This window comes from Mustelus asterias, chromosome 23 (genome assembly GCF_964213995.1).
Source record: "Mustelus asterias chromosome 23, sMusAst1.hap1.1, whole genome shotgun sequence".
Taxonomy (NCBI): domain Eukaryota; kingdom Metazoa; phylum Chordata; class Chondrichthyes; order Carcharhiniformes; family Triakidae; genus Mustelus; species Mustelus asterias.
In genome coordinates this window covers 60778151-61066508 of record NC_135823.1, presented here as the reverse complement: position 1 = coordinate 61066508, position 288358 = coordinate 60778151, and the positions used below count along the sequence as shown (strand labels likewise).

At 45.0% G+C, this 288358-nt stretch overlaps 4 protein-coding genes across 9 annotated transcripts; 1 reads left to right on the top strand and 3 right to left on the bottom strand.

The window, feature by feature from the left end:
* Positions 1-48536: 48536 nt before the first annotated feature.
* Positions 48537-74565, top strand: snn (stannin). 2 transcript variants are annotated; one of them, XM_078240778.1, is made up of 2 exons: positions 48537-48730; positions 72996-73853. In XM_078240778.1, exon 2 carries the CDS (start codon positions 73108-73110, stop codon positions 73366-73368), a length of 261 nt encoding a protein of 86 aa, XP_078096904.1. In that variant the 5' UTR covers positions 48537-48730; positions 72996-73107; the 3' UTR covers positions 73369-73853. The 2 variants fall into 2 exon arrangements, with proteins under 2 accessions (XP_078096904.1, XP_078096905.1); XM_078240779.1 differs by having other exon boundaries at positions 48599-48999; positions 72996-74565.
* On the bottom strand, positions 74540-178367 carry txndc11 (thioredoxin domain containing 11). Of its 3 annotated transcripts, XM_078240756.1 has the most exons (12): positions 178032-178367; positions 162686-162902; positions 157802-157899; positions 147886-148015; positions 132103-132196; positions 122056-122168; positions 118456-118656; positions 107269-108043; positions 101089-101234; positions 94208-94320; positions 91737-91817; positions 74540-75412 (listed from the first exon to the last, which is right to left on the bottom strand). In XM_078240756.1, exons 1-12 carry the CDS (start codon positions 178151-178153, stop codon positions 74812-74814), a joined length of 2691 nt encoding a protein of 896 aa, XP_078096882.1. In that variant the 5' UTR covers positions 178154-178367; the 3' UTR covers positions 74540-74811. The 3 variants fall into 3 exon arrangements, with proteins under 3 accessions (XP_078096882.1, XP_078096884.1, XP_078096883.1); XM_078240758.1 differs by lacking the exon at positions 132103-132196 and having other exon boundaries at positions 178032-178331; XM_078240757.1 differs by lacking the exons at positions 162686-162902; positions 178032-178367 and adding an exon at positions 158791-158818.
* A 5207-nt stretch (positions 178368-183574) lies between these two features.
* On the bottom strand, positions 183575-286876 carry zc3h7a (zinc finger CCCH-type containing 7A). Of its 3 annotated transcripts, none has more exons than XM_078240753.1 (23): positions 286753-286876; positions 256635-256740; positions 238243-238282; positions 237065-237259; positions 236544-236702; positions 235109-235189; positions 234950-235009; positions 231383-231422; positions 229834-230120; positions 226027-226231; positions 222063-222130; positions 212497-212680; positions 209008-209169; positions 203796-204001; positions 201373-201473; positions 198174-198355; positions 195466-195542; positions 192855-192988; positions 190902-191007; positions 190708-190816; positions 188489-188616; positions 185616-185779; positions 183575-184645 (listed from the first exon to the last, which is right to left on the bottom strand). In XM_078240753.1, exons 1-23 carry the CDS (start codon positions 286760-286762, stop codon positions 184456-184458), a joined length of 2994 nt encoding a protein of 997 aa, XP_078096879.1. In that variant the 5' UTR covers positions 286763-286876; the 3' UTR covers positions 183575-184455. The 3 variants fall into 3 exon arrangements, with proteins under 3 accessions (XP_078096879.1, XP_078096880.1, XP_078096881.1); XM_078240754.1 differs by lacking the exon at positions 286753-286876 and adding an exon at positions 271771-271948; XM_078240755.1 differs by lacking the exon at positions 286753-286876 and adding an exon at positions 271412-271589.
* On the bottom strand, positions 279849-285885 carry LOC144510825 (uncharacterized). The gene is made up of 2 exons (XM_078240767.1): positions 284862-285885; positions 279849-281358 (listed from the first exon to the last, which is right to left on the bottom strand). Exons 1-2 carry the CDS (start codon positions 285496-285498, stop codon positions 280886-280888), a joined length of 1110 nt encoding a protein of 369 aa, XP_078096893.1. The 5' UTR covers positions 285499-285885; the 3' UTR covers positions 279849-280885.
* Positions 286877-288358: the final 1482 nt, after the last annotated feature.

The following is a 288358-nucleotide window of genomic DNA, read 5'->3' as shown; positions in this document are numbered from 1 at the left end:
ACCACGGCCTTTGATCAGATTCACATTGACACTGCTGTTCAAATAAAATACAGCAACAAAGGGCTACTGTATTATCGTGGTACGCGAGCCATTGTGTCATGCATAGCGTGTGCCTCCCCTGCCCCAGGCATGTGAAGCACAGCAAAAAGCTAAACAATGGGGGGGGGGAAGTTGGCACCTCCAAGCGCACCAAAGCAAGTTGAATTTTCCCACCGAGAATTTATTATTGACGCCAAATAACAATGGCCAAATCCATAGAGAGGAACATGAACTCCAGTGTGGCATCGCACTGTGCGTGCATAAAGGACAATGGACAGGCAATACTGGACGGTTAAGTTTAAAGTTTATTTTATTAATGTCACAGGTAGGCTTACATTCATAGAATCATAGAAACCCTATAGTGCAGAAGGAGGCCATTCGGCCCATCGAGTCTGCACCGACCACAATCCCACCCAGGCCCTATCCCCACATATTTTACCCGCTAATCCCTCTAACCTACGCATCTCAGGACTCTAAGGGGCAATTTTTTAACCTGGCCAATCAACCTAACCCGCACATCTTTGGACTGTGGGAGGAAACCGGAGCACCCGGAGGAAACCCACGCAGACACGAGGAGAATGTGCAAACTCCACACAGACAGTGACCCGAGCCGGGAATCGAACCCAGGACCCTGGAGCTGTGAAGCAGCAGTGCTAACCACTGTGCTACCGTGCCGCCCCATAACACTGCAACGAAGTTACTGTGAAAATCCTCTAGTCGCCACACTCCGGCGCCTGTTCGGGTAACACTGAGGGAGAATTTAGCATGGCTAATGCACCCTACCTAACCAGTGCATCCTTTGGACTGTGGGAGGAAACTGGAGCAACCCGCAGGAAACCCACACAGACGCCGCGCAGACTCCGCACAGACAGTGACCAATGCCGGGAATCAAACCTGAATCCCTAGCGCTGTGAGGCAACAGTGTTAACGACTGTGCCATCGTCATTCAATAAGCAGGATAGCAATCACAATCAAAAATAATGGTGGGTTTGGTCCCTCCCGAGTCCAAGAGTGTGAAAGTTAACTGATGCGCTGTATCTGGCTCAGTTGAGATCTGTGAACCAGTTCTAAACCTGCACCTTTGTGATTAGTGCGATTATTTCACACACTTACTAACTGGATCACGTGTGTATATTTCCAAGTGAATTTATCTGCCTGAAATTGATGATAATTATACCTCTGTACCTCTTTAAATGTAGAATTACGTAGCAATTACCACAGGCTATTCGAACTAAACTGTTTAGTTTTTTCACATTAGCAGTGATTCTAACCCCATGCACCCACCCTGTCTCCATTTTCCTTTAACTCCTTTTGTTCAGCCACCCACCTAACCTGTTCCTAAATGTTGGCGTTATCTCCTGCTCTGTGAATTGTTCTAATAGTTCCCTGTAACCCTTTGCCTAAACAGTTTCCTCCTGCTCCCTAAAGCTTGTATCTATTTACCCTTGCTATAGACCTACAATCTGCTTTTGTCTATCCATCCCATTCAAAGAACAGTACAGCACAGGAACAGGCCCTTCGGCCCTCCAAGCCTGCGCTGATCATGATGCCTGCTTAAACTAAAACCATATGCACTTACGGAGTCCGTATCCTTCCATTCCCATCCTATTCGTGTATTCGTCTAGTTGCCCCTTAAATGCCGCTATCGTACCCGCTCCCACCACCTCCCCGGGCAGCACGTTCCAGACATTCACCACCCTCTGTGTAAAAAAAACTTGCCTCGCACATCTCCTCTAAACTTTGCCCAACGCACCTTAAACCCATGCCCCCTGGTACTTGACTTTTCTACCCTAGGAAAGAGCATCTGACTATCCACTCTGTTCATGCCACTCATAGTCTTGTAAACCTCTATCAGGGCGCACCTCAACCTCCATCGTTCCAGTGAGAACAAACCGAGTTTATCCAACCTCTCCTCATAGCTAATACCCTCCAGACCAGGCAACATTCCGGTAAACCTTTTCTCCAGAGCATCCACATCCTTCTGGTAGTGTGGTGACTAGAATTGTTGTACACCATATTCTAAATGAGGCCTAACTAGGGTTCTGTACAGCTGCAGCATGACCTGCCAATTTTTATACTCAATGCCCCGATCAATAAAGGCAAGAATGCCGTATGCCTTGTTGACTACCTTCTCCACCTGCGTTGCCACTTTCAGGATTGGAGCACATGCACGCCCAGATCTCTCTGCCTGTCAATACTCCTAAGCGTTCTACCATTTACTGTATTCCTTCGTAACTATAAAAACTTAATGCGAATGATTCTCCCGTACCAATGAAAGAACTCCCATTTTTACCATTTCCCAATGTTAAAAAGCATCTTAGTAAATCAGTGCTATGTCGTACTACTCAGTGTCTTTTTAAAACATTAATTATGGGATGTACTCGGATGGCACAGTGGTTGGCACTGTTGTCTCATAGCGCCAGGGACCCGGGTTCAGTTCCAGCCTCGGGTAACTATGTGGAGTTTAGTACGTTCTCCTTGTGTCTGCATGGATTTCCTCCCACAGTCCAAAGATGTGCAGGTTAGGTGGATTGTCCATGCTAAATTGCCCTATTGTGTCAGGGGGATAAGCAGAGTAAATATGTGGGGTTACAGGAATAGGGCCTGGATGGGATTGCTGTCGGCAGGCTCTTTCTGAATCTGTGATATGGGCGTAGCTGGCTAGATCGCCATCTATTGGTCGGAGTAGGGAAGGGGGGGCTTGCCCTTCTGTGTGTGAGGGTTGGGGTCATATCCCTTGTTTGCCAAGGGTGGTTGATGTCCTTATAGGGGGTGAGGAGGGGGTTAGGGAGTAAACTTAACTTTAAGAGTGGCGCCCCGGTATCTGAATCCTGCTTTGCCAGTGTGTTTCGGTTCCCCCTCTCCTGCAGGCTACGTGATCCACGCCAGAAATTGGCATTGTTAAATCAGGTTAGAAAAGGCATCTGTGAAACCAATGAGTCTCACACAGCTTTACTCACCTGCTCCAGCACTCTGTGAAAATTTGGGGGTAAGTTCCGCCCAGAGAATAGGGAGGACGTACTCTCAAGCCTCTCTGTTGCTGTGCAAAAACTGTTGTGTTCTCGGAGTCTTTGGTGCAAGTCCATGTCAATTCATTCCAAATCACCTCCCGACTCCCCAAAGCCTGTCCACCATTTACAAGGCACAAGTCACTTGCGCCACACAAATGCCAGGCAATGACCATCACCAATAAGAGACACTCGAACCACCGCCCCTTGACGTTCAATGGTGTAACCATCACTGAATCCCCCACTGTCAACATCCTTGGGGTTACCATTGACCAGAAACCCAACTGGACTCACCACATAAACACAATGGCTACAAGAGCAGGTCAGAGGCTAGGAATACTACAGTGAGAAACTCACCTCCTGTCTCCCCAAAGCCTGTCCATCATCTACAAGGCACAAGTCAGGAGTGTGATGGAATACTCCCCACTTACCTGGATGGGCGCAGCTCCAACAACACTCAAGAAGCTCAACACCATCCAGGACAAAGCAGCCCCGCTTGATTGGCACCACATCTATAAACATCCATTCCCTCCACCACCGATGCTCAGTAGCAGCAGTGTGTACCATCTACAAGATGCACTGCAGCAATTCACCAAAAATCCTTAGACAGCATCTTTTAAACCCATGACCACTTCCATCTAGAAGGACAAGTGCAGCAGATACATGGGAACACCACCACCAGCAAGTTCCCCTCCAAGCCACTCGCCATCCTGACTTGGAAATATATCGCTGTTCCTTCGCAGTCGCTGGGTCAAAATTCCCTCCCTAATGGCATTGTGGGTCAACCCACAGCACATGGACTGCAGCGATTCAAGAAGGCAGCTCACCACCACCTTCTCAAGGGTAACTAGGGATGGGCAAGAAATACTGGCCAGCCAGCGACGCCCATGTCCCATGAATAAATTTTTAAAAGTCCAACAGATTTGCAAGCCTGGTTTTAGTTACATCAATTCAAGTGGGTGTACTCTCCAGACGAACTCCATTAGCGTCTGGTCACAATACATGTAGTGATACGTGACTTCACACTTCCATTCCTTTTGCCTCGTTTTGCGTTTGTCTCTTTGAAAAATCGCATGTTTTAAATTACCTCCACATGTTGAAAAATGTCAGTGCTCCCTGGGCGTGCTAACTAGCGCTGAACAAGTCAAAAAACAACTGATGGCAAACAACCCTCGGACAACAGATGGCTTAATACGTAGGCCGTTTAATAGCTGGAAATGAAAACATACAATAACTGAAGAGGACTTTTCCAGATGTCAGCAGGACTGGGTAATGTGAAACCACAGAGATCGCAAACCTCAAGAACTCCACAAAAGCCAAGGGCACGGTCTTGCTCTGTGCAGACTCAGCTAGTCTCAGCTGGGAAAAGAAAAATCATGCACTTGCATTTGTCTGTTCTAAAGCACTTTACAGCCAATAAGACCATAAGACCATAAGACATAGGAGCAGAATTAGGCCACTCGGCCCATTGAGTCTGCTCCGCCATTCTATCATGGCTGATATTTTTCTCATCCCCATTCTCCTGCCTTTTTCCCCATAACCCCTGATCCCCTTCTTAATCAAGAACCTATCTATCTCTGTCTTAAAGACACTCAATGACCTGGCCTCCACAACCTTCTGCGGCAAAGAGTTCCACAGATTCACCACTCTCTGGCTGAAGATTCCTCCTCATCTCTGTTCTAAAGGATCATCCCTTTAGCCTGAGGAAGTACTCTTGAAGTGCATAGGCAGTGTTGGAATGCAGGAAAAATGGCAGCCAACTCATGCACTGTAAGATCCCACAAGCAGTAATGTGATAATGATCAGCTTATATTCATTTTTTTATTCTTTCATGGGATGTGGGCGTCACTGGCTGGGCCAGCATTTGTTGCCCATCCCTAATTGCCCCTGAACTGAGTCACTTGCTAGGCCATTTCAGGGGGGCAGTTAAGGGTCAACCACATTGCTGTGGGTCTGGAGTCACATGTAGGCCAGACCAGGTAAGGAAGGCAGATTTCCTTCCCTAAAGGGACATTAGTGAACCAGATGGGTTTTTCCAACAATTGACAATGGTTTCATGGTCATCAGTAGACTATTAATTCCAGATTTTTTTAATTGAATTCAAATTTCACCATCTGCCGTGGCAGGATTTGAACCCACGTCCCCAAAGCATTACCCTGGATTACCAATCTAGCGACAATACCACTACACCACTGCCTCCCCCAATCCATTAGGTGATGTTGGTCAAGGGCTTTAAATACTGCTCAAGATACCAGAGGCATCTCCACTGCACTTTCTCAATATGGTGCCATGCAATCTTCAAATGGGGCGGCACGGTGGCACAGTGGTTAGCACTGCTGCCTCACAGCGCCAGGGACCTGGGTTCGATTCCAGCCTCGGGTCACTGCCTGTGTGGAGTTTGCATGTTCTCCCCGTGTCTGCGTGGGTTTCCTCCGGGTGCTCCGGTTTCCTCCCACAGTCCAAAGATGTGCTGGTTGGGTGCATTGACCATGCTGCATTCTCCCTCAGTGTACCCGAACAGGCACCGGAGTGTGGCGACTGGGGGATTTTCACAGTAACTTAATTGCAGTGTTCGTGTAACCCCACTTGTGATATTAAGAAATAAAGAAATAAAATCCTCCGGATGCTCCAGTTTCTTCCCACAGTCCAAAGATGTGCAAGTTAGGTGGATCAGCCATGCTAAATTCACCCTAGTGTCAAGGGATTAGCAGATTAAATGTTAGGGTTACGGGGATAGGGCCTGGGTGGGATTGTGGTCAGTGCAGGCTCGATGGGCTGAATGGCCTCCTTCTGTACTGTAGGGATTCTATGGGATAGTCATTATGTAATGCTAGTTGATGGTTAAATACTGGTCAGGACACCAGGAACACCTCCCCTGCTCATCTTCAATGAGGTGCAGTCTTTCGGGTCATATTTAAAGTGAGGCCATCTCTCAGGTGGATCATAGAATCCTGACAGAAGAGGCCATTCAGCCCATCGAATCTGCACTGACTCTCCGACAGGGTATCTTACCCAGGTCTTCTTCCTCACCCTATCCCCGTAACCCCACATATTTAGCCCACTAATCCATCTAACCTACACATCTTGGGACACTAAGGGACAATTTAGCATGGTCAACCCACCTAACGACACATTGTGGGACACTAAGGGGTAATTTAGCATGGCCAATTCACCTAACCTACACATCTTTGGACTGTGGGAAGAAACTGGAGCATCCGGAGGAAACCATCTTGGGACACTAAGGGGCAAGTTAGCATGGCCAATCCACCTAACTGACACATTGTGGAATATTAAAGGGCAATTTAGCACGGCCAATCCACCTAACCTACACATCTTGGGACACTAAGGGGCAATTTAGCATGGCCAATCCACCTGACCTGCACATCTTGAGACACTAAGGGGCAATTCTGGCACTGTGAAGCAGCAATGCTAACCACTGTACCACCGTGCCGTGGTCATTATCGCATTACTGTCTGTGGGATCGTACTGTGCACAAATTGACTGTCAAGTTTGCTCACTGCTGCACTGGAATACCAGATGTGACTTTTGCAATGAACCCACAAACCTCAGCTGTCAGCAGGTAAAGCGATAAAGTTGATCTTGGTATCCCAGTATTTCCACCCTGAATTACTCCCAGAAAGTGAGTGAGCAGTGGGTGGTCTGATGTGGACAGAATCAGGATCGATCATGCTGCCCATCTCGTTATTTGAATAGTTTTATGATAGTCACAGAAAGAGTGGCTCCTTGGTAGAGTACTAATGGGCCCCTGGGATCAATGGTTGTAACTTGGCTTAAATCAGTGTCACTGAACTAACAGGATACAAGTGCCAACACTACATGAACCAATGTAGTACCTTTCCCAAATGTAATTCAGCATATCATATGGGGAGGCAATGGCCTAGTGGTATTATCGCTACGTTATTAATCCTCAGCTAATGTTCTGGGGACCCGAGTTCGAATCCCGCCACAGCAGATGGTAGAATTTGAATCCAATAAAAAATATCTGGAATTAAGAATCTACTGATGACCATGAAACCATTGTCGGAAAAACCCATCTGGTTCACTAATGTTCTTTAGGGAAGGAAATCTGCTGGTCTGGCCTACACGTGACTCCAGAGCCACGGCAATGTGGTTGAGTCTCAACTGCCCTCTAAACAAGGGGAACTAAGGATGGGCAAAAATTGCTGATGTGGAGATGCTGGGGTTGGACTGGGGTGAACACAGTAAGAAGTTTAACAACACCAGATTAAAGTCCAACAGGACTTTAGCTGTTGGACTTTAACCTGGTGTTGTTAAACTTCTTACAAAAATTGCTGGCCAGCCAGAGATGCCCATGTCCCACGAATGAATACAGAAAGTTAAATATTGGCATAGTTATCACTGGAAACAGCTTAACTCTCAAACAACCAACGCTCAAAGAAAATGCTTCAAAGACACTCTGAAGCCCTTCTTGAAATGCAGCAACATTGGCCTTGATGACTGGGAGGAACTTGCAACCGATTGTTCAGAATAGCGCCAATCCATCCGTCAAGCCATGGCACACTTTGGCCGGAATTTTACCGGCACGTTCGTCCGAGGTTCATACAATCCCGCCCGAGGCCAACGGAGAATGCCGTTCTCCGAGCCTCGCCTGCCGCTGGAATCGGGGCGAGTGCGACTCGGAGAACGGTATCCTCCGTTGGCCTCGGGCGGAATCGTACGAACCTCGGGCGAACATGCCGGTAAAGTTCCATCCTTTGAGTCTGAGCACCTTAGGCAGAGCGGTAACAGGGAAGTAAAGGAAAGGAAGAAAATTGGGCACTCCAGACGCCACTACCTGGACGTACCACCCCATAGACCCAGAGATCCAAAATGAGCCAGTTCCGTCACAATGCAGCGGAAACACTAAGCAAATGTCATCCTCCAACTGATAGAAGTCTACAAAATTATGAGAGGTGTAGACAGGGTGGATAGGCAGAGGCCTTTTCCCTCGGGTGGAAGGGTACAAGGGGGCACAGATTTAAGGTGAGAGGTAAGTTTGGGGGAAACAGGGGAAGTTTTCTGCACAGAGGGTGGTGGGTGCCTGGAACGCGCTGCCAGTGGAGGTGGTGGAAGCAAGCGCGTTAGCAACATTCGAGGTGTATCTTGATAGACACATGAACAAGAGGTGAACAGAGGGGTAGCAACCACATATCGGTGCAGGCTTGGTGGGCCGAAGGGCCTGTTCCTGTGCTGTACTTTGTTCTTTGAGAGAGAGCCAAAAACAATGGCTGGGAGCACACATTCAAAGGGTCTTTGTAGATGGCCTCTTGGTCTTCGTAAGATATCAGAGCAGAATGAGGCCATTCGGCCCATCGAGTCTGCTCCACCATTCGATCATGGCTGATATGCTCCTCATCCCCATTTTCCTGCCTTCTCCCCATAACCCTTCAACCCATTCCCAATTAAAAATCTGTCTAACCCCTCCTTAAAAGTCTTGAAGAGTGCATAACACAGATTATGCATGATGCAGGAGAGTTAAATATTGCCTAGAAACAAAACACTCATATTTCCCAGTCTGTTTGGAGCCTGTGCTGAGTTCATCTCTTAATCTGAATTAAACAAGCAGCAGTGTGAAAAAAACATGTGGATGCCACTGTGTTCCACAGATAATAAGGGATGGATAGGAACCATTAAGTATAAAGTCTACAATCTTTATTTTTGGCTACATCTGTACCAGCATTAGTTGCATTTAGATATTTAAGGTATCACCACTATATGATTACATAAAGTAGAGTTTAGCTGCTCTGTACACTCTGGGGCAGTATTGCAGCAATGGTTCCACTTCAACCCAAACATGTTATTCTTAATTAACAGTGTTGAGTGTCTGCTGAAACTGTACAGGGAGGTTTGAGCGATGCAAGTTCCCTCTGATAACTACCACCCATAGTTTTGTTGTGAGTGACTCATACTGCAGCGTTCAGCTGCCAGTCGCAGTGCTGTGGACTATTATTTCATTGAGTTTCAAAGGGAAATCACATCACTTGGATATTCGCAGAATATTTCACATCACCCAAAGCTTTCAATCAAAAGTGGGTAAAATACTAAATAGCATTCGCCTTAAAATCTTGTGATTGCAATTTCTGTTTATTGCAAGAGTGCGTAATGAATTAATGAGCAAGTTATAACATTTTGACGTATAAAATATGAAAAACAACAAGGAATTATATATATGTTAAGTTTATTTATTAGTGTCACAAGTCGGCTTACATTAACTCTGCAATGAAGTTACTCTGAAAATCCCCTAGTCGCCACACTCCTGTTCGGGTACACTGAGGGAGAATTTAGCTCGGCCAATGCATCTAACCAGCACGTCTTTCCGACTGTGGGAGGAAACCGGAGCATCCGGAGGAAACCCACGCAGACACGGGGAGAACATGCAAACTCCACATAGACACAGGGAGAACATACAGACTCCACACAGACAGTGACCCAAGCCGGGAATCGAACCCGGGTCCCTGGCGCTGTGAGGCAGCAGTGCTAACCCACTGTGCCACCGTGCTGCCCTTATGTTCAAATATTTGAGGGATTTTGATAGGTTGTTTTCACTGATAGGAAGTTCAGTAACCATGGCACACAGAGTTTAGATAATTGGCAAAACAAAATCCAGGGAGGGTTTGGGAGGGGAAGTCATTTTCCTACACAGCAAGTTATTACGATCTGGAGTGTATTGTCAGAAAGAAAGGGCCTTAAAAAGTGAAAACAGGATATTAAATTGAAAGAAGTGTTAGTAAATTGTTCTTCTACCAAACAGTCATCCAGACTCGAAACATTGGCTCTATTCTCTCTCCACAGATACTGTCAGACCGGCTGAGATTTTCCAGCATTTTCTGTCTTTGTTTCAGATTCCAGCATCTTGCAGTATTTTGCCTTTATATTAAATCACTGCTTTACCCGGAGCGAGCTTTTAGAGTTCTGGCTGGTGAGAAGGAACAAGATAAAAGAGCAGATAGAATTATAGAATCATAGAATGCCTACAGTGCAGAAGGAGGCCATTTAGCCCATCGAGTCTGCACCCCACCACAGTTCCACCCAGGTCCTATCCCCGTACGGCCAAGGTTGCATCTCTTGTGCTTGTATGGGAAGGTGGCATGGGGAAGGGGGGAAGGGTGTTGGAAGTGTTTAAGGAGTTGACCAGGGTGTCGAGGAGGGAAAGGTTCTTTCGAAATGCTGAAAGGGAACTGGAGGTAGTCCCTGCGCGTGACGTAGCCTCCTCTACACGAAGGAGACTGGGTGAGCGCTCCATCCAGTCCACAAGAATAACCCTGAGCTTTCCGTCAGCCCGCTGCCCTTTAAATGACCTGCCCCACTTCCACTTGAGGTCTCTGGCTTCAACACTGCTTCAATGAACTCAACGTAATCATAGAATAGAATGGTAGAATCCCTACAGTGCAGAAAGAGGCCATTCAGCCCATCCAGCCTGCACTGACAACAATCCCCACCCTATCCCCGTAACCCCATGTATTTACCCTGCTAATCTCCCTGACACTAAGGGGCAATCTCGCACGGCCAATCCACCTAACCCGCACATCTTTAGAGTGTGGGAGGATTTTCTCCGGCTTCCTCCCACAGTCCAAAAATGTGTGGGTTAGATTGATTGGCCATGCTAAATTGCCCCTTAGTGTCAGGGAGATTAGCAGAGTAAATATATGGGGTTACGCGATAGGGGCGAGGTGAGATTGTTGTCGGTGCAGGCTCGATGGGCCGAACGGCCTCTTTCCCCAACGTAGGGATTCAATGATTCTATGAAACCGGACACTTGGAGGAAACCCACGCAGACACGAGGAGAACGTGGAAACTTCACACAGTCACCCGAGGCCAGAAGTGAACCCGGGTCCCTGGCGCTGTGAGGCAGCTGTGCTGACAAAGAACAAAGAACAAAGAAAAGTACAGCACAGGAACAGGCCCTTCGGCCCTCCAAGCCCGTGCTGATTATGATGTCCTAATTAAACTAAAAGAAAACCTTCTGCCCTCACTCAGGCCGTATCCCTCTATTCCCTCGCTAACCACTGTGTCACCATGCTGCCATCATCTATTTCATCTACTTAGCTTCATCTAGTTCCACTGGGCACTTTATAGTCTGGACTCTGACCGCATACTTGGTTCAATTGATTATTCTGCTCTTCCCATTTGCACCTCATGTAGAACCAGCTTTATTTTCTTTAATTGTTCTATTATTATCTCTCCTGCCTTCCATCCAATCACAGGCCTTCCCTTTTGTCCTTTCTCCACTCCCATGCTTCGAATCTCCTACACCTCTGACTTCCTTCCACTGGCAGAGAAAGGCCATCGACCTGAAGTGTTAGCTCTGGGTGGGATTTTTTCCTGTCCTGCCCGCCCCAGGACAGGATATAACCGCCTGAGATTAACGGACCTTTCGCTGATCCGCCAACTTGCCCGTCCCACCCACGACGATTCCCACGGAGGGCTGGACTGGAAGATTTAGGTCAACATTTCTGTCTCCATAGAATAAAAAAGGCAAATGGGATGTTGGCCTTTATTGCAAAAGGACTGGATTATAAGAGTAGGGACGTGTTGTTACAATTGTATAGGGTGTTGGCGAGACCACATCTGGAGTACTGTGCCCAGTTTTGGTCTCCTTATTTGAGGAGGGATATGGTGGCATTGGGGGCAGTTCAGGGGAGGTTCACCAGATTGATTGCGGGGATGAAGAGGTTGACGTATGAGGAGAGATTAAACAGTCTGGCTCGTACTCGCTGGAGTTTAGAAGGATGAGAGGGGATCTGATCGAGGGCACAGGTTGCGAGGCAATGGATTTAAAACTGAGATGAGGGGGAACTACTTCTCGCAGAGGGTGGTGAATTTGTGGAACTCGCTGCCCCATAGCACGGTGGAATCTGAATCATTGAATGGTTTCAAGAAGAAGAGAGAAAAAAGGGATAAGGGGATATGGGGAACAGGTGGGGAGGTGGATTTGAGACCAGGGAGAGATCAGCCATGATCTGATTGAATGGCGGAGCAGGCTCGAAGGGCTGAATTTGCCGACTTCTGCTCCTAATTCCTATGTTCTCCACAGATACAGTAAGAAGTCTCACAACACCAGGTTAAAGTCCAACAGGTTTATTTGGTAGCAAATACCATAAGCTTTCGGAGCGTGCTGCTCCTTCGTCAGATGGAGTGGTTATCTGTTCTCCAACAGTGCACAGACACAGAAATCAAGTTACAGAATACTAATTAGAATGCAAATCTCTACAGCCAGCCAGGTCTTAAAAGGTACAGATAATGTGGGTGGAGGGAACATTAAACACAGGTTAAAGAGATGTGTATTGTCTCCAGACAGAACAGCTAGTGAGATTATGCAAGACCAGGGGCAAGCTGTGGGGGTTACTGATAATGTGACATAAATCCAACATCCCGGTTTAGGCCGTCCTCATGTGTGCGGAACTTGGCTATCAGTTTCTGCTCAGCGACTCTGCGCTGTCGTGTGTCGTGAAGGCCGCCTTGGAGAACGCTTACCTGAAGATCCAAGGCTGAATGCCCGTGACTGCTGAAGTGCTCCCCCACAGGAAGAGAACAGTCTTGCCGGGTGATTGTCGAGCGGTGTTCATTCATCCGTTGTCGTAGCGTCTGCATGGTTTCCCCAATGTACCATGCCTCGGGACATCCTTTCCTGCAGCGTATCAGGTAGACAACGTTGGCTGAGTTGCAAGAGTATGTACCGTGTACCTGGTAGATGGTGTTCTCACGTGAGATGATGGCATCCGTGTCGATGATCCGGCACGTCTTGCAGAGGTTGCTGTGGCAGGGTTGTGTGGTGTCATGGTCACTGTTCTCCTGAAGGCTGGGTAGTTTGCTGCGGACAATGGTCTGTTTGAGGTTGTGTGGTTGTTTGAAGGCAAGAAGTGGGGGTGTGGGGATGGCCTTGGCGAGATGTTCGTCTTCATCAATGACATGTTGAAGGCTCCGGAGGAGATGCCGTAGCTTCTCCGCTCCGGGGAAGTACTGGACGACGAAGGGTACTCTGTCCACCGTGTCCCGTGTTTGTCTTCTGAGGAGGTCGGTGCGGTTTCCACAGATACTGCCAGACCTGTTGAGTTTTCACTTCTGCTTCCCAGCAACTGTCGCACTTTCCCTTTGGACACTTAATGGCTCCACAATTAAAAACATAAGCTTGGTGCTTGAATACAGAACGTCAAGACTGAAAATGAAACAAAATTCTACGTGGCACTTTCGAAATTGCATTTTAAAACAAAGCAGTCAGTTTTAAGATTTTACTTTTGTTTTATTTTCTTGGAGAGGTGATGGCCAAGTGGTGTTATCGCTCGACTCAGCTAATGTTCTGGGGACCTGAGTTTGAATCCCACCACAGTAGATGGTGGAATATGAATTCAATAAAAATTATCTGGAATTCAGAATCTACAGATAATCATGAAATCATTGTCGGAAAAACCTATCTGGTTCACTAATGTCCTTTAGGGAAGGAAATCTGCCGTCCTTACCTGGTCTGGCCTACATGTGACTCCAGAGCCACAGCAATGTGGTTGACTCTCAACTGCCCTCGGGCAACTAGGGATGGGCAATAAATGCTGGTCAGCCAGCGACACCCATGTCCCACAAATGAATTAAAAACATTTCTATATGGCACTTTCTAAATTGCATTTTATAAATTTGATTTGATTTATTATTGTCACATGTACCAAGATACAGTGAAAAGTATTGTTTTGCGTGCTTATTCATACAAATAGGGTGGCACGGTGGCACAGTGGTTAGCGCTGCTGCCTCACAGCGCCAGGGATCTGGGTTCAATTCCGGCCTCAGGTCACTGTCTATGTGGAGTTTGCACATTCTCCCTGTGTCTGCGTGGGTTTCCTCCGGGTGCTCCGGTTTCCTCCCACAGCCCAAAGATGCGCGGGTTAGGTTGATTGGCCATGATAAATTGACCTTTGGTGTCAGGGGGACTGGCTAGGGTAAATGCATGAGGTTGTGGGGATAGGGGCTGAGTGGGATTGTGTTCGGTGCAGACTCGATGGGCCGAATGGCCTCCTTCTGCACTGTAGGGATTCTATGATACTTTGAAATCATACCATACAGAGTTCGCAAAGAGTCGCCACGCTCCAGTGCCATCTTGAAACGCGGATGTGATCAATCCACAATGAGATCAATAACACATCTCCTATTCTCTCTCCGCTCCCTGTGTTGTGGGAACTTAAAACAAAAGGGGCAGCTTTTAGATTTCACCCTTTTTTTTACTTTCCAAATTCTGTCTCTCACACACACAGCACTAAAACCGCAGTAAAGGCCTACAAATTCACCCTCAGGTTTCTCCTCCTTAAGAGCCCGCTCGGTTCCTGTTGCTGATAAGATCACACATTGCAGTTTTCAAAAGGTGTTATGCGAAGGGAAATATGTTGCTATGCTACAATCTGTACAACACACTCAGCCTCCGGGGGGATTGAATCAGCACGTGACGACAGCACACTTCTCCATTTCAGCAAAGAGTCCCAGTTAAAGAATGCAAGCACTCGCAAGCACTGCCAGAGGTCCCAGATTAACCTGCTTTAGTTTCCACCCCCCCCCGCCCCCCCTCACCACCATCCTCTCACAGCGCCAGGTTCAATTCCAACCTCGGGTGACTGTGTGGAGTTTGCACATTCTCCCCGTGTCTGCGTGGATTTCCTCCGGACGCTCCGGTTTCCTCCCACACTCCAAAGTTAGTTTTGGCCATGCCAAATTGCCCCTTAGTGTCAGGGGGATTAGTGGGTTAAATATGTGGTGTTACGGGAAAATGGCCTGGGTGGGATTGTTGTCGGTGCAGGCTCGATGGGCCGAATGGCCTCCTTCTGCACTGTAGGGATTCTATGATTCTATCATAAGACCCATTTGAAAACAGCACACCCACATGGGAATGATTCTTAACATTAATTCACCAGGATGCCATGCGTAATGGTCCAAGTTTGCCTCAAGCTAGGAAACAAAGTGGGAGATGGGGCGGACACAAGCAGACTGGCAGTGGGATACGGACTGGTTAAATCATTGGATATAGGCACCTTACAGCCGGAATATAATGCGGAGAAACGTTTGATATATATATATATGTATATACTTGGTTACCAAAACAGGAACGCAGAATGTCTTATAAAAGATGAGAGACTGGGAAACATTGGTGTTCAGAGGGATGTTGGAAATCAGATGATCGGTATTCAGATCAGGATGGCTTCATTTGTACACAGATCACAGAAAGCTAACATACCAACCCTGCATGCAATTGGGAAAGCTAATGCGATATTATCCTTGATTACTCAAGGACTGAAGCAGGTGAGATTAGAGCTTGGGTATGTGTTCAGCTTTGTCTCCTTTCCGAAGGAAGGATATACTTGCCTTAAAGGGGGCACATCGAATGCCCGTTTAAGCCCTTACCTGCCGTTACTGATATCGACCCATTGGAAGGCGGGGGGAGGGAGTGGGGGAGGGGGGTGGCCCAGCAGATGGCACGGCTGAGCTCGATGGACTGTTCCCAGTGTCACACTCCGAGACCAATATCAGATGTTGCTGGAGGATCACCAACTCAGTGAAAGACGCTCTTTGTTCTGCCCGAAACTTGTTGGTCTTCCAGTACACGGAGTCGAGCCCGACCCGAGTGTTGCAGACTGGCACATTCCGAAGCCCAGCACTACGTGCTGAGGGACGCACTAAAGCTTGGGGCAGCAGAGGTGCAATGGGGAAGGTCGCTGTCTAAGACCTTTCACTCACAGTGAACTGAGGGGAGCAGAACATCCATGGGCTGAATGACTCACTGAATGCAAGCAGTCAATATTACATGGATCTCAGTTATACTGAAGCACCTCAGAGTGTAACTTGTTCTATGTGGACAACCTTTAAAATAACTGCAACATTTGTAAGACTGTTGTAAAATGTCTGAAACATTTCCTTTACTGTTCTTAATCATCGCAGAATGTCACTTGCTGTTTGTAAAGAACCTGAACATTATTGTTTTTTGTGTGATGGTCATTTTGGAATGTTTCTAATCTTCATAGAATCGTAGAATCCTACCGTGCAGAAGGAGGCCATTTGGCCCATCAAGTCTGTACCGACAACAATCCCAGCCAGGCCCTATCTCCATAACCCCATTCATTTACCCTAGCTAGTCCCCCTAACACTAAGGGGCAATTTAGCATGGTCAATCCACCTAACCCGCACATCTTTGGATTGTGGGAGGAAACCAGAGCACCCGGAGGAAACCCATGCAGACACGGGGAGAACGTGCAAACTCCACACAGACAGTGACCCAAGCCGGGAATCGAACCTGGGTCCCTGGCGCTGTGAGGCAGCAGTGCTAACCACTGTGCTACCGTGCTGCCCCCATTAGTGAACCAGATGGGTTTTTCCAACAATGGTTTCATGGTCAGCAGTAGATTTTTAATTCCAGATTTTTTTTTATTGAATTCAAATTCCACGATCTGCCATGGCGGGATTCGATCCTGGGTCCCCAGAACATTTGTTGAGTTTCTGGATTAATAGTCTAGCGATAATACCACTAGGCCATCGACCCCCCCCCCCCCCCCCCCCACTTAATTTAACAACACATTCAGCTTTCCATAGAGTCCCTACAGTACAGAAAGCTCATCAAGTCTGCACTGCACTGCATCTTCTTGTAGATCTCTTATGAATTAAGTATATTTTTGGGAAAAAAAAGATATGCCGGCAAGGCAAACCCTGATCAGGGGACCCAGATTTGGGAAGGGCCTTCTTGGAGCCAATCCCATGCCATTGCTGCCAATCGCGCCACCGCACCTCTCCCACAGCCCCCAGCCCACAATATCCCTCCTGCCATCACTCACCTGTAGCCTGGGTCCCTCTGCGAGCAGGAGTTCAGCCCCCAGGGTCCAGCATTCCTGGGAAGAGCTACCAGTGCCAGGGTTAAGTGCCAGATTGGCACGAAGTGAAGCAGGCCTTCCTGGTAAGAGGGGACACGAGGTGCTCACCAGCTCTCCCGCTGGTAACTAAGGCACCCATCACTTACACTCAACCCCATCCACAGATTGCATTCCCTGGGACTGAGCCGCACTAGAAGTGACCTGAATGAACTTTTCATCCTGTTATTGGGAACGTTGGGGTGGACAGAGAGAAGCTAGACCCATTGGTTGGCGGATCCAGGATTCAGGGATACAGCATGGAGCCAAGCCTTGTTGGAGTAAAGAGAAGAAACTCTTCCACAGGCAAAGGGAGCTGAGAGTTTGGAACTTTCTTTTGCAGTTAAAAATGGGTTACTTGTACACTTAAGTCTGGGAGTTATAGATTTGTTAAAAAAGATATTGAGAAGTATTGAACAAATTGAGGTAGATATGTGGAGTTAGATCATCGAGCCACCATGATTTCATTGACTGGCAGAACAAGTTCAAGGGCTTCTTCCCATTCCTATGTATTCATAGAATCCCAACGGTGCAGAAGGAGGCCATTCGGCCCATTGAACCTGCACCGACAACACCTTATCTCCGCAACCCCACGTATTTACCCTGCTAGTCGCCCTGACACTAAGGGGCAATTTAGCATGGCCAATCAACCTAACCCACATATCTTTGGACTGTGGAAGGAAACCGGAGGAAACCCACACAGACACGGGGAGGAGAATGTGCAAACTCAAGGCCGGAATTGAACCCGGGTCCCTGACGCTGTGAGGCAGCGGTGCTAACCACTGTACCGCCATGCCGCCCGCATTCTTACGCTTAAACTGGAATTTGTCGCACAGTCTTCCTCACAGGAACCCCTCGAACCAGTTATGTCAAGCAATGAAATCACAGTGGATCGGTGCTCTAACTCTACATTTGTACCTCAATTTGTATTCTCTTCCGACCTGTTATGGGGTATCTGAGGAGCATGGACAGAATGGATAATCAGAAGCTTTTTCCCAGGGTGGAAGAGTCAATTACTGGGGGCATAGGTTTAAGGTGCGAGGGGCAAGGTTTAAAGGAGATGTACGAGGCAAGTTTTTTACACAGAGGGTGGTGGGTGCCTGGAACCCGCTGCCGGGGGAGGCAGTGGAAGCGGATACGATCGTGGGTTTTAAGGGGCGTCTTGACAAGTACGTGAATAGGATGAGAATAGAGGGATATGGTCCCCGGAAGGGTAGGGAATTTTAGGCACGGTAGCACAGTGGTTAGCACTGCTGCTTCACAGCTCCAGGGACCTGGGTTCGATTCCCGGCTTGGGTCACTGTCTGTGTGGAGTTTGCACATTCTCCTTGTGTCTGCGTGGGTTTCCTCCGGGTGCTCCGGTTTCCTCCCACAGTCCAAAGATGTGCGGGTTAGGTTGTTTGGCCATGCTAAAATTGCCCTTAGTGTCCTGAGACGCATAGGTTGGAGGGATTAGTGGGTAGATATGGGGGTAGGGCCTGGGTGGGATTGTGGTCGGTGCAGACCCGATGGGCCGAATGGCCTCTTTCTGTACTGTGGGATTTTTTTAAAAAAAGAGACAGCATGGCCGGCGCAGGCTTGGAGGGCCGAAGGGCCTGGTCCTGTGCTGTAATTTTCTTTGTTCTTTGTTCTTTACCTATTCTGAAGACAATCGACACAGAGTCAGCTGTAGGTAGAGCAAGCAGCAGTTTATTCAAAACAAGGATACATACAGGGGAATGACCTGACAGAATGCTCTCAGAGGCAATTTAAAAACACAGTTTCCGCCAGTTATTTATCTTCATCATTATAGATGTTCCATCATTAACTCACAATGTTGTTAGGTTTTGTTCGCTACATTCACCATTACAGATGAGTTTACAGGAACATTAATGATGCCCACGATTTAGGACAAAGAACAAAGAACAGTACAGCACAGGAACAGGCCCTTCGGCCCTCCATGCCTGTGCCGATCATGATGCCTGCCTAAACTAAAACCGTGTGCACTTATGGAGTCCGTATCCTTCCATTCCCATCCTATTCGTGTATTCGTCTAGTTGCCCCTTAAATGCCGCTATCGTACTTGCTCCCATCACCTCCCCAGGCAGCGCGTTCCAGACATTCACCACCCGCTGTGTAAAAAAACTTGCCTCGTACATCTCCTCTAAACTTTTCCCCACGCACCTTAAACCCATGTCCCCCAGTACTTGACTTTTCTACCCTAGGAAAGTGCATCTGACTATCCACTCTGTCCATGCCACTCATAATCTTGTAAACCTCTATCAGGTCGCCCCCCTCAACCTTCGTCATTCCAGTGAGAACAAACTGAGTTTATCCAACCTCTCCCCATAGCTAATACCCTCCAGACCAGGCAACATCCTGGTGAACCTCTTCTGTACCCTCTCCAAAGCATCCACATCCTTCTGGGAGTGTGGTGACCAGAATTGTACACAATATTCTAAATGAGGCCTAACTAACGTTCTGTACAAGCTGCAGCACGACCTGCCAAATTTTATACTCAATGCCCCGATCTGACTGTCTGCCTCTCTAACGTGGATACATTCGCAGCTGGATATCCATGGAGAGGGAGCAATCTCCGGTATCCATGGTCGCCATTGAGGCCTGCAGTGCCCGTTGGGCACAGGAGGGACTGCAGGGACTGGAGTGTGTTATTGACCCTTTTAATCATCTTTTGTTTTGATGTTTTAAGTTTCCTTTATACTTCGTTTTTTTTGGTTCGGGCAGTTCTTCAAGGGGCTGACCCTTTAACTTTGTCCCACAGGTTGTTTAATTTAGGTTATTAAAGAATGGCACAGGGAGTAGGCCAGGAACAACATGGTGGTTAGCACTGCTGCCTCACAGCGCCAGGGAACCGGGTTCGATTCCCGGCTTGGGTCACTGTCTGTGGGGAGTCTGCACGTTCTCCCCGTGCCTGCGTGGGTTTCCTCCGGATGCTCCGGTTTCCTCCCACAGTCTGAAAGACGTGTTGGTTAGGTGCATTGGCCATGCTAAATTCTGCCTCAGTGTACCTGAACAGGTGCCGGAGTGTGGTGACTAGGAGATTTCCACAGTAACTTCATTGCAGTGTTAATGTAAGCCTTACTTGTGACATTAATAAATAAAAGAAAACAAGGTGCAGGCCAGGCATGAGATGACTGGAAGAGCACTATTTCCCTGGTGAAAAATCTAATCATCCCTTTACCCTCCGGCAAGGACGAGTTGGGCCGAAGGGCCTGTTTCCATGCTGTAAACCTCTCTGACTCTATGACCTTCTTAACGTAACCACCACCAGCACTGATATATCGATTGGCTCATGAATTCTGTGCCAGCAGCTGGGTTCACACAAAGATACAGTCATAAAAGGCAATTTTAAAATAGAAAGGGAAGTGGAGCACCCTGCTCAACAAGGTTGCTATGGTTTCAGTGTGTGTGATAACGCCACCAGCATCCGTCAGTGCAGAGCTGAGCAATTATCAGATGTAGATTGAAGTGAAATTATATTTTGTGAAATTCCCAATGCCTTCCTCTGATCTTTCACTGATTGCTATCTTGGAGATAGCTTTGAGGCAAAACAAAAAAATGTTGAATGTCAATGCCTCGATATAAAATATGCGGATTTGCACAGCACAACATCAAAAGCATTTCACACAACTAACTCCTTCAGGAGAGAGTGGTTAGGCAGTTAGTGGGCAGTACGGTAGCACAGTGGTTAGCACTGCTGCCTCACAGCGCCAGGGACCCGGGTTCGATTCCCAGCCTTGGGTCACTGTCTGCGTGGAGTTTGCACGTTCTCCCTGTGTCCTTGTGGGTTTCCTCCGGGTGCTCCGGTTTCCTCCCACTGTCCAAAAGACGTGCTGGTTAGGTGAATTAGCCATGCTTAAATTCTCCCTCAGTGCACCCGAACAGATGCCGGAGTGTGGCGACTTGGGGATTTTCACAGTAACTTCATTGCGGTGTTAATTTAAAACAATTTGTGACTAATAAATAAACTTTAAAAGATTTTAGTTCTTGCAAAATGATAAATTATCATTGCTTTCACGCCATGTGATCTTTCTACCTTTTGTTTTAACGTTAGCACATTTTGACACCAGGGTCAGCACGGTGGCACAGTGATTAGCACTGCTGCCTCACAGTGCCAGGAACCTGGGTTCCATTCCCAGCTTGGGTCACTGTCTGTGTGGAGTTTGCACATTCTTTCCATGTCTGCGTGTGTTTCCTCCGGGTGCTCCAGTTTCTTCCGACAGTCCAAAGACATGTAGGTTAGGTGCATTGGCCATGCTAAATTCTCACTCAGTGTACCCGTACAGGCGCCGGAGTGTGGCGATTAGGGGATTTTCACAGTGACTTCATTGCAGTGTTAATATAAGCTTACTTGTGACATTAATAAATAAACTTTAGACCTCTTATTTTGCCACATTTACAGAATGTTGATTGTCGTTAACTTCAGAAGGAATGCTTAGAGTCATAGATACAGCATAGAAACTGGCCATTCAGCCCAACTCATTCATGCCAACCAGATTTCCTAAACTGAACTAGTCCCATTAGCCTGCGTTTGGCCCATATCCCTCTAACCCTTTCCTATCCATGTACTTGTCCAAATGTCTTTTAAATGTTGTAATTGTACCCACCTCTACCACCTCCTCTGGCAGCTCATTCCATACACACACCACCCTCTGTGTGAAAAAGTTGCCCCTCAGGTCTCTTTTAAATCTTTCCCCACTCACCTTAAACATATGCCCTTTAATTTTGGACTCCCCTACCCTGGGGAAAAGACCTTGGCTATTCCCCTTATCTCTGCTCCTCATGATTTTATAAACTTCAATAAGGTCACCCCTCATCCTCTTAGGCTCCAGGAAAAAAAGTCCCAGCCTATCCAACCTCTCCTTATAAACCAAACCTTCACTCACGTTCATATCAGGCTGAAAATCAACCCAAAGGTCAAATCGCTTGTCCGTTTAGTGCTGAAATGTAACCTTTGATCCAGAAATCTCGGTAACAGGATGTGAATAGTTACAACATAACCTTTGCCAAGAACTCCATAGGTAGTTTTATAGCTTGCAGCCTAATCCCTCTTCAAGGCCAATTCATCCCATCATTCTGTAGCCTTGTCAGTTGTAACAACAATGTCACTGGGAGCTCCCTTGATTTCTCCCTTAGAGAGAGCTACTTCCACAAGTTCCATGCTTGGTATGGCTCCTGCTCTGCCCAAGACCACAAGAAACTACAAAGGGTTGTAAACGTAGCCCAGTCCATCACGCAACCAGCCTTCCATCCTTTGACTCCGTCTACACTTCCTGCTGCCACGGGAAAGCAGCCAGCATAATCAAAGGCATAATTCAAAGGCACCCCGGACATTCTGTCTCCCACCTCCTTCCATCGGGAAAAAGATTCAAAAGTCTGAAATCACGTACCAATCAACTCAAGAACAGCTTCTTCTCTGCTGCCATCAGACTTTTGAATGGACCTACCTTGCATTAAGTTGATCTTTCCTCTACACCCTAGCTACATTCTGCACCCTCTCCTTTCCTTCTCCCCTATGTTCTAGATGAACGATATGCTTTCATTGAATCATAGAATCCTACACTGCAGAAGGAGGCCATTTGATCCATCTGGTTTGCAGTGACCACAATCCCACCCTGGCCCTATCCCCATAACCCCATGTCTTTACCCTACCTCATCCCCCCTGACACTAAGGGACAATTTAGCACGGCCAATCCACCTAACCTGCAAATCTTTTGGACTGTGGGAGGAAACCGGGGCACCCGGAGGAAACCCACGCAGACACGGGGAGAACGTGTAGACTCCGCACAGACAGTGACCCAAGTTGGGAATTGAACCCAGGTCACTGGCGCCGTGAGGTAGCAGTATTAACCACTGTGCCTCCGTGCCGCCTGTATAGTGCACAAGGAACAATACTTCCCACTGCATCCCAATAAATGTGACAATAATAAATCACAACAAAGAGTCTGGATGACCTTTTCGCTCAGGGTCACCCAGACTCGAAACGTTGGCTCTACTCTCTCTCCACAGATGCTGTCTGACCTGCTGAGATTTTCCAGCATTTTTCTGTAAATGTGATAAAGGACCAGTTTTGGTTCAGCGAGCCTGAACTCCCTTGCTCCGGTGTGACAAGTGCCAAGGGGTCTTTGACCCCACTCGAATCGACAGATACGGGGCCTCATTTGCAAGGCAGGATCAGTGTCAATGCCAGGTTCCCCCAGTCGCAGCACTGATCCATCAGCACAGGTTGTATATATATCTTCTCCAAGTGCTTTAACACTTGAAACCATGACCTTCCGATGCAGATGTAGCTCACCTGATGAAGGAGCAGTGCCCCGAAAGCTCGTGATTCCCAATAAACCTGTTAACCTGGTGTTGTGAGACTTATTACTTAGAGAAACACAGGTTAAGCCTGGTTCAGCTTTGGGGAATCAGAGTGCAGCTTTCAACTAGCTTGGGAAAGCTGCCCGTTCACAATTTTTGGAAGGGGGCTGCACTCTGGGGTGAAGGGGGACTGAGCCCCCAGGGGTGGCACGGTAGCACAGTGGTTAGCACTGCTGCTTCACAGCTCCAGGGACCCGGGTTCGATTCCCGGCTTGGGTCACTGTCTGTGTGGAGTTTGCACATTCTCTTCGTGTCTGCGTGGGTTTCCTCCGGGTGCTCCGGTTTCCTCCCACAGTTCAAAGATGTGTGGGTTAGGTTGATTGGCCATGCTAAAATTGCCCTTAGTGTCCTGGGATGCGTAGGTTAGAGGGATTAGTGGGTAAATATGTAGGGATATGGAGGTAGGGTCTGGGTGGGATTGTGGTCGGTGCAGACTCGATGGGCCAAATGGCCTTTCTCTATGCTGTAGGGTTTCTAAGATTTCTAAGTCGCTTTGAGAAAGACCTTTGCTTCACTCAGCCATTGTTGTGGGGCTGGCATATCTTTTCCTACGCACGTCACCCCCCCCTTCAGCCCTTATTGCGAGTGGATACTGAACCCCTATCTCAGGCAATGGTCCCAGACATCATGGAGGCCCAGGGGGTGCCTTAACTGAATGACAAAAAACAGGCAGAAACTGTCAAGATGCTTTAAGGAAATCAGATCATTCACCACCTCCACTCTGTGGGGGGGAATTTCCCTGTACCGCTCGCCATGGGAATCATAGCGGGGGTGGGGTGGACCATGGAAAGGTCCATTGACCTCAGGCGGGATTTTCCGGTTTCAGGGCGAGCGCGGCTGGAAAATCCCACCCTGAATTCCTTATTACGCTTTGAAAGTCTCAGTCTCACAATCTGAGGATTCGGGGTAGACCATTTAGGACGGAGATGAGGAGACATTTCTTCACCCAAAGAGTGGTGAGTCTGTGGAATTCATTTCCACAGGAAGTAGTTGATGTATTCAAGAGGCGGCTGGATATAGCACTTGGGGCGAACGGGATCAAAGGTTATGGGGAGAAAGCAGGATTAGGTGATTGAGTTGGACGATCAGCCATGATCGTAATGAATGGTGGAGCAGGCTCGATGGGCCGAATGGCCTCCTCCTGCTCCTATCTTCTACGTTTCATAGGAAATATAAGCTTCTCACAATTCTTCAGTGTATTGTGACTGATAGCAAGAATATAATTAGCAGAGATCATCCATCATGTTTGAAGGAATACACCAAGGATAGATACATGAATGAAACCAACAAAGAAAGCTGATACTTTGTACAAGCTATACTGTCTACAGATCAACATTGGCTGAAACATACCAAACTATAGATTGAAAAATGTAACAAATTTCAAAGGAACGATTCATCTGCATCGAAACCACAGGAGTGCCTTGTGGTTACAAGCTCCATAGAAGGGAAACCACAGCCCTACGTGCCCAGTGCCACATCAAACAAGTGGAATAAAGAAAAGAAAGAGCTTACATTCATGCAACACCTCAACATATCCCTCAGGACATCCCCAACCACCTTCCCTATTGGGGATGTCACAGGGCTTGGTTCTCGGGCCCCATGTATTTTACAATCTATATTAATAACTTGGATACAGGGATAGACGGTACTGTAGCCAAATTTTCAGATGACACTAAAGTAGGTATGATGTGGAGACGCCGGCGTTGGACTGGGGTGGGCACGGTAAGAAGTCTCACAACACCAGGTTAAAGTCCAACAGGTTTATTTGGTATCACGAGCTTTCGGAGCGCTGCTCCTTCACTCATCTGATGAAGGAGCAGGGCTCCGAAAGCTCCTGATTCCAAATAAACCTGTTGGACTTTAACCTGGTGTTGTGAGACTTCTTACTGTACTAAAGTAGGTGGGATAGTAAGTTGCAATGAGGAAATAAGAAATTTACAAATGGGCATGGATAGGTTAGGTGAATGGGCCAGACGGTGCCATCCACTAGTCACAGTTATATCAAAACCTGGAGTGCAGCGACTAGGGCATTTTCACAGTAACTTCATTGCAGTGTTCATTTGAGAGTCTACTTGTGACACTAACAAATAAACTTTAAACTTTAAAAAATGATGATACCCTCCCTACATGTATGCCATGAGAGGTGGCGAGTTATGTTACAAGTTGGGCAGCATCAATGTTATCTTCAGCCATTGGAATGAATGGTCACAAAATCCTGGTGTATTATCAAAGGACAATATAGAAGTTCGTAAATCATGAGGGGCAATAGATAAGGTGAATAGCCAAGGTCTTTTCCCCAGGGTAGGGGGAGTCCAAAACTAGAGGGCATAGCTTTAAGGTGAGAGGGGAAAGATTTAAAAGGAACCTGAGGGGCAACTTTTTCTCACAGATGTTGGTGCGTTTATGGAATGAGCTGCCAGAGGAGGTGGTAGAGGGGGGTACAATTACAACATTTAAAAGACATTTGGACAGGTACTTGGATAGGAAAGGTTTAGAGGGATATGGGCCAAACGCAGGCAAATGGGACTGGTTCAGGTTAGGAAACCTGGTTGGCATGGACGAGTTGGTCTGAAGGGCTTGTTTCCGTGCTGTATATCTCTAGGACTCTATAATAAAGTTCCCCTTAAAATCACAACTCTTAAAATTACCCTCAAATTTTTCTCCCCGTTGGGAATTTTAGTCATTTCCATTTTATTTTGGGGAATACGTTGAAGGAAAAGCAACATAAATGCTTTCTATCCTTGTTATGATGTTCCTCTGTACTCTTCGTTGCTCTGTGTTTCTGTGCACTCTCTGGGTTTTTCTCCACTTTTCCTGTCTTTCTGAATCCCTCCCCGCCCTTTCTGAACTCTTTCTCCTCTGCGCTGTTCAGTTTCTCCATTTCTCCCTGGATCACTCCCTTGCTTTGTTTTTCCCTTGGCTGCCTCTGAGTTGTATTTACATCCTTGGAAATTGAACCAGTGAAATTCTTAGGGAAGAGATGATCTCTGCTGAGAATCTGTGCGGCAATTTGTCTAATCTGCCATTGCCATGAGAGGCTCGTAGACACAGGTCTCTGTCTGGAATCTTTTGCAGAACTATCTTTGGGCCTTTGTTCTTGTAGAGTACAGACGTTGAGGAGCTCTGAGATTGCTTGTTAGTGCTCTGGATGAGTCATAAAGCACAACATCATTGCATCACTACAGTGCAGAAGCAGCCCATTCAGCCATCGAGTCTTCACCGACAACAATCCCACCCAGGTCCTATCCCCATAACCCCACACATTTACCCTGCTAATCCCTCTGACACTAAGGGGCAATTTAGCATAGCCAATCAACCTATCCTAATCTTTGGACATTGAGGAGGCTGGCACTGTATGGCCATTAGTTCCATTCCTTTGCTACTAATTCCCCCCTCCTTCCCCACCATTCTTTCACAACCCTCGGGCTTCCCGTTTGACTTTGAACAGAGCTAATCAACCACACTCCCTTCTGCATTCCCCTCCCACACCATAAGATATAGGAACAGAAGCAGGCCATTCAGCCCATCGAGTCTGCTCTGTCACTCCCTCAAACCTCTCTTAACTTCAAGCAGCAAACAACACAGATTTACTGATTTTCTTTCTGGTAAGACCTGGACCTCTTTCTCACTGGGGCACCAATCATATTGTACACGAGATAAGAACTTTGTAACGTAAATCATAATCATGGGGGAATCACAGTGGCACAGTGGTTAGCACTGCTGCCTCACAGAGCCAGAGACCTTGGTTCGATTCCCAGCTTGGGGCCCCGCCTGTGCGGAGTTTGCACGTTCTCCCCGTGTCTGCGTGGGTTTCCTCCAGGTGCTCCGGTTTCCTCCCACATTCTGAAAGACATGCTGGTTAGGTGCATTGACTTAAACAGGCACCGGAGTGTGGCAACTAGGGGATTTTCACAGTAACTTCATTGCAGTGTTAAGGTAAGCCTTACTTGTGACTAATAAATAAACTTTAAAATCAGAATCACTATGATCTCCTGTACTAATTCTGATTGTTAATCGTATATTAATTTTATGCAAGCGATGGGCAAAATCTTGTTTCAATTGTATTTCTGGATGACCCTTCATCAGAGTTGGTGTAGGTGCGAAGATAGGCTAAGAACAACAACCTATCACTACTGCTTAGACTTGAAACATTGGCTCTATTTTCTCTCCACAGATGCTGTCAGACCTGCTGAGATTTTCCAGCATTCTTCTGTTTTTGAACCTATCACCACTGCCATTAAACTTTGGTTAGCACATAATCCATAATGCTGTTCCTTAACTTTCCCTCCGGCAACCATGATCTCCCCCTTGAACTCTTGCACTTGATTCGTCTGATGGGGTGGCACGGTGGCATAGTGGTTAGCACTGCTGTCTCACAGTGCCAGGGACCTGGGTTCAATTCCCGGCTTAGGTCACTGTCTGTGTGGAGTTTGCACTTTCTCCCCGTGTCTGCATGGGTTTCCTCCAGGTGCTCCGGTTTCCTCCCACAGTCCAAAGGGTGGCATGGTAGCACAGTGGATAGCACTGCTGCCTCACAATGCCAGGGACTGTCTGTGCAAAGTCTGCATGTTCTCCCCATGTCTGCGTGGGTTTCCTCCGTGTGCTCCAGTTTCCCCCCATACTCCGAAAGACATGCTGGTTAGGTGCTAAGTTCTCCCCCAGTGTACCCGAACAGGTGCCGGAGTGTGGTGACTAGGAGATTTTCACAGTGACTTCATTGCAGTGTTAATGTAAGCCTACTTGTGAAACTAATAAATAAGAAAAAAGGTGTGTGGGTTAGGTTTATTGGCCATGCTAAATTGACCCTTAGTGTCAGGGGATTAGCAGGGTGAATACGTGGGGTTATGGGGATAGGGCCTGGGTGGGATTGTTGTCACTGCAGGCTCGATGGGCCAAATGGCCTCCCTCTGCAATGTAGGGATTCTATGATTCTATGATAGCAAGACTGGTTATTATAAAAGCATTTCACAAATGGATATCTAAAAGAAGGAAGCTTGCAAAAGGAAATATTCGCAGCCATTTCCCAGAGGTACATTAGAGTTTATGGAGTGTGTTCTGATTGGGAGGAAATGCAAGAGGCTGCAGATGAATAGAAATTATCTCCGACTAATAGGGACCAGCTAATGGTTTCAGTTGCAGACCAATGGTAAATAAGTTCCCCAATAGTGGTTTAAAATTGAAATAACTTAGCAGCAGCAGAGCAGGAACATTCCGAATGGAGGATGCTCAACAGTTTTAATCAACATGCAACAGAGTCAAGAATATCTCGGGTTCAATCCATCTTTGATTTGATTTATTACTGTCATATGTATTGGGATACAGTGAAAAGTATTGTTTCTTGGCAACTATACAAAGCATACCATTCATAGAGTACATAGGGGAGGAGGAAAGGAGAGGGTGTAGAATATAGGGCAGAATATTCCCATCCTGCCCGCCACGGGAATCGTAGCGGGCGGAACATGAACCATGTAAAGGTCTGTTGACCTCAGGCGGGATTTTCCGGTCTTGGGGTGAGTGTGGCCAATAGTGTTACATGGCTAGGGTGTAGAGAAAGGTCAACTTAACATATGGTAGGTCCATTTAAAAGTCTAATGGCAGCAGAGAAGAAGCTGTCCTTGAGTCGGTTGGTACGTGACCTCAGACTTCTGTATCTTTTTCCCAACGGAATAAGGTGGAAGAGAGAATGTCCGGGGTGCGTGGGGCCCTTAACTATGCTGGCTGCTTTTCCGAGGCAGCAGGAAGTGTAGACAGAGTCAATGGATGGGAGGCTGGTTTGCCTGATGGACTGGGCTATGCTCACAACCCTTTGTAGTTTCTTGAAGTCTTGGTCAGAGCAGGAACCATACCAAGCTGTCCATACCATCGTCTGTCATGAACTTTTTTTGTGATGGGACGCCACAATTGGCTTCAGAAACCCTGAGGAAAATGGTCCAGGATTCCCTCTCCGTTCAGCGACTTCTACCAACCCCCCTTCCCCACGACACCACCTCCACCGCCCCCTCACCGCAGCCCTTACTGAAAGCCCCTGTGTCCAGATGTCAATGAAAGAGAGAATCTGGTTTGAGTACGGTGCCTCCTTAGCCTTAAAGCCCAATTCGCCTCCTGACATTCACTGCCAATGTTCACACATTGGCAATGGCCACTTGGACAAGATATAGGCAAGTGGTTGTGGTAGTGGAAGCAAGTACGATAGTGACTTTTAAGGGGCGTCTCGACAAATACATGAAAAGGTTGGGAATAGAGGGATTATGGTCCAAGGAAGGGTAGGGGGTTTTAGTTCAGACGGGCAACATGGTCGGTGCAGACTTGGAGGGCCGAAGGGCCTGTTCCTGTGCTGTAATTTCTTTGTCCTCGATGGCACTATGTGACAGCAAAGTCCCTTCAGGAGAGGAGGGAAAGGGGTAAACTGGCAAGAAGGAATCAGTGGGCGTGTGCCAAGGCCTGTAAACACATGTTGCAGTGCCCAGCTGAAAAGGTCAACTAGATAAGGGATATATTTGCTTTGCAATGTATTCCCTTGGGATGAGCATGAATATCTTCAGAGCTGAAGCGATGCTTTATAAAAAATGACTTTGTGAATTTACAGGCTGGAAACAACTGAATGAATTTTTTAAAAGGGATAAAGCTGCATTCCAAAAACTAGAATACACAGTCAAAAATAGCCCAACATTAGTATCACTGTACCTTCCACAAGCCAAAGCCATTGAAATGGGAAGAATCTGGACATAAGAGGGGTGACCTTATAGAGGTCTATAAAATAATGAGGGGCACAGATCAGCTAGATAGTCAATATCTTTTCCCAAAGGTAGGGGAGTCTAAAACTAGAGGGCATAGGTTTAAGGTGAGAGGGGAGAGATACAAAAGCGTCCAGAGGGGCAATTTTTTCACACAGAGGGTGGTGAGTATCTGGAACAAGCTGCCAGAGGTAGTAGGAGAGGCGGGTACAATTTTAAAAAGCATTTAGATAGTTACATGGGTAAGATGGGTATAGAGGGATATGGGCTAAATGCGGGCAACTGGGATTAGCTTAGGGGTTTTTAAAAAAAAGGGTGGCATGGACAAGTTGGGCCGAAGGGCCTGTTTCCATGCTGTAAACCTCTATGACTCTATGACCAGGAACTACTGCTTTGAAAGAATATGAGTGGGGTGGGGTGGGGGGGGTCCATATTATATCCCATTAACAGAGCCTCCATGCAATTACCTGGTTACCAAACTGAATCCATAGGATTCCTACAGTGCATAAAGAGGCCATTCGGCCCATCATGCCTGCACTGCCTCTGAAAGAGCATTTCATATTCTCTGGGAAAAGAAGGACTACCCGACATTAAACCTAGTTCTGTCCTTCCATAACTAGTAGCTTTGAACCTTGATGCTCCCTTGTAGTCGATGCAATTGTAATAATCCATGGTTAATCCCGTCTAGCCTACGCATCTTTGGACACTAACAGGCAATTTGGCGTGGCCAATCCACCCAACCTGCACATCTTTGGAGTGTGGGAGGAAACCGGAGCACCCGGAGGAAACTAATTGTAATAATTGTGACAACAAATAATTGTAATAATTGTAACAACAACCTCCTTTAGCACACCAGAAGGGCAAAGCAGGCCTCTCTAGTGGGGCAGCAAAATATTAGACAAAAAATTGGATTTTACAATCAATAAGTCCATTGCTCCAAAGGAAAAGGAAAGGAAGGAATTACCTTAACAATGTTGTGCATGTCTTCAGAATGTTCCAAAGTGCTGCAAAGCAAACAACCACTTTGGAAGTGTAATCACTGTAGTTATTCAGACAAATATGCCAGCCAATTTGCCTAAAGCAAGTTCCACAAATAGCAATTAGATGAGTGACAAGTTAATTTGTTATTCAGTACATGACAACCTATCAGGTCTTAGCTGATGGTCTCTGCTCCAGTGTGTAGCTAATACAGGGTAATGAGCATAGACCATCTGTTTCCTAGTGTCCCTCCAAATGTTGCCTGGCACATTGGCACAGTGGTTGGCACTGCTGCCTCACAGCGCCAGGGACCCGGGTTCGATTCTGGCCTCGGGTGGCTGTCTGTGTGGAGTCGGCACAAACTCCCCGTGTCTGCATGGGTTTCCTCCAGGTGCTCCGGTTTCCTCCCACACTCCAAAGATGTGCAGGTTAGGTGGATTGGCCACGCCAAATTGCCTGTTGGTGTCCAAAGATGCGTAGGCTAGATGGGATTAGCCATGGTAAATGTGTGGGGTTACGTGGGTAGGGTTGGGGAGAGGTCCTGGGTAATATACTCTGTCAGAGAGTTGGTGCAGGCTCAAAAGCACCTGAAAAATCTCAGCAGGTCTGACAGCATCAGAGCCGCCTTACAAAGGGTCAGACTCAAAACGTTGGCTCTATTCTCTCTCCACAGATGCTGTCAGACCTGCTGAGATTTTCCAGCATTTTTCTGTTTCTGTCTCAGATTCCAGCGTCCGCAGTATTTTGCGTTTATGTCAGTGCAGACTCAATGGGCCGAATGGCCTCCTTCTGCACTGTAGGGATTCTATGACCTAAGGGAACCTCTGTAACACAGAGCTTTAATAAATATTGTTTGTTGTCGAGTAAGAGGTTTCAGGAAGGAATCGTGTTAAAAATAACTGGAAAAAAGTATATTAAAAAGGTGCTACTACCTCAGTGTGAGGCGATGGCCTAGTGATATCATCACTGGACTATTAATCCAGAAACTGAGCTAATGTTCTGGGGACCCGGGTTCGAATCCTGCCACGGCAGATGGTGGAATTTGAATTCAATAAAAAATATCTGGAATTAAGAATCTACTGATGACCATGAAACCATTGTCGGAAAAACCCATCTGGTTCACTAATGTCCTTTAGTAAGAAGTCTCACAACACCAGATTAAAGGGGACTTGCTGTGAAACTTCTTACTGTGCCCACCCCAGTCCAATCTGGCATCTCCACATCAATGTCCTTTTGGGAAATAATTCTGCTGTCCTTACCTGGTCTGGCCTACATGTGACTCCAGAGCCACAGCAATGTGGTTGACTCTCAACTGCCCTCAGGCTACTAGGGATGGGCAATAAATGCTGGCGAGCCAGTGACACCCATGTCCCACGAATGAATTTAAAAATATTAAGATTCTACTGGCTCTTGACTTATTTAGGTCATCAGAACAAGGCTCTATATGGCTGCAGCTGAACTCCCAGCCATAAATAAAAAGAGTTTCTCGATTGTTTCTTAGGTTAATAAAGTCCATTTATAATTAATGGATGCGTACAATTGCTGACACTCAAGTCTTCTCCCTTTATTGAACCGTAAACTCTCTCATCCATAAATAATGAGTAGATTTATCAATGACAGGGTAACTCTCCACTGAGTTTGGAACCTTCCAGGTGGCGGGAAGGTTGAATGAACAGGAATTCAGGAATTACCTGCAGCAGTTAGGCTCCATAAAGCACGAAGGTTAAAAAGAAACCTTTGTGTAATGATTTTAATCAGGCAATTTTTCTTTTCATAGAATTCTACAGTGCAGAAGGAGACCATTCGGCCCATTGAGTCTGCACCGACCACAATCCCACCCAGGCCCTATTCCCATAACCCCATGCATTTAGCCTAGCTAACACCCCTGACACTAAGGGGCAACTTAGCATGGCCAATCCACCTAACCCGCACATCTTTGGACTGTGGGAGGAAACCGGAGCACCCAGAGGAAACCCATGCAGACACGAGGAGAATGTGCAAACTCCGCACAGGCAGTGACCCAAGCCGGGAATCGAACCCGGGCCCCTGGTGCTGTGAGACAGATTGAGGTGGGCCTGTTAGAATATGAACTCCCTGATGAAGGGCCAAATTGATGGGCCTTTAACTAGGAGTGTCAGTTCCTCTGGGACTCCGAGGGTAGACTACTAACTGAAAGCACTCTGTGTGCAGTTGTCAGACTTGTAAATAAAGGAATTTTGGTGAAGGGACTTCTGCCTCTGAGGACTTATTACACTTTTCATCTATTTAATCTAGAAAATGAGAAGGCAAATAGCCACATGAAACAATGGAATTAACGGCAACACATTTTAATCTGTTATAGTAGCGGATTACCCCCACAGCTAATGATTAAATTACATTTTACAACCAATAAATAATCATCAATTTCACTTAACTCCCCCCGCCGTCCCCGCAGATTTTCATAAGACTACAAAAAGTACTTAAGAACAAAGAAAAGTACAGCACAGGAACAGGCCCTTCGGCCCTCCAAGCCCATGCTGATCATGATGCCCTAACTAAAAGCTAATTGTCAATGAGAATATTTTAGAGCTCATTTCTTTTTAAAGATGTTCTTCACCACCCCCTCCCATCAATCTCTCCCCTACCCCTCCTCCTTCCCCGTCATCCCATCCAATAGTCTTCTTGAGTCTTTCTCAGTCCAAAGGGGAAAGCTGAAACAAAAAAAAAAGAAAATGCTGGAAAATCTCAGCAGGTCTGACAACATCTGCGGAGAGAGAATAGAGCCAACGTTTCGAGTCAGGATAACCCTTTGGAAAGCTGAAAAACTGGTTCCTTTCAATACCTTTCTTGACCCTCAGTTGGAACTGTGCATTGAAGTTCTAATGATGTGCCACACATCACTTTTTCATTGAAGGAGGGAGTTTTTATACCTGTTTTAAATTTGATAAAGCGTGATTTGGGAATTGGACATGTTATACAACAATAAAATCAATAAATCTGACCCACTTTAAAAGGATCTGGATCAAAAACCAGTCTTTGAATATTGCAATGCTACCTGGGCTGTTTAAAACCAGATTCGAACAATTAAATTAATGCTCAGTGGTATACCAATCGCTTTATAATGCCTGGCTTGATGACAAAATGATTACAAAGTGAATATTGGCACCATTGTGTCTGTTGAAAAGGAGGGGGTAGGTATAGTAAAGAAAATGCATTCACTTAATGAGCCGCAAACACATATATTTATATAACACATAGTCTAATGTAAAAACATAGAATCCCTACAGTGCAGAAGAGGCCATTTGGCCCATCGCGTCTGCTCCGACTCTCTGACAGAGTATCTTACCTAGGCCCAACAACCCCATAACCCCACACATTTACCACGGCTAATCCATCTAACCTGGACATCTTTGGACACTAAGGGGCAATTTAGCATGGCCAATCCACCTAACCTGCACATCTTTGGACTGTGGGAGGAAATTGGAGCACCTGGAGGAAACCCGCGCAGACACGATCTACTCAGTAAATAGTTTGTTAAACGGTATCTACAAACTACAGCTAAGAGAATTCATAATTGAAACTGTGGCAAAGATGCCAAATAAAGTCAAGATTATGCATCAAAATGCAGTGAGATTGCTACATAGTGAAAATTAGAAGTGTAAATTCAATCCCAGTCACTTATGGCAATGCGGTCCCTGGATAATTGACCAATTATGACCATCCTGGCTGCTATCACTATGTTACCAATTAATAACCAATTAATTATTACAATCTTCAGATATTGATGATTCAGTTTGGATAAAAACTGACATTAGAGTCAAGCTGAGGGTGAAGTATTTTTTTATTCTTTTGTGGGACACGGGCGTCGCTGGCTGGCCAGCCTTTATTGCCCATCCCTAGTTGCCCTTGAGAAGATGGTGGTGAGCTCCCTTCTTGAAACGCTGCAGTAGTGATTGATGTAACTGAGTGGCTCATTTCAGAGGGCAGTTGAACACATTGCTGTGGCAGATTTCCTTCCCTAAAGGACATTAAAAAAAAATAGTGAACCAGATGGGTTTTTCCAACAATTGACAACAGTTTTATGGTCATCAGTAGATTCTTAACTCCAGATATTTTTTATTGAGTCCAAATTCCACCATCTGCCATGGCAGGATCCGAACCCAGATCCCCAGAATATTCGCTGAGTTTCTGGATTAATAGTCCAGTGATAATACCTCTAGGCCATCGCCTCCCCCACATTGATAGCTCATTCCACCCTGGACTGAAGACCCAAAATGCCAAGCTTTATTTCAGTCAAGTGAGATGATTCAGTGATTCAGAGAAGCATTGCATATCCTATTGGTTTGTATTATTCTGTAGATTTTACATTGATTAAAATAAAAGTGATTCCAATTAGACCGCGTTAGGGAGCTGGAGCTGGAGTTGGATGAGCTTAGGGTCATCAGGGAGGCAGAGAGGACCATAGACACAAGCTTCAGGGATATAGTTGCTCCAGGGAATGAAAATAGATGGGTGACAGTGAGAGGGGCTGGGAGGAAGCAGTCGGTGCGGGGATCCCCTGTGGTCGTTCCCCTTAGCAACAAGTATTCCACTTTGGATACAGGTGAGGAGGGCGACCTACCAGTGGTAAGCCGCAGTGACCAGATCGCCAGCGCTGAGTCCGTCCCTGTGGCTCAGAAGGGAAAGGGGGAGAGCGGTAGAGCTATAGTTATTGGGGACTCGTTTGTTAGAGGGATAGATAGGAGGTTCTGTGGCAACAAGAGAGACTCACGGATGGTATGTTGCCTCCCGGTGCCAGGGTCCGTGACATCTCCAACCGTGTCTTCAGGATTCTAAAGGGGGAGGGGGAACAGTCACAAGTCGTGGTGCACGTCGGCACCAAAGACATAGGTAAGAGAGGGGACGGGGATTTAAAACAGGAATTCAGGGAGCTTGGGTGGAAGCTGAGAGCCAGGACAAAACAGGTTGTCATCTCTGGTATGTTGCCGGTGCCACGGGATAGCGAGTTGAGGAACAGGGAGAGAGTGCAGTTAAACACATGGATGCAGGGATGGTGTAGGAGGGAGGGTTTCAGCTATGTGGATAATTGGAACACTTTCTGGGGAAGGTGGGACCTGTACCAACAGGACGGGGTGCACCTGAACCAGAAGGGCACCAATATCCTGGGAGGGAAATTTGCTACGGCTCTTCGGGGGGATTTAAACTAATTTGTCAGGGGGATGGGAAAAGGAGTTGTAGTCCAGAGGTCAGTGAGTGTAGTGAGGTACTGGGAAGGGTATCATGGTCAAAGGTGGGTACCAGCAGACAAGAAGGTGGGTTGAAGTGTGTCTACTTCAATGCAAGGAGCATCCGAAATAAGGTAGGTGAACTTGGGGCATGGATTGGCACTTGGGACTACGATGTTGTGGCCATTACGGAGACATGGGTAGAACAGGGACAGGAATGGTTGTTGGAAGTTCCGGGGTATCGATGTTTCAGTAAGTGTAGGGTAGCTGGTAAAAGAGATGGAGGAGTGGCATTGTTAATCAAGGAGAGTGTAATGGCTGCAGAAAGGCATTTTGAAGGGGATCTGCCTACAGAGGTAATATGGGCTGAGGTTAGGAATGGGAAAGGAGCGGTCACGTTGTTAGGAGTTTACTATAGGCCCCCAAATAGTAATAGAGATGTGGAGCAAGAAATTGCTAAGCAGATTATGGATAGGTGTGGAGGTCACAGGGTAGTTGTCATGGGGGACTTTAACCTTCCAAATATTGATTGGAACCTTTATAGGTCGAATAGTTCGGATGGGGCAGTTTTTGTGCAGTGTGTGCAGGAGGGGTTCCTGACACAATATGTGGATAAACCGACAAGAGGTGGGGCCACATTGGATTTGGTAATGGGAAATGAGCCGGGCCAAGTGTTGGATTTGGTTGTGGGAGAGCACTTTGGAGATAGTGACCACAATTCGGTGTCTTTTGTTATTGCAATGGAGAGGGAGAGGGCCATACTGCAGGGCATAGTTTACAATTGGGGGAGAGGTAATTATGATGCAATCAGGCGGGAATTAGGAAGCATAGGATGGGAACAAAAATTGTCAGGCAAAGGCACCAATGATAAGTGGAACTTTTTCAAGGAACAAATACTGCGTGTCCTTGATAGGTATGTCCCTGCCAGGCAGAGAGGAAATGGCCGAGTGAGGGAACCATGGTTCACAAAAGAGGTGGAATGTCTTGTCAAGAGGAAGAAGGAAGCGTATTTTAGGTTGAGAAAACAAGGTTCAGTTGGCTCGATGGAGGGTTACAAGTTAGCAAGAAATGAGCTGAAAAAGGGGCTTAGTAGAGCTAGGAGGGGGCATGAGAAGTCCTTGGCGGGTCGGATCAAGGAAAACCCCAAGGCTTTTTACTCTTATGTGAGGAATAAAAGAATGACCAGGGTGAGGCTGGGGCCGGTCAAGGACGGCAGTGGGAATTTGTGCATGGAGTCAGAAGAGATAGGAGAGGCGATGAATGAATACTTTTCTTCGGTGTTCACCAAGGAGAGGGGCCATGTTTTTGAGGAAAAGATGGTGTCACAGGCTGATAGGCTGGAGGAAGTAGATGTTCGGAGGGAAGATGTACTAGCAATTTTGAATAAACTGAAAGTTGATAAGTCCCCTGGACCTGATGAAATATATCCTAGGATTCTTTGGGAGGCAAGGGATGAGATAGCAGAGCCTTTGGCATTGATCTTTGCGTCCTCACTGTCCACGGGGGTGGTGCCAGAGGACTGGAGAGTGGCGAATGTGGTTCCTCTGTTTAAGAAAGGGAATAGAAATTACCCTGGTAATTATAGGCCGGTTAGTCTTACTTCGGTGGTCGGTAAGTTGATGGAAAAGGTCCTTAGGGATAGGATTTACGACCATTTAGAAAGATGCAGCTTAATCCGGGTTAGTCAGCACGGATTTGTGAAGGGCAAGTCTTGCCTCACAAATTTGATAGAATTTTTTGAGGAGGTAACTAAGTGTGTAGATGAAGGTAGTGCAGTTGATGTCATATACATGGATTTTAGTAAGGCGTTTGATAAAGTCCCCCACGGTCGGCTGATGAAGAAAGTAAGGATGTGTGGGATAGAGGGAAGTTTGGCCGATTGGATAGGTAACTGGCTATCTAACAGAAGACAGAGGGTGGTGGTGGATGGAAAGTTTTCGGACTGGAAACCGGTTACCAGCGGAGTGCCACAGGGATCAGTGCTTGGTCCTCTGCTCTTTGTGATTTTTATTAATGACTTAGAGGAGGGGGCTGAAGGGTGGATCAGTAAATTTGCTGATGACACCGAGATTGGTGGAGTAGTGGATGAGGTGGAGGGCTGTTGTATGCTGCAAAGAGATATAGATAGGATGCAGAGCTGGGCTGAAAAATGGCAAATGGAGTTTAACCCTGATAAATGTGAGGTGATTCATTTGGTAGGACAAATTTAAATGTGGATTACAGGGTCAAAGGTAGGGTTCTGAAGAATGTGGAGGAACAGAGAGATCTTGGGGTTCATATCCATAGATCTCTGAAGGTTGCCACTCAAGTGGATAGAGCCGTGAAGAAGGCCTATAGTGTGTTGGCGTTCATTAACAGGGGGTTTGAGTTTAAGAGCCGTGGGGTTATGCTGTAACTGTACAGGACCTTGGTGAGACCACATTTGGAATATTGTGTGCAGTTCTGGTCACCTCACTACAAGAAGGATGTGGAGACACTGGAAAGAGTGCAAAGGAGATTTACCAGGATGCTGCCTGCTTTGGAGGGTAGGTCTTATGAGGAAAGGTTGAGGGAACTTGGGCTTTTCTCTTTGGAGCGGAGGAGGTTGAGAGGCGACTTAATAGAGGTTTATAAGATGATGAGGGGGATAGATAGAGTGAACGTTCAAAGACTATTTCCTCGGGTGAATGGAGCGGTAACTAGGGGGCATAACTATAGGGTTCATGGTGGGAGATATAGGAAGGATGTCCGAGGTAGGTTTTTTACTCAGAGAGTGATTGGGGTGTGGAATGGACTGCCTGCAGGGATAGTGGAGTCAGAAACTTTAGGAACATTTAAGAAGCTATTGGATAGGCACATGGAGTACTTCGGGGTGATAGGGAGGAAATAGCTTGATCTGGGGTTTCAGACAAAGCTCGGCACAACATCGTGGGCCGAAGGGCCTGTTCTGTGCTGTACTGTTCTATGTTCTATGTTCTAATTAGAACTACTTCCCATGTTCATCTGCTGTAGCTTGTAGGGGAGAAAGTTTCCTGTGACATTTTGTTATTTAAGAATTGTCACAGTCTCACATTTGGCACAGACACTGTCTCAGGGATCAGTGGTATCAGTTGCTTCCGTGAGCAATCTTACTCTGATGGGAGTTGACTGGTGCTGTCCTATAATTCTTTGTATGGCAGCATTACCCAGATTTGTAACAATAGTGTCCCCTTTCTGATCTGACCTGGATATAGAAGTACTTCTTCACTCTCTCTGCAGAGTAGATCCAGCCAGTCCCTGGTAAGACAAGGCGAGATACAAGTTCACATATTCACTGCAAATGGACATTACAGCTGTTGTCATTGAATTAATGTATATCAATCAATACATTATGTCTTTGCATAATCAGTCAAGACAGTAAGCTGTGCCTCCCCATTACCTTATTTGAAACAAAATTCATAGACCATAGAAGATCATAGAATCCCTACAGTGCAGAAGGCGGCCATTCAGCCCATCGGGTCTGCACCAACTCTCTGACACAGCATCTCACCCAGAACCTAACCCTGTAACATTTACCCTGTTAATCCCCCTAACCTTCACATCTTTGCACACTAAGGGGCGATTTAGCATGGCCAATCCATCTTTGGGCTGTGGGAGGAAACCGGAGCACACGGAGGAAAAAAAAGTTTATTTATTAGTCACAAATGAGGTTAGATTAACATTGCAATGAAGTTATTGTGAAAATCCCCCAGACGCCACACTCCGGTGCCTGTTCGGGTACACTGAGGGAGAATTTAGCATGGCCAATGCACCTAACCAGCACGACTTTCGGACTGTGGGAGGAAACCGGAGCACCCAGAGGAAACCCACACAAACACAGGGAGAACGTACAAACTCTACACAGACAGTGATCCAAGCCGTGAATCGAACCCAGGTCCCTAGCAGTGTGAGGCAGCAGTGCTAACCACTGTGCCACCATGCCGTCTTTGCATTTTGGTCTTGAATCCAGGGCACAGGGCTCTTGTTACAATCTTGTGTCTTTTCTACCCTCAAATTGAGTCCTGTGTCAGCATTTATTCAAACCAACCAAACCCCCTCAGAAAAGCCTAACTTGGCAATGACTCATCATATTTAACCAACTAGAGTTGTTGCAGCAATACAGAAGTCACGGGAATATCAGCCGTTCAGTATCCATGGCACACTAGCTCAGGTCTGAATATTAACCAATATCTCCCAGTCAAACTTTCATGTGAATTTAACTTCATACAGCCAAATGTAATTCAATAAGATTCAACACCATTCACACTAACAGTCCCCTCCCCTATCATGGAGGTTTAGTCAGAAAACTCAAGACATGACAAGAGCGATGTCCAATTACCTTGAAACAAATCATTTTACTTAAAAAATTATAAAATAAAACTTATAAAATTCTAACAGGATTAGACAGGGTAGATTCAGAAAGAATACTCCTGATGGTGGGGGGAGTTCAGAACTCGAGGTCATAGTTTGAGAATAGGGGGTAAATCTTTTAGGACTGAGGTGAGGAGAAATTTATTTACCCAGAGATTTGATTTGATTTGATTTATTATTGTCACATATATTAATATACAGTGAAAAGTATTGTTTATTGTGCGCTACACAGACAAAGCATACCGTTCATAGGGAAGGAAAGGAGAGGGTGCAGAATGCAGTGTTACAGTCATAGCTAGGGTGTAGAGAAAGATCAACTTAATGCAAGGTAAGTCCATTCAAAAGTCTGATGGCAGCAGGGAAGAAGCTGTTCTTGAGTCGGTTTGTACGTGACCTCAGACTTTTGTATCTTTTTCCCGATGGAAGAAGGTGGAAGAGAGAATGTCCTGGGTGCGTGGGGTCCTTGATTATGCTGGCTGCTTTTCTGAGGCAGTGGGAAGTGTAGACAGTGTCAATGGATGGGAGGTTAGTTTGAGTGATTGGCTGGGCTTCATTCACAACCTTTTGTAGTTTCTCGCAGTCTTGGGCAGAGCAGGAGCCTTACCAAGCTGTGATACAGCTGGAAAGAATGCTTTCTATGGTGCATTTGTAAACGTTGATGAGAGTCGTAGCTGACATGCCAAATTTCCTTAGTCTCCTGAGAAAGTAGAAGCGTTGGTGGGCTTTCTTAACTATAGCATCCGCATGGAGGGGAACCAGGACAGGTTGTTGGTGATCTGGACACCTAAAAACTTGAAGCTCACGATCATTTCTACTTTGTCCCTGTTTCTATTTACCACCTTTAGCATCACCTGAAATGTATAACAATTTGACCTTTTAACTGCTGCTGAAGTATTTACAGTTTTATGAATAAGGATCCCTATCCGAACAGCTGATAAACGTGGCAGCACTGAGTTGGAACAACGTGTAGTGAAAAGCTAGTTAATAATTCAGATGAAGTCTTGGTGATGTGTGTAACTGTTGGATAAAGCTGCAGAGGGAAGGAAAAAACAGTTTTGATCATCTGTCCTTTTGTAATTGAAATCAGTGTAATCTGTTATGATTTGTCTGTCAATTAGAGACAACATATCTGCCAGCGAGTTGCATGGGTTGGACAATTCCGTTAACGTTACACAGGAATTATAATTGTCCTTTGAGCCTCAAATTTAAACTGTCATCTTGAATTTCCACTGTGACATTGGCTATATTATACACTGAGAACCTACCTCCCAAAGTATGACTTCCAAAGCCGTTGAGTGAAACTTTAGTGGTCTCCAAAATAATGTCATGCCTGGTGGCACGGTGGCCCAGTGGTTAGCACTGCTGCCTCACAAGGCCAGGGTCCCAGGTTCAATTCCGGCCTCGGGTGACTGTGTGGAGTTTGCACATTCTCTCTGTGTGTGCGTGGGTTTCCTCCGGTTTCCTCCCACAGTCCAAAGATGTGCAGATTAGGTGGATTGGCCATGCTAAATTGACCCTTAGTGACAGGGGGATTAACACAGTAAATGCGTGGGGTTACGGGAATAGGGCCTGGGTGGGCATTGTGGTCGGGACAGACTTGATGGGCTGAATGGCCTCCTTCTATACTGTAGAGATTCGATGTTGTTCCAATGAAGCAATTAACTTCTTGGCCTTCCAGTGCAAGGAGATGGCCCCGATCGTGTGTTGCAGACTGGCACATTCCAAAGCCCAGGACTACATGTTGAGGGACGCACTAAAGCTTGGGGCTGCCGGAGAGGCGCAATGGTGGAAGGTCACTGTCTAAGACCTTTCAGCCATAATGCACTAAGGGAAGGGGAATTGTATAGAACCCTCCTTGGGTTGTATGACTCACCTTGAATGAACACAGCAAATATTACATATATCGCAATTGTATGAAAGCACTTCAGAGTGCAACTTGATCCATGTAGGCAACTTAAATACCTTTGCACCATTTGTAATTTTTAAAGATTAATTTGTGGGACTTGGGCATCGCTGGCTGGCCAGCATTTATTGTCCATTCCTAATTGCCCTTGGAGAACAATTGAGAGTCAGTCACATTGCTGTGGCTCTGGAGTCACATGTAGGCCACAGACCACAATCAGTAAGGATGGGCAACAACACCTCCTCCATGATCATCCTCAACACCGGTGCCCCACAAGGCTGTGTCCTCAGCCCCTTACTGTAGTCCTTATACACCTATGACTGTGTGGCCAAATTCCCCTCTAATTTGATTTACAAGTTTACTGATGACACCACCGTAGCGGGTCAGATCTCAAACAATGACGAGACAGAGTACAGGAAAGAGATTGAGAATCTGGTGAACTGGTGCGGCAACAATAATCTCTTTCTCAAAGTCAACAAAATGAAGGAGGTAGTCATCAACTGCAGGAAGCATAACAGAGGACATGTCCCCATCTACATCAATGGGGACGAAGTAGAAATGGTCGAGAGCTTCAAGTTTTTAGGTGTCCAGATCACCAACAACCTGTCCTGGTCCCTCCATGCTGATGCTATAGTTAAGAAAGCCCACCAACGCCTCTACTTTCTCAGAAGACTAAGGAAATTTGGCATGTCAACTATGACTCTCATCAACTTTTACAGATGCACCATAGAAAGCATTCTTTCTGGTTCTATCACAGCTTGATATTACTCCTGCTTTGCCCAAGACCGCAAGGAACTACAAAAGGTCGTGAATGTAGCCCAATCCATCACTCAAACCAGTCTCCCATCCATTGACTCTGTCTACACTTCCCACTGCCTCAGAAAAGCAGCCAGCATAATCAAGGACCCCCTGGGCATTCTCTCTTCCACCTTCTTCCATTGGGAAAAAGATACAAAAGTCTGAGGTCACGTACCAACCGACTCAAGAACAGCTTCTTCCCTGCTGCTGTCAGACTTTTGAATGGACCCACCATGCATTAAGTTGATCTTTCTCTACACCCTAGCTATGACTGTAACACTACATTCTGCACTCTCTCGTTTTCTTCTCTATGAACGGTATGCTTTGTGTTTAGCACTCAAGAAACAATACTTTTCATTATACATTAATACATGTGACAATAATAAATCAAATCAAAACAAATCAAATCAGGCCAGACCGGGTAAGGACGGCAGATTTCCTTCGCTAAAGGAAATTAGTAAACCAGATGGGTTTTTCCGACAATCAACAATGGTTTCATGGTCATCAGTAGATTCTTAATTCCAGATTTTTTTTTATTGAATTCAAATTCCACCATCTGCCATGGTGGGATTCGAACCCAGGTCCCCAGAACATTAGCTGAGTTTCTGGATTAATAGTCTAGCAATAATATCATTTTGAAATGTCTGCAACGTTTTTCTGACTGTATTGAATCATCTCTGAGTGTAACATGATGTATATAGAGAACCTATATATAGAGAATTCTACATTAAGAATTCTTTCAGATAATTTATAAATAAAGTATATTTTTTGCAAAAAAAAAGCAATTTAAAGCCAGCAGTCAGATCCTGCAATATGATTAATTCCATTAACCAATCCCTGCTACCAGACACATTTTATAAGATGTACAACTATTTCAAAAGGAAATATAGTTTTCCATTTCCGTACAATCTTCAGCTGAGAGGAGCTAATATAATAGAAGCCCATGTTTCCTTCGCTGCCATTGTGCAGGAAGATGGGAGGAAATGGATGAGAGATGGCAGGAGGTCCCTGTGCTTTCCTCTGGCTCAGCACCCAGCCTTGACTCACCATCACGACGGCACATCTGGGATCAGTAACCCAGGTTTTGCGAATCCGAGGCCGCCTCTCCGAGGCTGGAGGGTGTGTGACTTTCCCCCGTCGTATCGCCTGCTCATTCCAACTGCTTCAATGAGATGCGAAGCTTCCAATCTCTGTTCAGTTCTTAATTCTGTCGACAACGGTTGTTGGTGCAGACACTTGCTGGAATTCTACCGCCCCGCCTGTCACGGAATCGGAGCGGGCGAGGGGCGCACGATGGAAATGGCCGTTGGACTTGGGCGAGACTTTCCGGTCTCAGGTCGAGCGAGGCTGGAAAAACCTGCCCATAATGTCATCCGTGATCCTCACACAGCTTGGAGTCATGAATGGAGGCCTAATATTAGGAAATTGTCCTCCAGTTAAAGTAAAAGTAAAGCTTATTTATTAGTCACAAGTAAAGCTTGCATTAACACGGCAATGAAGTCGCTGTGGAATTCCCCTAGTTGCCACAGTCCGGCGCCTATTCGGATCAATACACCTAACCAGCATACCTTTCGGACTGTGGGAGGAAACCAGAGCACCCGGAGGAAACCCGCACAGACACGGGGAGAACGTGCAAACTCCACACAGACAGTGACCCCAAGCCAGGAATCGAACCCGGGTCCCTGGCGCTGTGAGGCAGCAGTGCTAACCACTGTGCACACTGGAGTTTATTAATCAACACAGCGCTGAACAAAAGACACACATTTTTGTCACGGCCAACATTGGCCATCACTGACATTAGCTAATTGCCCTTAAGTAACTTAAGTCAACCTAACAGGTTACTCATCAATTAAAGAATAAATATTCAGCAGTAAGCGAGGGCTGAATGCTTTCCCTGGAAGTAAGCCAATTGAAATCACGGGGAGGCGATGGCCTAGTGATATTATCACTAGGACCATTAATACAGAAACTCAACTAATGTTCTGGGAACCAGGGTTCGAATCCCGCCACGGCAGATGAAATTTCAATTCAATAAAAATGATCTGGAATTAAGAATCTGCTGATGACCATGAAACCATTGTCGATTGTCGGAAAAACCCACCTGGTTCACTAATGTCCTTTAGGGAAGGAAATCTGCCGTCCTTACCTGGTCTGGCCTACATGTGACTCCAGAGCCACAGCAATGTGGTTGACTCTCAACTGAACTAGGGATGGGCAATAAATGCTGGCCAGCCAGTGATGTCCACGTCCCATGAATGGATAAAGCAAAATCTACCATACTAAGTTTAAGCATTCAAATTTAGATTTTGCAATATATTTTCTAACTGTGTGTGCTCTAACTCAATTCTGCCTATTAAAATATGATCTACTTTCAGCTATCAATAGAAAGTCTAACATTTGCTGTATTGTCTTGAACAGGGTGCATCATGCTTTCCTGATGCAGTGGCCCTCCACGACCAGCAGAGGCAGATGTTCCTGCAGATGTTGCAGAGGGGCATTGGTTTCTCCAGTGTGATACCAGCACCTGGAACTTTGTCCATGGCAAGCAAGTCAATAGCTTTGCTCAACTCCTCTACTGTGGCTTCAGTATCCAGCTCTGTCACAGCAGCTGGGCTTTCATTGAATCATAGAATCCCTCCAGTGCAGAAGGAGGCCATTCAGCCCATTGAGCCCACACCGACAACAATCCCACCCAAGCCCTATCCCCGTAAGCCCACGTATTTATCCTGCTAGTTCCCCTGACACTAAAGGGCAAGTTTGCATGGCCAATTCACCTAACCCTCACATGAGTGGCACAGTGGTTAGCACTGCTGCCTCACGACGTCAGGGACCCGGGTTCAATTCCCGGCTTGGATCACTTTCTGTGTGGAGTTTGCACGTTCTCCCCATGTCTGCATGGGTTTCCTCCGGGTTCTCCAGTTTCCTCCCACAGTCCGAAAGACGTGCTGGTTAGGTGCGTTGACCCAAACAGGCGCCGGAATGTGGAATTTCACAGTAACTTCATTGCAGTGTTAATGTAAGCTTTGCTTGTGACCAATAAATAAACTTTACTTTACTTGGAGTGTGGGAGAAAACCGGAGTACGGGAGGAAACTCACACAGAGTTCGCCTTAGAGCACAGCTCAAAAACAGAAAACCAAAAGAGAAAGCGCTGGAAAATCTCAGCAGGTCTGGCAGCATCTGTAAGGAGAGAAAAGAGTTTGACGTTTCAAGTCCAGATGATCCCTTTGACGAAGCTCAAGGATTCCAGCATCTGCAGTAATTTGCTTTTATGAAGAAGAATTAATCTGACTTTGCTGGTGATGTCCACACCCTGTGAGAGAATTTTAAAAATGCATCTGAGAGTTCTGTGAGGTTCAGCCTCGAGCCTACCTGAGCTGCAGTGGACCTGCATCTTTTGTTTAAAACAAGTAAATGATTAATTATAGCAGTTAGAAACAGCACTTTAATTTAGAAAAGCACAATGCTTGTTGGGTAAACAGCGGCAGACCCTCCAATTAAAATGTGCTTGCCAAAGAAAACTGAACATAGAATTATCCAATTCCCACAGTGTGGAAGGAGGCCATTCATCCCATTGAACCTGCACTGACACCAATCCCACCCCCGAAGATGACTCCGGGGTATGGCGACTTCTTGTGAGCTGGGCCCGGCATACACTCTAATTCTATCTTTTACTCTCATTCTATGCTTCTAAAACTCTATTCTAACTCTTATAAATTCTCTAACATTGCGCTATTATAAGTTGATCTTTCTCTACACCCTAGCTATGACTGTAACACTACATTCTGCACCCTCTCCTTTCCTTCTCTATAAATGGTATAGCGCGCAAGAAACAATACCTTTCACTGTATATTAATACATGTGACAATAATAAATCAAATCAAATCTATCCCTGTAAACCCCACTTATTTATCCTTGCTAGTCCCCATGATACAAAGGGGCAATTTAGCATTTTAAAAATTCATTCATGGAACATGGGTGTCACCGGCTGGCCAGCATTTATTGTAAGAGTTTTAACAACACCAGGTTAAAGTCCAACAGGTAGCAAATGGCATTTGCTACCAAATAAACCTGTTGGACTTTAACCTGGTGTTGTTAAAACTCTTACTGTGTTTTCCCCAGTCCAACGCCGGCATCTCCACATCAGCATTTATTGCCCATCCCTAGTTGCCCGAGGGCAGTTGAGAGTTAACCACATTGCTGTGGCTCTGGAGTCACATGTAGGCCAGACTGGGTGAGGACGGCAGATTTCCTTCCCTAAAGGACATTAGTGAACCAGTTGGGTTTTTCCGACAATCGACAATGGTTTCATGGTCATCAGTAGATTCTTAATTCCAGATGTTTAAAATTGAATTCAAATTCCACCATCTGCCGTGGCGGGATTCGAACCCAGGTCCCCAGAACATTCGTTGAGCTTCTGGATTAATAGTCTAGCGATGATATCGCCCGGCCATCGCCTCCCCCATGGCCAATCCACCTAACCCTCACATCTTTGGAGTGGACAAGCTGAGATTTTCTGAATGGCTCAGGTTGACTCATATGATTAATTATAGAAGGGAATATTGTTAATGGAATTGCAAAGGCGGCTCTATATAAAATGTGAGAACTGCACATTCAGAATATGCAAATGGTTGATGTTAATGTGGAGAAGATTCATTCACAGGGATCCGGGGGAAATGGAACGCAGTTATCCCTTTTTCCTAGAACGATGAATAAAATAAAGTAAATGGAAATCGACCCGATCTATAATCATTGAAAATATGGGTTTATTTTTCCTTTATCCAAATGAATGATTCGGAACTCTCTCCAATATAGCCGCTGAGAATGGTTTTGCCCCGAAAAAATTGAATTGTTCAAATAATGCGATGAGAAGCAACATAGATAGCAGAGAAAGTGGTTACTTGGAACAAGAAATAACACCCCTGAATCACGCCCGGGGGGTGGGGAGCAAATGTGGGTTTTATCTATTTTTTTTTTGGAAATGCATTTTGCAGCTTTCAAGACAGTTTGCCGGATAAAAATGGATCCCAGTGCAGACAAGAGAGGTGCAGGGACTGGGAGAAGGTTGGGGTGGAAAAGACTGCAGCTGTTTTGCAGGAGGGAGGGATTGCTGAAAAAAATGGAAACTTCATTCAGCCCCCACTCTCCTCCCTCACACACCCCCTCCTCTTTACTCTGTTGCTGCTGCTGCTATTGGGTGCGCTGTGCTGTCACTCACTGGCCTCAGAGGCTGAGCCTCTGCTTGTTGCAGCCAGTGTGAAACTGACAAGGGCAGGGGAGGCGTGCTTCCTGCAGCATTTGGAGATACTGACAGCGGGGGAGGGAAGCTGGGTCTGGGGCTGGGAACAGCAGCAAGCACAGCGAAGCGGGCACAGTAATGGAGACTGGCCCCTCAACCTGCTTCTGGACTACAGCCCAGGACTGAAACACACTGGCTTGAAAAGATGGTGAGCGAATGTTTGCAATCGCTGTGTTGATACAGGGGGGAGGGAGAGAGAGGAAATAAAAAGCCCTGACTCGCTCTTCCTCTGCACACTGTCGAACCCTTTTACCTCGATCCAAACCCAGCAGCAGTGTGTTAGGGGCGCTGCTTTCTTGCAGCGAGTGCGGGGACCGCAGCGAAACAAAGCGACGCAACATTGAAACCACAACATTATCCATGTCAAACTCCGCAGCTGATCATTCAGCCGATCCTCCGGGCTGTCGGTTCATGGAGGTAGAAACAGCACTTGTGTGTCTGTATCTGTGTGTGTGTCTGAATCTTTGTGTTGTGTGTGTCTGTATGGGGGTGCGTGTCTGTATGGGGGTGCGTGTCTGTATGGGGGTGTGTGTGTGTGTCAGTATGGGGGTGCGTGTGTGTGTGTCTGGGGGTGCGTGTGTGTGTGTGTGTGTCTGGGGGAGCGTGTGTGTGTGTGTGTCTGGGGGAGCGTGTGTGTGTGTGTGTCTGGGGGAGCGTGTGTGTGTGTGTGTCTGGGGGAGCGTGTGTGTGTGTCTGTCTGGGGGTGCGTGTGTCTGTCTGGGGGTGCGTGTGTGTCTGTCTGTCTGGGGGTGAGTGTGTGTGTCTGTATGGGGGTGGGTGTGTGTGTGTGTCTGTATGGGGGTGGGTGTGTGTGTGGGTCTGTATGGGGGTGCGTGTGTGTGTGTGTGTGTCTGTATGGGGGTGCGTGTGTGTGTGTCTGTGTGTCTGTATGGGGGTGTGTGTATGGGGTGTGTGTGTGTGTGTCTGTATGGGGGTGCGTGTGTGTGTATCTGTGTGTCTGTATGGGGGTGCGTGCGTGTGTGTGTGTGTCTGTATGGGGGTGCGTGCGTGTGTGTGTGTGTCTGTATGGGGGTGCGTGTGTGTGTATCTGTGTGTCTGTATGGGGGTGCGTGCGTGTGTGTGTGTCTGTATGGGGGTGCGTGCGTGTGTGTGTGTCTGTATGGGGGTGCGTGCGTGTGTGTGTATGGGTGTGTGTGTGTATGGGGGTGCGTGTGTGTGTGTGTATGGGGGTGTGTGTATGGGGGTGTGTGTGGGGGTGTGTATGGGGGTGCGTGGGTGTGTGTGTGTGTGTGGGGGTGTGTGTGTGTGTGTGTGGGGGTGCGTGTGTGTGTGTGTGTATGGGGGTGCGTGTGTGTGTGTATGGGGGTGCGTGTGTGTGTGTGTATGGGGGTGCGTGTGTATGGGGATGGGGGTGCGTGTGTATGGGGGTGCGTGTGTATGGGGGTGCGTGTGCGTGTGTATGGGGGTGCGTGTGCGTGTGTATGGGGGTGCGTGTGCGTGTGTATGGGGGTGCGTGTGCGTGTGTATGGGGGTGCGTGTGTGTATGGGGGTGCGTGTGTGTATGGGGGTGCGTGTGTGTATGGGGGTGCGTGTGTGTGGGTGCGTGTGTGTATGGGGGTGCGTGCGTGTGTGTATGGGGGTGCGTGTGTGTATGGGGGTGCGGGTGTGTGTATGGGGGTGCGGGTGTGTGTGTGTGTATGGGTGTGTGTGTGTATGGGGGTGCGCGTGTGTGTGTATGGGGGTGCGTGTGTGTGGGTGCGTGTGTGTGTGTGTGTGTATGGGGGTGCATGTGTGTGTGTATGGGGGTGCGTGTGTGTGTGTATGGGGGTGCGTGTGTGTGTGTGTGTATGGGGGTGCGTGTGTGTGTGTATGGGGGTGCGTGTGTGTGTGTATGGGGGTGCGTGTGTGTGTGTATGGGGGTGCGTGTGTGTGTGTGTGTATGAGTGTGTGTGTGTATATGGGGGTGCGTGTGTATGGGGGTGCGCGTGTGTGTGTGTATGGGGGTGCGCGTGTGTGTGTGTATGGGGGTGCGCGTGTGTGTGTGTATGGGGGTGCGCATGTGTGTGTGTGTCTGGGGGTGCGTGTGGGTGTGTGTCTGTATGGGGGTGTGTGTGTAAGGGGGTGCGCGTGTGTGTGTGTATGGGGGTGCACGCGCACACGTGTGTCTGTATGGGGAGTGCGCGAGCACACGTGTCTGTTTGGGGGGGTGCGCGTGTCTGGGTAGTGTATGTAGTGTGTGCATGCGTCTGTGTGCATGCATGTCTCTGTGTGTGTGCGTGCATGTCTGTGTCGGTATGTGTGTGTGTGTGTGTGTGTGATGGGGAGAATTGATTGGGTTTTTTTTCAGATGTATCCCTGGGGCTGTGTTGCAATTTTCAGTTAAAATGTATCAGATTCGATTTCCACAGATCATTCTGTTTCTCCCAAATCGTGCATTTTGCTTTTCACGTTGCTGGAGTGGGTGATAGTGTTACTGTGTTTCCCTGGTCAACATTGATAAATTTAAAAAGAGTAGTCGCTTTAAAGATATTTTAATATGCAGGCAGTTGCTGTGGGTGTGTGGTTAGATGGGGGAATATTGTGGAATACACAGTGCGAAGGGTTCGAGGTGGGACTAACCCATTGCTCATTGCTCAGGGTTTATTTGCATCAGTGAACAGCTCAGACCTGTACACGATCGCCAGCTATGGTTGTGCTCTTGGGGTCAGTGCTGACCAGGTGGGTTATAAAATTCCTGTTGTGCCCCGCAATTGTTTCTATTTCCTTATTTTTTTCTTCTGGATTACCAATCCCATCCTGGCAGTGAAGCCAATTACAAGCAGGTATTGAAAGTAAATCCCAATTGGAAAAGGGTAATTGATTCTACTGGAGAGACACAAATCCCAGTGAAGTTTTGACCAATCGGTTGTGTCGTTTGTGAACGGTGTTTTTTTTAAATGACAAACCTTTTTTTTGTTTTGTTCACCCGTTTCAGGTCATATACGTTCAAACAAGTCATAAAATTGGTGCATCACGGTGGCACAGTGGCCTCACAGCGCCAGGGTCCCGTGTTCGATTCCCGGCTTGGGTCACTGTCTGTGCTGAGTCTGCACGTTTCTCCCCGTGTCTGCGTGGGTTTCCTCCGGGTGCTCCTGTTTCCTCCCACAGTCCAAAGATGTGCAGGTTGGGTGGATTGGCCTTGGTAAATGCGTGGCATTGCGGCGATAGGGTGGATAGGAAGGCTTGGGTGGGATGCTCCTTTTGTCGGGTCAGTGCAAACTCGATGGGCCAAATGGCCTCTATGTGCACTGTAGGGATATCACCAGTTGCCTTGAATCTATTGATTGCATTTTCATAATCTCAGACTCTCGGGTACAAGGTTTGCTCCACGACCCTTTTAGGTGATATAAGCAAGTTCTTTATAGCTTAGGCTCGTACAGGAACGTAACACATTAGGAAATGGAAAGTCAGTTGCCAGCACCTGACTGTCTGGAACTAGCAGCCTTAACCCCTCTTTACCATTTCCGAGAAGAATCAGAGATTCCCTACAGTGCATCGACAACAATCATACCTAGGCCCGATCCCCATAATCCCACGTATTTACCTCGCTAATCCCTCTAACCCACACATCCCGGGACACTAAGGAGCAATTTAGCATGGGCAATGCACCTAACCCGCACATTTTTGGATTGTGGGAGGAAACCGGAGCACCCGAAGGAAACCCACGCAGACACGGGGAGAACATGCAAGCTCCACACAGACAGTGACCCGAGCCGAGAATCGAACCCAGGTCTCTGGAGCTGTGAGGCAGCAGTGCTGACCACTGTGTTATCGTGTTGCCCCAGAATCGAGTTACCAGTCATCTGTCCCGTTCAGTCAATCAATGTGTTGGTGTCCATTCTAGAGTTTATTTATGTGTTTTGGTTACACTCTGTCCCTAATTAAATACCTCGAGAGTTCTTCTCTGTAAAATGAACTAGGTAGTAAAGTAATTGTTGCTGCGGTCTACACCAGAATTATATTCAATTTACCAGCTGTCTGTACAATCTATGGCCAGGGCTCCCTAGCACTGCTGCTTCACAGCTCCAGGGTCCCGGGTTCGATTCCCGGCTCGGGTCACTGTCTGTGTGGAGTTTGCACATTCTCCTCGTGTCTGCGTGGGTTTACTCCGGGTGCTCCGGTTTCCTCCCACAGTCCAAAGATGTGCGGGTTAGGTTGATTGGCCAGGTTAAAAATTGCCCCTTAGAGTCCTGGGATGCATAGGTTAGAGGGATTAGTGGGTAAATATGTGGGGGTAGGGCCTGGGTGGGATTGTGGTCGGTGCAGACTCGATGATCCGAATGGCCTCCTTCTGCACTGTAGGGTTTCTATGATTTCTATGATCCGAGGGACAGAAACTGGGCAAATGTGAGACAGTGTTAGATTTTATAGTGTTTTTGATGTTTGCAGAATAAGGAATTAATCCTCAGCTTTGGGAAAGAAGTGGTTACCTTTTAGAAGTTGCTTCGTACGATTTGACATTTAACACTTCAAGGGCAAAGGCTTTTTTTTATTATGTAATAGGACTACATGAACATTGATTGAAACTGGATTCAGTAGTTATTAATTTGTGTGTAGGAAATGAGCAAATAGTTCGAATAATCGCAGTCACTCTCTTTCCCTTTCTTCATTTTATCCAAGCCATCTGAGGGCAAGTGTCTTGGAGAGGTTTTTGCCCACTGCAGTGAATAGGAAACAGCCTTGAATCCCTCTAGCTGCTGTGTTCCTGCTTAGGTCAGAGATATTAAAAGGCAAACTATGTAATATCCTTTTAGAAAAATAATGCCCAAGCACGATGAACTGCAGTGGTTCTCGGATCATTCCAGTCACCTCAAATTCCTTTCCACTACTGCCGTGCAGAGTTGCAGGACAGAAATGTGTGATGTCCAATGCAAAGTTCTCTGAAACAAACCAAATTATTATCGTTTGATTCGACACATAACTGCACAAAAACGATGAAGCGGATTTTCACAGTAACTTCATTGCAGTGTTAATGTAAGCCTACTTGTGACATGAATAAATAAACGTTAAACTATGAGAGGGGATCTCAATGAACAAAGAAAATTACAGCACAGGAACAGGCCCTTCGGCCCTCCAAGCCTGCGCCGACCATGCTGCCCGACTTAACTAAAACCCCCTACCCTTCCCGGGATCATATCTCTCTATTCCCATCCAATCTCACAGAAACTTATAAAATTCTAATAGGGTTAGACAGGGTAGATTCAGAAAGAATGTTTCCAATGATGGGGGAGTCCAGAACTAGGGGTCATAGTTTGAGGATAAGGGGTAAACCTTTTAGAACTGAGGTGAGGAGAAATTTCTTCACTCAGAGGGTGGTGAATGTGTGGAATTCACTACCACAAAATGTAGCTGAGGCCAAAACATTGTGTGATTTCAAGAAGAAATTAGATATAGCTCCTGGGGCTGAAGGGATCAAGGGACATGGGGGGAAGGGATATTGAATTTGATGATCAGCCATGATCATAATGAATGGCGGAGCAGGCTCGAGGGGCCGAATGGCCTCCTCCTGCTGCTAGTTTCTAACTTTTAGGTTGGAACCTTTCTGCAAGAGAATCAAATCCAATTGAGTGCAGCTAATTCAGAACAATTTGGGGAAGGGGGGGGGGGGATATCTTACATTTTAAGACATTGCGGTGGTGGCTAAATACATTTTTAAAATTTTCCTTATTTATTGTAAAAGCTTGTTTTTAAAAGGTCTTCGTATGTCTTAGTTCATGTTGTCTTGTGTGTGCGGACGAAAATAAGAGGTTTTATATTTTAGTTGTCGATATTTGCTATTTTTAAACACACGTCGAGAGTGGCTTTTGAGGCAGTGTTATTGACTGTGACGCATGAGTGCAAGTTAATACATTTTTGCTCCCTTAATAAGGGACTATATTCTCTTGGTGAACGTTTGAAGAGCTCTGAAGATATAGGAGGCCTTTGGTGCAGGCTGCATTGACAAAATTATTATTATTTATTTTCCCCGTCAATTTGCATCTTGTTTAAAATAAATCATATTTTTTGGCTTAGGTACTGGAAGCTGGTTTATACTTCCCCTGCATTGGATTTAACTGGTTTGTAAAAGTGGTTTGAGGTTATTGCTTTTGGATACGGTTTGTAAGTTTGTTTTAGAGGAAGGAATTTGTAATCTATAGGTGGACGATTGAAGAGAAATAATGTCCCTTTCTAATGCCTTTCATATCCACAGGAAGCGTTTGATTTATTATTGTCACGTGTATTAGCATACAGTGAAAAGTATTGTTTCTTGCTATACAGACAACATATACCGTTCATAGAGAAGGAAAGGAGACAGTGCAGAATGTAGTGCTACAGTCATAGCTAGGGTGTAGAGAAAGATCAACTTAATACGAGGTAGGTCCATTCAAAAGTCTGATGGCAGCAGGGAAGAAGCTGTTCTTGAATCGGTTGGTACGTGACCTCAGACTTTTGTATCTTTTTCCCGACGGAAGAAGGTGGAAGAGAGAATGTCCGGGGTGCGTGGGGTCCTTAGTTATGCTGGCTGCTTTGCCGAGGCAGCGAGAAGTGTAGACAGAATACTAGGGCCAATTAATTAAGTATGGCCACTGTTGCTTTTTATGCAAATATAGCAGCTGATTTGTACTCAGCAACGTCCCACAGACAGCAGATTAGATAACGGACTAGTTTTGGTGATGCTGGTTGTAGGATGAATGTTGGCCAGGGAGAACTCCCTTCAGGTCCTGTCACTGACTCTTTATCTACAACATCAACTTGCTTTAAGCTAGCACCCAAATGTTTTGATCTACTTCTCTCAGCGTAGGCGAGCGGTGGGGGTAGATGAGGGAGATTTCTTGAGTAAAAAACTAATTTGTGGCAAACTTATTGAGAGGTTGGGTAGGCTTGGGTTGTTTTCTCTGGAGCAGAGAAGACTGAGGGGCGACCTGATTGAGGTGCTCAAGATTATGAGAGACATGGACAGGGTGGATAGGGAGCAGCTGTTCCCCTTAGTTGAAGGGTCAGTTATGAGGGGACACAAGTTAAAAGTGAGGGGTGGGAGGTTTAGGGGGAATTTGAAGAAAAATGTTTTTACCCAGAGGGTGGTGACGGTCTGGAATGCGCTGCCTGGGAGGGTGGTGGAGGCGGGATGCCTCACATCCTTTAAAAAGTATCTGAGTACTTGGCACAGCATAACATTGAAGGCTATGGGCCAAGTGCTGGCAAGTGGGATTAGGTGGGCAGGTCCCTTCCATGCGTCGGTGCAGACTTGATGAGCTGAAGGGCCTCTTCTGCACTGTAGGATTCTGTGATTCCTAATTACCCTTGAACTGACTTGCTCGCTCTGCTATTTCAGAGGGCTTAGAGTCGGACGTAGGCCAGACTGCTTAAGGATGGCTGATTTCTTTCCCGGAAAGTCAGATGGATTGAACAAATGATGATAATTGGCACGGTCACCTTTAGTGAGACTAGCTTTATAATCCAGTTTCATTGATTGAATTTAAATTCCCCCAGTTGTCATGGTGGGATTTCAACCCATGTCTCTGAAGTGTTAGCCTAGGTCACTGGATTGCTGGCACCACAACACCAGTCTCCCCTTGAAGGAGAGCTGACGTTAGGAAGATGATTAAACATTAGGTCACGGAGCAGGTCAAGGAATTAGAGAGTGGAGCACACCCACCAATACGAGGATGTAGGGGAGAGCCCAGAGTCAGAGGAGTAGTGAGGAGAAGATGTTGCAATGTTGGGAAGAGATATGGAAAAGAGGGGATAAAGCATTGAGGAAGTTTCAATTTTAAATTGGAGGTTTTCAGGGGAAGGACATAAGTCAACATGCGTTGAGTGATGTTTGAGTGGGACTTGGTGTGGGATAGGATATACGTGGCAGAATCTTGGATGAATTTTGGAGAGGGGAAGATGGTATGCCGGCCAGCAGAGAATAGTGGCCGGAATTCTCCGATGTCATACTGTCCCGCTGTCAACGAGAATGGAGAATTTAGTGCTCAGTCAAATCTCAATTTACAGCAGCGGGACTGGAAAATCCCAGTTTTAAGTTTTCATATTTTATTTATTAGTGTCACAAGTAGGCTTACATTAACACTGCAATGAAGTTACTGTGAAAATCCCCGAGTCGCCACACTCTGGTGCCTGTTTGGGTACACTGAGGGAGAATTTAGCACGGCCAATGTGCCTAAACAGCACGTCTTTCGGACTGTGGGAGGAAACTGGAGCACCCGGAGGAAAGATGTGCAGACACAAGGAGAATGTGCAGACTCCGTACAGACAGTGGCCCAAGTTGGGAATCGAACCCAGCTCCCTGGCGTTGTGAGGCAGCAGTGCTAACCACTGTGCCACTGTGCTGTGGATGAGGTCAGAGAATTCTGGAGCCTGGAAACAAAAACTTCCACTTTGATTATGTTTCTCATGACCACCTCAAAGCACTCGACAGCCAATGAAGTACTTTTAAACCGTCCAGTATAGGAAAAGTGGCAGTCACTGCAAGTTTCAACAAACAGCAGTGTGATAACGATCAGGTTACCGGATTTTGTGATGTTGATTGCGAAGTGAATATTGGCCATGACGCGTGAGAAACTTCTCTACTCCTTTCTGAAATCGTGCCACGGGATCCTTTACGTCCACCTGAAAGGACCTCCAACAGTGCAGCAGTCCCTCGGTACGGCACTGAAGTGGCACTTGAAATCTCAACCTTGTGACTCGGAACCGAGAGTGTAGAGCCACAGCTGCCAAAGTGTTGGAGGACATGAGGGATCCAGTAGCAGATGGACTAGCTCAGGTAGGGCCGATGGTGTGTAACGTTACAGGCCTGAGAAGAGATCATCCTTGTGATGGAGCGGGACGTGGGATTGATTGGCAGAGTTTGTAAGCGATGTCAACAGTCTTGAGACAGCAACAAGAAAGGTGGAGGGGTGATCAGAGTCTGGGACAAGCTAGTTTCAGCGATGGTGATCATGAAACTGTCACCAATGTTTTGTAAGGACCCATCTGGCCCACGCACCCCGGACATTCTCTCTTCCACCTTTTTCCGTCAGGAAAAAGATACAAAAGTCTGAGATCAAATGACTTGAGAACAGCTTCTTCCCTGCTGCCAGCAGACTTTTTAATGGACTTACCTTGCATTAAGCTGATCTTTCTCTACACTCTAGCGATGACTGTATTTTTAGTTTAGTTTATTATTAGTCACAAGTAGGCTTACATTAACACTGCAATGAAGTTACTGTGAAAACCCTAACACTATATTCTGCACCCTCTCCTTTCCTTCTCCCCCATGTACTCTATGAACAGTATGCTTTGTCTGTATAGTGCGGAAGAAACAATACTTTTTGCTGTATACCAATACATGTGACAATAATAAATCAAATCAAAGGATTTTGTTTCGGGAAGGAAATCTGCCATCCTTACCTGGTCTGACCTACATGTGATTCCAGACTCACAGCAATGGGGTTGACTCTGAACTGCGCTCTGAAATGTTGAGTTCAGGGGCAATTAGGGATGGGCAACAAACTCTGGCTTTGCCAGTGATGCCCACACCCCATGAAGGAATAAAGAAAACAAAGATATGTTACCTCCCTCCACACTCTGTGCTGAATGGCCTCTCCCTGTGCTGTACCGTTCTACAACTCCATTCAGAGGTGAGAATGTGGGGTAGAAAGTGAAGCAAAAAGCTTCTGCGGTGACTGTACGGGTAGAACCAAACAACAGCTGCCTCTCCCAGTTCAACATTGGCGGAGGAGGATCGTGTGACTTATCGGGTCAGAGGCTGCAGAGAGATTGAGCAGGGTGAGAGATTAGTGCTCGTCTCTCATTCTCTTGGTTATAACTGTTGTGTTGAGGTGGGAAGGGCACGAACCTGTTTTGAGCGATGGAAACGGGGAGTTGCAGGATAGGGTGTTCCTGGATCTCGGGGGCAAGATCATGTTGAAGGACCTCTGAAGAGGAAAGGGAGGTTGGAGCTGAAATGTTGGCTGGTGAGGATAGAGAGAGAATCCAAGTTCAGGGAAACATTTAGTATCAGGAGGGAAGAAACAGCTGGAGTTGAAGGAACAGGAGGAAAGCGCGCAAGAAACAATACTTTTCACTGTATGCTAATACATGTGACAATAATAAATCAAATCAGCAAACTTGAAAGGGGAATTTGGCCACACAGTTATAGAAGTATAAGGAGTATAGTAGGGGGCTGAGAACACAGCTTTGTGGGGCACTGGTGTTGAGGGCGATTGTGGAGGAGGTGTTGTTGCCTATCCTTACTGATTGCGGTCTGTGGGTTAGGAAGTTCAGGATCTTTCTCTACACCCTAGCTATGACTGTAACACTACATTCTGCAGTCTCTCCTTTCCTTCTCTGTGAATGGTAAGCTTTGTCTGTATAGCGCGCAAGAAACAATACTTTTCACTGTATGCTAATACATGTGACAATAATAAATCAAATCAAAAGGGGCATGTGACAATTTCCATCAAAAAGATTGAACCTTGAGCAATTGCTGCACTGAGACATAACTTAGGATATGTACCCAGAATGTGGAGTGTTACAAATGAAAACCTGTGGGCCATGATAATATACTTACAATTCACTCGCATTGGAGTGAGATAATTGATCCAGTACGGTCATTTGATTAACATGTTCTGGTTACCCTGTAAAAGGTGGGAAAAAGATCTGTTTGAAAATGACATTAAATGACATTTCTTTACAATGGTTTAGCTGAGAGGTACAAGTTTTGACTGACTTCGTGACATGGGTTTGTACTGAGGTTCCCAGGGAATCTTCAAAACTAGTTATGAAGTTAACATTGCATTCCAGTTACTCTCACATTTAGGATATGGTGCCACTGTGTGGCACATGGCACGGCGGTGAGCACTGCTGCCTCACAGTGCCCGGGATCCAGGTTCGATTCCCAGCTCGGGTCACTGTCTGTGTGGAGTCTGCACGCTCTCCCCGTGTCTGCGTGGGTTTCCTCCGGGTGCTCCGGTTTCCACCCACACTCCAAAGATGTGCAGGTTAGGTGGATTGGCCATGCCAAATTGCCCCTTAGTGTCCCAAGATGTGTAGGCGAGAGGGATTAGCTGGGTAGATACCTGGGGTTACATGGAATAGGGTCTGGGTGGGATTGCCCCTTTAGTGTCAGGGAAATTACGTGGGTTTACAAGGATAGGGTCTGGGTGGGATTGTTGTCAGTGCACTCGATGGGCCGAATGGCCTCCTTCTGCACTGTAGGGATCCTATGATTCAAAATCCTTTTACTGAAGGTAGTTGTTCTAAAAGAGCTGGATGGTTCCTGTTTTCAGAATGCATCGTTAAAACCCGGCTGGGCATGTTTTGCAGGTTCACAAAGTAGCCATTAATGTGGAGAGTAACAGGAATAGATCATTCGAGAAAAAGCAGGAAGATAATCTCTTTACAATCACTGTCAGGGAGGATCAGAATTAATTCATCCCATCCCATATTTAGTTTCAAGTTCTGACTTTTCCCTGTTAAGAATTGCACATATCTGGATTCCAACCTTGCAGTCAAGAAGAAAAATTTGACATACTTTAGTCAGAGTAGAAGCTAGCTCACCCTTGTCATTTGATTATTTTCAAATTTGATTTGATTTATTATTGTCACATGTATTGGGATACAGTGAAAAATATTGTTTCTTGTGCACTATACAGACAAGACATACCGTTCATAGAGAAGGAAGGCTTAAAGTTTGTTTATTTATTAGTGTCACAAGTAGGCTTACAATAACACTGCAATGAAGTTACTGTGAAAATCCCCTAGTCGCCACACTCCGGCGCCTGTTCAGGTACACTGAGGGAGAATTTAGCACGGCCAATGCCCCTAACCTGCATGTCATTCGGACTGTGGGAGGAAACCAGAGCACCCGGAGGAAACCCATGCAGACATGGGGAGAACGTGCAGACTCCGCAGAGACAGTGACCCAAGCCAGGAATTGAACCTGGGTCCCTGGCGCTGTGAGGCAGCAGTGCTAACCCACTGTGCCACCATGATGCACAAGGAGAGGGTGCAGAATATAGTGCTACAATCATAGCTAGAGTGTAGAGAAAGATCGGCTTAATATATGATAGGTCCATTCAAAAGTCTGATGGCAGCAGGGAAGAAGCTATTCTTGAGTCAGTTGGCACATGACCTCAGACTTTTGTATCTTTTTCCCGAAGGAAGAAGGTGGAAGAGAGAATGTCCGGGGTGCATGGGGTCCTTGAATGCACTGGGAAAGGGTACTGATTAATATATTTTTAAATGCTAAATGTATTTTGCTTTCAATAAATATCAATTATTTTAAAAAAATCTTTGTCTCCTGGGTCTAAAGTTTCATTAAAATCTGACAGTAACAACTTGAGAATGCCAAAGTGTCCTATTGTAAACTAGTTGATCTCGAATATCTTCTTTCTGAAGGAAACTATGTATTTATGGAGCAAAGTTTCTGCTCTTGTCATTTCCTACTCATTATCCACTTGGTTCTGGTAAACTGGAAATGGCAACAACAGGAACTTTTAAGTGGACCCGATTCTTCTTTCGTGCAGCAGAGTAGTTTCAGCCTTCCTGGACCCTATGGAAAGTGTGACAAACTGAAAATGTGCAGTCCAGCAGCCTGAAGTAAGAAGTGTAAGTTTATTAGTGTCACAAGTAGGCTTACATTAACACTGCAATGAAGTCACTGTTAAAATCCCCTGGTCGTCACAGTCCGGCACCTGTTCGGGTACACTGAGGGAGAATGTAGCATGGCCAACGCACCTAACCAGCACGGCTTGAGGTCTTTTTAAAAATTCATTTGTGGGACATGGGCGTCACTGGCTGGCCAGTATTTATTGCCCCCCCCCCTAGTTGCCGAGGGGCAGTTGAGAGTCAACCACATTGCTGTGGCTCTGGAGTCACATGTAGGCCAGACTAGGTAAGGATGGCAGATTTCCTTCCCTAAAGGACATTAAAAATGTATTTATTGGTCACAAGTAAGGCTACACTGCAATGAAGTTACTGTGAAATTCCCCTAGTCGCCTCAGTCCGGCACCTGTTCGGGTCAATGCACCTAACCAGCACGTCTTTCAGAATGTGGGAGGAAACCGGAGCACCTGAAGGAAACCCACGCAGACACGGGGAGAACGTGCAAACTCCACTCAGACAGTGACCCAAGCCGGGAATTGAACCTGTGTCCCTGGCGCTGTGAGGCAGCGGTGCTAACCACTGTGCTACCGTGCCGCCCCATTAGTGAACCAGATCGATTTTTCCGACAATGGTTTCATGGTCATCAGTAAATTCTTTATTCCAGATATTTTTTGTTGAATTCAAATGCCACCATCTACCATGCACAGGATTCGAACCCAGGTCCCCAGAACATTAGCTGAGTTTCTGGATTAATAGTCTGGCGATAATACCACTAGGCCATCGCCTCCCCTATGTCTGTGGGAGAAGGGTCAAAAACAGTTCACAATTTTCACAAAACCTTTGATTAGCAATAAGAACTGAAGCAGTCCGGGTCCACATGCAGCAAGAATAGGACAACATTCAGGCTTGGGCTGAGAAGTGGCAAGTTACATTCACAACACACACACAAGGCGCCAGGCAATCGCCACCCCCCCTACAAGAGGGAAGCTCGCCATCACCCTTTGACATTCAATGGTTATCACTGACCAGAAACTGAACGAGATCAGCCTTGAACTGTGACTACAAGAACAGATGAGAGGCAGGGAATTCTGCAGAGTAACTCCCCTCCTGACTCCCCAAAGCCGGTCCACCACCTACAAAGTACAAGTCAGCAGTGTGGTGGAATACTCTCCACTTGCTTGGATGAATGCAGCCCCGCCAACTCTGAAGACACTTGACAATCCAGAACAAAGAAGCCTGTTGATTGGCACTGTGCACCACCTTCAACATTCACTCTCTCCACCACCGATGTACAGTGGGAGCAGTGTGTACCATCTACAAGATGCACTGCAGCAACTCAACACGCCTTCCAAAAACCCATGACTGCTACCACCCATAAGAACAAGGGCAGCAGATGCATGATAACCGGGTGGCACAGTGGTTAGCACCGCTGCCTCACATCGCCAGAGACCCGGGTTCGATTCCCGGCTTGGGTCACTGTCTGTGTGGAGTTTGCACGTTCTCCCCATGTCTGCGTGGGTTTCCTCCGAGTGCTCTGATTTCCTCCCACAGTCCAAAGATGTGCAGGTTAGGTGGATTGGCCATGCTAAATTGCCCCTTAGTGCCAGCGGTACTAGCTAGGGTAAATGCATCGGATTGTGGGATTGTGATCGGTGCAGACTCGATGGGGGCCAAATGGCCTCCTTCTGCTCTGGAGGATTCTAACCGGCTGCAGGTTCCCCTCCAAGCCCCACGCCATCCAGGCTTGGAAATACATTTCTGTTCCTTCATTGTCGTTGGGTCAAAATCCTGGAACTCCCTCCCTAACAGCACTGTGGGTGTACCTACACCACACAGGCAGCTGCAGCAGTTCAAGAAGACAGCTCACACCATCTTCTCGAGGGCAATTAGGGATGGGCAATAAATGTTGGCCGAGCCAGCAATGCCCACTTCCCATGAAGGAATGAAATAAAATCAGTGACTTGTGTTGATAATGCCAGGAGTTGCTTTGTTTGCACTTTTAAGCAGATTATATTTGATGCGAGTGTGAGTGTAGCTGAATCATGCTATAAAAGACTAAAACTCAATGATGCAAATTGTACTGAAAATCACCAAAGCTGCGGGGACACATTTAATGTTATGTCACGGAGCAGGGCCTCTACACAGATCTGACTTAGGGAAGAGTATGTACTTTAAAAGAATTAAGGGCGGCACGGTGGCACAGTGGTTAGCACCGCTACCTCACAGTGCGAGGGTCCCAGGTTCAATTCCGGTCGTGGATCACTGTCTGTGTGGAGCCTGCACGTTCTCCCCGTGTCTGCGTCGGTTTCCTCCAGGTGCTCTGGTTTCCTCCCACACTCCAAAGATGTGCGGGTTAGGTGGATTGGCCATGCTAAATTGCCCCTTAGTGTCAAGGGGATTAGTAGGCATGAGGTTATGGGAATAGGGCCTGAGTGGGATTGTGGTCGGTACAGATTAGATGGGCTGAATGGCCTCCTTCTGTACTGTGGGGATTCTATGAATACTATTTTTCTTGGTATTTGAAAGATCTGGGGATCATAGTATCACAGAATTGTTGCAGCACAGGAGGCCATTCAGCCCATCATGTCTGCACCGGCTCCCCAAATGAGCATTTAGACTCAGTGCCATTTCCCTGCCTTCTCCCTGTACCTCTGCACATTGTTTCTATTTAAATAATCTTTAATCTAATAACTAATGCCCTCTTGAATGCCTGGATTGAACCTGCCTCCACCACACTTCCAGTCAGTGCATTCCACGCCTGAGCCACTTGAATGTGTGAAAAGTTTTTTTCTCACATCACATTTGCTTCTTTCGCAACTGGCTTTAAATCTGTGCCCTCTCGTTCTTGATCCTTTTACGAGGGGGGACTGTTTCTCCCTACCTGCTCTGTCTAGTTTTCATTGTGATTTTGGACATCTCAATCAAACCTCCTCTGAGCTGCCTTCTGTCCAAGGAGAACAGTCCCAACCTCTCCAATCTAGCCTCATAACTGAAGTAAATATATATTATGATCAGTTAAATTGAATATCTTTTGGGAAAACTAAACATGATCTGTATGGATTGGAACTACCCCAAGTCCTGACCTCAATGATTCTACCCATGTTTGCGAACTCAGTAAAATAAACTAAAACTAAAGTAAAGTTTACTTATGAGCGTCACTTACATTGCAATGAAGTTACTGTGAAATTCTCCTAGTCGCCACACTCCGGCGCCTTTTCGGGTCAGTGCACCTAACCAGACTGTGGGGTGAAACCGGAGCACCCGGAGGAAACCCACACAGACACGGGGAGAACGTGCAGACTCCACACAGACAGTGGCCCAAGCCGGGAATCGAACCCAGGTCCCTGGTGCTGTGAGGCAGCAGTGCTAACCACTGGGCCACCGTGCTTAACAGGCACTGGATAGGAACATAGGAATTAGGAACAGAAGTAGGAATTCCACCCTTCGAGCCTGCTCTGCCATTCAATCAGATCATGGCTGATCTCTCCCTGACCTCAAATCCACCTTCCCACCTGTTCCCCATATCCTGTTAACCCATTTTTGAAATCAGAAATATATCCATCTCCTTCTTGAAACCATTTACTGATTCAGACTCCACCGTGCTATGGGGCAGCGAGTTCCACACGTTCACCATCCTCTGAGAGAAGTATTAGTGAACCAGATGGGTTTTTCCGACAATGGTTTCACGGTCATCAGTAGATTCTTAATTCCAGATATTTTCTACTGATTTCCAATTCCACCGTCTGCCGTGGTGGGATTTGAACCCAGGTCCCCAAAACATTAACTGAGTTTCTGGATTAATAGTCAAGCGATAATACCACTAGGCCATCGCAGCATTTATACTTGATTAGCTTGAATTAAAAATTAAAGATGAAGATTTGAAGTTAGTTTAGTTCCCTTTGAGCAACCGCAACATGAGTTGATTCGAAGAACATTTTGTTCTGCCACTGATGATCCAGAAAGCTTCAAGGCACATGTTCTTAGAATCCTTTCTTGAAAGATGAAGGTTGTTCAGGGTATGTTGTTCCACGGTTACTGGAAACCCTCCAGCATGGTGACACAGTGGTTAGCACTGCTGACTCACAGCGCCAGGGACCCTGGTTTGACTCCAGGCTTGGGTCACTGTCTGTGTGGAGTTTGCATGTTCTCCCCGTGTCTACGTGGGTTTCCTCCTACAGTCTGAAAGATATGCTGGTTAGGCGCATTGGCCATGCTGCATTTTCCCGCAGTGTACCTGAACAGGCGGTGGAGTGTGTCAACTAGGGGATTTTCACAGAAACGTCATTGCAGTGTTAATGTGAGCCTATTTGTGACACAAATAAATAAATGTGTAGGTTAGGTGGATTGGCCAAGCTAAGTTCCCGTTTAGTGTGCGAAGGTATGTATGTTAGTATTAGCTATGGTAAATGTGTGAGGTTACGGGTATTTGGGGGTCGGGGAAGGCTGAGCTTGATGCTCTTTCAGAGACCTGGTGCAGACTGGATGGGCCAAATTGCCGCCTCCTGCACTGTAGAGATTCTAGGTTCATACCATTGATGAGACCATCTGTTTTCTGTAATGTGTTATATGCTTTAGGGTGTGGAAGGAGATGGGGTGGCTATTTGATAGTGGCTTCCTTACAGCTACCCTGTCCTCAGCCAAAAGTACATCCGTGTATGGCGATTAAATCTTGGAATCTGAATCATATTTTCTTTGTGCATCCTTGCTGTGGGGTTCTGGGGTCAATGTGACAAGCCCATTAAACATGATTTGATTTTGATTTGATTTGATTTATTATTGTCACATGTATTAACATGCAGTGAAAAGTATTGTTTCTTGCGCGCTATACAGACAAAGCATACCGTTCTTAGAGAAGGAAATGAGAGAGTGCAGAATGTAGTGTTACAGTCATAGCTAGAGTGTAGAGAAAGATCAACTTAATGCAAGGCAAGTCCATTCAAAAGTCTAACGGCAGCAGGGAAGAAGCTGTTCTTGAGTCGGTTGGTACGTGACCTCAGACTTTTGTATCTTTTCCCGAAGGAAGAAGGTGGAAGAGAGAATGTCCGGGTTGCGTGGTGTCCTTAATTATGCTGGCTGCTTTGCCGAGGCAGCGGGAAGTGTAGACAGAGTCAATGGATGGGAGGCTGGTTTCCATGATGGATTGGGCTTCGTTCAAGACCTTTTGTAGTTCCTTGCAGTCTTGGGCAGAGCAGGAGCCATACCAAGCTGTGATACAACCAGAAAAAATGCTTCCTATGGTGCATCTGTAAAAGTTGGCGAGAGTCGTAGCTGACATGCCAAATTTCCTTAGTCTTTTGAGAAAGTAGAGGCATTGGTGGGCTTTCTTAACTATAGTGTCGGCATGGGGGGGACCAGGACAGGCTGTTGGTGATCTGGACACCTAAAAACGTGAAGCTGGGTAACTCTGCACACAGTAAGAGTTTTAACAACACCAGGTTAAACAGGTTTATTTGGTAGCAAATACCATTAGCTTTCGGAGCACTGCTCCTTCGTCAGATGGAGTGGAAATGTGCTCTGCACAACCAGAAGATCAAACCCGAGACATTCTTGATGCGCGTAGGTCAGCACTATCTGTGTCTTATTATTTATTGACGGAAGAGAAATGGAATACCTATCTCCATTAAATCGGTCCAGTACACAGGAATGAAAACATATTTTGTAATTCTTAAATAAGCACAAAATATTACATTGCGTTTTAAAACCATGGATTAGTCGAATGAAGATTTTTTTCCTCCAGCGTTTGGGGAAATACACCCGAGACAATTAATATACAATAGAATCCCTACCGTGCAGATGGAGGCCATTCGGCCCATCGGGTCTGCACTGACAACAATTCTACCCAGGCCCTATCCCCGAAACCTCACATTTTTACCTGCTAATCCCTCTAACAGACACATCCCAGGACACTAAGGGGTAATTTAGCATGGCCAATGCACCTAACCCGCACATCTTTGGAGAGTGTTTTCAAAACAACAAACCCCTGATGCTGCTCGCTATATTTCTGTCCCATCTACCTATATTTGTGTGCAAGCATTTGAAATTTGGCAATAACCTTTTCTAAATTTATTTATCAGTGTCACAAGTAAGACTTACATTAACACTGCATTGAAGTTACTGTGAAAATCCCCTAGTCGCCACACTCCGGCGCCTGTTCGGGTACACTGAGGGAGAATTTAGCATGGCCAATGCACCTAACCAGCACGTCTTTCGGACTGTGGGAGGAAACCGGAGCGCCCGGAGGAAACCCCACGCAGACACAGGGGAGAATGTGCAGACTCCGCACAGACAGTGACCCAGGCCGGGAATGGAACCTGGGTCCCTGGCGCTGTGAGGCAGCAGCGTTAACCACTGTGCCACCTGAGAATTGCAATGCAGCAGCGGCTCTTAAAATCCAAGCTGGCTCAGATATGGATTGAGAACGATAAAGTTGTTGCAATTGAATGAAATCCAGTCGAATACTTTTGACCACCTGCATCGACTCTGCCCCAACATTAAAAATCCTCATCCTCACTTCAAATTGCTCCCTCAACCTGTCCTTTAGCCCCTGTGACCACCTCCAGCATTGTGTCCTCCCTTGTATCCTTCAGTCCTCCGACCAGCCATCTATGGTCTTATGCCTGGTAGCCGAGCCTCCAACTGTCTCAGGCCGTTTTGGGCATTTCCTCTCTGCTATACCTGTTTTTTTTGTAAACTCATCATCCACATTTTTAATTAAGCTTTAGTTTTCACTTGTTATACTTACGCCAGTGTTGTTGCCAGTTCATAGAATCCCTACAGTGCAGAAGGAGGCCATTCAGTCCATCGAGTCTGCACCGACCACAATCCCACCTAGTCCCTATCCTCGTAACCCCACGTATTTACCCTACTAGTCCCCCTGACACTAAGGGGCAATTTAGCATGGCCAATGCACCTAACCCGCACATCTTTGGACCGTGAGAGGAAACCGGAGCACCCCGAGGAAACCCACGCAGACACGGGGAGAACGTGCAGGCTCCGCACAGACAGTGACCCGAGGCTGGAATTGAACCCGGGTCCCTGGCGCTGTGAGGCAGCAGCGTTAACCACTGTGCCACCATGCCACTCAAAGTTCTTTGAACCTTTTTCTTCCCCCCACCCCACCCCACCCCACCCCACCCCACCCCACCCCACCCCACCCTCCCTACTCTCTGTAAACACGCATTGGGGAATTTTCTATACACCTGGAATAGAAATGGAAGCTGTGTCATGAAGTCAGTATTGCAAAGCTTGGACTGTGGATCTAAATGCATTTATAAAAATACTGAGCCATGGCATCCCTGCTCCCCCACCGCCATGACTGAACAGTCTGTCACCATCCAAAGGATGAGGCTTGCACATTGAACATTATTATTGAGATGAGGTGGAGGTGCGAGCAGATCTTCAGCCTGAACGCATGAGTGGGGGATGGTGATGAGGAGGTGGAAGAAAATGTTTAAAGCCCATTCATTAAATAAAAATCACCAAACAACCTCTCCAACCTCCCGTGTCAGCAGCTTTAAACCCATCTGGATTTCTACCTCAAACGCTGTGTCACACGGACTTGAAACACTCCCTGTTTCTCTCTCCACAGACACTGCCAGATCTTCTGAGTTATTCCGGCATTTCCTGTTTTCAATTCGCTGTAATTTTAGACAATGAAGAACTCTCAAGTTTGAGCACGGAGGCTTTGTTTAAAAAAAATACTTTATTAAGCGAGCTTTTAAGATCAAATTTGTAATGGATACAACAGCATTGTGGACTGTAGCCTGCATTTTTATCAAATCATGCTGGACCAGTTAACTAGAAGGAGGCCGTTCGGCCCATCGAGTCTGCACGGACCACAATCCCACCCGGGCCCTATTCCCGTAACCACATGCATTTACCCTAGCCAGTCCCCCTGACACTAAGGGGCAATTTAGCATGGCCAATCCACCTAACCCACACATCTTTGGAATGTGGGAGGAAACCGGAGCACCCGGAGGAAACCCACACAGACACGGGGAGAACGTGCAGACTCCAGACAGACAGTGACCCAAGCTGGGAATTGAACCCGGGTCCCTGGCACTGTGAGGCAGCTATGCTAACCATTGTGCCACCGTGCCACTTACTGTGCCCAAATTTTAAAAGTATGGAGAACTGAGCAATTTACAAAAAATAAATGCTGTGGTGCTTGCACTGAAGTCTAAATTTCAGACTGATACTGTACTTTACTGACCAAAATCAGCTATTTTTAAAAAATGTGCAGAAAATGTATGGAAGAGCGTTAGAATCTTAGAATCTTTATATTGCAGAAATAGGCTATTTGGCCCATCGAGTCTGTGCAGACAACAATCCCTCCCAGGCCCTTTCCCCGTAACCCCATGTATTTACCCCGTTAATCCCCCTGACACTAAGGGATAACTTAGCATGGCCAATCAACCTAACCCGCACATCTTTGGCGTGCGGGAGGAAAACCACGCACTTCGCGAGAACGTGCAAACTGCACACAGTCATCCGAGGCTGGAATTGAACCTGGATCCCTGGCACTGTGAGGCAGCAGTGCTAACCACTGTGCCACCATGACACCCTCTAAAGCAGTGGTTCCCAAAGGGTGCGGCGCGCCACACTGGTGCGGCGAGAGAGGATGGCAAGTGTGGCGGGAAGATTCAAGGACAATCAAAGAAACATTTAAACATGGTTTAAACAAGCACTGTTTTATACTTTCTGGATATCCCATGATCATATTATAAAGTAGTTGTGTTCTATGCTATGAATCAAGCACTGCTAGTTTTTTTTGTTTTTGAATGTATTTCTTATCAATAAAAAATTCGGTGTGGCACGAGCAAATTTTTATTCCGGAAGTGCGGCCCAGTGAAAAAAGTTTGGGAACCACTGTGCTAAAGTAATACATTTGTCCCACCTGCAAAACGTCATGTACAAAATAAAATCCCTGCAGCATCTTAGATCCCGCAGGAGATATGGCACAGAAACAGGGTATTTTGCCCAATAAGTCCATGTCATGTGGCACAGCAGTTAGCGCTGCTGCCTCACAGCGCCAGGGACCCGGGTTCAATTCCTGGCTTGGGTCACTGTCTGTGCAGAGTCTACACGTTCTCCCCGTGTCTGCGTGAGTTTCCTCTGGGTGCTCCGGTTTCCTCCCACAGTCTGAAAGACGTGCTGGTTAAGTGCATTGGCCGTGCTAAGTTCTCCCTCTGTGTACCCGAACGGGTACTGGACTGTGGCGACTCAGGAATTTTCATAGTAACTTCATTGCAGTGTTAATGTAAACCTACTTGTGATAATAATAAATAAACTTAAACATGTGGTGCAACTTTTAGTGAATGGGGTATTTGTACTTTTGCAATCCCCTCATTCCGGTTCCAACCTAGACTTGAACCTTCCAAGCAATGTGACCTCCCTATTCTTCCTGCTAGAATCTATGTGGTGAAGTTCATTGGCCCATTCTGCAAGTTTATTAATGGCTCCTGTAATCGTTTGTAATCCTCCTCAGGGTTTACCATCTCCGCCACCGTTTTGGGGATGTGTTGCTCAGGTGTAGTCTCTGCTCCTTCCTTTCCAGCCCTCAGCTTGAGTAGTGGTCTCTCAGGCATGCACTGTCTTAACAGCCCAGGGGTCTGCAGACTTTAGGGGCTTCTATGGAATTATGCAGCTCAGCATAGAGTAAAAACCATAAGATAAAGGAGCAGAATTTGTCCATTCGGCCCATTGAGTCTGTTCTGCCACAATTCAATCATGGCTGATATGATTCTCATTCCCATCCTCCTGTCTTCTCCCCGTAACCCTTGATCCCCTTATTGATCAAGAACCTATCGATCTCTGTCTTAAAGACACTCAATGACCTGGCCTCCACAGCCTTCTGTGGCAATGAGTTCCACAGATTGACCACTCTCTGGCTGAAGAAATTCATCCTCATCTCGGTTTTAAAGGGGCGTCCGAGGTTGTGCCCTTGAGTTCTGGTCTCTCCCACGAGCGGAAACATCCTCTCCATGTCCACTCTATCTCGGCCCCTCAGTATTCTGTACATTTCAGTTAGATCGCTCCTCATCCTTCTAAACTCCATCAAGTGTAGACCCAGAGTCCTCAACCGCTCCTCGTATGACAAACCCTTCATTCCTGGGATCATTCTTGTGAACCTCCTCTGGAACCAAATGTCAGCAGCAAGATTACCCGGGCCCAGAATCCTACCCAGGCCACTCACGTTGTTAAATTAGAACATTACTAATGCTGAAGAGACTGGGTTAGGAGTAAGCACCAAGCGAATTGTGCAATGAAGCATCCAAGGAAGGATTTTGTTTTAATATGACCGGGATTTTGTGAAGAGTGAACTAGTTTTCTTCCTTTTACTGTCGCAGAAATTCCATTCAGTTGGGCCTTAATTAGCTTGTGGTTTTGGGGGAGGGAGTGGGGAGAAACACTTGATACTATCAGCATGTCACGTCATAGAGGTTTACAGCAAGGAAACAGGCCCTTCGGCCCAACTTGTTCATGCCGCCCCGTTTTTATCACTAAGCTAGTCCCAATTGCCCACATTTGGCCCAAATCCCTCTGTACTCATGTAACCGTCGGAATACCTTTAAAAAGACAATTGTACCCGCCTCTACTACTACCTCTGGCAGCTTGTTCCTGACACTCACCACCCTGTGTGAGAAAAAATTGCCCCTCTGGACCCTTTTGTATCTCTCCTCTCTCACCTTAAACCTATGCCCTCTAGTTTTAGACTCCCCTACCTTTGGGAAAAGATGTTAACTGCCGACCTTACCTATGCCCCTCATTATTTTATCGACCTCTATAAGATCACCCCTAAGCCTTCTACGCTCCAGGGAAAAAAAAGTCCCAGTTTATCCAGCCTCTCCTTATAACTCAAACCATCAAGCCCCCGGTAGCATCCTACAGTAATTGAAGTACTGTAACGTAATAGATACACTTTGCAAAGCTGCTGAGATCTGTTACTATGTGAAAGTGAACTTTTGAAATGGTTGTTTTGTTTAAAAGACGCCTGGGATTTTTCAGAATCATGGAATTCCCCTTTTTAAAAGAAAACCCCAAAAACTTGACAGTTCTGGGGAAATCCCACCTTTATTAAAAGGTGGCAAAACCAGCAACTTACCCGGATATGCAACCAAGCTATATTTCCAGTGTCCAAAATTTAAAATCTGGATCTTCCTGTTGCAGCACCTGTTAAGGGTGGCACAGTGGTTAGCACTGCTGCCTTACAGCACCAAGGACCCCGGGTTCAATTCCGGCCTTGGGTGACTGTCGGTGTGGAGTTTGCACGTCCTCCCAAGTATCTGCATGGGTTTCCTCCGGGTGCTCCGGTTTCCTCCCACAGTCCAAAGATGTGCGGGTTGAGTGGCCATGCTAAATTGCCCCTTAGTGTCAGGGGGATTAGCAAGGTAAATAGGTGGGGATACGGCTTGGATGGGATTGTTGTTGGTACAGGCTCGAAGGGCCGAATGGTCTGCTTGGGCAGCACAGTGGTTAGCACTGGTGCCTCACAGCGCCAGGGACTTGGATTCGATTCCCAGCTTGGGTCACTGTGCGGAGTCTGCACGTTCTCCCCGTGTCTGCGTGGGTTTCCTCTAATGCTCCTGTTTCCCCTCCCCACAGTCCAAAGATGTGCAGGTTAGGTAGATTGGCTATGCCAAATTGCCCATTAGTGTCGGGGGATTGCCCATTAGTGTCTTGGGTAAATGGATGGGGGATAGGGCCTGGGTGGGATTGTGGTTAGTGCAGACACGATGGGCCAAATGGCTTTCTTCTGCACTGTAGGATTCTATGATTTCTATGCACTGTCAGGATTCTATGATTCTAATAACCCACACCAATATTTTTTCCCTTTTCAGATTATTTTTGCAAGCATCTCAACCCCAGCAACCACTTCGAGCCATCGGATTTGAAGCCGCACTCTTTTTTTTTTGGTAACCTGAGATTGAAGGCTTACGCTGGACACTTGCAATGTCGATGGACCACAGCCCCACCACAGGAGTGGTCACAGTCATCGTCATTCTCATTGCCATCGCAGCTCTCGGCGCCTTGATCCTGGGCTGCTGGTGCTACCTGCGACTGCAGCGGATAGGTCAGTCGGAGGACGAGGAGAGCATCGTGGGAGAAGGCGAGACCAAAGAGCCGTTCCTGCTGGTGCAGTACTCCGCCAAAGGGCCGCGGGTGGAGCGGAAAGCCAAGCTGACAGCCAATGGGACAGAGGGTCACGGTTAACCTTCAGTGACCGGTTGACGACTGCGGCTTCTGTCGTCCGGACTAAGATGACATTTGTAGGATAATCATTCAAACTGTGAAGGTTTAGCTCTGTTTAAGCTGCTTAATTGTAACGAAAAATAGCAAAGTTTAGCACACGAGGACACGGACTAGCCAGCCGTCTGTTGACCTGCAATTGCATGTTGTCGAGGAAGATCAAGAACTAGCCATGTTTATTTTGCAGTGTTTCCTACTTGAATTCTAATCCCTTTTAACTGAGCCTATATTGATGGAGCAACTACTGTACATTTCATCCCTACTGAACCTGTGGATCTCTGGAAAAATAATGTGCATAGATCCGTATGAAACTTTTAGTTTTCTGTACTGTGCGGGGATAGTATTACGTACTGAAGTGCAAAATGAACTGCTGTAAATGTTACCAGAGAAAAGGGGCCTCATTTTAAGTGATCATCTTTTAGTGCTTATTCTGTTGTTGAGTCTAGGTTGCAATATCGGGTTGGGGGGGGGGGTAGGAATACGCTGGTGTTCAGTGACACAGAACTATGGTAGAAATTATTGAGGGTGTTCAAAGTAATTCTCTCGTAAAATATAGTCCGACACTACTATCGTTGATCGTTTATTGAATGACACAGCTATTTCGACCGGCTGATTCATCTAAAGTTACATCACACCCGCAGTTAGATCCTGTGTTAGCTTTAAAAGGGGGTTTGTTTAAAAAAAATGGAAGTGGTGGCAGGGGGGAGAGAGAGAGAGAGAGAGAGCGCCGTCATTGCGACAGGACTGCAAAATGAAAGACGCAGAATGGTTATTGCGTTTGAGTTGTTACGCTGGGACTGCTAGGATGCTACCATAGCACTTTTCCTGAACTGATTCTAGTCTTGGGCCTATGATGGTGAAGGCTGTATGTAGTCACAGTCTACAAGTGATCCGGAAGGTCTGCAGTGGAGTTAAGATGGTGGCTGAGCAGTTTATCGTTTAATTAAAAGCATGTTTAATGGGGTCAAATTGTACTTAAAAACAGTTTCATTTTTAAAAAAATGACTCGGTAAAGATTGTATGGTACTTTCTGACCAGATTTCTTTTCTCATTCCTGTAATTCGTAGTTTACAGAAATACATTTGCTGTCTCTACAATGTAACCCAAGATTTCACAATAGTGCAATATTCAAATGTAAACAAATAAAAGAATTTCCCCTTTTACCAGATTTTTCTTTGCAAAAAGATGTTCAAGAATGGAACGCAGTTCTCGTAAAAAATAAATCACCTTGCTGTAGGAAGAAATTTTTACTGAGATTTTCCATCAACTTCACATGAGTTTCCGCCCCCCCCCCCCCCCCCCCCCGCCGCCATCCTGATGTAGAATAATTAATGTTCCAGGTGTAGTTTAAAAAAATGTTAGGTAGCAAAATGGCTCATGTCTCTGTGGTTTCATGATTAACCTTCTTCACAATATATGAGTCTCGGGATTGGAGAAAGATTCCGCTTCTGCGTTACTTTCCGAATGAGAAGTCAATTTGGATTCTTCCTCGACAGGATCCGGAGTCGAGGAGGTGTAGGTTTTTCCCTCCAGTTCTTCTTCGATCGAGGCCATGAACGTTTTAAGCAAAATGTTCTCCTTGAGGAGCTTCTCGGACACCGCGGTAATCTCGCCCAGTTTCTCCGCTGTTTCGGCCAGCTCTGCGTTTCTCTGGCTGTACAGGTTTTGCAGTCTCTCGTTGTGGTACCTGAGCTTATCGTTTTTCGCCTCGAGAGCCTGGTTTTGGAGCTTCAGCCGGTGCTCCTCCCGCCTGGTTGCGGAGAGCTGCAGAGCCAGTTGCTTCTCCGCCTGATGCAACGCCTTCATCTCCGCGCGGAGTCTCCTGAGCTCGGTCTCCAGCTGGCTGATTCGGTCTTTCTGCAACGCTGCTGCTCTTTGGATACAGTCCGGATTACACGACTGGAAAGAGTCTTGATGAACTGACTGGGGCGAATGCAGCAGAATGAACCTCACAAGGTTAGGGACAGTAAACGGCAGATCCTCAGGGTACTTCACACTCAGGTCTTTCCTGAAAGAGAAGAGAGAAATAAATTTGCAGTAGAAATACCCTGATGAGGGTAAAAACCTGAACATTTCCAGATTATCAACTCTTCTCGACTTTGAACACTCCATTTTTGATCTGCCTATAAAAAAGGAAATTTTGATTTTACTCTTGTGGATAGTGGAACTTAAGAGCGGTTCATGCTGGTGAGATTTTCCAGTCACGTCAACACAGTTTAAAGTATTTTAAAGCTAAGTTTAAAGTTCATTTATTAGTGTCACAAGTAGGCTCACATTAACACTGTAATGAATCTCTCCCTCAATGTCAACAAAACGAAGGAGATTGTCATCAACTTCGGGAAGCATAAAGGAGAACATGCCCCAGTCTACATCAATGGGGACAAAGTAGAAATGGTCGAAAGCTTCAGGTTTTTAGGTGTTCAGATCACCAATAACCTGTCCTGGTTCCCTCCCCCTCCCACCCCCTTTCTCATGCCGACATTTTAAATTAAGCCCACAAATGCTTCTACTTTCTCAGAAGACTAAGCTACGGCTCTCACCAACTTTTACAGATGCACTACAGAAAGCATTCTTTCTGGCTGTATCACAGCTTGGTATGGCTCCTGCTCTGCCCAAGACCGCAAGGAACTACAAAAGGTCGTGAATGTAGCCCCATCCATTGACTCTGTCTACGCTTCCCGCTGCCTCGGCAAAGCAGCCAGCATAATTAAGGACCCCACGCACCCCGGACATTCTCTCTTCATCTTCTTCTGTCGGGAAAAAGATACAAAAGTCTGAGGTCACATACCAACCGACTCAAGAACAGCTTCTTCCCTGCTGCCATCAGAATTTTAAAGAGACGTACCTTATATTAAGTTGATCTTCCTCTACACCCTAGCTATAACACTACAATCTGCATCCTTTCCTTCTCTATGAACGATGTGCTTTGTCTGTATAGTGCGCAAGAAACAATACTTTTCACTGTACGTTAATACATGTGACAATAATAAATCAAATCAAAAGGTTACTGTGAAAATCCCCCAGTCGCCACACTCCGGCGCCTGTGCGGGTTACACTGAGGGAGAATTTAGCATAGCCAATGCACCCTAACCAGCACGTCTTTCGGACTGTGGGAGGAAACCAGAGCTCTCAGAGGACACAGGGAGAAGACGCAAGCTCCACACAGATGGTGACCCGAGCCGGGAATCAAACCCGGATCCCTGGCAGCAGTGCCACCGTGCTGTCCAACGCGCATCCCCACTGCGGCGACGAGGGGTGCATTCAACGGGAAACCCACTGACGACGGCAGGAGCAAGAGATACGGGCCGCTTCTGCGAAACACACGGTGGGTTGCGTGGGAAATCCCGCCCTGTAGTTTTCACTATTCCTCTGTTATAAAATGTTAATGATGAAGATATGTCTTCAATAAGGAGGAAATCAATGCAGCATCACAAGGGTATTTATCCTATATAATGTTCCAAAACTGGGTAGATTAAGGAATTCTTAATTCTTGAGTTAAGTAGTATACTCAAATGCTCAATTGGTTGGGTTCGAAACAGGTTTTTGCCCTCCTGAAAGCATGATTTGGCTTGTGTAGCAACATAATTCCACAGATAGTCGCAAACCTTTGGCACATTACAAATGGGCATTGTTTATGTTTAACAATACATGCCAGCAGGCTATTTAATGGACTAAGCCATAGTCAACCATCACAACCCTCTACACCCTAGCTATGACTGTCACACTACATTCTGCACCCTCTCCTTTCCTTCTCTATGAATGGTCTGTTTTGTCTATATAGCACACAAGAAACAATACTTTTCACTGTATACTAATACATGTGACAATAATAAATCAAATCAAATCAAAACACCCAGACATATTTTTCAGCGCAGCTTATGGAATACAAATTAGATACAAATTTGCTTGACTTTCATTCTTAGTGCAAGAGCCACTTTTACCATCTTTAAAAGCACCCAGAGCTAAGCTTGGAATCCAATTTTGGGACTTCTCATCTGTACAGTTTTCAGAGCAGAAGCCTGTAGAAGCCAGAGGATGGGCCAAACTCATCCCTCGGTCTATTATTTCAATTAAATAGCTGGTTTGGGATAGAGTTGGACAATTATAGAACTGAAGTACTTCATTCTCTCACAAATTACCAAAGGAAACACTGCTTTCTGCAATTGTTCAACCATATAGAACTGTAAAGCAAGTGATCTCACAGCTGCTTCCTCATTCAAGTCCCACGATGTCGATGTTCAAAGTCCCATTTAAATTGTCATCAAAACTGCTCACTTTAAAGGAATTGAAACTGGTAAATAAAATTCACGCGATGTGCATCAGTGGCAAGGTCAGCATTTATGACCCGGCGCTAATTGCCCTTGAGAAGTTGTTGGTGAACTGCCATGAAGGTGCTCCCGCAGTGCTATTGGACAGTAAGTTGGGGTGTTTCGACCCAGTGATAGACCCAAGTCAGGATGGTGTGAAATTTGGAGGGGAGCATGCCAATGGCGGCATTCGAATGCACCTGCTGCTTCTCGGTAGCACAGGTTGCAGGTTTGGAACCTGCACTGCTCACACAGCCAGGATTGGTTCCCCGGCTTGATGGTAATAGTAAAGTTAGAAATATGTCAGGCTAGGAGATTACGGTGAAATGCAATCCTACTGCTGCTCATGGGTGTCCAGTTTTGAGCTGCTGAATTTGTCCTGAATTGATCCTATTTTTCTCCAGTTTCTAGTCGCTCCTTCTTCCCGAATTTGGAGACCAATTGAAAAATTAACACGGATTAACCTGACTGTTCATCAATGTCAAACTCGGAGCTGAGTTAAAGAAACAATTTACTTGCCAGCTTAAGCTTTTTTTTTTAAAGACCCACTAAAATCGAAAAGCAAATTCTTTCTTTACATCTTCCATCCCATTATGTTCATCTTCAGATGAGCATCCATTTCATAAGACATAGGAGGGCCGTAAGACATTCCTCCCACAGTCCAAAGGTGTGCGGGTTAAGTTGGCTGGTCATGCCAAATTGACCCTCGTGTTCCGGGGAATTAGCGGGGTAAATGTGTTGGGTTACGGGAATAGGGCCTGGGGGTGGGATTGTGGTCGGTACAGACTCGATGGGCTGAATGGCCTCCTTCTGTACTGTAGGGATTCTATGATCAATTGCATATCGTGGGACCAGGGTCATCTGACACACGGTTGCAAAGACAGAGAGCTACGACAGCCAATTTGTGCTGCCTCAGTGCAAGTCAGGAAATGCATGGTTTGCATACGTGCTTTCAACTCGCAGTGAGCTCAAGCTGCCGGCATTTCCAAGTTCAGCTCGTTTACATGAGTGGTGAGAATGTAGGGCGAGCGGAAGAGAGGCATCACTGTTCCACTTACAAGGAGGGGCCTTTGAACAGGAAAGAAATGGCAGAGCAGAGAAAGAGAGCCTGTCTCAGCTGAATTTCAGAGCTAGTTTCCTTCCCACTCATTCGCACATTGAAAGCATGTATTAAACAGTGAACTCAGAGCAATACTGAAAGCCAGTGCTTCATGCTGCAAGCTATAACCTGAAAACACAGGTCACTCTTTTTCCTCCCCGTTTCTACAGACAGGGGAATCTATTTGCTGCTGTTACATCAGTTGCACATTTCGACAGGGCAATATGAATGGCAAATACAAGTTAAATGTATTTAATCAACACTCCTTCATACAAGTCATTAATAATCTGTCCAGAACACAAGTTGTATACTGAATTGAGTACAACTTGGAAATAGCAGGCATAAATCAAACCATTTCTGAATTCGGACATTCTTTCCCAACTTTTTCCCCTTCTTGCCTGAAAGCATCCATCAGATGGTAGCTACCCTTCTGGTGTCTCACGCCTGGACCTTTGATCCACTTGCAGGCTTCGACTGGATTGTTGGCATCCGAAGTAGAAGAATGTTAACTATAACATGGGGGCGGCACGGTGGTTAGCACTGCTGCCTCACAGCGCCAGGGACCAGGGTTCGATTCCCGGCTTGGTTCGATTCCCGGCTTGGCTCGCTGTCTGTGTGGAGTTTGCACGTTCTCCCCCAGTGTCTGCATGGATTTCCTCCGGGTGCTCCGGTTTCCTCCCACAGTCCAAAAATGTGCAGGTTAGGTGGACTGGCTGTGCTAAATTGCCCCTAACTGTCAGGGGGATTAGCAGGATAAATAGTGGGGTTATGGGGATAGGGCCTGGGTGGGATTGTGGTGCAGACTCGATGGGCCGAACGGCCCCCTTCTGCACTGTAGAGATTCTATAATTCTTTGAACAGCAATAAGGCGCAAGCATAAATTAACTGATAAGGAGTCAAACCAGGGACACAGTTTGGATTAATTCATTGTTAATGCAGCTTAACGCCATCCTCATCTGTGACCCTTAGTTAGGTGGCACGGTGGCTAGCACTGCTGCTCCACAGCGCCAGGGACCCGCGTTCAATTCCTGGTTTGGGTCACTGGCTGTGCGGAGTTTGCATGTTCTCCCCGTGTCTGCGTGGGTTTCCTCCAGGTGCTCCGGTTTCCTCCCACAGTCTGAAAGATGTGCTGGTTAGGTGCATCGACCCAAACAGGCGCCGGAGTGTGGCGACTAGGAGAATTTCACAGTAACTTCATTGCAATGTTAATGTAAGCCTACTTGTGACTAATAAATAAATTGTACTTTACTTTTAAACCTTTGCTCCTTCTATCTGGGTTGTTCCTGAAGCTACGCAGAGGCACAACAACAGGCAGGATGTAGAGAGTATTGTGGCCTCACCAAAGGTACAGTCATCCCAATGCTCAGTTTGAATACGAAATTCACTCCATCATTTGCCAATGTGGTTTATGGAAAGAATCCTTCACTGTCTGCTGGTTTAAAATCCTGGAACTCCCTCCCTAAGAGCACAGTGGGTGTACCTACACCACATGGACTGCAGCGGGTTCAAGAAGATAGCTCACTACCACTTTCTCAAAGGTGAATTAGGGATGGGCAGTAAAAGCTGACCGAGCCAGCAACACCCAAATCCCACAATAAAAAAAAATCTGGGCTCTCAACTTTTGACTATAAAGGGTTAACGACAAGCAGCACACATGATGCTAGGTCACATGACTGAGTGCGCTCTGGAAGGAGGAAAAGCTCCACCCACGTGTTGAGGTCCAAATGTGTAAATACTTGCTGTAAATGAAGAGTAATGCTTTAGAGAAACTAAAGACTCAAGCAGCATACTTTGGGAGAATGGCCAATCCCTTCAATCCCCGTCTACAGCCTGAACACACAGCAAAACAGTAACCAACTCGGAAAAGATTTCTTCCGATTCTGTCTAAGGACACGACACTGCAGAAACTGTATGTAAGTAATTAATGCCATTTCCCAAAAAGGCACTCTTCAAAGAAAATACACCCCACTAAAGATAAGTAGGGTTCATGGAAAATGTGCTTTTGAAAAGGAACAAAACTGCCAATTTATTTTCCACTAACTTTCCCCATTAGCGATACATCATTCATGTTTGTGTATACTTCCTGGTGACTATTAAGTTTTGGCCAGATACACTAACTGATCTATGTCAGTGTTTATGCTTCACATGAACCTCCTCCCAGCCTACTTCATAGAACAATCATAGAATCCCTACAATGCAGGAGGAGGCCATTTGGCCCATCGAGTCTGCACCGACAACAATCCCGCCCAGATCCTATCCCTGTAACCCCACATATTTACCCAGCTAATCCCTCTAACCTACGCATCCCCGGGACACTAAGGGGCAATTTAGCCTGGCCAATCCACCTAACTTGCACATCTTTGCGGGAGGAAACCAGAGCACCCGGGCACACGGGGAGAACGTGCAGACTCCGCACAGACAGCAACCCAAGCCGGGAATCGAACCCAGGTCCCTGGAGCTGAGAGACAACAGAGCTAACCACTGTGCCACCGTGTCGCCCCATCTAACCCTATCTGCATATTCTTCTATTTCTTTTGCCCTCATGGGTTTATCTCTTTTCCCTTCAAAATGCACCTATTGTGTTCATTAGTAAGTACCACATTCTAACTACTTTGAATAAAGAAGTTTCTCCTGAAACCTGCCTGGATTTATTAGCAATTATTCTATTTTTTATGACACCCAGTTTTCATCTCTCCCACAACTGGAAATAAGTTTCATGCATCCATCATATCAAACTCTTTCATAATTTTAAACACCCCTATTAGGTTCGGTTATCCCCGAGGTAACCTCCCAGTTCTGGCATCAGCCTTACAAGAATCTTCTTCTGCATTTCTCCAGCATCTCGGTGTCAAAAGGGAGACCAGAATCATAGAATGTTTACAGCAGAGGGAGGCCGCCATTCGGCCCGTCATGCATGTGCTGGTTTTCTGCAAGTGCAACTCACCCCCTTTAACCTTGCAAATTTTTCTTCCGGTAATGATCCAAATCCCTTTTGAAAGCTACGACTGAATCTGCCTCCATTACGTTCTCAAGCAGTGCATTCGGGATCCTAACCACTGACTGCATAAAAAGTCTTGCCTCAAGTCACTGTTGCTTCTTTTGTTAATTTCCTTCAATTGATATCCTTTGATTCTCAATTCTTCTGCCAACATGGATGGCACGGTAGCACAGTGGTTAGCACTGTTGCCGCACAGCTGGTTTGATTCCCAGCTTGGGTCACTGTCTGTGCGGAGTTTGCACATTCTCCCTGCATCCCACAGTCCGAAAGACGGGCTGGTTAGGTGCATTGGCCGTGCTAACTTTTCCCTCAGTGTACCCGAACAGGGGCCGGAGTGTGGCGACTCGGGGATTTTCACAGTAACTTCATTGCAGTTAATGTAAGCCTACTTGTGCCACTGGTAAATAAATAAATTAACAGGGATAGTTTTGCCCTATTTACTCTACCCAGACTGCTCATAAATTTGAACAGCGTTATCAACCTCCTCCGAGAAGAACAGCCCGAGCCTCTTCAATCTATCCAGAATTCTGGAACCATTCTCATGAATTTTTCTGTACCCTCATCAATGCTTTCACAAATCTTTCCAAAACGTGTACACAGAACTGGACACAACACTGTAGTTGAGCCCAAAGCAGTGCTTTATGGGGTTTAATCATAACTTCCTATTGCTAAAGCTCAGGATCCCACATATTTTACCAACCACTTTCTCAATCTGCCCTGCCACCATTAAAGACTCCTGCACAAATACCCCCGAAACCTCTCCGCTCGCACTTCGCTTTAGAATTGTACCTTTTATTTCATATTGCTCCTCTTTGCTCTTCCTACCAAAAATGAGTCACTGACCACCTCCCTGCTTTCAAGTTCATTTGCCACTTGTCCACCCGCTCAAACAGCCTGCACACGTCCTCTTGACATTTATCAATAGTCTCCTCATAGCTCACAATGCTTCCAAGTTTTGCATCATCCGCAAATTTTAAAACTGTGTCCTGTACACCCATGCCTATGTCAACAGTATACATCAGGAAAAGCCGGAGCCCCATCGCTAATCCCTGGGGAACTGGACTGTATACCTTCCTCCAGTTTGAAAAACAGCACTAATGTGGAGCTCTGACAAAGGGTCATTAATTATTAAGGACCCCAGACATACTCCCTTCCACCTTCTTCCGTCGGGTAAAAGATACAAAAGTCTGAGGTCACGTACCAATCGACTCAAGAACAGCTTCTTCACTGCTGCCATCAGACTTTTGAATGGACCTACCTCGCATCAAGTTGATCTTCCTCCACACCCTAGCTATGACTGTAACACTACATTCTGCACTCTCTCCTTTCCTTCTCTATGAATGGTATGCTTTGTCTGTGTAGCGTGTAAGAAACAATACTTTTCACTGCACACCAATACATGTGACAATAATAAATCAAATCAAATCATCCTGACTCGAAATGTTGGCTCCATTCACCCTCCACAGATGCTGTCAGACCTGCTGAGATTTTTGCTTTCCTTTCACCACTCATGTCTCCTGTCGCTCATCCAATTTTCATATCCAGAATTGTACACATTACTTTTAAATGACCTCGAAGGAAGATTCTAAAGAATTTGAACACAAACTTCCTGATTTTCAATTCTAGAAATGGATCCCAGGGGCTGAGTTTGCATTTCACAGCCAATTTAACTTGTTAATGATGTACAAATTGTGTACTCGTAGCATTTTCTTCTCTCCTCCACCTCACTTATTTTCCAAGTTACGAACAGTCCGACGGAAATTTTGTTAAATAAATAAAATATGGATAATCCTCAAGAAATACTTTACCGCAGTGTATTTGGTTGATTACATTATTAATCCCCCTGCCCCCTTCGTTGCTGCAATCAAAATAGAATGGATGGACTCAGTGTGGAACATCCGTGATGCTGAGGACACCGTGGATAGCACGTTTAGCGAGATGGTTACACCACAAGCAATGGCTGCACAGGTGGAAAAGTGTTGGGTGACTACCAGGAAGAGTAGCAGGCGTAGGCAGGTAGTGCAGGGGTACCCTGTGGTCATTCCCCTCTCAAACAGATATAGCATGTTGGATACCATTGGAGGGGGGAGGTGGAATGGTCTCTTGGGGGGGGGAAAGCAGCAACAGCCAAGTTTGTGGCACCCCGGTTGGCTCTGCTGCACAGCCGGGGAGGAAAAACTTTTGTGATAGGGGACTTGAGTGGCCCTTCTGTGCCAACCATCAAATACCAATCTATACTAATCCCATTTACCAGCACTTGGCAGCCTACTATGCCTTGGCGATTTTTAAGTGCTCATCCAGATGCTTCTTAATTGTTGTGAGAGTACCTGCCTCCACCACCCTCTTTGGCATCGTATTCCATATTGCAAGACTGCCAAATGGTATGTTGTCTCCCTGGTACCAGGGTCAAAGATGTCTCAGAGCGGCTGCAGGGCATTGTGAAGAGGGAGGGTGAACAGCCAGAGGGTCGTGGGGGCCTGGAATGTGTTGCCGGGCAAGGTGGTGGAGGCGGACACACTGGGAACGTTTAAGACTTATCTAGACAGCTATATGAACGGAGTGGGAATGGAGGGATACAAAAGAGTGGTCTAGTTTGGACCAGGGAGCGGCGCGGGCTAATTGTTCCTTGTTTCTCGTTTCAAGGCTTCATTCTATGATCATCTTGCTGGTGCCAGTACAGAGCGAGACTGTGGATAGTTGGGAACCTGTCTCGGGGGCAGGGAATTCATATGGTGTTCGTGGAAGTGGAAATGACTAGGGTTGGGAAGCATTTTCCGATCAGGGCCATTGTGATCTCCTGGACTCGTTTCGATCGCCTCAGGGGGTCGGAGAGGAATTTCCCAGATTTTTTTTTTCCCCATATTGGCCCTGGGGTTTTTCACTCTGGGTTTTCGCCTCTCCCTGGAGATCACATGGTCTGGAATGGGGGGGTGGGGGTGAGTTAATAGGTTGTAATGAACAAAGCATCGTAGCTGTGAGGGACAGCTCGGTGGATAGGATATTGGTATGTAGATAGGCTGGAAAATTGGGCGGGGATCCTGGATTCAGGATTCAATCCTGGACCGGGGAGCGGCGCGGGTTGGAGGGCCGAAGGGCCTGTTCCTGTGCTGTATTGTTCTTTGTTCTTGTTCTTTGTTATGGTACATGTCAGTACCAACGACATGGGTTGAAAACGGGATGAGGTCCTGCAACAGGAATTTAAGGAGTTAGGTAGTAGATTAAAAAGCAGGAATTCTAAGGGTGTAATCCCTGTATTACTTCCGGTGCCACGCACCACCGAGTACAGGAATAGGAAGATAGGTCAGATGAATGTGTGGCTAAAGGGATGGTATATGTAATAGGGAGAGCTTTAGATTTTGGGATCATTGGGACAGTTTCTGGGGTAGGTGGGACCCATACAGGCTGGTGGGTTGCACCTCACCTAACCAGAATGGGTCCAATATCCTTGCTGGGAGGTTTGCTGGTGCCCTTGGAGAGGCTTTAAACTAATTTGGCAGAGGGATGGGACAGAGTCGATATATAGTTGGGAGTATGAGGTTCAGCCAAATATAGAAATAAAACTAGGTCAGTCCAGCAGGCAGGGAAGACATGGGTATGATAAGCCACATGGGAGGATTGGAAGGTTGGATTACATTTATTTAAATGCAAGGGGCCTGTATGGTAAGGCAGATGAACTTAGAGCGTTGATCAGCACATTGCAATATGTTGCAATCCCTGAGACATTGGGAAAGAAGGGCAGAACTGGCAATGCAACATTGCAGGATATAGAAGCTTCAGGCATGATGGGGGGATGTAAGAGAGGAGGGGGCATTGCATTATTGAAAGAAGAGACCATAACTGTGATAACAAGAGAGGATGTCTTAGAATGAGGCTATGTGGGTGAATCTTAGAAATTAAAAAAAGGGACGACCATTTTGCTGGGATTATACTACAGGCTTCCCAACAGTCAGAGGGAGATAGAGGAGCAGATATCACAGGGAAGGAATAGGGTTATAGTAGTAGGGGATTTCAACTTCGCCAATATTAACTGAAATCGCCTTCGTATCAAAGTATTAGAAGGGGTAGAACTTTCAAAGTGCATCCAGGAGAGTTTTTTGCGCCTGTACGTAGATAGTCCTACTAAGGATGGGGAAGTGCTACACCTAATCCTAGGAAATGAAGTCGGGCAAGTGGTGAAAGTGTCAGTGGACAAGCATTTAGGGAATAGTGACCATAACTGGATAGGCTGGGTTTGTTTTCCCTGGAGCTGAGGTGGGATCTGATAAAGTATACAAACTATCAGAGACATAGATAAGGTAGATCATAAGAATTGTTTCCCCAAGGCAGAGGTGTCTAAGACCAGAGGGCATAGGTTTAAAGTGAGGGGTAAGTGATTGAGAGAGGATCTGAGGAATTGTTTTCCACCCAGAGGGTGGTGGAAATATGGAATACGATGCCAAAGAGGGTGGTGGAGACAGGTACTCTCACAACGATTAAGAAGCATTTGGACGAACACTTAAAAATCGCCAAGGCATAGTAGGCTGCCAAGTGCTGGTAAATGGGATTAGTATGGATTGGTATTTGGTGGTTGGCACAGACATGGTGGGTTGAAGGGCCTGTTTCTGTTCTGTATGACCCCATGACTCATGCCTAATAATGCAAAAGGAAAGAGATCCATCATCATAGGATCCCTACAGTGCAGAAAGAGACCATCAAGTCTGCACCAACTCTCTGACGCAGCATCTTAACCAGGCCCACCCTACTGTCCTATCACCGTAACCCCACATATTTGCCCCACTAATTCCCCTAACCTACACATCTTTGGACACTAAGGGGCAATTTAGCATGGCCAATCCACCTAATCTACACATCTTTGGACTGTGGAAGGAAACCCACGCAGGCATGGGGAGAACGTACAATCTCCCTACAGACAGTCACCCGAGCCTGTAATCAAATCCGGGTCCCTGGCGCTAATGAGGCAACAGTGCTAACCATGTCTAATTATGTCTCTCCGCAGTGTGAATTTGTGATAAGACAATTGCTATATTATTTCATCGGAAGGTGACAAGCAGAGGCTAAAGGGACACTTTTCTCTCACATGAGGAAGTGGAGTACCAGTCACCTCAGACTGACCTTGAGTAATGTACTGACTGGGTTCCAAAAAGATAGTGAAAACCCATTCACAAAATACAATATACATGAGACACTGGCCGTGATTCACTCGAATCAGGACTAAGTGCCCACAGTAAAGGGAAAACAGAAGGGATTCCCGCAGCGTCTGTCAGGTGGAATTCACCCACCCTAAAGATAAAAATGAGCCCATCCCAGGGAACCCACTGGCCAGCCCCGCTGTTCAGAGATTGGGGCACCATTTTTAAAGGACAGTCTGATCTCCACATTCGGAAACAGCCCCCCCACAATGTAATGGTGAACTCAATGCACGAGAGGAAGTGAAACCACTTAATCCCTTTAACAAACCTCAGCTGTCAATCAGTCTTTGTTGTTGGTGGCGCTCCCCTTGACCCTTCGGGTGCAGCCCGCCAGGTCCACACTGGTCATTACCGGAATCAATGCCCGGCCAGTGGATTTCCCACTGGAGAACCACAGCATAGTAGTATCCCTACAGTACAGACGGAAGCCATTCGACCCATCGAGCCTGCACCGACAACAATTCCACCCAGGCCCCCTTCCCATAACCCCACGTACTTACCCTGCTTATCCCCCTGACACTAATGGGCAATTTAGCACGGCCAATCCACCGAACCTGCACATCTTTGGAATGTGGGAGGAAACCGGAGACACGGGGAGAACATGCAAACTCCACACAGACAGTGACCCGAAGCCGGAATTGAACCTGGGTCCCTGGCGCTGTGAGGCAGCAGTGCTAACCACTGTGCCACCGTGCTGCCACGTGAATTGAAGCGGTATGCGCATTGTGGGGGGGGCAGTGAATGGGCTGCCAAATGCACTAATTGTATTACAGTTAGCGGGTTTGCATTTTAATCGGGTTGCCACCTGTACTAAGGCGGGAACCCAATCGGGACCGGCGGGGCAGGTTGGGTGAATCCCGACAGCCCTCACACCAGACAGGAATTCCGATTTTTGTCCAATGCCCCATTCAGTGGGGCATCAGGATTCCCACTGGTCAGCTTATGGTGACTCCCTCCCCCCCCCACCGCCCCACCCACCCCTTTGTTAAAAGGCTCTGCAGCTTCTTTTAAGTGAAACATTTCCTAATTCTCCTCCCGCATCCAGCAATGCACTAAGGCAGACTTTCATCTGTTTTTATAGTCAGTAATTCCTAACAGATGGCTAGGAGTAGCTTGAGGGGCGCCACTCCACATCAAGCGTGGCTGAGCAGGAGTTTCTGCCGCTCTTACCGCCAGCCGTTGGTGTGTTTGGAAGGATTTACACGTTGACACTCAACCTGTTTGACCGCGTTACGAATGCACCTTCCTCGGCCGCCAAGTCCTGGGCTGGGACTCAAACCAGAGTTTCCGGGCTCAGAGGCAGGATGCTACCCACTGCGCCACAGGACCTCCCAGTTAAGGTTTCCTAAAATGCATCTTTAAGCTACAAACAGTAGGGTGCAGTCTTAATATGCTTTACCAGAGAAGAGGTTGCTGGCTTGTATCCACAGCCCTCTAACAAAATCATAGAACCATAGAATCCCTACAGGGCGGAAGGAAGCCATTCAGCCCATCGAGCCTGCACCGACCACAATCCCATCCAGGCCCGACTCCCGTAACCTCACGCATTTGTCCTGCTAATCCCCCTGACTATAGGGTCAATTCAGCATGGCCAATCCACCTAACCCGCACATCTCTGCTACTCACGCCAGTGATGAAATGCTGGTTGGAGTTCAGATAATTTCCAACACAGAAAGAATAATCATCTGGACTGTTGTTCCATATCCTTTCATGGCTAGTTTTAAAGGGTCATTGGGAACAAGTTACCTGTCATTGTCTTGGTCAGATTCAACGCATTACACTGAAAGGAGAAAGGTGATATAATTATAGTGTACTATACTCTCTTACACCTGCGTTTTCTTTTAAATATTTTTTGCTGGAAATCTTCCACATAGATTCAACTATGCAGTCCTGTTTTTATGGCGGGGGGGAAGAAAATAAGTCAGCAATTTTCAACCAACATTGTACTCGCTGACTGTGCAGAGTGACGAACAGTTGCACAAAGTTACAAATAGCACATGATGCTTGCAGTTTGAAAAGTGGCTATGACAAACTTAGTGACTGAAAAAAACCTTCATGCTGAGTTTGCATGTACAGCCCAATTGTTAATTCTGTTTACTGCGCTGCACACTTGCTTAGTGAATAGTCAAAAGGCCAAAATGTTGCCTCATCGGCCGTGTGAAATACAGAACTTGGGAGACCAAACCATGAATTAATTCATCATAATGCCATAAGTACTAAAGTTGACAGTGTAGGGCTGCACGGTGGTTAGCACTGCTGCCTCAGAGTGCCGGAGACCCAGGTTCGATTCCAACTTTGGGTCACTGTCTGTGTGGAGTTTGCACGTTCGCCCCGTGTCTGCGCAGGTTTCCTCCGAGTGCTCCGGTTTCCTCCCAAAATGCAAAGATGGGCGGGTTAGCTTGATTGGCCGTGCTAAATTGCCTCTTAGTGTCAGGGGGACGACAGGGTAAATATGTTGTTTACGGGGATAGGGTCTGGGTGGGATTGTTGTCAGTGCAGGCTCAATGGGCCGAATGGCCTCCTTCTGCACTGTAGGGATTTCTATGATTCTAGGAGTAATTCTAGCTCCTGATTGGTTTTCTGCAGTTGAAACAATATAATAACTACATCATATCACCGATGATAATTGCTCATCAAAAGTAGTTGATTGACTTGGAAGCCCTTTGGAACATCCTGAAGTTGTGAAGCCAATGTACAAATGCGAGTTCTTACTTTCTTTGACATATTAATTTGGAGGGGGAGAGAACCATTGCAAGATACTGCAAACACAGAGCAGTTCAAATAAACCACAATTGACATGCTTTTGGTTTTTATGTTGGGTAAGGAACCTGATTTAAAAATAGGTGAAGGAATCATCAACAAAAGCACAATTGGTTTTGAAACATTCATGTGGCAGATGGTGTGAAGGAGCCAAATTAATAGCAGCGTAAAAACTCAAATGACTTGGTTGAAGTAGAAAACCTATCAAGCAACTAAAGTCAGTTTAACTGGCTGCATTAACCCAACCACAAGGAACTACAAAAGGTCGTGAATGTAGCCCAATCCATCACGCAAACCAGTCTCTCATCCATCGACTCCGTCTACACTTCCCACTGCCTCGGCAATGCAGCTAACATAACTAAGGATCCCACGCACCCCGGACATTCTCTCTTCCACCTTCTTCCTTCAGGAAAAAGATACAAAAGTCTGAGGTCACGTACCAACCGACTCAAGAACAGCTTCTTCCCTGCTGCTGTCAGACTTTTGGATGGACCTACCTCGCATTAAGTTGATCTTTCTCTACACCCCAGCTATGACTGTAATACTACATTCTCCACTCACTCCTTTCCTTCTTTATGAACGGTATGCTTTGTATAGCACGCAAGAAACAATACTTTTCGTGTATGTTAATACATGTGACAATAATAAATCAAATGAAAACCTCTTTGATTCAATGCTTCTTGGGGTTGCTGGCACTTACCATCAAAAAATAAGTTTTATTTAATAAAAAAGGAAACTGCAGGCAAGAGGGCACTATGTTTTTCAGTCCAATGAAACACAGACTGGCAGTACGGAAGACTTGCTCGCCCCTGTTGCGAAACAAACGGTATTTATATTGAGTCAAGCGCCGTACTCCATGACATCAAAGCCAAGGGGCGGGATTTTTCTGGTCGGGCCTACCCAGAGGCTGGAAATTCCCACCCGAGGTCAACGGACCTTTAAATCAGAATCCCTACAGTGCCAAAGAGGCCATTCGGCCCATCAGGTCTGCTCTGACCCTCTGACAGTATCTTATCTCTCCCCTGCCCTATCCCCATAACCCTACACATTTACCATGGCCAATACATCTAACCCGCACATCTTTGGATTGTGCAGGAAACTGGAGCACCCGGAGGAAACCCACGCAGACACGGGGAGAACATGCAAACTCCACACAGACAGTGACCCAAGCCGAGAATCGAACCCGGGACCCTGGCGCTGTGAGGCAGCAGTGCTAACCACTGTGCCACCATGCCGCCCTGAATGGCCCGTCAAATTGAAGTTGAAGTTGATTTTATCAGTGTCACAAGTAGGTTTACATTAACACTGCAATGAAGTTGCTGTGAAAATCCCCTAGTCGCCACACTCTGGCGCCTGTTCGGGTACACTGAGGGAGAATTTAGCACGGTCAATGCACCTAACTAACCAGCACGCCTTTCGGACTGTGGGAGGAAACCGGAGCACCCGGAGGAAACCCACGCAGACACGGGGAGAACGTGCAAACTCCACACAGACAGTGACCCAAGCGGAGAATCGAACCCGGGACCCTGGCGCTGTGAGGCAGCAGTGCTAACCACTGTGCTGCCCTATTTTGTGTTTGCCACAACGATTTCTACAGTGGGCGGGACCAGAAAGTTTACCTGAGGGTCTTTATGGAAGCCAGTGTTTAGATGGCCAAACTAGCAGGAAGTTTTCTTGAAGTAGAAGCAGCTCTGAAGGTTCATAATTTGTTACGGTGAGCGGGCGGGTAAGTGAAGCTGAGTGCACGAAAAGAACAACCATGATCTTATTGAATGGCAGAGCGGGCTCGAGGGGCCAAATGGCCGACTCCTGCTCCTAGATCGTACGTTCTTATAATTTGATATAGTTTGGGCAATCGCACTTGGACAAGCCGTAGAAGTGGTAAACTCAAACTCCCAGACCATTACAATTGGGAGAATTTGTACATAAGATAAGCAACGAACCTTAATAAAAATACATGTAATTTATCCAGACCTCACCTGTTACTGGGAAAAAACAGAACAGTTGGAAATCGGTCAACCATATACTCCCACGGAAGGTCGTTTTTGGCAACATTGATTCTGAAAGCACAAGGGCAACTTAGTGAATGAGCTTCAAATCCTGTGGAAAGAGAGCACTTAAAAAAAAAGCAAATTAGGATCCATTTTCCTTCTGAACAAGTGGCTGAAGAATTTATATAACATTGATGAATACATTTGTAGCGACTGGAAAAATGTGCAGCCGTACAATACAATGCATTTCACTTCTTTGCAAGAGGTTTTGTTTCCGAAATCCCTTGATGGCGTGTATTGCTGGAAGTTAGTGACTTACAGATCATTTGCAGTTCGAAAAAAAATACTTTTTTGCAAACTTTTGGCAAGTTACAAAAAGCAAAACGTTTTATTTCACCAATTTCTGACATTCTTTATCTCAAAGTGCCAAGACAATCTCTTTAACAAAAAGAGATTGCCAAATGATAAATCAGCCTTAAAACAATGTCCCGGCACTGTGCAGAGTTCCACAAAACATACGTTCTTCACATAGCTGGTTCTAAAAATAGCATGATTATTGCCCTGCTGGCTGATCTGTGAAGTATTGCTAAGTAATCAACTGTCATCTAAACTATTGAGCCAGATTCTGTACGGTTAAGCAGGCGATCCGAGATGCTGATCCCTTGTACAAGTTTTTCCAAGTTCAAACATTTATTACAATAGGTTTTAAATATTTTAACTAGATCCTCCTCAGTTGGGAAATGGAGTATACAGAATCTGGAAAGCCATAGTAACTAAACATCTCCAACAAGGCACAAGAAAATGATTTGCACCTGCAATGGCCCTGATTACATCCCTCAGAAATGTCTTAATGCACGTCACTTGCTGTGAATCAGTGAAGTGTAACAGTTGCTATATAGAAAAATGAAGCAGCTGTTCTGTTCACAGGAAGACCCAAGTCAGCCAGGGCCCAAAGGACTAGTTAATCAGTTGGAGCAGGCAGGGAATGTTGAACAGAAAACACACAATGTCATTGGGACTTTTAAAGTCTGGCTGAAAATGCAGGCAGGCCTTTGTTTACCAGCTCACTTGAAACGCAACACATGAGAAATGTAGCACTTCCTCATACCGTACTGGTAGCTAGACTAGCTTACATGCTCAATCTCCAGAGTTAGCTTAAACTCACCGTCTTCTTGGGTTCCAGTGAGTGCTTTTTAAAAAAATTAATTCATGGGACATGGGCGTCGTTGGCTGGCCAGCATTTATAGCCCATCCCTAGTTGCCCAAGGGCAGTTGAGAGTCAACCACATTGCTGTGGCTCTGGAGTCACATGTAGGCCATGCTAGGTAAGGATGACAGGTATCCTGTAGGGTTTTTCTGACAGTGGACAATGGTTTCATAGTCATCAGTAGATTAATTCCAGATATTTTTTATTGAATTCAAATTCCACCATCTACTGTGGCGGGATTCAAACCTGGGTCCCCAGAACATTAGCTGAGTTTCTGGATTAATAGTCTGGCGATAATACCAGGAGGCCAATGCCTCCCCTTTCAGCATGACAAAATTAGAGAACTCTAACCTCTTCCCCTCTCCAATGCTCCACCCCACACCCATCCCAAAATATTAAAGTTAGTTTCACCTTTAAAGATTATCATAACTTCGAGAAATAAATGACCTTCATGTTACAGTTTTGAGACATCACAGAGCACAGAAACCCTACAGTGCAGAAAGAGGCCATTCGGCCCACCGAGTCTGCACCGACCACAATCCCACCCAGGCCCTACCCCCATATCCCTACATATTTACCCACTAATCCCTCTAACCTACGCATCCCAGGACACTAAGGGCAATTTTAGCATGGCCAATCAACCTAACCCGCACATCTTTGGACTGTGGGAGGAAACCGGAGCACCCGGAGGAAACCCACGCAGACACGAGGAGAATGTGCAAACTCCACACAGACAGTGATCCAAGCCAGGAATCGAACCCAGGTCCCTGGAGCTGTGAAGCAGCAGTGCTAACCACTGTGCTACCTTGCCGCCCCAATCTTATAGCTTATGGTCTTATAGCTGGTCTGCCAAAGACCAAATTAAAGAAGACATCTCGCCAAAGAGGGCAAAACGTATAGGCTTTCTGGCCCTATCCCGTTGCCAATACATAACATCTCAGGAGGAAGCTCACAAAGAAAGAAATGGAATATAACACACACAAAAAAAACAAATTTGTGTAACACAAGTTTGTATAAAACAAGACTCGATAGAAGTCTGGGATTACTTGTCTCACAAATAGTTTATATGTATTTCATTAATGCTGATCAAACAGACTGACTAGAATAAGGCGACAGGATATTTTGGAAGCAGTGATGATGCTGGAGTAGGCGTATTGCGGGAAACAGGCAGCAAGACACAAATAGGCAAAAGAAAAGCAGGGCAGGGAAATGTACAAAATGTTGTTCTGAAACAACTGCAAGTACTTCTTACCTGGCTATTACGATGCCATCGTTGGCATGGAAGAGACGGGCAACCTGAATAAACACATGATTGAGAGCAGTGCAAAATCCACACCATTGAGTGTAGTAGAGTAGCAAGACATTCTGCAAGAGAAAACAGTATGGCAACAAGTCAGCACAGTATAATCCAAAGACTTAAACCAAGACAATATGATTATGTTGCCTTGTGTCTACCTATTTGTTTGGACCATTGGGGGAAGGAAGAGCGACTGTTCCCCACGTTCAATGCAGCTTTTTCTTTAACTAAACCATGCTAATTTGACGCTGTACATAAGCGAACATGGGTTGATGAAAGTATCTGCTGTTAGCATTTTCTTTTTGTAATGACTTCAATCAGGCCATTGAGGTTGGCTGACTGGAGTAGGAACTCCCTGATTAAGGAGTCAATTGATGGGCCAATCAGGGAGTCTTTTCCTTGTATTTAACCGGGAGTGTCAGTTCCTCTGGCACTCCCGAAGGTAGACGGCTGACTGATAGCACTCCGTGTACTCCTGTTGGAATTGTAATTAAAGGGATTTTAGTGAAGGGACTTCTACCTCCGAAAACTTATTGCACTTTTACACATATTTATAATTTTGCTACCAATAGCAAACAGCATTGTTTTGTCCCCCAATTCTTGATTTGAGATGGAGATTTTTATAGCGGTAATTAGTGCCTCACAAGACAATTTCTTTTAACCCAATTACATGTTTCAATGACCTGCTTTTAGCTACCCATTCAAAAGGAAGAAGTTTGAAAAAAAAAGTGAAAAATACCATTTAAATGTATGGCTGCCAGATTTAAGTAAGCTGACTTTAAAATTCACTTTGGTGTTCCAGTAATACTTTGTGGTCAGAAAGCTAAAAACAAACACTTTTTAAAGAATGCAACTTCAGCACAATTCAAAAGCAGACCCCGTGAACAGGTTACTGGCTAAAGTGGCAAACAGAGGTTCTCTGTGTGCCTTCCAGCATGAACTAGATCAGGTTGTCATTGAGAAAAAAACCAGGTCTTATACAAGATAGGGAACATACGAGGTGGTGTTTAGAAGGTCTAATTAGTTTCCTGGACAAATATTGATCATCTAGTTTAAGGTTAAGTTTTATGTTTGTTTTATCAGTGTCACAAATAGGTTTACACTAACACCGCAATGAAGTTACTGTGAAAATCCTCTAGTCGCCACATTCCGGCACCTGTTCGGGGACACCGAGGGAGAATTTAGCATGGCCAATGCACCTAACCAGCACCTCTTTCGGATTGTGGGGGGAAACCGGAGCACCCGGAGGAAACCCACGCAGACGCGGGGAGGACATGCAGACTCCACACAGACAGTGACCCAAGCTGGGGATTGAACCCAGGTCCCTGGTTCTGTGAGGCAGCAGTGCTAACCACTGTGCAGCCGTGCCACCCCAAAGCCTAAAGCAGGCGGAGAGGTGGGTGGAGAGGAATTTCCGAGGCTTTCATTTTACTGATTAAAAACAAAAACAGAATCATGGTCCCCATGCGCTTTAAAATGACTTTAGAAAATTTATGCTTTTCAAACCTGCATTTTGAAAATATTTCCATTTAATAAAGTGTTGTTTACCTCCCAGACCCCTTTTCCACAAATGGTCACGATGAACAAGTTTTATTATGCTTCAGCTAGTTAAGACAATGCCCACAGGATAGTAAAAAGAGTGGCTAAACCATCAAGGTTTGAAATAAGTATTGAGATAAATAGGAGACATTTTCCACTGTGACCCATCAGGGCAAAACTTACTAGTTGCTGAAAGAATACCACGGATTCAGAAAACTGAACAGTTTATGTATTGATGTCTGCATAGCTGTCTGCAATGATTGTGCATGCAAACTAGACAGGAACTACAACTACCGCCACTAATAAAGCAAACGGCTGATGAAAGGTTAACAGCCTGAAACGTCAACTCTGTTTCTCTCCACAGATGCCTCCTGACCTTAGAATCTTAGAATCTTAGAATCCCTACAGCACAGAAAGAGGCCATTCGGCCCATCGAGTCTGCACCGACCACAATCCCACCCAGGCCCTACCCCCATATATTTACCCACTAATCCCTCTAACCTATGCATCCCAGGACACTAAGGGCAATTTTAGCATGGCCAATCAACCTAACCCGCACATCTTTGGACTGTGGGAGGAAACCGGAGCACCCGGAGGAAACCCACGCAGACACGAGGAGAATGTGCAAACTCCACACAGACAGTGACCCAAGCCAGGAATCGAACCCAGGTCCCTGGAGCTGTGAAGCAGCAGTGCTAACCACTGTGCTACCGTGCCGCCCAGTTTTTTTTTACAGAACAAGGAGCATAGTGGAGGACATGCCCCTGTCTACATCAATCGGGACGAAGTGGAAATGACCGAGAGCTTCAAGTTTTTAGGTGTCCAAATCACCAACAACCTGTCCTGGTCCCCCCATGCCAACGCTGTAGTTAAGAAAGCCCACCAACGCCTCTACTTTCTCAGAAGGCTAAGGAAATTAGTTATGACTCTGACCAACTTTTACAGATGCACCATAGAAAGCATTCTTTCTCATTGTATCATAGCTTAGTATGGTTCCTACTCTGTCCAAGACTGCAAAAGCCACAAAGGGTCGTGAGCAAAGCTCAGTCCATCACGCAATCCAGTCTCCCATCCATCGACTCTGTCTACACTTGCCGCTGCTTCAGAAAAGCAGCCAGCATAATCGAGGACCCCACGCACCCCGGACATTCTCTCTTCCACCTTCTTCCATCAGGAAAAAGATACAAAAGTCTGAGGTCGCGTACCAACCGACTCAAGAACAGCTTCTTCCCTGCTGCCATCAGACTTTTGAATGGACCTACCTCGCATTAAGTTGATCTTTCTCTACATCCTAGCTATGACTGTAACACTACATTCTGCGCTCTCTCCTTTCCTTCTCTAAGTACAGTCTGCTTTGTCTGTATAGCGCGCAAGAAACAACACTTTTCACTGTAAACTAATACGCGACAATAATAAATCAAATCAAAAACATATAAACAAATGTTACTGATTTTTCCAAATCCAACAAGAACAAAAAAAACCCAAAGAAGCACCTCCTACATGACATCAGAACTAAAATATGCTCAACTTAAGAACAGCATTCCCAGCATGTTTACAAAAGACAGGCTATACTCAAAACAAGATTTGCCATGTGAATCTACACAATGGGTGAATGGGACTACAGAGAGCCAGCAGGGGCTTAATGGGTCAAATGGCCACCTTTTGTGCTGTAGTGACTAGGGCAAAAAAAAATCAACAAGACATACCAGCTCCTTTTAGCTAATATCTGTCTCTGCACTTTATGCTTCATAACTGCTCAAAGCCAGACTTGTGCAGTCCTGTTCTATGGAATGACTAAATCTTGCCACAGCCCTCATCACCTAACCAGGTCACCGAAGAGGAATTTCGCATGAAGCAGCTGCCTCTTACAGCAACTTTAAACAAAGGAATGAACAAGGGAGAAACACAGAGGTTGTGGTGGTTGCACATAATATATTTGTTTGCAAAAATAGCAACAATTAATTAGATAGTGTGCGTAAGGGTAATAGACCTGAAGGTTCAATTCCCAGTGTGTATTAAGTCAACCATTAGATAGGGTGTTACAATTACGTTTCAGAAGCCTCAGGTTAGGGAGTGAGGGAACAAGAATGAAGTGTGCCAGGATTGCCACTCTCACACACTCTCCCAACTGTGGCCAATTCAGGAAACTGTGGGGCGTGGAAATCAGGTGAGAACAAGATTAAGCTCAGCAGTGACGACAAGTCTGGTGGAAAAGCTAACGCATCTAGGTTGAAAACAGGATTTAAATGGTCATTTGGGATACCAATGGGCTGCCAGAATTGTACCATAGCATTAACTCCCCCTTTGAGGACACAAGGGAATCATGCAGTCTGATAGTTTAACAAATAAATAGAACAGTTTAATGGTGGACTTGTATCTGCTCCAAACTCCTCAATATAGCCAAACATTGAGCAATAAAGTTGGCCTCAGTATCAGCAGGAGGGTGGCAGGGAAAAAAGAATCCCAAGTAACCAGGGGTCTTGCTTCTTTTACTCTCCAATGGCTATGTAGACATCAAAGTAAAAACTGGGCTCCAGATACAGGCCTGAATTTTATGCTCCCCCCTCTCAGTGGATCCTGAGCTGGAGGGGGTAAGGATTTCATGCTGGGATAGGTGGGGCCTTGGGTGGGAAGCCCGCCCTTGCCCCGATAAACGTCCTTAATAGCCTTTTCCCGTCCAGTCTCAATTTTTAGGCTGGTGGATGGATGAGAGATCAGGGTGAGGGAGAAACTCAAAAGTGAACAAAGTTCAATATCAGACAGGGAAGGAGGCAGGGGAACCCTCCATCATCCTGACTAGTGGGGGTGGCACCCTCCCCTTAGGGCCCAGAAAACTCCCTAACTTCTCCGACAACATCTCAAAACTGTGTACAGTTCTGGTCACCCTATTATAGAAAGGATATTAATAAATTAGAAAGAGTACAGAAAAGATTTACTTGGATTCTACCAGGACTTGATGGTTTGAGTTATAACGAGAGGCTGGATAGACTGGGACTTTTTTTCTCTGGAGCCTAGGAGGCTGAGGGGCGATCGTATAGAGGTCTATAAAATAATGAGGGGCATAGATCAGCTAGATAGTCAATATCTTTTCCCAAAGGTAGGAGAATCTAAAACTAGAGGGCATAGGTTTAAGGTGAGAGGGGCAAGATACGAAAGGGTCCAGAGGGGCAACTTTTTCCACACAGAGGTGAGTGTCTGGAACAAGCTGCCAGAGGCAGTAGTAGAGGCGGGTACAATTTTGTCTTTTACAAAGCGTTAGTTACATGGGTAAGATGGGTATAGAGGGAGGTGGGCCAAATGTGGATAATTGGGACTAGCTTTAGGGTTTAAAAAAAAAAGGCGGCATGGAAAAGTTGGGCCAAAGGGCCTGTTTCCATGCTGTAGACTTCTATGACTCTAAATGCCTTCCTTCCCCCACTCCCCCTCCCCTCCCCCTTTCCTCTGGTCCCTGACACGAAGCTGCAGCCAGCTAGCTGGCCTCTTTGAGCCACTGCAGCACTGTTCCTGAAGTGACTGGGAAACCGCACTCCGAGGCAGGACTTCTCCCCAGTGAAGGGCTGAAGTACTGCCGTCTGCCAATCAATGCTTGCTCGGGTGTGAAATGGCACCGGTGCTTCTAGAGTTGGCCGAGCCTCCGCCATCCTGAAAATTAAGGCCATGATGCCTTGTCTCCCCTAACAGACATCATCTAGCCTCATAGCTGAAGGATACCAATGCCTGCGCAAACCACACACCACCTTCAACTTTGGAGGCAAAAAGCAGTTTTAAAATCTCATGACAAAAATACATTGTCTTGTCAAACTGCGATGTTTCTTCATAATGGTTCAGGAATGGCTAGCTGTGTGATACAGAACCTCATTTTTATTCATCGTTAGATCTGAGCTTGCAAAACTGAAAAAAACTGCAGTGGAAACAAATCAGCAGAAGGCCTGAATGAATTTTGCTGAACAGCGCCCAGCTGGCACAGGCAAAGTGTCCAAGGACCAACTATTAGCTTAAGTATTTTTATAGGGAAATAGAAACTGGCCTTAAAGAAGGTGCTTTTAAAAAATTCATTCATGGGACATGGGCATCGCTGGCTGGCCAGCATTTATTGCCCATCCCTAGTTGCCCTTGAGAAGGTGGTGGTGAGCTGCCTTCTTGAATCGCTGCAGTCCATGTTCTGTGGATTGACCCGCAGTGCTGTTAGGGAGGAAATTCCAGGATTTTGAGCCAGCAATTGCAAAGGAATGGCGCTATATATTTCCAAGTTAGGATAGTGAGTGGCTTGGATGGGAACTTGCAGGTGGTGGTGTTCCCATGTATCTGCTACCCTTGTCCTTCTAGATGGAAGTGGTCGTGGGTTTGGAAGGTGCTGTCTAAGGATCTTTGGTGAATTGCTGCACTGCATCTTGTAGATAGTACACACTGCTGCTACTGAGCGTCGGTGGTGGAGAGAGTGGATGTTTGTAGATGTGGTGCCAATCAAGCGGGCTGCTTTGTCCTGGATGTTGTCAAGTCCTTGAGTATTGTTGGAGCTGCACCCATCCGGGCAAGTGGGGGGGGTATTCCATCACACTCCTGACTTGTGCCTTGTAGATGGTGGACAGGCTTTGGGGAGTCAGGTGGTGAGTTACTCACCGCAGAATTCCTAGCTTCTGACCTGCTCTTGTAGCCACTGAGTTTATGTGGTGAGTCCAGTTGAGTTTCTGGTCAGTGGTAACCTCAAGGATGTTGACAGTGGGGGATTCAGTGATGGTAACACCATTCAATGTCAAGGGGCGGTGGTTAGGGTGGCACGGTGGTTAGCACTGCTGCCTCACAGCACCAGGGACCCGGGTTCAATTCCCGGCTCGGGTCACTGTATGTGTGGAGTTTGCACGTTCTCCCCGTGTCTGCGTGGGTTTCTTCCGGGTGCTCCGGTTTCCTCCCACAATCCAAAAAACATGCTGGTCAGGTGCATTGGCCATGCTAAATTCTCCCTCAGTGTAACCCGAACAGGCGCTGTAGTATGGCAACTAGGGGATTTTCACAGTAACTTCATTGCAGTGTTAATGTAAGCCGACTTGTAACTAATAAATGAACTTTTAAAGTGTCTCTTATTGGTGATGGTCATTGCCTGGCATTTGTGTGGCGCGAATGTTATTTGCCACTAAGCCTGGATATTGTCCAGATCTTGTTGCATACATAATCTTTCAAACTGAACATCATAGTGACCACAGTAACAAAAACATACAATGGGATCTTCAACAGAACATACGGGTTGTGACCAAAACATGAAAATTGAGATAAGGCAACAACATAAATTAGAGGTTCACCTTTTCAGCATCCAGTACTATGCTGTCAAATGTCTGAGTTGTTACTTCGGCAATTAAATATTTTTCCTGAGCTTGAGACTTGGCTCCAGCAATAAGATGCCGATTTAATGGACTGTATATTCTACTGTAATCCTTTATGATGCTTTCTGCAACAAGAAAATGATATAGTAAACGTCAAGTAAATTAATACATTTCTGACTGCACGCGTTAGCTGAACTACAACTTACATTCCAGCTTTAACAGACTTCAATTCATAAAGAAAATCACAATTCGAAGGTGGGACAATAAAAGATAGAGTATCTTAAGTACCTGGGAACAACAGAGTCTGGATTTTAGTGAAAGAAAATGCTTGTTGCAGTCTTACTCAAGGTTCACAGAACAAACCGCTGTACAATTTGTCACTGAGTCATTAAGTCTGAAACAAATAGGTTGTGTAGAAAATTGGAAAAGGAATAAGGATGTTCGTTTAAAGATTGAGGTGGCAGTAAATCATTGACACAAAAGTAGAGAAAGCTTTAATCGCCACTTGAGTATACTTAACACAGATATTTGTTCCTGAGGCAATTAGATTGTCCCATGGATGAGGGGCTGGGTAGCTTGGATTTATATTCTCTCTGGAGTTTATAGAAGAATGTGAGACAATCGCATTGAAACGTTCCCGATTATGAAGAGGTTTGACCGTTTTTTTAAAGTTTATTTATTAGTGTCACAAGCAGGCTTACATTTACACTGCAATGAAGTTACTGTGAAAATCCTCTAGTCGCCACACTCCAGCGTCTGTTTGGGCGGCACGTTGGCACAATGGTTAGCACTGCTGCCTCACGGTGCCAGGGACCCGGGTTTGATTCCGGCCTCGGGCCACTGTTTGTGTGGAGTTTGCACGTTCTCCCCGTGTCTGCGTGGGTTTCCTCGGGTGCTCCGGTTTCCTCCCACATTCTGAAAGATGTGCTGGTTAGGTGTATTGAACCAAACAGGCGCTGGGTTGTGGCGACGAGGGACATTTCACAGTAACTTCATTGCAGTGTTAATGTAAACCATACTTGTGACTAATAAACTTCTAAACTTCACTGAGGGAGAATGTAGCATGGCCAATGCACCTAACCAGTCTTTTGACTGTGGGAGGAAACCGGAGCACCCGGAGGAAACTCACGCAGACATGGGGAAGAACGTGCAAACTCCACACAGACAGTGACCCAAGACGGGAATTGAACCCGGGTCCCTGGCGCTGAGAGGCAGCAGTGCTAACCACTGTGCCACCATGCCACCCAGAGGTAGCTTGTTTTCCCAGGCTGGGGAATCTAAAACACAGCGGCACAGTTTCAGGATAAAAGGGTGATCATTTAGGACTGAGATGAGGAGAAATGTCTTCACTTTAGAGGGGTGTGAATACTTGGAATTCTCTATCCCTGAGGGTTGTGGATGCATTGTCATCGAGTATATTCAAGGCTAAGATAGACATATTTAAATCTCTCAGAGAATCAAGGAATATGGAGAGCAGGCGGAAAAGTGGAATTGAAGCCCAAAATCCGCCATGCCGGACCATATGGTCTTCTCCTGTTCCTATCTCAAAGGGGTTGAGATCCATTGTCTATTATGCACATTCCACACTCCGATAAGCAGAAAAAAACAAACTAATCTAAGACAGAAGACAGAGGGTGTTTGTAGAGGGTTGTTTTTCAAACAGGAAGCCTGTGACCAGTGGTGTGCCTCAGGGATCAGTGCTGGGTCCATTGTTATTTGTTATTTATATTAACGATTTGGATGAGGATTTATGGGGCATTGTTAGTGAGATTGCAGATGACACCAAGATTGGTGGCAGAGTGAACAGTGAAGAAGGTTATCTAGGATTGCAACGGGATCTTGATCAATTGGGCCAGTGGGCCGATGAATGGCAGATGGAATTTAATTTAGATAAATGTGAGATGATGCATTTTGGTAGATCGAATCGGGGCAGGACTTACTCAGTTAATGGTAGGGTGTTGTGGGGACAGTTATAGATCAAAGAGATCTGGGAGTACAGGTTCATAGCTCCTTGAAAGTGGGGTCACAGGTGCACAGGGTAATGAAGAAAGCATTCGCATGCTTGGTTTCATTGGTCAGAACATTGAATACAGGAGTTGGGATGTCTTGTTGAAGTTGTACAAGACATTGGTAAGGCCACACTTGGAATACTGTGTACAGTTCTGGTCACCCTGTTATAGAAAGGATATTATTAAACTAGAAAGAGTGCAGAAGAGATTTACTAGGATGCTACCGGGGTTTGATGGTTTGAGTTATAAGGAGAGGCTGGATAGACTGGGACTGTTTTCCCTGGAGTGTAGGAGGCTTAGGAGTAATCTTATAGATATCTATAAAATAATGAGGGGCATAGATAAGGTAGACAGTCAACTTCTCTTCCCAAAGGTAGCGGAGTCCAAAACTAGAGGGCATAGGTTTAAGGTGAGAGGGGAGAGATACGAAAGGGTTCAGTGGGGCAGTTTTTTCACACAGAGGGTGGTGAGTGTCTGGAACAAGCTGCCAGAGGCAGTAGTAGAGGTGGGTACAATTTTGTCTTTTAAAAAGCATTTAGACAATTACATGGGTCAGAGGGATATGGGTGGGCCAAATGCAGGCAATTGAGGCTAACTTAGTGGTAAAAACTGGGCGGCATGGACAAGTTGAGCCGAAGGGCCTGTTTCCATGCTGTAAACCTCTATGACTCAATTAAGGGTTATATATGATACAACACATTTAATCCTCTTGGGCATTTTAACTGATCATATCGAGATAATATACTGCAGTTTAGAACAGTGATAACATTTCTGAAGATGGGCCTATTGGAGTAGCGCATTCTACCCCAGTGTTATGGATAGGTCAGCATATGGCTACATGTTCATAACATAGCAAGCTGCGCAGCCAAAGTGCGAATAGCGAGATCCCACAAACAGCAATGCGATAACATTCAGCTTTAGTGATGGTAACTTGAGGGATGAATACCAGTCAGAACATCGGGGAGATCTCCCCTGCTCTCCTTCGAATAGTATCATAGGATCTTTAATGCCCGCCTGAGGGGGCAGCCTCTGTTTAACATTTCAGCCGAATGATAGACATTCAATATCCCTCTGCAAGTCTTGAGGCAATGTGATGGCTGGTCTTTCAAACACGGGGAACAATGATGCCAAGGCAGATTCTATCCTCACCTGGTAGGCATACTCCCAAAGCAGGTTGCAATCATAAGACCATAAGACAAGGGAGCAGAATTAGGCCACTCGGCCCATCGAGTCTGCTCCGCCATTCAATCATGGCTGATATTTTTCTCATCCCCATTCTTTGATTTTGATTTGATTTATTATTGCCACAGGTATTAACATAGTGAAAAGTATTGTTTCTTGCCGCTATACAGACAAAACATACCATTCATAGAGAAGGAAACGAGAGAGTGCAGAATGTAGTGTTACAGTCATAGCTAGGGTGCAGAGAAAGATCAACTTAATGCAAGGTAAGTCCATTGAAAAGTCTGACAGCAGCAGGGAAGAAGCTGTTCTCGAGTCGGTTGGCACGTGACTTCAGACTTTTGTATCTTTTTCCCCAAGGGAAGAAGGTGGAAGAGAGAATGTCCGGGGTGCATGGGGTCCTTAATTATGCTGGCTGCTTTGCCGAGGCAGCGGGAAGTGTAGACAGAGTCAATGGATGGGAGGCTGGTTTGCGTGATGGATCCTGCCTTTTCCCCATAACCCCTAATCCCTTTATTAATCAAGAAAGAATCAAGTGTGGGCAATAAAAGGTCAATATTTAACATTACTTGTGGGGGGCTCAATAAAGTCAAAAACTAAACCCAAAATATTCAGAAGACCCAATGGTTCACCTTTGATCATGTTAAGCTGCAGAAGCATTCATATCCAACATAACATTTTTATGCCTCCATTGACAGGATCAATCCTGACTGTTCCCAAAGAAGTGTGATGCAAATCTGATCGTGAAATATTCCCTGTTATTTCTATTGTCATTTGAGAAAGTTAATGCAAAATTAAAGACATTAGATGACAAATTTAAGCATTTTTGCACAAACTTTAGCTTGGTGGTCTTAATTTCATCATTGAATCATAGAATCCCTACAGGAGGTGGCCATTCAGCCCATCGAGTCTGCATTGTTAACAATCCCACCCAAGCCCTATCCCCATAACCCCATTTACCCTGCTAGACCCCTGGCACCATAGGGCCTTTTAGCATGGCCAATCAACCTAACCCGCACATCTTTGGACTGTGGGAGAAAACCGGAGCACCTGGAGGAAACCCACGCAGACACGGGGAGAACGTGCAGACTCCGCACAGACAGTCTCCCAAGTTGGGAATCGAACCCAGGTCCCTGGCGCAAAGAGGCAGCAGTGCTAACCACTGGGCCATTGCATGCAAAGTATGCAAATGGCGGAAAAGAAATACTGTTCAGGAATTACAAAAGGTTTCTGCTGAGGCTCAGCTATGGTAAGAATAAGTGAAAGTCAAGCATAACTCGTACTAGGATTGAACCTTTATTTTCTATCCTAGATAGGGAAATACAGTCATTGTCCTCTTGTAGAAATTCTTGCCATCCACAATCGTCTGTAACTACACGGATAGCCCACAACCGGGATGGCACGGTAGCACAGTGGTTAGCACTGCTGCTTCACAGCTCCAGGGTCCCGGGTTCGATTCCCGACTCGGGTCACTGTCTGTGTGGAGTTTGCACATTCTCCTCGTGTCTGCGTGGGTTTCCTCCGGGTGCTCCGGTTTCCTCCCACAGTCCAAAGATGTGCGGGTTAGGTTGATTGGCCAGGTTAAAAATTGCCCCTTAGACTCCTGAGATGCGTAGGTTAGAGGGATTAGCGGGTAAAATATGTGGGGGTAGGGCCTGGGTGGGATTGTGGTCGGTGCAGACTCGATGGGCCGAATGGCCTCCTTCTGCACTGTAGGGATTCTATGATTCTATGAACCAAGTCTACATTACTGCAGCGATTTGATTCAAAACACCCAATTATATCACAGCAGGTTAACTCAGGGAGCTGGGCATGAAGTGAGTGAGAGACAGCAGCAAATAGTCAATGCCCTAAATAGCAAGGTTATTGAGTAAGACTGAGAAATATCTGTGCGCATAATACCAAAATGGTCAAAACAGATGGAGAGCTCAATTGAATCTACCTGGAGAGATGAGGTATGTACATGTCTTCAAGGTTGCAAGGAAAATTCAGTACGCAAATTTAGAATGAAATTTGAATCCATGATTTCCGAAGGTAAATGGTAGATTATGTCGAACAGACCAAATTGCCCTTGAAATTCATTCCAGGTTCATTCATAGAACATAACAGCACAGTACAGGCCCTTCGGTCCTCGATGTTGCGCCGACCAGTGGAACCAATCTAAAGCCCCTCTAATCTACACTATTCCAATATCATCCATATGTTTATCCAATATCATCCATATGTTTATCCAATAACCATTTGAATGCTCTTAATGTTGTCCTTTGACTTTCAAATTAAATGGGCAAGAGAGAAAATTTGATCAATTTTATGGGTGGCACAGTGGTTAGCACTGCTGCCTCACAACGCCACAGATCCAGGTTCAATTCCGGCCTCGGGTCACTGTCTGTGTGGAGTTTGCACTTTCTCCGTGTCTGCGTGGGTTTCCTCCGGGTGCTCCGGTTTCCTCCTACAGTCCAAAGATGTGCGGATTAGGTTGATTGGCCATGCTAAATTGCCCCTTAGTGTCAGGGGGATTAGGAGAGTAAATATGTGGGGTTACAGGGATAGGATTGTTGTCAGTGCAGGCTCAATGGGCCAAATGGCCTCCTTCTGCTCTGTAGATTCTATGAAAATTAAACTTAAATGAAACAGCACAGAAATTGGATTGGAATCTGTTAACTGGAACGAAAAAGAGATTAAAATCAACAATATACAAGTATATAAAGTATTTCCTTTGGGTTTCCTACGGGTGCTCCGGTTTCCTCCCACAGTCCGAAAGACATGCTGGTTAGGGTGCATTAGCCGTGGTAAATTCTCCCTCAGTGTACCCGAACAGGCGCTGGAGTATGGCGACTAGGGGATTTTCACAGTAACTTCATTGCAGTGTCAATGTTAGCCTACTTGTGACTAATAAATAAACTTTATAAAGTATTATAGATCTCCAAAATTGCAGTCACATTCAATATATTTTTTTCAGGATACGTACCAATGGAAGATTTATCAAGGACCTGCTTTTGGTCAAGGACGTAATGAACTTCATCCCATAGATCAATTATTGTCGCAAATTCTTGCACTTGTGCAGATTCATGAGCTCCTAATCTAGTGGCAAACCTCCAGTGCAAATTTGAATCCATCAGGTAAAAATTAAGAGTTTTGTTTGTATTACAGTTCAGTCCTGTAATACGGCTTTGACTATGGTGCAGATCTAAAAGAGTGGATACTCTGTCCTCAATGTGAGGAAAGCCTTGGGAAATTATTCCACTCCTGTGCTCTGCGTTGGAAAACAGTTCTGAAGAGTTAAGGGCATTAATTTGTTCAGACTGAAACGAACTGCTGAATGTCCTGCAGCAAACAGTGTAATAGTTAAAAGGGTTGTAGTAGCTCAAAATATTGCTACACCCCACAGGGTTTGATTGCAGGTGAAGAAATGTTTCTTCTCTGAGGTAGAATGAATCCAGCGCTGCCTCCATCGCCACGAAGTTGCACTGGGGAACTTGGACCACACTTGGTCGAAATCCAACTGTCTGGTTGATGCACAACTCACAGACGTTGCGAGTTCGGGATACAGGGTGCCACTGGGGAAGCATTATTGTGCTACAACAAGGTTTCCTAGTCTGGGAGGAAGTTCCCGCTACAGGTGGAGAGGATACTGGGGACTGATCTTCTTGGTCAGCCTGCCCGGTCTCTTCCATGTACTGCAGCACACGCTGAACGGCCTCGCTATTGTTACAGTTGTGATATTTAAGAGCAACTTCAGTTACCTGAATAAAAGAGAAGGAAAAAAAAAATCAACGGAATGTTTCACAGAAACAATCATGATGGTACTCTGACATTAAGCATTCAGATAAGAACATAAGAACTAGGAGCAGGAGTAGGCCATCTGGCCCCTCGAGCCTGCTCCGCCATTCAATAAGGTCATGGCTTTAAGATGCAAGCTCCATTCCCCCATTCTGTTAAGCTTCCAGTTCCAGGCACCGAACAGCACCAGGATTTGAGTCTTTCAATAGCAACAGGCACCTCCAGCAGTCCATTGCAGGAAACCAGCCACACCAGGTGGCCCTCAGAGTGGTCCGCTTCTTTCAAACCCTGGAAACAAACTTTCGTTGACCATTTTGTGATCTAGCCTCTGCTTGCTAAACTAAATTCAGTCAGATTGAACATTTAAATGGAGTATTTGCTGTGCACCACATCACATTAGCGGAAGATGCAAAAATATACTAAAAGAAATAAAGCCAACACTGAAGGATTTCTCAACGGTTCAGTAGGTGAGCATGATCTGATAATTCTCCATGGAGGAATTATAGTGTTTTACTGCACAATGCTGGGTTATGCTTTATCAAAATCCTGGTGGTTAACGAGCAAGTTATTGCTTGGGACCGTCATCCCCAACCAAACATTTAATGAATACAATTCCGGCCTTGGGTGACTGTTTGTGTGGAGTTTGCACACTCTCCCCATGTCATGAAGTAGTGAGTCACACACAGGGGGAACCCCTGGTCTGAGTTGGTTCAGTGGATCGCAGTTCTACATCACTGAACAAGTGCAGGATGCTATGTTGAGTCAGGCAGGATACCCCTTCCTGAGCTATTGTGTGATCTCTGCTTTAAAAGGGAAATGCTGGGGAGGCAGGACAGGGACCGGGTATGACGTACCTTCCCAGATTGCAGTATAAAATACTCACTGTTGAGGTCCATTCATGAAAATGGCTACTTGGGATGCGGTTATGGAGGGCTGTAGCAACCTCGGAAACAAGGTCAGCATGAGATTGGGAAGAATATTTTGGAGCAGGGAAAGGGGCGGCACGGTGGCACACTGGTTAGCACTGCTGCCTCACAGCGCCAGGTTTCAATTCCGGCCTCGGGTCACTGCCTGCGTGGAGTTTGCACGTTCTCCCCGCGTGGGTTTCCACCAGGTGCTCTGGTTTCCTCCCACAGTCCAGGTTAGGTGGATTGGCCATGCTAAATTGCCTCTTAGTGTCAGGGGATTAGCAGGGTAAATATGTGGGGTTACGGGAATAGGGCCTGCATGGGATTGTGTTCGCTGCAGATTCAATGGGCCAAATGGCCTCCTTCTGCACTGTAGGGGTTCTATGAATCAAAGATTCGCCTGGTTGTTTCAAAATTCTCTATGAAGGAACTATAATGTTTTACTGCACAATGCTGGGTTATGCTTTATCAAAATCCTGGTGGTTAACGAGCAAATTAGTGCTTGGGACTGCCATCCCCAACCAAACATTTAATGAGTACAATTCCGGCCTTGGGTTACAGTCTGTGTGGAGTTTGTACATTCTTCCCATGTCTGCGTGGGTTTCCTCCAGGTGTTCCGGTTTCCTCCCACAGTCCAAAAATGTGTGGGTTAGGTGGATTGGCCATGGTAAATTGCCCCTTAGTGTCAGAGGGATTAACAGGGTAAATATGTGCGTTACGGGGATGGGTGGGATTGTGGTCGGTGCAGACTTGATGGGCCGAATGGCCTCCTTCTGCACTGTAGGGATTCTATGATTCTACAGGAACTTGAACTCAGCAGAATAATTAAAAGTATGCAGAGCTGTGCTGACAAGATGTTTTCCACATGTTACATATCCATTCAAACATCCCCTTTGTTCGTAACAAAGAGGATTTTAAAATCATACTTGAAGCAGTGATCCTGCACACTGGAATTTAACACGTATATTTTTGACAGTAGCTGGTAACATGCTTATTTGCGTTATTTTTAATTAATTAATGGGACGTGGCCGTCACTGACTGGTTCAACATTTATTGCCCAGCCCTAATTGCTCCTTGAACTCTGTGACTCAGAGAGTAGTTAAGAATCAACCATAATTGCTGTAGATCACATATTGGCCAGACTGGGTAAGGATGCAGATTTCCTTCCCTAAAGGACATTGGTGAACCAGATGAGTATTTTTTTTTTACAACAATCAACAATGATTTCACGGTCATCATTTAGAATTGTAATTCCATAAGATCATAAGACATAGGAGCAGAATTAGGCCACTCGGCCCATCGAGTCTGCTCCGCCATTCAATCATGGCTGATATTTTTCTCATCCCCATTCTCCTGCCTTTTCCCCATAACCCCTGATACCCTTATTAATCAAGAACCTATCTATCTCTGTCTTAAAGACACTCAATAATCTGGCCTCCACAGCCTTCTGCGGTAAAGGGTTCCACAGATTCTCTGGCTGAAGAAATTCCTCCTCATCTCTGTTTTAAAGGATCGTCCCTTTAGCCTGAGGTTGTCCCCGCTGGTTCTAGTTTTTCCTACTAGTGGAAACATCCTCTCCACATCCACTCTATCCAGGCCTCGCAGTATCCTGTAATTTTCAATAAAATCCCCCCTCATCCTTCTAAACTCCAATGGGTACAGACCCGGAGTCCTCAACCGTTCCTCATACGACAAGCTCTTTCATTCCAGGGATCATTCTTGTGAACCTCCTTTGGACTCTTTCCAAGGCCAGCACACTCTTCCTTAGATACGGAGCTCAGAACTGCTCACAATACTCCAAATGGGATCTGACCAGAGTCTTATACAGCCTCATTCCAAATTTTGTTTATTGATTTCAAATTTCACCATCCACTGTGGTGGGATTTTAATCCAGATTCCCAGAGCATTACCCTGCGTCTCTGGGTTATTATTCCAGTAACTAGTCCACTATGCCACCATTTTAAGTTATTCACACAAGCCAGAAATGTATGAGCAACCAATCATCAATCCCAACTGGAACACCAAACAAGACCAAAAGAATGGAACTAGAAAAGGTAATAATGGAATACATAAAATTCAGCAGAAATTTGACATTTTGAGGATACAATGATTTTTCAATTGGGAAACCTGAGAAGTGGGGAGAAGAGATCAGGGTGGATAATAGATAGAATTAAACAGATGCCAAAGGTAAGGTAAGGTTTATTTATTCGTCACAAGTAGGCTTACATTAACACTACAATGAAGTTACTCTAAAGATCCCTAGTTGCCACACTCTGACGCCCGTTCAGGTGCACTGGGGGAGAATTTAGCATGGCCAATGCACCTAACCAGCACATCTTTTGGACTGTGGGAGGAAACTGGAGCACCCAGAGGAAACCCACACAGACAGGGGGGAGAATGTGCAGACTCTGCACAGTGACCCAAGCCAGGAATCGAACCCGGCTCCCTGGCACTGTGAGGCAGCAGTGCTAACCACTGTGCTGCCCTGGATGTACATCAAGAGAAACATATTCTCTTGTAGGACATATTCCAGAATGTAAACTGGCAGATTTATTTTGATGACAAATAAAGAGTGAGTACAGGATAAACCACTGTCAAAATCAAAGTTTCCAGTCACCAGAGTCAACAGGGGTTGCAATATTTCACGAGCAGCTTACTGCCAATGGAGTTCACTGTCTCAATCTTGTTTAAGTTAAATTCTGCAACAAAGAATAAAGGCATTCATTTCAACTTGCAGTGGACTGTGAGCTCACGATAAAGGGCATTAACCTCAATTACACAAAAAAGGATGGGGTGAAGGAAGGCCAAACAGCAACAACTTAAGTAGATTGTCCTCCATAAAACGTCCATTTAAAAGTTAGATTTAAAAGCTATACAACAAGATTAGAATCCCTACAGTGCAGAAGGAGGCCATTTGGCCCATCGAGTCTGCACCAAACACAATCCCATCCAGACCCTATCCCCATAACCCCACATATTTACCCTGCTAACCCCGAGTTCAATTTAGCATGGCCAATCAACCTAACCCACACATCTTTGGAGTGTGGGAGGAAACCGGAGCACTCGGAGGAAACCCATGCAGACTCCGCACAGACAGTGACCCGAGGCCGGAACCCGGGTCCCTGGCGCTGTGAGAAAGCAGTGCTAACGACTGGGCCACCGTGCCGCCCCAACATATTCACCTAGCTTTCCATTGGACTGTTTAGACATTTAGACTTTCATTTTCTGGAGGATTGAATCACTAGGTGACATGTGACGAACAATATCCCCTTTTAACACGTTCATTTTAGGAGTGGATGAATCCTTGACCACAATCGGGTTATTAACAGGGAGTCTGGGGAGGAGTATTTTGTTTCAGAGCATGCTCTGCGGAAACTTATTATCAGTTAGATACTCTGCAAAGCAGTCCCTTATCCTGTGCAAAGCATGATGCGGAGATGCCGGCGTTGGACTGGGGTGGGCACAGTAAGAATCTCATAACACCAGGTTAACGTCCAACAGGTTCATTTGGTAGCACGAACTCTCGGAACGCTGATCCTTCATCCCCGATGAAGGAGCAGCACTCCAAAAGCTCGTGATTCCCAATGAACATGTTGGACTTTAACCTGGTATTGTGAGACTTCTTACTGTGCAAAACAAACACATAGGTTCAGTCTTGCAAAAGAGAAACATCGATAAATGAGTATTTAAACTATCATATACCATTTAACATGTATACAATGTCTTGCAGTAAAACATTTTTAGATGTTCATATACCTTTAACATCAAAAGCAGGCATGGCCTTTAAAAAAGGTGAAGCATATTAGCCAATCCTCACAGATCTCAAATTTCAGTTCAAACTCAGGCCAGATTAAAGGTTAAAAGTCGCTCAACTGGCTGTGAGGTTCATTTGTTAAATGAGTTCAGGCAATTCTCAATTCTAGTAGGCATGGAGACACCATCTCTGCTGTCACCAGACTTGTATGCCTGACGCCAAGGCTCACAAATGGTTTTACTTGGAACCCGGTTGCTGTAAAAGGCTCCCAGGAGGACAGTGGGAATGCTTTGGGCATGTCCTCTTAGCATCCCCGAAGAGGTCAAACATCACCGCGGATGTGTGGGAGAACATGGCTTGTGACTGACCAAAATGGAGGAGGTTCATTCAGGAAGACACCAACCAGATGGTTGGATTGACCAGCCATTTCAGAACCCATCAAAACTGGAGTGGTAGCAAGTCATCCTTGCTCCCAAGGGACTGTTGAAGGAGAAGAATACTGTACCTCCAATAGCCAAATACTCTTAATTCAGCAATCTCACTCACCATAGCAAGAGGTCTCACAACACCAGATTAAAGTCCAACAGGTTTGATGACAGGAAGGCTATGGCAGGTGAGGACCTAGAAACTATCATTATCACGAAAGAGGTAGCGTTGGGCAAGTTAATGGGTCTAAAGGTAGACAAGTCTCCTGGTCCTGATGGAATGCATCCCAGGGTACTAAAAGAGATGGCGGGAGAAATAGCAAATGCATTAGTGGTAATTTACCAAAATTCGCTGGACTCTGGGGTGGTTCCCGCAGATTGGAAAACAGCAAATGTGACACCACTGTTTAAAAAAGGAGGTAGACAAAAGGCGGGTAACTATAGGCCGGTTAGCTTAACTTCCGTAGTAGGGAAAATGTTTGAATCTATCATCAAAGAAGAAAGAGTGAGACATCGGGATAAAAATTGTCCCATTGGTAAGACGCAGCATGGGTTCATGAAGGGAAAGTCATGTTTGACTAATTTGCTGAAATTCTTTGAGAACATTACATGTGCAGTGGACAATGGGGAACCTGTGGATGTGGTGTATCTGGATTTCCAGAAGGCATTTGACAAGGTGCCACAGCAAAGACTGCTACATAAGATAAAGGTGCACGGTGTTGCGGGTAATGTATTAGCGTGGATAGAGGATTGAGTAACTAACAGAAAGCAAAGAGTGGAAGTAAATGGGTGTTTTTCTGGTTGGCGATCAGTGACTAGTGGTGTGCCTCAGGAATCAGTGTTGGGACCACAATTGTTTACGATTTACATTGATGATTTGGAGTTGGGGACCAAGTATAGTGTGTCAAAATTCGCAGATGACACTAAGATGAGTGGCAGAGCAAAGTGTGCAGAGGATGCTGAAAGTCTGCAAAGGGATATAGATAGTCTAAGTGAGTGGGCGAGGGTCTGGCAGATGGAGTACAATGTTGGTAAATGTGAGGTCATCCATTTTGGTAGGAATAACAGCAAAATGGGCTATTATTTAAATGGTAAAAAACTGCAGCATGCTGCTGTGCAGAGGGACCTGGGTGTCCTTGTGCAGGAATCACAAGGAGTTGGTTTGCAGGTGCAGCAGGTAATTAAGAAGGCAAATGGAATTTTGTCCTTTATTGCTAGAGGGATGGAGTTTAAAAACAGCGAGATTATGCTGCAGCTGTATAAGGTGCTGGTGAGGCCACACCTGGAGTACTGTGTACAGTTTTGGTCACCTTACTTGAGAAAGGATATACTGGCACTGGAGGGGCTGTAGAGGAGATTCACTAGATTGATTCTGCAGTTGAGAGGGTTGGCTTATGAGGAGAGACCGAGTAGATTGGGGCTATACTCATTGGAATTCAGAAGAATGAGGGGAGATCTTATATAAATATATAAGATTATGAAGGGAATAGATAAGATAGAAGCAGGCAAGTTGTTTCCACTGCCAGGTGAAACTAGAACTAGGGGGCATGGCCTCAAAATAAGGGGAAGCAGATTTAGGACTCAGTTGAGGAGGAACTTCTTCACACAAAGGGTTATGAATCTGTGGAATTCCCTGCCCAGTGAAGCAGTTGAGGCTACCTCATTGAATGTTTTTAAGGCAAGGATAGATAAATGTTTGAACAGTAAAGGAATTAAGGGTTATGGTGAGCGGGTGGGTAAGTGGAGCTGAGTCCACGAAAAGATCAGCCATGATTTTATTGAATGGCGGAGCAGGCTCGAGGGGCCAGATGGCCTACTCCTGCTCCTAGTTCTTATGTTCTTATGGAATCACGAGCTTTCAGAGGACTGCTCCTTCATACACTTACCTGATGAAGGAGCAGCGCTCCGAAAGCCCGTGATTCTAAATAAACCTGTTGGACTTTAACCTGGTGTTGTGAGACTTCTTACTGTGCCCACCCCAGTCCAACGCCGGCATCTCCACATCATCACTCACCATGGTAAGACCAAGGTGGGGAAATGACAAAATGTCAAACTGGTGCAGAGTGATGCACTCCTCTGAGATTGAGACCAGAGTCGTGGAAATGTTGCTCTGAATCTTTTGTCAATACTCAAGCTGTAGATGCATGATGTGTACACAGTGTGCCCCAATTAGGAAATGCCCTACTGCTCAGGACTAATACCACTCACTTGAAGAGCACAAAAGCTACAAAATTAATTTATGCCAACCATTATTGAAGTAGGACCAAGCTAAGCTTGTGGTATCTAACCATTTCCTCTCCGTACATGTATTACGGAAATTTATGCTTTTGTACTAAAATCATTAGAGGAAGCATTTTTGCAGCCTTAGATTTTACAAGATAGCAACAGGAGATTTTTTTTAGATGCTACAGCGAAATCTACTTCTAACTTTTGGAATCTTTAATTTAATCCACTAAGACATTCCCATGACAAGTCAACAATTGTTCAGCTAAAGAAGACTCCTCTCTTGCAGAGAACCATTTTTCAATGCATATGCTGTTATAAGTAATATGGGGAGCCAACCTTTAGTATACCATGGCACATGAACAAGTCTTACTCAATCATTTCCTGACAATTTTCTTTTTAAAAACCCGTTCACCAAAATCCTTCACAGTTGAATTGCTCCCTTTTCACATTTTCTTTCTTAATCCATTTATGGGATGTGAACATGGCTGACTAGACCAACATTTGTTGCCCATCCCTAGTTGCCCTTCAGAAGATGGTAGTGAGCCACCTTCTTGAACCGCTGAAGTCACTGAGGTGTAGGTACAGCCACAATGCTGTTAGGGAGAGAATTCCAAGATTTTGAACCTGCGACAGTGAAGGAAGGGTGATATAATTCCAAGTGAGAATAGTGAGTGACTTGGAGGGGAACATCCGGGTGGCGGTGTTCCCAGGTATCTGCTGACCTTGTCCTTCTTGATGGTTGTGGATGTGGATTTGGAAGGTGCCGCCTTAGGAACCTTGGTGGGCTCCTGCATGCACTTTCTAGATGGTACATACTGCTGCCACTGTTACTCAGTGGTGGGGGGAGTGAATGTTTGTGAAAGGAGTAGCAATCAAGCAGGCTACTTTGTCCTGGACGGTGTCAAGTGTCTGGAGTGATGTTGGAGCTACACTCATCCAGGCAAGTGGAGAGTATTCCATCACACACCTGACTTGTGCTTTGGAGAGAGTGGACAGGCTTTGGGAGTCAGGTGGTAAGTTACTCACCACAGGATTCCTAGCCTTTGACCTGCTCTGGTAGCCACAGTATTTACGTGACTAGTCCAGTTCAATTTCTGGTCAATGGTAACCCCAGGATGTTGATAGTGGGGGATTCAGCGATGGTAATGGCATTGAATGCAAAGGGTTGATGGTTAGATCCTCTCTTGTTGGGGAAGGTCTTGGGGAAGGTCATTGCCTGACAATTGTTTGGCACAAATGTCATTTGCAGGTTAGGTGGATTGACCATGCTAATTTGCCCCTTAGTGTCGGGGCACTAGCTAAGGTAAATACATGAGGTTATGGGGATAGGGTCTGGGTGGGATTGTGGTCGGTGCAGGCTCAATGGGCTGAATGGCCTCCTCCTGCACTATAGGATATTATCTAAGTCTTGCTGCATTTAGACATGGACTGCTTCAGTATCTGAGGAGCCATGAATGGTACTGAACATCATGCAATCATCAGCAAACATCCCCACTTCTGACTTTTTGGTGGAAAGGAGGTTATTGATGAAGCAGCTGAAGATAATTGGGCCTAGGACATCATCCTGCAGTCATGTCCTGGAGCTGAGACGATTGACCACCAATCATAACAACCATCTTCCTTTGTGCTAGATATGACTCCATCCAGCAGAGGGTTTACCTCTAATTCCCATTGACTCAGTCTTGCTGGGACTCCTTGATGCCATACTCGGTCAAATGCTGCCTTGGGTGCCAAAGACAGTCACACTCACCTCACCTCTAGAGTTCAGCTCTTTTATCCATGTTTGAACCAAGGCTATAATGATGTCAGGAGCTGAGTGACCCTGGCTGCACATCACTGAACAGGTTTTGCTGAGCAGGTGTTGCTTGATAGCACTGTTGACGACCCCTTCCATCACTTTACTGATGATCGAGAGTTGACTGATGGGGCTTAATTGGCTGGGTTGGATTTGTCCTTTTCTTGTGTGTAGGACATACTTGGGCAATTTTCTACACTGCCGGCTCGATGCTAGTATTGTACTTGTACAGGAACGGCTTGGCTGGGGCTAGGTGGTAAATCTCCAGTTTGATAGGTAAATACCAGAATGTTCTTTATTTTCTGTAAGCTAAACCCCTCCTCTACCCAAATGCACGAATCCCAAAAGATACCGTCCATCAAGATTGCACAATAAAAGTTGTAAAGTCAAGAAATCCACAGTTTCAAGGAAGTTAAATCTGGAGAAATAGCCTACAAGACAAGCTGGTGTATTTTTCATTCATTCATGGAACATGGGCGTCGCTGGCTGGCCAGCATTTATTGTCCATCCCTAGTTGTCTAAGGGCAGTTGAGAGTCAACCACATTGCTGTGGCTCTGAAGTCACATGTAGGCCAGACTAGGTAAGGATGGCAGATTTCCTTCCCTAAAGGGCATTAGTGAATCAGATGGGTTTTTCCGACAATCGACAATGGTTTCACGGTCATCAGTGGATTCTTAATTCCAGATCTTTTTAAAAAAAAATTCAAATTCCACCATCTGCCGTGGTGGGATTCGAACCTGGGTCTCCAGAACTGGAAGGCGAAATGTAGTAACATCCAGCAAAAAAGAACGATGCCACCAGTAAGCAGCACTTCAGAAACTGGTGAAGGTGATACAGAAGGGTTTGGGGCAAGTCTTCCCAACAATGCTCACATCTCTTAACCGTAGACAGTGAATAGACAGTGTTATTTTCAAACTAACATGTTTCAGATGCATTCAACCATTAGCATAAAACTGTCAATTACTTGGCCCCTTCCAATGCCATCTCTACTTAAGATGTGGAGATGCCGGCGTTGGACTGGGGTGGGCACAGTAAGAAGTCTCACAACACCAGGTTAAAGTCCAACAGGTTTATTTGGTATCAAATACCATAAGCTTTGGGAGCTTGCTGCTCCTTCGTCAGATGGAGTGGTTCTGACGAAGGAGCAGCAAGCTCCGAAAGCTTATGGTATTTGCTACCAAATAAACCTGTTGGACTTTAACCTGGTGTTGTGAGACTTCTTACCATCTCTACTTAACACATTATTTCCAGGTCTTTAGTTCTCACCTCCTCCATGAGTGGTTGCTTTTTAGCTAATGGGCTAAAGGGGAAAAACAGTAATAACGCTGGGCCTTTCTTCAGTTCGTTGTTTAGGAGAAGGCTCTTGCTTCCATGTGGTCGCAGCCAGCGTATAAAGGTCTCCCGATTCTCAAAAGCCCAGCTGTAGACATTCACCGCAGTGAAGTTTAAGACATGGTGAGGAAAGACCTGCAGTAGGAAGACAGACCAAAGAAGTTACAGCTCCTACTTTACAAAAAAGGAGATAAATCCGATGACCAAGATGTAATAAAAATAATCTGTGAATACACTCACTCCCCTGCAGACCAGAAAGACTGAAACCTAATTATATTGCACAGTTGTTTTGTCTCATCTTTTAAGTCTCTAATGTCACAACCAGATCCCCAGCAGTGGTGGTAGAAAAGACCATCCGGGAATGTCTCATCCACCAGCCTTAGAATCATAGAAACCCTACAGTGCAGAAGGAGGCCATTCGGCCCATCGAGTCTGCACCGACCACAATCCCACCCAGGCCCTACCCCCACATATTCACCCGCTAATCCCTCAAGGAGGATAGCATGTACAAAGAACAGTACAGCACAGGAACAGGCCCTTTGGCCCTCCCAGCCTGCGCCGACCATGGTGCCCTAACTAAACTAAAACCGCATGCATTTTCAGAGTCCGTATCCCTCCATTCCCATCCTATTCATGTATTCGTCTAGATGCCCCTGAAATGCCGCTATCGTATCTGCTCCCAGCACCTACCCAGGCAGCGCATTCCAGACATTCATCACCCTCTGTGTAAAAAACTTACCTCACACATTGCCTCTAAACTTTCCCCCATGCACCATCTACGAACTCATTTTGCAAGTAAATCATGTCCGGCCAATCATCACCATGCATTATCCACATTCATGATTCATCTGGTGCCCCATGTCATATCAACAATTTACAGTTCCCTGGCCCTAACCGCCTCCTCTTCACAACAGATGTCCAATCCCTCCATCCCCCACCAGGACAGTCTGAGTACACTCTGGTTCTTCCTGGAGCAGAGGCCCGAACAATCCCCATCTGCTCCAACGCTCCCCGCTTGGCTGAACCTGTTCTGTCACTAAATGATTCCTCCTTTAACTTGTCTCACTTCCTGCAAATAAAAGGTGTGACTATGGGTCTCGGCATGGGCCCCAGTTATGCCTGTCTTTTTGTGGTTATGTGAAACACTCCTCGTTCCACTCCTACTCTGGCAGCTGTTTTTCCCGGTACTGTGATGAGCTTCATGCTCTCAACTGGACCTGGATAAATTTATTGAATTTGCTTCCAATTTTCATCCCTCTCTCAGGTTCACATTGTCCATCTCTGACACTTTACTTCCCTTCCTTGACTTCTCTGTCTCCATTGCCAGTGATAAACCAACGAACAATATTCATTATAAACTCACCGATTTCCACAGCTAACTCGACTACAAATCCTCACACCCTGCTCCCCCCGTAAGGGCTCCATACCATTCTGCTAGAATCTCCGCCTCTGTCCCGATTATGCCACCTTCGAAAATGGCACTTCTGACATGTCTGCCATTTCCTTAACCAAGGTTTCCCTCCCACTGTGGTTGACAGGTCACTCAACCAGATTCGACCCATCTCCTGCACCTCTGCCCTGACCCCTTCCTCTTCCTCCCAGAACAATGATAAGGTCAGCCTTGTTCTCACTTTCCATCCCACCAGCCTCTGCGTTCAAGGATCATCCTCCGCCGTTTCCACCAACTCCAGCATGATGCCACCACTAAATGCATCCCCCCCCCCCCCCCCCCCCCCCCCCCACCCTGGCAGCATTCTGAAGGGACTCCTCCATCTGTGACATCCTAGCGCACTCCTCCGCCACGCCCAACTCCCCATCTCCTTCCCACAACACCTTCCCTTGCAATGATAAAAGATGCAACACCTGCCCCTTTACTTCCTCCCTCCTCTCCGTTCATGGCTCCAAATAATCCTTTCAGGTTAAACAGCATTTCACTTGCACCTCTTTCAATTTGGTTTGTTGTATTTGCTGCTCCCAATGGGGTCTCCACTACATCGGGGAGACTAAACGCAGACTGGGTGACCGCTTTGAGAAACACCTTCGCTCAGTCTGCAAGCCTGACCCTTACCTTCCTGCCGCTTGCCATTTTAATTCAGCACCTTCCTCTCATGCCCGCAAGTCCATCCTTGGCCTGTTGCAATGGTCCAGTGAAGCCCATCGCCAGCTGGAGGAGCAACATCTCATCTTCTGATTGGGCACATTGCAACCCTTGGGACTCAACCTTGAGTTCAGCAACTTTAGATTTTGACCCTCTTCCTCTCTTAAACCCCTCTTTCATTTTATTTTCTATTCATCTACTGCCTCAATGCAAAAGCCCCTCTCACACCAGGCAATTTGTCACTTGTTCCTGAAGTTGCTACTTTTCATTGCAGCTTCTATTGCTCTAACATTCTCCCTCCTTTCAGTTCCAATGAAGGGTCTATGATTTGAAATGTTAACTCTGTTCCTTTCCTAATAGATATTGGCAGACCTGTTCCAGCATCTTCTGTTCTTGTTGCTTACAAACTATGTTGGGAAGACAATGGAGCAGCATGGTGGCACAGTGGTTAGCACTGTTGCCTCACAGCACCAGGGACTCGGGTTCGATTCCCAACTTGGTTCGCCGTCTATGTGGAGTCTGCACATTCTCCGTGTCTGCGTGGGTTTCCTCCGGTTTTCTCCCACAGTCCAAAGATGTGCTGGTTAGGTGTATTGGCCATGTTAAATTCTCCCTCAGTGTACCTGAACAGGCGCCAGAGTGTGGCGACTAGGGGATTTTCACAGTAACCTCATTGCAGTGTTAATGTAAGCCTACTTGTGACACTAATAAATAAACTAAACTAAAAATCTATTTCCTGGCGACAGAGAAATTGTATCACTGAAACAGGCTGTTTGGCACAACCAGTCCGCATTGTAGTTCATCCTTTACGTGACAGTACTCTCCATCTCATGTTCCTTGATCCTCCTTCCTTCAAGCAGCTATCCAACCTATTCTTAAATGTCACCATGATCTCTACTTCAATCATTAACTCTGGCACTGTAGTTGGGACACCCTCACAAATGAAACAGGTCGTTAAACAAACACTTAAGTTCACAACCAAATCTCATTCACTTCAGTCTGAACCAACCTGAAAAGATTTTGAAAGAAATACTACAATTCTCTGAATTCTTAGGGTGTAATGTAACGTACCCACAATTGAAAACACACCATCACTTTGTATCCAAAGCAGCCAGCATAATTGAGGACACCACACACCCTGGACATTCTCTCTTCCACCTTCTTCCATCGGGAAAAAGATACAAAAGTCGGAGGTCACGTACCAACCGATTCAAGAACAGCTTCTTCCCTGTTGCCATCAGACTTTTGAATGGAACTACCTCGTGTTAAGTTGATCTTTCTCTACACCCTAGCTATGACTGTAACACTACATTCTGCACTCTCTCCTTTCCTTCTCTATGCTTTGTCTGTATAGCGTGCAAGAAACAATACTTTTCACTGTATACTAATACATGTGACAATAATAAATCAATTCAAATCAAAGTCACATCACTTACTATGGAAGAGTTGAAATGCCTATGCATATAAATTGTTCCGGGGTTGGTTACTGATATCTTTTCGGCCACCTGCTTGCTGGTTATCACACCAAAACGAATAGTTCCTTGATGATCTGAAATCACAGGTTACGCTCTTTTTAAGCAGACCTCCAAAATGATTTCTATGACATTCTGGGTTCAGAGGGCTCAATGTAATAGAGCCATTTTTTTCTCTGGGGTTACAATGGGTTGGCTTAATGAGGAACCATTTTTTAAGACATAATATACAATCCCACACTCTGAGAAAAAGATACTTAAGAGGAAATCGATGAGACATTTTCTTCACATCGTCTCACAGCCTCCCAGAAATATCAAATTCTCAGAAAAATCAAATTCAATAAAGATATTTGAGGAGATGGCAATTTCTAAATACTAATCAAGCAATTTTGTCAATTCAGAAAGCCAGCTTTACTCATCGCAACCAAACATGATCTAGTGCCACAAGTATCATTTTTAAATAATTATTTTAATACAGAGCTTTTCCGATAAAACCACAGGCATGTATTTTTCTTCAACCGGCAGCGCTTAAACAGAGAACAACCAGCACAATGGCTTGTAAAGACATCAATGACCTCAGTGTAATGCTATGCTGACATGACATTTTAAACATTAGAAAAAAAACATTCATAAATGAATTTGCAAATGCCCATGCAAGTCCACTGTAGTTCTTAATGTTCTATTTAAATTAAAATTCAGAGTGATTGTACTTAGAATCCCTACAGTGCAGATGGAGGCCATTTGGCCCATCGAGCCTGCACCAACCACAATCCCACCCAGGCCCTATTCCCGTAACCCCACACATTTACCCTGCTAGTTCCCAGACACTAAGGTCAATTTAGCATGGCCAATCAACCTAACCCACACATCTTTGGATTCTGGGAGGAAACCGGAGCACCGGGAGGAAACCCACGTGGACGTGGGGAGAATGTGCAAACTCCACACAGACAGCGACCCGAGGCCGGAATTGAACCCGGGTTCCTGTGAGGCAGCAGTGTTTTGAAAAACACCACTGTGTTTTGAAGATTACGTTAAGTTGATGCATTTCGTAGACAAATGCAAATTCAGTGATCAAATTCCATAATTTAAATGCAAAACATTATAAACTTTAGACATTATTTCAAAAGAAAAAGTGTTCCATTTAACTAAGCAATGATTTAAAATGATCTAAACAGCTGGTATTATTTTTCAATTTCCTTCCCTACTTTCCCCGAGGTGTTACATAGAAGAGACCAATAATTATGCATATTATTTTCACCAGGTACCAGAGAAGAAGCTCAAAAGAAACACATGCTTTCCCCATAGATATTGACACCTAAAAGGTGATTTTGACCAATAAAATTATCTTGACCAATTGGGCCAGTGAACTGACGAATGGCAGATGGAGTTTAATTTAGATAAATGCGAGGTGATGCATTTTGGTAGATAGAACCAGGGCAGGATTTACTCAGTTAATGGTAGAGCATTGGGGAGAGTTACAGAACAAAGAGATCTCGGGGTACAGGCTCATAGCTCCTTGAAAGTGGAGTCACGGGTGGACAGAGTGGTGAAGAAGGCATTCAGAATGCTTGGTTTCATTGGTCAGAACATTGAATACAGGAGTTGGGACGTCTTGTTGAAGTTGTATAAGACATTGGTCGGGCCACACTTGGAATACTGTGTACAGTTCTGGTCACCCTATTATAGAAAGTATATTAAATTAGAAAGAGTGCATTACTAGGATGCTACTGGAACTTGATGGTTTGAGTTATAAGGAAAGGCTGGATAGACTGGGACTTTTTTCTCTGGAGCGTAGCAGGCTGAGGGGTGATCTTATAGAGGTCTATGAAATAATGAGGGGCATAGATCAGCTAGATAGTCAATATATTTTCCCAAAGGTAGGGGAGTTTAAAACTAGAGGGCATAGGTTTAAGGTGAGAGGGGAGAGGTACAAAAGGGTCCAGAGGGGCAATTGTTTCACACAGAGGGTGGGTGAGTGTCTGGAACAAGCTGCCAGAGGTAGTAGTAGAGGCTGGTCCAATTTTGTCTTTTAAAAAGCGTTTAGACAGTTACATGGTTAAGATAGGTATAGAGGGATATGGGCCAAATGTGGGCAATTGGGGCTAGCTTAGGCATTTAAAAAAAGGGTAGCATGGACAAGTTGGGCCAAAAGGCCTGTTTCCATGCTGTAAACTCTATGATTTTATGACTACGACTCTGAAAGGAAGATGGCGAGACTTCAATGCAAGTTCAAAGCATGCCAATATCCCAACGTCAATCAATGTAATAAGTGAAGAGAAAAATACATTTACTTTTGTGATCTTATGTAGTTTTGGAGATGGAAAATCTCAGTCATTCCAACATGAAGCAGCAAATATTCTTTGCTCCTTTGTTACACATTTAATTTGCCCCTCTTCAGGTACCAAATTTTTAATCTTCACCTACTTTCTCCCATCTCATTAGGAAATTAGCTTTTTATTCTCCCAATTCTATTTCTAATCATGCCGATCTATTGTCACACTTTCTCCTGAAAAGAGGAGAATAATCAGCATAATCAAGAACCCTACCCACCCCGGACATAGTCTCTTCCACCTTCTCCTGTCGGGAAAAAGATACAAAAGTCGGAGATAGAAACATAAAAACTAGACTCAGGAGTAGGCCATTCGGCCCTTTGAACCTGCTCCACCATTCATTTTGACCATGGCTGATCATCGAATTTAATATCCTGATCCCCCCATTTCCCCATATCTCTTGATCCCTTTAGCCCCAAGAGCTATATCTAATTTCTTCTTGAAATCAGACAATGTTTTGGCCCCCACTACTTTGTGTGGTAGTGAAGTCCATACATTCACCACCCTCTGGTAAGATCACTTACCACCTGACTCAAGAACAGCTCCTTCCCTGCTGCCATCAGACCTTTGAATGGACCTACCATATATCAAGCTGATCTTTCTCTACACCCTGGCTATGACTGCAACATTACATGCTGCACCCTCTCCTTTGAATGGTATGTTTTGTCTGTATAGCCTGCAAGGTACAATACTTTTCATTGTATCCCAACACGTGACAATAATAAATCAAATTAAATCAAAATATGGAACCAACAATGCAATTGTGATATTAGCTTCCTGTTTTCCAACTTTTCCGCTCTGCTTTCCTGAAGGGTTAAGTTTTGCTTGGGTACCTCACTCAACATTCTGAGTAGCAACATCCACCATTAGGGCTTGCAAATGAAAACTGAGGAGAACCTGTGTTCTCACCCCAGCAAGATCACTGAAAAGTTAGTAGTCAAAAGCACGAGTCCCTAATTCTAAACCAAGGATGACAAGACCAATGTTCTTGCACCAAATTATGCCACATAAGGATTAATTAAAACCAGGAATCGAAGCTAGACCTTCCATCAGTTTGTCTTTCTGCTGCACTGACCAATGCCTATATGCAAATCAGCAGGAGGGAGATTTTGAATTAGGTAGGCTTATATCCAAATTATGTTAGAAACGATGATATTTTTACATCTTTACACATGGATCTCAATTGGTGCCCTTTATTCACCTAAAAATGCAAGGCATAATTTCAGCAACTCTGACATAGGAGTAGAAGTAGGCTATTCAGCCCATCAAGTCTGCTCCGCCATTCAATGAGATCATGAGTGATCTGATGTAGTAGTCCTCAATTCCACTTTCCTGCCTCATCCCCATAACCCTCGATCCGCTTAAAAATCTGTCTGTCTCAACCTTGAACATACTTAATGACCCAGCCTCTACAGCCTTCTGCAGTAAAGAATTGCACAGATTCACTACCCTCAGAAGAAATTCCTCCTTATCTCTGTCTTAATGGGCAATCCCTTATTTGAAGAATATGCCCTCTGGACCTAGACTCTCCCATAGGGGATATAATCTCTGACCATCCACCCTGTCAAGCCCCCTGAGTCTCAATAAGGTCGCCTCTCGTTCTTCTAAACTCCAGCGAATACAGGCCCAACCTACTCAACCTCTCCACATGAGAAACGCCTTTACTTTCTCAGAAGACTAAGGAAATTTGGCATATCAGCTACGACTCTCACCAACTTTTACAGATGCACCATAGAAAGCATTCTTCCTGGTTGTATCACAGCTTGGTATGGCTCTTGCTCTGCCCAAAACCGCAAGAAACTACAAAAGGTCGTGAATGTAGCCCAATCCATCACGCAAACCAGCCTCCCATCCACTGACTGTCTACACTTCCTGCTGCTTCGGCAAAGCAGCCAGCATAATTAAGGACCCCATGCACCCTGGACATTCTTTCTTCCATCTTCTTCTGTTGGGAAAAAGATACAAAAGTCTGAGGTCACGTACCAACCGATTCAAGAACAGCTTCTTCCCTGCTGCTGTCAGACTTTTGAATGGACCTACCTTGCATTAAGTTGATCTTTCTCTACACCCTAGCTATGACTGTAACACTACATTCTGCACTCTCTCATTTCCTTCTCTCTGAACGGTATGTTTTGTCTGTATAGCGCGCAAGAAACAATACTTTTCACTGTATGTTAATACATGTGACAATAATAAATCAAATAAAATCCCTCCATATCCGGGAACTGAACCTTCTCTGGACTGTCTCTAATGCCAGTATATCTTTCCTTGGGTAAGGGGGCCAAAACTGTTCACAGTTCATAAAATCATAGAAACCCTACAGTGCAGAAAGAGACCATTTGGCCCATTGAGTCTGCACCGACCACAATCCCACCCAGGCCCTACCCCCATATCCCTACATATTTACCCGCTAATCCCTCTAACCTACGCATCTCAGGACTCTATTAAGGGGCAATTTTTAGCATGGCCAATCAACCTAACCTGCACATCTTTGGACTGTGGGAGGAAACCGGAGCACCCAGAGGAAACCCACGCAGACACGAGGAGAATGTGCAAACTCCACGCAGACAGTGACCCAAGCCGGGAATCGAACCCAGGTCCCTGGAGCTGTGAAGCAGCAGTGCTAACCACTGTGCTACCGTGCTGCCCAGTTCAATCACTTTGTCTGTCAGGCATGGCAATGAAATAGCCATTTCACTTGCAAACTGAACACATGGAATCATCTTACAAATGACATGGGAAACCAAATGCAGCTGCAGTTCAGAGCAAAATGAAAAGTAAACAAGTCCTGTCCAGCCCAGTTCTGCAGAGAATGGAAATTATTATTGATAACAGCGTGGGGACAGGTCCTATCTATACCAACACACATGCATTAAGTATGGTCAGATATGTATAAATTTAAACTCTACTGATAATTCACTAAAATGCCGGGGAGAAAATAAACTAATTTCACTTAAGCTAATTAAAGGCATCACTCAAAATTTGCTGCATTATATCAACTTAAAATGTCTTCTATTGATTGCTGCATGGATAACAAAAAAATGGACAACATCAAAAGTTAAATTAATGGGAAACTTTTGTTTTCAAGCATCCCCAACTCTGGGCATATGTAATAACACATAACAGGACAATGTTTTTACAAAGTGGCTAACAATTACTCCACGTGTGAGCAAACTTAACAGTTTCTGGCATATTATGCAGCTGAAGGAGTGGGGGGCATGGAACGAGAAAATATTGCAAATATTATTTCATTTACTACCATAATCCCAAACAAATAAAAATTAAGGTTTAGAATTTTTTTGCTAAACACCTACTTGCTATAAATAGCAGTTTAACTGACCTAAATAAAAGCAAACTTTTCATGCCTTTATCTTGCACAAGCCTCAGAAGTAGCCTGTGTCCCATAAATTACACTCGTCATATTCACGTCAGGTAAGAAATTTGGAGAGAGGCAATCTTTGCCGTCCCAACAAAGTTAATGTTGGGAAATCTTATTTCCTTTTAATCTGTAAGCACCGTCGTTAGAGCTTTTAGAATTGCACAGCACCGCAAGGTACAACAATTTTCCTGTTGTTGAACTGCCGTTTTTAAGGGATATATAGCAATTTGGTTAACCCGCATGAACCAATTTTCCACCAAATCCAAGTATTTTGGTTTTAATAATGAAATCATTCTCAGCATCCGAATACCTATTTGACAGGATGCTAATCCTTCTGCACAGTAAACATCTGTGACAAACAAGCCTACTGCAGGTACAAGTTTAATTTGAATCTTGGTGGTTGGGGCGGGTGAGTGGGGCGGGCGAGGTGAGTGGGGTGGGCGGGATGAGTGAGGTGAGTGAGTGAGTGAGAGTGAGGTGAGGTGAGTGAGGTGAGTGAGGTGAGTGAGGTGAGTGAGGTGAGTGGGGTGAGTGAGGTGAGTGAGTGAGTGAGGTGAGTGAGTGAGGTGAGTGAGTGAGGTGAGTGAGTGAGGTGAGTGAGTGAGGTGAGTGAGTGAGGTGAGTGAGTGAGGTGAGTGAGTGAGGTGAGTGAGTGAGGTGAGTGAGTGAGGTGAGTGAGTGAGGTGAGTGAGTGAGGTGAGTGAGTGAGGTGAGTGAGTGAGGTGAGTGAGTGAGTGAGGTGAGTGAGTGAGGTGAGTGAGTGAGGTGAGTGAGTGAGGTGAGTGAGTGAGGTGAGTGAGGTGAGTGAGTGAGGTGAGCGAGTGAGGTGAGCGAGTGAGGTGAGCGAGGGAGGTGAGCGAGGGAGGTGAGCGAGGGAGGTGAGCGAGGGAGGTGAGCGAGGGAGGTGAGCGAGGGAGGTGAGCGAGGGAGGTGAGCGAGGGAGGTGAGCGAGGGAGGTGAGCGAGGGAGGTGAGCGAGGGAGGTGAGCGAGGGAGGTGAGCGAGGGAGGTGAGCGAGGGAGGTGAGCGAGGGAGGTGAGCGAGGGAGGTGAGCGAGGGAGGTGAGCGAGGGAGGTGAGCGAGGGAGGTGAGCGAGGGAGGTGAGCGAGGGAGGTGAGCGAGGGAGGTGAGCGAGGGAGGTGAGCGAGGGAGGTGAGCGAGGGAGGTGAGCGAGGGAGGTGAGCGAGGGAGGTGAGCGAGGGAGGTGAGCGAGGGAGGTGAGCGAGGGAGGTGAGCGAGGGAGGTGAGCGAGGGAGGTGAGCGAGGGAGGTGAGCGAGGGAGGTGAGCGAGGGAGGTGAGCGAGGGAGGTGAGCGAGGGAGGTGAGCGAGGGAGGTGAGCGAGGGAGGTGAGCGAGGGAGGTGAGCGAGGGAGGTGAGCGAGGGAGGTGAGCGAGGGAGGTGAGCGAGGGAGGTGAGCGAGGGAGGTGAGCGAGGGAGGTGAGCGAGGGAGGTGAGCGAGGGAGGTGAGCGAGGGAGGTGAGCGAGGGAGGTGAGCGAGGGAGGTGAGCGAGGGAGGTGAGCGAGGGAGGTGAGCGAGGGAGGTGAGCGAGGGAGGTGAGCGAGGGAGGTGAGCGAGGGAGGTGAGCGAGGGAGGTGAGCGAGGGAGGTGAGCGAGGGAGGTGAGCGAGGGAGGTGAGCGAGGGAGGTGAGCGAGGGAGGTGAGCGAGGGAGGTGAGCGAGGGAGGTGAGCGAGGGAGGTGAGCGAGGGAGGTGAGCGAGGGAGGTGAGCGAGGGAGGTGAGCGAGGGAGGTGAGCGAGGGAGGTGAGCGAGGGAGGTGAGCGAGGGAGGTGAGCGAGGGAGGTGAGCGAGGGAGGTGAGCGAGGGAGGTGAGCGAGGGAGGTGAGCGAGGGAGGTGAGCGAGGGAGGTGAGCGAGGGAGGTGAGCGAGGGAGGTGAGCGAGGGAGGTGAGCGAGGGAGGTGAGCGAGGGAGGTGAGCGAGGGAGGTGAGCGAGGGAGGTGAGCGAGGGAGGTGAGCGAGGGAGGTGAGCGAGGGAGGTGAGCGAGGGAGGTGAGCGAGGGAGGTGAGCGAGGGAGGTGAGCGAGGGAGGTGAGCGAGGGAGGTGAGCGAGGGAGGTGAGCGAGGGAGGTGAGCGAGGGAGGTGAGCGAGGGAGGTGAGCGAGGGAGGTGAGCGAGGGAGGTGAGCGAGGGAGGTGAGCGAGGGAGGTGAGCGAGGGAGGTGAGCGAGGGAGGTGAGCGAGGGAGGTGAGCGAGGGAGGTGAGCGAGGGAGGTGAGCGAGGGAGGTGAGCGAGGGAGGTGAGCGAGGGAGGTGAGCGAGGGAGGTGAGCGAGGGAGGTGAGCGAGGGAGGTGAGCGAGGGAGGTGAGCGAGGGAGGTGAGCGAGGGAGGTGAGCGAGGGAGGTGAGCGAGGGAGGTGAGCGAGGGAGGTGAGCGAGGGAGGTGAGTGAGGGAGGTGAGTGAGGGAGGTGAGTGAGGGAGGTGAGTGAGTGAGGGAGGTGAGTGAGTGAGGTGAGTGAGTGAGGTGAGTGAGTGAGGTGAGTGAGGGAGGTGAGTGAGGGAGGTGAGTGAGGGAGGTGAGTGAGGGAGGTGAGTGAGGGAGGTGAGTGAGGGAGGTGAGTGAGGGAGGTGAGTGAGTGAGGGAGGTGAGTGAGGGAGGTGAGTGAGGGAGGTGAGTGAGGGAGGTGAGTGAGGGAGGTGAGTGAGGGAGGTGAGTGAGGGAGGTGAGTGAGGGAGGTGAGTGAGGGAGGTGAGTGAGGGAGGTGAGTGAGGGAGGTGAGTGAGGGAGGTGAGTGAGGGAGGTGAGTGAGGGAGGTGAGTGAGGGAGGTGAGTGAGGGAGGTGAGTGAGGGAGGTGAGTGAGGGAGGTGAGTGAGGGAGGTGAGTGAGGGAGGTGAGTGAGGGAGGTGAGTGAGGGAGGTGAGTGAGGGAGGTGAGTGAGGGAGGTGAGTGAGGGAGGTGAGTGAGGGAGGTGAGTGAGGGAGGTGAGTGAGGGAGGTGAGTGAGGGAGGTGAGTGAGGGAGGTGAGTGAGGGAGGTGAGTGAGGGAGGTGAGTGAGGGAGGTGAGTGAAGTAGGTGAGTGAAGTAGGTGAGTGAAGTAGGTGAGTGAAGTAGGTGAGTGAAGTAGGTGAGTGAAGTAGGTGAGTGAAGTAGGTGAGTGAAGTAGGTGAGTGAAGTAGGTGAGTGAAGTAGGTGAGTGAAGTAGGTGAGTTAGGTAGGTGAGTTAGGTAGGTGAGTTAGGTAGGTGAGTTAGGTAGGTGAGTTAGGTAGGTGAGTTAGGTAGGTGAGTTAGGTAGGTGAGTTAGGTAGGTGAGTTAGGTAGGTGAGTTAGGTAGGTGAGTTAGGTAGCTGAGTGGGTCGTGAGTGAGCGAGCGAGCGAGCGAGCGAGTGAGTGAGTGTGAGTGAGTGTGAGTGAGTGTGAGTGAGTGTGAGTGAGTGTGAGTGAGTGTGAGTGAGTGTGAGTGAGTGTGAGTGAGTGAGGTGAGTGAGGTGAGTGAGGTGAGTGAGTGAGGTGAGTGAGGTGAGTGAGTGAGGTGAGTGAGTGAGTGAGGTGAGTGAGTGAGGTGAGTGAGTGAGGTGGGTGAGTGAGGTGGGTGAGTGAGTGAGGTGAGTGGGTCGTGAGTGAGTGGGTCGTGAGTGAGTGGGTGAGTGGGTCGCGAGTGAGCGAGCGAGTGAGGTGAGCGAGCGAGTGAGGTGAGCGAGCGAGTGAGGTGAGCGAGCGAGTGAGGTGAGCGAGCGAGTGAGGTGAGCGAACGAGGTGAAGCGAGTGAGGCGAGTGAGGTGAGGTGAGGTGAGTGAGTGGGTGAATGAGACGTGAGTGAGTGAGAGAGTGAGTGAGGTGAGTGAGAAGAGAGAGAGAGAAAGTATGCGTGTGTAAAAATCAACATGGGGTCATGGAGTATTGCGAAACAGTGTAAAATAAAGGGAGAAACTTGTGTTTGCAAGAAATTCTGCGGCACGTGTTCCAAGTTACAAGCCAGCCAATCAAAAACACAGAATTCTGCCAAAGATTGGAACAGGCGAGCGTCTTTGTATACTTCCAAAGTTGAGAATTGTTTCTTACTTCAACATCCATAACAATATCCATGATAGCTTTTTAAAAAGGAAACGTGTAAATATTTGACCTAGAAAAACATTGAAAGGATGTGGGAAAGGACAGTGAATGAGGAAAAGACCGTCAAGGGGGTTGTGGGCAAATGGTGTCCTTCTGCACTGCCAAGTTCCATGAGATCCTCAAATAAAATAGAATGTTTTCACCGGATATTAAATTGAAAGCTTAGACTGTATTATTTACTTTGGATATAGACTGAGAGCTCCAGTACTTAAAAAGTAAGGAGAAGTCTCACCTCCTTTTAGCGCATGCAATGCGGAGACGTAAAGTGTCAGGTAACCTGGAGGCTGCGGTGATGCATTGAACTCAAAATATCCAAGGACACCTGGCTTTGTTGGAAATAAAAAGGAGAGAAAATGAAAACGATAGCCTAAGAATTTTGAGAAAACCGTCAGCATCTTCCACCATATGTTCACAAAACAGATACTCAAAAATCCCGACACCATCACACAAAAGAAACAGAAAATGCTGGAAAATCTCCAGCAGGTCTGACAGTATCTGTGGAGAGAGAATGGAGCCAATGTTTCGAGTCTGGATGACCTTGCTGTCAGACTTGCTGAGATTTTCCAGCATTTTCTGCTTTTGCTTTAGATTCCAGCATCTGCAATATTTTGCTTCTATTCTTGCCCCACACCATGCTACTTGTACAACTTTTTAAAATCAGAACTTGTGTGTGAGCCAAATAGTTCATCGAGAAAGGTGCCAGAACACATGCTACTAAAAATAGTTCATTAATTACACACAACACTCTCTACACGACAATAATTCTTCAGATTAAATTATATTCGACAAGCCCTGCATTATGTCAAAGCATTATTCATTACTAATGCTAATGGGACTAGGTGCTGGTTAGAAAGTGTATTTAAATAAAAAGGTTTAATTTTTAAAGTTTATTTATTAGTGTCACAAGTAGACTTACATTCACACTGCAATGAAGTTACTGTGAAAATTCCCCAGTCACCACACTCTGACACCTGTTCGGTTACACGGAGGGAGAGTTTAGCACCTAACCGGCACATCTGATGGACTGCGTGAGGAAACTGGAGCACCCGGAGGAAACCCACGCAGACACGGGGAAAACGTGCAGACTCCGCACAGACAGCAACCCAAGCCGGGAATCGAACCCGGGTCCCTGATGCTGTGAGGCAGCAGTGCTTACCACTGTAAGGGGATGCAGTAATAACACCAGCTTGCATTACAGAGCATGCTTTAACCTAGTAAAACATCCCTGGAGTGATCAAACAAAATTTGATAGCTTAATTAGACCATTTCAAAAAGACTTACCAATATGCAATGATGACACAGTTGGCTTTGATAACATAAATTATATCTGGGAAAGGGTATGCAAAGTTCATATCCCTATTCATTATCCTGCCAGAAAGCACATGCCTGCGGACATTTAGAGCCCAACTCCTTGCCAGTTGGGCAAAAGGGTGACAATCACAATCAAGAATTCAGGTAGACACAGACCCTGACCCCGCAAGGTGACATCTGGCATCTCTCAAGACAGGTTTCCCTCCAACCTCTCGACTCCTGGCTCGCTCAAGCGTGCGCAGATGGTCTCTGAGATTAGCTCCTGTCTTTGAAGCCAAATCATGCTGGGCTGGGCAGGGCAGAGAATTTAAGGCAGGTGGAGCGAGTGATTGAATCACGCCGTAAAGTGCACCAGATGCATTGAAAATAGGACGGGGTTGGGGGGGGGGGGGGGGGGGGGTGCTGCTGTGTAAAAACACCACTGCTAATAATTTCAGCATTTAAAATGAAAACTTCAGCGTATTTAATGGACTTTATTATTCTGGCTACCGCAGACCAAAGCCAGCTTTAAAAAAAAATAAGGAATAGAATAGTCAAGTAGAATACCGTTGATGCTGGAAACCTGAAATAAGAACAGAACATGTTGCAGATACTCAGCAGGTTGTGGCAGCATCTGTGGAGAGAAAGTGAGTTACTGTTTCAGGCCCGTGACCTTTCACCAGAACTTCTGATGAAAGATCAAGGGCGCAAAGCATTAACTAACTTTCTCTCCACAGATGCTGCCACAACCTGCTGCGTAATTCTAGGAGAAGAACAGACTTCAGGGAAGGTATTGATTCGTAAGGCTCAGAAAAAAATAACCCGAGGATCACATAAATGGTATTAGCCTCTTGGAATGAAAAGCAGAAGGAAATTAAGTTCTTCACTGATCGAACCACCCTGTCGGACCCCCTCCTCTTCCCCCTCCCCCACCACCCCAGTTTAATCAGCCTCATTTTACGAAAGGTCGGAAATGCTCATTTTTGACACTATAATTAGCCACCCAAAAGTTAAATTGCACTCAGAAAATCACACCACTTTGGAGAAAAGCAGGCATTCTGCCATCTTCTCATTAAAAAAAGGAATTTGACCACATACCGTTATAAAAATAATTACAGTTAGCCATCATATTTAACTTGGACCCAAATCCAATATTTACTTTCATTAAGGCCAGGACACCAGCAGAGTGGAACTCATGACCAGACCTGCAACTTCAGATAAGTGCCCTTTTTACATAGCAAGCTTGTGCCCTGTCTCTTTCAAGCAGCAGCATTCCTGCAGGGACAGGAATGGCTGTTGCAGGTTCCGGGGTTTAGATGTTTCAGTAAGAGCAGGGAAGGTGGTAAAAGAGGGGGAGGTGTGGCATTCTTAGTCAAGGACAGTATTACGGTGGCAGAAAGTACTGGGCTAATGGTAAGATACTTGGTAGTGTGGATGAGCGGAGAGATCTTGGTGTCCATGTGCATAGATCCCTGAAAGTTGGCACCCAGGTTGATAGGGTTGTTAAGAAGGCGTACGGAGTGTTAGCGTTTATTGGTAGAGGGATTGAGTTTCGGAGCCAGGAAGTCATGTTGCAGCTGTACAGAACTCTGGTGCGGCCGCATTTGGAGTATTGCGTACAGTTCTGGTCACCACATTATAGGAAGGATGTGGAAGCATTGGAAAGGATGCAGAGGAGACTTACCAGGATGTTGCCTGGTATGGTGGGAAGGTCTTATGAGGAAAGGCTGAGGGACTTGAGGTTGTTTTCGTTAGAGAGAAGAAGGTTAAGAGGTGACTTAATAGAGGCATACAAGATGATCAGAGCATTAGATAGGGTGGATAGTGAGAGCCTTTTTCCTCGGATGGTGCTAGCTAGCATGAGGGGACATAGCTTTAAATTGAGGGGTCATAGATATAGGACAGATGTCAGAGGTAGGTTCTTTACTCAGAGAGTAGTAAGGGCGTGGAATGCCCTGCCTGCAGCAGTAGTGGACTCGCCAACATTAAGGGCATTTAAATGGTCATTGGATAAACATATGGATGATATTGGAATAGTGTAGGTTAGATGGGCTTTAGATTGGTTTAACTGGTCGGCGCAACATCGAGGGCCGAAGGGCCTGTACTGCGCTGTAATGTTCTATGTTCTATTGCAGAAATGCAGTTCACCATCTCTGTACAGTACTGGCCACCCTATTATAAAAAGGATATTATTAAACTAGAAAGAATGCAGAAATGATTTACTAGGATGTTACCGGGACTTGATGGTTTGGGTTATAAGGAGAGGCTGGATAGACTGGGACTTTTTTCCCTGGAACGTAGGAAGCTTAGGGGTGATCTTATAGAGATCTATAAAATAATGAGGGGCATAGATAAAGTAGACAGTCAACATCTTTGTCAAAAGGTAGGGGAGTCTAAAACTAGAGGGCATAGGTTTAAGGTGAGAGGGGAGAGATATAAAAGGGTCCAGAGGGTCAATATTTTCACACAGAGGGTGGTGAGTGTCTGGAACAAGCTGCCAGAGGTAGTAGTAGAGGCGGGTACAATTTTGCCTTTTTAAAAGCATTTAGACAGTTACATGGGTAAGATGGGTATAGAGGGATATGGGCCAAATGCGGGCAATTGGGACTAGCTTAGTGATAAAAAAAAAAAAGAGTGGCATGGACAAGTTGGGCCAAAGGACCTGTTTTCCATGCTGTAAACCTCTATGACTCTATCCCCAAGTCACAGCAAGACATCAAACAACAGCAAGAATACCTGGGTATTGTCACTGGAATAGTAAACCAGACACCCAGGGTAATGCTCTGGGACCTGGGTTCGAATCCCACCATGGCAGGTGGTGAAACTTGAATTCAATAAAAATCTGGAATTAAAAGTCTAATGATGGCCGTGAAACCATTGTCGACTGTCAGAAAAACCCATCTGGTTCACTAATGTCCTTTAGGGAAGGAAATCTGCTGTCCCTACCTGGCCTGGCCTACATGTGACTCCAGACTCACAGCAATGTGGTTGACTCTTAAATGCCCTCAGAGATGGGCAATAAATGCTGGCCCTGCCAGTGACACCCACATCCCATGTACGAATAAAAAAACCCGTCACTAGACTACTGTCAAGTAAAAGCAGCAAACTCAGCAGATCACGCAGCAGCTAGGGTGGTTGACAGTGAGGCACATGGTGACAATATTCTTTTTCTCCACAGACGCTGCCTGAACTGTTGAGCATTTTGTTTTTATTTCAAATTTATGGCTTCAGTAGTCTTTTGCTTGCATCAGATGAATAATTTCCCGAACCACTTTCTCTTCTTCCCCTTTGCAACCGCTTTCCACTTTTGTATTTAAATCAGAGCATATGTCGCCACCATTAGTCACCCATTAACAGATGGCCACCAAAGTGGGTGACAAGGAAATCTATATTTAGATCATACTGATTGTTGGAAGGTGAGCAGATTGTGGTTGCTTTAAAGAGACTAATGTCATAGCTCAACTTACAAAACACAGAAGTAATTGCAATAGCATTGCTGAAAAAAAAGACGTGCTGTCAAAGCTTTTCAACTTGCACTCATCAGGACAGACTCAAGAAAACTAAACTACAAATGCCAAATGCTCCTTTTTCAAAATTTGGTATTATAGCATCTGTCCTGATGAGTGAAAGACAAAATGCTTCAACAGCATGTCCATTTTCTCAACCACATTCAGGATGAGTACTAAGCGATGAATTGGAATTAATGGTATAGTAGCTACACAAATTTTACGAAGAAAGGATTAAAGCTTCCTTCTCACCCACCTTTTCACTTCACTCCATCTTCGGACCCACTACTGCTCCTCAGCCAACAAGGAGAACAGATAACCACCTACTGAATACATCAATCACACTTTGTAACTGACAAGTGTGATGATAGTAGGCATCTGCTATGATATATACTTATTATATTTCTGTAGAATGTTTAAAATTTCAGCTTTATTCTACAGGCAGTGTGTCTCAAGGGTTGTAAAAGCAAGTTGTTTACTCATTTCAGCTCGGAATTTGTTGTTGATAGAGCTAATGGACATTTATTTGCACAAAGTATTCCTTGGGAAGTTGATTGACAGGATAATGTGGTTAATGTGCAGAGCTGGGTCTTTAGCAGAGAGACAGAAACCTTTATAGTTTAGAGTTGGAGGCCTGCTAAAGTCAGAGGCATGAGCAGGCTGTTGCTGAGAACTCTCTCTCTCCCCACAAAATCTCTCTGAAAGCTTCAAGACTGTTAACACAATTTATAGCAAGTATGCCTGGGTTTGCTTACTGTATTTATTTGAAAGTGGTTTTGATCTATGCACGAATGGAACTTATTTGGAACTCGAACAGTCATAAACCAGAAAGTAAGGCTGTTTCCTTTCATTTTTAAATGTTGTTCAACTGTTGATAGTTAAGCTACTTCATTTGTTAGCATTACATTTAAACTGTGCTATTAAATAAAGTATGTTTTACTATAAAAGCTCCATACTTTGTCAGTGGAAGTACTACCGGAAAAAAATATCTCATCTTGGGTCTAGTCTGGCTTTGTAATGTAAACTTAGGGTTCTGGTCCAGTACCCTAACACATGATGAGGCTAGCCCATTGCGCTGGCGGTGTGCTGACGCCTACGATGGTGGTTTGCCCAGGCTAGAGTAGAGTAAAGAATCAGGACAGCTAGAGGTTAAACTGAGGCTTTACCTGATGCAATTTTTCAAATCCATCTCGGCCTTTTGGCTAAGATGAAGCGTCAGATCAAGGAAGGGTTGCAATGCCTCACCCTGTCAGCTTGAATCTTGTTTGTCCCTTATGTGGGGACCATGAATTAGATTCAATTTGAATTGGGGTTTTTGGTTGTAATAAAAGTGCCAAAAGGTACGCAAAAAAACCCCACAAATTGAAGTGGGAGGAGGTTGGGAGGAAGGTGGGAGAGGGGAAATACCTTTGTGCAGGAAGGCAAAAAAATGCTGAGAATATAAAGAGGAGGCCAAGAAGAGTGGCAGTAAGTACACATAAACAGCACATTGGTGAAGCTCTGCAACCGGTTACACCATAATAATCCCTCCAACAGAAGTTATGTAAGCAGCAGGAAGCGTTCAAGTCACCTGCGTGGACTGTCATTGCAAGCTGAGAGACTCTTTATTAGTGGTTCACCTGGATATCATGGTGTTGTACAGCATGAGCTTGGCCCAAACAACACATGCATTTTTAAAATTATTTATTAGTGTCACAAGTAGGCTTACATTAACATAGCAACGAAGTTACTGTGTAAATCCCCTAGTCGCCACACTCTGGTGCCTGTTGGGAGAATTGAGAACAGAGGGAAAATTTAGCATGGCCAATCCACCTAACTAGCACGTCTTTTGGACTGTGGGAGGAAACCGGAGCACCCGGAGGAAACCCATGCAGACACGGGCAGAATGTGCAGACTTGCACAGATGGTGACCCAAGCTGGGAATCGAACCTGGGTCCCCTGCACTGTGAGGCAGTAGTGCTAACCACCGTGCCACCGATGTAGTCATGATCCAAATTGAACCCTGCAGTTTATTCAAAGCAATATCTCTGGACAGGGCAGGGGCTTTTTTTTTAATATGAGGCATGTGATATCAATGATAGCATTGTTTCCCTTAGTAACCAAAATCAAAATTAGAATTCCAATCTTTTTCCTGATCTGATTGATGTCAGGGTTAAATGAAATCCCAATAAATAAGGAGACTGCACTATTCAAATGGTAGGTTCAACAGGACATAGCTGCTATCATTTGCAAATACCAATAAATTTGTAAGAGTTATTACTGGAAATCAATGTTATGCTCAGACTGGAATATTAGCAATCCCAATACAGCATTCCTATTCTTTTCTTAGTTGTGATTTGTCTGCATGAGAGTTTGATGGGCTGTTTGGCTTAATGTACAGTAAGAAGTCTCACAACACCAGGTTAAAGTCCAACAGGTTTATTTGGTAGCAAATACCATAAGCTTTCGGAGCAATGCTCCTTCGTCAGATGGAGTGGTCAGAGACCACTCCATCTGACGAAGGAGCATTGCTCCGAAAGCTTATGGTATTTGCTACCAAATAAACCTGTTGGACTTTAACCTGGTGTTGTGAGACTTCTTACTGTGCTTACCCCAGTCCAACGCCGGCATTTCCACATCATGGCTTAATGTAGCCATTTATTAAGTTAAAGTTTATTTATTAGTGTCACAAGTAGGCTTACATTAACACTGCAATGAAGTTACTGTGAAAATCCCCTAGTCGCCACACTCCGGTGCCTGTTCGGGTACACTGAGGGAGAATTTAGCATGGCCAATCCACCTAACCAGCACATCTTTCAGACTGTGGGAGGAAACCGGAGCACCTGGAGGAAAGCCATGCAGACATGGGGAGAACGTGCAAACTCCACGCAGACAGTGACCCATGCCGGGAATCGAACCCGGGTCCCTCATGCTCTGAGGCAACAGTGCTAACTACTGTGCCACACAGTACAAAGCCTTAATCTATCACTGCAGTAAGTTTTCAATACATCCTAGAGCCAACTCTGGCAAATTATGGTACAAAGCAAATGGAGGAATCAAACAGAACCAGCCAACATGCCAAGAGGACTCTCAGTCCAAAACTCTTCCAAATCATTACCATTGCTGATTTCAAAATACTTGGGAGTTCATTTGTTAAATCTTACTCAGCTTAGTTGCCTTTGAAGATTGATTATTGGTTTCCAATCTAACCAGGAGACTTCATTAAAGAGAAAGACAAATAGCAGGGATTGGTGGCAGTCAACACGGATCAAATCTGGGATTAATGTCGCGCCTATCATGCAAGTTTTGTTTTAAAAACTGAAGTGTTGCTTCGGAGACAAAAACATGTTTGGGTTTCATACGGTTACAATGGTGCAAAAATGGTCGGGTGAGGTCTGCACTAATGGAGCAGGGAAAAACATAGACTGATTGGGAGTAAGGTATTGTGCTCCAACGCCAACCCTAAACGTTTACCAGCTGCAGTGAGGCTGCACTCTGAAGAGGACATCTCCTTTCTGGGAAGGAAGCTTCTGGATAGAGGCAATATAACAGGCGTGATCTTACCAGCTCGCTGCACTGGTCGATCAGTGTGGCGAGCCAGGGAGAGGATGAAAATCCGAATCATGGTCAACTTGCTATCCTCCCGGCCCTGTTTTGCCGGGTAAGATACTCAGTCAGAGAGTTGGTGCAGACTCGATGGGCCAAATGGCCTTTTCTGCACTGTAGGGATTCTACGATTTTATGAAGTTTCTATGAAAATCCGCTCGTCGCCACATTCATAAGAATGTAAGAACTAGGAGCAGGAGTAGACCATATGGCCCCTCGAGCCTATTCCGCCATTCAATAAGATCATGACTGATCTTTTTGTGGACTCAGCTCCACTTACCCACCCGCTCACCATGACCCTTAATTACTGTTCAAAAATCTATCATATCTATCTTCTGGCACCTGTTCGGGTACACGGAGGGAGAATTTAGCACGGCTAATGCTGACCTAACCAGTACGCCTTTCGGACTGAGAGGGGAAACCGGAGCACCCGGAGGAAACCCACGCAGACACGGGGAGAACGTGCAGACTCCACACAGACAGTGACCAAGGCCGGGAATCAAACCCGGGTCCCTGGCGCTGTGAGGGCAGCAGTGCCACCATGCCGCCCGGGAAAAAGCCCCAGCCGATCGCTAACGAGTCAGATCGTCTCCCACTCCAACTCAAATTGAGATCCGAAGCTCCGGAGGACATTTTCCACAAATGCGTTAGTCCGAGTTGTCACTGGCCACATCCTGCAGGAACTCGCCCATCACTGTCCCTTCCTGTGCTGCCATTCTCATGAATAAGTGTGAAACTGAGTTGAAGTTTATATTTTCTTCCTAAATTTCAGTGAATCACTTTGTTGTCTCTGCAGACAAATTCCTGTTATTAAAGCACCGCTTCCACCTCAGTCTTCCCTTTTCAAATTCCTACAAAATTAGGTCAGGGGTTAGTTTCAGCTACTCAGACCAACAACAGGGCAGATTAGTTAACACTTGCCAGTGAAATTGCAGGCACTGTTGGGACAAAACATTCCAAGGAAAATTATAATTGTGAATGTGTTCTCCAAATTCTAACTTTCTTCTAAGAAGCACTCACAACCGACTCAAGAACATCCTCTTCCCTGCTGCCATCAGGGCGGCGCAGTGGTTAGCACTGCTGCCTCACAGCGCCAGGGGCCCGGGTTCAATTCCTGGCTTGGGTCACTGTCTGTGTGGAGTTTGCACGTTCTCCCCGTGTCTGTGTGGGTTTTCTTAGGGTGCTCCGGTGTCCTCCCACAGTTCGAAAGACGTGCTGGTTAGGTGCGTTGGCCGTGCTAAATCCTCCCTCAGTGTAACTGAACAGGCGTTCGAGTGTGGTGACTAAGGGATTTTCACAGTAACTTCATTGCAGTGTTAACGTAAGCCTACTTGTGACACTAATAAGTAAACTTTAAAACTTTGAATGGGCCTACCATATGTTAAGCTGATATTTCTCTATACCCTATCTGTAACTGCAACAATATATTCAGCACCCTCTCCTTTCCTTCTCCCCTATGTACCCTATGAACTGCATGTTTTGTCTGCATAACGCACAAGAAACAATACCTTTCACTGTATCCCAATATATGTGACAATAATAAATCAAATCAAACCATATGGAGCAATCCATTTTCCCGAATTTCGAACAACATTACTTCTGCCAATCTTACTCTAACCCTATATATCCTGAATACCTTCTTCAATTCATACCACTGCCATTGATATGAACCCTGGAATCAGTGACAGAGCTGCCCCAATAGGTCTCCAAAGGTGCAGTGAAAGCCAAGTCATTGGGTGGTCCTCAAAGCTTTGGGTAAATGGAAAAGGTGATGCTCCCATGGCTTTGGAGAAAATGATTAAAATGATTAAGAACTTGCTTTAACTTCAATTCTGACTCTGGAACCCAGCAATCAACAAATAAAGTCTCTTGGCACTTTCGCTGTTACGTCGGTGAACTGAGTTTACAGCAGACTATGCCAAATGGATTTAATAGCAAAACAAAAAACAATGGGCTTCCAGAAAGAAGACCAACATAAAAGCAGCTAAACGCTTCCAGAACAGATGCGAGCTGTTACGGATAATGGCCAGTGATGGCCGAGGTAAAAGCCAAGGTGTTCATAGCTTGATAAAAGCAAATTACTGCGGATGCTGGAATCTGAAACCAAAAGAGAAAATGCTGGAAAACCTCAACATGTCTGGCAGCATCTGTAAGGAGAGAAAAGAGCTGACCTTTCGAGTCCAAATCATCCTTTGTCAAAGCTGCCCAGCATTTTCTCTTTTGGTTTCAGATTCCAGCATCCGCAGTAATTTGCTTTTATCCAAGGTGTTCATAGCTCGAGTTCATTTGCACAATGATCTGATCCTCGGTTTAATATAGAGGAAATCCTCCTCGAGAATCAGGCTACAAGGAAGTGAGAACCCTGTCCTGCTGTCTTCTGGAGTTTAACTTCAGCTCCACCTGGTCAGAAAGCTCATTATCTCAGCAGCAACATCCTTCACACTACTAAGACTGGCGTGCCTTGCAGGCACAGCAACAGCTATTGGATCTTTGTTGGCAACACATTCGTATAGATTCATTACAGCACAGGAGGAGGCCATTTGGCCCAATGAGACCGTGTCAGTTCTCTGCAGAGCAATCCAGTCGTCCCATTTCAATGTTTTATCCTCACAACTCTGCAAGTTTATTTCCCTCCAGTGTTCATCTAATTTTTTGTTGAAACCACTGATTGTCTCCATGTCGTCCACCAACCTCATAGGCAGAGTTTTCCCGGACATTTGCCACTCACTGCTTAAAGCTCTTCCTCAAATTGACACTGCCCCTCTTGCCCTAAACCTTAAACTCATGTCCCCTTAGTCATCATGTGATCAGCCAATAGGAACAGCCATTCTTGGTCTACCTTATCTAAACCGGTCATAACCAAGTACATAGTTATCAAATCTCGCTTCAATCTCCTTTGCTCCAAGGAGAACAACCCCTGCTTCTCCAACCTAACCCTGTGGCTAACATCCCTCATTCCTAGAACTTTGTTGTTAAATCTCCTTTGCCTCCACTCAAGGATCCTTACATTCTTTCTAAACGTGGTACATTTTTCAGTACACAGACTTAGAGCTGGTGTACTCGGTGGCCACCTTTGTCCCCTCCGATGTGGCGAGCTTGACCAGTTCCCCGGGCAGCAGCAGGCGCACGGCGGTCTGGGTCCCCTCCGGCGGTCTGGGTCCCCCCGGCAGTCCGGGTCTCCCACAAGCTGATGATCTGCCGCTTGTTGTAATTGGCCAGGCGGGCAGCCTCACCTGCGATGCGCTTGAAGGTATTGTTGGCAGACAAGTTCACAATGCTCATGGAGGAGATGCCGGTGTCAGGGTGAACCTGCTTGAGCACTTTGTAGATGGAGTATCTCTGTTGCCCGGATTTCCTCCTCCTCTTGCCAGCTTTCGTTGGCAGCTTCATCTGCCCTTTCTTGCCATCCTTCATGGAAATTTGTTGCTTTTTTTCCTTATCGATTGTCAAGGGTGGCATAATGCACTTCTTTTGGCCTAACCAGAACTTTATAAAAGTTCAGCATAACTTTTGTACTCAATACATCTACTAAGAAGCTCCTTGCTTTACTAATTGCCTTCAATTTATCCTCACATCTTCAAAGATCCATGCACATGAATGCCAAGGTCCCACTATTTTGAGTCACCAATAGGCACCAAATGGGATGTGAGGAAAAATCTTTTTACCCGGAGGGTGGTGACGGTCTGGAATGCGCTTCCTGAGAGGGTGGTGGAGGCGGGTTGTCTCACATCCTTTAAAAAGTATCTGGATGAGCACTTGGCATGTCATAACATTCAGGGCTATGGGCCAAAAGCTGGCAGATGGGATTAGGTGGGAGTTCAAGTGTTTCTAATGTACTGGTGCAGACTCGATGGGCCAAAGGGTCTTTTCTGTGCTGTATGATTCTATGACTTCAAAATAATTCAGTAATTTTATCAACGAGCTTATTATGACATTTCATTCAGAAAAAAAACAGCTCCAATATAACTATACAAGCTGACGACTTGAAAAGTCAAGTTTTATCTTAGTGCTGTATTGCAGTTTTGATGATCGACCTCCCCCTTGTGGTCAACGGGGAAATTTAGGGTCAAACCTGCCTTATAGACTATCACAGCACGATTCTAAATGACGTGTACACTTCAGCGAATACTGCGAACACTTAAGTATCAGCTTTACAGACTGATATCTAGGTCTACAGAAAGTTTTTAAAAATCCATTTGTCACTACATTGGATCCTTTCGACATGAAATACCATGAGAAAAAGGTCCATAATTATAACCTTACACTGGGTTTCCTCTGGGTGCTCTGGTTTTCTCCCACACTCCAAAGATGCGTGGGTTAGGTTGATTGGCCATGCTAAATTGATCCTTAGTGTCAAGGGGATTAGCACGATAAATATGTGGGGTTATAAGGATAGGGCCTGGGTGGGATTGTTGTTGCTGCAGACTCGATGGGCCGAATGGCCTCCTCCTGCGCTGTAGGAATTCTATGACTATCATATCATTATAACCTGGAATATGCAGAGGAACCCAGAAAGCCAAAGTCTAATTAACATTCAGTCCTTCGAGGTTTTGAAAAAGAAAATCCCACAATTGTGCTACAAAAATCACTATGAATCGCTAAAAGTATTGGAGGTGAACCTGGCAGGTAGAAAAGCAACATTTGACATTGTCAAAATTACACAACGAATAAGATAAAGACAATGAACATCTAGTATACTGTATGCAAGAACCAACTCTGGTTTATATAGTAACTCACCACATCTTCAGGACATGATGTGGAGATGCCAGGGTTGGACAAGGGTGAGCACAGTAAGAAGTCTCATAACACCAGGGTTAAAGTCCAACAGGTTTATTTGGTATCACGAACTTTTGGAGCACTGCTCCTTCATCCGGTGAGTGGAGAGTTGGGTTCACAAACAGGGCATATCATAGAAACCCTACAGTGCAGAAGGAGGCCATTCGGCCCATCGAGTCTGCACTGACCACAATCCCACCCAGGCCCTACCCCCACATATTTTTACCTGCTAATCCCTCTAACCTACGCATCTCAGGACTCTAAGGGGCAATTTTTAACCTGGCCAATCAACCTAACCCGCACATCTTTGGACTGTGGGAGGAAACCGGAGCACCCGGAGGAAACCCACGCAGACACAAGGAGAATGTGCAAACTCCACACAGACAGTGACCCGAGCCGGGAATCGAACCCAGGACCCTGGAGCTGTGAAGCAGCAATGCTAACCACTGTGCTACCGTGCCGCCCTTATATAGACAAAGACTCAATGGCAAGATAATGGTTGGAATGCGAGTCTTTACAAGTAATCAAGTCTTTACAGGTACAAACAACGCAAGTGGAGAGGGTCTGTATGGCACGCAAGAAACAATACTTTTCACTGTATGCTAATACATGTGACAATAATAAATCAAATCAAAAAATTTAATCACAGGTTAAAGAGGTGTGAATTGTCTCAAGCCAGGAGTTAGTAGCATTTTGCAAGTTCAGGACAAATTGCTGCTCAACTAGAGAGCTACACTCACTTGACGAAGGAGCAGCGCTCCGAAAGCTCGTGATACCAAATAAACCCGTTGGACTTTAACCTGGTGTTGTGAGACTTCTTACTGTGCCCTATTTTTACACACCAAGATGCTGCCAACAGGAAAATAAGTGACCAATGAAATTGTTTTCTGATGGTGCTGAATGAGGGAGGAATGTTGGCCGGGATATCAGGAAAATTCCCTCCTCCCTCAAATACAATCATAGAACCCTTTATACCCATCTGAGTAAGCAGACGGGGGTCACAGTTCGAACCAGAACTATTTGCAAAGTGGAAACAGTCACTTGCAGAGCAGTCATTAATACTTTTGAGCGGTGGAGTAGTGTGCAGTGTTCAGACAATCCGACATTATTGCTGTCAAATGAAATTACACAAGAAGTGGTCACTTTTTCCCCCTTTAAAGGATTGGCTCTGGAACGATGCAAAACAAACAAACATTCACAGAAAGCTGTTCTTCAATTTAAAAGTCACAAATCCTGTTTCTTTTGGTAAAATTTTCTCTTCAAGTAACATTGGCTTATTTCTAATAAGCAGCACGATGGCACAGTGGTTAGCACTGCTGCCTCACAGCTCCAGGGACCCGGGCTCAATTCCGGCCTCGGGTCACTGTCTGTGTGGAGTCTGCACGTACTCCCCGTGTCTGCGTGGGTTTCCTCCGGGTGCTCCAGTTTCCTCCCACAGTCCCAAGATGTGCGGGTTAGGTGCATTGGCCATGCTAAATTGATCCTTAGTGTCCTGGGATGCATAGGTAAGAGAGATTAGCGGGGCCCAGATGGGATTGTTGTCGGTGCAGACTCAATGGGCCCGAATGGCCTCCGCCTCCTGCACTGTAGGGTGTCTATGATTCTAATATCCCCAATTATTCCATCCAGCTGTGATAAAACAGGATAACACCATGGTGGAAAATGTCTAATACAAAAAAATTTAAAAGTTGCAGATCAAAATTAAATCATTGTTTCTGAAAACAAAAAAAAGTCCGAAAAATATTTCTCTCTTGGACAGCAAGGGGGAAGAAAATAAAATATGGTACCTAATCCTATCACTCAGGAGACCTCAAAAGTGAATTTGATTTTTGAAGTGTAATCGCTGTGGTTAAGTCCCATATTCTTTAATGGGTTGTTAGCATCACTGGCAAGGCCAGTATTTGTTACCTAACCCTGACTGGCCTTGAACAGTTTCATTGCACGTTCTCCCCGTGTCTGCGTGGGTTTCCTCCGGGTGCTGTAGGTCACTTGTCAGCCAGACCGGGTAAGGACAGCAGATTTCCCTCCCTAAAAGGACATTAGTGAACCAGATGGATTTTTACAACAATCGATGACAGTTTCATGGTTACCATTACTGATACCAGCTTTATATTCCAAATGTATTTTTGGAAAATCTAATTGAATTTTAATTCCACCTGTTGCCAGGGTGGGATTTGAACCCAAGTTCAGAGAGCATTAGCTTGGGCCTCTGGGTTACTCGTCCAGTGACATTACCAGTACACCACCATCTTCCCTGAGATGTATCTGAGTAATTAGTCCACTTACGATAATGTTCGAGGAAACCGTTGGCCTGAACAGTAGGAGAATGCTGCCCCTAAAATCATACCTGTGGCCTTCAACTTCCACTTGTGGCACGGTGGCACAGTGGTTAGCACTGCTGCCTCATAGTGCCAGGGACCTGGGTTCGATTTCCGGCTTGGGTCACTGCCTGTGCAGAGTCTGCACACTCTCCCCGTGTCTGTGTGGGTTTCCTCTGGGTGCTCTGGTTTCCTCCCACAGTCTAAAAGACGTGCTGGTTAGGTGCATTAGCCATGCTAAATTCTCCCTCAGTGTACCCAAACAGGCGCCAGAGTGTGGCGACTAGGGGCTTTTCACAGTAACTTCATTGCAGTGATAATGGAAGCCTACTCGTGACACTAATAAATAAATAACTTGATGCAACATTTCTAATAGCGTTCCTTCAGTACTGCACTGGAGTGTTAGCTGAAGAAATCTACAGAGCCGAGATACTGTATTTAGCATGCGTACAGGAGCTACTTCACTGATTGATCTCTTAACATTCAAAACGAACATGCAACCAGGTTTGTTTTCTTGCAGAATACAAATAGAGTACCTACCTCATAATGTGACAGAAAGCCCAGCAAGGTGGAATGAGTTGCGATGTACTGAAGTGGACTCATTACTCGGCGAATGAAGTTATGAATGTAAGCAGCTGTAAGAGGGCCTTTGTATTCAATAGGGCCAAACCTAACACGGCAAAAAGAATTTCCATGAATTGCGATGATCTTATGGAGTTCTTACATCCATCCTCACTGGAGAATTTAACATTGTTAATGAAACATTAGCAGAGACTGGTAACTTTCTTACACACCATCCAGGCCAACACAAACATCACAGCCATACAAAAAACAGTTCTAAATTTTCCTGGGCACAGTAAGAAGTCTCACAACACCAGGTTAAAGTCCAACAAGCTTATTTGGAATCACGAGCTTTCAGGGTGCTGCTCCTTCATGAGGTGACTCTGGCTCTTTTGGACTTTAACCTGGTGTTGTGAGATTTTTTACTGTGCCCAACCCAGCATCTCCATATCAGGGTTAAATTTTCCTGTCCACGTATTTCAAAGCATGAGAAATTAGCAACAGCAGCAAATTGGCAGCAATTTGCTTTGATAGGGGGGTTTATTTTTCTGGGAAACCTTATAAACGAGGGCTTGCACATCATCTAAAATTAATAAAGTTCATTAATTAAAAATGCTCTTTTTTGGGGGTGGGGAGGAGTATGATATAGTGCTCAAAGCTGAAAGGTGTGTGGAGTTTGCATGTTCTACTATGCGGAGTCAGCATGTTCTCCCCGTGTCTGTGTGGGTTTCCTCCGGGTGCTCCGGTTCCCTCCCACAGTCCAAAGATGTGCAGCTTAGGTGGATTGGCCAAGTAGGCTTCCATTAACACTGCAATGAAGTTACTGTGAAAATCCCCTAGTCGCCACACTCCGGCGCCTGTTCGGGTACACGGAGGGAGAATTTAGCATGGCCACTGCACCTAACCAGCACGTCTTTCGGACTGTGGGAGGAAACCGGAGCTGGGTCCCTTTGCTGGAGTTGTCAGGTTTTTATTTTGAGTGTATCCCTGCACAATCACGTACAATCCAGAAACCATTCGTTGAAAAATGTTACCAGCAGCTTATTATTTGAACAATGTGTAAAATGTGAGTCTGTGCTAATATTGCAGAAGGCCTCTTTTATGGGTTTCTTTTTGTCTCAGATGCTGAACACCAGCTTGGCTGACAAATTAAGATCCCTTTTGTGGCCTGTGTTTTGAGTAATCTCTTTAATTCACGGTGACACAGTGGGTTAGCACTGCTGCCTCACAGCGCCAGGGACCCGGGTTCGATTCCTGGCTTGGGTCGCTGTCCGTGCGGAGTCTGCATGTTCTCCCTGTGTCTGCGTGGGTTTCCTCCGGTGCTCCGGTTTCCTCCCACAGTCTGTAAGACGTGCTGGTTAGGTGCATTGGCCGTGCTAAATTCTCCCTCAGTGACCCGAACAGGGGCCAGAGTGTGGCGACTAGGGGATTTTCACAGTAACTTCATTGCAGTGTTAATGTAAGCCTACTTGTGACAAGAATAAATAAACTTCAAACTTAAACGATTCCCAACAGGAAGAATTAGTAAAGTACCCACAAACCAGAAGGGAATCTAAATTTGATTCTTATCTTTAAACGCACTGTCGTTCAAGAAGGTTATAAAATGTTTAGATTAACAAATTGCATTTTTAACTTTTTAAGGAGTCTGGATGGCACATGGAAGTTTAGACTTAATCTTTAAACTTCTCAATCCTTAAATAGAGGTGATCGTTTTGGGTTAACTGCCCCTTTCAGATGTAAGGGTCTCAAGCAAAATTTTAAAAAGATGTTTGAAACCAGGGGAGAGGGTTGACTACATTAAGCTGGCAATTCTATTGAAGCTCCATAAGGATGGTTGGTGTTGGCAGAGGACATACCTTATTGGTGAAGCAGGAGGTACTGAAGCTTGATATCTAAGGCATGTTGTGGTGGTCTGAAAGAATATTTATCATATATCCCCTACTGCCTGATAGCAATGGTCTGTTTCTGAATCCATTTAGTATTACCATAGAACCCCTACAATGCAGAAGGAGGCCCACCCAGGCCCTATCCCCATAACCCAACGTATCTACTAGGCTGGCTCAGGTGGTCAAGTCAAGAAGATAGGAAAGATGGGCAGCATCATGTTCAGTGATGATGCTATCACTAGCTATGCAAACTAATACAGGAATGAGAGCCACTTGGACATGTTACTGGTGCAAGTGGATCTATCGCCCAGGGAGAGAAGATAAAGAAAGTTGGCTGAAACAAAGGAACATTACTTAATGTAAAAGTTTATTTATTAGTCACAAATAAGGCTTACATTAACACTGCAATGGAGTTACTGTGGAATTCCCCTTGACTTCTAAGTCAATATATTAGGTAGACTCAGAAGTTATGGCACATCATTCAGGTAAGACCTTAAATCAAAGACCCATTAGAACAAACAGGAACAGGCCCTTTGGCCCTCCAAGCCTGCACCGACCATGCTGTCTATATGAACTAAAACCTCCTACCCTTCCGAGGACCATATCCCTCTATTTGTATCCTATTCATGTATTTGTCCAGATGCCTCTCAAAAGTCACTACCGTATCCACTTCCACTACCTCTCCCGGCAATGAGTTCCAGGCACTCACCACCCTCTGTGTAAAAAACTTGCCTCGTACACCTCTTTTAAACCTTGCCCCTCGCACCTTAAACCTATGCCCCCTAGTAATTGACTCTTCCACCCTGGGAAAAAACTTGACTATCCACTCTGTCCATGCCCCTCATAATCTTGTAGACTTCTATCAGGCCGCCCCTTCAACCTCCATCGTTCTAGTGAGAACAAAACAAGTTTCTCCAACCTCTCCTCATAGCCCCCTCAAGTGGACTGAAACAATCCCATGACACCATTTCAAAGAAAGAGCTCCTGGCCAATATCTATCTCTTGATCAACATCACACAAACAGCTTTTCAGGAGTTTGTACTGTGCAAGTTGGTTCCTGTGCTTCCTACATGGGGATATGGGGGGAAGGCGGGATCAGGATCATAATGAATGGCGGAGCAGGCTTGAAGGGCCGAATGACCTACTCCTGATTCCAGTTTCTATGTTTCTACATTACAACATTGACTAGACTTCAAAAGTCCTTCAGTGACTATAAAGCACTTTGGGTTATAAAGTTAAAGTTTATTTATTAATCACAAGTAAGGCTTACATTAACACTGCATGAAGTTACTGTGAAGTTCCCCTAATCGCCACACTCCGGCGCCTTCGGGTCAATGCACCTAACCAGCATGTCTTTCAGACTGTGGGAGGAAACTAGAGACCTGGAGAAAACCCACGCAGACATGGGGAAAACGTGCAAACTGCACACAGTGACCCAAACCGGAAATTGAACCCGGGTCCCTGGCGCTGTGAGGCAGCAGCGCTAACCACTGTGCCACCCATATCCATGGTAATGAAAGATGCCAGATAAATGTAAGTCAATTTTATCTTGCCCAGCTCTCTCACAGACATGGAGTACCCATTATCCCTAATGCCAAGGAGCAGCGGACTATATTGTCAGATTAAACTATATATTTACCACTGATCTGTTCAGAGTATATGACCAACCTGCCTTTTCACGAGTTTAGCTGATTCCTGAGTTAACAATTTCCTTTCTGACTCCACCTCCACATTTATCAAAGATTGTCAATACTTTTAACAACTCTGGATCATTTGTACATTGGGAACAGAAGATTCAGCAGTTCATTACTCAGTATCTTTACCCATTACAATCCTGCACCACCAATACGTGCCCTACCTTCCTTCACTTTAACTAGTTATTAACTCATATCATGTCGGATTCGCGATAGCCATCGACTCAGATGTCAACAGCATCTCAGTCGGTACTTTTATCATTGGCCCGTCTTGATATCCAAGTACATCAAATTTGTCAGCGCTTAGTCTGTGGAGGTTAGTCAGGCAATATATCCTCACTCAGAAGATGCATACAGGCCTGGTCCCATAATGCTTCAGATTCCTTTCATCTCCCTGAGTAATGGTATCAAGCCCAAAGGTCTGGAGACATTGGAGCAGCCATTGCACTTGACTGCACAGTGGCACAGTGGTTAGCACTGCTGCCTCACAGCACCAGGGACCCAGGTTCAATCCCTGGCTTGGTTGACTGTGTGGAGTTTGCATGTTCTCACCATATCTGCATGGATTTCTTCCGGGTGCTCCTGTTTCCTCCCACAGTCCAAAGATGTGCAGGTTAGGTGGATTGGCCATGCTGAATTGCCCGTTAGTGACCAAAGGTGTGCAGGTTAGGTGGATTGACCATGCTTAATTACCCCTTAATGTCCAATGGTGTAGGCTAGGTGGATTAGCCATGGTAAATGCAAGGGGTTAAGGGGAGAGGGTAGGGATGGGCCTGGATAAGATGCTTTCTCGGACATTCAGTGCAGACCCGGTGGGCCGAATCATCATCTTCTGCACTGTAGGGATTATATGGTTCTACTTCCTGAATAGGAGAAATACGTCATTACTGTTGGGGAATTTCACAGTAAATTCATTGCAGTGTTAATGTAAGCCTTACTTGTGACTAATAAATTAACTTTAAGTTCTGCTTCATTAATGTTAAAGCTTTAGAATAAAAGCTTGGCATGTGCTGCAAGGTATTTATTTGCCAAACAATTACTGCATTAGCAATGTGGTTGAGTCCTAACTGCCCTCTGAAATGGCCTAATAAGCCACCCAGGTTCTTTGTTTTTTTTAAAAATGGCGGAGGCTCAACACGATCTTCTCAGGGGCAATTAAGGATGGGCAGTCACTGCTGACCTTGCCAGCAGCACCCCAAATCTTGTGGGTGAATAGAAACAAGTCTTCAGAATGTTAAATATTTTGAGCATGCTTGTAAGAACTGAAGTTTTGTAACCTGTTGGAAGTTTACTGTGTTAATAATCTCCGAGTACTGACCTACAGGAGCTGAACAGCCTGGCTGACCCAACAGGAATCAGTCTAGTTATGAGCTGCAAAGATTAATTTGCCTCAACAACAGAAGACTTCATGTCAACTGGGACTGTTACATATAGTGAGGAGTATTTTGTTAGCCATGAGTTATCATAATTAGCAGACTGTTACTGCAAACAACATCAATTTGGATGGAGTGTTACAAGACTAAAATATAAATGGTTCTGATTGAGAATAAACCAGAAAAGGTAATCAAGCTATCCACGTGTGCAAGCTCATTCAGATGATTGCTTTAAAGATTTCCACCAACTTTGAAATCAATCTATCATGATTAAATAGCGTCAGTCCCTTTCCGAGGCGTAGGGTCATTTTACAGGCCGTATTTGTGTGGGGGCTTCCCTCCTCATAGAAATCATAGAAACCCTACAGTGCAGAAGGAGGCCATACGGCCCATCGAGTCTGCACCGACCACAATCCCACCCAGGCCCTATCCCCACACATTTTACCCACTAATCCCTCTAACCTACACATCTCAGGACTCTAAGGGGCAATTTTTTTTTTTAACCTGGCCAATCAACCTAACCCGCACATCTTTGGACTGTGGGAGGAAACCGGAGCACCCGGAGGAAACCCACGCAGACACGAGGAGAATGTGCAAGCTCCACACAGACAGTGACCCGAGCCGGGAATCGAACCCAGGACCCTGGAGCTGTGAAGCAGCAGTGCTAACCACTGTGCTACCGTGCCGCCCTCCTGTGTAGAGTATGTTCACAGTCATGCAGGCATTGTGACATTAGATAGAGACCAAAGGTGCTTCTACCAAATTAAACTCAGCCAAATTGGTGAAAGTTTTTTTTTAATGTGTCACAAGTAGGCTTACATTAACACTGCAATGAAGTTACTGTAAAAATGCCCGCGTCTCCACACTCCAGCACCTGTTTGGGTACACTGAGGGAGAATTTAGCACGGCCAATGTACCTATTTAGCATGGCCAATGCTCCGGACCAGCACGCCTTTCAGACTGTGGGAGGAAACTGGAGCACCCGGAACCCACGCAGACACGGGGAGAACGTGCAGACTCCGCACAGACAGTGACCCAAGCCAGGAATCGAACCCAGGTCCCTAGTGCTGTGAGGCAGCAGTGCTAACCACCGTGCCTTTTTGCAACATACAGAAAGGTTAATCACACTCAAAAAATTAAACTATGCAGGTTAGCGTAACGTCCATCAAGATACAATTCCTTCCAGATTCAGACTTTCCCTACTTATTTGGGCTGGTGTGGAAGGAAGAAAAAGGAAAAAATATATAGAAAAATATCTGCTTTTTAGTCTTCTGACACTGGCATCAGTTCAATTCAATACTGGACATCAGACCCAAGTGGAAAGGATGCCAATTAGTCATTCCCCCCCACCCCCGCCCCAATCACTTCAAATCATAGAATCCCTAACAGTGCAGAAGGAAGCCATTCGGCCCATCAACTCTGAACCGACAACAATCCCACCCAGGCTCTATCCCCATAACAAAACATACTTATTGAGCCAATCCTCCTGACACTAAGGGGCAATTTAGCATGGCCAATCCAGCTAATCTGCACATCTTTGGACGGTGGGAGGAAACCTACGCAGACACGTGCAAACTCCGCACAGACAGTGACCCGAGGTCAGAATTGAACCCGGGTACCTGGCGCTGTGAGGCAGCAGTGCTAACCCACTGTGCCACCAATCTGAAAACAAATACTAGAAAATGTTCAATTTAGTAAAGTGCAGCAGCTTGTATTTCTTACATTTCAATAAATCATCCCTGGTTCCTAACATTAAATCAATATTGAAATACACAAACATCATTTAGATTGCTGGGAAACTTGAAGTGTTTCCAATTGTTGAGTCACAGAGTGTGGAGTTTTGCTCTAAATATTCACCAGTGGGAAGTTCAATAACCAGTGGACACAGATTTAAGATAATTAGTGAAAGAAGCTTTGATGATGGTGCTGGCTTGGGGCAGGGGGCTGGGGGAGGATGGCGGGGGGGCAGCGCCTGTTCGGGTACATGGAAGGAGAATTTAGCCCGGCCAATGCACCTAACTTTGGACTGTGGGAGGAAGCCGGAGCACCCGGAGAAAACCCACGCAGACACGGGGAGAACATGCAAACTCCACACAGATAGTGACCCAAGCCGGGAATCGAACCCAGGTCGCTGGCGCTGTGAGGCAGCAGTGCTAACCACTGTGCCGCCGTGCCGCCCATGTAAACTATGGGCTGAATAATATTCTCAAATCAGCAATGTCCACCGCTTCGCAGACCGTAGTATGGGACGTGATGATGTTGGCTGATGTTTACGATGTCGTCACGCCGGTTTCCGATTATTTGGTGCATGGGTGGGTCAAAAAGTCAGGAACCCTTGGTGTTACTCAAGTTGCAATTGACAAGGTCAAGGCCATTAATGACCCAACTCACTGCTATAGGAAGTTTAGACGGCAACATTATACCTTCAGGACAAGATGCATGACAGATGGGGAATCTGTGTTTTCATGGGCAAAGCTCCTTTGGGCAGGTTACAAAACTGCAGCTAAGACTAGAGTTCTCAGCTTTGCAGTGCAAACTCCATTGACCCGTGGGGATGACCAGAGGAACCCTTTGGTTCCATGAGGAGGACACTCCTCTGATTCAGAGGGCTCCTTTGATTGAATAGTTTCCATCCACTGCCCAGGAGTGAGGGGTGAAAAATAACTGAGACAAATGGGGACGGTGGTCTCAGTTGGAGAGACATCCTCTAGTGAGCAGGAGGTACAGATTAGTGGGAGGAGGAAGAGAAGGGCGAGTGGGAGGAGGAAGAGAAGGGCGAGAAGGAGGAGGGAACACAGAGGCGCTCAGGATGCTGGGGATCTTCAGGAAGGAGACAGGGCAGCGCCAGGCCTAATGCGCCTAAGCCCTCCCGGCCTAGGGCCGCAGACTTAACCTACTCTGTGAATCCGTGGCCTTCGCCTCCTGCAGTGAGCTGCCACTCACTGCCTATTTGCCTGGCGCTGTCGGGCTGATGGAGCTACCAGGCAATTGGGTGGGCTGGCAACTCCAGAGGGCAGGACTTGCGCCCCGATGAGGTGGGGTTGGTGGGGGGGTGGGAGAGAGAGACAGGGGTGGAAGACCCACACGGCACTCTTTCATCAGCACTGCTTGGGGTTGCTTGGCTTCACACCCAACGTGTGGGATGCTTAAATAACAAACGGGGCATGAAGGGTTACTGAACACCAGGAGCAGGAAGAAATCATCCAGTATTATGTTCAACTTCAAAAGCCGAATGACTTTCAAAATGCACAAAAACAAAACCCCAAAGAAATGGTGCCAGAAACCAAAACATCATTGATGGAATTGCCCCAGAATACAAGCCTGGGTAAGAAATTTAGGTTGTGATGTGGAGATTCCGGCGTTGGACTGGGGTGAACACAGTAAGAGTTTTAACAACACCAGGTTAAAGTCCAACAGGTTCATTTGGTAGCAAATACCATTAGCTTTCGGAGCGCTGCTCCTTCGTCAGATGGAGTGGACATTTCCACTCCATCTGACGAAGGGGCAGCGCTCCGAAAGCTAATGGTATTTGCTACCAAATAAACCTGTTGGACTTTAACCTGGTGTTGTTAAAACTCTTACTAAGAAATTTAGGACCAGCAATTGCATCCCCTTCAAAATCCATCAAATGACTTTTTCTGTACATTTTAATTTTGGTTCCTGTGTTGGAACAACAATGTGTAAGATGTACGCACATATTCATTGTCTCCCGAGAGGTCATCGGGTTTCACCTTAGGAAAATAAACTGAATGGTGGAATGTGATGAAAAGAGAAACAAACTTATTCAGTATCCCCTGAAGTTGTGCCTTTGGTCACAGTGCTTAATTCAGGGCTTGTAACAACTTTAATCAGGCAATTGAGGCTGGCCTGCTTGAATATGAACTATCGCTATGTTTCTGTACTGTAGTGGTTATCACGTTCGCCTCCCACGCGGAAGATCCCCTGTTCGAGGCTGGACAGAATCATTTCCAAATGTTTAACGTGCTCAGGATGGCCGAGTGGTCTAAGGGGCTGCGTTTAGGTCACAGTCTCCTCTGGAGATGTGGGTTCAATCCCACTGCTGGCATTGATTTTCCTTCACGCGGCATCAAGCAAACCCAAGAAATCTCCCTGATTAAGGGCTTCCCCTACTTTTAGGAAGCTGCCCCTTTTGAGTTGTCTCTAAGTTAGTTTGATTTTATTTATTTGGTTGGGGAAAAAAAAAGAGTTCCCTGCTTAAGGACCTCACTAAAAGATATCCCTGATTAAGGGCCAAATTAATGGCCAAAAATCCGGGAGGTGAGAAAATCCGGAGAGTCAAAGCCTGGAAGATTGTGGATGACTCACAATGGTTATTGTATTGTGATGGAGATGCTTGTTATACTTTGCTGTGATCCCCGGAGGGTCAGCCTCAGAGAGACAGCAGACCCTTGGAAGGGGGAAATGCACTGGAAAGTCAAGGATAACCTACAAGGAACCCTTTCTTCGTGCAAGGGAGTAGTTGTTTGTTATTGGTTAAAGGACGGCGTTAGCCATCGTTACTGTTTAAATAGCGATTCGCTGGTTTATTGTTGCTGCGAGCGGATTGTTATTGTGATATGTTAGTTCTACCATTGTATTTAAAGGATGTGTCTGGTGTTGATACTAGTGTAATGTATTTGTAATTGCTTTGATAATAAAAAGAGTGGGTCAAATTGATGGTCCAATCAGGGAGCCCCAAACTCTGTACGTAAACAGGAGTGCCAGTTCCTCTGGCACTCCGGATGTAGACTGCCTACTGAGAGCACTTTGTATAGTGTTGTTGGATCTTGTAAATAAAGGCATTCTGGCGAGGGACTTCCGCCTCCGAGGACTTATTTACAGGGCCAGTTTCATCATTCAAGGAATCAGTTTTTTTTGTGGGCTGTTCCATCAGCTGTTTATTAGTTTTGTTTCTTCGTTGGGTTATGAAATAACTTCTTACCTCCTTTGATATAAATGGATCACAGGATAATAGAAGAGGTTCATCTGCTTCCGGCACTTCCCCTGGTGCCACCAGCAGTTTACAGCAATGAACAGCACCTAAAACACAGAGGGAAGAATCAGTTTCATTCCGAACCTATCAACTCTTGTACGATCCCAAACTGCACCACCACTGCTCAGTTAAGAATCATCATAGAATTCCCTACAAAGCAGAAGGAGGCCATTCAGCCCATCAGGTCATAGAGGTTTACAGCATGGAAACAAGCCCTTCGGCCCAACTTGTCCATGCCGCTCTTTTTTTTTTTAAAAACCCCTAAGATAATCCCAATTGCCTGCATTGGGCCCATATCCGTCTATACCCAGCGTACCCATTGGTTGGTCTGCACCAACTCAGCATTTTACCCAGGCCCAAACACCTCCTTGCTCCCGCCTGATCCCAGTGACCCCTAATCTACCTAACCTACACAACTTGGGATACTAAGGGGCAGTTTAGCATGGCTAATCCACCTAACCTGCACATCTTTGGAGTATGGGAGGAAACCGGAGCACCCGGAGGAATCCCATACAGACATGGGGAGAACGTGAAAAATCCACACAGTGATCGGAGGCCGGAATCGAACACAGATCCCTGGCGCTGTGAGGCAGCAGTGCTAACCACTGTGCCATTGCGCAACTTTTCATTGGAAAAACAGACTCTAAGAATAATTGCGGGTAATCTAGGCAGCACAGTGCTCCCTCACAGCGCCAGGGACCCGGGTTCAATTCCCAGCTTAGATCCCTGTCTGTGTGGAGTTTGAACGTTCTCCCCGTGTCTGCGTGGGTCTCCTCCGGGTGTTCCGGTTTCTGCCCACAGTCTGAAAGACGTGCTGGTTAGGTGCATTGATCTGAACAGGCGCCGGAGTGTGGCGACTAGGGGAATTTCACAGTAACTTCATTGCAGTGTTAATGTAAGCCTTACTTGTGACTAATAAACAAACTTTAAAACTTTACTTTAGTTGATGGACTGTTGTGAAGTTGGCCAATCTCAGTTGAAGCAGCAGCTCGTGGATGTTACAACTGGTCTTAAGGGCCAAGAGGTGTTGATTGGAAGACAGGGGAGTAGAAAGAAGGGTAAACAAATTTTAAAGGAAATCAGGATGTGAGAATGACTCTGTCAGAGCAAGCCCGGGTTTACGCCACATCTGAAAAAATAGGATCTCTGACAAAATGCACTCCTTATGTACTGCCCTGGCATGGGAAATTAACCTGCCAATTCAAGTTGACACTAAAATTCATACACAAGAGTATCAAGGCAGGTAAATAAAAACAAAATCAGGCAATGGAGTGGAACCATGGTGTTAGGTATGAGGACAGCGTAGGGAAGGTACAATGATCCATCTACCACAAATTCAAGCCACCAATGTTTAGAAAGTTTTCAAAGCATACATTTCAATCCAATCCAGGAGCCAGCTACCATATGGCACCATTAGATTACTCATGTTAAGGAAGTAGGTGGCAAGGCGTAGGAAGCAGGAAGGTCAGTGCCAATAGGCTCCTTATTTGAAATATCTCTGCGCCTCCTCAATCTCTACAATAATTCTAAAGAAAAATACTGAAGTAGGAGTTCCGCATTGAACTGAAGTTTACTTTAATCTTCTGTATGAAATCAAGTTAGCAGCAATGCTGTTTTAAAGATTTCCAGCTGAGTCATAAGCTTAAGACACAAAAGTTACAAGTTATAATTTAGGCTTCCTGCCACCCTCAAAAGCAAAGCGTCATTATTTAAATAACAATAATTAGTTTCAGTCGCTAAACTTTTAACTGCAAAATACTTTTGCCACCAGCAACACACTTAGCACTGGAATCTGGACCATATTAAAAGGTCCCCATTTTAGGGATGGCACAGTGGTTGGCACTGCTGCCTCACAGCGCCAGGGACCCGTGTCCGAATCTGGCCTTGGGCCACTGTCTGTGCGGAATCTGCACGTTCCCCCATGTCTGCGTGGGTTTCCTCCAGGTGCTCTGGTTTCCTCCCACAGACCAAAGATGTGCAGGTTAGGTGGAATGGCCATGCTAAATCGCCTCTTAGTGTCCAAAGATGCGTAGGTTAGATAGATAGGGCGGCACAGTAGCACAGTGGTTGGCACTGCTGCTTCACAGCTCCAGGGACCTGGGTTCGATTCCCAGCTTGGGTCACTGTCTGTGTGGAGTTTGCACATTCTCCTCGTGTCTGCGTGGGTTTCCTCCCACAGTCCAAAGATGTGCGGGTTAGGTTGATTGGCCATGCTAAAAATTGCCCTTATTGTCCTGAGATGCGTAGATTAGAGGGATTAGTGGGTAAATATGTAGGGATGTGGGGGTAGGGCCTGGGTGGGATTGTGGTCGGTGCAGACTCGATGGGCCAAATGGCCTCTTTCTGTACTGTAGGGTTTCTATGATATCCTTAGACTGACCCCTGGTTTTCAGATTAGCCATGGTAAATGTGTAGGATTACGGGGATATGGTGAGGGGGGAAGAGCCTGTAAGATACTCTGTTAGAGAGAGTCGGTGCAGACTTGATGAGCCGAATGGCCTCCTCTGCACCGTAGGGATTCTGAGATTTAGAGAAGCCAGTCCCAACTCCATTTAAACTCAACTTAAAAACAATGAGGATTAAGCCAATTTTGACAAGGGGTCTCATTTCTGCAGAAGCAGGAAACAGAAAGTAGTAAGATTGAAGAGCCATCAGGGCCTTTGTAAATGCCCGGCGATGATGAGATTGTAAAACTCAAAGCAGTCCAACACGGGTTTTAAAAATAACCAGAAAATGATCCACAAAAAGGCTGACTTGAAGCCTTGGGAGTCCAAAGAGCCCCGTGCGGCACGGTGGCACAGTGGTTAGCACTGCTGCTTCACAGCACCAGGGACCCGGGTTCAATTCCCGGCTTGGGTCACTGTCTGTGTAGAGTCTGCATGTTCTCCCCGTGTCTGCATGGGTTTACTCAGTGTACCCGAACAGGCGCCGGAGTGTGGTGACTAGGGGATTTTCACAGTTACTTCATTGCAGTGTTAATGTAAGCCTACTTGCGACTAATAAATAAACCTTAACCTTACTTACTGATAGTCACTTTTAGCTGTCAAACAACTAATTTAACTATCGAGAACCAATGCTCCACTCACTTTCTACAACTTAACCCAGTGGGATTGCTCATAATTTTTCAATGCATAGAAAGCATTTTGAACGGCAGTCACACATTCCTAACACATTATAATATCCATCCTGTGAGCAGGATTTTCCAACTCGTGCATCAAGGGGTGAATTAGTGACAGATCCTCGGCAACACACACACAACTTTTAGGTTGGATTGTTTGCATTTCCAATCCACAAGGGTTACAGATTTTTTTTTTCATTTGCACATCATCCACAAGTCTTTACAAGAAACCCAAGACAGTTTTTACACCTAAACAGCTGGTCAGGGGTGGAAATCCTACAGCGCACGGAAATTACAGGACAGAACCAGGCCTTAATGTCCAAATGTTATATACTGGTGTTTATGTTCTATACAAGCTTCTTCCTTCTTCATCAATCCCCATCAGCATAACCTTCTATCCCTTTCCTGGTTGCAATTTCACAGGGGAGAGTTTATTTTTATTCTTTCATGGGATGTGAGTGTCGCTGGCCAGACCAGCATTTACTTCCCATCCCCAAGTACCCTCGAGAAGGTGGTGGTGAACTGCCTTCTTGAACCGCTGCAGTCCATATGGTGCAAGTACGCCCCACAGTGCTGTAAAGGGGGGGGGTTCCAGGATTTTGACCCAGTGAAGCACCAGCGATACATTTCCAAGTCAGGTTGACGAGTGGCTTGGGGGGGAACTTACAGGTGATGGTGTCCCCACGTGTTTGTTACCCTTGCCCTTCTAGATGGATGCAATCATGGCTTGGGAAGGCGCAGTCTAAGGAGTGAGTTCCTGAAACGCATCTTGTAAATGGTACATATTCAACCCACTGTCTGTGTTATTTACGCTAACTCAATTTCTGCGCCCTTTCGCCATTCTTTAGATTCCTTTCCAAATATTTATCAAAATTCACTTTTAAAAGGTTACAGTTTCTCCCTCAATAGTCACTTGCAAAATAGGATTCCATATTTTAAGAACTATTGGGGAAGAATATGGAAAGATCAAATCCCTCTGCGCTTAAGCGAGCATCCTAATTGGTGTTCCTTTGCTACCAATTTGCCTACAGTGAGAACAATCTTTCACTCGTCACACCCTCGAAATATTCACAATTGAGATTACATTAAATCCTCTGTTGTCCATTGTCAAAAAAACATTAAGAAGTCTCACAACACCAGGTTAAAGTCCAACAGGTTTATTTGGAATCACGAGTTTTCAAAGCGCTGCTCCTTCATCTGATGAAGGAGCAGCGATCCAAGAGCTCGTGATTCCAAATAAACCTGTTGGATTCTAACCCTGGTGTTGTGAGACTTCTTACTGTGCCCACCCCAGTCCAACGCCAGCATCTCCACATCAAATAAAACACTGTGCCCTTTTATCCGAATGTACTTTTTAATCCGCTGTAGATTCTGAAGGTGTAAACTATAAAATGCAAGTACAGCAGAAACTCAATGAGATCATAACCAAAGGGTAATACTAGTTTTAAAATGTCCACTGCTTTGAGAGTACAAGCCTTACACCGTTTAAAGGCTGACGGGATCAATTTTCTGTACAATGTGCAATATAATAACTATAACCTGCATGAACCAAAGAGGGTGAGAAATAGCCAAATGAAACGCGTGCAGCTAATGGGAACTCTAACACACACAACATCCGCACTGTGTTCGCGAACCAAGGTTTGCAAGTTGAGGTTTCCCTGCAAGTGCATCGGGAAGTCAGCAATGAATGGTCAAGGACACAGAACAACACTCACCTGATCCCGAAGCTTCATTGCGACCTGATCGATTTCTCCCCTGACAGAAATGGACTCTCCACACCAAGGGGCGTAGAAGAGAATAACGTAGACTTCAGATATGTGGCAGTATCTTTCCACCTGGTCCAGTTGTCCCATGTACAGGTCAACAACAGGAGAGTTGGGGGAGAAGAATCGAACAGGAGGCGGAGCCATTCTGACTACATCTTTTGCCCGACTGTAAAAGGAAATCCAAAATAAACACATTTACCTTTTTACGATTGAATCACAATTTCAAACACACAAACGCTGACAAAACATTAAAAAATGCAAGAAACATGCTCCAATTTCTCACTTGCCGCCATGAAAATCGGGCATTAAGGTTATGACTTGGAAGGAAACAACATTAAGAATACTAGATTATTCATAAATAAAGTAAAGTTTATTTATTAGTCACAAGTAAGGCTTACATTAACACTGCAATGAAGTTACTGCGAAATTCCCCGAGGTGCCACACTCCAACACCTGTTCGGGTCAATGCACCGAACCAGCACGTCTTTCAGACTGTGGGAGGAAACCCACGCAGACACGGGGGGAAAACGCGCAGACTCCACACAGACAGTGACCCAAGCCAGGAATCGAACCCAGGTCCCTGGCGCTGTGAGGCAGCAGTGCTAACCACTGTGCCAAATAAATTTTATTAACAATTTACTTTTTAAATGCTAAACGCTGCTTCCCAATGTCGGTTACACAGAGGTTCCCATCAAAAATCTTGCTCTTTTGCGAAGCGTACATTAACTAAGAACAAAAAGATTTGCAGTGACTGAAAACCTCACGATTCACAAGCAAACAAAGTGAAAAGCTCAGGATTGCTCTGCTCTTTGCTGGGCATTCACAGCTCAAACAGGCCCCAATCTGCTTCAATGCCACTTGTCATCCAGTAACACACTGAAGCAACTGGATACAAGTTTCCCTTCAGGTAGTTACATAAATATTTTATTTATATATTTAAAAAAAGGCTATTATTTAAATAGAGAGAGACTGCAGAATGCTGCAGTGCAGAGGGACTGTGCGTCCTTACACATGAATCAGAAAACATCAGCATGCAGATACAACAAGCAATTAGGAAGACAAGCGCCAGGGATCCAGGTTCAATTCCAGCCTCGGGTCACTGTCTGGGGTGTGGAGTTTGCACATTCTCCCCGTGTCTACGTGGGTTTCCCCCGGGTGCTCCAGTTTCCTCCCACACTCCAAAGATGTGCAGGTTAGGTTGACTGGCCATGCTAAATTGACCCTGATGTCTGGGGGATTAGCACAGTAAATGCGTGGGGTGACGGGAATAGGGCCTGGGTGGGATTGTGGTTGGTGCAGACTCAATGGGCCAAATGGCCTCCGTCTGCACTGTAGGAATTCAATGGATTCTATGATTCTAAAAGTTGCGAAGTCCTAGTTACAACTATGAAGGATATTGGTGAGACCACACCGAGGGCACTGTGGGTAGTTTTGGTCACCTTATTTAAAGGAGGGGCATACTTGCATTAGAAGCAGTTTAGAGAAGGTTCCCAGGATGAGTGGTTGAGGACTCTGGGTCTATACTTGATGGAGTTTAGAAGGATGAGGGGGGATCTAATTGAAACTTACAGAGGCCTAGATAGAGTGGACGTGGAGAAGGTGTTTCCACTAGTGGGAGAGACAGCCTCAGAGTGAGGTGAGGTGGCCCATCGAGCCTGCACCGACCACAATCCCACCCAGGCCCTATTCCCGTAACCCCACGTATTTACCCTGCTAATCCCCCTGACACTAAGGGATAATTTAGCATGGCCAGTCAACCTAACCTGCACATCTTTGGACCGGAGCACCCGGAGGAAACTCATGCAGATATGAGGAGAACGTGTAAACTCCACACAGACAGTGACCCGGGGCTGGAATCGAACCCGGGTCCCTGGTGCTGTGAGGCAGCAGTGCTAACCGTGTCAAAGGTACTGCTTCAAAGTAAATGATAAATGGGCCTGGTACTTGCAGCCCTAACGACAGCGCAACCATCAGCATTTGCCATCATTACAATAGTGAAACGGACAGCAACTTCAGGCATTTGGCTGCGTGCAGTTAAATGCTGAAATCCAGATGTTAGTGTCAATGATTCCCTGCTACTCCAGAGTGTGCACTGCTGAATTCCCCACAGATCGAGAGCTTCTGTTGTCACTTAACTTTACTTGAACGTCACTTCTATGCCGTTTGCCTCACTGTAAAAACGCCTGAAAAAGCTGCACCTTGAATGCAGTGTTTTTTAAATGGTGAACTAGTTTCATAATTATCAATGAATTTCTCTAGCTCTGAGGAAATGAATTTCATATTTGCGCGATGTCAAATTATCCTACGATACCAAAACATTGTTAAAATAATAAAATTATGATATTTCAGCTTCTACCTTCCTACTCGACTTTCTGTAAAATGAATAAAGGGTGGCACAGTGGTTCGCACTGCTGCCTCATCCAGGGACCCGGATTCAAATCCTGGCTTGGGTCACTGTATGTGCGGAGTCTGCACGTTCTCCCTGTGTTTGCGTGGGTTTTCTCCGGTTTCCTCCCACAGTCCGATAGACGTGCTGGTTAGGTGCGTTGGCCATGCTAAAATTCTCCTTCAGTGTACCCGAAAATGCGCAGAAGTGTTGCGACTAGAGGATTTTCACAGTAACTTCACTGCAGTGTTCATGTAATCAGACTTGTGACACCAATAAATAAACTTTCTTTTAAGCTACTCTCGGGCAAACCTTTCCTGGTTTGCCCGAGAGAATTCTTCAATGTGATTGGCTGCTTAGTTTACTTGATGACATCACTGCTCCTGAATGTCAAGGATGCTCTCGACCTGAGGCAGGAATCGACATAACACAAGGAAAGAAATCACCAGCGTTAAATACAGTGTGATATAGTGCCACCCAGCAACAGAAAATAAGAACTGCAAGAATGCAATGAAATATTAGAGCTTTTTAATCAAAGGGATTTGAACCAGTTGAATGCATAACCAAATGGAATTAAAACCTGATTTTATTCTGAAGTGACAAAACCCAGAGGCAGGCATCAGAGGTTCTGCTATTTGTAGTCAAAAGTGTCCCACAATTTTGACTCTGATTGTGCACAGTTCTGGTCACCCTATTATAGAAAGGGTATTATTAAACTAGAAAGAGTGCAGAAAAGATTTACTAGGATGCTGCCGGGACTTGATGGTTTGAGTTATAAAGGAGAGGCTGGATAGACTGGGACTTTTTTCGCTGGAGCGTAGAAGGCTGAGGGGTGATCTTATAGAGGCCTATAAAATAATGAGGGGCATAGATCAGCTCGATAGTCAATATCTTTTCCCAAAGGTAGGGGAGTCTAAAACTAGAGGGCGCAGGTTTAAGGTGAGAGGGGAGAGATACAAAAGTGTCCAAAGGGGCAATTGTTTCACACAGAGGGTGGAGAGTGTCTGGAACAAGCTGCCAGAGGTAGTAGTAGAGGCGGGTACAATTTTGTCTTTTAAAAAGCATTTAGATAGTTACATGGGTAAGATGGTTATAGAGGGATATGGGGCAAATGCAGGCAATTGGGACTAACTTAGGAGTTTAAAAAAAAGGTGGCATGGGCAAGTTGGGCCGAAAGGCCTGTTTCCATGCTGTAAACCTCTGTGACTCTATGACTCAATAAATGACACCTGCAAATACTCTGGTTTCTCAGAACGGTAAAGAGAAGTACAGGAGAGTGCCAGTAAAAGGAAGCTGCCCCACAGCAACAGAATCTGTGGTCGTTCAGAGTAGTTGAAGTTTAAATTCAAGTTTATTTATTCGGACTGTGGGAGGAAACTGGAGCACCTGGAGGAAACCCACACAGACACGTGGAGAACATGCACGCTCCCCAGAGACAGTGACACACACTGGGAATCGAACCCGGGTCCCTGCCGCTGTGAGGCCATCGACTTGTTTGAACAATAATAAATGGAAGTGCCATCTTCACTTAGTCTACTAATCTAGCAAGCTCAAAGGGCAGGATGATCTCCACATGCTGCTAAATACTATGTTATCTCACTTTCAAATGCACTGATCAGTTAAGTTTCCCTTCTTTTCCACCTCCAGCTTGGTCATGGAGGGTTGCAATATTTAATATCAGTGGGCAAATAAAGGCTTTGCAAAATATTCAAGTTTTTATGCCACTCTTGAACAGCTTTTAACCATCTGTCCAGCTTGTTTGACTTAATTCAGTTGGAAGGTGGTGCCAACCACATAAAAAAAATGGTTAGTCGTTTAGTAGTCTCGAACTTAAGAATTGCTGGAAAAAAAAGACGCAGCACGGTAGCACAGTGGTTAGCACTGCTGCTTCACAGCTCCTGGGACCTGGGTTCGATTCCCGGCTTGGGTCAATGTCTGTGTGGAGTTTGCACATTCTCCTCGCGTCTGCGTGGGTTTCCTCCGGGTGCTCCGGTTTCCTCCCACAGTCCAAAGATGTGCGGGTTAGGTTGATTGGCCATGCTAAAATTGCCCCTTAGTGTCCTGAGATGTGTAGGTTAGAGGGGTTAGCGGGTTAATATGTAGGGGTATGGCGGTAGGGCCTGGGTGGGATTGTGGTCGGTGCAGACTCGATGGGCCAAATGGCCTCTTTCTGCATTGTAGGGTTTCTATGATGTCAAAGCTTTTAATCTTGCACTCATCAGGACACTTAGAGTCACAGACTCACAGAGGTTTACAGCATGGAAACAGGCCCTTCGGCCCAACTTGTCCATGCCACCTTTTTTTTAAACCCCTAAGCTAGTCCCAATTGCCCACGTTTGGTCCATATCCCTCCATACCCATCGTACCCATGTAACTGTCTAAATGCTTTTTAAAAGACAAAATTGTACCCGCCTCTTCCACGACCTCTGGCAGCTTGTTCCAGACACTCACCACCCTCTGTGAAAAAATTGCCCCTCTGGATACTTTTGTATCTCTCCCCTCTCACCTTAAACCTATGCCCTCTAGTTTTAGGCTCCCTTACCTCCCCTATCTGGAAAAGATACTGACTATCTAGCTGATCTATGCCCCTCATTATTTTATAGACCTCTATAAGGTCACCGCTCAGCCTTCTACGCTCCAGAGAAAAAAGTCCCACTCTAGCCAGCCTCTTCTTATAACTCAAACCATCACGTCCCTGGTAGCATCCTAGTAAATCCTTTCTGCACTCTTTCTAGTTTAATAATATCTTTTCTATAATAGGGTGACCAGAACTGTACACTTGGTAAGAATACCAATCAATATCAGAGGAAAACAACAATTTATACTGTACGAGTAGATAGATAGTGCATATTAGTTGGCAGGTGGACTCTGATTGATACAGGCATTGCCATGAGGAATGCACCAGTTGATGGCGACTGTCAGTTGACTGCCAAGCATTGTCTGAAATTTAAACAAGGCAGCTTGACCCTTATTGGCCAAGGCATTGCCCTGAGGAGTAAGTCAATGAATGGTTGTCACTTTTTTTGTGTAGCTAAAACAGGCGCAAACATTTACACGCATTGCACCTTTGATGCTTGATGACTTCAGTGAATTAAGTTGATGCACAAGTTCTTGGGGAGGCAAGTTCTTCGTAAGCACTGAAGGGTATCTTGGCCACTCACAGGTCCAGGTTAAATTTTAACTTGTAAAATAATAAAAGCAAACAACCAACCTGCATTTATATAGCATCATTAACGTAGCTAAGCATTCAAAGGCACTGCACAGAGCTGTGACCATAAATAAGAAAGAGATGCTGAGCAAAGTGAGGGATTACAGGAGGGAATGACCTAAAGCTTGGTCAAAGAGGTGAGTTTAAAAGAAGGATCTTAAAAGGAGTTGCACGATATCTCATCCTCTGGATTCTGGTCAGCAATGTCACCCAGTCTCCGTGTATATAGAGCAGTCAGTGCCCAGCAATGTGTGAAAGTCACACAAAAGTGCCTCCAAATATGAGGTAACATGTCTTTGGGATAAATCAGCATTGCTCTCAAGAGAAAAATACACTGGAAAGGGTGCACATCAGGTTAATCAATAGTTGAAATAGCAAAACCAACACGTGTTTTGAGTATTTGGCCCATCATTCTGACAGTAAGCAAAACAAACTGCTTGCCAATTTATTGATTTTTTTCAAACAATCATTCCCTCCACCACCAGTGTGCTTGGCAACAGATGTTTACCTACAAGATGCACCGCCAAGACAACTTCCACTGCACCTCCCAAAACCACAAATATCTGCTAGCTAGGGGCAGCATGGTGGCACAGTGGTTAGCACTGCTGGCTCACAGCATCAGGGACCAGGGTTCAATTCCTGGCTTGGGTCACTGTCTGTGCGGAGTTTGCACTTTTTCACTGTGTCTTCGAGTGCCCTTGTTTCCTCCCACAGTCCAAAGATGTGCTAGTTAGGTGCATTGGCCATGTTAAATTCTCCCTCAGTGTTACCCGAACAGGCACCAGAGGTTGGCAACTAGGGGATTTTCACAGTAACTTCATTACAGTGTGAATCTAAGCCTACCTGTGACTAATAAATAAACTTTACTTGAGGTGGACAAGGGCAGCAGGCACGTGGGACAACAAACCTCCAAATCCCTCACCTTTCTGACTTGGATATACATTGCATTCACTGTCCTTGGAATTCCATAAAGCATATCACTGAGGATGTACCTTCCCCACACAGACTGCAGCGGTACAAGGCGGTGGCTCCCCACCACCTTCTCAAAGGCAATTAGGATAGATTAAATGCTGCTGTTTCCGTGTCTACCATGTGCAAGTACACGACAGCAGAAGCATGGCAACACCACCACTGCAAGTTCTCTTCCACACACCATCCTGACTTGGAACTATATCGCTGTTCCTTCACTGCTACTGGGTTAATATTCTGAAACCCCACCCCAAACAGCACTGTGGATGTACCTACAGCACATGGATTGCAGTAGTGTAGGTACATCCACAAGATGATGCACCACCACCTTCTAAAGGGCAATAAATGTTGTAGATAGTCACCCAGTCTGCATTTAGTCTCCCCAGTGTCGAGGAGACCGCATTGGGAGCAGCGAATACTGTCGACCAAATTGAAGGAGATGCAAGAGAAATGTTGCTTCACCTGAATGGAGTGTTTGGGGCCCTGAATGGTGAAGAGGGTGAAGGTAAGGAGGCAGGTGGTGTTGCATCATCTGCGACTGCAAGGGAAGGTACTGTGGGAAAGGGATGAAGAGTTGGGGGTGAAGGAGCAGTGGACTAAGATGTCCAGGAGGGAACAGTCCATGCGGAATGCTGACGGGATGTGTTTGCTGGTGTCTTCACGCTGGGGTTGATGGAAATGGCAGAGGATGATTCTTTGAATGCGGAGGCTGGGAGTGGAAAGTCAGGACGAGGGGGACCCTATCATGGTTTTGGGAAGGAGGGGATGGGGTGAGAGCAGAGGTGTGGGAAATAGGTTGAACCTGGTTGAGTGCCCTGTCAACCACAATGGGCAGGGATGGTTAAGGAAGAAAGCAGACATGTCAGAAGAGCCATTTACAAAGGTGGCATCATCAGAACAGGTGTGACAGAGGCAGAGAAACTGGGAGAATGGGATGGAGTCCTTCGTACAGAATGTGGGTATGAGGAGCGATAGTCGAGGTAGCTGTGGGAGTCGGTGGGCTTGTAATGAGTATTGGTGGTCAGTCCATCACTGGAGACAGAGAGGTCAAGGAAGGAAAGTGTCAGAAATGAACTATGTGAAAGAGAGAGAGGAAATTGGAAGCAAACTAAAAATGGAAAAATAGTGTCAGAATGGGACTGAAAAGGACTCGAACAAAGAGTGTTCCACGGTAGCACAGTGGTTTGCCTCACAGCACCAGAGACCAGGGTTCGATTCCCGGCTTGGGCAACTGCCTGTGTGGAGTTTGCACGTTCTCCCCGTGCCTGCATGGGTTTCCTCCGGGTATTCCAGTTTCCTCCCACAGTCCAAAGATGTGCAGGTTAGGTGGATTGGCCGTGCTAAATTGTCCCTTAGTGTCAGGGGGACCGAGCTAGGGTAAATGCATGGGGTTGAGGGGATAGGGCCTGGGTGGGGTTGTTGTCGGTGCAGGCTCGATGGGCCGAATGACCTCCTTCTGCACTGTAGGGATTCTGTGAAAAAGGCGAGGCATAACTGGGGGCCTTGCAGATACTGTGGCCACACCTTTTATTTGGAGTTCTTGCTTTTATTTACATGCATTATCATGCACGATTATATTCCCAAGTATGAGTCAGATATTTAACATACCAATTCTAATCACCATTTCCATTATAATAAAAAAGCACGAAAGGCTGAGGCCCAGTACAACACCCCACAGTAAAAGAGAATTTATGTTTCAAAATATGTGAAGACCACAAGAACACTGTTACGATCCCAGCTACTGGACAGACGGATTCCTGAGCAGAATCCTGGCAACTACCTTTTTGGTTACAGATGTGGATGAACAGAGTCTCAGGACTGCTGATTAACTTTTAACAAAAGAATAAAACTTTTATTAAACAGGAAAATATTAACTATAACAAACTATTCTTTCATCCCCACCTAAATCATTACACATGTGTACACAGATTTATAAGGATAACACACAAGTTATAGAAAGTATCTTGTACGCTATGACTCTACTTGTTCTCAGTAAGTACACAGTCCACGTAAACCAAGAGGCCAACCATGGTCGGACACACCAAACTCTGAAACCAAATGGCAGTTGCCAGCTGAAACAATTTCTGGGGACTCCTCATCAAATCCCCCCAGATGCTTGTTACACTCTAAGCCAACTTGGCTTATTAGAACTCTACCACTTAGTGTTTCAAAATTCCACTCTCGAAAAAACACGCTTTGGAATCTCCTCCCAAACCACGCTTTCTTTTGGATGCCTTCACCAAGGATCCACCTCCAGGATTTCAATCTCTCCCTTCGGTATTCTCTGCCTTGGACTGCCACATGCATTCAAGCTTCCACACAATCTCTCAGGTACCAAGCCTCACCAACAGAACACTACTGTTTCACAGGCTGTATTAAGATGTCCCCAAATGTTTGATTTACCTCAGATGTCTGACTTCTCACTTTGGATCTGCTTCTTGCAGCCGTCTCTTTAACTCAGAGCACTTCATCTGCTTTTTACTTTAACTTCATTCAACAGGACCTCATTCAACTTCTTGTTCCTTTAACTGCCTTCCCCAGACATTCTTTTGACCGCAACTCCCTTTTTTTTGGACTTTATTTTGTTCTTTTGGGAAGTCTGTCTTTTGCCCAGTTTCCTAGTCCTGCCAGCCTCTCCGAGGTCCAGCTTAAAAATAAACTCAAAAGTTCTCTCTGAGGTGGCCCCTGGTTGCTTAAAATACAACCTAGTTTACCTTTAAACCTTGATTGCTCACCTATCAAAAACTATTACCATGCAAGCATCTGAAACCAAACAGAAGACATTAGCCCTTTCAAATATAGAACCACAAAACTAAACTTAGTTAAAGCTATGCCTTATTTCTAATACCCACAGATTCAAATATAGATTACTTGAAACTACCTCAGTTTCTTGACAGTATTGTTACATTAAAATAACGTGTGAGGGACTAGCTTATTGACATATGCAGCCATATTTCAATAAGAATGTCATTTATTGGTATAATTTGCTATGTTTACGCTTTAAAAATGTGGATTAAAAACAAACCTGGAAATTTTCCTACTGGAAGATTATTGACACAAATTGTTTAAAACCACAAAGTAAACTGGCAATTGTTCATGCAAATACAGAGATACAGGACAGGTATATATCACTATGAGCTAACAGACATAGTTTCCTCATTTTGAGTTTCTGATCTTGCCCTTGTACCCACAAAAACTCCAGGTGGCACAAATGAGTTCCCCCAGCTACAAAAGACACCTCAATTTCAGTACATCATGTTACCTAGTTTGTGACGTCAGCTGAAATGTTTCTTAAAAAATTAAATTGGAATTGAACCTCCACAGAATTGGCCTCAAAAGTACTTTTACTTTTTTTAAAGACTCCGATGCAACACAGATTTTACAAAGAGGAAGTTTTCACAATATGGTTAACTTCTCAAACAACGATCAGAACATCTCTGTCCAAATAAAACATCAGCAATAAAATATTACCATATCTGGTAAAACTAGCACTATACAAATAACAGCAACCATCTGTCCGCATATACACCAAACGAGGAAGCTGATTATTTTACTGTCTTAACTACAAATATTTTGAACTACAAATATTTACTTTGCCTTCGTACACAGGGAGACAGTCATTGGTAAGGCCAGCACTTATTGCCCATCCTATTATCCTTAAGATTGTCACATGTATTGGTATACAGTGAAAAGTATTGTTTCTTGCGCACTATAGACATGGCGGCACGATGGCACAGTGGTTAGCACTGCTGCCTCACAGCACCAGGGACCTGGGTTCGATTCCCGTCTTGGGTCACTGTCTGTGGAGTTTGCACATTCTCCTCGTGTCTGCGTGGGTTTCCTCCGGTTGCCTCCCACACTCCAAAGATGTGCAGGTTAGGTGAACTGGCTATGCTAAATTCTCCGTCTGTGTACCCGAACAGGTGCCGGAGTGTGGCGACTAGGGGATTTTAACAGTAACTTCATTGCAGTGTAAATGTAAGCTTACTTGTGACTGATAGATAAACTTTACTTTACTTAGGGGAGAAGGAAAGGAGAAGGTGCAGGATATAGTGTTACAGTCATAGTTAGCGTGTAGAGAAAGATCAACTTAATATAAGGCAGATCCATTCAAAAGTCTGATGGCAGCAGAGAAGAAGCCATTTCTTGAGTCGGTTGGTACGTGGCCTCAGACGGTTTGTGTCTTTTTCCCGACGGAAGTAAGTGTATTTGACTTTTTGAACTGCTGCAGTTTACCTATTGAAGTTCACTCTCAGTGCTATGAGGTACAGAGTAGATACAGAGTCAAAAAAGTCAAAATTACAAGAACCATTCTATTCACTCTAATAACCAATTTCAAATTATCAAAAAAACGAATCGCCCGAAAGGCAGGATCCTTCTTTGAACGGAAATATTTTTTGAGAGCTATTTGGTTCCGATCCTAAAAACATTGACAACTGAGAGCTTGATCACAGATCGCAGCAACACACATTGCAATGATTCAGCTGAACAGAACCAAGTGTTTCAGTTGACTAATCATACCTGCGTGGACACAGATGACAAGAAAATACGTGTGAAGCAACTGTCATTATTGCAGTCAATCTGCACATTTTTCAGATACACACTCAGAACTCCGATTTTTTGGGGTAATGGCAGCTATGGTTTAAGATATTCAAACCGGGATAACTTGGAAGCAGCTCTCATGGGTTACCTTTCCAAAAATTATTCACCAGATGTTTTGAAGTGTTGCAATTCAAAATGCAGATCGGCTTACGACAACTGATACAGAAATCCAAAAGGTTAACTACCATTGCAAAATAAGTCGATTCAAATTCTTCACTGGGGCAGCACACAGTGGTTAGCACTGCTGCCTCACAGTACCAGGGACTCGGGTTCGATTCCCAGCTTGGATCACTGTGTGTGCAGAGTCTGCACGTTCTCCCCGTGTCTGCGTGGGTTTCCTCCTGGGTGCTCTGGTTTCCTCCCGCAGTCCGAAAGATGTGCTGGTTAGGTTCATCGGCCGTGTTAAATTCTCCCTCAGTGTACCCGAATAGATGCTGAAGTGTGGCAATGGGGGGATTTTCACAGTAACTTCATTGCAGTGTTAATGTAAGCCTACTTGTGACACTGATAAATAAACTAAACTAAAGTAGAGATAAAAGCAAATTACTGCGGATGCTGCAATCTGAAATCAAAAGAGAAGATGCTGGAAAATCTCAGCAGGTCTGGCAGCATCTGTAAGGGGAGAAAAGAGCTGACATTCTGAGTCCAGGTGACCCCTTGTCAAAGCTGATCACAGCTTTAATAAAGGGTTGTGAATCTGTGGATTTCCCTGCCCAGTGAAGCAGTTGAGGCTACCTCATTGAATGTTTTTAAAGCAAGGATAGATAAATTTTTGAACAGTGAAGGAATTAAGGGTTATGGTGAGCGGGCGGGTAAGGAGCTGAGTCCACGAAAAGATCAGCCATGATCTTATTGAATGGCGGAGCAGGTCTGAGGGGCCGGATGGCCTACTCCTGCTCCTAGTTCTTATGTTCTTACAGATGCTGCCAGACCTGCTGAGATTTTCCAGCATTTTCTCTTTTGGTTTCTAAACTAAACTAAGCTACTCAAATTCTTCACTTATTAAGCAGTTGTTTAAACAAATATAAGCTGCGCACAACTAACCGGCTTTCACCATCTCACCTTTGGCCAAGGAGATCTTTCAGACCAAAAGCCACAGAGGTATAAGTCAACCCTGGCAGAACTTTACTTAGTTCAAGGAGAGGGCAGTGTTATCACAAGCATGGAAATGTACACAGTCCACACCAGCTAGTCACACCAGTGCTTAAGTGCCACGCAGCTCAGTGACAGAACAGTGAAAAATGGTTGTATGGGCTCAGGTGGTGGAGACGCTTTCTATTCCCAAGCACATTCATGACAGATTCAAATCTAGATCTCAGGAAGGGAAAGACAAGAGTACGAACCCAATGCTGCAAACACATCAAAAACATAACCTAGTCCAGCAAAGAAAGGAGGCAGCGATCTTTCAAATAACGTTATTAAAATACATCAGTCCAAAGTATAAATACATCACTACAAATCATTGTTCAAGAAAGTTGTCTAATCATTCAGAAGTCTTATTGCATTTGATATTTATACCACATTACACAACATATACATGTGCACGCCTTTGGCAGAACAAGTAGAATTCACAGGTTTTTCAAATATTTTGGTTTGGCCTCTTGAGAGGCTCTGAACTTCTAATAGAGGAAAGCAGATAATCAGCATTCAATAAAATGTTAATATTCTTCCATACAGATTGCTCCATAAATGGAAAAGTGGCACCTGGATGTCAAAACTTAAAATATCTTAGTGTGTGTGTGTGTGAGAAAGAGAGGAGGGGAGAGAGAAAGGGGAATAGAGAGAGGGAGAGTCCGACCTGTCCCCCCTACCCCCGCAATCTCTCTGACAGCGTGCGTGTATGTAAGAGAGTCCTGCCTGCTCCCTCTCTCCAACAGTGAGTCTTACTGACCCTCTCTCTGAACGTGTGTGTCTCCCTCTTTCTGACAGTGTGTGAAACACTCTCTCTGGCAGTGTGTGTCTCTCTTTTTGACTGTGTATCTCTCTCTCCTTGACAGTGTGTGTGTGGGTCTCTCTGACAGTGTGTGTGTGGGACTCTCTGACAGTGTGTGTGTGGGTCTCTCTGACAGTGTGTGTGTGGGTCTCTCTGACAGTGTGTGTGTGGGTCTCTCTGACAGTGTGTGTGTGGGTCTCTCTGACAGTGTGTGTGTGTGGGTCTCTCTGACAGTGTGTGTGTGTGGGTCTCTCTGACAGTGTGTGTGTGTGGGTCTCTCTGACAGTGTGTGTGTGCGTGGGTCTCTCTGACAGTGTGTGTGTGTGTGGGTCTCTCTGACAATGTGTGTCTCTCTCTCTCTGACAATGTGTGTGTGTGCGTCTCTCTGACAGTGTGTGTGTGTCTCCCTCTCTCTGACAATGTGTGTCTCCCTCTCTCTGACAGTGTGTGTCTCCCTCTCTCTGACAGTGTGTGTCTCCCTCTCTCTGACAGTGAGAGTCTCCATCTCTCTGACAGTGAGAGTCTCCATCTCTCTGACAGTGTGTGTCTCCATCTCTCTGACAGTGTGTGTGTGGGTCTCTCTGACAGTGTGTGGATTACTCTGACAGTGTGTCTCCCTCTCTCTGACAGTGTGTGTGTGGGTCTCTCTGACAGTGTGTGTGTGGGTCTCTCTGACAGTGTGTGTGTGGGTCTCTCTGACAGTGTGTGGGTCTCTCTGACAGTGTGTGTGTGGGTCTCTCTGACAGTGTGTGGATTACTCTGACAGTGTGTGTCTCCCTCTCTCTGACAGTGTGTGTGTGGGTCTCTCTGACAGTGTGTGTGTGTGGGTCTCTCTGACAGTGTGTGTGCGCGTGGGTCTCTCTGACAGTGTGTGTGTGTGTGGGTCTCTCTGACAATGTGTGTCTCTCTCTCTCTGACAGTGTGTGTGTGTGCGTCTCTCTGACAGTGTGTGTGTGTCTCCCTCTCTGTGACAATGTGTGTCTCCCTCTCTCTGACAGTGTGTCTCCCTCTCTCTGACAGTGTGTCTCCCTCTCTCTGACAGTGTGTGTCTCCCTCTCTCTGACAGTGTGTGTCTCCCTCTCTCTGACAGTGTGTGTCTCCCTCTCTCTGACAGTGTGTGTCTCCCTCTCTCTGACAGTGTGTGTCTCCCTCTCTCTGACAGTGTGTGTCTCCCTCTCTCTGACAGTGAGAGTCTCCATCTCTCTGACAGTGTGTGTCTCCATCTCTCTGACAGTGTGTGTGTGGGTCTCTCTGACAGTGTGTGGATTACTCTGACAGTGTGTGTCTCCCTCTCTCTGACAGTGTGTGTGTGGGTCTCTCTGACAGTGTGTGTGTGGGTCTCTCTGACAGTGTGTGTGTGGGTCTCTCTGACAGTGTGTGGATTACTCTGACAGTGTGTGTCTCCCTCTCTCTGACAGTGTGTGTGTGGGTCTCTCTGACAGTGTGTGTGTGTGGGTCTCTCTGACAATGTGTGTCTCCCTCTCTCTGACAGTGTGTCTCCCTCTCTCTGACAGTGTGTCTCCCTCTCTCTGACAGTGTGTCTCCCTCTCTCTGACAGTGTGTGTCTCCCTCTCTCTGACAGTGTGTGTCTCCCTCTCTCTGACAGTGTGTCTCCCTCTCTCTGACAGTGTGTGTCTCCCTCTCTCTGACAGTGTGTGTCTCCCTCTCTCTGACAGTGTGTGTCTCCCTCTCTCTGACAGTGAGAGTCTCCATCTCTCTGACAGTGTGTGTCTCCATCTCTCTGACAGTGTGTGTGTGGGTCTCTCTGACAGTGTGTGGATTACTCTGACAGTGTGTGTCTCCCTCTCTCTGTGTGTGTGGGTCTCTCTGACAGTGTGTGTGTGGGTCTCTCTGACAGTGTGTGTGTGGGTCTCTCTGACAGTGTGTGGATTACTCTGACAGTGTGTGTCTCCCTCTCTCTGACAGTGTGTGTGTGGGTCTCTCTGACAGTGTGTGTGTGTGGGTCTCTCTGACAGTGTGTGTCTCTCTCTGACAGTGTGTGTTTGTGTGTCTCTCTGACAGTGTGTGTGTGTGTGTGGGTCTCTCTGACAGTGTGTGTGTGTGGGTCTCTCTGACAGTGTGTGTGTGGGTCTCTCTGACTGTGTGTGTGGGTCTCTCTGACAGTGTGTGTGGATCACTCTGACAGTGTGTGTCTCCCTCTCTCTGACAGTGTCTCTCACTCCCCCCTGCCCCTTACCTGAGCGCCAGTCTGAGGGTGAGCAGGGTACAGATGACAGCGATGGCCCCGCAAACACACTCGGGTCTCCTCGCCATCTGCCAGCCAGCCTGACTGAGCCACACACAGCGCCGCCTCAGCATGCCTGGCCTGGCCCAGCCCGGCCGCGGCCTGTCACAGCGGGAGGGAGGGGGCGCTCGGGCCTCAGCTCTCGGCCGCCGGGCGAACCGCGCTCCGCCACGTCCCCGCCAACACTTCCGCTCGGTAACCCGGGGTCACCGTAGGGAGGGGGGGTGGGCAGGGGGCGCGCACGCTGACGGCAGGGTGAGGCGGGCTCGAGTACGCACACATGGCCCCGCCCACCAATCCGCCCTGTGCCGCCTTGGCCCCGCCCCAGGCCACCTGGCATCGTACCGCGCACGCTCCGGCCCCATCCCTGCCTGGCCCCGCCCCCGCGCAGCCAGGCTCTCCCCGCGCCCCTAGCCCCGCGCATGCTCCGGCCGCGCCCCGCCCCAGAATCAGCTCGCCAGGCCGCCCCCGGGTCCCTGTGCTAGTCGAATTCCACACCAGACCCAATTTGCGCACAGCAACTTCCCATGGTCAGCAATGACCGAATATTTTATTCATTCATGGGACATGGGCGTCACTGGCTGGCCAGCATTTTCTGATGTGGAGATGCCGGAGTTGGACTGAGGTAAACACAGTAACAAGTTTAACAACACCAGGTTAAAGTCCAAGTCCAATAAAGTCCAGGTCTTTAACCTGGTGTTGTTAAACTTCTTACAGCATTTTCTGCCCATCCCTAACTGCCCAAGGGCAGTTGAGAGTCAACCACATTGCTGTTGCTCTGGAGTCACATGTAGGCCAGACCAGGTCAGGACGGCAGATTTCCTTCCCTAAAGGACATTAGTGAACCAGATGGGTTTTTCCAACAATCGACAATGGTTTCATGGTCATCAGTAGATTCTTAATTCCAGATATTTTTTACTGAACTCAAATTCCACCATCTGCCGTGGTGGGATTCAAACCCAGGTCCCCAGAACATTAGCTGAGTTTCTGGATTAATAGTCTAGCGATAATACCACTGGGCCATCACCTCCCCATGATAGCCTGTTTTTAAATGCTGGAAACATCTCAGCCGGTCTGACAGCATCTGTGGAGAGAGAATAGAGCCGACGTTTTGAGTCTAGATGACCCTTTGTCAGAGTGGAAGCGAAGGAAAATCAGAGGTTTTATACGGAAGGGGGGGGGAGGGGGGGGAGTTGCTGTAATTGGACAAAAGGAATGTCATTGGTGATGATAAACGGGGCCACCAGTTACATTCCTCAGCCAGAGGAACAGAATAACAGAATACAAAATGGAGGAGTCAAGGGGATCTTGCTTTGTAAACACTGGGCCTGTGCCCGCACTGCAACAGCGACCACACTTTATTAAACAAAATCTCGCTCACAGACCGCAAAGTGGATTCGAAGGAAAGAAAGTGGAAACGGGGTCAGGGAAATTCAAGCACTTAAATCGCCGAGGCATCGTAGGCTCTGCAGCAAGTGCTGGGGAATGGGAGGAGTATGGATTAGTATTTGATGGCCAGCATAAATTGGAGGGGAAAGTTCACAGTCTGAAGTTGTTGAACTCAATATTGAGTCTAGAATGCTGTTACTGTATCTTATTGGGAGATGAAATGATCTTCCAGTTTGCATTGGGCATCGCTGGAGTATTGCAGCAAAATGGTTTGCAACCAACAAAGTACCTTCGTGTTGTATAGTCAGTGCTATAATAAATGCAGTGCCAATTTGCACACAGCAAGCTCTCACCAGATAATGGGCTTATCCGTGGTGTAGATTGAAGGATAAGTATTTGCCAAGATGCCTACAGGACACCCTGTTCTTCATCAAAATACTGCCATAGGATCTTTCACATCCACCCAAACAGGCTTTTGTTCAACATCTCGCAAAGACTGCACCTCCAACAGCGTCACACACCCTCAGTAGTGCACTGGAGTGTCAGCATAGATTTATTTGTGCTCAACTCCTGCACTTCAACCAACAACCTTCTAACTCAAAGGCACGAGTCCTGCCAGAGCCATTTGACTAAAAGCAAAGTCTGTCTTTAAGCTTCGGAATCACCCTACATTTGCAATTCAACCTTTTTCGTACAGATTACCCAGCCCTATTCGAAGTTTTGTTTTTATTATGTGTTCATGGGATGGGGGCATCGCTGGCTGGGCCAGCATTTATTACCCATCCCTGAGAACAGTTGAGATTCAACCATATTGCTGTGGGTATGGAGTCACATTTAGGCCAGACCAGGTAAGGACGGCAGATTTCCTTCCCTAAAGGGAAATTCGTGAACCAGATGGGTTTTTACAAGAATTGACAATTCATGGTCATCATTAGCGACTTTTTTTAAAATTCCAGATTTTTTGTTTTCGAATTCAAATTTCACCATCTGCCATGGTGGGATTCGAAGCCGGGTTCCCAGAGCATTACCCTTGGTCTCTGGATTCCTAGTCCGGTGACAATACCACTATTCCCCTGCCTCCCCAAGTAGAGGAGTGTGAAATGTGCTCTGTTTTAATAAGAAGGACCTGAGTAGCGCGGTGAGCGAACAAAAATTGTGCTAAGATTGTTACAAAATGCAGACCTTTCCAAAAACATGTCAATGTGAAGAATGTCAATAAACAAGGACAATATCAACAGCCAGAGTGAAACATGTATCACTTTGACACTGCCAGATTTTGCTAACTATCAACCCTGGCACTAGCCGTGTGGTTAGATGCCAGCAAGGTCAAGTTACAAAGGAATAAATACCTTGATGAAATATCAACATAAACTTGTGTAGCTTTAGGCTTGTTGATTAAGTGCTCCGTGAGTGTGGCCCTATCCCTTGTTCTCAGTCCCCTCTTCCCGTAGTCAGATGAAGTTTGAGGAGAAGCAGGAATATTAACCACTTGACTGTTTGGGTGTCCACCTGGCTTGTTGCCTTTGGAGCAGAACACAGTGCCATGACAAGCAGCGATAAAATTGGCTATTGCTTGGTGCTTGATAGCCAGCACAAACACGATGGGCCGAAGGGCCTCTTTCTGTGCAGTAATGGTCCAAGGACTTTTTTTCCCCCCCATAAAGCTCTGGAGAACAGCAGCCACCCTTTCTAATATGACATTTTTAAAAATCCATCAACGATGGATCGATCTGGTTCTTCAGACTCTGGGATGTCCTTGAGCTGAACTTTGCAAGCAAGTCCCAGAGACTGATTTTAGAAGTTTGTTCCATCATCAAAAATATCATGACAGCAAGAAAGAGAGGAAAAGAGGAATGGGATTTAAAGTTAAGGTACGAGGGCGGCATGGTGGCACAGACTGCTGCCTCAGTGTCAGGGACCCGGGTTGAATTCCCGGCTTGGGTGACTGTCCGTGTGGAGTCTGCACGTTCTCCGTGTCTGCGTGGGTTTCCTCCGGGTGCTCCAGTTTCCACCCACACTCCAAAAGATGTGATTAGGTAGATTAGCTATGCTAAATTGCCCCTTAGTGTCCCAAGATGTGTAGGTTAGATGGATTAGCTATGGTAAATGTGTGGGATTACAGGGAGAGAGTGGGAGAGAGGGGCCTGTGTAAGGAAGTCTGTCGAGGGCTGGTACAGACCCAATGGGCAGAATGGCCTCCTTCTGCATTGTAGAGATTCTATGAGGTACTAATGGAAGTCCATAAAGAGAATAGGTGGTGTGAATTTTTTTACTTTTAAGGCAAGGATAAATTTTTGAACAGTAAAGGAATTAAGGGTTATGGTGAGCGGGCGGGTAAGTGGAGCTGAGTCCACAAAAAGATCAACCATGATCTTATTGAATGGGGGAGCAGGTTCGAGGGGCCAGATGGCCTACTTCTGCTCCTAGTTAAGGACCCCACGCACCCCAGACATTCTCTCTTTCACCTTCTTCCTTCGGGAAAAAGATACAAAAGTCTGAGGTCAACCGACTCAAAAACAGCTTCTTCCCTGCTGCTGTCAGACTTTTGAATGGACTTACCTTGCATTAAGTTAATCTTTCTCTACACCCTAGCTATGACTGTAACACTACATTCTGCACTCTCTCCTTTCCTTCTCTGTGAACGGTATGTTTTGCCTGTATAGCACGCAAGAAACAATACTTTTCACTGTATGTTAATACATGTGACAATAATAAATCAAATCAAAATCAGAACGAACCAAAAATTGTTCAGATTTCTGCAGGCTGATAAATGACAGAAGCATTAATTAAAAACTGAAATTTTAAGATGCTGCATCGTGAATATGGGTTTATTCCCCCAGCACTTGCAATAAGTATCAAATATGCTACATTTACATCTTTAGCTTTAGCATAATCTAGTACTCCAGCATAGGGGCACGGCCACACAGTGGTTAACACTGCTGCTTCACAACTCCAGGGACCCGGGTGACTGTGGTGAGTTTGCACCATCTACATGGGTTTCCTCCAGGTGCTCCTGCTTCCTCCCACAGTCCAAAGATGTGCAGGTTAGGTGGATTGGCCATGCTAAATTACTGTGAAAATCCCCTTGTTGCCACACTCTGATGCTTGCTCGCGTACACTGATTTAAAATGGCCTGCACCCAACCAGCACATCTTTTGGACTATGGGAGGAAACCGGAGCACCCGGAGGAAACCCATGTGGACATGAGGAAAACGTGCAGACTCCACACAGACAGTGACCTAAGCTCAGAATTGAACCCAAGTCCCTGGTGCTGTGAGGCAGCAGTGCTAACTACTGTGCCGCCCCTTACTATCCAAAGATCTGTAAGTTAGGGGGAATTAGTGAGACAAATGCGTGGGGCTACAAGGATAAAGACTGGGTGAGATGCTCTATTGGAACGTTGGTGCAGACTTGATGAGCCGAACGGCCTCCTCCTGCACTGTAGGGATTAAAAATGGAAAGACCAGTCACGGCAACATGGAAATAAAACAGCCAATGCACTATTCTGGTTAACAAGTTACAGAAAGGATTTTTAAAAAAGCTTTAATATAAAATGTTGAGTCTTACCCGTGTGATGCCATGCTTGGACATTTATTTTAAGCTGCAAATATGTTCCCATTATGACACTACAACACTCCAACACTAGGTGGCACCATGATCTCCCAGATCTACTCCGTCCAGTGCCATCAAGTCAATACAGCTCCTTCAAAAACCATTTAGTCTGGCAGTCTCTCCCTTCCCCAAACCTGCCTGACTTGTCTTTTCATATCACGAGCCTCCTCCCTTTGGTCTATGGCTCCCAGGTTTCCGACACTCACCTTGCCCTCCTAGCCTGTTCTAAGTATATTAAAAGCGCTGTGATACTTGACGGGGTGAGGCACTTGAGAGGGAGGGTGGTGGCGGCAGCGGCACGTGGGGGCAAAACAGAAGCAATAAAAATACAGAGATCGAGGGAACAATAGAAACACGGATAGAAAGCCCAGAGAGACAGAGAGACGGGCAAAACAAGTAGCGTGACAGAGCACGACTTTGTTTTGAATATGCTATTCCATCAAGATTTATGGGCAATTAAAATGAATAGTAAAGTTCAACGGACAGGGTACAATGCACTCCAACAAAGTGTAATGTAAACACTTTCATATCCTTTATTGACAATATTGGTCCATATAATTTTTGCCAATTGGCAATTCATGTGATTTTTTTTAAGGAAATCAACAATTAAATAGCAAGCAATATAGCAAAAACATAATATTTTTAAAATCTTGTAATGAAATTATTTTATGCAGTTCTTTTAACACCTGCTTCCCAGTTACCAATGAAAGGAGCACATAATTAAACACTGGTAAAATTTAAATCCATTCATCCTATATACTGACGAATGACTCTGCTTAAAAACTATTACTTAGAAGAAAAATGTTATCAAAAATGCATCCTATTGCTCCAACAAATTCATCGATGGCAACTCATCTCTGAACAGTTAAAAACCACCCAAATTGATTTGCCCCCATTGCTAATCCTTATTCCTCTGTCGATTCTGATTTATTTAGATACTCGGAACGGCTGACAAATTCTGTATCCTTTAAATCTCACATTCATAGAAATCCAAAGCTTCCCCTTGTCTCAAGTAACTCAAATACTCCCCATGTCATAGGAATATATCACAAAAAATATTCGAGTCCTTGCACTTTAATATACCCCATGATTATTTTTTTTAAAAAGTTGCACGTCATCTTGAACCGAGGTTGCAACTTTCAGCAAGTAAGGCTGCAGCCTGCTGTTACATCAAAGTGCAGAGAACACTGCCACGCTCCTGCCTCTCTACTATATGCCACTCTTACAAGACCATAGTAGTCAGCACTGTAGGAAAGTAAAGCAGGAGAACAATTCAAAGAATTACTGCTTGTACACCTTTTAGTTTTGGTTTCGATCGAGAGACTGTCAACTTCTACCAGTAACACATTTCTGAAAATACATCATGGTTATTATATTAATTTAAGTCTTTAATCAAAAAATCAAATTTTCCAAAATCGTCATCTTCTGGAGCAATCAAATGGTCTTTTTTGGCTTTGGCTAGTTTCTGTCTTAGGACTTCTCTTCGATCCATCCATTCTTGCAATTCTGCTTGACTATGAGCAAATTGGCAATTCTTGTCATCTGGACAAGTACCTGTCTCATGCCTGTAATTAACAGAAAGTCATTATATTCCAATTGGCACTTTATGTTCAAAACGCATTGCAAGGGTACAGGTGCAACAACCTTTTCAATTTAAGACCGTACGGGACAATTCTCCTCGTGTGGTGGTCAAAACTCCAACAAATGAAGGGGATGGATTAGCTGAATGGGAGTCAGGTCCTTTGGGCAGCAAATGAACAATAACTGGATACAGTATTATAGAATTGCAATTGAAGATACATAATTTAAAGAACCAATAAAATAAAAGCAAAATACTGTGGATGCTGAAATCCAATGAAAACAGAAAATGTGGGGAAATCTCAGCAGGTCTGACAGCATCTGTGGAGAGAAAACAGAGCCAACATTTCGAAACATTGGCCCTATTCTCTCCACACACATGCTGTCAGAGCTGCTGAGATTTTCCAGCATTTTCTCTTTTTATTTAAGAGTCAATGTTGCCTTTGCCATTTTAACATTTTATCTGAATTCCAATGTATGATGGGCAGCACAGCACAGTGGTTAGCCTCACAGCACCAGGAACCCGGGTTCAATTCTGGCCTCGGGTCACTGTCTGTGTGGAGTTTGCACATTCTCCCCGTGTCTGCGTGGGTTTCCTCCGGGTGCTCCGGCTTCCTCCCACAGTCCAAAGATGTGCGGGTTAGGCAGATTGGCCATGCTAAATTGTCCCTTAGTATAGGTTAGGGGGATTAGTGGGGTAAATGTGTGGGGTTAAGGGAACCAGACAAGGGTGGGCCTGGGCAAGATGCTCTGTCAGAGAGCCGGTGCAGATCGATGGGCCGAATGGTCTCCTTCTGCACTGTAGGGATTCTATGATGTACAAGTTACCATCTGCCACTATAATGGGACCAAAAGTTCTGACATACTTATCTCTTACCTGAATAATGTAAACAAATCCCCATTTCAAATGAAACCAAATGATTTTGTTGCTAAAAGATGAATTAAATGCATCCTTACATTTTACAAACACTGAACTGTCCTGTTGGAAAGCGATGTTGCCAGCAGTTCTGGTCATCCTCGCAGCTAAAAACTTTTTCTTTGTGTTTCTCAGAGGTTATGTGCTGCTGCCACTGCTTCTCGCTGTTACAGTTCTTCCCACACAACCAACAATGATAGCCGGTCTTCAAAGGAAAGATAACAGGAATTTTCTTTAAAAGCATTCTACCAATGGAGAAAACACAAGCACGTGGATGGAGGGAATTGCTAGAGTTTACCCTAAACTAGAGAGTGCACAAAATAGAACGTATTTATCAAGGTTAATATGAATAAATATCTTAAACAAATGATTTTTAAAGTCCCATTCACGATGTCCTGGGTAGAGCTCTGACGCATGAATTGAAACCGCTAACTGTAGCAGAACAGAAACAACAGATCTCATTGTATCGATGCAAAAAAATGGCAAATGCTGGAACTATAAAAATCAGTCAGCATCTGAAAGATGAAGGGTAATATCTGGACATTCGTATTGATTATTAGAATCTTATCTGCATCAGGTTTATCTATTAAAATGCTATCTATATAGGAAAATAGTGAATGTAACTTTTTTTTGAAAAGGGGTGGCACGGTAGCACAGTGGTTAGCACTGCTGCCTCACAGCACCAGGGATATGGGTTCGATTCCCAGCTCGGGTCAGTGTGTGTGTGGAGTTTGCACATTCTCCCCGTGTCTGCGTGGGTTTCCTCCGGGTGCTCCGGCTTCCTCCCACAGTCCAAAGATGAGCGGCCCAGGTGGATTGGCCATTCTAAGTTGCCACTTAGCGTCAGCGGGAACTAGCTCGGGTAAATACATGGGGCTATGGGGATAGGGCCTGGGTGGGACTGTGACTCGATGCAGACTCGATGGGCCGTATGGCCTCCTTCTGCTCTGTAGGGATTCTATGATACAGGCCAGTGAGCTTTTTAAATAATCTATGATAAGCAGCGGGGTGAAAGGTCATCAGGGGATAGGTGGGACTATGGCGTTCGGATTACAATCAGATCAGCCATGATCTTATTGTATGGTGGAGCAGGTTCAAGGGACCGAGTGGACTACTCCTGCTTTACTTTGTATGTTTATACACAAATCAGATTGACATCCAAAGAAAGACTGCCTTGTGAAACTAGCAGCTCATACTTAATCTAGGATTATCACACCTACTACAAAATGTAAAATTATAAACGAAGCAATGAATCGTCCCTTGGACAGGAATTTCAGTGGGTGCAACCAACATCAAGTGATACCGGCAAAGCTAAATGGCTTCCTCTGGCAACACTTGCTACCTTGTCTAACATCTTGGGGCTCGGCTGTGGGTGGACTGACCTACTGTCCCACTTAAACAGGTAAGCAATGTTTCTTTATCACTACTGGTCTGTACAGACCTTTTTCTGACATGAAAGGCGGTCGCGGGCAGACTGTCAGGTGTGTGTGACTCTGCTCATTTTTCACAGCAACAAACAGGGAGATCATGTCACCAACCGTAGCCACTTTCAGAAACACTTTGAAAATAAGCCACTCCATAACAGAAAAGAGCCATGACGTTTCATTCCAGGTACGACACTATCAGCTGTATACAGGTATTGATCTCACTTTATAGGCAGGACTTTGCGGCCTCGCTCTTCCCGGAACCGTAACGTCCCGCCCGAGGTCAACGGACCTTCCCACGGTCCGCCTCTTGCCCGCTCCAATTCCCGTGGCGGGCGGGGCTGTAAAATTCCAGCCTGTATCTCAAGTGTCTATCGATGCTGTAGTTCGGGTTTTCTTTGTTAGTTGAACATAATGTAGTTTGCCTTCCTGCTAAGAATCAGCTACTGCTTTTATACTAAATATTTTCGTTAGCCTTTGATTACGAGAACAGAAAAACTAGAATAACTTGAATTAGGGCAGCACGGTGCCACAGCGGTTAGCACTGCTGCCTCACAGCGCCAGGGTCCCAGGTTCAATTCCGGACTTGGGTCACTGTCTGTGTGGAGTTTGCACATTCTCCCAGTGTCCGCATGGGTTTCCTCCGGGTGCTCAGGTTTCCTCGCACAGTCCAAAGATGTGCGGGTTAAGTTGATTAGCCATGCTAAACTGACCCGAGTGACAGGGGAATTAGCAGGGTAAATGCGTGGAGTTGCGGGAATAGGGCCTGGGTGGGACTGTGGGCAATACAGACTTGATGGGCCGAAAGGCCTCCTTCTGTACTATAGGGATTCTATTCTATTCTAATTAAATATGATCTCTGTTAATCAGAGCTTACAGAAAATTAATGCATTTCCGTTATACGTTTCTCCCACTTACAATAAGCTATTCGTTGATTCTGGGATCAGTAGCTCTGATGTGTAGGATAATGCTACCCTGAAAATTAGACTGATACATGTGGTCACGTGCAGCTCACGTACGCTGGCTGCATCGCTGCTTCACAACCCACTAACCTTATTAACAGGCCTACCATTCTTCACATCATTGAAATCATACTAAGATACCAACAGCATTCTCTCGAAAGGCAATAACCTTCAAGAGCGATTCCAGACGTAAATAAGTGACCCCCCTCATGACTTGGGACAGTTCAATAAGGAAAACGTAAGCATTTGAAGAACAATGCCAACGTACTGGAATTTGGCCCAGGAGGATCGGCCTCAGGAATTCTAGCTGGAGACACGTCATTCTCTCAGAGCTTGCGTGGTTATAGGGATTTGTGCTTCATTTACTGTATTATACCTCGCCTGTGAGCATATTGTCTTCCCATCATTGACCAATCTTGTATAACTAGGTGGACTAGTTTACAACCTGGAATAATAACAATGGCTTTATTTAAAATCTGTTGAGCAATACATTAATTAATTAACTGGCATTTGCAATTAATCACTTACCCCAAGCTCAGCATAGTCAGTTGGCATATGGATTTGTTTGCCATTTTCCTTTGGTGCATTAGCTGCTTCCTCTTTCTCTGGCTCCCGACTCTTCAACCACATCTCATACAGTTGTTCCATGTCTAGGACTGGAAATATTTAATTGAAAGCGATACAGTGAAAAAGAAACTCAAGACACGCAAAAGATAAACAAACAATGATGAGCATCAAAACTGCCAAAAATGAATGGATTTATTTCATAGTGAAAGATCACTTCTGTGACGCGGTGGTGTAATTCTTTAATAAGCCTGCCCCGCATTTTAAATCAGAACAATTTGTCTGCAGAAGAATCTCCACTGTAGAAATCTGAACATACAAGCATTACAAAGGAAGTCAGGGACAAGTCTGTCAAAGCATGCACAAGATATTCGTAGATCACCTTATTCTCTCAGCTTTCAATTTTTGTCTCCAAAGAATGTATATTAGGTTGCAATAAAGTATTATTGTTAAAAATAGTGTTTAAAGTTTCTTTATTAGTGTCACAAGTAGGCTTACATTAACACTGCATTGAAGTTACTGTGAAAATCCCCTAGTCGCCACACTCTGGCGCCTGTTCGGGTACACTGAGGGAGAATTTAGCACGGTCAATGCACCTAACCAGCACGTCTTTCGGATTGTGGGAGGAAACCGGAGCATCCGGAGAAAACCCATGCAGATACGGGGAGAACATGCAGACTCGGCACACGGTGATCCAAGCCGGGAATTGAACCGGGGTCCCTGGCGCTGAGAGGCAGCAGTGCTAACCGCTGTGCCACCGTGCGGTTCCCCTCTCACTGTCGTCCTAATGATCACCAGAATTACTGGCCTCCAGCTACACTGAGATTTCTAATTCTAAAAAGTTTAATTAATTCTTTAATTCATTCGTGGGGCATGGGCGTCGCTGGCTGGCCAGCATTTATTGCCCATCCCTAGTTGCCCAAGGGCAGTTGAGTGTCACATGTAGGCCAGACCAGGTAAAGATGGCAGATTTCCTTCCCTAAAAAGGCATTAGTGAACCAGATGGGTTTTTCCAACAATGGTTTCATGGTTATCAGTAGATTCTTAATTCCAGATTTTTTTTATTGAATGCAAATTCCACCATCTGCCTTGGCGGGATTCCCAGAACGTTAGCTAAATTTCTGGATTAATAATTCAGCGATAATACCACTAAACTATCACCTCCCATGTGAGACAAATTATGCATCATCACTGCAGAGCACCACCACCATGTGTACTTAGGAAATGTCTTTAAAGGACTTTGTGTTGCATGTTTACAGTGAAATTCAAAGGAAATAAAAGGTAATTAGATTCCTAAATTAAAATATCAGCTTTAGTTGCGCAGTTCCTGTATATTGTTTTGAGAATCGAGGAGGATCGTTCTCGAAGAACAAGCAGTTATTTCAAATTCAACTCAAAAGACTATAGGTTTCTGTTAGAGGACTTCAAAATACTCTGGGATTTAAAACACTTTTAAAGAATATTAGATCAGAATGGATTATCTTAGGATAAGAGTCACAGACTGCTTTATATATATTTTGCAGAGGTGCTGCCTGCACAGAAACACATATAACCACAGTTAAAAAATTTAAACGTATTTTTGAAAGTGCATCATTGAACAGGCATACATCTTGGCTCATGGCACAGGGTTCTAAGGCATCATGGGAAATAGCCCAGTAAAGTGAACCACATTCCTTATAACAGTACACTTAGAGGCAGAACTCTTACCAGCACGAGTACCAGACAGTTCAGTGAACGAGACATTCATTGAACAAAGACAAGCTATGATTCCAGGCAGCTAATGAATAAGCTGAGTATTCTACCAGCTAAGAGTTTAGGCCGAGTGGCCACGGGAAAGTCAGGCAGAAACCACTAGAACTTATTGCCGTCAGAGAATATCTGTAATTGGTCAAGGTATATGACATTTACTAATGATGACTGGCTCATGATAAGCCAGAGGGCGGGTAAAATGTCTTTTGGGAGTTGTATAATTGTATTGCCACTGTGATATAACTTCAGAGAAGAGTTGGACTGCCCAGCCCTTCTCTCCCTGCATGCGTTGGTCAATAAAGAAACATCTTTCACCAGGATACTGTGTCGTGAGTCTTTGTATCAGCTCAATACTTAGCCTCTGAAAAAACCCCTACAGTTTGAAATATTTTTTCAGTTTAAATCAAAACAATGAAGCTTTAATTAGCACTTACTGTTACTATCTTTCATATAGGTCCACATGTCTTTTTCCTCAAGACTGTGGGCAAAGGAGCAGTGCCCAGTGTATGTACATTTCTTGCCTTTTGCTATATGCATGCACAGCTGAAAGAGAGTCACAAAAGGAAGCTCAATTTGGAACATATTTATACAAATATATTACTTAAAATAAATTATTCAAAACACTTACATCAAACTGTTGCGGAATTGGTTTTTTTGATGGCAGAGCACGTATGGTTGTCCATTTCTTACGCTCACTGGACATCACTAATAGCACGCGGCGTTCTTTGGTCCAACTTTTAACAGTTTAAAAAAATGTCACATTTTAAGCACAGAAACATTTACAAGCGATATCAAGGTTTCCTTTCCAGTAGTGTCTGTCCATTGCGATAACAATGTTTGCACAAGGACTACATAAAACAGGTGATAAATCTGTGGCATCTTCATTGGGAAAATGTTAAAAACTTTAGTCTCTGCCAGTACTTTGCTATAATGAAATAATTTCCATACAGCAGTGAGGATGAAATGAGAATCATGGTATTGGGTTCAAAGGGACGTCTCATCTCACTGTTGTGATGTGATTAATATATTTTATGTTTAAGGTGGGGCTGCTTTAAGAGGCAGCGTTCTGTTACAAGAGTCGATTTGTCTGTGAAAACACCTCCTTCGCAGTTATTACATAGAATCATAGAAACCTTACAGTGCAGAAGGAGGCCATTCGGCCCATCGAGTCTGCACCGACCACAATCCCACCCAGGCCCTACCCCCACATATTTACCCGCTAATCCCTCTAACCTACGCATCTCAGGGGCAATTTTAACCTGGCCAATCAACCTAACCCGCACATCTTTGGACTGTGGGAGGAAACCGGAGCACCCGGAGGAAACCCACGCAAACACGAGGAGAATGTGCAAACTCCACACAGACAGTGACCCGAGCCGGGAATTGAACTCGGGACCCTGGAGCTGTGAAGCAGCAGTGCTAACCACTGTGCTACCGTGCCGCCCTACATTGGTGCTTTCAGAGTCCTTCAGTCTGAGTGGTTGAAGGGATCTCAGCTCAAACGCTGAGAATGCAGGAAAACAACTCATTTTAGCTGAGAATATGTTACTTTGCAGAGTTCATGGACCTTTTGTTTATTTAAGTTCTCCTGGAACTTTAGACTGGTACAGAGTCATGTGAGTTTCGATTAAGTTGATTGACAGGGACAGTCGTGGCTAATGGGAGAAGCTAAGCTTGCAGGAAAAAGCAGTTTAATTTTCATTTTAAAATAAAGGCCAGTTGCGTCTGGAGCTGATGGAAGAAAGGAGTGGCTCTTTGTCTCTCGCTTTCTCTCTCCAATGGCTATCTAATGCTCCAAGATTCTTAACCTAAGTCACAAGCAAGTATGCATGTGCTTTGCTAACTAATTATAAAGAGCTATATATATATCATATATATGAGAAACATTGCTTGATTGGAACTAATAGCAGTTATAGGAGGTTAGCAGTTAAGAATTGTATCTTGTCACGTTTAAGTATCATTTAATTGTTAAAAGTTAAGCTAATGCATTTGTTATAGTTAAACTGTATTGTTAAATAAAGTTTGTTTTGATAAAAGCTCCCTAATTTGTCAGTAGAATCACACCTGGAATGACCAGACAGCGATAAGTGTGTGGCGACTAGGGGATTTTCACAGTAACTTCATTGCAGTGTCAATGTAAGCCTACTTGCAACACTAATAAATAAACTTTCAACTTAACTTACAAGTCTAACTAACAGTGGGTGCCATTCATTAGCCCAAAATATATTCTGATGGGGAAACGTGCAGCTGTAACCAGCAAACAGTAGCCAAGCTATAGTGTCATGATTATGAACATGGTGAAAATGGTGTATAGTAGCTTAAAAAAACTGAATTGTAAATGCATTTAATGATAGTTAACCCGTTGTCCAACTAATCCTTACATTAACAATTCGCAGCTTCTTACAGAAAAATAGTGCGTACCACAGAATTAGAAGTGTAGGAAGCAATCAACAGCAATAAGCAGAATGCTGGAGCTATCTGTGATGCTATATTACAATTACTCAATGGTAGATCAGTGGTTGTCCAATGAATACGTATTGGTTGACTGAATTACAGTAGTGTTGATGATTTAACTACTTACGGGTGTCTTGCTTTAGCATTGCAGTATTTTCGGTTCCTGTCTGGTTCGCTGACTTGTCCATTCCTCCAACACTGTCCACACACGAACTTGAGCTTCAAGTTGAGGTCTCTAGATTTTGTCATGCCTAGAGGTATCTTGAAAGAGAAACCAGCTAAATCACTGACCATTCATCGCAACCCAAACAGTACAATCTCTTAACTGGTTTTGGCTCCAGCCCCACATTTTACTACGAAATGGAGTCACGATTATCACTAACATGCTCCCAATACCCAGTCTTCCCACCTCCCAGGTGATTTGACAACATGAATGCCACAGGTCTCCCCCATGAATATTACACTAGTATATTAGTATAGTGCACAAAAGTTAATAAGTCTGATACTGGAAGTAGCAGTTAAATGCTGCGTGCTTCCAGAACACCAGCAGGTAGCTACAATTTCAGAAGTTCAAGGTCTACAACAATGTAAACAGCACTGGGAGTTCGTATGTCAAACAGACTGCAGCAATATCACCAGTGGCAATGGAGTACTGGGGAGCAATAGTTTACAAAGCTTCTGCTTTTTAAAAAAATTAAATTCCAAAAGAACCAGATGGGGTGATTCTCCCAAAGAAATTATTAGTGTCGAATTCGTGTAAAAACTGGAGTAAATCTCACTTTTTTCCAGAGGGATTTTCAAAATGAATCTCCCACATTCTGCGCACTGCAGAGTGCACTAGTGTGGATCATGCTAAAAATCAGTGGACGGGACCTAATCCCGCTGGAGAGGCTGGCAGCACAGTGCTGAGCGGGTCACTGCACATGCCAATCTGTCAGCGCCGAGATTGGCACATCCACTGTAGCCCCGCACTGCTGACCTCGCAATCGCTGGCCAGCTCTGCAACCTCACACCGCTGGCCCCTCCGAACTCCCTATCACCTGATCGCTGGCCCCGCGAATATGACCGGCCAACCTAATGTCTCCCCTGCCCCCTCCTCGATCCCCCCCCACCACCTGATGGCCAGCCCCGATTGCTGGCCCCGTGAATATGATCGGCCAACCTAATGGCTCCCCTGCCCCCTCCTCGATCCCCCATCCCCCTCCCCCCCCACCCCCACCCGATGGCCAGCCCCGATCGCTGGCCTCCACCCCCGAGTGTCACTGCCGAGTGCACACTGGCAGCAGACGCCCCCCACCCCTACCAATCTAGCCCCCAGAGGCTCCACCCCTTTAGCCCCTCCCATCCGGGAACCGCCAAATGCCCACTGGGCATACACTCCCGGGCATTGGCACTTTGCCCCTTGGAGTCTAGCAAGCCTGGAGATACCAGTCCCAGGCCGGCTAGTTACACTTAAAATATATGCTGATGATTATTTACATAATTTATACAGCCTCTCCAGAAATCAGCGTGGAGCTGCTGGCACCAGAAAACTGGCTGCTGGAGACTCGCAGAGGCCACAGCGCCCAGCAGGAAACCCGCGAGACAGTCTCCGCTTGAGTCTCCCGACCCGCTGCACTACAAAAGCAACGCATCGGGCTGGGAGAATCATCCCCCAGGTGTTGAAGGCTTAGGACAATGATTGTTCCAATGAGTAATTGGTACAACGTGTCACTGTAGGGTTGTAAGATAAAATTGAATTTATAGACAAGAGTGTCTCTTCACTTCGGAACTATGCGGTTTACTTAGCAACTGCCCAGCTCAATTTGCAACTTGTTTTGCATCATCTTTGTACAGGGCAGATCTTGGATCAAAAGCAGAGGCAAAAATAGATGGAAAAACGGGTTACTGGATGGAAAGGATCACTTTCGTATGCGAGATGGAGTTGAAGGTTTAGGTAGTTTACAAAGATTGCTTGTGTTTATGAATATGGTCACAAGAATTTACAAATGGAAATGGATTATAAGTAAAGTCAGAATATATCGAATACGTTGGGTAGAATTCTGTTTAGGTGCCTGGGGACGCAATTATCTTTTGCCTTCTATTCATAAAGTTTACTTTGTTTTGATACCCTCATGTGGAACACCGCGGAAATCAAACACACATGACACGGAGTTATCACAATAATAAGTTAGACAAGTAATTCAATCTGGGAGTCCCTATCAAATTCTGGCACACCTGACGTCACACAGCTTCATCCTGCACGAGTTTTTATTGCTGCATTCCATTCAATCAACGGAGAATGATGCAAATATTTTACAAACTATTTTTAAACACTGAACAATGTCGAAGTCAGTTTCACTTTCAGAAAATTAACGTCGAGTACTTAATTAATTTCAGCACCATACAATTCTTCCAACAAAGGCTCCGTCACCCAATTATCCTCCGGACACAGTGAAGCTGTAATAAGATATCCCCTGTGCTGCTAAACCCCCAATCAAAAACAGAGAACGTATCAGCCAAACAACTTCCTCTGGTAGCAATTAGGTGTTGTCAATGTATGGGTATCAGCATAGCCTCCGGAACATTAACAAATACATTCCCGGAATTCAACAACATGGTTTGTTAAGCCCTTTCACGAATCAGTGTTTGTGAGGAATGGAATACATTAATTTAAAAATACACAACTGACATGTTTGCAACCAGAGACAATAGCTCACCTGAACCACGTGCAAAACAGAGCTAGAGAAGATATTTACCTGGCCTGCCTGGGCACTAGCTTCCAAGTTCTGCCAATACTTTTTCGATTCCTGAGTAATTGCTTCATGAGAGATATCTGGCGATTTAAAAACAAATAGTTTCAACATTTAGAGACACAAATACATACAGTTCATAAATAATTCTCATCTTAAACAGGTTTACTTGACATCTGATTTTTGCATCTGCTTTCAGCACAATTCTCAAGCCTGCCCGCTACACTATGTCAGCTGTGACTGTCACTGGGCTTCAGTTTCAAGTCGCACTCCAGGGCTGGAGCACAAAAATGTATGCTCACACTCCAGTGGCAGTACTGAGGGAGCGCTGCACTGTCGGAGGTGCCACCTGTCAGATGAGGCGGTAAATCGAGGTTCCATCTGCCTGCTGGGGTGAATGCAAGAGATCCCATGGCTCTAGCAAATGCTTATCCTCCAATCAGTATCAGAAAACAGGTTATTTGGCCATCGAGAGAGTTTGGTGTGTACGAATTGGCTGCCGTGTTTGCGTTTGGTGTATTTCCTATATTACAACAATGACTACACTTCAAAAGTACTTCATTAACCGTAAAGCATTTTGGAGATATCCCGGGGTCATGAGAAGCATTATATACTTGATAAAAATCATGTTTGTAATAGCCACAGAGTCTTGGATCTTTTAATAGGATATCTGTATGCCTTATTTAAACAATTGTGGATGCACGTAAATCCCTTTATCAAACATAAGCAGTTACAGTAAGCTTTACTTTGGCAAGATATTACTGAATCATACTTGGAACAAAGTTCAGGTTAATCTGGAGTGATAATGAACACCATTCAAATACAGTGTTCATTGCTCCAAACCTTATATTCTTTTCTCACATTAAATTCATGTTCACCAACCTTTCATTCTGCTGTATTTTCCATTCCTAAAATTCACCCTTTAATGGAGTTATGATGATTGTTGAGCTTTGTTGCATCGTGTGATTGTGGTGGAGATAGCAGTTTAAATTACACCAAGGTTGGACCAGTGGAACGGCACAGGAATAATCATACATTGAAAGTTGCTGCATAAATTCAGGTAAAGGAGTGCACTTTTATTCCTACACGGGTTACATCGACATAATAAACCCAGAGTTCATCAGGTTGATTTATACCTTAATGAAACAATGATTTGGAGATGTCGGCGTTGGATTAGGGTGGGCACAGTAAGAAGTCTCACAACACCAGGTTAAAGCACAACAGGTTTATTTAGCATCATGAGCTTCATCAGGTGAGTGGAGAGGTAGGTTCACAAACATGGCATATATAGGCAAAGACACAATTGCAAGATAATTACAGATTCTGGAATTATGAAGGATAAGGCATTCCAATCTGTAATTATCTTGCAGTTGTGCCTTTGCCTCGTGATTCCAAATAAACCTGTTGGACTTTAACCTGGTGTTGTGAGACTTCATATTAATGAAACAAGTATTTCTCAAGGATAGTGTTGTATTCATAGAATCCCTACAATGTAGGAGGAGGCCATTCAGCCCATCAAGCCTGCACCATCAACAATCCCACCCAGGCCCTATCCTCGTAATCCCATGTATTTATCCTGCTAGCCTTCCTGATACTAAGGGGCAATCGAGCATGGCCAATCAACCTAACCCGCACATCTCTGGAGTATGGGAGGAAAAAGGAGCAGCCGGAGGAAACCCACGCAGACATGGGGAGAACATTCAAATTCCACAGAGACAGTCACCCGAGGCCCAGGTCCCTAGCGCTGTGAGGCAGCAGTGCTAACCACTGTGCCGCCCATAGAATATTTCTTCAGCTTGCAAACCAAGTGAAAATAAGGCAACACTGCATATTTGGCGGGATGGATTTGAAATGTTGTGAACAATCCTTAATCCACAGCCACCCAAACTGAATGCAGCCAGCTCCCTTACAACCCCAAAATAATCCCAAGTGTCATTCCCAAACAGCATGGTGGCACAGTGGTTAGCACTGCTGCCTCACGGCACCAGGGACCAGTGTTCAATTCCAGGCTTTGGTGACTGTCCGTGTGGTGTCTGCACATTCTCCCCGTCTCTGCATGGGTTTCCTCCGGGTGCTCCGATTTCCTCCCACGGTCCAAAGATGTGCAGGTTAGGTGCTAAATTAGGCCATGCTAAATTGTCCCTTAGTGTCCCAAGGTGTGTAGGTTCGAGGGGGATCAGCGGGATAAATTAGTAAGGCTACGGGGGATGGGACGTGCAAAAGACGCACTGTCAGAGAGTCGGTGCAGACTCAATGGGCTGAATGGCCCCCTTCTGCACTCTAGGGATTTAGCCATCTGACTGAGCCTAGGTTTGCCAGACAAGTGCCTGCATTTCAACTATGCAGTGAGAAGTTGCTGACAAGAATGCACAGAAAGAGGAAATATAATTTTCTTCACCAGTGAAACACTTGGCCTATACAGCGTCGAGAGCAATCACATCACAAAAAGGCAGTCAAATGGACCGACTGACACCCAGCATAAGTGACAATGGACTTGGATGAGAAAAGAAACTCGACAAACTCCATATTCAGACAGTAGAGGTTCAGAGGTAAAAGGAAAATAACATTAGTCAGAATGAGTGCTGAATCTTTGGCAGGCTGAGTTATACATGGTGAATGGAATGGCCTATTCCGATTCCAAGCTTTCTGTAACCTGATATGCATAAAAAGCAGACTCCCAACAGAAAAAAAAACCCCTGTATTATGGGACCTACGTGTGTCAAGTTGCATCATCCAGACTTTCAGTTCTATCAGACTGTGTGCATAGAAACACTCATCTTCTCTAATACAACCAAAGCGAACTTCATGGCGGCAGAGATCAAGTAATCTGGTATTGTCAAAAGGTCGGATTTTAGAGTATTTCACTGTTGTCTCTCGAAGGATGTGGACGAGGCACCTATTTAAATAAAAGAGCAGGTAATCGGAATCTGTACAGAAGTCTTCAGGAATGTTACTGATCAAGTAGAGAAAACCCAAGATAAAAGTAAATCCACTCAGTCTACAAGATTCGACATTGAGAGTTGCAAGCATTCAAATTGTGATGCATCACAGTTCAAACATAGTGGATGTCCTGTCATCTTTTACATTTTTCTGTTTTTACTGGAAAAATATAATACTTTTTTTGTATTCAGTCGTGGGACATGGGGGTCACTGACTGGCCAGCATTTATTGCCCATCCCTAGTTGCCCTTGAGGAGGTGGTGGTGAGCTGCCATCTTGAATCGCTGCAGTCCATGTGCTGTGGGTTGACCCACAATGCCGTTAGGGAGGGAATTCAAGGTTTTTGACCCAGCGACTGCGAAGGAACTGTGATGTATTTCCAAGTGAGTGGCTTGGAGGGGATCTTGCAGGTGGTAGTATTCCCATGCATTTGTTGCCTTTGACCTTCTAGATGGAAGTGGTCGTGGGTTTGGAAGGTGCTGTCTAAGGATCTTTGGTGAATTCCTGCAAGGCATCTTGTAGATAGTACACACTGCTGCTACTGAGCGTCGGTAGTGGATGTGGTGCCAATCAAGCGGGCTGTTTTGTCCTGGATGGTGTCAAGCTTCTTGAACGTTGTTGGAGCTGCACCATCCAGGCAAGTGGAAAATATTCCATCACACTCCTGACTTGTGCCTGTAGATGGTGGATAGGTTTTGGGGAGTCAGAAGATGAGTTACTCAAACACTCACCAATAAAACCAGACAGCGATAAGTGCGAGGTGATTCATTTTGGTAGGACAAATTTGAATGCGGATTATAGGGTCAAAGGTAGGGTTCTGAGGAATGTGGAGGAACAGAGAGATCTTGGGGTTCATATCCACAGATCTCTGAAGGTTGCCACTCAAGTGGATAGAGCTGTGAAGAAGGCCTATAGTGTGTTAACGTTTATTAACAGGGGGTTCGAGTTTAAGAGCCGTGGGGTAATGATGCAACTGTACAGGACCTTGGTGAGACCACATTTGGAATATTGTGTGCAGTTCTGGTCACCTCACTCTAAGAAGGATGTGGAAGCACTGGAAAGAGTGCAAAGGAGATTTACCAGGATGCTGCCTGGTTTGGAGGGTAGGTCTTATGAGGAAAGGTTGAGGGAGCTAGGGCTTTTCTCTTTAGAGTGGAGGAGGTTGAGAGGCGACTTAATAGAGGTTTATAAGATGATGAGGGGGATAGATAGAGTGGATGTTCAGAGACTATTTCCTCGGGTGGATGTAGCTGTTACTAGGGGGCATAACTATAAGGTTCGTGGTGGGAGATATAGGAGGGATGTACAAGGTAGGTTCTTTACTCAGAGTGGTTGGGGTGTGGAATGGACTGCCTGCTGTGATAGTGGAGTCGGACACTTTAGGAACTTTCAAGTGGTTATTAGATAGGCACATGGAGCACACTAGAATGATATGGAGTGGGATAGCTTGATCTTGGTTTCGGAAAAGGTTCGGCACAACATCGTGGGCCGAAGGGCCTGTACTGTGCTGTACTGTTCCATGTTCTAGCAAATTGATTTCTGGGTCATCTTAAAGCAGTGTTCTAAGACAGGTGAACTCATAGTCAGGCAATATACCCAACAGTCAGACTGTCCACCAAGTCATTGTAAGTCAAGTCACTATAGGAAATATCATTAAGGAAAATAACTTAAAATTCTATTAAATCAGATTCCCATTTTAGTGAGCTGAGAAAGCAAGTTCACATAACTCAGATATACCCCCATATGGTTCAGACGCTGGACAAGCAGCAACTAATTACCCGGAAGTTCATAAAACTATAGCCAAGCATCCAAAATATTGAACAAAATAACTGGCAAAAAAGAGACGTTTATAGAAGTTTACCTTAAAAGATGATTGAAAGGAGAAGGCCGCTGGACCAGGAGGAGTATCAGTGTAAACTAGTGGTGGGGGTAAAGCACTAGAAGGAACTGGAGGGGGAGGAAGTTGCAGCATTTACTAGAAAGATGGAGGAGGAAGATGGTGAAGAGAGTCACCATAAACTGGAGTGAGAGGCAAGGGAAGAAAAGCAATAGTGCGAATTTGGAAGGCTGACTGGCTGGTAAGCGAGCATTAACTGGGAAAGTATGACAGGAGAGTTCACGCTTGAATTTGAAAGAAAATATCTTAGTATAATACTAAGTGAAGATGCCGATACTGGGTGGGATTTTACGGCCGCGATCGCCCCAAGGCTGGAAATTCCCGCACGAGGTCAACCGACCTTTCTGTGGTCCACCCCTACCCGCTACAATTCCTGCGGCGAGTGGGACAGGAAAATTCCTATTCCACTATCTCCGTGTCACCACAAAATTGTACAAACTATTTCAGAACAACCAATCGAAGATAACAAGAGTCCCATAAACATCCACGGTACAAAGCCTTGCAATTTTTGTCAAAATTGCTAGACAATGGAGGAATGTCAGGGTATATCAGCAGCTGAAGTTACGTAAAATTCATGCCCCACTGCAAATACTTTGAATTATTTTCACTTACAAGATATTTTTTTTTGTCAACCTTTTCCTAGTTTGGCATTTAAGATTTTATAGACGGAGTGGATTCAATGTTGATGGGACTTTTTTCTGTTTCCTCAACAGAAATGCAGTGACGATTTGAAAGCTGGTTCTCATCCGTAAGGCAAATAGTTGCCTACAAATCCCACTGTTCAATTATTAAAATTAGTTACGCAGGCATTGTTATTCACTTTCCACCACTTATCCCAGAACAGCAATGTATTTAATGCGTTACCAATTAACTCCAAATAAAAAGTGAAGAGATCTTTGGCAAGATACAGAGTTGCTAGTCATGGGAACAATTATAATGAAATATTCCATGGATGAAAAACACATCAGTCCGCAACAACAAACACAGGCTACATCCAAAATCTCGGAAGTCCAAAAATATAGGTTTGTTCCAGCTCTATCAATGATGTTCCACAGTTTTAGTACCGAATGTACTTACTTGTTCTGTTCAAATAAATGCTTGGCATCTGGATTGGAACAGTAGACTTGGTTATCCTTATTGTTCTTGTGTATCATTCTGGGCTTGTTATCAAAACATATCTGAAATTAATTAACACATGATGGTTCCATAATTAATACTGATCTTGGAACTTATCTTGTAGCATATCTTTACAAATTAAAACCTGCCAATACTTAACTAAACAATAACATTTTAACGAGTCCTTTTATGGTTTTGACTTTAAAAAAATGGTATGCTGATTGCGACTGAGTTTAACCTTGCTTCAAAACATATGAATTCAACAGCAGCTCTTCAGAACTTGTGTTAATTCTCCAACTTGCAATACTCAGCAAATCAAGTCCCAAAAATTACCTTAATTAAGATCAACTGTATTTGGAATTTGCCAGCCTGTATAGGTCAGCGTCACACAATAGAAATTCAATTGAGACGGAGGCTACTCCTGTGCTACCCAAGTCCTGGAGGTGGACTTGAACCGGGGCCTGACCGTAAGATAGTGTGCTGTCAAGTGAGCCACTCAGACCCTTGCGTGGATCTCCACCATGACCTGGTGGAGAGGCTTGGGCGCTCCAATGAGTAATGCCATCAGAAGCTCCTGATAGCACCAAGCTTAGCAGTAAGGTCAGGGTGGAGGTGCCAGAAAAGGTGAGGTTCAAGAAGTCCTTAACAATAGAACAGCTGAAGAATGATTGCGTATCTCACTGGTTGTGAAGGCAGAAGAAGCTATAGAAGCAAGGTGATACCGATCATCACAGTTCTACACCTTACCGAAACCTGACCACCAACCCATCAAGATGGTGTGGACAATGACATGGGGAGGTGATGGCCCAGTGGTATTATCGCTAGACTATTAATCCAGAAACTCAGTTAATGTTCTGGGGGCCCGGATTCGAAACCCGCCACAGCTAGTAGAAGAATTTGAATTCAGTAAAAAAAAAAATCTGGAATTAAGAATCTACTGATGACCATGAAATCATTGTCGATTGTCGGGAAAATCCATCTGGTTCACTAATGTCCTATAGGGAAGGAAATCTGCCGTCTTTACCTGGTCTGGCCTACATGTGACTCCAGAGCCACAGCAATGTGGTTGACTCTCACTGCCCTCGGGCAACAAGGAATGGGCAAAAATGCTGACCAACCAGCGACGCGATGTCCCACAAATGAGTAAAAAAAAAACACAAGAACCTCATGTTAAACAAAGTCAGGTGCAACCAGGGTCCATTTGTCAAATACTGCGGCGATGGAGAATTAGCGATAGGTACAGGACTGTGAACCTGGGAGTTCTTAGTCAAGATTCTGTACACAGGCAACAGAGGCATGAAAGTCTTTGGACACCTGTGTTGGCAGTCACATGAAGACCCACGGCAGAAACTCAAGACCCTGAGCCGTTGATATCCTCGAACAGAGGGGCAGCAGACCAATGACAACATCATAGATTACCTCGATTAGCTTATTTACCCCTTCCCCAAGAAAAAGAGAAATCCGATAGATATTCGAGGCGAGTCCATTACATACCTTCAGCTATAGTAATCTCACTAATCCTAGTTACTGATCATGTGTTGGCTATCAAACCCCATGGAAACTTAGGAGTGCAGAGATTGCAGGAAGAGACGAGTTATTTGCCGATTATATACACTGCTCAGTTGCTCGGCTGTTTCAAAGCTTATTTCACAAAAACACTGCTGGAAGAGTCCAACAATAAGTACCAGGGGAAGCACGCTGCAATACTTTTATCTCCACAATGGAAAACTAAAGCAATACAACTAGGTAATGAAAGAAACACCAACTGTTTCCACAATCATCAAAGATTCACAAAATGCCTCATCATTTTCCTACTTCACCCAAGTCAGAAAATCTGAAGTCTTCTCACTTTTTGGTGAAACAGTATTTACAATCACAGAATTCCTGCAGTGCAGAAGGAGGCCATTCGGCCCATCATGCCTGCACTGATCACAATCCCACCCAGGCCCTATTCCCATGACCCCACATATTTATCCTACTAATCCCCTGACACGAGGGTCAATTTATTATGGCCAATCCATCTAACCCGCACATCTTTGGACTGTGGGAGGAAACCCACACAGACAGGTGGAGAATGTGCTAACTCCACACAGACAGTGACCTGAGGCCAGAATTGAACCCGGGTCCCTGACATTGTCAGGCAGCGGTGCTAACCACTGTGCCACCCCAATTATTACTTTGCATCCATAGAATAGAATCCCTACAGTGCAAAAGGCGGCCATTCGGCCCATCAAATCTGCACCGACTCTCTGACCGCATCCCTCACACGCCCTCCCCCCCCAACCCCATACTGAATTCCATTTCTCGTTCTGTGTCTGGCGGAATATGCCAGGTTAAGTAAAATGGAACAATGGTGCGATTAATTTAAAACAAATCTAACTTACCTCACAGAGAAACATAAATATGCCATGATGTTCTTGTAGAATTTTGCCTACAGTTAAATTAACTTTCCTGACACTTCCGAAAGGATCAAACAACAGCTCACGATTAAATGCTCCTTTGCGTTCTAGGGTCCATACATCTATCTCTTCTTGGCAATATGCAAATGTGCAGTGACCAGGGTATGTACATTCTTCTCCAGCAGCAACATCTAAAAACAAAACCAAGTATTATAATCTTCCATACTTTTGATCCAAACATAGGCTTTTTATTTTGCAGCCCAATTAACTTAAACGCCAATATCAACACTGAGCAACATTATGTATCACTTGCCTTTTAATGAGATACAAGAAAGGGAATATGTCTTAGTCAACTTTAACTCAGTTCACAACAGAATGTGTTTCCCATGGCCCCAAATACTGGCTAAAATATCTACATTTCATCTGGGCTCAAAGCAACAATGTTGCTGAGGATTGGTTCACTGCTTTGTTTAATAAAATATATCACACTGGCTAAAAGCATGCTTACACTGGCTAAAAGTACAATGAAAGATTACGATTCTTCAGGGCAGTGAGCAAGAGAAAACTATTTCACACTATTTGGGTGAAAAGAGCATGCATGTTACTTGTCCTCATACAAAGATCAAAGTCAAACAACTGCACAATTTATTGTTGATTTACTCAATAAACAGAATCTAGTATCAATTAACCAATGTGAACTGGTCCACTGTGATTTCTGGCATGCTTCACTGGATAGCAAAGTCACCGACATGAATTTTAGACAAGAAACAGGACAAGCATTTATTTACAGTGTCTTGGGGGCAACACAGTGGTTAGCACTGCTGCCTCACAGCACCAGGGACCCTGGTTCGATTCCCAGCTCGGGTCACTGTCTGTGGGAGTCTGCACATTCTCCCCGTGTCTGCGTGCGTTTCCTCCGGGTGCTCCGGTTTCCTCCCACAGTCCAAAGGACGTGCTGGTTAGGTGCATTGGCCATGCTAAATTCTCCCTCAGTGTACCTGAACAGGCGCCAGAGTGTGGCGACTAGGGAATTTTCACAGTAACTTCATTGCAGTATTAATGTAAGCCTACTTGTGACACTAATAAATTTACTTAACTTCAATACAGATAAAAATGTCGAGATGAATCTCTTGGGAGAGAAAAGAGCACGAGGGCAAACAAAATGGAAAGATGACAAAATGTGAGAAAACCTTTGTCACACCCATTACTCACTACAAATAACACCTGATGAAGGGGCAGCGCTCCGAAAGCTCGCGATACCAAACAAACCTGTTGAACTTTAACCCAGTGTTGCGAGACCTCTTACTGTGCCCACCCCAGTCCAACGCCAGCATCTCCACATCATTACAAATAATATATGACCAGAGTATAATAGTTTTGCCTTGATTGGGAAGGTGGGATGATGCAGAGAATGGCCTTTACTTCCACGAACTTATAAAATCATTACGATCACTCGAATGCTTATGGTTGGCCAAGCCAAATCAATGCCATCAAATCTATCCTTATTGACTCTCCTTATGATGAAATTACATCACAAAAATAGCTGGTATTCATTACAGAGCTCAGCACTGTATTAGCTGCTGCAATTGCCATTTAAAACCCTGTAAGAGCCAAATTAATCAGTAAAGGACACTAGCAACCCAGCTTCACATATTACTTATGCTGCCAGCAATACTTAATTTGTGTCTCTCCCCTCTGGCAATTCTGGCCTCCCAGACTGCCTGGACTCACTACAGTTCGCCTACCGCTGCAACAGTCCACAGCAGACGCCATCTCCCTGGCCCTGCACTCAACCCTGAAGAACCGAGATAACAAAGACACCCATGTCAGACTCCGATTTATCGACTATAGTTCTGCCTTCAACACCATTATTCCCACGAAACCCAAACTCCGTGGCCTGGGGCTCGGCTCCTCCCTCTGCAACTGGATCCTGAACTTCTGAACCCACAGGCCACAATCAGTAAGGATAGGCAACAACAACTCCTCCACGATCATCCTCAACACCGATGCCCCACAAGGCTGTGTCCTCAGCCCGCTACTATACTCCTTATACACCTATGGATTGTGCGGCCAAATCCCCCCCCTACTCGATTTTCAAGTTTGCTGGCGACACCACCGTAGTGGGTCAGATCTCAAACAATGATGAGACAAAGTACAGGAAAGAGATAGGAAATCTGATGAACTGGTGCCACGACAATAATCTCTCCCTTAATGTCAACAAAACGAAGGGAACAGTCATCGACTTCAGGAAGCATAGCGGAGGACATGCCTCTGTCTACATCAATGGGGACGAAATAGAAATGGTTGAGCACTTCAGGTTTTTAGGTGTCCAGATCACCAACAACCTGTCCAGGTCTCCCCATCCTGACACTGTAGTTAAGAAAGCCCACCAACGCCTCTACTTTCTCAGAAGACTAAGGAAATTTGGCATGTCAGCTATGACTCTCACCAACTTTTACAGATGCACCATAGTAAGTAGTCTCACAATACCAGGTTAAAGTCCAACAGGTTTATTTGGTAGGACGAGCTTTCGGAGCGTCGCTCCTTCATCAGGTGAGTGCCTAATGAAGGAGTGGCACTCCAAAAACTCGTGCTACCAAATAAACCTGTTGGACTTTAACCTGGTGTTGTGAGACTACTTACTGTGCCTGCCCCAGTCCAACCCCAGCAACTTCGGATGCACCATAGAAAGCATTCTTTCTGGTTGTATCACAGCTTGGTATGGCACCTGCTCTGCCCAAGACCACAAGAAATTACAAAGGGTCGTGAGTGAAGCCCAGTCCATCATTCAAACCAGCCTCCCACCCATTGACAGTCTACTCTTCCCGCTGCCTCGGCAAAGCAGCCAGCATAATGAAAGACCCCCACGCACCCCGGACATTCTCTCTTCCACCTTCTTCATCGGGAAAAAGATATAAAAGTCTGAGGTCATGTACCAACCGACTCAAGAACAGCTTCTTCCCTGCTGCTGTCAGACTTTTGAATGGACCTATCTTGCATTAAGTTGATCTTTCTCTATACCCTAGCTATGACTGTAACACTACATTCTGCACTCTCTCCTTTCCTTCTCTATGAACGGTATGCTTTGTCTGTATAGCACAAGAAACAATTCTTTTCACTGTATACATGTGACAATAATAAATCAAATCCTGTGTCTGGAATCTTTATCCTTTATATTCAGACACCATTATCTGCTGGATCAGCTGCTACAACACAAATCAGGCACAGGAAAACATGTACCCCACTACAAACTCTCCACGCATGTCATGCTCATCAACCACCATGCTCAATATCATCAGCATCCTCTTTGTTACAGTACACTAACAAGACTATGATCATTAGTAGGTCCCACATGAATTATAATGTATTCAGGCAATGTGCTAATTATAACTAATTATTGCATTTGGTACATAAACTGTTTAACAGCTGCAGAGTGAAAAGTCTTGAGAGGTTGGTATTAAATCTAAGAAGAATAAAACAGACAAACTCTTGCAATTGATGGGCAGCGAAATACATCTGTGTTCCTAATGATTTTTTTCGTACTTCTGCAGTTTCTTGATTTTGATGTTGTTTGGCTGGGAAAGTTTGATCAGCTGCAAAGCATTGCACACAATATGGAATGGCAATCAAACTGGTGGAGCTCAACCCATCCCATCACAACGGCACTGTGTGTGCATGGTCACACTGCACTGAAGGTAGCCAGTGATGCAAAGTCGAGGCACGCTAATATCAATAGCTGAAGAGAGTCAGGCAGTCACAGTGGAGAGAAGAAAATACACAAGTCTACTGTTGGCATCGCGCAAGTGCAATGCCCAGCTCCAACAAGAGACAGCATGGCCTGCTTCTCCATGACATTTAATGGTATCATTACCGGGTTAATAGACCATAAACATCCTGAGAATCCCAATTAGTTAGCAGCTCAACTGGACTGACCATGTAAATGATGTGGTTATTAAAGTTTAAGTTTATTTATTTCGTCACAAGTAAGGCTTACATTAACACTGCAATGAAGTTACTGTGAAATTCCCCTAATCGCCACAATCTGGTGCCTGTTCGGGTCAATGCACCTAACCAGCATGTCTTTCAGAATGTGGGAGGAAACCAGAGCACCCGGAGGAAACCCACGCAGACATGGGGAGAACGTGCAAACTCCACACAGACAGTGACCCAAGCCGGGAATCAAACCCAGGTCCCTGGCGCTGTGAAGCAGCAGTGCTAACCACTGTGCTACGGTGCCTATTAGAACCAGAGGTTGAATATTTAATACCTCCCGTCGCTTTAAAGTCTCTTCACCACCTACAAGGCACAAGTCAGGAGCGTGACAGAATATTTTACACTTGCCTGGAAGGGTGCAACAAGAAGTTCACCATCCATTAGCCTGAACTCCACCAACACCAGCATACCTGGGCTGCAAGGTGTATTATCTATCTGCAGGAAACACTGCAGCAACTCACCAACAATTTTTCAGTTCATGACATTGAGCATGGTGGCGGTTGATGAGTGCAACAGATCTGGAGAATTTGTCGTGAGGTACATAAATCTTTCCTCTTTTCCTAATTTGTGCGATAGCAAATGGTTCAGCAGATGATGCTGACTGAATACAAAGGATAAAAATTCAAGGAAAAGGCAAATACTGCAGGCAGGAGAAGCAATACCATCCAAATCTAAAATGCTAAGAGCAGCAGACACCATTTACGGGCATGAATAGTTGTCCCTACATTGTTGCTGGGAATGCGAGAAACCCTCTGCCTAAAGCTACTGTGGGAGAACCTTCACCACACAAACTGCAATGATGCAATCAGAAGGCCCAATTCCATCTTCCCAAGAGCAACTAGAGATAGGAAAAAAACAAAAATCAATGCTAATCTCACCAGTGATGCCTCTATCCCTAAAATTAATTTTTAAAAGTCTTATCAGATAATTGTTATATTTCCTGTATACTTATAGGGAGTTAACAACTTGCTTGAAAAACAGCATAGAGTAACTAACACTAATATAGCTATTTAGTTTTAACAACAAATGTAGGAGGCAGTCAGTAGACAATTAATATCTGATTCAACCCACAATGCACCAAATCCCCTATCCGAGAAAATATTAACCATCCTTTTATCGCCTACAGTAACTGAACTTTCTCACTAAAATGAAGATTGACTGTATCCACAAGTGGGAGACTCACTCACCCCCGTTTAAATCTTACCTTTACATATGAAATATGGCCCCACATATTGATTCTTTGTTGGTCTAGGTCGGATCTTCTTCCAGGGCCTACCATCTGGGTTCTTCAATCGACCAATTAAAATATCCTTCTTACACTTATGTTCCACATCTTTGTTGTAGGTACATGTCAATCCTTTGGGGTCTAAAAACAGTAGAAACCAGTGGAATTATGAACAAATTCCTGAAAACATTACCTCTCAAAGCCTTGCAAATTAGTAAACTCTATTTCTTATTCTGGGTTTGTGGAAACACTGTCGATATTCCAGGGCAGCTCCAAGGCAAATACTCCCACTCTAAAACTTCACATTTAAAATTAACACTGGCACACTTATTTCAAAATGCCGATAGTGAGTGATAATAAAAATTATTGCAAGACGCATTTAATGACGAAAGGATAAAATCAAAGTAAAATTACCTGTTATTGCCTGAGCCTTTTAACAGCAACACAAGCTCTGTACTACCAAGCGGCTACTGATGTAGGATAATTTATTAAGAAATGTACTCGGATGACTTTTTAGCCCATGCATTACCACTCTGATTTGGGGAGGGGATGTCTGTGCAGTATTTACAATACTATAGCACCAGCTCATAAATAGAAAACTACAGCACAGACAGGCTTGTGCAAGGTAGCCCATATTTGTAAATACCTAAGAGCATCAGTGGCTAAAGACAGAACCTTACTCCAGCAGCAAGCATGCATCGTATACAAAGGTGCTGTATGTTGATCAATGGCCAGAAACACGAGGCAAAGCCATATCTCGATTATTTACTTAATCTTCAATGGCAACACTGCTGTTATTTGCACTGCTGTTTAACTACTGCAGTGGAGCTCCTGTTACATGGCAAACGATATTTAGAGATCAGCCATGATTTGATTGCGGACAGCACAGTGGTCAGCACTGCCGCCTCAGCCCGGTGACCAGAGTTCGATTCCTGGCTTGGGTCACTGTCTGTGTGGAGTCTGCATGTTCCCCCAGTATCTGCATGGGTTTCTTCCAGGTGCTCCAGTTCCCTCCCACAGTCCAAAAGTGTGCGGGTTAGGTGGATTGGCTATGCTAAATTGCCTCTTGGTGTCAGGGGGGCTAGCTAGGATAAAATGCATGGAGTTATGGGGATAGGGCCTGGGTGGGATTATGGTCGGTGCACACTCAATGGATTGAATGGCCTCTCTCCTGCATTGTAGATTGAATAGCGTTGCAGGCTCGAAGGGTTGAATAGCCTATTTGATTACTATAATTAACATCAGTCCCTTAGCACATAGGAGTCTCATGACACCAGGTTAAAGTCCAACAGGTTTATTTGGTAGCACGAACTTTTGGAGCACTGCCCCTTCACCAGGTGAGTCACTGATGAAGGGGCAGCACTCCGAGAGCTCATGCTACCAAATAAACTTGTCGGACTTTAACCTGGTGTTGTGAGACTTCTTACTGTGCCTCCCCCAGTCCAACGCCGGCATCTCCACACATAGAAGGAGAAAGTCAACTGAATGCGAGATTAATATTTTGATTACAGTAGCTATTCGGAAGGATATAGGATACATCTCCATGGCAACAGCTGACCAGAGTCCACATGCCAACCAATCAGCATCCTTTTCTCACGCAGTATAAATTGTTGTTCCTTTGAAATCTGGTATTCTTGCAATTCTGCCCTGATGAGTGCAAGGTGAAAACCTTCTACAGGATGTCCCTTTTTACAACAACACTCAAGTTCCGTATGACCAAGCAGCTATTGATATAGGATAATTTATTAAGAAAGGTTCTTTGGATCTTTCTTGATTAGCAGGCAATAGTTTTATTTTGATTTTATTTTTTCGTCATTTTAAAAGCACCTTGCAATAATTTTTAGTATCTCTCAATATTGGCATTTTTACACTAAGACTGCCAGTGACTGTATTTCAAAAGGAAAGTAAGATTTCTACTGCTCCTGTGTTTCTATACATCTATTATACTATTACATCAGCTATTGGGGAGGTAGGGATGGCTAGGATGCGATTCCTAGAAAGACTGAACATGCTGGAATTTAGTGAGCCTCAACTCTCCGATGCTGGTTAGGCATCCCTGAAACTTCATCACACACTGTTGTGATTTGAAATTAACAGGATCATCATACAATGCTATCCAAAGTGCAAATGTTAATACATTAAATGCCTTTTGATTTAACTACAATAATTATAGATCAAAATGGCAGGTTAAAATAGATTTCTTAAAAGCTGTGGAACAAATGGTTTTGAGCAGTTCTGAGCACTTCCTGAAAAATTACTCAACATTAGCAAAAAACAAATAAGCAACTTTCTAATGATCAACTAATCTGAATGGGAAAGCAGAAAATAAATCTTGTTGCCATAGGACACAGGGTTGTGAATAACAAATTTGATTCTGAAGAGCGATTGTTATTAATTTTACTGGTTAAAAAACTGGTCTGAAAGCTTGACATCAGATGAGGGAAGTTGCTAGGATGTAAATCCCAAGAAACAGTGGTGATAAACTATATAATTCACTTAATTATCATGTATAGCCAAAGCTATCCACCATTTAGTTTTTAAAAAGAGGATGATATAACATATGCTTGATGCCACGCTAATGTGGCATCCTTGTCCAATGATTTGGCCATCGAAAAAAAGGCACAAATACAAAGGCCTTGGAGCAACTTGCCTGTTCAACTGCATTCGGAGCAGGGCCAACAGACAAAACACATCAAAATCCGTGTGTGTGGGGTGGGGGGGGGATGATTTTAGGGGGCGGGCGGGCGGCGGGATGATTTTAGGGTAAATTTTCCGGTCCCGCCCACCACTGAAATCGTCAGGGGCGGGACGAACAATTTGACAATCGGTTACAGGTCTGCTGATCTCAGATGGGAATTTCTGGTTATCGATTGGAAAATCTCGCCCATGGGACGTGATATACGCAAGCCAATATTTATATTGTTTGGCCACTTTGTGAGAAACCTTGGTCAAATACTTGGCCCTTTTCATGTATAACACCAGCTGCAAAGGAACAGATTTTTCATGGTCACGGTTCAGTAATTTTCACCATCACCATGAGATCCTGTCTGAGAGCATGACTTCAGGGGAAAAGATTGCAGCTCAGCAACTTTTTGTGACTTTACACGTGGAGTTTCAATGCTATAACCGTCAACATAACTCAAAAGTGCACAAAAAACTTAAGCGACAGGTACTTATCTCGAATGTGAAATCACTCATCTCAAATTAGACTGCAGAAATGCAAAAAATAAATGTCAACAACTCCACTGTTCCCCAGAGAGACATTCTTCAATTGAATCCGATGAGGATTCACAGTTGAACACATTGGTTCTTATGAAACGTGAGCCTGTTGGTAGAGCAATTACCTTACACAGCCGAGTGTTCAAATACATGTGGAGCAACATGGACAGGCAAGTTCTACACTTAACAGTAACAGTCATTTCATAAGATGAAAATCTGTAGAACATAACCAAGTTGTGTTTTTCTCACCTATTTTAAAGCACAAAGGGCAGGCTTGCTTAAATTCATGCGTGTCCGACAGCAGATTTCTAGCTAGTGTTTGTGTGGATAATTCATTCACTCCCATTTCTGTTCCTCTTGAAAAGCCACTTCCATTTTGACCTATAACTCCTATATTGCTGTTACTACCGAACAGACTGTTTGTATTATTTAGCTGTAGGAAAAAATAAGTACAGAAAACGTTCACTATTTTTTATATGTGCACTGAAAATTGAAAAGCAGAAAATCATTATATCTGTAGTACCATGATCTGGATTTTGAGACCGTGAACCGAGTGATACATTTCACTATGCTGGTGTAACAGATCTTAGGCAGCCAGGTGAGAAGTATTGCATTTTTAAATTAGGAACTAAACCAAACCAAAACAAGACTCAATCTCTCAACTTCTGGTGCTTTTACAAAAAGACAAACAAGCTTGATTATAGATCATTCATATTCCAAATTATTGCATTTGAAAACTCAATCTCCAAAAGAATTTTGGAGCACAGGCATTTTAAATAATTTCATATAATTTACATAAATAAAATAATGTGGAAACAAACTTTTTACTACAATTCCAGTCTAATTATTCATTACTTTGTTCGAATCCCATTTAAAAGCTCCCGTGGGGGTCAGAGTATCAGTGCAAGAAGTTCATAAAACTAATGATGATCTTGCAGACCTGTGTTTTAGTTTACCTGAAAATTCAGGATTTCAATTTCCAGCACAGCATTAACTAAATTTGCCCACGAAATTAATCCATGGCAATTTGACAGGAATGGCCCGTTCATTTTTAAAACTTAGGTAGTGTCCTCCCCTCCCACTTTAAACATTGTGTACAAGTTCTAAGAAAAAGAATTGGTGGCGATTCATGTTACTTATTCTGCCAATCAAAGGAAGAGGTTTCACGAATGTGGTAAGTTCATCTTGGAGGGAAAGTCAGATTTCAAAGGCAGTGTAAACAAATGCTCATCAGCTTCATTTTCATGGGTAGAGGCGTGGAGAAAGGGAGAGAAAAAGAGACACACACACACACATACACAACACTTTTTCTGGTGACCCCCCTGCCACCCCATTTCCTATAAGTATTGATTCCCTGCTGGGATACAAGTTCCAGATGCCCAGCAGTGCCTTCTTAGATTGTCAGTAAGCTATTCCATTTTCATGGACGGAGGGGACAACACTTTTTCTGGTGATTCTTCCCCCCTCCCCAATCCCCACACACATTTCCTACAAGTATCGGTTCCCTGCATCAAATTCATGTAATCAAAACTGTAAAAAGGAATTAAATAACATTGCATAGATGTTGCTAAGATGAACACTTTGCATGATATTTGCATTCTGATTAAAGAGGAGCTGTAATAGCAAACACTTATCTGGAAACTATTGGAAATACCATTATACATCAATAAAATAATATCCCAACACATAATCGTTTCTGGTTGTTTCACAGCTTGGTATGGGCTCCTGCTCTGCCCAAGACTGCAAGGAACTACAAAAGGTCGTGAATGTAGCCCAATCCATCACTCAAACCAGCCTTCCATCCATTGACTTTGTCTACACTTCCCACTGCCTCAGCGAAGCAGCCAGCATAATTAAGGGCCCCACGCACCCTGGACATTCTCTCTTCCGTCGGGAAAAAGATACAAAAGTCTGAGGTCACGTACCAACCGACTCAAGAACAGCTTCTTCCCTGCTGCTGTCAGACTTTTGAATGGACCTACCTTGCATTAAGTTGATCTTTCTCAACAACCTAGCTATGACTGTAACACTACATTCTGCATTCTCCCGTTATTCATTAATCGAGGGATTGAGTTTAGGAGTCGGGAGATAATGCTGCAGCTTTATAGGACCCTGGTTAGACCCCACTTGGAGTACTGCGCGCAGTTCTGGTCACCTCATTACAGGAAAGATGTTGAAGCCATTGAAAGGGTGCAGAGGAGATTTACAAGGATGTTGCCTGGATTGGGGGGCATGCCTTATGAGGATAGGTTGAGGGAGCTTGGTCTCTTCTCCCTGGAGAGACGAAGGATGAGAGGTGACCTGATAGAGGTTTACAAGATGTTGAGAGGTCTGGATAGGGTAGACTCTCAGAGGCTATTTCCAAGGGCTGAAATGGTTGCTACGAGAGGACACGGGTTTAAGGTGCTGGGGGGTAGGTACAGAGGAGATGTCAGGGGTAAGTTTTTCACTCAGAGGGTGGTGGGTGAGTGGAATCGGCTGACGTCGGTGGTGGTGGAGGCAAACTCGTTGGGGTCTTTTAAGAGACTTCTGGATGAGTACATGGGATTTAATGGGATTGAGGGCTATAGATAGGCCTAGAGGTGGGGATGTGATCGGCGCAACTTGTGGGCCGAAGGGCCTGTTTGTGCTGTGGCTTTCTATGTTCTATGTTTCCTTCTCTATGAATGGTATGCTTTGTCTGTATAGCGCAAGAAACAATACTTTTCACTGTATATTAATACATGTGACAATAATAAATCAAATCATCAGCAATCAGCAACAGTAGAAAATTTGGTTCCACTTTTCTAGTTAAAATAAATAAGTTAGTGTTCCTTCAGAGAGGAGAGGAAATACAGGGTATCAATGCAAGGAAAAACAAAGGGTACTTGCAGCACTACCATCAATACATGGTAAGGTTATTCTTCCCTCTTTTCTAGAGGGTACAAGAATCCAAGAATCATTACAAGCCTTGCCCCTGCTTGAGGGACTTTGGGCTATCACTTCTGGACATTTTGCAGGCACCACTAAGCTGTGTTATTTATTTTGCCAATCAAAAGAGGGTTCACAAAGGTGATGAATTCAGCTGGGAGGAAAAGTCAGGGTTCAAAGGCAGTGTAAACAAATGGTCACTAGTTACATTTTCTGGGAAAGGAGGGGGGGGGGGGGGCAGAGACAGATAACACTTTTTTTTGGTGACCCCTCCAATAATTTGGCATGGTCAAGTTGAGCCGAAGGGCCTGTTTCCATGCTGTAAACCTCTGTGACTCTAATTTCCTATAGCATTGCTTTCCTACTGGGATACAGGCTCCAGATGCCCAGCGGTGCCTTATTAGGCTGTCAGTAAGCTATTCCATTGCAAGGGCATCATAGAATCTACAGTGCAGGAGACCATTCGGCCCATCGAGTCTGCACTGACCACAATCCCACCCAGGCCCTATTCCTATTACCTCAGACATTTATCCCAGCTAGTCAAACTGACACTAAGGGGCAATTTAGCATGGCCAATCCACCTAACCCGCACATCTTTGGACTGTGGGAGGAAACTGGAGCACCCGGAGGAAATCCACACAGACACGGGAAGAACGTGCAAACTCCACACAGTGACCCAAGCCGGGAATCCAACCTGGGTCCCTGGCGCTGTGAGGCAGCAACACAACAAGAGATCTCGAGAATAAATAAAACTGAAGGAATTCATGAAAAGCACTTCGACAAACGTGATACACAAAGAAACAAAGTCTGGACTGAAAAACTACTTCAATTCCTATGCCATTGCTGACAATTTTTTTTTATAGCCTTGCCACTTTCAGCTTTTGCACTCTGTGCCTCTCACTTTCCAATACTGTCACTTTGATTCTCAGTCCCATCTTTTATGCGCATCTGTCCTCGTCTATTTCCTCTCTGCTTTGTGTCTCATTCTTTTCTCCTCGTGAATGCGCGCGCACATCCACGCTTGTCGCTTTCTAGCACTTTCCATGCCTCTCGCACACTTTCATTTGCCACCTCTGCATGTCTGTCTGCTCCTTTCTTGGATGCCTCAGTGTTCTCTTCCTGTCACCTACCACAGAAATGAGAAGGCAGGCTTGAGACTGCACATTCCTGACAACCGCAGAGAATTAAAAATATATATTTATATAGTGCTTTTCAAGTCCTCAGGGCGCCTCAAAGCGTTTCCTACAAGTAGCCATTTGGCTCGCGGTTCATGTGCCCACTCCCTGAAGAGCAAACCATTTGCTACGGTGGCATAGTGGTTAGCACTGCTGCCTCACAGTGCCAGTGACCCAGGTTCGATTCCCGGCCTCGGGTCACTGTCTGTGTGGAGTCTGCATGTTCTCCCGTGTCTGCGTGGGTTTCCTCCGGGTGCTCCGGTTTCCTCCCACAGTCTGAAAGGCGTGCTGGTTAGGTGCATTGGCCGTGCTAAATTCTCCCTCAGTGTACACAAACAGGCACCGGAGTGTGGCAACTAGAGGATTTTCACAGTAACTTCATTGCAGTGTTAATCTTAGAATCCCTACAGCACAGAAAGAGGCCATTCAGCCCATCGAGTCTGCACCGACCACAATCCCACCCAGGCCATACCCCCATATATTTACCCACTAATCCCTCTAACCTGTGCATCCCAGGAAACTAAGGGCAATTTTAGCATGGCCAATCAACCTAACCCGCACATCTTTGGACTGTGGGAGGAAACCGGAGTACCCGGAGGAAACCCACGCAGACACGAGGAGAATGTGCAAACTCCACACAGACAGTGACCCGAGCCGGGAATCGAACCCAGGTCCCTGGAGCTGTGAAGCAGCAGTGCTAACCACTGTGCTACCGTGCCGCCCCACTGTGCTACCGTGCCACCTACTTGCGACATTAATGAATAAACTTAAACCTTAAACTTATTTCATCCCATTCCTCTGCCTTTGGCCTTTATCCTTTTAATATAACGATTTTACAAAGATGTTAGCGTTCATGGATTCTGCATCAATTGATGGTACATTCCATACCCAAAAAATGACTGCATAAGAATTTCATCCAATCCCTTTTTTGGGGGAGGTGAAGAGAAAAGCTTAAATTTATAGGGCAGAATTTTTCCATCCGGCCCACCATGGGAATCGTAGCGGATGGGACATGAACCATGCAAATGTCCACTGATCACGGGCATGATTTTCCAGTCTTGGGGCGAGCGCAGCTGGAAAATCCCACCCATAGTTTCTAGTTACGAGTGACAACACTGTCTACAAGACTTCAAGAAAACCCTTCACTAGCCTGGATTTTGCAGTAGTAATGATGGTAAAACCTTCAGTGGTCGCCGTCGTTACTCCACTGCAACTGAAAACATTTGTGACACAGCACATCCACAGAACAACATGGAAATCCAGAAGCTGCTGCTTCTACACTCTTCCAGAGGTGTACTGTTGAGGGCCCACAGTGTAAACCTACACGACCAAACAAAGCCATGAGAAACTTTTCACTTTTAACACTGTTAGTCTTGCTATAAAAACCTTTGAAAAAGTTATATCTTGTTGAATGAGGTGCAAATGGGTTTAAACAGCACATTAACTTCATAATTACTAAAAAAACATCCTCACTAAACCCAAATAGTTAGTTTTAGAATCATAGAATTCCTACAGTGCAGAAGGAGGCCATTCGGCCCATCAAGTCTGCACCGGCCACAATCCCACCCAGGCCCTATCCCCATAGCCCCACACATTTAGCCTAGCTAGTCCCCCTGACACTCAGGGGCAATTTAGCATGGCCAATCCACCTAATCTACACATCTTTAGAGTATGGGAGGAAACCAGAGCACCCGGAGGAAACCCACGCAGACACGGGGGGAATGTGCAAACTCCACACAGACAGTGACCCAAACCAGAATCGAACCCAGGTCCCTGGCGCGGTGAGGCAGCAGTGCTAACCACTGTGCCACCCCATTTACATTTGTGGAATGTCCGTTTGCTCCATTACGATAACATTTCTGTTTTATATAACTTTTTTGAAAAAAAAGTTCACAAACAGATGAATTAGGAGCACCTTTCAGCTCCTTGAGCCTACTCGGTCATTCAATAAGATCATGGTTCATCTGGTTGTGGCCTCAACTCCACTTTCCTCCCTCCCCCTCCATCACTGACTCCCTTTTCAAATCAGGAATCTAAATAATTCAACCGTTTAAATATTCCGTCAACACTCACTGACGAAGAGTACCACAGACTCACAACCGACAAAAAAAAATTCTCTTCACCTCAAGTCTTAAAGGGGAGATGCTTTATTTTTAAATGGTGTCCCCTAGTTCCAGTCTCCCACAGGGGGAAACATTCTTTTAGTATCCCATCCTGTCAAGTCCCCTCAGAATCTTTTATGTTTCAATATGATTGCCTCACATTCTTCTTAAACTCCAATGGATACAGGCACAATCTGTCCAATAGCGGAGATCGGCGCATACGCAGTAGCCCAGCACCTCCCGCCTCCAAATCGCTGGCCAGCCCCACGACCTCGCATCACTGGCCATGTGACCCCTCCCCCCGCCCCCCAATTGCTGGCCATGCGACCATCCCCCCCCCCCCCCCCCATGGCAGCCCTGATCTCCCCAACAACCACCCTTCCCCCACCACCCGATCTCCTTGACCCTCCATAGGCCTTACCCGATGGGCATTGCCAGTTTGCCCCTTGGGCAGTGCCGGGGGCCTGGCTGGCAATTGTCATATTTAAACCAGCTCCGCGCCAGATTGGGAGACATCAGGGGAGGCCAGAAATCCTCTCCCCAGAGACGCACGGAGGGCGTGGCACCCAGATAGGAGCTCGCTTAACGGCCTCCACTGATGTCTCCTTGCCCAGTGCACTGCTCGAGCAGCACAGTGGGCTCGGAGAATCGTCCGTTTTGATATAAATGCTACATGCATTCAAATACAGAGGCTTTAACTCTGCCTTTTTAACCACATCTTGCAATCTCTGGCCTTACCTGCTGCCGCGGTTTGTACGCTCCTTCCTACCACACTCTGATTATCATTTCTGTTATTGCTACCTTGCCCTCCTATTCTGTCTTCTCTCTTTAATTGATCATATCTGCCTTGATCCCTTGCTCCCATTATATTCAACTATAGTTGAAGTCCTCTCCACTACCCTAATTATACAACTCACGAGAAAACTGGTCCCAGTGCAGCTCAGGTGAAGACTAACCCAAAGGGACAGCTCCCACTTTCCTCAGTACTGGTGCCAGCAGCACCTGCGAATCAAAACTCATTTCTCCCACTCCAATCTTCCTGCCACAAATTCAACTCCCTAATCTTATTTATTTTACACCAATTTGTTCATGGCTCAAGTAATAATCTAGAGATTATCAGCTTTGAGATCCTGCTTTTTAATTTATCATGCTCCCCAAGCAAAACCTATTTCCTAGTCCCACCAATGTGGACCATTGGATCCTCCCTTCCTATTGCAAGTTTCTCTCCAACCCAAAGCAGGTGTTCCAAACCCTGGCATTGGGCAGGACTTTCAATCTCAGCTACAAGAGTGTCAAATCCCCCGAATATGCTGTCCCCTACTACCATTATATTCCTATTTACTCCCCGCTTGAATGCTCATCCAACCTGCAACCCCCACTTTCATTCACACAGGTGGTAAGCACCACAATCCTGTTGGGCAGTTTGTTCGTATCATATTTTATCTTCTCTATCCAATTGTGTGAACATTTATTTCACTATCCGAGAGCTTAAATTAAAAACGTGAAGGATAAGGTGTTATTAACTGCCTGGCTTGCTGCCTGCGAGAATACTTAAATGTGACTGACTACTTACTTAACTCTGCGTGCTGACACTGCTGCTACACACTTGAAGGTCCTCTTGACTTGGTGCCAGATTCAAAATGCTACCTTAAATGGGGAGATCCGCACCACAGAGATCGCTGGATCCTGCGAGAAGTTTTCTTTTGAGGATAGCAGTGATGCCATTGCTTTGTCGCTGTGGCTAAAACCCAGTCCAATTATCTCTCCTCTGCACCGATTAAAATCACAAAATGCGCCTACATGCTCTTCCCCGGTATCAAAGTGAATCTTTTTTGCATCGTGTTTGTGTGTGTGTGGGGGGTCTTGATATCAATCTTAAAATAGGAACAAAACTGGACAAATATTCTACAAATGGCCCTACCAATGATTTGTGTCGGCTTGGCATCATGTCTTTGATTTTGCACTTTGTACCCCTATTTAGAGGGTTGAAGAATTGCAAATGTCACGCCCTGGTTCCAAAGCAGTTGGAAGAATAGCCCCAGCAATCACAGACCTGTCAGTTTAACATCAGTGGTGGACAAGCTTCTGGAAGCAATTTTTCAGGATGGAATAGGATAGTCAAATGGAAAAATGTGGGTTGATTAGGAAGAGCCAGCATGGATCTTTAAAGGGGAAATCATGATTAACTAATTTGCTGGAGTTTTTTTGAGGAGGTAACAGAAAGGGTCAATGAGGGGAATGCTGTTGATGCGGTGTACATGGACTTTCAGAAGGTATTCAATACAGTGCCACACAACAGGACTTGAGAAAAGTTATACCTCATGGAATAAAAATCATGAGGGGCTGAACAGAGTAGATAGGGAGAAACTGTTCCAATTTGTAAAAGGATCAAGGGCATAGATTTAACGTGATTTGGAAAAGAAGCAAATGCAATGTGAGAAAAAAACTTCTTCGCACAGCGAGTGGTTCGGGTCTGGAATACACTACCTGAAGCGCAGCAGATGCAGGTTTAATCAAGGCATTCAAGAGGGCATTAGATAATCACTTGAATACAAACAATGTGCAAGGTACGGGGAAAAGGAAGGAGAATGACACTAAGTCATGATGCTTGCTTGGAGAGCCGGTGCAGACAGGATGGGCCAAATGGCCTCCTTCCGTACCATAACAGTTCTGCGATTTATAAAATCTGGGATTCAAAAAAAAATTATCAGTTTGTCTTCCCACTTTTAAAGACTGAACCCCCAATTTCTTAGTTCCTCTACTACTTTAGGTATTTACGGTATATTTCCTCTCCTTATTCTTCATTCCAAAATGTTTTAATTTTTCTGCGTTAATTGATTGGACAAATAGATGTTAAAAGAAAATCAATCTTTCTTTGCCCTTCTGAAGTTAATGTTCAGTTCACCATTTTCGTACTGGCCAGAAATTGAAAGAGAAATCTTTTATTTGACTTGGTGACCTCCATGATCTTCATTACACCTTCACTTAACCCAAATTGTTTTTTTTCCCCCCCTCTTGATTTCTGACATTTCATTTAATTTTCTTTTGTTTAGGGTAGCACGGTGGCACAGTGGCTAGCACTACTGCCTCACAGTGACAGGAATCCGGGTTCGATTCCAGTCTTAGGTGACCATGCGCAGTTTGCACATTCTCCCAATGTCTGCGTGGATTTCTTCCAGGAATTCCAGTTTCTTCCCACACCCCAAAGATGTGTAAGTTAGGTGGATTGGCCATGCCCAATTGCCCCTTAGTGTCCCAAGATGTGTAGGTTAGATGGGATTAGCGAGATAAATGTGTGGGGTTCCAGGGATAGGGCTTGGGTGGGATTGTTGTCAGTGCAAGCTTGATGGGTTGAATGGCCTCCTTCTACACTATAGGGATTCTATAAAAGATAGTCATCAGAGACAGACATAAAAGTTTTGACTATTGGAGGGAGTAAAATATATTTTTCTGTTTGGCTGAGATCCAACAGTTATTTTCAGTTCACTCTTCTTTCCCCTCCCCGATTTAATTGCCCTGATAATAGCTGTGGTGTTTGGCAGATCCTGTGGTCGATCTAAACTACCAAACCTCAACATGTTTTACCATATACCTTATAAAGATTAGCGCAAATTACACATTTACTCACAGGCAGATAAGGAGTGCTGCTACTATGTCCTTGTACTCCAGCCCCAACTCCAAGACCTGGAGGTTTCCCTTCCAAAGAGAAAAGTATAACAACATGTGAAAATACTGATAGGCTAAAATCTTCAGTCTTCCAACGCACACCCAAAAGTGCCGATCTCAGCAGTACGCAGGAGTAATAGAAAACAAAAGTTAGCTTAACGGTTCAGCACAGCATATGAAGGCCTTTGACTTCTTGTTTATAGAGTTAGTTGCAACAAATAAAGGTGGGGGAAAGTATATGGTAACAACTTTTGTTCCCATTATTCCTGCTTTATATGGCAGAAAAAAATTAAATCTTATCAAAAATGTCCATGTTTTTAAAAAACGTTAATGTTTTTCCAAGATGTTAGGACAATAAATGTTTCTCAAAAATTTTAGGACATCCTTAGTCAAACTTCTCTGATGCCAATTACAAGGAACATCCCCAACTGTCTTCGTAGCAAATAATGAACTTCAGACTGGCTGCGGGGTTGCTCTGAAGTGACCAGGGTCGGGAAAACACACTTCAGGTTGGAAATGCAACTGTTCCCAAGGTTGCCTCATTCCAGAGGAACACTCAGGCCAGTCGGAAATCACTCCTTCCGTTCTTTATTTTGGAGAAACTCCATTGGGAAAACATCAATCTAGGAAATCCCTCGTGCAAGGGCAAAACACGGTGGATGCTGGAAATCAGGGGTTATAAACAGAAAATGCTGGCAGCATCCGTGGAGAGAGAAACGGAGTTAGCTTTTCAGGTCGATGACCTTTCATCAGAACTGAAGAAAGTTAGAGCTGTATCAGGTTTTAATTAAGAACGCAGACAAACGAGAGTGTTGGTGTGTGGGGGAGGAGAGAAAATCTGTGATTAAATGACAAAATAGATCAAGGAGCAAGGCAAAAGATGATTATTGGACAAGTATCTTTTGTCTATTTATTTGTCCTACTGCTATCTTCTTTGGCCTCATCACATCATACCTTTTGTCATTTAATTTCTCTTGCTTTCTACCCCACCTTCATTCAAATGTCCTCCTTTCCCCGTTTGTGTACTTGCTGTAGACCTACAGCTTCTGACATCTTTCATTGCTAACGAAAGCTCATCAACCTGAAACACTGGCCCAGATCTCCCAGTCTCCGGATTGTCACTCGCCCATTCACTGACACACTGAAAACCTGTTTTAATTGTCCCAAAGCTTTTCAGTGTTAAAGAACACTAATCAGAATCAGGCAGCTAGTGCCACAAAAAGGGGGCGTGACTCACCCTCCCCCCACAGCGATCGAATGCTACATGGGTGCAGTTTGATGGAAGACTGCACCACATTTCCAAAGAAGCGAGGATCAAAAGGCCCAGTCAGAAATATGGAGCTGTCGCGGTGCAGAAAAGCAGGAGTAGAGTGGCAAACCAACAGTGATTGCCGTTCCTTGGAAGATTTGAGCCATTAACTGGGGCCCAAACTGGGCCATTAGGTGAGGGGAGAGTGACTGCCCCTGACATCAAGGCAGCATTTCACGATATCAAGGAGCCCTAGCAAAACTATAGTCAACGGGAATCAGGGGAAAACTCTCTGCTGGTTGGAGTCAAACCTAGCATAAAGGAAGATGGTTGTAGTAGAGATCAGCCATCTTAGGAATTCCTCAGGATAGTGTTTTGGACACAACCATCTTCAGCTGCTTCACCAATGACCTTCCTTCCATCATAAGGCCAGAAGTGGGATGTTCGCTGATGATTGTACAATGTTCAGCGCCATTCGTGACTCCTCAGATACTGAAGCGGTCCATGTCCAAATGCAGCAGGAATTGGATAATATCCAGGCTTGGGTTGACAATTGACATTCATGTCACACAAGTGCCAGGCAATTACCAGCTAGAGAGAATCTAACTACTGCCCCTTGACATTCAATGGCATTACCATCACTCAATCCCTCACTGTCAACATCCTGGGGGTTATCATTGACCACAAACTCAATTGGACCAGTTGCATAAATATTGTGGCTACAAGAGTAGGTCAGAGGCTAGGAATCCTGCAGTGAATAACTCACTTCCTGACTCTCCAAAGCCTGTCCACCAAGATTAAAATGTGAAACAACCTCAACAAATCTTCTGGCTCTTCATGGGGTGCAGATGCTCAAACTTTAAGGACATCAGTTCTTGCCATCATCTGCTCGACTGCAGAGTACCATGCATCACTATTGTACAACTCATCCCACACCAGTCTTGTAGATACCCAGTTCAACATAACAATGCGTATCATCTCGGGTACATTCAACTCAACTCCCCTTCCCAGGCTCCCAGTTCTGAGCAACATTCCACCTCCTCACATAAGGAGGGAGATTGTAGTGGAGAAGGTTTACATCAACCCAAACCTGCCGCTACACAAGGACCTTATTAATCCACCTGCTGCTCGCCTCCCATCACTCAAGAAACTTGTCATCATCCAGGACAAAGCAGCCCACTTGATTGGCAACCCTTTCACAAACATTCACTTACTCCATCACCAACACACAGTAGCAGCAGTGTGTTCCATCCAAGGCTCCTTTTACAGCACTTCCAAACCCATGATCACTACCATCTAGAAGAACAACAGAAGCAGACACATGAGAACACCACCACCTGGAAGTTCCCCTCCAAAACACTCAGCACTCTTACTAGGAATTATAATTGCCAGTCCTTCACTGTCGCTGGGTCAAACGCCTGGAACTGTCCCTAGCAGCACTGTGGGTGTACCCACACATGGACTGCAGGGGTTCAAAAAGGTAGCTCACCACCACCTTCAAGGACAATTAGGGATGGGCAATGAATATTGGCCTCATCAGTGAAGCCCACACCCACTGAATGAATTTTTAAAAATGAACTCTGTTTCTTTCTCCAAAGTTGCTGCTGGACCTGATGAGTATTTCCAGCACTTTCCACTTTTATTTCAAGGAAACCCCTGCTAAGGTTGCCACTTCCCTCTACAAAACGGGCTTGCATCGGAGAAAAATAGGTTCCTGACTGTTCGGCTCTTTTCAGGAGAACCTTAAAAAAATATACATTAATTTACATGCACAACATATGTCTTGGATACATGAATAGTTAATTGCAATCCAGATATCCTCTAATACAACGCCATCCAAGGAGTAGGTTACGGGCCAAATATGACCAGTAAAGCTTTAGGTATTTACGGTATATTTCCTCTCCTTATTTGTGACACTACTTGTGACACTAATAAATAAATTTAAACTTCAGCTTTTTGATGTTCCCAGATCTGGAGGACTAGGAAAGGCAACACCCCAACTAATTAAAATCCATTAATTACAAAGCAACCTTCTTGTGAACTCCAGACCCTGGAACTCAACAGCTTCCGCATTTAAAACTGCAGAGGAGTAGGAAATGAGCAAAAAATAGGGACGCTATTTACTTTTGTGCTATGTAATGGGAAGGAGGGAGCTTTGCTTTTGTGCGCATGAGCCCTTCAATTCTGTGCGGCTCTGCTTCTTGGATCTATATGGAAGAGAGCAGGGGTGTGTGGAGCATGGTGACATTATTGTTTGTTTGAGGACTGCTCACTAGTTTTGCCACACTTCTGTCCCCTGCCACTCCAAAAGCCTTATTTGCATTACTGCTCTTGTAGACAAATTCACTTCAAGACTCCCTTGTTAAAACAGTGCAAATCTGTCATTACTTAGCCCGCTCCTGATGTCAGGGGATGGTCTAGAGGGGATGGTCTCAGTGGAGAGAAGTTCCCAACATTGAGGAAGCAAGGGTGCATTTGAAGCCTCCTCATGCAAAACAGCAATATTAGAAACACACGAGTGGCCATAGTAACTCACCTGCTTGAGGTCTATAGGAAACCTATCAGGGCAGAAAAATGTTTCCATGAATGGGGACCACAACTTATTTAATATTGAAACATAGAACAGACGCTCATTGCACTTAACAAATTTGGCTGTGTAATTAATGACAATTCTTACCTCGCCGAGATTCCATAATAGATAGAGAATCTAAAGAGTCCATTCTGGAACCAAAAGTGTCATAGGATAATGAATACACTGATGGCAGAGTCACCGATGGAATACTATTAGCTGTAACTTGGGCTGGTGGCACTAAGACAGAACTGGGACAAGGAATACTGGCAGGTAAGCTGGGAGAAATACTTCCTGTAACGTTCATGGTCTTCTGCGATTAAAGGAGTAAAACAAATCAGTTTTAGTCGTGGCATAAGATTTTAAAAAATTAAAGAATGCACATCGCAACGCATTTCGCAGCCAATGAATTATTTTTGAAACGTAGTCACAGTTATTTACGTAAATGTCACAACCAATTCACCCATATCAAGAGCCAATAAACATCAATGATCAAAAAACCTGGGTTTTGTTTGTACATACGAATTTGGAGCAGAAGGAGGCCACACAACCCTTCAAGTCTGTTCCACCATTCAACAAGACCATGGCTGATCTGATTATTACATCAACTCTACAACTTGTGTTGGTTGTGGGATGACTGTTGGCCACAACACCAGGAGAACCCTGGCTCTTCTTCAGATAATGTTATGGGGTGCGATATACTCACTTTGGCAGGCAGACTAAGCATTGGTTTAAGATTTCAACCTGAAAGACTGTGCCTCCAATAACGTAGCACACCCCAAAAGATTGTTTGCTGGGCTCAAACTCTAAATCTTCCAACTCAGGGGGCAAATATAATATCAAATATAATATTTGTCTTGCATATATTATTTTTTGACAAATAAACACTCTTGATTCCATGCACATAAGTTAATGGAAATCCACACCTCCCACCCTCAAAATCAATTTAAAAAGATAACTACCACCTAAATTAAGCTTAGCTAATCAATTTGTCATCCACATGTATTACCAGGTTCTGTACTCTAAATAATAGTTCAGCAGGCAGAAACTGGTGGATTAAATCAAATTATTTCTAAAAGTCCTAAAATAACGGCATTATAAATTACTGACCCAACATTTTTCATGATGCAAGACAAATATTTCCAATTTCACACAAATTAAGAAAATCTTTTCCAATTTCATTGGACATACAAATTTTCATTTTAGCAAAATAACTCTCGAAATTCAATTATTCCAGATACGTTTGATTATTTTTCATTTCTTTGTAGAAATGAAACCCCCTAAACACAAGTTTACTATAATGATCTTTTGCAGAATACCACTACAAAAGATCATGAACGAAACCCAGTCCGTCACTCAAACCAGCCTCCTGTCCATTGACTCTGTCTAAACTTCCTGCTGCCTCGCAAAAGCAGCCAGCATAATCAAGGACCCCACGTACCCTGGACATACTCTCTTCCACCTTCTTCCGTCGGGAAAAAGATACAAAAGTCTGAGGTCATGTACCAACCGACTCAAGAACAGCCTCTTCCCTGCTGCCATCAGACTTTTGAATGGACGTACCTTACACTAAGTTGATCTTTCTCTACATCCTAGCTATGACCGTAACACTACATTCTGCAACCTCTCCTTTCCTTCTCTATGAACGGCATGCTTTTGAAAATCTGTATAGTGCTCAAGAAACAATACTTTTCACTGTATAGCAATACATGTGACAATAATAAATCAAACACCTTTACTGTATCCACATTAGTGAAGTTTGAAAAATTGGCGTATGCTAAATATATTGGATGTTATTTTTCTTAGTTATGTCATCTGCAGCTAGTGGTATTCTGTAAAGGAACATTTCAGTAAACTTGTCTTTTGGGGGAAGGCTACAAAGAAATGAAGAATGATCAAAATAACCAGTTATCTCAACCACCATCAATTAATAGAACAACCGGGGCAGGGGGGGATATGTGAAAAAACATGAGACTGGAAAATGCAAGCAGCAAGATGAAACTTTGCCAATTCAGAGTACCAGAGTGTAACATAATTCAATTGCTTTGATATTTATCAGGCCTGAAAGTTCTAGAACAAATACAGAGGCTCCATTAGGACATCTGTAAAATTGCATCGTCAACTGCAAAAGTGTCAATTAATCTTTTACCAAGAGTGCAATAACTCTTCATGAGACTTTACTATAGCAATTAAATAACTTTAGCTGCATATTAATCTGGTTTTGGGTACTGGTGCCTGGAGTTTCCTCTTCATTACACCCAGAGACAGATACAATCTGCATTAGCTCCGAGACGCATGGGTAATTTGGGTGCAAACAGAAACAACTATTTATATTTAGTTATCGCCTTTAACATAATAAAACGTCCCAAGGTACTTCACAGGAGCGTCACACAACAAAATATGACAAAACTAGGCACAGCAGGTGAAATCCAGTTTAAGGAATGGTGGGATTATGCATACACATGAGTTACGCTGAGAACTGAAATATGTTCAAGCCAAATTTTTATAACAGACGCCCATCAAGATCTACAAAACTAGTCCAACCCCAACCCTCAAATGCAAATATCCTCCAACTGCACTGATTCAGAGGATCTCTTCACTTTGCAATCAGACTCTCACATGAAGCAGAGCGTAATTGCTCTGCTGTTTTATTGCAAATTTTTGAATGTTTAAAAAAAATAAAAACCCTTAGGTCATGATTTTTCAAAACGCATTTTTATGTTAAAAATTGAAAAGGTTCCCCGATTTCAGGCTCTGATATATACTGTACCTGATTGTGCACGGATGGTTAAAAGAATTGCAAATTACATTTTGACACCTGAAAAAAAATATACGGTGCGAGTTCCATTCTTTACTTGAACCCTAATTGTTCACGCTAATTTTTGCCCATTTTAAATTTCGGCCCAAATTAGGAGGATGATTGGGTGCAACTTGACACTGAAAAAATGAATCAGAAACTGGCAGCTGAAGCAATTATAGATTCTGTAAAACTGTGGAAATGCTTTCCTCTCTCCCCCCCCCCGCCCTTCCAAAGGTGAAGAATGTGGAATGCTTGCATAGGAAATGACTGCTCTGGAGCTTCTAGGCAAACAAAAAAAATCATTCATCCGTGTAACTGAAAGCACGTGTCTGTTGATTATATTTTGACCATGTCACACCGAGTCCAAATCTGTCCTCAAATATTAACTGCACGGGCATTCTTCCAGTTATCGGATAGAACCAGAAAGAGGAACAAGAAGCCAATTTAGCTCTCTTCAGCCTAGGGGGTGGGGGCCGGTTGATGTCAATTGTAGCACCCAGAGCGCACACACAGCAATTTAAAATCTGGGAGCCCGTCTGTAGTACTATGCTCATTCAAGCATATCATTTCTGGTTTTAAAATCATAGAATCATCGAATCCCTACAGTGCAGAAGGAGGCCATCCAGCCCATCGAGTTTGCACTGGCCACAATCCCACCCAGACCCTATCCCCTTAATCCCATGCATTTATCCATGCTAGTCCCCCTGACACTAAGGGGCAATTTAGCATGGCCAATCAACCTAACCCACACATCTTTGGACTGTGGGAGGAAACCCCCGGAGGAAACCCATGCAGACACGGGAAGAACGTACAGACTCCGCACAGTCACCCGAGGCTGGAATTGAACCTGGTTCCCTGGCGCTGTGAGGCGGCAGTGCTAACCACCGTGCTGTCCTGTGGAATGATTCACAGTACTAAACAAAAGTTAGAGGCATCAAAAATAAAACATTCACTTATTCGGAGGACCAGCCAGATTAGGCTTTCACAGCTTTTAACATCTGCTGGAGTAACAAATTATCATCAGGCATTCGTAGCAATGACCGTTTGTCAACCATCGAATATTCTCAAATGTTATTCGTTAAAGAGACATACGAGGGTTCAGAGTTTTGTTTTACCATTGGGGTTTCTTCTACTGCGGACATAGAATCCAGCAGCTCATCCAGATCTTCTCCTATTTTGTCACCGTCAGTTAAGTCTAAACATGACTCGGGCACTGAAAAGGGTACATCTTCTCCATTCACCAGTGCAGCAGCGGAAAGGCTGGTTTTCTCTAACAGTTGTACAGTGGGTGATGTAGAATTAGGAACAAGTGGAATTGGGGCTGAATCGCAAGCTGCCTGAGCGATTTCACCCAAAGGGATAGAAGAAGAAACGGAAGGCTCCAAACTCAATCCTGGGAAATCTACAACATAAGACGGATAATATCAAACTGTTAATTCCTACCTCTCCCTACTAACCAAGACTTAATTTAACCAAAGATCTTTTAAGTTGTTGATATAGAACCGTAGAAAAGCTATGGCACAGCAAGATGCCATTTAGCTGAACATGACTATTATTATTTTATTTATTAGTCACAAGTAGTTTTACATTATCATTGCAATGAAGTTACTGTGAAAGTCCCCTAGTCACCACACTCCGGTGCCTGTTCGGGTACACCGAGGAAGAATTTAGCATGACCAATGCACCTAACCAGCACGTCTTTCAGGCTGTAGGAGGAAACTGGAGCACCCGGAGAAAACCCACGCAGACACAGGGAGAACGTGCAGACTCCACACAAACAGTGACCCGAGCCAGGAATCGAACTCGGGTCCCTGGCGCTGTAAGGCAGCAGTGCTAACCACTGTGCCATCGCGCTGCCCTAACTACACAGGCCAAAAAAAAATTAACCACTCATTTTAATCCAATTTTTCAGCATCTGATCTGTAGCCTTGCAGGTTATAGCACTTCAGGTGCAGATCCAGGTACCTTTTAAATGAGTTGAGCATTTCTGCCTCAATGACCAATTCGGGCAGTGAATTCCAAACGCCCACCACCCTCTCTGGGTGATAGATTCTTTCCTCATAGCTCCTCTAATCCTTCATCAATCACCTTATATCTATGCCCCCGATAATTGACACCTCAGCGAAAGGGAACAAGCCTTTCATGCTGATCCCACCAAGGTCCCTCATAATTTTTGCACACCTCAATTAGGTCACCCCTCAGCCTCCTCTGTTCTAAGCAAAACAACCCTAGTCCATCCACAACAAAAAGGAAACCATATAAAAAAAAACTTATGAAACTTAAGCCACCAATCTCTACCAACCTACGCATGTAATGCACTTTTAGAGGATAGAGGATAGTTTTATCTAATCTCCTTCGGACATGCACCTTTATTCACCGGGAAAGCAATCAAATATCAGATAAACGCAAAATACTGCGGATGCTGGAATCGGAAACAAAAACAGAAAAATGCTGGAAAATCTCAGTGGATCTGATACCATCTGTGAAGAGAGAGTAGAGTCAGAGCTCTGCAAAGGGTCATCTAGACTCGAAACATTGGCTCTACTCTCTCTCCACAGATGGTGTCAGACCTGCTGAGATTTTCCAGCATTTTTCTGTTTTTGAATCAAGTATCAGACCTCTGCGGGTTTGGCTGCAAGAATAAAAAAGATAAGTTCACTTTACCTATTTCAATATCTTCAACAGAATCCAAACCATTGGTGGGCTATGGAGAAAAAAATAATTTTTGTATGATAATACAGAAACTGAGAGTCATGATAAATGATTGTTTTTCAGATTGAAAGTAAGTTTGTGGTGGGGTTCTCCAGAGGTCAGTGTCGGGGGCACTTATCCTTCCTGACGTACCTTAAATGACCTAGACTGTGGCGTTTGGGGCATAACTTCAAAATTTGCAGATGATACGAAGATTGGGAATGCTGCCAACTGTGACAAGGATAGTCTTGAACTTCAAAAGTACATAGGCATGTTGGTGGATTGGACAGACAAGTGGCAGATGAAGTTCAATGCAAAGAAGCGCGAGGTGATTCATTTTGGCAGAAGGAATATGGAGAGACAGTATAAAAAAAGAGATCAATTCGAAAAGAGGGGCAGGAACAAGAGGGATCTTGGTGTATATGTAGATAAGCCACTGAAGCTGGGAGGGTATGTTGAGAGAGCAGTTAATAAAGCACGTAGTATCAGAGGCTTTATTGATAGGGCATTAAGTACAAGAGTGAAGAGGTCAAGCTGAACCTGTATTAGATACTAATTAAGTCTCATTAAGAGTACCGTGTCTGGCTCAGGGTGCCATACTGGAGGAAGGAAGTGAAGGCACTGGGGAGAGTAGAAGAGATTGGGATAAAGAAACATAGCTGTGACAATAGATTGGAGATGTGGGGACGGTTTTCCTTGAAGGAAAGAAGGCTGAGAGCAGACTGGATGGAGGTATTTGGTTCACTAATGTCCTTTAGGGAAGGAAATCCAGCGTCCTTACTTGGTCTGGCCTACATGTGGCTACAGATGTAAATGTCTTCAGGGATGGGCAATAAATATCAGCCCAGCCAGAGATTTTGTTCATTCCATGAACAAAAAAAAATTTGATCCTGAGCGGTGTGGACAGGGTAAAATTTGAGAAATTGTTTCCACTCAAGAGTGCACCAAGAACAAGAGGGCACAGATTCAAAATTACTTGCAGAAGGGGTAAAAGTGACGTGAGGAAATTGTTTTCACCCAGAGTGTGGTTGGTGTCTGGAAGGAACTTTCTGAGAGGGTGGTGGTGGCAGGTTTCATCGAGGCATTCAAAAGGGAATCGGATTGCTATCTGAAAAGAAAGTGTGCGCAAGGTTATGGGGATAAGGGCAGGGGAGTGGGACTGGGTAGAATGCTCTTTCAGAGAGCCGGTGCAGACTCAATGGCCGGAATTCTACCGGCATGCCCGCCCCGATTCCAGAGGCGGGTAAGGCGTGGGAGAATGGCATTCTCCGTTGGCCTCAGGTGGGACCGTACGAACCTCGGGTTGGTAAAATTCCGTCCTTTGGGTTGAATTGCCTCCTTCAGCACTGTAAAGATTCTGTGATTCCGTGAATACTCACCAAACCCATGTGGACTCCAAAAAACATTATATATAGATATTCCCTATGTAGATATTCCCTTAAATATCCAGCCCCTATTTTTTTAAATTTCACCCCTCATGTTACAATAAGTATCAGATACATGCTTTTTTAAAAAATTGGTTGTTCAGGGAAAGAAAACATTATATTGTCAAACGTTATCAGTACACATGTCTTCTACTTGATGTTCGCAAGCAGGAAATCATGGAGTTCGGTAGCTTTTTACAATGTTATCCCACCTTCTAACAGGCTACGTGATGATCAAAAACAACGCGCCAAATCTTCCGATGGGTGACAATCACTAGATTGCTATTCCACTCCCATTTTGTTTTACGCAACGATGTAGCTTCAGATTTCTGGCCCAGACTTTCAAACCATGGACACAGCAGAATGTAATTATTTTGAGAGTCCTTCCTCATTGCACTGGGTGAGGTAGATGGACTAAGTGGGTAATGGATAGACTGGTAGAGGGTGAGGCTGGGTCAGTGAGGAGTCAAGAGGTTTGAGCAGTTCAACTGAGAGGAGAGGCTGTTAGAGGATCAAGGGGTCAGAGGGAGGAGGTTAGAGGGGGGTTGGGAATGATTCAAAGGGTCGGGGGAAAGGATCCGAGTGGAGTCAGTGGTATAGTTATCCAAGACTTAGACTTGGTTTTAATCTGCCTAATATTTCTTAGCAACCAAGGAGGAACACTCCAAAGTCTCCAGCTTGAACTAAAGAACTGGAGACTTTTTAGAGAGTCCTGGAAACCAGAAAATTTCCCACTGAAGTTCAACTTCCCAGGCAATTCACAGAGTCCCTAAGTTAGGACTTCCAAGGGGGCTCGTGATGCATCATCCAGGGTACATCTTATCTCTAGAAGATCTGGGCCAACAATTTTGCATCTAACATTTTGTTCTCTTTCCTATTTTGTCGACTTCGTAAATGGATCTTGCCATGTTACAAACTACCCATGAGGCAAGAGCAGGGACAGGTTACACATCTGTCTGAGGCTCCTCAGTCAACAGGGAGCAGGTGTGACAAGCGTTACCCCTAGTCGCCACACTCCGGCACCTGTTCGGGTACACGGAGGGAGAATTTAGCATGGCCAATGCACCTAACCAGCACGTTTTCCGGACTGTGGGAGGAAACCGGAGCACCCGGAGGAAATCCACGCAGACACAGGGAGAATGTGCAAACTCCACACAGTGACCCAAGCCGGGAATCGAACCCTGGTCCCTGGCGCTGTGAGGCAGTAGTGCGAACCACTGTGCCACCGTAGAATTTTAAGCTCCCCCATTTCCCTCGAATCATTTTAAAAAGGACATTGTTTCTAAATCCATTTAAAGAGCACCTAAATCGAACATGCAATATTCTCAATCTCCTCAGTCAACTGTTTAAATAAGTATCCCCAACTGGTTAATCAACGTTATTTTTGTAGAGTTCATTTTTTGTCAGATTTGTTATCTCTCCATGTCCAGCAGGACAAGGGGACAAACTGGTGTTGGACATTTGCCAATTGTTCTGTACCAGTACCACTGCAGCTGCTATAAAATACGTAAAATAAATCAGGAAACACAAGAACATTTTATTTATACAGCCTTGAGGCCATGAGCATTTTTGCACTGCATATATTTCATTGCCGCATGCTTTTAGGAACAGGCGTAAATTTAAATATACAAACATTGAATAGACAAACATTGTGACATTTATGGCAACAAACAAATCCTGATTTAGAGTGGTAGACCTGTTGAATTTAAATGAGACGCTCTGCCATTTGTGTTTACTTTAATTACCAATGTAGCAGATGTCACATGCAGAAGCTAACACTTCTAAACTATCACACATTTTCTTTCACATCCGCAAGGAAACTATTTATTTATTATGATGGAATAGTTCTCTACTGCCTGTTAAACAAAATTTCTTTTTGATAAAGAGTGAGATACCAACAAAGTCCATTGGAATCACAGAATCCCTACAGTGCAGAAGGAGGCCATTCATTCTGCTGCAACACTCCTGCGTGAGTATTTTAAATTCCCAATTGAATCAAAAAAAATCAGTGCAGTGTAGATTTTAACTTCTAGTAGCTGTTAAAACTTAATGAAATGCTCATGGATATTGAATGCAGTATGGAATACTTAAAACACGCAAACAAGAAGGTCCTTACTTGATTAGAAGAATCAGCAGAAGATACAGAACTGACAGCAACTACAGGGTTCAAGGGAGGCTAAAAGAGTGGGACAAACATTCAATTAAATAACAATACAAATATGATGAATGAAACTTTAAGAAAACATTAGCTCACAGCAAAGGACGATGTACTCACTTGAGCTCGAACATAAGCTTTTCGAATTTTTAATCCTAATTTCTGAGCCAGCTCCTGGGTTAATTTTATTACATCATCATCCTGAAATATACAGTTACAACACACTTCTCAATCTGCCTGTAGAAATGCCCTTTTGGACGATTAACAAATGGATCAGTCAACAAAAGACAAATCAGATGCATTCTAAAAGTCAAGACTGCAGGCCACAACCTTCAATCAGCCAATACAGATGAAGTTCTTACTAATAATAGAAGATGGTTTCAGCTATTGTTTGGCACAGTAGCTTTTCTCGGACTCTGCAGTTTTGGGAAAAGAACAAAAACACAACTTGGATTTAAACAGCAGCAGAAAACTTCCTCTTACTCGCTGCAGATGGAGGGAGTAAGTTGGACACACCTGTTGGGCACCAAAGCATAGAAATTTTTTTAACGCAATTACAATCAAAAGATCCAAACCGTGTCTTTCAATCATTCTGAACTCTCCATTTCAAATGATTATATTGAAGGTTGGAGCTGATCAGAACCCAGGCAACAATTCAGAAACAAGTCAACGCTGAAGTCACATTATTTCCAAAGGAATGGGTAACAACTGGATCATGCTTTTAGCCAGCAATGCCCGCATCCCGTTAATTTCTCTCCCATGGGAGCTGGTGTGCAAGAGAAATGTGGGTGCACTGGGGCTGGAGAGCCAGCTACGTCAGGGTTGAAGCCCTGGTGCAAGGCATGGCTGGGTTGGAGCCCGGGGAGACAGGCACAGCAGGGCCGGGAAGGGCAAAATAGAATCGGGCCCAGGGAGGTCGAAGTTTCTCATTTTGGAGGGATCAGTGACTGAGTGGGTGTGTGGAAAGCGGTGAGTGGGTGCGTGGAAAAGGACGGGTGTGAGTGACAGCGGGTGTGAGTGACAGCAGGTGGGAGAGAGAGCGACTAAATGGGCATGTGGTAGTGAGTGTGTGTGTGTATGCGACTGACTGACGATGTGTGGGTGAGTTGGTGAATGAGTGACAGGGTGAGTGGATGGGGAAAGAGTCTAAGTCTGCCTTGCGCCCAATTCGAGTTCTCTCACTCACTCTCACCATCACACATTAACACATGCACACACTCCCACTCACATACACTGGCCCTCCAACATTCTCGTCATTTCTATTACTCACACCTTTTTAACAGAACAGCTTATTGCTCTGACATTGCTTTACATTCGTTCAATTGTCTTTCTTTAAAACCTCAATTGTTTTTTTAGAAATTCAGTTTATTGTTGTGCCAAACCTTATCTTTCATAAATACGCTTATTGGCCTGGCCCTTTGAGGGAGAAAAATATGCAAATATGGCCTCCCGAGCAAAATGGTTGGACAAGCCTACTGTACAGCATTGAGAGGTTGGAAGTACAATCTTTTCTGAATAATGGTCGTCAAGTGGATGCAAATACCATTGCTCTTACCTGTGGCACAGCTAATGAACACTTTGCAACAACATCATAGGCTTCTTTATGCCTTCCTAACTCTTTTAGAGATTTTCCCTTTCGATAGAGTGCTCTGTAGTTGTTATGATTCAACTTCAAAGCTTTGTCACAATCATCTAATACCTGATTATAGAGACCCTAAAGTGAGAGAGCAGCGAAGATTAGAAACATTATTCAAGATAATGACTTGTCACAATTAGCTTTAAAATTCAAGAACTTTATGAGGGGGAAATAAGTGGGGGCAAAAAACATTATTCAGTGATCTCTGCAGAAGGTGTGCACGGTATGAACAAGACCTGAATAATTTATGTTATCAAATCAAATAGTGTATTCCCCAGAAAAGATATCATTAACCCCAGATAAATTTGAAGCAAAATGACATACAGATTGCCAGTCGCAAAGGGTGATAAAATGTCCAAATTCTTATCATTATACTTCATATGAGACAATTAGCAAGCAAGCTTCTCAGTATATCTTAGACTTGTGTTCTGTAATCTTACCATATTCAAGTAGCAGGCTGCTCGATTTGCATACAGCTTCTCTATAACTCCATTTACAATACTGACTTCTTCAGATGCATAATCAGCCACATTTAAGGCCTCAGTATACTGATTCAAGGCATCGGCCCAATTACATTCTCTGAATTTATCATTTCCCTCATCATACAAATTTCTCACGAGGTCTTGAAGAAACACCTATAAATTAAAATGATTAATGTATCTGAAACCTTCACATAGTGCATCAATAAACCTTATCCTCTCTCAAAGAGAGAGCAGGAGAATACAATATCACCTTTCTTCCCACCCAAAGAACACCCAAGTCTTCAACAGCGCTTCTCACTCTGACAGGCTACACTGGGAATGATGCTTAGATACCAGCCATGTGGTAATACTCTCACTACCTAGTCAGAACTTTAAAGTCCCCTCACAAGGACTACTTCCATAAAGATCATAACCATCCAAAGCCTTCTGTTACCCCTTCAATCTAGCTTAAGGCATGTTTATATACCAGTAGAGGTTAAAATGTGCTCATCCCAGAGATATGAATCTGAGTGAGCTGCTGAGGGCGGCACGGTGGCACAGTGGTTAGCACTGCTGCCTCACAGCTCCAGGGACCCGGGTTCGATTCCGGCCTTGGGTCACAGTCTGTGTGGAGTTTGCATGTTCTCCCCGTGTCTGCGTGGGTTTCCTCTGGGGGCTCTGGTTTCCTCCCAGAGTCCAAAGGTGTGCGGGTTAGGTTCACTGGCCATGCTAAATTGCCCCTCGTGTTAGGGGGATTAGCAGGGTAAATGTGTGGGGTGACGGGAATAGGGCCTGGGTGGGATTGTGGTCGGTACAGACTAGATGGGCTGAATGGCCTCCTTCTGTACCGCAGGTACTATTATCAGGAGTTGCATAATTAGTAAACTTACCATTGGGCAAGTTCAAGCATACATTTTCCATCCAATTTTCCTCTATACACAGCACTCAAGTAATCCAATGCAGGCAGCTGTCAAGTGAATCTTTTCCTCAAACATATGAACATTTCTGCTGTATTACAATTCCAGTCTTAAAGACCCAAGTTTAAATTCTCATCAAATTGTAAGAGGTTTCTCATTGCCTACGTCCTCCAAAAATGTAGTAAAATTATTAGCTCAACCGGTATAATTTAAAAATATTTAAAGATACATTTATTTTACCTCATATTCTCGCTCAGTACCAGGGTACGGCAACGTAGACCTGCAAAATAAAAAAGCATCTTTATGTTCAACTCATCAAAATCCAGCACCTTTTCCAACAATTAAGATTCAACTACAGAAACAACCTTTTCCAATTACCAGCACCTTAAAAGTCAATATGATGAAGATTACCAACACAAACAGCCAACACCTCATCCCGAACTATCTAAATTATATTTCCCATTTAACACAGTATTAACAAGGATGCATAACTTTAATTTTAAACAAGCTTCCTCGTATGTCTCATTAACGAATATCATTTGAGAATACTCGATGGTTGACAGACGATCATTGCTATGAATGCTTAACAATCATAATTTGTTACTCCAGAAGGTATAAAGAGCCGTAAACGCCTAATCTAGTTGGTCCTCCAAATAAGTGAATGTTTTATTGATGTCTCTAACTTTTGTTTAATACTGTGAATCATTTCACAGGACAGCACAATGGCACAGTGGTTAGCACTGCTGCCTCACAACCCCACGGACCCAGGTTGAATTCTCAGCTTGGGTCACTGTCTGTGTGGAGTTTGCACATTCTCCCGGTGTCTGCGTGGGTTTCTTCTGGGTGCTCCGGTTTCCTCCCAGAGTCCAAAGATGTGCAGGTTAGGTGGGTTGGTCATTGTAAATTGCTCCTTAGTGTCAGGGGCACTGGGGTAAATGCATGGGATTATGGAGATCGGGCCCGAGTGGGATTGTGTTGTGGTCGGTGCAGACTCAATGGGCCGAATGGCCTCCTTCTGCACTGTAGGGATTCTGTGATTCCACTGTGAAGCAAACAAGCATTTAGCACTACTGTTGCCTAAAGTGCATGTCAGCAGTAATGGAAACAAAGATGGAGTGGCATGTAATAGATTTAACATTTTAACATGTGGTATTTTTTATAATGTTGACAACTGGGCTACAGCCAACTTGGCTAACTATTTTGGTGCCTGTTCAAGAAAAACAACAACAGAATTTTGATCGCGCTGTCTTAAGTGACAACCAATTCAAAACTTTGCATTGTATTTCAAAATAACCTTTAGGGACAGGGTTTGAATGATATGGGCCCTGAACAAGTCCTGGATAATAAGCTGGCAGAGATACAAAAATAAATCTGCAGTTTGACAAGTAAACAAAAGCTAAATCGTAGAAAAGAATAGGAATTAAAACACTAATTTACTTAATTTTTTTACACAACATGCACCCGAGACAAAAAAATCTTGCATTTATATAGTGCCTTTATTAACCACCGGACATTTCAAAGTGCGTTACAGCCTATGAAGTATAGTCACCGTACTGAAGCATAAAATACTGCAGCTAATTTGTAGACAACGAGCTCACACAACTAGCAATGTGATAATGACCAAATCAGTTTTCATGGCGAACACAGGAATAACTCCTCTGTTCTTCCTAGAAATAGCACCCGATGCTCTGACGAAGAGTCATCCAGACATGAAACGTTGGCTCTGTTCTCTCGCCATGCTGATGCTGTCAGACCTGCTAAGATTTGCCAGCATTTTCTGTCTTTGTTTCCAATTCCAGCATCTGCAGTAATTTGCTTTAACTAGGTGATTTTGTTTTTACATCAATCTGAAAGTGCCTAGGGCTTCAGTTTAACACCTGAGAGACAGCACCTCCAACAAAGCAGAACCCCTTCAGTGCTCTACTGGACTGTCGGCCCAGAGTTTTGTGCACAAGTGCTGGAGTGGGGCATGAACCCAGAACGTGATTCAAAGAGACAAGAGTGCTACCGACCGAACCACAGCTAACACTACAATCTCTGCTGAGGAGAATGAATGTGATGCATGACACAATGCGATACCACTGAGCTTTGAGAAGCATAATACAAGAACTGCAGTAGGCTATTAGATAAATGTAGTCACTCAAGTAGTAGGTAAACACATTAACATGTGCACAGAGGCAAAAGTTCTGATTGTCCTAAATCCCAATGCATTTAAGATATTGATTAAAATGCAGTATTTAAGGTGCATGAATGCTGTAAACATTTCATATTCAAAGGGGAATAGGCCAGTCATCATGACTCTTATTAATGCCACTCAATTACTGAGGCAAAAAAACTGTTGAGGGAACACAACACAGATGTTACTGACAACTGATCAAAGATTTTTTTTCTGCTAAAATGCGAAGACCGACAGATGTGGATAAACGTACGTTTGAAAACCAATTTGATGGGCTTTATTCCATACAAACTCATACACAATGGGTGATTAACTGGGAAATTGCAAGTGCTTTGCTAATGATTTGCTGCCCATTGACATGGAATGAACAAACGATCACAGGCGTTGGAGCAAAGGTTTCTGATAAGCTTGCCTCTTTTGTACAAGACCTAGCCCAGTGATGTGGGCCCTCAAGCCCAGCATAGTCAAAATGATTCTGAAAACCTGATGGCAAAGAAACAGCACACACGCACGCACGTCTCCCTAATTGGCTGACTTCAAAGATGTTTTACTCTTTCAATCCATAATTTTTGTACACAAATGCTGAATACAGCAAAATCCTCAGATTATAGTCTGGAATACTCTGTTCAAAGTTAGCCTTTTCCATTCTTTTCCATGGGGTCTTTGTCTCCCGATTCAGCGACGGACCTAAATTCCTCTCCTTTCCTTCTCTGCTATGTACTCTATGAACGGCATGCTTTGTCTGTATAGCGCACAAGAAACAATACTTTCCACTGTATCCCAATACATGTGACAATAATAAATCAAACATTATACAGGGCCATTAAAACACAACAGTGATTTAACCAGGACCTCACATAGGAAAATACAGGCTGGGAAAATACACTGCACTGGTTTCAAACAATTAATCTCTTTCATTTATCAATTAGTAAAAATCTTTTCCATTGGTTCTCTGGGCTCTCCATTCCAGATGATGAAAAAGAAACAGATAATGCAGGAAAAGTCTTCAGTAGAGCAGGCAGTATTTTCAGGCAGGAAAAAAATGGAAAGGCATCAGGTTTGTGACCCTTCCTCTCCACAGATGCTGCCTGACTTGAGAGTTTCCAGCACTTTTATGTATCTATTTCAGATTTCCAGCAACTGCAGTAGTTTGCTTTTGCATCCCATTTGATTACAGCCTTTTTCTAAAAGTCTTCATTCTGAATTGGTTAGAAATGTTTCCCTTCAGAGCCTGTAGCAAATTTTAAAAGTATCAAACTTCAATTTTCAATGTGATCTTTTCTTTTTTTTAGAATAAATTTTAACATCTCCTCATACTTTACGTAAGTATTGATTTGAACAAAGAACAAAGCACAGGAACAGGCTCTTCGGCCCTCCAAACCCATGCCGATCATGATGCCCCAACTAAACTTAAATAAAACCTTCTGTCCTTACACGGTCCGTATCCCTCTATTCCCTCCCTATTTATGAACCCATCCAGATGCCTCTTAAAATGTTGCAAATGTGCCTGCTTCCACCACCTCCTCTGGCAGCACATTCCAAGCACCCACCACTCAGTGTGAAAAACTTCCCACGCACATCTCCCTTAAACTTTCCCCCCTCTCACCTTGAACCTGTGCCCCCTTGTAATTGACACTTCCACCCTGGGGCAAAAGCCTCTGACTATCCACACTGTCTATGCTTCTCATAATTTTGTAGATCTCTATCAGGTCTCCCCTCAGCCTCTGTCTTTCCAGTGAAAACAATCCTACTTTATTCAACCTTTCCTCATAGTCAACACCCTCGAGACTAGGCAATGGTTGCCATTTTCTGCACTAGCTCCAATACCTGGATTTCATGGGTGTACAGTGACTATTACAATACATGGTATTCTAACAATGACTGCATCGATTCATCTTCAGATCTAGATGTTGATTCTTCTGGGAGTTTTCACCGTCTCCAAGTTTCCCATTGCATATGATTGCAATTCCGATCAGCTGATTTTGATTTATTATTGCCACATGAATTAGTATACAGTGAAAAGTATTGTTTCTTGCGCGCTATACAAAGCATATCATACATAGAGAAGGAAAGGAGAGGGTGCGGAATGTAGTGTTACGGTCATAGCTAGGGTGTAGAGAAAGATCAACTTAATGCAAGGTAGGTCCATTCAAAAGTCTGATGGCAGCAGGAAAGGAGCTGCTCGAGTCGGTGATCTCAGACTTTTGTATCTTTTTCCCGATGGAAGAAGGTGGAAGAGAGAATGTCCGGAGTGCGTGGGGTCTTTGGTTATGCTGGCTGCTTTTCCGAGGCAGCGGGAAGTGTAGACAGAGTCAATGGATGGGAAGCTGATTTGCATGATGGATTGGGCTACATTCATGAACTTTTATAGCTTTTTGCGGTCTTGGGCAGAACAGGAGCCATACCAAGCTGTGATACAACCAGAAAGAATGCTTTCTATGGTGCATCTGTAAAAGTTGGTGAGAGTGGTAGCTGTCATGCCAAATTTCCTTAGTCTTCTGAGACAGTAGAGGCGTTGGTGGGCTCTCTTAACTATAGTGTTGGCATGGGGGGACCAGGACAGGTTGTTGGTGATCTGGACACTAAAAATTTGAAGCTTTCGACTATTTCTACTTCGTCCCCATTGATGTAGACATTTGCATGTTCTCCACTACGCTTGCTGAAGTCGATGACAATGTCCTTTGTTTTGTTGACATTGAGGGAGAGATTATTGCTGTCGCACCAGTTCACCAGATTCTCTATCTCATTCCTGTACTCTGTCCCGTCATCGAAATGTTTGCATTTCACGGTTTGCACGGTGGTGTCATCAGCAAACTTGAAAATAAAGTTGGAGGGTAATTTGGCCACACAGTCATAGGTGTATAAAAGTGTATAGTGGGGGGGCTGAGAGCACAGCCTTGTGGGGCACTTGTGTTGAGGATGATCGTGGAGGTGTTGTTGTTGCCTATCCTTACTGATTGTGGTTTGTGGGTTAGGACGTTCAGGATCCAGTCGCAGAGGGAGGAACTGAGGCCCAGACCACGGAGTTTGGAGATGAGTTTTGTAGGAATAATGGTTTTGAAGGCTGAGATGTAGTCAATAAGTAGGAGTCTGACATTGGTGTCTTTGTTATCTAGCTTTAGTTCTTGCTGTTGCAAACTGCACTGTTGATTTCAATGAGCTATGCACTCATAACCCAGACTGCTCTCCTTTCGCATCCTGTAGCCTACCACCACTTGGTTTATTTAGAAACATAGAAAAACTACAGCACAAAACAGGTCCTTCGGCCCCACAAGTTGTGCCGAACATATCCCTACCTTCTAAGCCCATCTATAACCCTCCATCCTATTAAGTCCCATGTACTCATCCAGGAGTCTCTTAAAAGTCCCTATTGAGTTTGCCTCCACCACCACTGACGGCAGCCGATTCCACTCGCCCACCACCCTGTGTGTGAAAAACTTCCCCCTAACATTTCCCCTGTACCTACCCCCCAGCACCTTAAACCTGTGTCCTCTCGTAGCAGCCATTTCCACCCTGGGAAAAAGCCTCTGCGAGTCCACCCGATCTATGCCTCGCATCTAAGATCTATTTCTCTTCCCCAATCTCATCAAGCTACATTGGTCTAAATATTATTGGCTGCTCAACAGTCCACTAAAGCAGATGGTGAAATTTGAATTCAATAAAAAAAAAATCCGAAATGAGAAAAGTCTAAGGATAACCATGAAACTATTGTCAATTGTTGTAGAAACTCAATTGGTTCACTGATGTCCTTCAGGATCAGCCATCCTTACTGGGTCTGGCCTACACGTGACTCCAATGTTCTCAACTCTTAAACAGCCTCAGTTCAAGGGAAATTTGAGATGGACAATAAATGCTGGCCCACATCCCATGAATGAATAAAACAATATATAAATGCAGATTTTTTTTTAAACTTTCCAAAGAACACGCTCAATGCATACACAACTCAGCATTCTTGCTGAGAAATCCAAATACATTTTCTGCAAATAACTGATCACGTTTTTAAGCAATCACTTCCCTAATTTGAAATTTTACATACAATCTTGTGATGTAGATGATTACTTGAACACATTTAAAGGGGCTGTCATCCCTGTTAACCAGTTTATTTTTATTTGGTTCAGAAAGTCGATATAAAGAGGCACTCATTTGACACTGGTGTGAGATTGTAGAATTGTAAAGTTGTATACACGTGTAATGTTCCACTTTGTGAATCAATTTAAAACTGAATAAAGATCAACTTCTGATCTCCTTCACCAACTGGCCATCAATCGTGAACACTTGTGGAAGTTTCCTTCAAGAAACGTTGTTCATCTTGGATAAAAGCACTAAATGCAATAGTTTAGGGCATTGGGTTTTTATGGGAAATGAATACAATTTCCTCAACTGCACTGCAAGACAGCATGAATTAGGATCAGAAGTTTCATAATTATGAAAAGTATGTGCTAGCATCCTCAGAAGCAATACTCATTGCTTTATAACAGCTGGAATGAGAGACTAACCAAATAAAACTGCTTTAATTCTCAAACAAAGAAAACAAGGAATTCAGAAATTGTGTTCCTTCACAAGGACAGAAAGTCAAGCTATATATATATATTCGAGGGAATTACCCAGATGAATGCTCAGACTGCACCTATCCACGATATTCAGTGACAGCTGTACGATAAACTTCAACGGCAAACACAGCTTGAGGCCTAAGATACTTAACAATTTTACAGTTTAATAAAAGTTATAAAAAAAATAGTTCCTTCAATGGTTTTAATGTTGCAAACCTTACAGTAGGTTAAGAATGTAGTCAGGAAGCCAAGTGGGAAAACCGGTTCTTTTACTGATAGGTTTTGTAAGCTGATGATCATTGATCTATTCTCACTAGGTCTTAGGTCTTTAAATTGACAATTTCATTTTGATTTTGTTAGTTATCCTCCAACAGTGATTTCATGTTTTATACATAGAGTTAGATTTCACGGGAGTGGGGGTCACTTGTGTTGAAAGCTCTTCCCTAAAGTTGATTGGAGTTTTATTAAATATTGATCTGGAACGTAGCTCTCTTGTACATTATGTTTGGTTATAAAGGCACATTTGACGTCCATTCAATCCAGTCTCAGAAACCCAATTCTGGCTGTGAAGCAGAACTGGCTTCAGATTTGGGTTTCTTAAGCACACAGTGCTTTCTAAGATATTAAACTTTTAACAAATATTTAAGAACATAAGAACATAAGAACTAGGAGCAGGAGTAGGCCATCTAGCCCCTCGAGCCTGCCCCGCCATTCAATAAGATCATGGCTGATCTGAAGTGGATCAGTTCCACTTACCCGCCTGATCCCTATAACCCCTAATTCCCTTACCGATCAGGAATCCATCTATCCGTGATTTAAACATATTCAATGAGGTAGCCTCCACCACTTCAGTGGGCAGAGAATTCCAGAGATTCACCACCCTCTGAGAGAAGAAGTTCCTCCTCGACTCTGTCCTAAACTGACCCCCCTTTATTTTGAGACTGTGCCCTCTAGTTCTAGTTTCCTTTCTAAGTGGAAAGAATCTCTCCACCTCTACCCTATCCAGCCCCTTCATTATCTTATAAGTCTCTATAAGATCCCCCCTCAGCCTTCTAAATTCCAACGAGTACAAACCCAATCTGCTCAGTCTCTCCTCATAATCAACACCCCTCATCTCTGGTATCAACCTGGTGAACCTTCTCTGCACTCCCTCCAAGGCCAATATATCCTTCCGCAAATAAGGGGACCAATGCTGCACACAATATTCCAGCTGCGGCCTCACCAATGCCCTGTACAGATTTGGGAAACTTAAGTTCATAGATTCATAGAATCCCTACAGAAGGACACCATTTGGCCCATCAAGTTTGATCCGACTCGGCATCTTACTCAGGCCCATCCCTCCCGCCCAGTCCTTGTAACCACGCACATTTAACTTGCTACCCCCTCTAACTTACAAATCTTTGGACACTAAGGAGTGATTTAGCATGGCCAATCTCACCTAACTTGCATAGTTGGTCCCCATACCAGGATTAAAACCACCTAAAACTATCTAGGCCACTGGCACACCTTGGCAATGGAAGCTCAATGCTACCTACTGGGGTGTTGTAAGGACTTAATCGAAGTTAAGTATACACGGAAGGCGTACTTTAAATAAATCAAATCTGAGCAATACCACACATTTGGATGTGCAATGATGCAACATCCTGGGCCAGCACACTGAGTGAGTCTACATATATGTGGTAGTCTACTCCTCTTAATTCCAAGCCCTTCCATTCAAATTATCTGAAAAGTCAATTTACAAGTGCCAAGTTCCCACTTTGTTGTTTTATTAACATTGTGAATTCAAATCTTGGGTTTTTCTTGCACAAGATACAACTAACTTATCAGGGTAGACTATATCCAATACTTCCCACTGTACTAATTTGTACACTTCAGCTGTGACATTTAATTAGAAAGTTATAAAAATATAGTGGTGGGGACTTCAAAATTTAAAACGAGTCACTAATTATACCCAGTATTATCTGAGTAGAGTATTACAAAGTAATTTCAATGTATTGCTGACAAATAAACAATGTCAAAACTTTATGTCCTGCACTCAACAGGACACTTTGCAAGAATACAGGGGGAAATTTACACTGTATATGAGAAGACAATGCTAATTGGTTGGCAAGTGGACTCTGATTGTTAGAGGTGTTGCACGGAGACGTCTCAATGGCAACGCCTCCACCAGAGTCCACATAAATTGTATAAATTGTTGTTTTCCATTTATACTGGTACTCTTGTGAAGTGTCCTGATGAGTGCATGATGAAAAGATTTGTCATGCTCCTTCTTCAACAATATTCAAGTTCTGAACTACCAAACAGCTCATTTTCTTTTTAATTCATCTGGGACATGGGTGTTGCTGGTTGGCCTGCATTTATTGCCCATCCCTAGTTGCCCGAGGGCAGTTGAGAGTCAACCACATTGCTATGGCTCTGTAGGCCAGACCAGGAAAGGACAGCAGATTTCCTTCCCTAAAGGACATTAGTGAACCAAATTGGTTTTTCAGACAATCGACAAGATTCTTAATTCCAGATATTTTTTATTGAACTCAAATTCCACCATCTTCCGTGGCAGGGATTCGAACCCAGGTTCCCAGAATATTAGCTGAGTTTCTGGATTAATAGTCTAGTGATAATACCACTAGGCCATTACCTCCCCTAAATTATAATGTAATGACTTGAAGTATATGATGCAAAGCTGTTGCGATTAATACCATAACTTTGCAGTTATTTGCTCGGCTGGCAACAAACTACTGAAGTGATAAAACTGCAGTTATTATAATAAATGTTCATTTTAAATGTAGCGCAGCTCCCTTCTAGAATTCTCTAATCCTCAATGCATTGCTTAAGGGGCAATAAGGGCCATTGCTTTTGGGGCGGCATGGTGGCACAGTGGTTAGCACTGCTGCCTCACAGCCCCGGGTTATTGTCTGTGTGGAGTTTGCGCATTCTCCACCTGTCTGCGTGAGTTTCCCCGGGTGCTCCGATTTCCTGCCACAGTCCAAAGATGTGCAGGTTAGGTTGATTGGCCATGCTAAATTGACCCTAGTTTCGGGGGTGATTAGCAGGGTAAATATGTGAAGTTATGGAAATAGGGCCTGGGTGGGATTGTGGTCGGTGCAGACTCAATGGGCCGAATGGCCTCCTTCTGCATGGTAGGATTCTATGATTCAGGTTCTCCTGAATCAAACCAGATTTGCAGAAGAGTGTACTGGAGAACAACAGGTATTGGCCAAATACACTGGTTTATTAGAGTCATTTTTAAACATTAGCAGTAAGAAAATGGAGTAAGTAGTCTCATAACTGCTGTCGTTATTAGCGTACTCATACCAAAATACCCTGAAAGAAAAACTGCATTTAATCTGGATGCTACAATGAGATTTATTATTTAAAGATGTAACCCACTGCAACCATCATACCAGGAAAATCTTTTTCCCATGTTACAGCTCAAAATGCTTTCTTCAAGTTTGAAAAGACAAACATCGAATAGGATTTTTGTATCTTTAGTTTGACTGGGAGCAGCACAAAAGTTTCTCTCACTCAATATTAACCTTTCATTGCATTTCTAGTGACAGTACTATTGATGGTTGTCTAGTGCACATACTAAACCTGACAAACAGACTTCTGCAACGCAGATGTGGCAAGCAAGGATTTTTTTTGGAAAGGATTTTTTAAAATGAACAAAGGCGGCAAAGCATACAGGCCTCCAATAGTAACAGCATTGGCACCTAAAGTTCAAGACGACCTTTGGCCCAATATCATTTTTAACATGTACCGAAATAGAAATAAATGTCATGGTAACCCATAAACTGTATGTAATGTCCTTTGTCTTAAAAACTTTCCTGTGGCACAATCTTGAACATCTTTTAAGATTAGTCACATCAATGGGCAGCAATGTGGCACAATGGTTAGCACTGCTGCCTCACAGCGCCAGGGACCCGGGTTCAATTCCGGCCTCGGGTGACTGTGTGGAGTTTGCACACACTCCCCGCGTCTCCGTGGGTTTCCTCCGAGTGCTCCGGTTTCCTCCCAAAAATGTGCGGGTTAGGTTGATTGGCCATAATAAATTGCCCCTTAGTGTCAGGGAGATTAGGAGGGTAAATATGTGGGGTTATGGGGATAGGACCTAGGTGGGATTGTTGTCAGTGCAGGCTCGATGGGCCAAATGGCCTCCTTCTGCACTGTAGAATCTATGATTCTATAATAATGCAAGCAATTCAATCCTCAAATATTGGACGTTTGAATGGCTTAAAAATTGTTTAAAAGAAAGATCTTAGTATGGGGCTGGTTTCTCTCTTGCAAGATGTATAGGAGGAACAGCATGAAGAAAGGTGGGTAGGTAAAAAGACTGAAATTAGAAAAAAGGCTAAAAATTACAAAATGTTTCATAACAGATAAAATGGGCAAGATTACTTGTCTAAGTAAAATATTTTAAACATTTGTTTTGGTAATTTAGGATAAACACTATAGTCATAGACTAATATATCAGCAAGTTTAATCAGAGTAGTGCCCTTTAATAGTTTCAGGGCGTGGATATCGTTGGCTAGACCAGCATTTTTTTATTACCCATCCTTAATTGCCGAGAGGGTGCTGGTGAACCGTATTTCTAATCTACAGCAGTCCATGCAATGTAGGTACACCTACATTGCTGGTAGATAAAGGAGTTTCATGATTTTGACCCATTGGCTGTGAAGATACAGTAATATAGCTCCAAGTCAAAATGGTGCACGACTTAGAGGGAAACTCCAAGCTTTTTGGCCCAGGGAACCTACTCTGCCATTCAAAAAGGTGGTGACTGACCCGATTGTGGCCTTAACTCCACATTCCTGCCTATCACTCACAACCTTCAAACTGTCTTGGCAATCAAAAGTCTGTCAAACTCAGCCTGAATATAATACTCAATGACCCAGCCTCCACTGCTCTCTGTGGAAGAGAATGCCAAAGACTAACAACCCAAGAAGAAATTCCTCCTCATCGCCTTCTTAAACGGGAGTTTTCTTATTTTTAAATTGCAGCCCCAAGTTCTAAATTCCCCCATAAGAGGATGGTTTCCCTCAGCACTTACCCTATGAAGGCCCCAAAGAATCTTGTACGTTTCAATAAGATTTCAATAGGTTGCTTGACATAAGCAGATCAAGGTCATAACAGATGGCCAAGTTTTCATAGTACCTCAGAGACCAGAGGGTACAGACCGTTCAAAATCCCAGGAATTTCCACTCTGTGAATTGTTGATGGGAGAAAATGGGAAAGATACATAAGAAGTGGATTTCTCTCCCCACTGGGTACGCCGGTTTCCTCCCACAGTCCAAAAACGTGCAGGTCAGGTGGATTGGCCATGCAAAATTGCCCCTTAGTGTCCCAAGATGTGCAAGTGAGGTGGATTAGCCATGTGCAGGGTTATAGGGGGGGGGGGGGGGGGAGTTGGTGCAGGCTCAACAGGCTGAATGGCCGCCTTCTGCACAGTAGGGATTCCACGCAAAACAGATATGCTTGACTCAATATCAAGCAAAGAAGATCCACCAGATTGTACAACAGGTTCAGGATCAAAACAAGTTTGTCATTCAGGTTAGTGTTTCAGGCTTGAAGAGAACATTTACAGCAACATATCCAGTCAGTTGCTCAATAATTAGCTCAGTTATAGAGACCAAAAAAAATCAATCATTCAATCCCCAGTCTTTGCTAAATTAACTGACTTCAGTTACGACAGTATCATCTGATTCATTGTCCAGCAGCATGGGGGCACAGTGGTTAGCACTGCCACCTCAGCACCAGGGACCCGGGTTCGATTCCCGGCTCAGGTCACTGTCTGTGTGGAATCTGCATGTTCTCCCCATGTCTGCGTGGGTTTCCTCCAGGTGCTCCAGTTTCCTCCCACAGTCCGAAAGACATATATAGAACATAGAATCCTACACTGCAGGAGGAGGCCATTCGGCCCATCGAGTCTGCACCGACCACAATCCCACCCAGGCCCTATTCCCACAACCCTATGCATTTACCCTAGCTAGACCCCTTGACACTAAGGGGCAATTTAGTATGGCCAAATCACCTAACACGCACACCTTTGGACTGTGGGAGGAAACCGGAGCACCTGGAGGAAACCCACAGACACGGGGAGAATGTGCAGACTCCGCACAGACAGTCACCCAAGCCGGGAATTGAACCCAGGTCCCTGGCGCTGTGAGGCAGCAGTGCTAACCACTGTGCCACCGTGCCGCCCTAACATCGATAGGTGCATTGGCCATGCTAAATTCTCCCTCAGTGTACCCGTACAGGCGCCGGAGTGTGGCGACTAGGGGATTTTCACAGTAACTTCATTGCAGTGTTAATGTAAGCCTACATGTGACATTAATAAACAAACTTTTAACCTTTAACTTTAACTTGAAACTTTCATCCTAAGGGGAGAAAATAAATTAAGGTTCCTGCATGTCTGCAATCTAGTAATTTCCACTGAGAACTGTGTGTATATAGGCACTGCTAAGAATTGAATTGGGTGCAGCTATAGCAGCACTCCACATGGTCAAAGTATTTTGTTGACAATGACTGTCAAGACTCATGTATGAATAATTGCCACTTAGGGAAATGAATCCTAGTTGGTCAACAGTTTCAGCAGAGGGGAGGTTTTGACCAGTAGTGAAAAAGAAATAAAGTGGCTACTAACACTTAAGTGATGTTACGAGTGTGTGCTTTCCACAGCCAAGAGAGGCAGGCATTTTTTGGAGCTTCCAGCATTCTAAGGATCTGACTTATTGCTGCTAGTTTCCACACTGCCCTCACTAGATTTATTATCTTGACACAATTGTAATTAAGTGTTTTTATGTTACTGAATTGACGAGCCAATAAAAAAGTTGAATGGTTTTCTGAAGGAATAAATTACTGAAGTAAGTTTTGTCCTCAGATGCTGTGTTCTTTATTGTGATAAAGTGCTCTTCAATTTACCTTAATGAAATTCCATCCATGGTAAAATCAATTTACCTCTACCACAACCATAATTTATCAAAACAAACAGAAATAATACCAACAAAGAAATAAACATCACACACTGGATGCATGTGATAATCAACATACCAAAATATTAAAAATACATCAACCAACACAAAAATCTGCCTGATACAATATTTTCTAGTCACAACACTAACATTATCAAACAAGACCAACATAATAACTTGATAGCCCGGATCTTCCAGTCTCTGATCATCGACCCAAGATGCGTGTCCCGTCCAATGCTCTGACCTCCACGAGAAGTCTGAAATTCGCCTGTTCCCCAGGACCTTCTGTGGATGTCTTAGACTCGAAGTTAGAGACTTCAGACAGCTCTGCAATACTTACCTGGACGGTTACACAGGAAATGTTAGACAGATTAAAACTTAGTCTAACTCCTGGGTAACTACAGGACGGACTCTCCAATTACTCATTGACACCCCCCCCCCCCCCCCCCCCAAGAATCTTCCAACCCGCCAACAGTTTTACTACCCCCTGACCACCTCCTGGTGGGTAAGTCGATTACCCCGCAATCAAATGTGCCTACCCCACCACCTGACTACCTCTGTTCAAACTAACCTACCACTCCCAACATGACCTACAACCCCTCCACCACCCTACCGACTTACTCCACCCACCTACCAATTAATTCAATTATCCATTCACTAGCGTTCACACTTAAAAGTTACCTTATGACATAGAAACATAGAAAATAGGAGTAGGCCATTTGGCCCTTCTAGCCTCCTCTGCCACTCATTTTGATCATGGCTGATCATCAAAATCAATCCAGCTTTCCCCCATATCCCCTGATCCCTTTAGCCCCAAGAGCCATATAATTTCTTCTTGAAATCAGACAATGTTTTGACTTCAACTACTTTCTGTGATAGTGAATGCCACACATTCACTCTCCAGATGAAGACATTTCTTTTCATCTCAGTCCTAAAAGGTTTACCCCTTATCCTCAAACTATGACCCCTAGTTCTGGACTTCCCCCACCATCAGGAACATTCTTTCGGAACCTACCCCGTCTAATCCTGTTAGAATTTTATAAGTTTCTATGAGATCCCCTCTCACTTTTCCTAAACCCCAATGAATACCATCCTAACCGACTTAGTCTCTCCTCATGGCAGACCTGCCATCCCAGGAATCAGCCTGGCAAACTTTCATTATACTCCCTCTATAGCAAGGGCATCATTCCTTAGATAAGGACACCAAAACTGCACGCGATACTCCAGATGTGGCCTCACCAAGGCCCTATACAATTGCAGTAAAACATCCCTATTCCTATACTCAAATCCTCTTGCTATACCATTTGCCTTTTTCTCTGCCTGCTGTACCTGTGCGCTTACTTTCAGCGACTGCTGCATGAGGACATAAAGCTAAGCATCCACCTCTCTCAATTTACACCCATTCAAATAATAATCTGCCTTCCTATTTTTGCTACCAAAGTGAATAACCTCCCATTAATACATGCTGTACTTCATCTGCCATGCATATACCCACTCACACAGCCTGTCCAAATCATACTGAAGCATCTCTGCATCCTCCTCACAGCTCAGCCTCCCACCCAACTTTGTATCATCTGCAAATTTGGAGATAATACATTCAGTTCCCTCTTCCAGATCGTTAATATATGACAGCTAGTGCCGTATAGAGAGGGTGCGTCCTATCTCTCTTCCGCACCCACTCCCACCTCTACGGCACTGAGAGCGCTCCGTGAGGAACACTGCGCTATGTATTCCTGGAGAAATCTGGCTGAAGACAGGGCAAGAAATGCGCAGCAGTGTCACAACCTGGAAAAGTTTGAGGAATCTGACGATGACTGCTGTTCTGCGGAAGATCTACACGGCCTATATGTTATCAGCGGAGCTTCATCCATAATTTCTTGCAATTTAACCAAGTCAAAAACAAATATGACCTTTTGCCCCACAATATCTACATCAATTACACACTTTCTATCTCTGAGGTCAACAAAGGGGCAGAGCGAAGCACAAAGGGATAATTTTGCCATGCAAATTGTGACTTGAATCCACCATCAAGCAAGTTGCTTATGTTGCTTCCATCACAGCAGACTGTTATATAACACAACACACCACACCGTTTGCCATCAACAACGCATCCACCAAATTGATTAGGGAAACAAAACAGCGCTCCTTCTCAGCAGTTTGCCAACATGATCCCAAGATAAAAGCAAAATATGGCAGATGCTGGAATCTGAAACAAAAACAGAAAATGCTGGAAAATCTCAGCAGGTCTGACAGCATTTGTGGAGAGAGAATAGACCCTAACAACGTTTCAAGTCAGGGTGTCAAGCAAGCAACTCTGACGAAGAATTAACCTGACTGAAAGCATTGACTCTATTCTCTCTCCACAGATGCTGTCAGACCTGCTGAGATTTTCCAGCATTTTCAGTTTTTGTGCCAACATGATCCATCTGGTGCCAACATAATCAGATCTGATGAAAGGACATGATCTGAAACGTCAGCTCAGTTTCTCTCTTCACAGTTGCTGCCAGGCCTGCTGAGTATTTCCGGCATTGTCTGCTTTTACTAATCAGTCTGCGCGCCATTACAGACAACAATGTGAAATTTGTGACAATCTGTAGTAATCAATCAGATAAAAATATACAAATAAGTGCTGCAAAGCAAACAGATCGTACCCATTTTACTGTTCAATATATTTCCTGTTTGCACATTTAGAAGAAACTAGGAACTCATCTATCCCTTTGACAGAATTTTTAAAAAACTCCACATGGCTCACACCTGCAATCAGAAATGTCCATACAATTACTGGAAGTATTACTGAACATGCCACAGGGAAGGGTGTAACTTGCTGGCTGGAAGAAAACAAACCGGAACTCCATACTTGCAAGCTGCTAAGGTATTTAATTTCTGAACGCTTTCTAATTCTTTTGCTGATTTAATTTATATTTACTAAAATAACAATGCCAAATTAAAAGCGGGTTGGGGAAAAATACCAATAATATCTTTGTTATTCAGCGTGTGTTGCTACACCGATACGTTGGCCCAAATCTTCCAGGGTCAAACCTTAGGGACAAACGTGCATCGGAATCCCTCTACTGAAATCCCTTGACTGCGCACCCACGAAGTTCCAAGATACTGTTATCATTCCTCACTGGGAGCATCCAATCCCAGAATTAACCCTCTAATATTTACACTCACTGCCATGCAATAATCACAAAGGGATTCCAGAAGCAGTCTTCAAAGAACATCAAGGTTTGATTAGTAGCACAGTAACAGAATTCACTCATTTCTCACGTGATACGTCAATGATCTCAACCATGTCACAGTGGCAAGGAGCTAAACTGCATGTTGAGGGAAAGAAGAAAAACTGGAGGGGGAATTATCTCATCAGCTTGTCTTTAACAGCATTCTTTAATTAGTCAAAAGATAAATTACAGCAGCAAAGAACAGGAGCACTTCACTTGCCATGATTAGCCAAAGATTGTAAATCATGGTAAGATAACAGCAAATAACTCGCATTCTGCTGGTTCTATTGCCAACAAGACTCACGGCCTAGCCAATCAGCAAAATATACTCTGATGAAGGGTCATCTAGACTCGAAACATTGGCTCTATTTTCTCCCCACAGATGCTGTCAGACCTGCTGAGATTTTCCAACATATTGTTTTTGTTTCAGATTCCAGCATCCGCAGTTTTTTGCAAAGGATTTTGCTAATGTATAAAACACCCTTTTTAGCAAAATATGCAGTCTGGCAAGTACAGGAAATGATGTGGAGATGCCGGCATTGGACTGGGGTAAACACAGTAAGAGTTTTAACAACATCAGGTTAAAGTCCAACAGGTTTATTTGGTAGCAAATACCATTAGCTTTCGGAGCGCTGCTCCTTCATCAGATGGAGTGGAAATCTGCTCTCAAACAGGGCACAGAGACACAAAATCAAGTTACAGAATACTGATTAGAATGCGAATCTCTACAGCCAACCAGGTCTTAAAGATACAGACAATGTGAGTGGAGGGAGCTTTAAGCATAGGTTAAAGAGATGTGTATTGTCTCCAGACAGGACAGCCAGTGAGATTCTGCAAGTCCAGGAGGCAAGCTGTGGGGGTTACTGATAGTGTGACATAAAGCCAACATCCCGGTTTAGGCCGTCCTCATGTGTGCGGAACGTAGCTATCAGTTTCTGCTCAGCGACTCTGCGCTGTCGTGTGTCGTGAAGGCCGCCTTGGAGAACGCTTACCCGAAGATCAGAGGCTGAATGCCCGTGACCGCTGAAGTGCTCCCCCACAGGAAGAGAGCAGTCTTGCCTGGTGATTGTCGAGCGGTGTTCATTCATCCGTTGTCATAGTGTCTGCATGGTTTCTCCAATGTACCATGCCTTGGGACATCCTTTCCTGCAGCGTATCAGGTAGACAACTTTGGCCAAGTTGCAAGAGTAGGTACCGTGTACCTGGTAGATGGTGTTCTCACGTGAGTTACAGGAAATGCCAGCAATAATATAAAGTGCTGCAAAAACTCAACAGGTCTGGCAGCACCATTGGAGAGAGAAACAGAGTTAACATCGAGTCCAAATGACTCTTTCTTCAGAGCAGGTTACATTAACTCTGTCTCCACAGATGCTAGCCATGATGTGGAGATGCCGGCGTTGGACTGGGGTAAACACAGTAAGACGTCTCACAACACCAGGTTAAAGTCCAACAGGTTTATTTGGTAGTGGCTTGTGCTACCAAATAAACCTGTTGGACTTTAACCTGGTGTTGTGAGACATCTTACTGTGTCCACAGATGCTGCCAGACCTGCTGAGTTTTTCCAACATTTTTTGGGTCTTTTTTTCCTCCCAAATTTCCAGCATCCAGAGTATCTTGCTTTTATTGTACAGGAAATACAACCGATTTTGGATGTTGCTTCAGTCATATTACTTCAGAGAACAGTAAAATTAAGCACACTGCTTAGGAAGACACTTACTGGATAAATTGTAGTCCTTTCTGAATTTCTTGCCACCTATTACTTCTGTCCTTGGATACATTGGACATGTTATCCTTTACATCCAATTCCTCTAATGATGCAGATTCTGAGTCAGAAAGAGAAACAATAAATTATAAAAAGTCACACAAATGATTCTACATGTTCTCCTTATTCGCTTACACTATAAAGTATAACTTTCTTTTGCAAATTCATACAACTAAATGTGCTAGATTTATATCAGCATCATTTTGTTAATGTATTAAACACCCTTCAAATGAGAATCAAAATTTATGATTAGGACACTTAAAATGCCACAATACAAAAGGTATTTTAAATTTTAGCCCGATGCTCTTACAGTCTCTCACACTTGTCTCAGTCACACATCAATGACTTAGGTTCAGCCCATATAACATGACCATCCAGGCAAACAACCAAGGCTTGGTTATATACTGAAATAAGAAACAGGAGATGCTGGAAACAGTCAGCAGGGCTTGCAGCCTCTGTGAAGTGAGAAGCAGAAACCTGACAAAGGGTCTCTGGGTGACACAGTGGTTAGCACTGCTGCCTCAGCGCCAGGGACCCAGGTTCAATCCCAGCCTCGGGTCACTGTGTGTGGAGTTTGCACTTTCTCCCCATGTCTGCGTGGGTTTCCTCCCACAGTCCAAAGATATACGAATTAGGTTGACTGGCCATGTTAAATTGACCCTACTGTCAGGGGGATTAGCAGGGTAAATCTGCGGGGTTTCGGGAATAGGGCCTGGGGGGACTGTAGTCGATACAGACTCAATGGGCCGAATGGCCCCCTTCTGTACTGAAGGGATCCTATGACCTGAAATGTTAACTCTGCATCTGCCTCCTTTAGTGTCAGGGGAACTTGCTAGGGTAAATGCATGTGGTTATGGGGATAGGGCCTGGGCCTCCTTCTGCACTGTAGGAAACTATGACTCTACACATTCTGTGCGACTGATGAGTATCTCCAGCATTTTCTGTTTTTCTATTTCAGGTCTCCACCATTAGTAGTATTTTTGTTTTGTTTTATGCTTTCTGACTCAAGGCTGTCCATCGCATAAGTAGAGGTTTACAGCACAGATAGAGGCGATTATATCTGTATTGACTACTTGCGAGAGAAATTCAAATCCAACCCTAGTGCTATAAATGATTTTTGTTACTCTTTTTACTCCATGCACTCAATTCTAAAACCCAAAACACTGATTCAAAACATGGAAAAGCCTTATGAAAAATCTTCTACCAGTTATGGCAGTTCTGGCATAGATGTTCCAGTTACATCCAAAATCAATTAAATATAAACAACACTTTTCCATCCTGATTAAACATGCTGCCTTGAATCTCACCATCACTAAATACTTATCCTTCAGCTTAGCAGCAAAGCACGGCAAATGCATTTGCATCTTGCTTCCTGTTATATAAAAGGTTAATGGCTTTAAGCGATCAATAACGAAAGCTATAAAACAAGTAACCCGTCAAAAATCCAAAAAGCCACTTGACTGAGAATGGTATGTACAATTGCCTACTTTGAACACAGGAAAGGAGGACATGATGGCTACTATCAGGGAGTACAAAAACCAATCATGAGACAATTCCAAACTTTCATAAGAGCATAAGAACTAGGAGCAGGAGTAGGCCATCTGGCCCCTCGAGCCTGCTCCGCCATTCAATAAGATCATGGCTGATCTTTTCATGGACTCGGCTCCACTTACCCGCCCACTCACCATAGCCCTGAATTCCTTTACTGTTCAAAAATGTATCTATCCTTGCCTTTAAAAGAATCACTGAGGTAGCCTCAACTGCTTCACTGGGCAGGGAATTCCACAGATTTACAATTCTTTGGATGAAGAAGTTCCTCCTCAACCAAGTCCTAAATCTGCTTCCCCTTACTTTGAGGCCATGCCCCCTAGTTCTAGTTTCACCTGCCAGTGGAAACAACCTCCCTGCTTCTATCTTATCTATTCCCTTCATAATCTTACAACTATCAGAGCACTGTATTACGGAGACGTGGGTAGAACAAGGACAGGAATGGTTGTTGGACATTCCGGGGTATAGATGTTTCACTAAGTGTAGGGAAGCTGGTAAAAGAGGTGGAGGAGTGGCATTGTTAATCAAGGATCGTTTAACGGCTGCGGAAAGGCACTTCGAGGGGGATCTGCGCACTGAGGTAATATGGGCTGAGGTTAGAAATAGGAAAGGAGCGGTCACGTTGTTAGGAGTTTACTATAGGCCCCCAAATAGTAATAGAGATGTGGAGGAAGAAATTGCTAAGCAGATTATGGATATGTGTGGGGGTCACAGGGTAGTTGTCATGGGGGACTTTAACTTTCCAAATATTGATTGGAGCCTTTGTAGGTCAAATAGTTTGGATGGGGCAGTTTTTGTGCAGTGTGTGCAGGAGGGTTTCCTGACACAATATGTGGATAGGCCGACAAGAGGTGAGGCCACATTGGATTTGGTACTGAGAAATGAACAGGGCCAAGTGTTAGATTTGGTTGTGGGAGAGTACTTTGGAGATAGTGACCACACTTCGGTGTCTTTTGTTATTGCAATGGAGAGGGATAGGGCCGTACGGCAGGGCAAGGTTTACAATTGGGAGAGAGGTAATTTTGATGCGATTAGGCAAGAATTAGGGGGCATAAGTTGGGAACAGAAACTGTCAGAGAAAGGAACTAATGAAAAGTGGAACTTTTTCAAGGAACAAATACTGGATGTCCTTGATAGGTATGTCCCTGTCAGGTAGGGAGGAAATGGCCGAGTGAGGGAACCATGGTTCACGAAAGAGGTAGAATGTCTTGTGAAAAGGAAGAGGGAAGCTTATGTAGGGATGAGGAAACAAGGTTCAGATGGCTCGATTGAGGGTTACAAGTTAGCAAGGAATGAGCTGAAAAAGGGGCTTAGGAGAGTTAGGAGGGGACACGAGAAGTCCTTGGCGGGTCGGATCAAGGAAAACCCCAAGGCTTTTTACTCTTATGTGAGGAATAAAAGAATGACCAGGGTGAGGTTAGGGCCGGTCAAGGACAGTAGTGGGAACTTGTGTATGGAGTCAGTAGAGATAGGCGAGGTGATGAATGAATACTTTTCTTCAGTGTTCACCAAGGAGAGGGGCCATGTTTTTGAGGAAGAGAAGGTGTTACAGGCTAATAGGCTGGAGGAAATAGATGTTCGGAGGGAGGATGTCCTGGCAGTTTTGAATAAACTGGAGGTCGATAAGTCCCCTGGGCCTGATGAAATGTATCCTAGGATTCTTTGGGAGGCAAGAGATGAGATTGCAGAGCCTTTGGCTTTGATCTTTGGGTCCTCGCTGTCCACGGGGATGGTGCCAGAAGACTGGAGAATGGCGAATGTTGTTCCTCTGTTTAAGAAAGGGAATAGAAATGACCCTGGTAATTATAGACCGGTTAGTCTTACTTTGGTGGTTGGTAAATTGATGGAAAAGGTCCTTAGGGATGGGATTTACGACCATTTAGAAAGATGCAGATTAATCCGGGATAGTCAGCACGGATTCGTGAAGGGCAAGTCGTGCCTCACAAATTTGATAGAATTTTTTGAGGAGGTAACTAAGTGTGTTGATGAAGGTAGGGCAGTTGATGTCATATACATGGATTTTAGTAAGGTGTTTGATAAGGTCCCCCATGGTCGGCTTATGGTGAAAGTGAGGAGGTGTGGGATAGAGGGAAAGTTGGCCGATTGGATAGGTAACTGGCTGTCTGATCAAAGACAGAGGGTGGTGGTCGATGGAAAATTTTCAGATTGGAGGCAGGTTGCTAGCGGAGTGCCACAGGGATCAGTGCTTGGTCCTCTGCTCTTTGTGATTTTTATTAATGACTTAGAGGAGGGGGCTGAAGGGTGGATCAGTAAATTTGCTGATGACACCAAGATTGTTGGAGCAGTGGATGAGGTGGAGGGCTGTTGTAGGCTGCAAAGAGACATAGATAGGATGCAAAGCTGGGCTGAAAAATGGCAAATGGAGTTTAACCCTGATAAATGTGAGGTGATTCATTTTGGGAGGACTAATTTAAATGTGGATTACAGGGTCAAAGGTAGGGTTCTGAAGACTGTGGAGGAACAGAGAGATCTTGGGGTCTATATCCACAGATCTCTAAAGGTTGCCACTCAAGTGGATAGAGCTGTGAAGAAGGCCTATAGTGTGTTAGCTTTGATTAACAGGGGGTTGGAGTTTAAGAGCCGTGGGGTTATGCTGCAACTGTACAGGACCTTGGTGAGACCACATTTGGAATATTGTGTGCAGTTCTGGTCACCTCACTATAAGAAGGATGTGGAAGCGCTGGAAAGAGTGCAGAGGAGATTTACCAGGATGCTGCCTGGTTTGGAGGGTAGGTCTTATGAGGAAAGGTTGAGGGAGCTAGGGCTGTTCTCTCTGGAGCGGAGGAGGCTGAGGGGTGACTTAATAGAGGTTTATAAAATGATGAAGGGGATAGATAGAGTGAACGTTCAAAGACTATTTCCTCGGGTGGATGGAGCTATTACAAGGGGGTATAACTATAGGGTTCGTGGTGGGAGATACAGGAAGGATATCAGAGGTAGGTTCTTTACGCAGAGAGTGGTTGGGGTGTGGAATGGACTGCCTGCAGTGATAGTGGAGTCAGACACTTTAGGAACATTTAAGCGGTTATTGGATAGGCACATGGAGCACACCAGGATGATAGGGAGTGGGATAGCTTGATCTTGGTTTCAGATAGAGCTCGGCACAATATCATGGGCCGAAGGGCCTGTTCTGTGCTGTACTGTTCTATGTTCTATGTATCTCTTTCAGATAGACACTTGGGATATGTTAACAGGAATCGTGATCAATTAATTTAAGCATTCTGCATTCTTCTCTACTGTTACAACAGAAACCACATCCATACCGTGCAATTTTAATCATTATGAAAACAAATCATACAATAATTAAAATGTCAGTTTAAGCAGCTATCAGAAAGTTCATGACCAGTGAACAGAATAAGCAAAACAAAACCTTTAAAAAATATTTTAAGCTATTAAAACAGGCTCTTCCTGGTGTTCCACAATTTCTACTAAAACGTGGAGTGCAGAAGGGCCAAAAAGTTTCACATCTACCCTCGTGGAAAATAGAACATTTTTTTTCAAATATAAAAGTAACTTGCTGAATTATTATACAAGATAACAGATCACGATGTCAATGATTAATAAACAAATGCAAAGGCTAAGTTGCACCATAATGAAAGTAAATATTAGGCCTAACATGAGCAAAAATTTCCACAATACACCATAAATTCTTTAAATGCAGCGAAAAGGCAGACATAGAACATAGAACAGTACAGCACAGTACAGGTCCTTCGGCCCTCGATGTTGTGCCGAGCTATGTCCAAAAGCAAGATCAAGCTATCCCACTCCCCATCATTCTGGTGTGCTCCATGTGCCTATCCAATAACCGCTTGAAAGTTCCTAAAGTGTCCGACTCCACTATCACAGCAGGCAGACCAATTCCACACCCCAACCACTCTCTGAGTAAAGAACTTACTTCGGACATCCTTCCTATATCTCCCACCATGAACCTTATAGTTATGCCCCCTAGTAACAGCTACATCCACCTGAGGAAATAGTCTCTGAAAGTCCACTATCTATCCCCCTCATCATCTTATAAACCTCTATTAAGTCGCCTCTCATCCTCCTCCGCTCTAAAGAGAAAAGCCCTAGCTCCCTCAACCTTTCCTCATAAGACCGACCCTCCAAACCAGGCAGCATCCTGGTAAATCTCCTCTGCACTCTCTCCAATGCTTCCACATCCTTCTTATTGTGAGGTGACCAGAACTGCACACAATATTCCAAATGTGGTCTCACCAAGGTCCTATACAGTTGCAGCATAACCCCACGGCTCTTAAACTCAAACCCCCTGTTAATAAATGCTAACACACTATAGGCCTTCTTCACGGCTCTATCCACTTGAGTGGCAACCTATGATATGAACCCCAAGATCTCTCTGTTCCTCCACATTCCTCAGAACCCTGCCATTGACCCTGTAATCCGCATTCAAATTTGTTCTACCAAAATGAATCACCTCGCACTTATCAGTGTTAAACTCCATCTGCCATTTTTCGGCCCAGCTCTGCATCCTATCAATGTCCCTTTGCAGCCTACAACAGCCCTCCACCTCATCCACTACTCCACCAATCTTGGTATCATCAGCAAATTTACTGAATCATCCTTCAGCCCCCTCCTCCAAGTCATTGATAAAAATCACAAATAGTAGAGGACCCAGCACTGATCGACATCATTTTTGTTACAGATGCAAAACAATCTTAAATCCTGTGCGCTTTTGAACCTGAAACTAATCAAAACATTCCCATCTACAAAGTTCGCTGTGATTTTAAAGAGACAAAGCTCGACCTTCACGGAACAATCATTCTGCATTTCATTGTAAAGCACTGCCATCCTTACAAAGCAGCCTATCAATCAATTTACCGTAAGCAAGGAATGCCATGAGATCTGTTACATTTGCTCATTAGGCAATACAACAATAGACTCAAGAGCTACTCTGCAAACAGGAACAGAAACAACTGGAATTGTACAGCTCCATTCCTTACCAAATGGACTGGGAAACAAACACTGCAAATTGTGATATGCAATAAGAATTTGATCTAGCCAGCACGTCACAGTCATGTGCTTTAAATGACAAGCTTGGGGAATTCTGGCCAACGCAACTTTGCCTTCACAAGGTATGTTCTGTGTGTATAATATTTATATCAACAAGGATTTAACAAAATATGCATGCACCAGCCCATCACTGAAAATTTAACACATTATGTAGGAAAGAACAGAATCTGTTTGAGTGGAGTGATGGCATATGCTGCAATTAGGTCGCGTAGAATCACAGAATTCTTACAGTGCAGAAGGAGGCATTCGGCCCATTGAGTCTGCACCAACAACGAACCCACCCAGGCCCTATCCCCACATATTTACCCCACTAATCCCCCTGACACTAAGAGGCAATTTAGCACGGCCAGTCCACCTAACCTGCACATCTTTGGACTGAGGGAGGAAACCCATGCAGACACGGGTAAAATGTGCAAACTCCACACAGTCACCCGAGGCCAGAATTGAACCCAGGGCCCTGGTGCTGTGAGGCAGCAGTGCTAATCACTGTGCCACCCTTCAATACTTGAAAAAAAAATACAAACATATTAATTTTGACAAGATCCTTCAAAACTCCTGGCAGATACTCATCTAGGTCCATCTCATTCATGGATACAGTGAAACAAATCAAAAGGTTTTTAATGTGCAACAGCAGGGCAACAAAGAGATCAAGAATTGTACAACTACATTGTATTCAGATTACTTTAAATGCATTAGGCATCTAGGTACTGTGTTAGTTTGTTCCTTGAGGAAATGAATATCACGTAACAAAGAATGCAAATCTTGCTGTTATTTAGAGGCTTTTTTGTTGCATAACAGAAAAATAATGCAGAATGAAAGACTAGCAACATCCCAGGCACAAAAAAAGTTCTAAAAATACCAGCACACATTACCAAACTGTTACAGCACAGGAGACCATTCTACCCATTATTTCTGCACTCGCTCTTTCAAGTATGGGGCAGCACAGTGGTTAGCACTGCTGCCTCACAGTGCCAGGGACCCGGGTTCAATTCCTGGCTCGGATCACTATGCAGAGTCTGCACTTTCTCCACCATGTCTGGTGGGTTTCCTCCGGTTTCTTCCTACAGTCCGAAAGCGCGCTGGTTAGGTGCATTGGCCGTGCTAAATTCTCCCTCAGTGTACCCGAACAGGCACCTGAACGTGGCGACTAGGGGATTTTCACAGAAACTTCATTGCAGTGTTAATTAATGTAAGCCTATTTGTGACACTAACAAATAAACTTTAAAACTTTAACAACAAGTACTAAGTGCCTTCCCCGATCCCACATTTCCCCACTACTCTGCACATTCTTCCTTTTCAAACAACAATCCAATGCCCCCTTGAACACGGAAACCTCATAAGCATCATCTTTCATTCAAACCAAACAGAACAAAACAGGAACTAAAGGCCTGATACTAACCAAAGCAGATTATTTCAGGGGTTATAGGTCTGACCAAAGTGCCTATAATATTCCACAATTTAGCAATCTCGCTTGAAGACCAAAACATTTGGTGAAAGTTTCTCAATGGTGTAATACATACAGTATGCCCCTTCGGGGTTAGGCCCAACAGGAGGGGGATTTACTTTGCATACAGTTTGGGTCATCTGAATGCTTACCAACGGGTGCTAAAGTGGGAAATTTCCCATTCCTGTTCATTCAACAGCACTCTATCCCTATCCGAATCAAAAGACTGGTCTTTGTTTTAGCACTCAACAATGTGCAGCAAAAGCTCGAAAGAACCGCTTCAGTTGCTTTCATGTTTATGAAATTAAAACACTGTGTAGTTTGATGATATCACATCTAACTGTATTTCCAGCACTATTACAGCATTCAAATGGAGCAAGACAGGAAACGTATTTCAAATCCTAAAGTTTAGTTTATTTATTAATGTCACAAGTCAGCTTACATTAACATTGCAATGAAGTTACTGTGAAAATCCCCTAGTCGCCACACTCCGGCACCTGTTCGGGTACATTGAGGGAGAATTTAGCATGGTCGATGCACCTAACCAGCACGTCTTTGGACTGTGGGAGGAAACCCACGCAGACACAGGGAGAACGTGCAGACTCTGCACAGATGGTGACCCAAGCCGGGAATTGAACCTGGGTCCCTGGTGCCACTAGGCAGCAGCGCTAACGACGGTGCCACTTAAACACACTTCTCAATGCTCTCTATGGCCATTTGATAAAATCTACTGCTAATAGTATTGAAATCCACACCTTGACAAATCTTGCCAGTCCTTGAATGCAATAATGACCAAATCAAAAACAAACTGAAAGCCTGAATTACTCAAGTGCGGTTTTGGACTGGTAAAATATCCTACATACAGGGACGTGAAAACGACAAAACCCAAACTAGCACAAACAACTGAACATTGTTATCCCTACACTGTTCAACAGAACACAGTGCTGAAGCAAAACAGAACGTATGTAAATAAAGTTAGACACAAGGCAACATATGGGACAGAGGGAAATGCTATTAGTGTAATTTATATTCAGTAATAGGAAACTCATTGATTTAAGAGTTCAGTGCCAACTCTACAAATGCTGCACAAAATAGAAGACATCCTGAGTTAGATATCATTTCCCTGCAGCAGGTTTAAATGCATTTTGCATTCTGCCAAGAAAAATAACTGAAGCACAACTGCCGCTAGAAATGATGTTCAAATTAACTGTATCTGCTATCAATCTGATTAACTGTGCACGTGGACAGTCTGTACCCTCCTTGTTTTCACTAGCTGCTAAGAGCTTTACCCACTGCTTGAAGTGGCCTTTAGGGGCTTTTAAGCAATAAGCCCACAGGTACTTATTTCCCCTGTAGGTGGAGGCCCCAGCTAAATCAAATAATCACACATCCACAAAAGGCAAAATATTGCAGAAGCTGGAAATCTGAAACAAGCATGGAAAACACCAGAAAATGCTGAGATCAGACAGCATCTGAGGAAAGAGTTAATGTTTCAGGTGTTCTAATGAAGGATCATGCTGACATGATCTTTCATTAGAACATCTGCAGCATTAGCAAATAATATCACACTTAAGGGTTTCCAATCCCCTTATTGTTCTTTACTTCTGCCCATTGGAGGAAAACTGGATTTCCATGTTCTCCATCAGTCCTGAACGTTACTGATCACAATAAGTGGAAGCCTCCAAATAAATCTACAGGAGGACACACAAGTCAAAACAGAGCACCCGGTACTCTTCATCAACATGCTAATCCTACTGCCCTCGTAATAAATGGAACAGCACTGTGGGTGTACCTACAGACTTTTGAATGTTAAGCTAGTCTTTCTCTTCACCCTATCTGTAACTGCAACACTATATTCTGCACCTTCTTCTTTCCTTCTCCCCTATGTATTCTATGAACGGTATGCTTTGTCTGCATAGTACGCAAGAAACAATACTTTTCACGGTATTCCAATACATGTGACAATAATCATTCAAATCAGATCAGATGGACTGCAGCAATTCAAGGCAGCAGCTCACCACCACATTCTTAAGGGCAGCTGGGGATGTGCAACAAATGCTGGCCCTGCTGCCAGCAAGGTCCACATCCCAAGAACAGATAATAAAAAGAAAACATCTGTACACAAACCAACCTCATGGGATAAATGAGGGTACCAATTATCACAATTAATTTTGTTGTGTTGTGCTGTGTACCAAACATCATTAAGATAGGTGGAAATAAATTTCACAAGGCACTATTGGACCTGGGAAATAAAATTGCAGCCAAAACTTTTGGGCTGCATTCAAAGGGGTGGCACAGTGGGACGGCACAGTGGCAAGCACTGCTGCCTCACAGCGCCAGGGATCCAGGTTCGATTCCCGGCTTGGGTCACTGTCTGTGTGGAGCCTGCACGTTCTCCCTGTATCTGCGTGGGTTTCCTCCAGGTGCTCCGGTTTCCTCCCACAGTCCAAAGATGTGCGGATTAGATGGATTGGCCATGCTAAATTGCCCCTTAGTGTCAGGGGGACTAGAAAGGATAAATGCAAGGGGTTACAGGGATACGGGCTGGGTGGGTGTGTGGTCAGTGCAGACTTGATGGGCCGAATGGCCTCCTTCTGCACTGTAGGATTCTATGAAAACCATATCCTAGGGCTGCAAGTAAGGTCACTGACCTACTCAGCCATCCAGTTCTTTGAGATCATTATTTCAATACAAAAAAATACATTATTACTTTCCAAAGCAATAGAACTCGAATCAGTGACAGATCAATGTTACAAATCATAGCTGGACCAGAATAACGGCAAATTTAAGATGCAATGACTGTGGAAGGCACTAGGGGTAACAGAATGAATAGGCAAAGGAAGGGGTACTTCAAATCCAATCTGCACTCCAGATTTCCAAAGTGCACAAGGTTGTACAGCTTCAGTGGTAAGAACATCTTTAAATCTTTTGATATCCAGATATATCCAAATGTAAACTTCACACCTCAACACAACTTTCATCATGTCACAAAATTGTAGGAGAGGGACATAGGAAGCAAACACATCTTTCATTGGCAGAGGGGTCATTACGAGCCTCATTGGGTTAAAGATCCTCAGTTCAGCAGCACTCAGAGTCAATGGATTGGCAAGCCCTTAGTCCACTTCTTTGTCTAACAGAGCGGGTACTTGTACACTTTCTCTTTCTGCCCACACAAGATCAGCTCTGAAGTATGCCAGCACTCCATTCACACGCACGCACACACGACTGGGTCACTTTTCACTTGTATGCTGATCACATCCAGCTCTACTTTTCCACCGACTATTATGCACAATAAAGAAAAACTGGCAAAGCAACTCCATTTGCATCATAAGAATTATAAGACCACTTCTTAAGAGTATTGTCTGGTTTCAATGTTTGGAGAACATTACTGTGTACATACAACTGGCTGCTGCATTCACACAAACAAAATACCACAGCATTTAAAACAAAATAAAAACAGAAAATGCCGGAAATGCTCAGCAGGTCAGGCGGAAGCCGCGTACAGACAAACTAAGTTAACAGAGCTGTATTAAAATGGGTGGACAAGTGGCAAATGAAATTGACTGCAGAAAAGTGTGAAGTCTTTTTTTTTATTAGTGTCACAAGTAGGGTTCCATTAACACTGTAATGAAGTTACAATGAAAATCCCCAAGTCGCCACACTCCAGCGCCTGATTGGGTGCACTGAGGGAGAATTTAGCATGGCCAATGCACCTAACCAGCACGTCTTTCAGACTGTGGGAGGAAACTGGAGCACCCGGAGGAAATCCACGCAGACACGGGAAGAACGTGCAAACTCCACACGTGTTTCATTTGGTTTGGAAGAACATGGGGCACAGAAGCAGAGGGACCCTGACGAATATGTGCATAAGTCATTGAAGGTGCCAGCAGAAGGTGAAAGCATGAGATTACGATTCTTTTGAAATTATTCCTTCAGTAGTTTGAGCTCACAATAGAGCTCTTTGGGTCCTATTTTAGTCAGCACGCTCTCTGCCAGCAGGGCCCAAACTATAACATCCTAGGCTTCATTATTAGGGGAACAGAGTACAAAAACAAGGAATGTTCAACTTGTATAGAACACTGCTTCAGCCTCAACTAGTGTACTGGGTCCAGTTCTGAGCGCTACACTTTAGGAAAGATGTAAAGGTATCAGAGAAATTGGAGGAAGGATGAACAAAAATAGCTCCAAGGGTAGGAACTTTAATTATGTAGATGGACCGGAGAGGTTGGGACTGTTTTGGAAAGAGATTTGTAGAATATACAAAATCATGAGAGGTCTGGACAGAGTAGATGGGGAAGAATTGTTCCCCTTGGTGAGAGGATCAATGATTTTCACAGTAACTTCATTGCAATGTTAATGCAAGCCTACTTATGACTAATAAATAAACTTTACTTGCAAGAGAACATAGATTTAAAGCAATTGGTAAAAGAAGCAACAGCAACATGAGAAAAAACTTTTACACACAGCAAGTGGATCGGGAATGTGCCGCCTGACAGCGTGATGGAAGCAACTTCAATCAAGGCATTTAAGGAGGAATTGGATTATCTGAAAAGAAAGAGCAGGTCTCTGGGGAGAAAGTGGGAGAATGAACCTAGATAAATTGCCCCTCCAGAGAGACAACAGGCTGATTAGCCCACTTCTATGCAACAACCTTTCTACAATTACAGTAGTGACCACACTTCATAATTATTCCAATGTCTTTGAAGTGCTTCAGGACATCTTAAGGCCACGATAGATGCTATTAGAATACAAGTATTTTGCTTCTATTAGCTGACAGCAACAAAGTCAAAGTCAAAAGGTTATGGGTTTGAATCCCACAAAGCACACAAACTGGGTTTACACTAAGGAAATACTTCACGTCAGAGGCACAATCAACAGATTCCTCATACCATCTCAGATGGCCACAAAAATGTGCGTGTTCACTACTGGGAAGGGAGGGACATTATACTCATATTCTGGCCAATATTTATCCTCTTTACAACTAATTATTGAAGTATTAATCTCTTTGCTGTGCTTCCTTAATTACATCTCATTGACTGCAAAGGCTAATAAAGGCCTGAGGTCATGAAAGATGCTATATAAAATGAACATTTTTTAAAAATTAGTCATACAAATTACTGGGTTGAAATCACTAATATTATGAACATATCCGAATCAAAATCCTCTGCCCATTACTTTAATGACAACATTAACTTATTCCAAATAGTTTGGCAAAATAGTAGACAAATTAATTTTACACAAACACATTCTCGTGTGTCTCACTAAAAGCAAACCAAGTGATTTCAACCCCTTTCAACTGATCTGCGACTCCAGACCAGATGATCACTGAACCCTTCAAGTACCCCTGGAAGAAGTTGGTTCTCCAAGTGGATAAATGTTGCCCAGGGCCAGAGATCATCGAGGCTTATTCTGTCATCTATGGCATGGTAGCAATAATACCTATTGGGTGGGAAGGGGGGGTGGGAAAGGAGCTACTGCAGGAATCCTTGTCCATTTAGAATGTACTCTGTACAAGTTGTCATATTAGATTAAACAAAGGAAAGATTTTTTTTTACTTATCCTATTGCCCTTGATCTCGAAATACTAAGAAAACTAGTACACACATATTTAACTTTCTAATAATAGTCCAATCATAAATATTAATCTTCACGAAAACATACCAGCAGATCTGGGATTTGAACCACTGTTTTGCGCAGATGCTCTAACTAGTATTTCTATTGATAAATTACCACTGTACAGTTGTATACTGTACACCTTATTCTCCGTAACTTGAATTTATCCAAAGCCCTTAGCGTAACTTGCACCAAGTCCTGCCCATTACAGGTTAGGTGGATTGGCTATGCTAAATTACCCCTTAGTGCCTGGGGAACTAGCTAGGGTAAATTAATGGGATAGGGCCTGGGTGGGATTGTGGTCGGTGCAGTCTTGATGAGCCGAATGGCCTCCTTCTGCACTGTGGGATTCTATGATTCCATCAACGGGTTTGATGTTTTGCCTGCTACTGTGAAGGAATGTGAGCACAGCAACAGGCAAAACAGTAACCAGATTTTCACAGCAACTTCATTGCAGTGTGAACGTTAAGTCTACTTGTGACACTAATCAATAAACTTAAAAACTTCCATTTCAAATATATAACTTGCAGAATGACATGAGAACCATACTACAGGTTGGAAAATATGTCACCCAAAAAATTTCAGACACTTTAAGTGGGGGAAGGGGATGTTTACAGCAGCAGGCAAAACACTAACAGATTTTCACAGTAACTTCATTGCAGTGTTAATGTAAGCCTAATAGTGACACTGATAAATAAACTTAAAAACTTCCATTTCAAATGCAGAATAATAACACAAGAACAGCACTAAAAATTTGAAAATATATCATCCAAAATTTTCAGACACTTTAAGTGGGGGAAGGGGGATGTTGAATACAACAGCAGGCAAAACAGCCAATACCCTCAAGCAAAGCACAAAGCTGGATCCGGGGTGCGTTGCCGCTACTCGGTGGGCCCCTAACTACAGCCCGGGGCTTTGCGGCCTTGTGGTGGGCGCTTTGTCAGCAGCAACCGAGGGGGCCGGTGGAGACGCGGGTTCCCACACCGAGAGCGGAGAGAGAGAGATCCCGAGGCCTTTTCCCCCGCCACCCCGGAGAGGAGCAGGGGAGGCTTTACTTAACCCGCCCCCATCTTACTCACCGTCTCCGAGCGAATCCAGCAAGCCCGGCCGCCCGGAGCGGCCCTAGTCCCGCCGAACCTCCACCTCCTCTGCGGCCCCGGCCGCGGTTGCCAGGGCGGGGGGCCCGGCCGCGGTTGCCAGGGGGGCCCCGGCCGCGGTTGCTAGGGGCCGCTTTTTTTTTTGCCCGGCGGCTCGCGCTGGGACTGCTGCAAAGTTGCCCCGGGACGCGCTTTGGAGAGGGTGGGTGCACGGATTGCAAAACTTTTGACCCTCCTCATGCAAACCTTGGTTGCAAAACAAAGAGGAGGGAGGGTGAAACTGATTTAATTTGCCCCCCCCCTTTTCAAAAAAAATACAACAGTGGGATGAATGCACTTACCTATCTCCAATGTACTTGCTCACCACCCCAGTTTTATTTTTACCCCAGTTGTCTTTCTGCCCTATGCTTCTCTCCTGCCCACCACTCTTGCTGCATGCACCTTGTTTTATTTTCTCCCCTGGAGCAGTAACGTGTCTTTTCTCAATCCTCGCTGTCAGTAACAACCGCCGCCTACAGTGCGACGGAGAGCTCAAACATTGCAAGTAGCACTGTGCAGGAAAACTCAAAACCTGGCCAGCTAACATTAATCGCAACTGAGAAAAGTGGGTTGGTTATTGCATTACGGTCCGAAATGTATAGACATGTAATCACTTTAAAACTCCCTGTCCAACTCAATTTCTTTCTGCTGCAATCAGGCCAGTCGGAGCAGAAACCTGTTTTTTGTCTAGCTTCAGATTCGCATTGCAAGGAGGTTTGCAGTGGTTCAAAAACAAAGAACATGTTTGTCTACAAAGCTGTGCATTTTTTTAAAGTCTCAAATGTTCTCACATCCCAACCATGGTATGGCAAACTGCAACTCTGCTAAAATACCAACTGATCCGAAAATGTCCCTCATTGCAAACTGCATGGTTCCCTATTTTATAACCAAAGGTTTAAACTTGAATAAATAAACGTTAAACCTTCGGTTATAAAAATCAAATCCTCCACTCTTCTGTGGCTCCTCATGATCCTATTACAAGCCTTTGCAAGTGCTATTTCGTCAGAAGGTTACAGATTTGATTTATTATTGTCATATATATTGGGATAAAGTGAAAAGTATTGTTTCTTGCGCACTATACAAAGCATACCGCTCATAGAGAAGGAAAGGAGGGGGTGCAGAATGTAGTGTTACAGTCACAGCTAGGGTGTAGGGAAAGATCAACTTAATGCAAGGTAAGTCCATTCAACAGTCTGATGGTAGCAGGACAGAAGCTGATCTTGAGTCGGTTGGTACGCGTCCTCAGACTTTCGTGTCTATTTCCCGACGGAAGAAGGTGGAAGAGAGAATGTCCGGGGTGCGTAGAGTCCTTAATTATGCTGGCTGCTTTGCCGAGGCAGCGGGAAGTGCAGACAAAGTCAATGGGTGAGAGGCTGGTTTGCGAGATGGATGGGGCTACATTTATGACCTTTTGTAGTTTCTTGCGGTCTTGTGCAGAGTAAGACCCATACCAAGCTGTAATACAACCAGAAAGAATGCTTTCTATGGTGCATCTGTAAAAGTTGGTGAGAGTTGTAGCGGACACGCCAAATTTCCTTACTTTGCAATGAGCGACGTTTTGGGATCGGTTGGTATTTTAGCAAAATTGCCGTTTGCCATACCATGGTACATTAAATAACAGAAAGAAACACATAAAATAGGAGCAAGGGATGAGTCGTTCGGCCCTTCAATCATGCAAAACATATTATCCTATTGCAAAGGCAGAACTCTGTGTTTAAACTAACCTGCATCTTTTTCTAAGATTGGAAAGTATAATCCATTCAAATCAAGTGTAAGTTGGAAGTTGCTCGATTTAATTGCTCTTTAAGCAGGGCCTTTTCCAGCTTGGAATGTGCTTGTACATTTCATTGAATCCCTACAGTACAGAAGGAGGCCACTCGGCCCATCGAGTCTGCATCGACCACAATCCCACCCAGGCCCTATTCCTGTAACCCCGCACATTTACCCTGCTAGTCCCCCGACACATCAATTTACATGGCCAATCAACCTAACCTGCATATCTTTGGACTGTGGGAGGAAACCAGAGCACTTGGAGGAAACCCACGCAGACACAGCGAGAATGTGCAAACTCCAAACAGACAGTGACCTGAGGCCGGAATTGAGCCTGGGTCTCTGGCGCTGTGAGGCAGCAGTGCTAACCACTGTGCCACCGTGCTGGAGTTTCAAGGTGCAACGCCATCAGCCCAGCATTTGAAGGTTGTTCTTGCAGTCACGAGCCCATGGAATGGAGAGAGACCCAGTTCAATTGTTGTTTGGGAGCTGTAGAGAGAAGTAGCTCTTTCTCTCTCTCTGAAGATTAGACACCAGAAAGGTCTCTTTCTCTGAAGTTCAGATGTTTGAAGTTAGATCTTTCTCTGGGGAACTGCTGTATGGGAGTCAAAAGACAGGTGTTTGTCTGAATCTCTGTCCAGAGGTGTCAAAGGCTTGGAAATCCAGCATCCACATGAGCAAACCAAATCAAATGCTCCATTCTTCTGTAGCTCCTCACGTCAGCTGCTCATGACCCTCTTCCAAGTCGTTGCAAGTGCCATTTTGTCAGAAGGTTTGATTTGATTTTGATCTGATTTCGTTTTGATTTGATTTGATTTATTATTGTCACATGTATTAGCATACAGTGAAAAGTATTGTTTCTTGTGCACTATACAAAGCATACCGTTCACAGAGAAGGAAAGGAGAGAGTGCAGAATATAGTGTTACAGTCATAGCTAGGGTGTAGAGAAAGATCAACTTAATGTGAGGTAGGTCCATTCAAAGTTTAATGGCATCAAGGAAGAAGCTTTTCTTAATTTGGTTGGTACGCATCCTCAGACTTTTGTATCTTTTTCCCGACGGAAGTGGAAGAGAGTATATCTGGGATGCCTGGAGTCCTTAATTATGCTGGCTGCTTTTCCGAGGCAGCGGGAAATGTAGACAGTGTCAATGGATGGGAGGCTGGTTTGAGTGATGGACTGGGCTTTGTTCACAAGCCTTTGTAGTTTCTTGCAGTCTTGGGCACAGCTGGAGCCATACCAAGCTGTGATACAATCAGGAAGAATGCTTCCTTTGGTGTATCTGTAAAAGTTGCTGAGAGTCGTAGCTGACATGCCAAATTTCCTTAGTCTTCTGAGAAAGCTGAGGCATTGGTGGGCTTTCTTAACTATAGTGTCGGCATGGGGGGACCAGGACAGGTTGTTGGTGAGCTGGACACCTAAAAACTTGAAGCTCTCGACCATTTCTACTTTGTCCCCTTGATGTAGACAGGGGCATGTTCTCCTTTACGCTTCCTGGAGTCGATGACTATCTCCTTCGTTTTGTTGACATTGAGGGATAGATTATTGTTGCCGCACCAGTTCACGAGAGTCTCTATCTCATTCCTGTACTGTGTCTCGTCATTGTTTGAGATCCGACCCACTACGGTGGTGTCGTCAGCAAACTTGAAAATAGAGTTGGAGGGGAATTTGGCCACACAGTCATAGGTGTATAAGAAATATAGTAAGGGGCTGAGAACACAGCCTTGTGAGGCACCGGTGTTGAGGATGATCATGGAGGAGGTGTTGTTGCCTGTCCTTACTGATTGTGGTCTGTGAGTTAGGAAGTTCAGGATCCAGAGGGAGGTGCCGAGGCCCAGGCCATGAGTTTAGAGATGCGTTTCATAGCAATAATGGTGTTGAAGGCTGAGCTGTAGTCGATAAATAGGAGTCTTATATAGGTGACATTATTATCTAGGTTTTCCAGGGTTTAGTGCAGGGCCAGGGAGGTGGCGTCTGCTGTTGACTTATTGCGGCGGTAGGCAAACTATAGTGGATCCTGGCAGTCTGGGTGGCCAGAATTGATTTGTGCTATGACTAACCTTTCGAAGCACTTCATAATGATGGATGTCAGAGCCACCGAATGATAGTCATTAAGGCACGCTGCTTTGCTTTTCTTTGGTACAGGGATGATGGTTGTCTTCTTGAAGCAGATAGGGACTTCAGATTGGTGTGAAGAGAGGTTGAAGATATCTGCGAATACCCCCGCCAACTGGTCCGCGCAGGATCTGTGTGCTCGTCCAGGCACCCCATCCGGGTCAGTCGCTTTCCGTGGGTTGACTTTCGAGAAAGCTGCTCTGACGTCTGCAATGGTGACCTCAGATACAGGTTCATCCGAGGCTTCCGGGATGGAAGGAGTGCTCTCGCTGACCTCTTGCTCAAAATGGGCATAGAATGCACGGAACTCATCGGGAAGGGGTGCATTGGAACTGGCGATTTTACATCTTGTAGCCTGTTACATCTTGCAGACCTTGCCAATAGTTGGAGGAGTCCGTGTGGCTAGCCTGGGATTCTAGCTTGGTCCGATACTGTCTTTGGGCATCTTTGATGGAACTCCGTAGATCATATCTGGCTTTCTTGTATAGGTCAGGGTCTCCTATCTTGAACGCCTCAGGCCTGGACTTCAGCAAGCAGTGGGTATCCTTGTTCACCCATGGTTTCCAGTTGGGAACACAAGGATTTGCTTCTCTGGCACACAGTCCTCTACACACTTACTAATGAAGTCAGTTACTGACGTGGCGTACTCGTTCAGGCTGGTCGCAGAGTTTTTAAATACTGACCAGTCCACTGACTCCAAGCAGCCCCGTAGGAGATCATCCGATTCCTCAGACCAAAGTTACACGACTTCCGGATTTTCCCATTTCAGTTTTTGCTTATAAGCTAGGAGCAGGAGCACAGCATTGTGGTCTGATTTACCAAAGTGTGGGCGGGCAACAGCGTGGTAGGCATGTTTGATATTTGTGTAGCAGTGGTCTAGGATGTTTGGGCCTCTGAACAGGAGACGTGTTGTGGTATCTTGGTAGTGCGCTCTTGAGCTTGGCCTGATTGAAGTCCCCGGCCACGATGAACAAGGCCTCAGGGATGTTTCGTCTCAAGGCTAATTGTGGTGGTGTATATTTCGTCCAGCATGGTCTTTATGTCCAGATGGGATGGAATGTAAACTGCTGTCAGGATAACAGAGGTGAACCCCTGCGGAAGGTATTAAGGGCAGCATTTTAGCGTCAGGTATTCTAGGTCCGGGGAACAGAAACTTGCCTGTGTTGCTACGTCTATGCATCATGAGGTGTTGATTAGGAGGCAGATCCCACCACTCCTAGCCTTGCCTGAGGCCGCTGTATGGTCCATTCGGTGGATTGAGAAGCCCTTTGGTTGTAGGGCACAGTCCGATGATGCAATTAACTTGGTAACCAGTCCCTCCTTTACTTTGGGGAACTGTTTTATCTCTGCCTGGCAATCCCCTCTTGCTGCAGAGAATAAGGGATCGGAACCTGTTATGCTCCATGGTTTACTGATCTTCATGCTCAAGGAACACTGCCACCTGCAACAGCAGATGGAAAAGTTATTGGATACAGGCGAGTCCAGATGTTAGAGTCTGGAGAGGGGTTCAATTAAATAGCACCCAAACAAGGGCACTAAGGTCAGAATACGGGATTAACTGTGTCCACTCATTATGACGCAGGAAGCAGGCCAACCTCTTGGTGCCTGTTCATTTTAATGATTTCAGCCAGCGATAACCATGGATACTGGCTGGATAAGGCAGATGGGGCCCAATATCGTAAAAGGCTGGAGATCTTGGTGAAGGAGTTTATTTATTTTTATTATTAATGTCACAAGTAGTCTTACATTAACACTGCAATGAAGTTACTGTGAAAATGCCCTAGTCACCACACTCCGGTGCCTGTCCAAAACTTAGGGCCCAGGCGGCTGAACGAAAAAGAAAAATAACAATTTCATCAGACAAAAGGTAATTGACTCGAAATATTAACTCTGTTTCTCACTCCAAGTTTTAAGTTTTTTTATTAGTGTCACAAGTAGGTTTACATTAACACTGCAATGAAGTTACTGTGAAAATCCCCTAGTCGCCACAATCTGGCGCCTGTTCGGGTACACTGAGGGAGAATTTAGCACGGCCAATACACCTGACCAGCATGTCTGTGGAAGGAAACCGGAGCACCCGGAGGAAACCCACGCTGACATGGGGAGAACGTGCAGTCTCCGCACTGTGACCCAAGCCAGGAATCGGACACGGGTCCCTAGTGCTGTGAAGCAGCAATGCTAACCACTGTGCCACCATGCCGCCCCTGGCACGTGCCACCCCGGCAAGTTGCTGCCTGGCCTGCTGAGCATTCCCCGCATTTTCTCTTTCCTCTTCCAGATTGCCAGCACCTGTAGCATTTTGCTTCCTTCGTTTCAATTTCACCTCGATCTTGATGTACAAATCAATGTAATTTGTGAAATGGTCATTACTATGGATATGATACACAGTAAGGAGGCAATCACAGCTGTGATCACATTGACAGCAGAAGAATTTGAATCACACTGAATCAATCATCTTCGCTCAGCTCTCATATAATACATTACAAAAGACTGGTGCTCCCTTGAAACAGAGACACACTTGAAAGTATTGCTACATTTTTCAGGCATATTAGTTTATTTTATTCATTCGTGGGACATGGGCGTCGCTGGCTGGTCAGCATTTATTGTCCATCCCAGTACTAATAAGGAGAGATTTTATTATTTAGAGACTAAATAGGACTTAACCTACAAGTTCAATACTGCCTTGGTTTTAGTGTATAACTTAAAACGACACCAATTCATAGGAATATTCCGCATGCCTGGAATCGTGGAAACAGAGTTAACCCCTGCTGTGGTTTGATGATGATTGACCTGAATGTTAACTCTGTTTCTCTCTCCCCAGATGCCGGCAGACCAGCCATCCTGTTTACAGATTAGAATCATAGAATCCCTACAGTGCAGAAGGAGGCCATTCGGCCTATTGAGCCTGCACCGACCACAATCCCATCCAGGCCCTATTCCCATAACCCTACGTATTTACCCTGCTAGTCCCCGTGATACTAAGGGATAACTTAGCAAGGCCAATCAACCTAACCTGCACATCTTTGGAGTCTGGGAGGAAACCGGTGCACCCGGAGGAAGCCCACGCAGACATGGGGAGAGCGTGCAAACTCCACACAGATAGTCACCCAAGGCCAGAATCAAACCCGGGTCCCTGGCGCCATGAGGCAGCAGTGCTAATTACTGTGCCACCTGCCGTACACTTGTAAAAAATGGTCTCCTAAGGTGTGAGGTCAGTCATGACCATAATGAATGGCAGAGCAGGCTCGAAGGGCCAAATGGCTTCTATTTTCCATGTATGTTTCTAAATATATCTCAGACACAGCTAGGAATATCAGTGTGTTTGATTAAATAGAGTTAAACATTGCCAAACTAAATTTAAAATGACATAGAAAATGTCAATGTTTAAATTAAAAACCAGAACAATAGTTTCTATTTCCAAAAATGTTAAAATTGCTTCTTCAACAAACTGAAATAAAACCGTGATGCACATTACCCAGGGGCCATTTGTCCTCAGTTTGTGTAATGAAGGTAGCTGAATGTAGTTTCATTTTCAATATTTATTCGATCTCTATTTCCCACGTGCAGCTCCGAGATGTTAAGTCTCCTGTTTCAAAGACATTCATATTGCTGTTGTTCCCACAATGAACACAATACATAAGAACATAAGAACTAGGAGCAGGAGTAGGCCATCTGGCCCCTTGGGCCTGCTCCGCCATTCAATAAGATCATGGCTGATCTTTTCATGGACTCAGCTCCACTTACCCACCCGCTCACCATAACCCTTAATTCCTTTACTGTTCAAAAATGTATCTATCCTTGCCTTAAAAACATTCAATGAGGTAGCCTCAACTGCTTCACTGGGCAGGGAATTCCACAGATTCACAACCCTTTGGGTGAGGACGTTCCTCCTCAACTCAGTCCTAAATCTGTTCCCCCTTATTTTGAGGATATGCCCCTCGTTCTAGTTTCACCTGCCAGTGGAAACAACCTCCCTGCTTCTATCTTATCTATTCCCTTCATAAGATCCCCCCTCATTCTTCTCAATTCCAATGAATATAATCCCAGTCTACTCATTCTGTCCTCATAAGCCAATCCTCTCAACTCTGGAATCAACCTAGTGAATCTCCTTTGCACCCCCTCCAGTGCCAGTATATCCTTTCTCAAGTAAGGAAACCAAAACTGTACACAGTACTCCAGGTGTGGCTTCACCAGCACCTTATACAGCTGCAACATAACCTCGCTGTTTTTAAACTCCGCCCCTCTAGCAATGAAGGACAAAATTCCATTTGCCTTCTTAATTACCTGCTGCACCTGCAAAACAACTTTTTGTGATTCTTGCACAAGGACACCCAGGTCCCTCTGCACAGCAGCATGCTGCAATTTTTTACCATTTAAATAATAGTCCATTTTGCTGTTATTCCTACCAAAATGGATGACCTCACATTTATCAACATTGTACTCCATCTGCCAGACCCTTGTCCACTCACTTAAACTATCTATATCCCTTTGCAGACTTTGTGCCCTCCACACACTTTGCTCTGCCACTCATCTTAGTGTCATTTGCGAACTTTGACACTACACTTGGTCCCAACTCCAAATCATCCAAGTAAATTGTAAACAATTGCAGTCCCAACACTGATCCCTGAGGCACACCATTAGTCACTGATTGCCAACCAGATAAAACACCCATTTATCCCCACTCTTTGCTTTCTGTTAGTCAACCGATCCAACATCCATGCTAATACATTACCCGTATTGCCATGCACCTTTATCTTATGCAGCAGCCTTTTGTGTGGCACCTTCCAGAATGCCTTCTGGAAATCGCGATACACCACATCCACCGGTTCCCCGTTGCGCACCGCGCTTGTAATGTCCTCAAAGAATTCCAGTAAATTAGTTAAACATGACCTGCCTTTCATGAACCCATGCTGCATCTGCCTCATGGGACAATTTCTATCCAGATGTCTCGCTATTTCTTCCTTGATGATAGATTCAAGCATTTTGCCCACTACAGAAGTTAAGTTAACCAGCCTATAGTTACCCGCCTTTTGTCTAACGTTACCCTTTAAATCATGTTAAAAATTGCTCCAAATCATTAGCACTTCATTTCATCAATATTGTTACAAGCCATATTTAGCATATTGGAGCCACTGCAGAAAAACACATGATCCAAAAGTGCTTTAATGTGTTGGCAAAATGCTACTGGCGATAAATTTAATTAATTACCTCAAATTATCAGCACCACTAACACAAATAGGCAGGCCTGCAATTCACCTAGGCCCAAAATACCCCATGCAGAAACAGTCCGGGTGACACAAAATCTCAAATATAGCTGTAATGTTTCTTTTACACAGTTCAAGTGCAGATAGTATGAAGACTTCACACTCCCACCATTCCTAAAAATCCCTGTAATAACAGGACTAAGTGTCAAACACTGACTTTCAGGAATCACCGGATCGGGTTGTGCAGTCAGATTGAGACTTGCAATACTTGACCCTACCAAAGGTGGAAATGAAAGAAGCAAAAATCCACTGGTCTAAGACAAAACCGGCTACACATCCAGCTTTGGTCGTTTACATGTTTTGCGCCCGCTCCGTCGACTGTGAGACAGCGTCTGGCCAGATGCCGTGGTTTCTTCCTCATCTGGCTGCGTGAATGAGTCAGTCATCTGCGTCGTTCGAGGACAAGGTGGATGCTGTAATAATGGAAGGATAGCCTGCATGCAATCTGCTAGCCTCTCCAGGGGTTGCCTGATGCCCGCGGCTAATTCCTGAAGATCACCCCGAAGTTCTCTCAGTTCCTGCCTGATGCCGTGCAACTCCTCATTACCATCCCCGAGCAACACGTTGTGCTGTTCCTGGACACCCAACATTTCTTCCTGGGAAATTTGCTTACATCCACGACTCCCTTGAGGCTGGAATGGACACCCTTCTTGAAGACTCCGTGGTGATGCAATGTCTGGTGAAGAATAATCCACATCAAAGTTTGAATCAATGTCTTCCTGTTTCACTTCAATAATGGATTCTGTTGGACAAATAATGTGAACATGAAAAGACACTGACTTCAAACATGCACACTGACCCTACTCAGTGGTAGTCAGTTCACTTTTCTCTTGCAGTCCATATGATTACTCCAAAATACAAGCCTAGGATTCAAGTATTTAGCAAAGAGTTATCCTTATTGACCCAGATTCTGCTGTAGCAGGGCTTCTAATGGCAGCTGCCATTAGTGAGGTTTGCTTGTGCACGTTTAGGTTTGAAAAAAATTGAGAAAAAGCTTAGAGTTTATTTATTAGTGTCGCAAGTAGGCTTACATTAACACTGCAATGAAGTTACTGTGAAAATCCCCTAGTCGCCACACTCCGGCGCCTGTTTGCGTATACGAAGGAAGAATTTAGCATGGCCAATGCACCTAACCAGCACGTCTTTCGGACTGTGGGAGGAAACCGGAGCACCCGGAGGAAATCCACGCAGACACAGGGAGAATGTGTAGACTCTGCATAGACAGTGACCCAAGCCGGGAATCAAACCCGGGTCCCTGGCGCTGTGAGGCAGCAGTGCTAGCCACTGTGTCACTGTGCCACCCATAGTGAGCTAATAATGTTGCAGCAAAGGAAGAAGGGCATGGTGGACCTCACTAAGCAGAGCAAGAAGCTGTGTATCTACTTAACCAATCAGTTCAAAGATGTACAGGTTAGCTTTATTGGCCAAGCTAAATGGCCCGTTAGTTTTTGGGGGAATTACAGGGTAAATATGTGAGGTTACGGGGATAAGGCCTGGGGTGGGATTGTTGTTGATACAGGCTCAATGGGCTGAATGGCCTCCTTCTGCACTGTAGGAATTCTATGATTCAGATTGAATCACTGATAGGTAGACAGTCCCAGGATAGAGAAGGAAGTGTAAGAATGGATGAATTCCATGTCATATTGGTGCAGAAAGAGGGAAAGAAAGATTGGCTCTAGTTAACCATGTACGCGTCATTAAAACTGCATTTATGTTTGTTACAAGAAGATACAAATTTAGGACTGAGTTGAGGAGGAACTCCTTCACACAAAAGGGTTGTGAATCTGTGGAATTCCCTGCCCAGTGAAGCAGTTGAGGCTACCTCGTTGAATGTTTTTAAGACAAGGATAGATAAATTTTTGAACAGTGAAGGAATTAAGGGTTATGGTGAGCGGGCGGATAAGTGGAGCTGAGTCCACAAAAAGATCAGCCATGATCTTATTGAATAGCGGAGCAGGCTCGAGGGGCCAGATAGCCTACTCCTGCTCCTAGTTCTTATGTTCTTATGTAATTTTGTGGTGAGTTTAAGTTCACATCTACTGCATGTCGATGGTGAGGCAGAGATCAGGACACTTTTTCTGAAGCTGATGATGGATGGCGCAACTCTTAGCACCAACTTTCAGATATTGGCATTCAGTTGTACATCTTTCCCCGGCCTGAAGATGCTGTCCCATTTGTGCACAAGTAACAACTAGTGTCGTGAGCCTCGTTGGTTGTTTTAAACAGGAAAGTCTGGCCCAATACCGTATTTTATTTGTTGAGCAAAAATTAGCACATGGGATACTGAACACAAACTGTCTACTAAAATATTCTCCTGTACCCTATTCCACCAGATCAGGTATGTTGCTGTGTTAAGATAGCCTCCCCTTTCTTTCTATAATGTTTTTGTATAATTACATTTAAAAGCTGAGGATACTCCACAAAGTAATATGTGTTGTGAAGTTAGTGTTTGCAAAATTATTAAAAATTGTAAAATGCAAGGAGTTGTAAAATTGCATGGTCTGTTCAAAAAGGTAGTACTTAGAGTTTTAAAAAAGGTAAATGCCAGGTACATATAGAGTACACAGACTGAAACATTGTATCGCCAGTCTAGGTAGTAATGTTGCCAAGACAACAGGCTGTTTTTATAGTTTGCCCAATCAGTTTAAACTAGGCATTTGAATAACAGAAGCCTATCAGATTTGAATTTGATGTTTTGGTAACTTGTAAGCTAATCCTATTGTGGGGATGTTGCTATATCATCAGGGGGTATAAGAGACCGGGAGAGGGGGGGGAGGCAGTGGCAAACTGGAGGACAAGAGCACCTGCCACCTGCAGATTGACAGCTTAGTTCAGCTTTGAGAGAGAGAGAGATACTGGCTGGCTCTCATAGCTGCATTTATGTCTTAAAAGAAAGCCTCATCTCAATAGTGAAGCTAGCAAAAGAAGCCAGAAATTCCAGAAAGAAGATTCCAGAAGATGACAAACCTGGTTGCACTTTGAGAGTGACTAAAAATTCTATTGTTTTTTGTTAATAAGTGGAAATTGGATTTATCTAAACAGCATTCCATTAGAATCTTGTTTTATTTGGTTTGTTAATAGTTTAGTTAACCTGTTCACTGTTAGTTAGATCAATAAAGTGTTGTTACTTTTACAGAGACAGTCTCAGGTAGTTATTTTGATTTAATCACTAAAAGTTGCTGAAGAGCAGATCGTACTATTTCTCACACACACTTTAACAGATTATGAGGCGAGGTACTTCTCTTTGAGTGGTTGAGTGTTAGTTGTCAGAGAGGGGATCAACCTTCACTTTATAACAGATGTGTTAAGAAAATCCAGCAGAACGAGATTGGATTTTTTTTAAACTTAATGTGGATAAAGAGAAATAAGCAGGAAAAGCTGAAGGATATGAAGGTTAGTTTTGAAAAGCAATATTGACATTGGAAGTGCAGTGAGTTACTCTGAAGTGGAGCACAACATTGGCATAATTCCCCAAGAGAGAAGTTTCCACTTGAGCTGCTTGTGCAAAGCTGGGACCACTAGCACATCCTCCAGTAGCTTGTTGTGGCGCAATGGCACAATGGTTAGCACTGCTGCCTCACAGCGCTAGGGACCCGGGTTCGATTCCCGACTTGGGTCACTGTTTGTGCGGAGTCTGCACATTCTCCCCGTGTCTGCGTGGGTTTCCTCCGGGTGCTCCAGTTTCCTCCCACAGTCCGAAAGACATGCTGGTTAGGTGCATTGGCCATGCTAAATTCTCCCTCAGTGTACCCGAACAGGCGCCGGAGTGTGGCGGCTCGGGGATTTTCACAGTAACTTCATTGCAGTGTTAATGTAAGCCTACTTGTGACACTGATAAATAAACTTTAAACTTTTGGAGAAGCAGTGGCCCACGCCAGAATAACGAGTTGCTCGGACACCTGGCGACGAGAAAATAGGGCTGGTGTAGAGAATTTAAAGAAGTGATGGGAACAGAAATCTTTGCAATTCTCAAAATGAAGAATTGGAAAAACACAGAGATAAATTAGGCAAACTCTGTGACCACTGAAAAAAACTCACAGCTGCAAGACTTGGACTGCAAAATGTCCTTCGACCACCTCTGATCTCTATAACAGCCAAACTGTGATAACTTTTCATTGTGTTCTGGTCTGTAATGGATTGGACCAAGAACAAGAATAGGTTTATCTCCTGGCTACCTTAAATTGTGGAAGTTTGGTGGCGTGGGATGTTCGACAGTGCTGTCTATGAACCAGAGATGCCACTTACCATCAAGGGCGTCGTTTGCTTGCTGGTCTGGGGGTGGCTCCTTGGGGTTGTCCCGTGTGGCATTCGGGCCCAGTGTGAATAGCAGCACCGGCGGCCACTGAACCGGCACCTGGTGGTCCGCCAGCGGTTGCCCCGGCACCTGCCGGGCCTGCCAAGTCACTGGGCGGGGCGCCGCCTGTTTCTTCCGCTGGCCGGAGACGGCGGGTTGGCCGCCGGCTCTGCCCGTGCTGCCGTCCCGGCTGGCGCCGCTGGTGCCCGGCTCGCTGGCGTCGTCGTTGCTGGTGCCGGGCCCGGCCGGATCGTGGTGGTGGTGGGCGGTGCCCGGGCCGGCCTCCCGCTGGGCGACCCTCTCATTCCGAATGGTCTCCCGCGCCAACTTGATGACTTTGTCCTTGGTGCGGTGGCACATGTCGTACCACCGCTTCTTGATGTCGCCCACGTCCCTGGTGCACTTGGACACGGCGTTGACCTTGGCCAGGATGGAGAGCCAGATCTTGTTCTTGGCCCCTGGGGGCAGCTTGGTGTCCCCCCTGCCAAACAGCTGGTCCTGGTGCAGTGTCACTTCCCGGATCAGAATCTCCGTCTCGTCCTCATTGAAGTTGAGCTTGCGGCGGCGGAAGGCTTCCTCCTGAGCCATGTGTCCGGGGAGGGGGAGCCAGACTGGCTCAGATATTAAACACACACCTAGGCAGGAACCTCCCCGGCAAAAACCATCGCTAAAGATGGCGACTAAGTTGCAATTTGCCCTCCGACGGGACGTCGCATTTTTGCTGCGTCTGAAATACGAGAATTTGCGGCGTCACAACTTTTGTCGCATCGCAAAAAAAATAGTGGAGAGGGAAGATGCGACAAAATCTGGGGAGGTGGAATTGAGCAAAGTTTCTCCAATCTGCCCCGGGAGTGAGACACTCACTGACACTCAGAGAGAAAGCTGCATTCCCATTCGCAGCTACTCGCAATTTCCAATGCAAAGCTGGATCGCAAAGTGCTCCTGATCTGTGGGTGCTGTGTCCTTCCCCACCACACACACACACACAGGGAGAGAGAGGGAAGGGGGGGGGGGGAGAGGATAGGGGGAGGGGGGGGGGAAGGATAGGGGGAGGGGGGGAGAGGATAGGGGGAGGGGGGGAGAGGATGGGGGGGGAGAGGATAGGGGGAGGGGGGGGAGAAGATAGGGGGAGGGGGGGAGAGGATAGGGGGGGAGAGGATAGGGGGAGAGGATAGGGGAGGGGGGAGAGGATAGGGGAGGGGGGAGAGGATAGGGGGGAAAGAGGATGGGGAGAGAGGATGGGGGGAGAAGATAGGGGGGAGAGGGGAGAGGATAGGGGGGAGAGGATAGGGGGAGAGAGGGAAGAGGAGAGGAAAAGGGGTGTGAAGAGAGGATAGGGGGGAGAGAGGAAAGGGGAAGAGGAGAGGAAAAGGGGTGTGAGGAGAGGAAGGGGGAGAGAATGAGGGGAGGGAGAGGAGAGGGAAGGAGGAGAGGGAGAGGACAGGGTGGATCAATATAGCTCTAATATCGCGGACAGGGAGACGCTGCGCCAAAACCAAACCAAACTGGTCCATTTCCAGAAGGTGCAATTTCACCCAGAGCAGTGAAATTACAGCAAACACTTCCCCGCTGGGAGAAACTCTCCCTATCTCTATCTCTATCTATCTATCACTCTCTCCGGCTCTGGCTGGGGCCAGCAATGTTTGTAAAAGGTTGAAATGTTTTTTTTAAACATTCCTCTTCACTCTTTAAGGATTTGTGCAATTCCAGACTTTTTTTTATGCATCAAAAACACTTTACATGACACAATTGTCAGGCTAAACCCCTCCGATTCATATCGTCCCTCGCTGCCAATGAATGTTAAGGAAGCCTTCTCCCCAACTCACAGGAGCAAAAACTCACCTGCAGCCATTGGTGAAGTTCTGGTCTAACTGGAGAGTTTGGGAATGCCCCCGGGGATAACATGGGTGTGTTTACATGCGAGGGGCGATTGTGACAAAGGTTTATCTTCCAGGTATCCAGTGGGTGAAACGTCACCCTACAAAAATTGTTGCATGATGAATGGAAACTGGAAGCGTTACCAAGGGGGGTGGAATCTAAAGTTTTGCAATTCAGCATGACTCACTCAGCAGCTTGTTTGCAAATAGCCCCGTTTACAGTACGCAGCCGGTACACTGCAGAATCCCTGCTGGGTAGAATCGATCAAGCATTGCTCGCACCCCGCTGTGCACGGACACAGACCCACAATTTTCCCAAACTTGACCCCCTCCAAATTTTTCCAGGATTTGCCCACAAGCACTGAATGCTCAAGTGCAACAACAACTTGTATTTATAGAGCACCTTTGACATAATAAAACTACCCGAGGTGCTTCGCAGGAGTGGTATGAAAATTTGACACCCAGCCACATAATAGATTGGTCAACTTGCCAAAAGCTCGATCAAAGGAGTTGCTGTAAAAGGGGAAAGAGAGGGAGAGATGGTAAGGTCATTCCAGAGTGTAGTGCTTGGGTTACCAACCTTCCAGGATTGGCCTGGATTATCCGGGCATCAAACTTTTGTATGGACCTACCATATATTAAGCTAATCTTTCTCTACACCCTAGCTGTGACTGTAACACTACATTCTACACCCTCTCTCCTCTCCTTCTCCCTTATGTACTCTACGAACGGTATGTTTTGTCTGTATAGCACGCAAGAAACAATACCTTGGGTGGCACGGTGGCACAGTGGTTAGCACTGCTGCCTCACAGTGCCAGGGACCTGGGTTCAATTCGGGTCACTGTCTGTGTGGAGTTTGCATGTTCTCCCCGTGTCTGCGTGGGTTTCCTCTGGGTGCTCCGGTTTCCTCCCACAGTTCAAAGATGTGTGAGAGGAAATGGTGAAGCGATAAAAATAGGGGGTGCAGAAGAGACCAGAATTAGATGAGTCCAGATATCTTGGCGGGTTTTGATTCAATTTGATTTATTATTGTCACATGTATTAGTAATGATGTGGAGATGCCGGTGTTGGACAAGTATTAGTACACAGTGAAAAGTATTGCTTCTTGCGCGTTATACAGACAAAGCATACCATTCATAGAGAAGGAAAGGAGAGTGTGCAGAATGTAGTGTTACAGTCACAGCTAGGGTGCAGAGAAAGATCAACTTAATGCAAGGTAGGTCCATTTAAAAGTCTGACAGCAGCAGGGGAGAAGCTGTTCTTGAGTCCATTGGTAAGTGACCTCAGACTTTTGTATATTTTTCCCGATAGAAGAAGGTGGAAGAGAGAATGTCCGGAGTGCGTGGGGTCCTTAATTATGCTGGCTGCTTTTCCGAGGCAGTGGAAAGTGTAGACAGAGTCAATGGATGGGAGGCTGGTTTGCGTGATGGATTGGGCTACATTCACGACATTTTGTAGTTTCTTGCGGTCTTGGGCAGAGCAGGAGCCATGCCAAGCTGTGATACAACCAGAAAGAATGCTTTCTACGGTGCATCTATAAAAGTTGGTGAGAGTCGTAGCTGACATGCCAA

What these genes read in the sequence shown, in the direction of transcription:
- LOC144510825 (XM_078240767.1), bottom strand. Translation starts at nt 285,498, where the DNA reads ATGGCTCAGGAGGAAGCCTTCCGCCGCCGCAAGCTCAACTTCAATGAG. An exon ending in AGCAAACGACGCCCTTGATG is followed by an intron (nt 281,359 to 284,861) that starts GTAAGTGGCATC and finishes TTTGTCCAACAG; the next exon opens with AATCCATTATTGAAGTGAAA.
- zc3h7a (XM_078240753.1), bottom strand. An exon ending in AAAGGACTACAATTTATCCA is followed by an intron (nt 238,283 to 256,634) that starts GTAAGTGTCTTC and finishes TTTATTTTGCAG; the next exon opens with GTCTACGTTGCCGTACCCTG. An exon ending in GTACTGAGCGAGAATATGAG is followed by an intron (nt 237,260 to 238,242) that starts GTAAAATAAATG and finishes TTTAATTTATAG; the next exon opens with GTGTTTCTTCAAGACCTCGT.
- snn (XM_078240779.1), top strand. Translation starts at nt 73,108, where the DNA reads ATGTCGATGGACCACAGCCCCACCACAGGAGTGGTCACAGTCATCGTC.
- txndc11 (XM_078240756.1), bottom strand. Translation starts at nt 178,153, where the DNA reads ATGCTGAGGCGGCGCTGTGTGTGGCTCAGTCAGGCTGGCTGGCAGATG. An exon ending in ACCCTCAGACTGGCGCTCAG is followed by an intron (nt 162,903 to 178,031) that starts GTAAGGGGCAGG and finishes TTCCTTTTACAG; the next exon opens with TCGGGCAAAAGATGTAGTCA. An exon ending in CTGTTTTTTCCCAGTAACAG is followed by an intron (nt 75,413 to 91,736) that starts GTGAGGTCTGGA and finishes CTTCTCTTTCAG; the next exon opens with GAAAGACCTGAGTGTGAAGT.